The following is a 257205-nucleotide window of genomic DNA, read 5'->3' on the forward strand; positions in this document are numbered from 1 at the left end:
CAAACCCGGCTGCAGCCACCACCGCCGGGCTCGGCTGCTCTAGGCTCGGTCCTCAAGGTACGTAGCCGGGGGAACATCCTCCCCGCTGCTCGGGGAAGGGCTGGCAGGGATGTAGGGATGTGAGGAGGTGCATCGGCTGACGGACGAGGCGAAATTCCAGCGTTTTCCCCTCTCTCTCTCTTCTCTCTCTTCTTTTTTTTTTTTTTTTTTTTTTTTTTTTTAATTCCTGGTTTTGCGGTGGTTTGTTCTTCTTTCCCTGAGATAAAGAGTCGTTAGGATTTCTCACTGGTGCTTTTAAAACTTGCCGTGCGTTTCTTTATCTGCATGAGATGCCCATTTGTGCTGGGGATTTACTCAACACACCAAACGCCTGGGAAGTTACGGGGCAGGCGGCTGCAGCGAATAACTCAGCATGCTCCTGATTAGCCCCTGCCTGGCAGGTATGTGGGGTTAGTGAAAAAACGGGGGAGATTTTGTACTGATTTTGTTTGTTGGGTTGTTTTTTGTTTTTTAAAGAAGAAAACAAGAAAGCCTATTCCATCTCCCTGATGTCTTGGGTAATTCGCTGAGATAAACGATTTCATCAAAGAGATTCAGTTAAAAAATATTTTGAAAAGGGAAAAAAAGAAAATTCTATTTCCATCTTATTTTGGGAAGTGCTGTTTGCATGTGCACAGCAAACCTGAGTGGTGTCTGTGCTCTTCCTCTCCTAGATCCCCGTGCTGGCAGCTGGGACTCACCAGCCTCGTCCTTGCTGAACTCTGTGCGGGAGCAGAAATCCTCCGGCCGATTCCGCCGGCCGGGCTAGCATGCCTGTGCTCCACTGGCACCTGTATTTCAGCGCCTTGGGCTTCTGGATCAGCCAGCAGACCAGCTCCTTCCTGCTGCCCAACGCCACCGAGCTCCTGTCCCCCCCTGGAGGCAGAGCCGCGGGGCTGCCGTGGGGCGCGGGGGTTCCCCGCAGCCGTCGGAAGCGATACCTCTCCGCCCAGGACATGAGTGTCATTTTGGACTACCACAACCAAGTGCGGGCACAGGTGTCCCCCCCGGCGGCCAACATGGAGTATATGGTGAGCTGGGCTCTGGCAGAGAGGCTGGGTGGTTCTTGGATACGGGATTGAGAGAGGCCCCCGCTTGCTGGGTACCAGAGCAGGTCAGATGTTCTTGGGAGCATCCTGCTCTGCTTCTTGCTCAGCCTAAATCCCTGCCTTCCAAAATAACTGTCCCAGGCATCTCCCCAAAGTAGTTCAGAGTGGGTGAGGAACCTTAAATAATGCATGAAGGAACCCACTGCCCTCACCACTCCATCGTCATCCAGGGCTGCAGCAAAGGGCTGGGGACAGCTGGACTCACTGCTCCTGCACATGCTGCTTCCCCTGGGCTTTCTCCAGCCTGAGGTGCAAGTTGCTTATCAGATACCCATGGGTGCTCAGAAACAACCACCTGAGCACAAAGGATCAGTTTTCTCTTCTTCCCTCCTCTGGGCACCCCAAATCCCTACCTGCCCTTTTCCTTTCCTCCTGGCCAGGTGTGGGATGAGCGTCTGGCTGGGGCAGCAGAGGCGTGGGCTGCTCGCTGCCTGTGGGACCATGGCCCCCCCCAGCTGATGAAATACATGGGGCAGAACCTCTCCATCCACTCTGGAAGGTGAGTGCCCCACAGGTGGAACAGGCCTCTGGGGACCCTCTTCACCCCATGATGCTGGAGAAAGAGCAGCCCCTCAGCCAAGGAGCAGAGAAGTTTTGAGCTGGGGCTGCAAAGGACTGAGGGGTAACCAAGAGGCATGCTGGGAGGGTCCCACTCTTGCAGCAGGGTAAATGTGGGAAACCAGAGGTGTTTGCTGCTCATTTGGCATTAATCCCCTCTCTGCCTGGCATGTGGAGCTGGGGGATGTGGGTCCTGGATCTCCAGCCTTCAGTGAGAGCCAGATCTTCTGGCCTTGGGCACAAGGATATAATTGCCCCAGGTTCTATCCTGCTTCTCCCCCCCCATTCCCTCAGCATGGAGGTTTCCTCCCCCTCCTCTCCCTGACACATGACCCCCAGGGTGGAGGAGGAGGAGGAGGAGGAGGCATGACTAAGGAGGCACCTTAGGCATGACTCCTTCTGCAGGTACCGCTCTGTTGTGGACATGGTGAAATCGTGGCATCAGGAGAAGCAGCACTACTCCTTCCCCCACCCCCACGAGTGCAATCCCCGCTGCCCCTCCAAATGCAGTAGCTCTGTCTGCAGCCACTACACACAGGTGAGCACCAAAGCCCTGTGGCACCTGGCTGCACACCAGGTGGGGCAGCTCCCTGAGCCTTCTCCCAGCAGCAGCTGGGATCTGAGATAGAATCCTGCTCTAAATCAGGCAGCAGGGCTGGAAGAAGGCAGGGTGCCTGACAGAGGGGTGCAGGCAGCCAGCAGTGGTGCCCTCCCACCCTGGGTCCCTATGGGAGTCTGTCTGCTTTCATGGAGGTCCCAGGGGCTCACAGACTGCTGATGTGCAGCTGTGACCTTCTGGCCGGTTGGCTGGGACGATTTTTTTTTTTTTAAGCCTTTTTCCCCTCATTTGGCTTTTTGCTCCTTGTTACCTCACTGGCACCTCAGAGGTGGTGAGGAGAAAAAAAAGAAAGAGAACTTCACTGTGCTTTTGCTGAGCATGAATCCTCTCTGATGGAGCAGCTTTATAGCACCCAGTTGTGTCTGGCTCCCCCATTTTTCCCACAGCACAGCCAGAGGCAACCTGGCTGGCACAAGGTGGAGACCTCCTCCTGCTCCCCTGCCCGGTGGCAAAGCCATGCTTGCCCCTAAACACCTCCTCTGCATGGCTCCAAGCTATACTGGAGCATCTGCATCTCCATGCAGTTCATCAATGGGGATGCTTGGGGGTGTTCTAGGCTGCAAATGGGCAACATACCTTTTTTTTAAAGAAGAAATTTAGCCTGACGAGGCTTCAGGATGAGCTTCTGGTTCTATTTTGCTCCCTGTGTGCCAGGCAAGCAATGATTCAGGGTGAGGTTTGGAAACTAATCTGGGTGAATCAGAGGAGTGACCCAGACTGCTGATCATTGAGGTGAGCTTGGCAAGGCAGCACCTTACAGGGCAGCACAGGCTGCAGGCAGAAGAGGGAAGATGAGAAATCACCCTGTGGTAACAAAACACCACAGCATCCAGCCTGAGAAATTTGGGCAGGTGTGATGCGATCCCATGGTAGGACAGAGTCTGCACTGTGGTCTAGGGGTGACTGAGAGAGGGATGCCTGGGCTGGGCAGTCCCAGCAACTCCTGTTCTCTGTCCTGGTGTAGATGGTGTGGGCATCCTCTAGCCGCCTGGGCTGTGCCCTTGCCACCTGTGCCAACGTGCAGGTGTGGGGCAGCACCTGGCAGCACGCTGTCCTCCTCGTCTGCAACTATGCCATCAAGTAAGTCCCCAGAGGAAAGCCCTCCCCATGTCACCCTCCCTCCTCGTTGGCCTCTCCGGTGTGGGTGGTGAGGTGATGGCATTCAGAGGTGGTGCCCTCCTCTCTTTTTAGGGGCAACTGGCTGGGAGAAGCACCCTACAAGGTGGGGCGGCCGTGCTCAGCCTGCCCCCCCACCTACGGTGGGGGCTGCTCCAACAATATGTGCTTCACTGGACTCAAATCCAACCAAGTCAACTGGATCTAGGGATGGAGCCTCGTGAAGAAGTCCCCAGGGATGGGGAGAACCAGAATTATTTATAACACTGACCGCCCCCCAGCTCCTTAAGCTGCCTCTCTCCCCCCTGCCTCGCCTTAGGTGCCTCTCGGCAGCCCGGCTCCAAACTGCCGCATCCCCGGGGCCACGTAGGAAACGGCTTTTTTTCCATAACTCCTCCAGCAGTGCTCGAGTTGTCCAGCTGCTTCACTTCGGGGGAAATATGGATGCTCCAGGTCCCCGATTACCGAAACAGGGATGGCTTGGGGGGGTGTAGAGGGAGCAGTGCTGGCTGGCACGGCCTCTGCCCTGCAGGCATCGGGGGCTTTCCCCATTGCCCCCTCCTGTTCAGCCCCTTGTGTAAGCGGATACCGGGACATAACCCTCATGGAGAGCAGCTGGGGGAGTGGGGAGCCCCACACGTGCCCCCAGTCCGCAGCAACGGGGTTGGAGAACTCGGCTCTGAGCCCCGCAATAAACCAGCCTGGAGACCCCCGTGCTCGTGTCTATCCTCCCTCAGTCTCAGCCTGGAGCCTCGGGGTAACACCGAGCTCAGCACCTCTGCTCTGGTTGTGGGGGTGAAGAGTGAAGGGGTGCGGGAGCCCTCAGCCGGGCCACAGCCCACAGTAGCAGCAGGAGAGCCCCATCGTGTGGGAGAAGCCAGCACTGCTGGGACACCGGTGACAGGATGCTGAAGAGCCACCAACCCTTTGTCCCACCCCACTGCCCTGCATCACCCCTGGGACTACCAAACACCCCGCCACCTCCATCCCCTCCCTCTCTGGGACTTCCAGCGCTGAGCAAACTCAGGGGTCCCCGAATTCCCACTGTGGGTCTGAGCCCACTGTGAGATTCCTGCTCTGCACCACATCACATCCTGCTAGCTCCCTGCCTGCTTGGCCACCACCCTGCTGCACACTCCCTTGGGATGTGCTTTCCCATCCAGAGGAGCAGATGTCCAAAATTTTGTCCCCATGGGGCTGCTGGGAGTCCCGGGACTGGCATGGACTCCTCAGTACCTCCTCCAGCCCAGCTCCTTCCCAAGACGTACAGGAGATGCAGGAAGCCCTGCATTGCCAGCTGATCAATTTTTCAGCTCTGGCTCTGAATTCCCCCATATATTCAGCATCATTTCAGCAACACCTTTAGTATACGTCCCTCCTTACTTCATTGCAGCCCCCTGGCAGCAGGGGCTGCTCCTGCCAATGATCCACCACTGGCACAGGGGCTCTGCCTTGACTGAGTCAGTACCTTGACTGAGGTTGGAGAGTTCATCTGCACACCCTGAACCATGAGGTCCCTGGGGTTCCTCCTGAGTGCTGCAGTCCTCGAGGGAGCATGTGTCTGTGAGCAGCTGTGATGCTCTGCAGGTCCCCCCAGCTCAGGGAGCAGAGAAAGGGAGGAGCTGTACCCTAGCCCTACTCTCAGGGTACCACCCTACATCCAACCAGTGCATCCCCGTGGCTCTCCATCCTCAAGTGACCTCTCTGGTTTTGCACCAAGGGGACAAGCGCCAACCTTACAGACAGGCTATTTAACCCCTGTGCCACATCTGGGCTCTGCTGTGCCCGTGCCAGTGTATGCCAGCTCCCCCTGCTCTTACCACAGCCTCTGGCCCCACACATGGGATCAACCCTGTGCCCGCAGGCAGGCTCAGCCCTGATTTTCCCATTGTGGGCAGGCACTGGCATGAAATTCAGCAGCATCTCGGATGCTGGGAAGCCAGATCCTACCCCACAGCCAAGGATGAACCCCAACCTGGCTGCCCCAGCCTTGACACCGGAGGAGCCCCAAAAGAGTCCAGTAAAAGCCATGTTTGAGTTTCTAGCTTGGCAGCAGTTACTATAGCTACAGCAACAGCACCTTGCAGATCGGTTTCCATACGAGCTTGGTTACTATTTAACATCTCCACCCACATTAGCCCTGATTAAGCGAATCAATAAGATAACAGGAGAGGCAGGTTTCCTTGCCCTGCCTCTCTGCACTCCCCTCCTGCCTTCACCTAGTTCCTTAGTGACAGGCATTTCCAATTTATTTATTTATTTATATTCCTTTTATATTCCTCCACTTCCTCTGGTTGTTGGGTTGTTTTTTTTTTGTTTGTTTTTTTCCTCCCCAAGTCCCCGTAGCAGTGGCCGGCGAGACATGGTCAATGTAAGCACCCAGATAAGCGCTAAGATGGAGGCTCCATATGGTGAGTACGGCATTCCCACCACCCGCGCTGCGCCCCGCTGGCACTCGGGGGAAGCAGCCCCCAGCCCTGCAGCAGCCCCCAGCCCTGCACCCATCCTCACCACGCTGCCACCCTCCCGCAAAAGCCAGAGGTGGAGGCACAAGAAGCGTCCCTGGTTGCTTTCTGTCCAATATAAAAACTTCTCCGTGTATTTCCTCTCCTTTCTTCTGGAGGAAGGTCCCACGCCCCAGCTCCAACCCGCTGGCAGAGGGGCTGCTGCGGGGTCCCCAGCAGAGGTAGAGGCATTTTAGGAAGGAGGTGACGTGTGGCCTTAGGACACAGACCCAGTGCTAAGGCTGCGGGTGGCTGGTGCCGTGCCCGGGCTGCAGAAAGAGGCACCATGGGCACCCACCAGCCCTGCTGCCCTCGGGGTTGGGCTGTGCTCATGCTGGGCAGGTTTTGCAGCAGGGAGAGCAGTGCCCAGGCAAACACAGCCTCCCAGCTCTGCAGTGCAAAGCATCAGGCAGCACAGGGATAGGGCATGGGGCTGGCTGTCCTCTGGGAACACCCCAGAACCCTTTGCATGGCCAGGGTGCAGAAGCTCTGGCACATGAGGTCTTGCAGTTATGAGGTTCTCCATCATGTCCTGTGGCTCTCCATCATGCTCCATGGCTCTCCATCACTTCCTCTGGATCTCCACACTCCAAGGCTTTCTACCACTTCCTCTGGCTCTCCATCATGCATCCTCAGCTCTTCTTGCTGCATTTTTCATGTTCAGCTCCTCTTCTTCTTTACCACTCCCCACCCATGAGCATACCCAGTCCCGCAAACATGCCCAGTCCCACCCTCCACAGGTTCCGCATCCAGGCTCCAGGAGGGCTTGTGGGACTCCCAGGCCACCTCATGCTTTGTTCTTGGCCTCATTCCATGGTGCTGGTGGCTTTCCTTGCATCAGACCTGCAGCCTCCTATGGGTACCACCTCCAGCCTTAAGCCACCCTGATGCAGGTAACCCATGCTGCAGTGAGGCCCCATGTTTCCTCACCCCAGCCTTTCAACACTCTCCAGATCCCTAATTTTGGCTCATATGGCCCCATAGTGAGCCATGGCCATACATGTGGCTCATCAGCATTTTGGTGGGTCCACTGCAATGGTCCAAGGGTGGGGCAAATTGCAATGAAGAATACAGTAACTGCATGGGACCTGCAACAGCATCACTGGGCAGAGCTGAAGCATAAAGCTACAGTCCAGCAGTTATAAAAGGCTGAGGTTTGTCCCATTTTTACTGGATCACTCCATTAAAAATCCCAGGTCCACAAGATCCAAGACTCTACAGCAGCTCCCACCACCCATAGCTCAGAGCCACAAGATCCAGCAGCAGAATGGGGCTTCACATAAAGCTGGAGTCAGAAAAATGCCAAGGTTTTGGTCCCGTCAGTGCAAGCTGTGGTTTTGCATCCATCCAGGGCTGCTTGGGCAGCCTGCAAGGGGCCACATGATGAAGGCTGCTCACGAGAGGGTGAAACAAAGGTTTGATGCCTCAGAGATGTTCAGAGGGTCAAAGTCTGGAGCAAGGTCACCTCCATGGACTGGGCTGGCAGAAATAGGTGCTGAGCATCCTCCAGGCTGAATCCCCAGGGTGGTTGCTGTGCAGGAAGGGATGTCCCTCCTTCTCTGTGGCAGGCAGGGAGAAGGCTTCTGACCCACAGAGGTTGCAGGGACCAACCTGTGCCTCATTTTCAGAAGAAAGGGAGGCTCAAATGATGAAACCTGCAGCCTGAGAGACACAGAGTGACAAGGTCTGAGTGTTGCTAAATCCAAGGTCCCCTACCTTGCCCCAGCATCCAAAGCCAACCTCACTTCTACAGCAAACAACAGGCTCTGCCTGGCAGATACAACCCAAGGAGCTGAATGAGCTCTTTAATCACTGACAATTAAGTTCTGCCCAACTGCAGCTGTCTGTAATGCAAGCAGCTGCTTGCCAGCCCTGTCACATCAGTGACCTTAAGCACAGGCAGGGAAAACTTTGCATTGCTGATTTTCTCCTGATATTTTTTTTTTCTTTAATCCTGATTTTCTTCTAATTTTTCAGCCTGAGAGACAGTGAAGGAGCTGTGGGCCAAGCTGGGGCAGGTGCAGGCAGAGCTGGGTGCTGCAGGGTGGCCAGGGAAGGATGGCTGCAGGTCCCACCTGTGGCTGCTCTCCCCATCTGCTCCCGTGGCCAAACAAAGGCGTGATCCAGCCAGCACCTGCTGCCTGGGAGCCTGGGGCCTTGAAAGGGGGAGAGGAAAAATAAAAAGAAAAAAAAAGTGAGATGGGCCTCCCAGACCAAAGAGAGAGGAAACTCAAAAGTGTTGGCAGAAGGAGGGGAGTCCTCATAAAGAAAACGAGTGAAAAAGTTATCCAAATAGAGGAGAGCAAGGGCTGGTGGGGATGGGGGACTGGGCAGTGTCTGACTTCCCCAGGAGCCTGAAGAACCACAGGAATAGGAATGGGGATGGGGATGAGGATGTGGATGGGGCTGCACAGCAGGGTGGGCAGAGCAGCCAGAAGGCACCATGAAGCAGATGGCAAAGTGGTGGACAAACCCTTCCCAGGGTCACTGGAAAGTGCTCCAGGGGGAGGTGTGGGTGCTGAGCCCCAGCTCTGCTGCCAGTGCTGCCCCTGCAGCCAGCTGGCTACCAGCCCTTGGGCAGCACTGGCCACCCCAGCTGGCATCACACTGGCCTTTCCTGGGCTCAGCCTGCATAGAGTGGGGCTTTTCCCCCACTGCAGTTACTGCAAGTCCCCCCACCCATCCTTGCCACAAACTGCCACCAGCAGTCCCCTTAAAGTGCCCTTAGGGGCACCTATTTGCCTCCCATTAGATCTGTGCCTTGTGTAAAGGGCTTGGAGGATGCTCTGCCAGGCAGTGACAAAGGTGTCCTGTCTCCAGAACCCTGTGTGGGTCCCTGGGTGCATCTTGGTTGCATCTCTCCCAGAGAGCTGTGGGGTTGGGGCATGTTCAGCATGCTCACCAGCACCCACTGAGGACGGGCTGTCAGCTTGAGTGGGTTCCTCTGGACACACTGGTGCTGAATCCCCAAAGAAGAGCAAAGAGGAGCATGAGAGGGCAGGGGATGGAGAGGGGACAAGGGGACAGTCCTCTTCCAGACATCAAGGAGGCCATGAGCTCCTGGCTCCAGCCCTGTCCTCCCCACCAGACTTGGGTGCCATTCAGGCAGTTGTCCTCAGCACAGTCCCAGCACAGGCAGCACCACTCCTTCATATTTCAGGAGCATCTCTTGGAGATGGGGATCCCTGGGGCCAGTGGTGACAGCAGGGACCAGGGCATGACTGGGGATGGTTCTGTAAAGCAGTGTTGGAAATTCGCTGAAAAATGGGAGGTGTCAGAGCTGCTCAGGGGGTTTGGTTAGATGGGAGGAGTAATTTCATCTGAAGAATATAAAAAGGGGCAGATTTTCTAATATTTTTACTTTTCACTGCAAAGCTATTCTTTTTCATTGCCAAATGGATCTGAGTGTTTAGAACTTTCTGCTAGATATGACCCAAACTAAGATTTTTCCCATTTGATTTCTCATGTGAGCTCCTATTTAATTCCTCTGTTCTCTCCTCATGCTCTGTGTCCATGTCACAGAGGCTGTCAGGGATCAGTGAGTGTTAGGATCCCGCAGCACAGACTCCTCTCCTGTCCCCACTTCTGCTGTCCCCACCAGCTGTTGAGGGTGGCTGTGGGGTTGGTGCTGGCAGGGTCAGCACTTACTGGGGCAAGAAATGGCTGAGCAGGGTCTTGCTGCACCCTGGAATAAGCACTGGTATTTAAAAGGGATAAAAAGATGACTACTTCAGCAGCCTTGGCCCAATTCTGAGTGCTGTTTGCTGGTATTTGGTTGAGGTTTCCTTGGGGAAGAGCTGGGGATGCTCCCCTTCTCATGGGGGCTTGCAGGGATGCTGCTCACTGTCACGGGGTGACTTCCACTGCTCCAGGGCAGCTGCCTCACCCCAGCTGATTATCAAGTCAGCAGCACACCCTTTGTCTTCAGCTTTGCTTGAAAACATGATGTTGTTTTTATAAGGGGGAGTGAGCACCTCGGGGGAGGGCTGCTACTAGCAGGCCATGAGCTCCAGTTCTGGGAGGTGAGCAGCAGAACAGCAGGAGGCTGGGAAGGTTTTTGGAGTGCCTGAGTTGTTTTGGGCTCCACAGGGCAGGTGTAGGTCTGGGAGTCATTTAGTCTGCTGATGACATTTCTTAATGTTAAAGAATGATGTTTGCTTAAAGGGAGTAACAAAGGGGTAGTGAGTGATGGTGGTCCTGCAGACAGCAAGGTCTGGCTGGTTTTCTTTTAAATACAACAATATTTGCAGTGGGACCAAGAGCAGCAGTTGGGGATGAGGAAGCTCACAGGGCTGAGCCAAGGGATACATCAGGCAGGGGGGACACCTGAGCTGTCTCTGCTGGCAGGCTCAGGGTTAGAATGGGACAAAGACTGAAAAAAAAGTCCATGACTGTTTGTATTCAGGTTCCTTGTCTGTTTGCTTTCCTCAATTATACAAGCAAAGAAGTTTGTGGTACTGTCGGAAAAGTTTGTGGAAATGGCAAATGTTGGAGAACTTTCATGGAAGGCAAATTTCAAGGCAGTGGCTGTATCATGTTAGGGGGGATGGCTCTGCTCACCAGTGCTGGGCAGAGGCACCACATTCCCACCAGGACCTTTGAGCTAAGATGGGTCCCAGAAGCTATTACTCCAAGGAACAAGCTTCTACCTGAGCATCAACAGAAATTACCCAGAAAGATCCTTCAGGATCCTTCAGGGCTCTGGATCATGCACCAAAGGTGCAAGAGGAGCGTCTCCCTGCAGAGTGAGTGGCTGTGGAAAGGCACACACAGCCAAGGAGCAGACAGATCCCAGCTCCAAAAAATATGAAGAGCCTGTAGGAGAAGACCAGATTTTCCATCCCAAAATGCTGCAGCCACCAGAAGGACTCCAGCTGCATGCCCATGGTACCAAGAGCCCTGGTGCCAAGGGCTGGATGAGGATGCCACTATAAACTCAAGCCCTCCAAGCCTGCACCACCAAGGTGTCCCCTGTGGCTCAGCTGGTGCTGGCACCTCCTGCTGGGAAGGGGACTGGAGGTGGAGAATGGGTGACATGCGTCACCCCATGTAGTCCATCTCCTCTGCAATGACATTCTAGAAGCCTTCTCCCTCTCTGGACAGCCAACCTGGTTTAACACTACAATTTTTCATCTGACCTTGCTCATCCTGCCCCAGGCTGCCCAGGGCAGAACCTTCCCCATGACTGTGCCCATCCACCCTAAAACTCATCCGTCAGGGTGGGTGACTCAGCTCCTGTAACTAAAAGTAGAGCACCCAAGCCCACTAGTATGGGACCAGTGGGCACCTTTCACCTGCCTCTACACCAGAAACATGTCCCAGCCATGGGTGTGTGCAAGATTTCATAGGTGATAACCCCTGAGAGAGTGGGAAATTCAGGGAGAGCTGTACACTCAGCTTCCTGGCATGGCCCAGGACTCTGGGTAGGAGAGCCAATGTCAACAGATAGACCTGAAGGAAGGAGCAAAACCAAATATATGGGCACTTCTCTGAACAAGAGCTGTAAAACCTGCACAAACCTGAACAAGTGCCCCAACACTATTTTATATGGCCAGAATCAACAGTCGAGCCCACTCGATGTGTTTGCTGACACAGAAACGACAGCCACAGCACAGCTCCTCCTGCCCCACTCAGCCACTTCTCTTCCCTTCTGCTCCCAGGGGAGGTTTGCCATTTTTCCACATGGTTCCCAAAACCTTGCCACCCCACAAGAAGCTGCTGCTCCTCTCCAGCATGCCAACCTGCCCCAGTTTCCAGCCCACCATTGGGGTGGTAGGATCCACCCCACCACCCCGGTGAAAAGCAGCAGCTCAGTCTGGGAAGAGGATTCACTGGTGCTGAAGTCACTCAAGAAAATTTGTCCATGGGCTGTGAGGCTGCTAGTGTGTCAGGCTACTGGATTACACTGGGGGGCTTCAGGAGAAGGTGGAAAGTAACCACCCCAAGGAAATGAGCCCTGCCCTGCTGCAGGCCCAGCAAGCTGCATGGCACCCCTCATGCAGCCACCATGGCTCAAGCAGGCTCAGCCAGGTGGATGTGTTCTGGTAGGGAGGTGCAGAGAGGGCACTGGTGAGTGCCCAGCAGACCCAGTCCATGCAGAGCCTGGTGCCAGGTGTGAAGGATGAAATAAGGAGGCAGGAGGGGCAAAGAGACAAAAAGGCTCCAGATCCACAGCCCTGGTTGCTCTCCTGCCTGGAGTCTGCTGCCTTCAAGGATTAATGGTGGTGGGATGGAGGTAGTGGCTTTGCCTCTGCATGAACACCCTGATGGAAACAGCCAGGCACTGCCTGTGGCTCCATCCATGGGTGTTGTGCCCAGGGACTGCCACTCTCTGGGAGAAATCTCTGTTGATCTGGGTGTTACTCCCTGTTACAGGCATTGAAACTGGTGTGGAAACAGAGGGGTGAAGGGAGATGTTATGCACAGGGTTATGCACAGTTCAGAGCCATCCCTGCTGCTCCGTGCTTCACGTGGGCACATTGGGGGCCCTCTCTCACCAGTGCACCCCTTCCCCAGGCATGGAGCTTAGGTACATACCTGCTGGTCATTCCCTGTCTTTGACCCATCAGGAACCTGCTGGCAGCCATGCGCTCTTCACATTAGTTTAAATATGCCCCAGGCAGACCTGGGTGGGAGCAGAGGCTTGCAGACAGGACAGGAACACTTCAGGAATGATTTTGTTCCATTAGACTCCAGCCTTTGAGATGGTGCTCAGGGTCCGACATCTCCAGAGGGCAGGAACAAGCTCTTTCCTCCTTGGCACAGGGAAAGAAGAGGTGGGCTGGGCAGGAAGAAAGCCACCTGAGGAGGAAGAAAAGAGCACAAAAATGTGTGTTTCAGATGGGCTTGGCCCTGAGTTCGTTCCTCCCGGTGTGGAGGCTGGTGAGGCCATGCTCACTCCTGGCCCTGCTTGGGGCCACAGCCACAAGGTACAGGGATGCACAGCAAAGGTGCCCAGCTCTCCCTTTCAGCATTTGATTCACTGTTCAGCGACTGTGAAAACCCAGAAAACTCTAATCCCTCACCTACTTTTCCTCCCCAGGGCTAAGCAGGGCCACACGTGCCAGCACACACTCCCTGCAGAGGAGAAAAATCTCAGTGCTCAGCAGCCTCTGTGCTCCCTAATGGACAGGGCTCAAACAAGTCAATACCAGAGTGTCACAGCAGCTTCATGATGAGAAAAAAAGCCCAGAGAGTGCAACACTGTGCTGGCAGAGAGGGGTTTCTTGTGGTTGGGCAGTTGGAAAATACCTTTTCTTCCTGCTGGGCTTGCCTTGGATGGGCCATAGTGGAAGCCAAGATCTTGGTTTGCCTGGGACATGGAGGGTCCTGGAATCCCCACTGACAGCACCAGCAAGCACAATTGATTAAGAAATCTCAGCCCTGAGAATTTTCCAGTTTCATTAGGAGAGGATGGGGAAAGAAAGGCATTGGCATGGAGCAGGCAGGCACCTGGGGAGCTGTAGGAGAGCTCCAGCAGCAATGGCCCTGAGGTGATCCAAACCACTGGAGATGCTCTCTAGCATCTTCAGGACACAAAGCTCAGGGCTGCCAAAAGATGAGGAGCACCATGTGTGCAGGTCCCTGCCTGCCACCCTGCTTCACCCTCAGTTGTCCCAGCCCTGCATGTTGTGATGGTGGCTGGGAGCAGAGACAAAGGCTCTTTCTCAAGGGTATGGTGTTCTGGGTATTTATATAGAAACATTTTAAAGTGAAAGCACCCAGCCTCTCCCTGGAGAGAGAGTCATACCTGCTCCCACTGTTAAACACACACAGGCACATTTTCAGGAGGAGCCTCAAGAGTTGCATCTGTGGTCAGCAGAAATGTAGCAGCAGGCTAGAGGCCAGGGTGAGGGCACCTCAGAAAGGTGGCCCACAAAGCAGCGGACACTGCTGTGGGCACTGGCAGCAGGGTGCAAACCCGGAGCCACCTTATAATTCCCCTCTGGGTAGTGGCCAGAACACTTTAAAACCTGCAGCTCTTGGGCACAAACTCCTGTTCCCCATCAAATCTCATTGTGACCAGCATTAAGAGATTAGCCAGCCTCTGCTGCTGCACTGCAGCCAGCTCCTGGGCATGGCTTGTGCCCCACTGGCCACAGGGGGGTCGCTGGCTGGACAGCCCCATCCCAGGGGGAGACTCCCCTGGCTCTGCCTGCAGAGCTGAGCACCCCTGGAAGATGAATGGCAGCAGCTACGACCTGCTCCAGGACACACCAGGTACCCCCCGTGCTCCCCCGGCACTCGCAGCAGGGAGAGAAGCGGCTGCGTAGCCAATGTCATGGAGGTGACATCAATGGAGGGCACTGGCAACCCCCAAGGGTCTCCAGCAGGGTATCAGAGCAGCCAAAATATGCTCATGCTCCTCATACCTATTGCTGGTCCCCACTCGAGGGGACCCCCACGCCTCTGCTTTCTGTTTGGCTCTGTGCAGAACGAACGTGCTGGGTTTGTGGGTGGCTGATGTCCCCAGGCTGGGTTTTGGGGATCTCCAGAGACTTGAGAGGCACGGTGGAAAGGGTGTTGTGGCTCCAAAGGGTGGTGCAGCTGGGCTGGAGTCCCACAGACTCCATTTGGGAAACAAATTGGGTTGTTCTCAGCCCAGTTCTCAGTGTCTGGCACTGTGGTCCCAGCTGCAGCCCCCGCAGGCGCAGGGAGGGATCCTGCCAGCCCACAGCCTCAGGTCCTGCCCTGTTTGCTGCCTGCTCCTGAGCCAGGAGGCTTGCAGCAGGATTTACCCAGCCCTTGTAATGAAAGCTTAAAACAACCAAGAGAAAAAACACTTTTAATGCAAACCTTATTGGTTGCACAGAGCTCTTACTAGAAAGGTTTTTTGCCCCCCTGCCCCCAACATGGACCCTCTCAGTACAGGTCCCTAATTGCTGTGCTCAGCCTCTTGGTCCAGCACCCAAGGGGTTGTTGGTGCAGGGGTGAGGCAGTGAGGAGGCTGGCTGGGCTCAGGGTGCTGCAAAGGGGATCTGCAAGCATCTGAGTTTTTAGCATCCTGAGTCTTAGACTGCTGCCCCTCACAGAGCCTTACCCACAGAACATCCCTACAGCTCCCTCTTGACCCCAGGGTACAGGAAAATTCCTCTTGCTTGAGAAGTTCTCCCCAAGCAGGGCTGTAGGGCTCACACCTCCCCAGCAGCCTGCACCCCAAGCCATCATCCTGCAGGACCAGCACCCCACATCAGACCCACACTGGGAGCTGTGTGCTGGAGCTGCTCCCAGCAAATACCTGTGCTCTTTATCAGCTGGTGATTGATTTAGGAAAGTTCATGGCTTCAGCGTCCCATGATCCATTTACTAGTAAGGGTTCATTTCCTTAAATGATGTAGTTTATGGTCATAATATATTTTAATTTCTTTATGATACAAGAAGCCAATGGCACTGAGCCTTGCAGGAGCGTTAAGTGACAAATAATAGTATGACCCTGTTTTGGAGACATAGGTCAAATACTCAGAGGCTAATTAGCAGTTTGCCATGTTGTTTGTTAGCTGGGAGCCAGGTAGTTAGCACTGCAGTGACCATGGGTTTGTGGGACCATGGAGACATGTGATCCGCTCCCCTTGCCATTCCCTGAGATACAAACCTTGCATGTAGAAAGCTCTCACGTTCCCATATCTTGCATTCTGCTGGTTTTGTTTCTGTGGCACTAAACAAGATGGTTGTCTGGCACAGGAGAGTGCTGTGATGGCCATGGGCTTCAGGGTGTGAAGCTGCTGTGTACCTGGAGCTCCAGAGGACTGTTTTGCTTCCATTGACCCCTGGCACATTCTTCTCTGGTGACTGAGGACAAGGCAGGCTCTTCAGGCACTCTGCAGACCCTGTGTTGAAAAAGAATTTTGCAATAACTTGTTTCCTTTTTTTTTTTTTTCTTCCCCATGCCCAAGTGACCTTTCCCAGATCAGACCGGACCAGTGCTCTCACCTATAGCAGCCTTACCCCTTCTTCCTGCTGCTTCTCATCAAAAACACACATGCCCCTTTTCTGAGACGCTCCCCCCCAAAGTCCTCCTTTGCATTCAGGGGAGCTGAAATTTGCTAGCCAGCCCAGGGCAGGAATTGGCTGTCCAATTCAGGAAAATGCTTTTTGCCTCTGAAGAGCCTTCCCCCACCAACCTCACCCTGCTACAACTCTCCATGCCCTCAGCAGCTTTGCAATCTTTTGCCTTAATTTCTAGTGAGGGCCAAACCTGAGAGCGCCAGCAGTGGCTGGAGGTCACTTTCAGCAGGCATGGTGTGCTGATGCATCCACCTTTGCAAAAAGATAAAATACACTTTAGAAAGAGGTAAAACTTGCTTTGTAACCTTTGTTGATTTTGGATGTTCTCCTTCTCCCTCTATTGCTTCACCAGCTGGAACAATTTGGGGCTGTTTCATGTGTGTGTAATGAACATATAAAGTCAATGAAACCTAAAAGTCTTTCAAACAGCTGGCAAAGGTGAAGAGATTCACTTGCCTGCCAGACTACAAGCTCAATACACATCTTTTTCCTGGGAAGCTGCAAGATTACTTCAGTTCCAAAGGGATCATATCCACCTGCTAAACAAGTTTCCATCAGGTCCAGATGTGGGCTGCTGTGATCCATGCCCCATTAAATGCATCAGCTGGCAAGGCATGGAAATAGGTGCTTGTAGGTGCTCTTTGCTGTCAGCAGACCCTCTCTCCAGCCCTGCTGCTTCCCCAGACTTCTGCTTCACATTTAAACAGGGATTAAACTGCTGGATTCAAGCATCTGCCAGTGTAGACAGTGAACCTGGAACAGCACAGGGCAGAGCCAGAGCTTTTCTGGATTTCCTCTGACATAGGCAGGAGAGTGTTCTGCTGGAAAGTGTCCAGGTCTTCCTTGGTCTGGGCTGAGGGGGTTTAGGTGGGATGAGTGGGATGCACAGTGGGAGCTGTAGCTTGGGCCAAGCTGCAGTTTGTGGTGTAATGGAAGGAGATGGAATCAAACTGTTCCCATTCCTCTTCCTCACTTGGTCTGGGGCTCATTGTGTGACTTTACATAACAACACAGCAGCCACACTTCCAGAGTCACAAGTGCTGACTTGGGGGTGCCAGGGGACAGATGCTCTTCTCCAGAGCTGTAATGTAGGCAGAGGGATTGCAAATACACACCAGCAAATGCAGTGGCATTTTTGAGCACAGCTGCCCTTCTGAGAACAGTTCAGACTTACTGTCCTTGCAAAACAATAGCTCCCAAGAGTAATAATAATTACTTCCTCAAGTGTTCAGATCCTTTGTTAGGCAGGATAATCAACCCCTTTCTGGTCCTGGGATGAAAGACACACACAGTGTTATCACTAGAGCAATATATGCTGAAATGCTCTGTCTGTCCCCATGTTTGCAGTTCTTTCCCTGCTGCTTTTGCACAGCAGCCATTTATTTTAGCTCCAACAATTGCCTCCAGCTCCAATAGCCATCCCAGCTTCAGCTGAAACACACGTTGCTTTTGGAGAGGAGTTCAAGCAGAGTCTGGTTCCTCATTTGAACTGTCTTCTTCATGTCCCAAAACTGCCTTTATTCTCCATATGGTGATTTTTATGGCTTGGGGAGCCTGGACAGTTCTGGCTGGTTTGGCCACTTTCTGATAACTTTGGCATTGGTGAGAAGTAGCTGGAGGTGCAGTGAAGCTGCCTCTGTCAATCTTGGCTGTACCAGGGAGCCCAGGGTGCCACTGTGTGTCACCAGCTCACCAGTGACAGCATGTCTGGGGCCTGCTGAGGTATCACCTGTCCTGGGCATCACCTCCAACTCCAAACAGCATCTGCCCCAATCAATGCCACAGGCACTTCAATGTGGAAGAAAATAAATCACCCAACATGATTCATTGTTGAACAGGATGATAAAATGCCTGAGTCTTCCTCTGGTCATGGGTCTGACACGTGGCTGAGGTCACCTCCTGCCTCCTGAATGGAGGTCGTGGATCTTTCTGGTTGACCTCCATGAGGTGTTTTTCAGGAACAGGGATGCGCTGTGTGCAGCCAGCAAGGAGCAAACAGACTTCTGCTGAATCACTGGGTTTCCTGGAGACTTCTCAGTGCTGCTGGGGACACACCCAGGAACAGACCCTGGTCTGCGTGTCCATCTTATGACTGCCTGAGTGGAGGCAATGATCCTCTGAAGCCCCTCTTCAGCCCTGCAGCCCCCCAGCCCCTGCCAAATTCCTGGGGAGCTGCTTATTAACACTCTGACAACTCTGCTCTGGAGTCATGACACACCGAGGCAGAAGGCAAAGGGGTTTGACAGTGTGGCCTAAATAACCATGTTTACAAAAAGTCTGACAAAACACAAGCCCTTGGCTTTATCTTTCCCATTTGGAAATAGCCACAGAGCAAATATACTTAAGGCATGAAGGGAGGGGGATATATATTGACTTTAGAAAAAGCTGTTCTTTAAAAACAGGAAAAAAAGCTCATCCTCGAGCTGTGCATGCTGGCTGCTAGACCCAAAAGTCTTGCACAGAGGTTTAAAGCCTGCCTGCTAATCTGTAGCAGTTCTGTGTGAGCAAGTCATGCAGTAAACTGCTCTCTGTTAATTTTTTAATGTAGAATAAACAGGTCAAGAAATGATTAGCATGATAATAAGTTGAGCTTAATCAGGAGAATCAGACAAGATGAGAAGGAAGAGGCAAATTGGAGTTATCAGTTAACCATTTGGAGTGGCTCTGCCTCCACAAGCTCATGTTTCCTCTAGTTTTCCATCTGCTCTGAAGCTGCCTTTTTTCCCCCCCTTTCCTAATTTAAATGATGAGCTAAAATTGCTGGTATAAGCACAATGGAAGCCCTTGTTTCTTCTTGCCTTCTATCTGCAATGGCTGCCCAAGTGTATTGCAGGTGATAAGGTTCTTACCTGGTTATTCCTGAGGGTCCTTCCCACTCTGTGTGGAGAAAGGGAGCTGCTGATATTAAGGCTGAAACACAACAAAATCCACTTTATGCAAGTACCAGTGCTCTGCTCTGGTGCAAAGTTTCAGTGCAATCCTGGCAGATCCAGGGAATGAGCGGAGGCATCCGTGGGCAAGGGAAGAGCAGCCCTCGGGACTGCTTGGAGTGGAGTTTGGTCAGTGGTCGGAGATCTATATTCTCAGATAGGCAGGACTTTGTCCACAAACTGGAATTTGAAATTTCAAAGGGGAAAAAAAAAACCAGGCAGAAGGGACCTTTGCATGTGTGGAGATGACTACACTGGTGACGTTCCCCTGGGACTTTTCTTCTTTGCCTTGCAGTTCAGCTTCGTGCTTCCCCAGCAGCTCACTTGGCCAAAGAGTGGTGGGCTGAGCAGGGGCCTCGACCTGGCTTGGAGATTTCTTGCTCTGGAGAGGTTTCAGAGCTATGCTCATCTCTGTTTCACTTGCATGCCAAGGAAAAGCTACTCCAGCCCCATAGTGGCCTTGGAGCTGTAAGCGACATGGCAGGAATAACCTGGAGTCAGGGATGCAAGCAGCAGCAGTGGTGTTGCTGAGGTGGGATGAGGTTGGTCCTGTGGGCTCTGGAGTTTCTGCTGGGGATTTCTTGAGGGTGCAGAGCTGTAAGAAGGGAAAAACAAAGAGCAGGAGGGCCCCAGGCTCCTGGCTACAGCCTGGCCACTGGCCACACTGAGAAAGTCCACAGATTAACCCAAACCAGGGGCACTGGAGGGAAGGGATCCAGGCCTATGGCAGGCTGGAGAAATGGGCCAGCAGGAACTGCAGCAGTGTAACCCACCCAGAGAGCATTGAGAAGATGGAGGCAGGCTCCTCACAGATGTGTATGGCAGAAGGAGATCAGTGGGCATAAAAACTGGAGAGAGGCTCAGACAATGTCTAAGGAGGAACTTACCACAAGGACAGTTAACTATTAGCTGCCTAGAGAGGTTGTGTGATCTCCATCCTTAGAGTAGTTCAAGACCCAACAAGATCAAGCCCTGAGCAAGCCATGCTGCTCTCAGCTGGCCCTGCTCCCAGCAGGAGGCTGGAATAGAAACCCTGAGGTCTCTTTCAACCTCAGTTATCATTTGATCTTACAAACCCTGTTCAACCCACTTAACATGAAGATCTAGCATGCACAGTAGCTGATAGCATCCTTATCATAAAAGCTCTATTAAACGATCTGTGTTCCTGACTCTCATTTACTGAGAAGCATGGATCTTAATTTGAGGGAAACCCCTTTTGCTTTGGATTAATTTGCTAGGCAGTGACATATCAATAAGGCAGAATCAATGTTATGATATGCCAGTGTGGGAAAGGATTTACTGCTCAACAGATAAAAAAATAATCACTTGGCACTGAACACATCACGCCCCAGAGCTGCCACGGTCTCCTTTGCAGCCATCTTCTGGTGTAGGAAATGGTGGGTAGGAGGCAGAAAATAGAGAAAAGAGGAGAGAAGAGTAGGCCTGAAAGCTGGACTTGCCCTGAAAATTTGGTCTGGGAACAGCCTTTGCCTACCAGTGGGGGTTTGCCAGCTTGGAGTTGTCTCTCCCTAGAATAAAAATGTCAGAACATCCTCTGTAGGACAGAAGTGTTTGAATGAGCCCCAAACCCAGCTGCTGACTTAAACATCTCCAACCTAAAGCAGCTGCAGGGTCCTATTAACTAGTCCAGGCCATGACTACACTGGAAAGCTGTCTCAAAACCCCACCTTGCAGGGACATCAGAGGGAGGCAAAGACTGCCCTGGAGAGACGTCCATCTCCTACAGCAACCCGTGCCCAGGGAACAGCCATCACCTTTCCATCATGAGGCCATCTTGGGGACAAAGGAAGCACGGGATGTCCTTGGCTGGTTTGGTCCTCGATCTCCACATGGAGACAAGAGGTTTGGGAGGGGGGACCTGCAACAGAGGACAGCAGTAGTGAGAACAGGACAGTAAACACGACCCTGGGGTGGAGAGCACCAGAGTCCAGGCCTCGTGAGCCACCTGATGCTCTCCAAACTTCCCTCTGCCTTATCTGCTGCTCCCCTGCACGCGTTGCCTCTCCAGTGTCTATTCCTGGCCCTCTTAATCCTTCCTTCCCAGGGAGCAAACAGCCTTTGCCATCTTCCTTGCTCAGCAGGCTATTTAAGTAAAGGGCTGTTTTGCTGAGCAGAGCAGAACAGGCCACGCTTTTATGATATTTTACCAGACGCTGCACCAAATCCTGCACATATTTGACCTGGTGTCTGTAGCAGTTATCTAATCAAAGGGATCACTGTGGCCCGGCCAGGATTGGGATGGATATCCCTGGAGCGAGGCCATAGAGGGGGCTATGCTCTACCTGAGCATCCCCATCCCAGTGTGCACGTGATTAAAACAACTTTTGGCTCAGAACTGCTCTTGTCAAAGGGAAGGGAGATGGGCACATGGGTGCAGAGAGCTCTGGCCTCTCCCCTGAAAGCACAGACTGGATGACTGTTGCCCCTGCAGCAAAAGACCCTTTATCACCATTCCCAGGTGAGAAAGCATGGGCTCTCCCCTGTGCTCAGCTTCACTCCTGCAGATCTGCAGCTGCAGGGATCTGTTTATAGAGCATCCAGCCCCTGTAAAACTCAGTTTATAGGGAAGTAAAAGGCGTTGTACGTTGTTACTTTGCATAGCAACGTGTAAATTGCCAGGCGGGAACTGACCTTCTCTGCCAGGGAGGGGAAAAAAGGAAAAGTTGTGGGAGGGATGGAGGGAAACAGAGAAGGGAAAACTGGGGGGAGAAGGCAACACTGGAGAGGAGAAGGCAATGACAGAGGTGAAGAGAAACCTTGTTCTCCTGGCAGGGTTTTTTCCAAGTTTTCCACCCCAAGAACAATTAAGCCAAACACCAGAAGCCAAACACCAAGGTCAATAGCCCAGGAAGGTGTTTCCTTGTTGGTGAGTGCCTGCTCCCATGGTCCTGCCTGCACCCAGAGTTGGGATCAGCAAAACGCTTCGAGATTCAGTAATAAACAGTCAACAAGAATCACTGCTGTTCCACCAAAAAGAAAAAAAAAACAGCTTAGCAGTGTTCGGCAGTCAGTGAGATGATTAAAGATTAACCCCCTGCCTCCTGCCTCCACCCCTCTGGGGAGTATAGGCCTTGAGGCTCAGCAAATCCTTTCAGAGAAATATTTGAAATAAAAGACAACAGATAGGGGACGCAGCGAAGGCAGAGGGAGGCAGAAGGGCCAAGAGCCTGGGACAAGGGAATCTGTACAACCTGGCCCCTCTTCCCTGCCGATAATGCGCCTTTCCAAAGCCCTCATAGACATGGAGATGGCAGATTACAGCGCGGCGCTGGACCCGGCGTACACCACTCTGGAGTTTGAGAACATGCAGGTGCTGGCTATGGGCAGTGGTAAGTCCCCTCTGCCTGCTCCCCTCTGCCGTGGAGGGGATGAGCTGGGGGCTTCAGGAAGGGAATTTCCTGGGGTGGGCGCCAGAATGCTTTTGGAGAGGGCTGGGGCATGAAGGGTGTCAAGTGGAGGGCTCCTGGCAGCTCACGGGGGGGGTTTCTGCTTCCCTTGGGGAGATGTAGAGGTGGTGGAGCAATGCCAGGCATGGTGCCCTGCAGCCCAGACACCCTGGGAATGGGCACATGTTGGGATCTGGGTGCAGCAAGAGGTATCCACTTCACAGGGACTGGGGCTGAGCAGAGGGACAGTCTCCCTAGCCCAAAAGGAGAAAAGACCAGCCAAAAGTTTCCAAGTGAAACTGACAGCTCCCCAGATAGATGACTGAGCTCATTGCTCCAGAGCAGAGAACCAGTCCCATAGCAGCAGCTGGGACCAGAGCTGAAAGCCATTTAGCACCTGGCAAAGACAGAAATCACTATGAAAAGAAACTCAAACACTGTCCCTGCAGCTGCCCCGAGGCCATGGTCCTATCCCGTGCAAGAGCTGGGGTGCAGGGTGGAATCCCCCTCTATGGGAGTGCTGCGGGGCTGGGGGGCTCAGCCCCCAAGAAGAGGGGTGAGGAGGCCTGGAGGGCACAGACAGGCATTCCTGTCCCCTCTGGAGGGTGAAATCATGCTTAACCCACCACAATTTGCAATGCTGGCCCACCCATCTGGGGAACAAGAAGTCCTAGCAATTCATTGCTTAGAGATAACAGGAGATTCCTCTCCAAGTCCCCCCTAAAGTCTTTCTAAATACGAGGTTAATAACTAAACAAAGTATGCTCCAGAAATTACCCCCCCCAAGCCCCTTCCTCCTGCCTGCTGTGTCACGGAGGCTGCCGGAGCACCCCTGTCCCTGTGCCCACAGCATGGGCCCTTCCCTCACGGCCCATGTGGCTCTTCCCCAGGTTCTGGTCCATCACAGATATGACACTCCAGTGCTAAAGTGTCTCTGCTGTGCAATAACGCCTGCTGCCCAGGCTGGCCCTACACACCCGAGGTCTGGGGGCAATGAGCAGCTCCCTTTGGCTCTGCCGATGACCACGGGGACCTTGCAGTCAAGCACTGGTCTCATCCCCTCTCCCAGCCAGCAGGGCAGAAGCTCCTGCACAGCAGGCTGAGACTTGAGACCCACCTCACCAAACTGGTGGCTCCACAGGGGCAGAGGAGAGGGACACAGTGATTTTATATGTCACAATCAGGCACAATGAAAATTCACCCTAGAGGTGGGTGATGCAGCACCAATGCCTCTTCTCCTCTGCCCAGCTCCAGACCAGGGGCAGCTCTCAGCTCCAAGGCTGCTTTAGCACTCTGGCAGCTCCTCCTGCAGAACCTCTGGCTCCTTTGTTGGCTAAGGACTGCAGGAGAAGCCCCACTACCCAAGCCCACAGCTCCAGCCTAGAGGTGGATGCTCAGCAGTGTCCAAGTCTGCCACTGTCACAGACCCATGGGTCTCATGTTCAGACAGGCCTAGGGACCTCATAAGGAGTTCCTGCCCCACTACTATGAGTCCCTACCATGAGATCTCAAATTTTAAGTAGGATTTCTTCTTTCCTCTATTTACCTTAACTTCAAATCAATCTCATTAAAACCACTCCACTGCAGCAGCAGGATCTCACACTTCTGGCACTAGGAAATAAACTTCATTGGAAAACGATCCATTAGGCAGTAACTCCATTGTCAGCTGGCTATAAGACTAAGATGCTGTAATTTCTTTGACAATGGTGCTAGTTTTTCCTGTTCTATATTCATCTGATTGCAACATGATATACTGCTAAAAAGGGATTTATCTGGGCTGTGACAGATACACAAGTAACAGGATTACAGGCAGGGTGGATCGTCCTTCCTCTCTGGTGCCAGACCTGTGTTTAGCTGAAACTAGAAATGTAACTTGCCTTCTGGAGCAGCCTTCATCCAGCCGAGCCTTCAGGATGTTTTGGAGGAAGGATGGTTTGGAGGCAAGCTGCTCCCAGGGCAGGAGGAGGAGGCTTGGGAGGAGCTCAGGGCTGTGGGATCAGAGAGGGGCTTTGCACACACACAAATGCAGCACATGACAGGGTGTGCCAGACAAGGACACGCAGGCAGCAAACACACTCAGGAAAGCAATGTAGAAAGGACACAAGTAATTAGAAAGACAGAAAGCAAGCAAGGAATTGAAAAATTCTGCCAGAGCTAGGGAAGGGCTGGCATGAGATCTCCTGTGTCAGCTTGCTGCTGGGAATCACAGAACCCACTCCAGGTTACTCGTGCCAAGGATGCCACAAAGAGGCTGGGAGGCACTTGCTGCAATACCCCTTTTTAAAAAAATAAATGGTAAAATTGAAGCCCTGCCCCAGCCAGCATCCCCCTGGCCTCCCTCAGCACCCTTGCTCCAGCTACAGAAGGGAGCCCTGCTTGGACCAGGCTTTTTGTAGCACCCAGCCCCCTTTCTGCTGAGTGCCAAGTGGGAGCAGCTGTGGCCCTCCCTGGGTGAGAGCTGTATCCCTGCCAAAACCAGAAACCAAAAGATTCACTTATTAAAATCCCAGCAGGTTTCTATGGCTTTGTAGATCCTGGGTATCATTTGCAGCCGGGATTTCCACTGAGGCAGGGGAATGTGCCTGTGCTGAGACAGGAAAATGTGCTTGGGAGGGGACAATTACATCAACTGAATTAAGGGCTGATCCTTTCAGCCTTGAGGTTTGTTTGGCTTGCCAGAGGGGTTTTAGTGTAGGGTTTGTATGGTTACAAGCCTTTCAGATGTCCTTTCCTACAGAGGCTGCTGCAGTTCCTCATCCTCCCAAAAGAGTCCTGCAAATGCCAGCCCCCCAGTCTGTAAGGACTGTAAAACACCTTGGTGTCAGCTGTGGTGCTGCCAGATGCTGAAAGATAACCAGTGTACAGCCTCCTCCACCCTAGGGCATCACCCTTTTTTTATGCGTTAGCTTGTTCAGTCCTTCCTTGCATGGGTAGGGTTTGCCCATGTGAATGTTCCAGCTAAAGTAATTTGAGGTTTTTGTGTCTTGTTCTCCTGAAGAACCACTGTGCAGGTTGGAGCTCCATACCTGGCAGAGTGGCCAGCAAAGGGAGCTGGTCACCTTGTTTCTTTTACAAAATCATCTGCTCAGGACTACCTTTCAGGGCTGTAACTCAAACACCTCTCTAATAAATCAGCTGCTCATCCTCATTTGTAATACCTCAGCTTTAACTCTGCACCAGCTTATTCTTTGGCCATGCTACTGCAGCCCAAAGTGTCTGCAAATCCCCAAGGAATTTTGGCTCTGCTCTCTGACAAATGGGTTTCTGTTTTGTCTGAAGGCGTTGCTGGAGTCAGGCCTTGAGGAAGAGCTGTCCCACCCTGGCACATGGGGACCTTTTGCACACTCAAATTGCAGTGACTGAAGATACCCTGAGCACCCACCCCTCCTTCCACACCTCTCTGACCTGCCTCTGCTGCCCAGCCTGGCTGCAGCTGCCTGGTTCCTCCAAAAATCAAGTCTCAGTTGGGAAGATGAGCTCAGAAATGTTGTCTGTGTGTCTCACTGTCCTCTTCTCCCGTGTCCTTCCCCAAGCAGACACATCTCCATCAGAAGCAGCCAACCTCAACACCTCCAACAGTATCGGGGTGAGCGCGCTCTGTGCCATCTGTGGGGACCGTGCCACCGGGAAGCATTATGGGGCTTCCAGCTGTGATGGCTGCAAAGGCTTTTTCAGAAGGAGTGTCAGGAAGAACCACATGTACTCCTGCAGGTAAGGACAGAGGGGACAGAGACACAAAAAAGTCCCTGGCAAAGCCCTCAGGCACCACAGCACAGTCCTTCCTCCCTCTCATCCTCCCTGCTTCCTCCATCACCCTCCTTGACCTCAACCCCCAGCAGGGAAGAGCAGGAGACCATCCTCCCTCTGGAACTGCCCCCCAGTAATCCCTGAGGAAAGACCCTTTCCTGGTTCTTTATGGGACAAGCACATGTTCTATGCAAAGGGATGTGGCCAACTGTGGGTGCAACCAGCAAGCAAGATGTTGCTGGGAAGGAAACTTAAATGCTTAAAATGCTGCTTTCAAGAATCCATTTAGGGAAATCTTAGCCTGGGGCTTTAAAAAGTACAATAGAAAGAAATCTTTGCAGAAGTGACAGAACTGGGCACAGCTGGGAGCCCTTTGCCAGCTCTGTATGCCTTTGTCTTTACTTTGCAAGCTTGGTCAATCATCAGAAAATTAGAGCAGATCTGCAAGTGAAATTCACACTGCACATGGCTACCAGGCTTGTGCTGCAAGCAAGAACCAGCACAGGGCTCAATGTTTGCCCCACTTTGTGTGATGGATTTGGCAATACAAGTGTGGAGGGGAGGAGCTGTTTGCATCTCAAGTCCTCTCTGAACTGCAGGTCGGTGCAGAGCTGTTTGCACACCAGCAATGCTGTCCAGGCATCAAAAGCAACCTGCCTGGATCTGACACAGCCCTGGAGAGATGCAGAGACTTAAATCCACTTCTAAACCTTAGTAGCTCCAGAACAAACATCTACCCTTTCTTTTTTTTAATTCAGAAAAAATGCATTTTTCCTGTCTTCAAACTGGGATGTAACTTGCAACAGAGTCTAACAAAGTGGCTCTGACCCTCCTAGCTCACACTTTTAACTTCCCTGGGGCTTGTTAGTCCATCCTTTGCCAAGAGGATGTTAGTAAGACAGGTGCCCGAGCTCCTGCATGTGTCAGCTCTAGCCCATCCTTACTGAACATCCAAAGGTAAAGCAAGACACTGAGCTGATCAGTGCAAAGAAGAAACCTCAGGTTAAAGCAAGCACAGAAATGGAAAAAACTGTGATTCCTTTCTCAGGGTGAGCCCCTGGGAACCTGCTCTGAGTGTATGTGTTTTGGAGGTGGATTGAGGCTCTGCCTTGTCCTGCCTTCAGGCTCAGCCTGGCTGCTCCTCACACCTCTCTTTCTTCCCAGGTTTAACAGGCAGTGTGTGGTAGACAAAGACAAAAGAAACCAGTGCCGATACTGCAGGCTTAAGAAGTGCTTCCGAGCAGGAATGAAGAAGGAAGGTGGGTGATGGATGGTGTGGCTTCCCCTTGCTCCCCCAGCAGCAGCCATGGGCTGGGTGTGTTTGCAGAAGCCCTGGCAGCCCAAGGCCAGTCCCTGCTGTGTACATCTGTACATGCTCCCCTCTGCAGTGCTCTCCTGGACAGATCCAGGCCCCATCACAGGGGTCTTAGGGAGAGTTTTGCCCTCCAGTCATGAGCCTGCTCCCACCCCTGAGAAGTCCTTTGAAGCAGCCCTCATCCCAGCAGCTGAAGCAAGGAATGGGGAGCCCCTGCATGCTTCCACATTCAGTGTCAGGGCACCTCTCAAAATACCAGCAAAAACAAGCCCGCAGGAGTTTGGAAACACTTTGGGAAAACTGCTCTAAGTGCTGTTGCCCCGGAGTCACCATGAAATCTACAGCTGGATTGGATGTGTGATACCACTGAAGGTCCAACTGGCATTTTTCCCCCCCTTTTTTTTTTCTAAGGTGTGTGTGGGTCCTTGTTGATCCTCTGCAGTTTTATATATCAGTTTTATATGATTATAGGCATGGCAAGAAGGTCTCAGAGCAAGGTGGAACGTTTTGGTTATTTAAATCCATACAAAGTGAATAGAGACATCCACTCCCCTGCGTGGCCCTGGCTCACCCCACCACTTCCATGACTCTCTGTTTCCACAGCCCTTCCACGTCCCCATGACTCAGACATGATGGGACAGGACTTACCCTGTTTAGTCCTGTTTGGTTCTCAGGAGCACTCACAGTGGCAAGGAAACCTGGGGCTGCTGTGGCCCTGCTGGTGGCCCTCTTGGTGGAGGCACAAACTGCCAGAGAAGCCTTGAGGAGCTGCCTGGCACCTTGCAGAGTTCATTGATGGGATGAACTGGGAGACATTTGGCCCTGTTGTTCCATGCAGAGAAATTAAGCCCTGTGCTCCCCTCAGTGCACACCCCCTGGAGGAGAAACTTAGGAGAAAAGGGGTCCTTGAAGACAACAGGGAAGTACCAGCAGTACCCAGGTGGTTCCCCCAGGAACATCAGCCTGCAGGAAGACCTCTGGGCAGGCACATTTCTTCCCTGTTAAAGGGAATGAGGTATTGCATGAAAATTGATTTGACTTTTCCTGAAGAACATCGGAATCCTCCTCTCCCCACAGTGCCTGCTCATCCCATGCCCAGAGCTTTGCTGCTGTCTGTTAATATTCAATAGAAGTTACATTAGGTGCATGACCAGCTAATACTGAGCAAACATTTGGAAAACATCATGGCGTGACTGAACTCGGGGGCCTGCTACTGATAACAACCAACATAACCTTGAGAGCTCCTATTTACAGCCGCTGACTGCAGTGCTTTTCTTCTGGCCCAGCCTCATTATTGCTTTTTATCAGGTGGATTTATACATTGAGAACGTATCAATCCAGAGAGCCACCAGCCTCAGGCTGGGACTGTTCTGTTTCCCCTGCCATCGATCAATACTTTATTTGAGCAGATGGCTTTGACTGGCTGTGGTGTGGTACAGCCAGCCCACAGTCTCGTGGCAGACAGGCAAATCCTCCCCCTCAGCACTACTGCTGCTGCTCTGGCTCCTCTAGACTCAAAGCCCAGCTCCTCAAGTTTAAATCAAGCAGGGAGGAATGCTGGAGTCAAACCCATCCTCCTTTTTACAAGAGAGCTCTGCTGCTCTGGATAGATAAGCAGGAGCTGCTCTGCACTTCCTTCCTTATTGTTGCTTAGATAGAAGTTTTTCAGCTGCACTTAAAGCTTTCCAAACAGAACTCACAGAAGTCCTGTGGACAGACAAAGCAGCCATGCAGATACTCAGCTCCTCCATCCCTTGGGCTGCATGCGTGAGCATGGCCACTGTTCCAGACCCCCTATCTTGAAATCCAAAAAAGTAGTGCTAGATCCTGTGAAAGGAAACTTTCCCACTGAACTCTACAGGTTCTGAACTGGGTGTTTGAGTTCTGAAAAGACTCCATCCCAGGAAAGCCTATTAAAAGGAATGTGCAAACAGACCCACCAGATGCAGTCAGCTCCATGGGCATCCCACCCCACACCAGACACAGCTGCACACCTGCCCTGCCAGGCAGGGAAGCTGAGAACTGCAGCTAAGGCAGGGGATGTTAAAAGTCTGTGCTTGCTTTTGGTGTGCATTGCCATCAACAACCTGCAGCTCAGCCAGAACACTCTCTTGCAGCTGTACAAAACGAACGGGACCGAATCAGCACCCGGAGATCAAGTTATGAAGACAGCAGCTTGCCCTCCATCAATGTCTTACTGCAGGCAGAAGTCCTGGCACAACAGGTACCTCTTCTTTCTTTTTTTCAGAAAATACGGGCACTATCTGGCTGGTTGCAAATAGACAAGTCTTCCAGTTACCACCTCTTCTCTAAGTAACTTATCCACCAACTCAACACTGATTTTTCAAAGGCACTTGTTACCTGAGTATGTTATCCTTTAAAACTCCTTGGTCCAGGACACAGATGTAATAATAGGCAGTATTAATTTCTGCTTTGATGGGGCAGATGAGGGCTGGAGAGCCTGCTGATCACTGAAATCCAAGGAGCTGTGGCTGCCTAAGCCATCCAGGGGGCTAGCCTGGCAGCCTCCTTTTCCCATCAGCTGGGATGGGGAACTTTGGATTCTGGCTCCCTACATAGTTTCATGAGAAGTCAGTTTTATGCCTGTTTTATGTAGATATTCTTTCCAGTGTTTGCTTGAAATTCCCCATTTCTGCAAACATACTGCCAAGATTTATTTCCTAGACTGTTCACCTGAAAAGATGACTGATTTAAGATGACCCATTTTACAACTGGTTGTTGTAAGCTGTGTACATCAGACCAGCACTGCCTGGGAGGACACAGGATGGGATAGGAACACCCAGGCTGCAGGGAGGGTTTATCTGCAAGAACAAGTGATGAGCTCCAGCACTGGAGGCAAGAGCTGCCACCCTTCATGGGAGCTGGGGAGAGCAGCACTCCCTCTTCCAGGAAAAACAAAGAGGGATTTGAGGAGACAGTCCATGACCTTCTTTGCTTCAAGGGTCATATTACCCTGAAAACTGTCCAGAGAGATGCTCCAGGACAGAACATGCTGTGCTCTGGGCTCCACACTAGGGCTCAGGCTGTAAGGTCCAGGAAAGCAGAAGGGCTGTGGGCCAATCCTTTGCAAAAGAAGCATGTCCAGTTTCATCCCACCTCTCACCTTGTCTTACACAGGCCCTCATATATTTATATGCCCTATAAAAATAATATTGGTGCTGCTCCCAGACGTGTGAGATAATGGGATCTCAAGTCACCAGATCCTACAAGTGAAGGACAATTCCGGCATCGTATGTAAATCTTAAGCAGGGTCTACTGATAAAAGCTACACCCATCCACAAATGCAGGGGAGCTCCTGCTCTCCCACAGAGCACAGAGAGACTCATTAAACAAGGCAGGCTCCAGCACAGTAATTGGTAACTTTTTTGTGCCTGGCTAATTAGAACAAGATACTGCTGAGGAGCTGCTTTCTCCAAGATCTCGGGTCACTCACTCAGAGGTCTTTATTTATTTGCTAAGCCTTCCGGGCTCTCTGATTAGGGTAATACATGGTGAGATTTTTACAATCTTATTTATTCAATAATAGCTTGGGAGCTGGAAAGCTTCCAGGTAATGCAACCTGGGGGAAAAAAAAAAAAAAAAAGTAAGTGGCATTTGAACTCCATTTCCTTGGGGAGCTGGCAGCATCCAATCTGAAAACACTGGCAGGAACAGGACAGGAAGAACTGATGTTGTACAAGAGCAGAGAGGGCAGGTGGAGGGCAGTGATGGGCTTGAGTTAATTGCTTACAGAAGCATGAGGATAAGTAGTGACCAAAGGCAAATTTTCAGATGAGCTGGGTGAGCAGCTATGCATGTGAACCAGGCAGGAAGGTGGGTGCCTGGTTTGGGGGAGATGTTCTTTCCAGCTCTGTGTGATGGTACTTGCAGAGTTGTCTGGCTTGTCCTTTGCAAATGAAATGGCCCCATTTGCCTTTGCAATCACAAATAATTCACCGTGCAAAAAACTCAGCTTGTGTTGTAGACCTCTCTGCACACAGGCTGTTTTGCCAAAAGGGCTTTAAAGCTGGGGATATGTGGGAGATTCTTGTCTTCAAAGTCTGTCTTTAGCATTTCAAAGTGGGTCATGACAAATATTAATGGTGCTCACAGAAAGTAATGTCAGACCTGGAATGCTACCTTCAGCAGAGACTTCTTGTGCTTCCCCTTGTGGAAGGGGGAGCAGTTCTCTACCCTTCCACCAAGTAGCTTGTGCAGCAGAACTGTGTGGATGTGCCCTTGCTGCTGGTGAGGCTGACAGCTACACAAGTCTCTGTTCCCTCCTAGATCTTGAATGAGCACATTTGTTCAGTGGGAGGAAGATCTTGACTTCAGAAACATTTTCTCTGTGCTTTCTAGGCTTTTCAAGGCATGACAGTACACCAAGATGATCCACATCCTCAGCTCTGAAGCATTTCATGTTTACAGATCCCCAAGCTGATCTCAATTTAAATGAGTTGTGTCACATGTTCTGGGTGTGCAACACAAAACAGTAATTGTTGATGTAGAAGTCTACATCAGCACAACCCATGGGCTGGGGATTTTCCTGTCTGTTTCCTCTGATTCAGCACTGAAAGCTGAAGGATCTCTTCTCTCCTTCCAGATATCTTCCCCAGTTTCTGTGATCAATGGAGACATCCGAGGGAAGAAGATTGCCAACATCTCTGACGTGTGTGAGTCCATGAAGCAGCAGCTGCTGGTGCTGGTGGAATGGGCCAAGTATATCCCTGCCTTCTGTGAGCTGCCCCTGGATGACCAGGCAAGTTCTCCCATCAACCCCATCTCGCTCTGCTCTGGTGAAGGCAGCAGGGAGTCAAAGGAGAGCCAGGCAGATGAGACCTTCAAAGAAAACAGGCATTGTTCACTCTGTTATCCTGACTGCTGCAGCTGATTGGGAAGAGCATCCATACAATGCCAGCATAGGCCATTTGCATGTGCAGCCAATCACAGGAATGATAACACTGAGCTCACTTTAGGTACACAATCAGATGTGCATTTTGCACCGGTCTATCAGCCAATTATTTATTGATTAAAGTTTGGGCAGCACTTTGAAAACCCAAAGTGCTATACAAATGCTTAGGGTAATCAGACTGAGTAGGATAGACCTCTAGCCTAAGGTCTGAAAACTTAAAACCATATCTGCTTGCCTATCATCCTGTTTCTTGCCTGAGGAAACATTTGCATCTATTCTCCTAGTGTGGAATTATTTAAATGAAACACTAGTTTGTTCCCAGACAATAAAAAAAATCTCTTCAGTGTTAAAAAACAGGAATATATTTGCACAAACTACTAAACTACAAACTACTAAAACAACATTTGCTGATTTCCAAACCAAAATAAGCACAGTGGGATTCACATCTCCTACCGAACTGCACTGCAGGATCTCTCAGGAAGCCTCAAAGGGGTACAAGGAGATGTCTCCTATGTAAATCTAAATTTCAGATGTCTGCAGCAGGTGCTGCAGAACATGGGTGGCCATCCTTGAACATCATGGGTGGATGGTGGGGAGGCTCCAGAGGGAAGGGGTAGCACTGCTGGCAGTGATCAGCACAAGTCCTGTCACAGGTAGGAAGGTATTTCCAATCTGCCCAGTGTACAGGCACAAAACCAGATTGTGCCTTCTTCAGCTGGGATCAGTCTTCAGCCCCAGTGACCTTGAGGCAGTTTTTCTATCATGAAGAAAAAAAATATCCAGAAAGTAAGAGTATCCATCTAATCCAAAACTCCTAAATCTGAGCTCTTCAGTAATCACCCATCAGCACAGAGCCCTGGGGAACTCAGTGCCATTAACACAGGAGGAGATTTCCCTCCCTTCTATTCTGTGCAAGTGCTAAATTGTCCAAAATGATAAGAAAACTGTTAAACTCCCAAGGCAAATACAACTCAAAAATTATGAAAACCGAAATGGACTTGAATGGCAAACAAGATTTACACAGCAAACAGGCTGCAGCTCTCATGACCCATTGCATCCTTGTGCCATTTGGAACAGAGGCTGTAACCCTGGTTAATAACTTTGCACACTTCAGCCACTTCCACGTGAGCTCATTTTACAACACTGGGACTGCAAAACTTCTCAAAGAAGAAAACAAAGCCTAAATATGACATTTTCTGAACCCTGCCTTCCCACTGGGGAGAGACTGATCTCAGCATGCTCTACAGGCTCAGCTCAGCTGAAACAGTTCCTCTGTTATGACCATCCCCATCATCAGCAGTTCCCAATCTGTCCCAAAGGACTGGAAAGGAAATTAAATTAAACATTAAGTATTAAATCTACTCAGTTAAGGACATCTGCTCTTTCAAAGGATGGTGTGAGAAGAAGCAGCAGATACTCAGGAGGTGCAGGAGGAAGGACAGAAATTCCAGGGAGAAGGAATAAGCAAAACTACACACAGGTCAGCTGCCCAAGGGCATGAGAGAGAGTCAAGACATGCCCAGTAGAAACATTCGAAGCTGGAAAATGCTCTTACATTGCCATTAAATTGTATCCTGAGAATAAATCATCTCTGCCAACATTTTTATAGGCAAGGTTGTACCTAACCCCTTATTCTCCCTCTGCACCAAAATGTTAAAGTACTGGGTTTGGTGGGGCAAAACAATTTCATATCAAAGTTAAAGTTCTGCTTTGTTTTGTTACAACATTTATATTTATCCAAGTTCACAGTGGAATGATATATCTCAGTTTGGTCACTGCAAGAAAAAACATCAAATAAGATGATTTTGCCTTGTTGAAGTAATTTACTTTAACCCTGCTCAAACAAGTAAATTTTGCAGAAACAAAAATGGTGGTTCCAAACTGAGCTTTCTTGAATTTGTGTTAGGCAGCAAATGTGAGGGCTTTGGAAAGCTCAGTTTTGTGCAGCTCTGGGAACTACAAGCAGCTCACACAACACATCCACCCATGTTTGGAAAGCAATAGAGAAAGTCTGGATGTTGGCATAGAGATGAAGGTTCCCCAGCATCATGTGTGTAGTCTTCTTGCAAGGACCTCCACTTTGTTTATTTTGCATAATTCTTTTTCACTCTCTGTTAAAAAAAAAATAAATAAAAATCCTGGCTTTTATGGTAGGGTAGGACTTTTCTTGGCTTTGTCATCTGTTGAGGGATTACACACTAGAAAAGGGGACCATTCCCATCAGGACACACTTTTTAGAATCTCTTCATTAATGTTTAATGATTGTTTTCTCCAGCAGAGGCTCCTGGCTGGACATTGAGAAGTCTCTGTGTCAGGCTGTCCAATTGTTAACTTCTGTTTCTCCCTAAATCTCTGAAATTTTTAACTGAAGGAGGGCAAAAGATTCAGAACATTCTTAGGAGCCACTGGAGGGTGTAAAATGAAACACTTCAATCATTAACATCAGGGCAGAAAAACATCCCTTTGGCTTCCCTGGACCAAATGCCCCATGGAGGGAACAAATGGCCAGAGGGTGACCCCACCAGCCAGGAGAATGTGGGTCCTGGGCATGATTTCAGTGGGAGGTGAGCACTGCCCAGGGGAGAGCATCAGATTGCACTTCTCCCGCATCCCAGGCTGGAGCATGGTCCCTGTGTTCTGCTCTTGGTAGGAGTTGCCTTGTCTGAAAACAGTCCACTGTGAACATGTCCCACTGCTGGCATGAGGTCCTGGGACAATCTAGTAGAGTCTTAGTCATGACATGTGGCAGGAATATGGGATGTTTCACGTGCTGTCTATAATCTGCTGTTCATGCACAGGAGTAATCAATTTTTTTGACACCTTTCTCTGACTGTGACTGAAGAGGGGCTCTCCCTCCCCATCTCTGAATGCAGTGCAGGAATGCTGGGCTTTCTGTCCTGCTTATGTGAAATCAAAGCCTTCTCTCTGCATCACCCAAATAATTTTTCCCTGCCCTTGCAGGTAGCACTGCTGCGAGCACATGCAGGGGAACATCTGTTACTGGGAGCTGCCAAGAGGTCCATGGTGTTCAAGGATGTCTTGCTGCTAGGTAAAGAGTGCACTTCTGCTTCCAGCCCCTCTGCTTCTGTGAAGCTTCCCTGCTGGGATGAAAGAGAGCAGGTTCAGTGTCTGTGGGCATCCTTTTTGCAGAGTGGTTGCCTGATCTCTTCTACATTTTAGTGAGTTTAGCACAACCTCTGGGTTGTGAACAATGTGAACATTCACACTGCCCCTCCCCACTTTGTCCAAGCTGGCTGTGGTGTGATTGAGAAAAGGTCCTTGGTCAGCTTTTCCTTGCTTGAGTGACTACTGAGTAGAAAGAGGCTTCTCTGGCAACACAGATCAGCATTTCTGGCAGGCTGAGCCAGGAAAGGGGCAGAAAGAGAAACTTCTTACATCCTCCACCCTCAAAATTATCTCAGCATTGGTTACCTGGGCTTTGAACTCCTTGCCACCCTTGGTAAGTCTTGGGCAATGACAAGGTGATGGTCTTTGTTCTGCTTGTCCAAAGGAAACGACCACATCATCCCACGGAACTGCCCTGAACTGGTGGAGGTGAACCGTGTGGCCATCCGCATCCTGGATGAGTTGGTCCTCCCCTTCCAGGAGCTGCAGATTGATGATAATGAATATGCCTGCTTGAAAGCCATCATCTTCTTTGACCCAGGTGTGCTTTAGGTGGCAAGGGTTACTGTCAGAGTGGGACTAGTCTGGGTTATGCTAATACCAGTCCTAAGTTGTGGAAAGGTTGCCTGGTCTCCTCTTTGGGACAAACTTAGAGAGAGGGAGAAGTCAGCCTAGAGAAAAAATGTCCATTACAGCAGATGATAAAGAACCAGAAACAGCTCACCTCAGCCTGTGCCCAGACTTCATGCTGTTACTGAAGGACAGTACACCTTGAGTACTGTGTCCAGTTCTGGGTCCCTCAGTTCAGGAAGGAGATTGAGGTGCTGGAGCAGGTCCAGAGAAGAGCAACAAGGCTGTGAAGAGATTCCAGCACAAGTCCTGTGAGGAATGGCTGAGGGAGCTGGGGTTGTTTAGTCTGGAGAAGAGGAGGCTCAGGGGAGACTTCATCACTCTCTACAACTCCCTAAAAGGAGGTTGGAGCCAGGTGGGGGTCAGTCTCTTCTCCCAGGTATATACTAATAAGACAAGAGGGCATGGATGCAAGCTCTGCCAGGGGAGGGTTAGGTTAGATATTAGGAAAAAATTCTTTACAGAGAGGGTGATCAGGCATTGGAATGGGCTGCCCAGGAAGGTGGTGGATTCTCCATCCCTGGAGGTTTTTAAAGAGACTGATGTGGCACTGAGTGCCATGGTCTGGTAACCGCAGTGGCAGTGGATTAAGGGTTGGACTTGATGATCTCAGAGGTCCTTTCTGACTTGGTTGATTCTGTGATTCCTAGAGAAGCACCCTGGATAACTTTCTTTGTGGGTTGTTTCAGATGCCAAAGGACTGAGTGACCCCTCCAAGATCAAGAGGATGAGGTACCAGGTGCAGGTCAGCCTGGAGGATTACATCAACGACCGGCAGTACGACTCCCGGGGCCGCTTCGGGGAGCTGCTGCTGCTGCTGCCTGTGCTGCAGAGCATCACCTGGCAGATGATAGAACAGATCCAGTTTGTCAAGCTCTTTGGCATGGCTAAGATTGACAACCTGCTCCAGGAGATGCTGCTGGGAGGTGAGTACTTGAGGGCCCTACAAGCAGCCCCTCAGTGTTCCCTGATCACCATTCCTTTGAGAACCTCCATAGCCATCATTCCCTACCTAAAAAAGGTGAAGACAGTCTGTACACAGGTTAGCAACAAAATCATCTCCCCCTCTTACTGCCAGTGGTGACAAAGGGTCCTCTGTTTCTATTCACCTAAAGAGCTGCATTAGCTGTGCATCTGTTCACAGAGGGTATCCCCAGCTCTCTGCACATGGACAAACTTTGCTGTGTGATCACCAACCTCCTACCAGCCAGCCTTTTCACTCATCCTCCTTGGTCTCAGAAGGCAGTCATCAAAACAGAAGGGTCTGAAGGGTCAGGTTGAAAGAGGGTTGCAGATTTTCTACTGGGAGCACCCAATGGGACAAAACAAAATGAGAAGCTGACACTGCTACTCTGTACATGTGGCTCAGGAGAGAAGCACAATCCTGTATAAAGTGAAATGCAGGCAGCAGGCAGGGGTCAGTGAGCCCAAGGAACACATGGAAGATGTTGGGAAGGGTGTGCTCCAGTCACATATGCACAAGCTGATCACACACAAAGCCTTGGATATATTGGTGCCCTGAGTCTGCCCATCTGAACTGTCTCCTTGTGTCACTGTGGCAACTAATAAAAATATCATCTGCACATTTTAGGCTCATCGAGTGAAACGCCGCACGCTCACCACCCCCTGCACCCTCATCTGATCCAGGAGAACCTTGGAACAAATGTCATTGTGGCCAACACAATGCCTCCTCAGATGCACAATGGGCAGATGTGTAAGTATCATTAGAGATGGAGAGCTCCCAGGAGCCTTCCAAAGTGCCTATGGAAGCAGTTTCTATCTTGCAAGGAAATTTCCATGCTAGACACAGTCTCAGACAATGATTGTGTGAGACATTCCTATGCAGAAAGCAGGGAAAGACAAACAGAGAGGTGGGTTGGGTTAGGTTAGATTAGATTAAATTAGGAGAGACTAATTGATTCAACAAGATGTCCCCTGGCAGATTGTAACTCGCACATAGCCTTTGAATTCAGGGATGAATGATCCCACCCAGTGCTTACTGAAATCAGTGGAAAGGCTCCCCTTGCCCTGAATGGGTCAGACTTTGGGTCACTTTGCCATCCACAAAAACATGGGAGAATCTGGTCTACCACATAGGGCCACCACATGGAGCCACCACTTGGGAATTTGGGCTGAGATGACCTCAGCTGACCAAAGGCAGCAAATACAGGTCAAAATGCCAGTAGCTCACCCTCATTTGATGTTTGTTATTGTGGATCTTCCAGGGCATGCAGCCATGTCTGTGTGTCCATGCAGCAAACACACAAGCCACTCGGAGCTATGATTTTGCAGCAGAGCCTCTGCCTTGCATCCACCTGAACCTTGCACGACTGAGGACAGATCTCAGTCCTGTCAGCTCCTCTTCTAACTATGTTTCTGTCTCTGTAGCTACACCAGAAACTCCACAGCCATCTCCACCTGCAGGATCAGGACCAGAGCAATACAAGCTGTTGCCTGGAGCCATTGCAACTGTGGCAAAACAGCCAACCTCCATCCCCCAGCCTGCCATCACCAAACAGGAGGTCATCTAGCAACCTGAGGAGCAGCTGGCCTTGTTTAGAAGACCTTGTGGGAGAAAAGCCCAAACTGACTGAGTCACTGTGAAAAGAGAAGCCATCCAGAGGTTCTTGGGCACAAACACACAGGCTTGCTTATTGGACTAGTCCACCACCACCACAAGCTGTCTTCCTGCTATGGACAGCATGTGCCATGGGCAGCCCTGAGTCCCAGAGCTGAGGTTGAAGCCTTATTGAAACCCTCAGACCCTGTAAGAAGGGGCAGATTTCCACCTCCCTGCGTGGGGGGTTGCAGGGACAGGCTGGGGACAGCATGGCCGGCTGTTCCTCCTTTGCTACCAGACCTTGTGAACAAGCAATTCTCTGAGCTGTGTGAATGGAGACCTTCCCTCCCCAGACAGCCCCCAGCCCAGCCAAACTTGATGGAGGTGGATGCTCTCCCAGGAGCATCACAGCAGGTGAAGCACATGGGTTTTGCTCAGGCAGCACAGGCAGATCTGCCTTGGCTAGTTCCAGGTCTTTGCACAGTGTCCCCCCTGCTAACAGGTTAGTCTAACAAATCTTTTCAGCTGATACCAGTGTAGAGTCTGGCTCATCAGGATTCTCCACTATTTGGATCCTTCTGCCTTTTGAGGGGTTTTACAATTTCTGTGCCACGACTGCCCTGCCACCACGGGGCTTGGAGAGGCAACCACTGCCAAATCCTTCCCTCACACAGATACTGCCACTTCACTAGCTGGGCTGGGAAACTGGGAGACCATGGGATTCAGGAAATTTCAGCTGATGGGATGAAGTCACCCTTTCCCAGGCTGGCTGTGAGCAGTGCTGCCCAAAACATCACCAGCCCCACCAGAGCTCAGAAGATGACCACTGGATTGCTGTTTGCAAGGAAGCAGGGCAGGGCAGGTGTATGATCAGGAGAGATCTGTGACAGCAAGAAGAGCCCGAGCCTCACAGGATGGACCAAAGTCTCGGGCTCCCCAGGTGCTGGGAGTATTGTGACCCAGGATTTCAGGTCAGACCCAGTTTGAATACTAAGATACCCCATATAATTTACTTGTCCAGTCCAGTGCCATGCCCTCACTGAGTGAGGTTATCACGGAGTGAGTGGCTGATAACAGATTTATAGGAATTCATAACACAGTCAGAATTCACTCTGGCTCCTTCAGACCTCAGAGGGTTTGAGGGCAGCAATCTCAAAAACACAATGCTTCAAATCCCATGGAGAAGGATGACACAGACCAAGGAAAGAGCTTGCCTCTCCCAGGCCCCTTGGGTCTGTCCCAGCCTTGAGTCTGCACCCACCTGCCCTGCTCCCTCCCTGCCACTGTCCCCAGTTCTCTGTGCCTGCCTGTGCCACAAGCCCACAGCTCTGATCTCTGGTTTACAGCAGAACCCAGGGAAGGAACCCCCAGCTCTGATCTCTGGTTTACAGCAGAACCCAGGGAAGGAGCCCCCCACACCCAGCCCTTGCCCCTCAGGCTGCTGCCTTCCACCTGAGCCAACAGCAGCACCCACTCACCAGAGCCCATATGGAGTGCTGGAGGGGGTGAAGCTGGTGGAACCACAGCTGCTGAGAGGTAGGGAAGAACCTGAGCCAGTCCAGCCAGAGGAGCTGCAGGTCTGCCCCCTGATTTCCAATGCAAAACTGAAACACCTCACCGAGCACTCGGGGTGTCAGAAGTTCCCAAGTGTTGTATCATCCCTCAACGCTGGTGGCATTGTACCCAGTAATTTATTGCAATGATGAATCCAATCATTTTCTGTAAATTATTTTGTAAATCACATTGATTATTTATAATCCGGAGATTAAATGCAAAAAAAAAAACAAAAAACCAACTGATAACTGCAACATCATTTTTTTCCTGTATGTAGAGATACTCTGTGGGGAATCCTTTTTGGTCCATTTACACCAAGCATTCCTCTATATTGTACATTAATTTTTGCTGGTTACTGCCTTCCAATGGAAACAGAGGAATATTTCTTCACTAGACTTTGTATTCATTAAAAAAAAAAAAAAAAAAAAAAAAAAGAAATAAATGCAAAAATATTTTCTAACTTTTCCCAGACAGATGGATTTCTTTCTTCTAGGAGGATTTATTTTAGATCGAGGGGCTCACCTCCTTGTTGGTCAGAGCACAAAGGATCTGTTTTGAAGAAAAAGCCCAAACAAGTGTTTGATGCTCTTCCCAGCTGTCACTGCTTCCTGGCAGGCCTCATGTTAGCTGCTGTCTGTCCTGATGCCACATGTGCTAGAGTCATAAGATCGAATGACAATCCCAATTTTCATTAAAAGAAAACCAAACATGAAGAATAAGTATTTTCTTTCAGGATTCCAGAGAGACTAAAGAGTTGAAGCAACTACACTCTGAAAGTCAAGCAAAGGAAGCTGAAATATGGTGTTAGCATTTCAAACATCTTCATTTTTAAGTCTCTCTTGTGTTTGAAACGTAACTTCTGAGCACTTTGCAATGGTGATTCTGCTCTGGTTCACACACAGTCAACCCACTGAGCAGATGCAGCCAAAGGCAGCTGAGCCCACAGGGCACAATAAGATGATAAAGTGAAAGTCAATTTGTCACTGGTTGTAAAGGTGAAGAAATACACTGACAATTAGAGAAGGCTTTTAATGACCTGCTCTTCTGACCACAGAAGCCTGTTGTCAGCTGTAAGATGCCCAGGAAGATAATAGGAAGAGGGGAGAGAGGTCTAGATGGCTATAATGATTAGGTATCTGGGAAGGAAAAACATGCAGCATTTTCAGCTCTGATCTGCAGGAGGTACCCCTCATGCTCCCCCATCTTCCAACCTTGATGTGAAATGAGGTGAGCAGTCTCATCCCAGGTATGAGGGATGAGAAGCAGCTTGATTTTCCATCTCACTGACACATCCAGAGTGCTGATGAAAACTGTCAGCAGGTGTGAGATGCAGAGATGAGATTCAGACTGCATTTGTGGGGAGGTAGCAGAGGCTCCTTCCACACTGGGGGCAAAGACCTGGGAGTGGTTAGTCCAGTCAAGAGAGGGAAAAGGAGTTAGTTCCTTCTCCTTAATGCAGAGTAAAAGTCAGGACTCCTATGACTGCCACAGGAATCCTGTGACCCATGGCTGGTCTCACCCTAAAATATCCATATATGTAATATCAAATCTTTGAAGCAATAAAGTCACCTGAATTCCTTCCCATGAACTGCTCTATCAAGGTTGCCCTTTACCTGGTTAATCTTAAATCAGTGCAGCCCCTACAGGAGGTTTCTTATTGCTGGATTCCTCTCACTTGGAAAAAAACCCACAAAGCAGCTCCAGAGAGAACCTTGTCCTTAAGTGGCGTTCTCTGTCTCAACCCTCACCTCTTCTGTCACTCCAGCCTGGAATCATCCTGAGATCCTGGTCTTGCCACTTGTGGGCTGTGTTTTCTTCTTCTGGGCTCCCAGAAGCCCACAGGCAATGTCCCTTGTCAAAGGAGATGGCTGCTGTAAGGACAGCTACTTCAGCCTTTAGGACACAATTTTCTAACTTTGTTTTTGGACACAAGAACATTAGAACATTTTACTGTCTGCTGTGCTTTCAATCTAGGCTGAGGATGATTTCCTGGAGAGCAGTATCTCCAGCTGCGAGATCTTTTCACAATGTCCAAACAAAGATCTCTGGAATTGGTATTTTTAGGTCCCCTGGCCACTATGAAACACATTCTTTCCATATTCCTTATATAACCTTCATCTGAAATCAACAATAGGCTTTGGAGCCTTTTCCACAACTTTCATATCTCAGCAGGGGAAACTTTAAAAAAAAAAAAAAAAAAAAAAAGGAATGGCAAACGAGTTTTATGGCCTGCATATCATCTCTGACAAAAGCAACTATTGCTGCTATTAAACCTGCAAATGCACACACAGGCACAGATAGTCATGAATAACAAAAGGCAGCAGGGATGGTTCAGCAACGTGGCACTGCTGAGCCAGGCAGTTCTGTGTGCCAGGCTGGCCAGATCCCTCAAAGCTGAGTGCAAATACCACCAACCAGTTTGGGAATTCAGGCCATGCACTGCGCAATCCCTTCCCCCCTGGAGAAGCTGGACGAGGAAGGGTAAGTTGTGGGTATGTTTAAAATCCCTCTCCCCATTCCTAATAGAGGTGTGACCCTGACAATCATAAACACACCTAGCACCTGAAAAATTGCCAGCCAGGCCAATAAAGATGGCAATATAGTGTCAGCTTCACCAGGCATGGAGCAAGCAGCAGAGCTGGGCACGAACCAGAGTGCAGTCACATCCTTCAGTCCCATGTCCTGTGCAAGAAGGGGTCAACAGAATGCTCTCTATTCAAGCCCAATGGGAGTGGAAGAGCTCTGGGTCTAAGCTGAGTCTTGGGAAGGAAGGTGGTTTGGGAACAGTATTTCCAAGACTTACTTTGGCTTTGGACACGGAATGATGCCAGGCTTGCCGGATCATAGCTGCTTCAAGAGGTGTTGGAGGCCTGAGACCATCCCTAACCTGGGAGATCATTAGCAGGAGCAGATACAAGTTACACAAACCTTACCACTGAGAGAAGGGCTTGTGATGGGCACCACCTTGAAAGCTTCAAGAGCAAAAGCACCCAGTCCAACTCAGGGAGCAGCAGTGCTTCCCTCATCCTGCCCCTGGAAAGTATCCTACATCATTTACCGACCAGGTTCCTGCAGGAGCCAAACTGCCCTGACACATTCAGCAGTGCTGCAGCCATTGCCATGAAGAAGCTGAGAAGGAGGTCCCTGAGCAGCACCTTCACAGCACCCTGCAAGGACCAACCCTACCAGGGATCCATCCTATGAAGACAGCTGCTTTCCTTCCAGCATGCAAGGGCAGCACGACACACGATGGGAAAACACTGTCTCAGCTCAGAGTAAATTAAACTGCAGAAATCCCATAATATTTAAAACATTCAGAGGCCCTGCCAAGCACACTCCTTGCCAAGCTTTTGCAAAAACATTGCTGGTATTAAAGCTAGTCAAGCCAAGAAGAGGGGGAAGCCTTCTCACTCCAAGCCTTGGCTGGGTATGGCTGTGTGTCTGTCAGCCCACTTGGTTTCCTGGTGGTCTACTTGCAAGTTAGCATGGGTGGGGGGTACATGTCTGTGTACAGCTGCTTCAGGAGCAGATCCTACAGATTTGGGTGCATTCTCCTGTTTCCAGAGCTTTGTGTGTGGTTCTGGTCTGCCAGACATGTGTGGTGAGAGCATGTGCAGAGTGGTGCCTCTCTGTCCTGATGCTTAGCTACCCAAAAGGGTTGTGTAATTTGTGGGGCCCTGAGATTCCACCTGCACCCCAAGGGCCAGAGCCCCTCTTGGCCTGAACTGTACATAGATTATCTTTATTACAGGACTGTTATGTTTGCACAGTTTAGTGATTTAATATCAGTTTAAAGCCTTCTCTCTGAGCAATGCTGTTTGAAGTCATGCTCTCTTTTCAGCTTCAGCTTGCCAAGACTGTAAAATGTTTATTGCTAATGATGGAAAAGCTTAAAGAAGCCAAGATAACTTTCCCAGGCTGGGTATTAAGACCGTTTGGATAAGTAAATGAGTGAGGACTATTACATGGACTTCATTAAATATCAACCAACCCCAACAGCCATTCATTTATAACACGATGGCAGGGCATGGGAGCATCCAGAAGAGCTGAGAAAGGTATGAGTTGCATGGGATAGAAGAACATGAGAAGGGCTGGATTCCCCATGTGGCTCCAGGTGTGGCTCCCAAGGTCAGGCAACACAAGCCCTGATTGAAGCTCCTCCAGAATACTGAAGATTTGGAGCTGATGAAGTGACAAAGTTGGTGTGGCTCACCTCCTCTTGGCTGGAAAGGGTTGCATGTATGTGGTGTAGTATGTCCTTCCCCCCTACTGCTGTAAGTAAGGACAAAACTCTCCAGCTAGGGGAGGAATGTCAGTGTCTGGATGCTCGCTTTCAGTTTTTAGCTGTTACTTCCTTATAATGTCCATTTACTTTCTGTAGTGTTTAAAGGTTCTGCCTTTCCTGGTTTCTAGTCACAGGATGCTAATACCAGTTAAGAGTAAATTACATAAACTCTTACTACTGTTCCTGTGATTTCATGTGCCAGTACTTTAAAACTCCCCCTACAACTTGGCTTGGCACTTGGACCCCTTGGACCCCTCACTTCCATTCACCACCCACCACTCTCCTTGAGATCAACATTCCCCACATAAGGAAAACTGAGGTAAGGTAGTTACTTCATTTGTGGACCGAATTATATTTCATCTCCAGTCCTTCCTCACTACACAGTATATTCTCTTCTACTTTTCTTCCTTATTCTCTCTTACCCGCTTGAGGCTCTTGCTCTGATTTTAATATCCTTTTTCACATCTCTCAATGCCATTGCTAGTGATTCTTGCATGTTTCCTGCCCTTTTTGTCCCTCAAAACAGAGGTTCCTTCACACATCACTCCTTTCAAACATCCCTGTTTACTCCTGACACTCTCTTCCACCAGCTGTCAACCAGTCAGCCCTAGAACTGCCACCTCCCCGCTACATTTTCCTCCCTTGTTTGAGGGGTACAAATTCCAATCACATTTTGCAACACAGCATAAATTCCTGTTTGCAGCTCCAGTATTTCCCATCTGTTTGGGGTTTTTAAGGCTTTTCTCCATGCAGCTCTGCTTCCCTGCTAATTTCAGTAATTAGCTGGATCAGGTGCACTTGGAAATCTCCATCCCTTCAGCTGTGAGGCCACAGATCTCTCTCCCCATCCAGACAATTCCCTCAAGAACGTATCTGTGAGGTGCAAGCTTCAGGTTCTTACCTCAGTCCTGCGACTCCAGTGGGCTTTTCTTGTGCTGCAGATCTCAAAGCCCCGGAGCTGTACAAAGGGAAACAGGAACACAATAAGGTCTCTCGTCTTCCTGAGGTCCCTTCCAACCTCATTTATCCCACTACCTACTAGAAAAGGTTCATGAGCAGCTCTAATTCACATACATCCAAACTGGCCTCAGCTTAGGGCACCAGCTTGCCTGGTTGCAACCAGCTCTAAGCTGGCTGGACCCAAGCCAGGGCTGGACTGGGACACCAGGACAAGGTTGAATCAATGTTCTCCCTTTCTCTGAAAAATGTCTCTGCAGGTAAACACATGAGGCATACTCAGTCTGGCCCTTTGCTGGCCTGTGTCTTGCCGGCCATGCTGTCACTGAAATATTTCCCACTTTGGAAGGGCATAACCTTGGAAAATAAATGAGAGCTGAATCTCAGGTGTTACAGAAAGGCCTCGTTTCCCGCTCTTTGCCTGACAATCTTTGCCTCCCTCTCCTGGCTGTAAGGGCGGGTGCCCGCCAGGAGGGAAGAGCGGAGCCCATCCTGCCCACAGGGACCCTCAGAGGGGACAATCCCCAGCAATCCCCAGGGACTGCCCCTGCTCTGCAATCTCACTCTGTGTCCATGATCAGGGAGGTTAAAGGTGTCCCTGTTCCCCTGTCCCCAGAGCAAAGCTGCAGCTCCTAATGCAGCCAGCCTGGCAGTGACCATTTGTGTTATGAATGTCACAGAGAGGTCAGGCATCACCCTCCGAGCTCCTGTGGCAAAAACCTTTCCGTCCTCTCAAAAACCCAACCAAACCAAAGCGAAAAAGGGCACAAATTCTCACTTCGTTAGTCCTTCCGTTGACATTTGCACTTTGGCTACAGCCGGTACAGGAGTCGGCTGCGCTTCCCTGGACCCAACTTCGAGGCTCCCCAAGCTCCGACCGGGTCATTCCGGAGCTGCTCTGGCTTTTGGGTGTCCGGGGAGCTCTGCGGGGCAGGGAGCGGCTCCGGGACCCGTTCTGTGGGTGCTGCGGCCCCGTTCCCGTCTCTCCCCTCTCTCGGCAGCCTCGCTGCCCTCAGACACCGCCCGGGGCCATGCCTGGGGGGAAGGCCCTGAGAACATGGCGGGACCCCTGCGCTCCTGCTCGCCGCTCACCTCCGGGGAAGCTTAATATATATATATATACATATATATATATATATATAAAATACATATAATTATGGCTTTGTGGCTCCTGGCTGGAGGTAATGAGACGCCGTTACTTAGAAACGAAGCGGAAGAGAAGTGATGCCACCCACTAAGCAGTACCAGGGCTCCCTCACGCAGGGATGGGGGACACCCGCGTTTTGGGCCCTGGGCCGAACCGCACCCGCGCCGCGCGGAGCTCAGGAGTCCTTATAACGGCATGGAAACCTCTGGGTCGGAATCCTAGGTCTGCCCGGGATCCAGAGCGCATGCGCGGGGCCGGAGGTTTCCGGGCGGCCGCTGGAGTTCCGGGGCGCCGCTGCCTGGAGACGGCGGAGCGGGGCGGGAGCGATCGGTACGGAGGGGCCGTGGGGAGGAGGGTGCTGGAGCTGGAGGGGGGAATTAACGCTGGATCTGAGGGGCTGGGGGGGGGTGTGGGGTGGTGAAGGTAGAGCGGAGAGGCTGGGAGGGCCTCCTTGCTCTTGTGCCCGCCTGAGCGCCGGGAGCGCAGACAGAGTGCGGGGGTCCTCAGGCAGAGGCGGAGGATTTGGGGCCCCAGGCCCGGGGGAAGCAGGGAGGGAGCTGTGATCCCTGGTGCCAGATCCTCTGCCGGAGCTGCCGGGTCCTGCAGAGCCCTGTGAGTGGTCCTGGGGCTCCCCTGCGGAAGGGAAGGTGGTTACGTGGGAGAGGTTTTATTCTGACAGATGATTCCTGTGTGACACCCATGAGAGGTGTAGTGTGTTGTGAGTGACTCTAAATAGGAGCAGCTCATGAAAAAAAAAAATATTCTTATTTTCCCCTTCCAAACACAGATCAAGCTACAGTGTCTGTCACACCCATAATTGTTAGATTTTTCACTCTATCCACTTGCTACTGGATTTGGAGATTAAGTTCCCAGTTCAGAAATATTGACAGCACACAGAAAACTAGATTAATTCTTCCTCAATACACATGCAGGGCTGGCATAAGAGTCTGTCATGTTCTCACCTGTTCATCCAGTCTGTGAACCCCAGCCATTTCTTACATCCCTGAATGCTGCTCCTCCCAAATTGCTCAAAGTGTTCCCACAGACAGACCTTCTGATTGATGTATTTGTTTGCCAGAGAAGTTAATGAGAATTCCCACCTGTCTGGGCTCATCTAGCAAAGTTTCTGGTAAGAGAGTGTAATTTGACCAAATGTGAGAATCCTGCCCAACTGGGTTTACTTTGTTTTAATTTCCAGTTGGACATAAGAAACAATTGTTAAGGCAAATGGAACTCTAGTGTTTTGTAATGAGGCTGTGTAATTCTAAATTATTTTTTTTAACATGGTTAGGTTTCATCCATGGTTGTTTTCTACCTGCTGTGCAGGACAATGAGCTAGAGAAACAAACCTGCACTTTCTAATCCTAGGAAGAGAATTAAAACATCTGAACTGTACTTCTGTCTGTAGTGCTGATTCTTCTAAGGGCAGCCTCATCAGCAGGGAAGTGAGGACAGGACATAATAAATATGCTTGCTAGTCCATGGGATTGCTTGTCACGTGTAACACTTGGTTTTTTGACAGATCCCTGCCACATTATGTCAGGAGACAGTGACTGCACCAGGACAAGTCCATCAGCAGGGTCTCTATCGGACACCGAGTTCCTACCAGATCAGCCAAAGTATGTTTGTTCCCTGTCTCCTGATCTCATTACCAAAGCCCGGGAAGAGCTCCAAGAAAAACCTGAATGGAGGCTCCGTGATGTGCAGGCTCTCCGGGATATGGTGTGCAAAGACTATCCCTCCCTGGGGACCTGCCTGGACGATGCTTTTTTGCTAAGATTCCTCAGAGCCAGGAAATTTGATTACGATCGAGCACTTCAGCTTCTGGTGAACTACCACACCTGTAGGAGGACCTGGCCTGAGGTGTTCAATAATTTGAAGCCATCTGCAATAAAGCCTGTCCTAGAGTCTGGTTTTGTCACTGTGCTGCCTCAGCTGGACCCAGAGGGACGCCACATCGTCTGCATCCGTCCAGGTACTGAAATGCATGAATGCCTTTGTTCTCCATCTTCAAGGTGTGTTTGGGCCAAATATCTGTTTTCTGCTCTCTTGTGAACAGTGGTTACTTACACAAAGTAGCTGGGTTCTCTTTGAAAAGCTAACTTGTGAAAGGACATGTTTGTTAGCCAACATTATACCAGTTCCTTTTCCTGTGTCTGCAATAACTGCAGTTATATCAAAACAAAAAGGCAGTGAGGTGGGTTCATGAAATATTAGGATACTCAAGAAAAAATAATTTGTAGCACCTCAAGTTGAAACAGGGCTGCTGGCCTTCAGTTAGAAGCTTATAATTTGCTTTGACAATAAATGAGAAGAGAGGAGCCTATGGCTTTGACTTCAGTCTCAACAACTGGAGCCTTCCCTGTGCTTTTGGTGCTGCCAGGCTTGCTGTAAATTTCTCTTCATTCATTCTCCTCCTTTCCATTTACCTGCTTTGTTTCTGAGCTGAAGCTGCTTTTAATCAGCTGTGCTGGGTGGAGAACGGGGTCCTTAAAACCATTGCCTGTGCTCCTTAAACTACAAATGAGTTGCCAATTATCTCCCTCCTAAGAAAGGCTGCTCTGAACTAGGACTGTGGCTATTAAAGACTAACTTTTAAGAGTCCAATAGAAAGTAATTTTTTGGAATGTGTATTGTTAGCTTATATTTACTCTCCAACTTACCATCCATGTCTTGTAACCTCAGACAGATGGACACCCAGTAATTACCCGATTACTGAGAACATTCGTGCCATATACTTAACCTTAGAAAAACTCATTCAGTCCGAAGAGACCCAGGTGAATGGAATTGTAATCCTGGCAGACTACAAAGGAGTCAGCTTATCTAAGGCGTCTCATTTTGGGCCTTTTGTAGCCAAAAAAGTGATTGGAATTCTTCAGGTAAGACCTGAACTGGTGGGAAAATAAGCTTGTGCATTGTAAATTACTGCTTCTTTGTCTAGAATTCTTGACTATGTCACCAGAAAATTAAACATCTTGGCTTTTCCTAGCAGAATTAAACATGCCTCTGCACAACCAGTTTCTTAGACCCTTCCCAACTTACCTCATTTGCTCTTATTTTTTTGACTTTTTGCACTCCAGCTCCCATCTGTTGCAGTACTGGTTTATGTTGGTACCTCAGATGGAAGCTTAGAAGCCAGTGGGTTGTGCTGGGAGTCAGTCTCAGGAGATTTTTAAAAAGAGGAAGGTGGCAACTGTTTTTTTTAACCTACTTAATAAGAATCTTTACTCCTTCAGGATGGATTCCCCATTCGAATAAAAGCTGTCAACATAATAAATGAGCCTCGTATATTCAAAGGAATTTTTGCAATCATCAAGCCTTTTCTGAAGGAAAAGATAGCAAATCGGGTAAGGATTTGTCATTTTAACATTAATGCTAATATCTGTAAGTTCCTTGCTAGGCTGCTGCAAGTAAAAACCGTTGAAAAACCTTACAGCTAGGAAAATGTTGGTGCTGTTTACTTGCTCTAACTGGTCTTTTCTGCTTTAAGTTTTAAAAATGTGTCTGTTGGGAGCACTCTTTATGAGAGAAGCTTTGAGGAATTTAATATTGGCATAACATTTATATGGATCTTCAGGGCACATGATCCGTATTCAGGACATTAAGTCAATCCCTGGGGTTGGAATACCCTGGCAAGTAACACTCTGTTTATGAGGTGGTGCCACAGAAAATGTGTTGCCCTGTCCTTGCTCTTCTCCCTCATGCAAGCATCCTGTGTGGCACTAGTATTACAACATTAGTGCTGGATGTAGTTGCAAAGGATGATGCTTTTTTTGCACAAGGGTAAGTGCTTCAAATCCCACAGGCACAGGGAACTAGCTGCATTTGAAACCTTGGCACAGAGTAGCAATTGTCAAGTCTCTCTTGCTGGGATTTAAGCTGCACTAGACTTTGTCTGAAGACCTCTCACCAGTCTAACTGCGCCTGCCCAATGTTGCATACTGCCACTTACCCATAAAGACATTGTTTTCAAAATTTGTTCTCTAACTCAAAATCAGCTTGTTAGATGGCTATTTCAGGATTCTCTGTAAAGTGCTGGGTGCACACTATTACAGCTGTAATTCTGCTTTCTTCTTCAGTTTTTTCTTCATGGCTGTGATCTTAATTCCCTTCATCAAAACATTCCTCCAGTGATCCTTCCTGAAGAATATGGTGGTACTTCAGGGAAGCTGGACATCTCTGCCTGGAATGAGCTTCTGCTGTCCTCTGAAGAGGACTTTCTGCATGACTTCTCACAGCTGGTTATCCCATCTGACAGCTCTCCCCATGACATGCTAGTGAGTGGAGATGCTGATGAAAAGCAATGTGATGATTCTCTGCGAGGCATGAAACCTCAGCTCTATTACTGTTACTAATAAACCAGTCAAGGGAAGTTTTCCAGCACAGTTAAATCTGTTCTGGTGGGCGATGTTGTGAACTCTGCCTTACCCCTAGAGCTGCAGTTCAGGAACAGACTGCTGAGGCACTTTACACTGTAGAACCAAAGGAAGCTGAAGAGGGCACAGTGGGGGCAGGGCAGAGTTCAGGGACAATAAAGTCAGGGAGCACAAGTTATGTAGAATACTTGAGGCTCATCAACCTCTGAATGATGCAAACTGGCTTATTCTTTTCAATGATAAAGAAAAAAATTAGATCACAGGATAATAAGCTTGATAAGTTTCTTATCCCCTTCCTGCCCAGGTGAAAAATGTCAATGAGGATTTAATATCTTTGTGACCATCCATTACCTTCTCTTTCTGAAAACACCAGTAATCCAAAACAAGAAAATTGCTTCTGAACCCAGTAAAATGCAATTCTGCCAGTGAAGGCTGCTTAAAAGCATAAATGTCTCATTTGGCAGTTGGTTCAGATGGTGAGCTGGCATTTCTGGAATATCTCAATGAGTATTTGGCTCAAATTAATGAATACCAGTATGGAGATCATCTCTGAAACTTCCTCACAGTAGGAAGACCTAAAACTGATGGATTACCTATTAGAACATCAATGCCAACACTAATTGTAAGAAGATGCAATCTTCATTTTCAGAAAACAGGAAGTTATTCAGATCAAGTACTAAGGCTTTTAATTAGATAGAGTTTCAAATAACGAGGTTCAGGACCAAATAAGAAAAAGCTATGTTACCCACCTTACCACACTGAGTGGTAACTCTTACATAGAATTTGTAAGACTTTGTAGCAGATGTAAGACAGCAAGGTGCTTCTTTAGCACGTTACTTTAGGCTGAATTTGAGTTTAAGTCTGCAACCCCCAATGCAGACAGGCTATTTGAAAGCACATTCTTAAATTTCCCGGTATTGTAGCATTTTGTTCACTGTGCTTGTTGGTTCTTTTGTGAAATGTTAGTTTTGTTTTCAACTTTGTTGACCTACTTTGTCTTTTGGTTGCCATGTTTCTCTATGAAATCAGACCTTAATCATCTCTAACCTGTAGCTTGTATGCCTGTGCTTCTAGGTGTTTGTCTAGAGACAGAACTGACTCCCATGTCAAATCAGGGTAAGATACCTATGTCTAGAGGAGCTGTCCCCACTCCCCAAGCTCAGTCTCTTTAATGGTCTTGAATTAGTACTGAACTCTCAGCACACTCTTTGCACACGTTTTTCTGCACTATAAACTGTGGAGGTGGGAGACTAGGATCAGGAAAACACACCCACTTGCTTCAAGGTGATATATTTCACACCCTGGGGAAAAGGACATCCCTTCTAATTGGAGATTTATCTCTAGAGCACTTTGCCTAAATGAAACCTTTATTTGGTGCCAAGTGTGATTATAGCTACCACTTACTTCTCTGTAAATATAAAACTAAAGCATCTTGAGAATTTCAGACATTCATTTTTCAAAGTGCCAAGCTCTGTTTTGAATGTCTCTCTTCCTCTCAGTTCCCCTACAGCATGACTGCATTGCCAAAAAGAGATTCCTCTACCACTGTAATGACTTCCTGATCTGGCAGCAGACATCCTGAAATTAGGAGTTAGCAAATGCCATACCTGTTGTCCAAGCATTATAAAAGGAGACTGAGTTTTGAAAAGAGATGAACTTTAAAGCTTTAAAGCTTTTTTCTGGGTGGTAGTTCAGAATTTGAACTTATCACTTCAGCTGTTTTAAAATAAAGGTGGGAAGAGATGAATTTTCTTCACTGAAAGCATCAGATTTTTCCTACCTTTGTAAGTCAATCCTTACTCCTCTCTGACAACCTTACCTTTAGTGCAGGAAAAATTACAGAACCCTACCATTTTCTTCTACTTCAAATAAGGTAAAAGATGACTGTTAGCCACTTCCTCCTCATTTCTGACTAGAATGTGCTGTGTGTTTTGCAAAGATGAATTCAATTCTTTGTGCTACCTAGCAAAACAGAAGCACACAGCACCAGGACTTAGAAAGGTAAGTGGCTGCCCACACAGTTCATCTGCCAAAACCTACAGTAGTGTTTATGTTGGTTTAGTGCCTCATAATTTTTATCATTAAATACAACTTAAAAAAGAAGTAGGATGGACCATTTTTTCCTGGAAGTGAAGGCATGACTGGTATCTGGCACTTCTTCCTTAATTGTGCTGCTGTATTTTTACAGTTAACCTATAATAACAGCTACTTTGATCCATTTATGTAACTAGAGAGGGAGATCAAATATTCAAAATTCAATTTAGTGCCCTTCAAAGAAAAATAAAAAATGTAGTGTTGTTCAGCAGAAGGCTGAGGAACCTCTACAGAAACCAAACCCTTTTTCAGGCTTTTATATTCTCTTGCATGCCTAAAATAGTAGGGAACCTAAATCCATCTCTCTCTCTCCTCTTTTCTCCTCTGCTCACAGAGAATCTAAGATAAAAAAAAAATATGATTTAAACCTAATAGATAAGGCTTTATTATTAGTGCTTGAAACAGCCTGTGCCATGCCTCCAGAACTTCTGTTTCTTACAGCTGGCTGCTGGGCAGTTGCTGACAGGATGCTTCAGCTAAGCCAGGCTTATCTTTAGTCAACAATCTGTTATTTCTGATTTGCTCTCTCTTGGCTTCAGAACTCAGACAGCCAGAGCTGAAACTGAGCTTCACTGAGCTGCTCTCTCTCACCCTTTTTAGCTTCATAACCAGTGCTTGGCTTCTCTTACAGAAAGCACAGCTTTGTCTTATTAGTGCCTGACTACCCAGCTGCGAGTGTTTGCTGAGCTTCAGTGCTTGCTAGCCAAGAAATCAGTTTGTTCCCCCAATTTTTCATATCAGCATTTGGAAAACAAACACTTGTTTTAAATACAGAGTCTCCTTATCTGAAATTTAAGAGATGTGAAAAAAAGCATAGAGTTTCCTCTTTAGGTTTGTGGGGTTTTGTTCTTCTTGTTTGTTTTTTCCATAGCACTGATCTGTTCTTTTCCTCACTTGAAATAACTTTTGTTTCCAGTGGTTACAGCCCTTACCCAGTCCATAAGCCATCCCTGCCAAATCCAGTGCATAATAAGAAAAAATACTTGAACTGCATTGGGCAGCCATGGCTTTTGGCATTAAGTGGGAAAAAGGCAGCTGAATAATGTACATAAAAGTACTTGAATTTATACTCTTGCAGATGGGTGTTACAAACCCTGAGGTATTTTCCAGGAATTCAGTAAAGTATTTTTTTGTTAAGTCTCATTTTGGCATGAGTTAGTCATTGTGTTATTCAAACTAATAATTTTGCCTTCTGTTGTATGTGGGCCTAGAGGTGTTGGGTGGTTAAGTGTACATCTTATTTTGACAAAATTTATTTTTATAATGCATTTTATAAAATGGAGTGGCCAAATCTGTAATTTTATGATGCATGACTGGGTGATTAAACACATTGTAACAGCTACTAGTTTGATATTTAAAATTTGTTTGCCTTGTGTCATTTTGCTGTATTTTACTCAAAAAGTCAATAGTCAAACATACTTCAGTTCCACACTAAAACCACTATTGCAAATAAGTGTAATTGCCACAAGATTACATGAGAATAAGGCATTGCCCTCTACTGCAGAACTAAATTTTACTTGAACTGTAGATGAGCAACATCAAGGAATAGGATTTGACAATCAAAGAATCACATGCAAGCTCCTCTTTGTTTCAAAAGAAATATATTATAACTGACTTTCTGCATGAAGAAAACATCCAGTCTAAATTGTGTTTGAATCATTGTATGCATGGAGAATAACTGCTGCTTAATACTCAACAGACCTGGGACAGTTTCAGTAGTTAGTCTGCTTTATTCAAATGAATTTACAGTGCAAATGCCTTAGTGCCAATAATAATAATTTCATGTATATTAGTTTTTTAAGCATATTAGACAAGAAGCTCTGTTTTTTCCATCATAAGCATAATTTTGCTTAAGCTAGTCATACACTCACCACTCAATATTTGGCAAAAGTACTAAAAAAGAAGTTACCATAGAAGTTGCCTCTTAGAAAGGGGCAAGTTTGTTCTTAAAAAGAATCTAACAATTTGCAAACCTCAAAGCTCTGTTCTTTGGTAAAAAAAATGGGCTTATTTTGCCACAAAGCAGGAAGGTAAGTATAAATTTCAAAAAACTTTTGTGGTGGAATGTAGAAATCAAGCAGCATGGCTTACACTTCCAGGAACTGAAGTGCAAGCATAGTAGTGCATTATGCTGAATATAATTGTTCTTCAAAATATATTACTTCATATTTAGCTAAATGTTGTTTCTATTCAATAGAAAAGTTGTGGTTATTGAACAGAACTGGTATTTTCTTCTATGCTTTAACAGCACAGCTGTAGTGAGTTTTAAAAATGCAGTAATAAGAGAACCATGACTGAAAGTTAAAATAGAAAGAGAACTGATAATAATTTTCATCCTGCATCAAGCATTATGAAACACAAAACTTTCTATCCACCTGCATGTTAATATTCACGTAAGAAACAGCAACGTGGACAGCATAACTAAAGTAATACATGAACATTTTGGCTTTTAGCAAAAAAGTTCTCCCCCTTTTGTAAGCTCAGAGGGGTGCAGCAATTTAACTGAAGTCCCTATTAGTAAGGACAAGAGGAGCCACTAGGGTCCAAAGATAGAGAACGAGACAAACCCAGCTGGAAGTTATCTTCACCCACACTGCTGGCCACTTACTTGTCATCGTTTTAAAATCCGCATCAGGGCTAAAAAGCAAAGCAGTGAATTAATAGATATAAAAGGCACCTTCCACTTATTCCTTACTACCTCTCATAAGAATCTTAAGTTAGGATAATCATCTGGGACTCTCCAATGCAAGAGCCTTTGTGGGAGGACTATGAGACAAGTAAACCAGCAGTTTCCTGGCTGCCTATGTGGATGTGCCACTGTTCAGAGAAATCTTTCACTGAGCTATGCAGTAGACTCTTGATGGCTGCTGCTCTGTAAGTCTATTTCCTAATTTATACAACATGGCAATCCTAGGGAAAGTATTTACAAGCTGCAACAGTGAAGGATTTACACTCAAGTGCTTCCAACAGATCTAGGAAATCATATCTTCATGGCAGTGGCATGTATGGCTGTCCCTGCACATCTTTCCCAGGGAGCAGAGCCAGTAGCATCAGGCTGGCCTCTGAAACTACCCAGGAGACCACCTCAAGCCAATTTTGTATGTATGCTTCCTGCTGCTTCCATATGTGAAGGATGGTTACCACACTTTCTGCTGTGAAGCAGTTAATCATGTATTTTTGTACAGGCTTTCAACATCTTACTCAGCAAGACAAAACTGAGCAGGCACAACTCAACACCTTAATCAGCCAGACAGCTGTCCACCTAAAAACCATGGACTGGCACATAACCTTGTGTCTCTTACCTGTACCAGTTTGTCAGTGTCATCATGATGTAAAGAGAGGCAAGAAAGAGCATGAAGTGAAAGAAGGTGTAGTTGTACTGAACGCCATCCTTCTCGTTGTCCACAACGCGGCGCACTTCTCCTTCCTCTGCAGCCGCGCTGCCGGTCCCCAGCGACTCCTCCAGCATGGCACTGTCACTCCCAGACAGCATCAGCTTGTTCACCTGGCTGTTGTTTGAGGAGCGAATGCTGCAAGGTAACCCCAGAGACCTGGTTAAAAACTCCCTGCTCAATTAGCTGTGTTTGCTAATAAACCAAGCCCCAGACCACAGTGAATCCTGGCTTGAAAATAAGAGTGCTTTCTTTTTGTTTTTTTTAATGATCTGCAAACACAAAGAAGCTCCCAAGCTGTTTTCATCCAAGCTTTTGTTGCGCTAAAGTGTTTCTAGTCAAATCTCATCACACGTTTTGTTTTCTCACCTGAATTGGGCTAATAAAGTCTATCCTAATCCACAAAATGAAATGCAGCTTTAGTAGCCACATTTGGGCTCAGGACTGAGACCACAGCTGGATATATAAATGCAGGTACATTTTTCATTAGACTCAGATTCAAACAAAAAAGGCAGACTAATCCAAATTGCTTATCATTTGATAGCAGTGCAGGTCCTACCTGGAATACAGGAGGCAAAGGACAAAGATAACCAATCCAACACCACTCTGGGCATCCCACCACTGTAGGGACTTGGGTGGAGCTGGAGTAGCTGGCAGCACAGTGGTATTTTCTGGAGCAGCTGTGGGTGTAGCTATCTGGGTAATGATGTTCAGCAAACTTGGGTTACAGCTTCGTTCTGGAAGGGATTTCAAGGCAGGTTAAAGAGAGATGAGCTTTGACAGCATTTGGCTAAGAAAAGATGGTACATAAACTTGCAATTTTTGTTATTCCCTTTAATTGCTGATCTCTGACTCCCCAGAGGCTGCAATGGCATGGAATTTTTTTCCTTTCCATGAGCTAGGTAAGGGTGTAATAAATAAAATCAGTATGCTCTGACACTGTTTTCTTTCCCCTAAACAGGAACCCCAGTTTAGTTCCGGAAAGAGCCATGTTGATGGTTTCAGTAATATTGGCTTTACTGCCTTGCTGGATTTTATCTGGGCAGCTCAGCAATCCCCACAGAGTGATCTGTAACAGCCCCAGCAACAGCTTCTGCTTTCTCACCAAAATGTTTCCTCAAGGCAGGCTGCTGCTTACCAGGCTCGTTGGACATGGCTGACCAGGTGAGATACATGGTGTAGAGTGTGATGACAGAGGACTGGAGGAGGCCAGAGCGAGGCTGGTGCTCCTGTTCAGAGACAGAAAAGCAAGGTTAAAAGGTCAAGTTTTACATATAGTTAGATAGTCTTACCCAACTGCCACAGATTCAGTAATTATTAGCATGAAAAACTTTATTTTTTAGATATGCATTGGGTTTTGTTCTATAAATATAAGACTGGAAGGAATCCAGTTTTTCTGTGCCAAAGACTCGGTTACAAGTTCCTACTGAATTAACCCCAACTTGTTCTAGCAGTTTTGTGGATATTAATCCAGTCTGTGACATTTGAACAGGACCAGTTCAGAACTGAGTAACATGCAAGCATCCTCTAGTATTAAACACACCCATAATTTCAGAGTCACATTATTAAGCCAATCCCCAGCTTCTTTTCCTTTCCCCTAATGGGTTTCTTGTTCCACCAGAACCTTCAACACTAAAACCATGCCAGCTCCACAAGGAAAAAGCTCCAAAACAATGTTAGACAAAAAAAGCCTGACTTCAGGAAAAACATCACTTTGTAGTGCACTGGCTTCAGATAAGATTTCTTTTTTTAGATGTTCCTAGCTAGCACAGCTATAAAAGCCAAGTTTCACAGTTCTTGTGCCTTACTGAATTGGTACTACATCTTTCTAACTTCTCTGCTTTCTATGTCAGAAGAAAACAGTAGAGAAAAATAATACCTGAACTTTTGGAAGGACAGAAACGAAGGAGACAGCAATGCACAGGATCATATTGATGGTTATGAAGAACTTGTTCTCTGTGCAGCCATCAGGGGTTGTGTAGAAAACATAGAAGAGCACAATAAAAACCAGTGACAAGGCGTAGAAAAAGCCTGTACAAGACAGCAGAGCTGGAAGGAAAAAAAAATGATCACGTAGTTCAACAGTACATCTAAGGTGACTTAATGACCAGCTAGCACTGTAAAGAGGCAGTTCCTCTTCCTCACTTGGAAATCTGGCTCAGAAAACTAGCAGAATGCATTTTTATTATGTACAGCTACATTTCTGCTTCAGCTCACTAAGTAGTGTAGCTCAGAGGAAAGCCAAAGCTGCCATCAAGGGAATAAGCCCTGCCTTGCAGCAGCAGTTCAATTGGTTTAACTATCAAGCCACAGTGTTAAAATAAGTGCTTTTTGTACACTTCCAGGCTATTTACAAGCCCTGAATTGCCCCTTCTATGCCAAAGGCCACCCATTTTCAGTTCCATTCTGCTGTGCTCCTTATAAGAAGCTATAAAATGCTGCTGCAGCATTCATAGCTCTGAGCATAGAACCACAACAATCACCACTTCGTAATTCAAAGCTGCTCTAGCTCAGCTCAGGGGCACTTGTGGAGTCACACTTTGAGTTGTCCCTCATGGACATCCCAGGACCTCTACAGGGGAGGTGGCAAAGCAAAGCTGGAGCTGAAGGGATCAGGCTCTGCACCCACACCACAAACAAGCCAAGTGTTGGTTACTGTAACTGGTCTGCTAATCACACAAAAATAGGTTGCATTGTATTTAAAGGCACCACTAGAGCTATTAATTCCAAATGTTTACATTAGTGACTGGATCCTGGAGCACAATTCTAGAATATGTTTGCTAACTACTAAGTGATATTCTGCAGAATACTGGCCAGCAGAAAACAAATCATTTACAGGCTATGAATCCTACCTGCATACCAACACTTAGAATTTCCCTCCTCCATTCTCTCAACCCAGCTCTCATTCCAGGAGTGAGCAAAGTCCACAAGAAGCACCAACTGGATAAGAATGAAGATGAAGGCTCCACAAACACCAATAACAAACCAAGCTAGAAAAGGGAGCAAAAAAACCAAGGTTAGCTTTCATCATTTGTATTACCTCAGTTTAACACAAAACAGAACAGCTAAAGACAAGGAGTTCCTAATTATACTGCAGACAAATAAAGGAAAAATCTGAAACTATATTAGAAATGCAGATGCTGTTCATCAGTTTGGCCTTTGTTTTGCAGAAGCATCTGAGGAGTCCCAACTATTCCAGGGTGCAGCCTGTGCTAGTCAAGCCAAGCATGGGAATGTTCAGCCTGATTCTGTTCCCAGAGTGAAAGTGAGACCCAACATGCCACATCTTTGCCTGCACAAGCACCATCATGCCACATTTCTGAGAATCAACAACCCCTCTGAGATCCTGCCATGTGGCCAGACAGCAAAGGTTTCTTGTACAGATTATTCAGAGACTCCAGGGAAGTGTTTAGTAACTGTGAGTGTTCTGAGCTGCCTCTAATCTAAGCAGTGTCAGCAGACTCAGCCCAACAGCAATCACACCAGGGGCTGTCACTGGATTGTTGATACCCAGCACCTGTGCACTGGAAAAAGAGATTGCTTATTGCTGTAACTTCAAAATACTGCATGAACCAAGATACTCCAGTGAAGTAGGACAGAATCTGTGAATTTTACAAGGCACTTTTCAGTAGCAGAACTATAGCCTGGAAGGTTTGAGTTTATTAAAGAGAATGCCATGATGACATTAACTGTACCTGTTGTGAAAGGCCCTTCAGGAATGTAAAATGCTCCAACCATGATAGCCACAATGGCAGCTATTTTGAAGAACCAGAACCTTTAAAAGATACAAGGTAAAAATATTGGTCTTACTCTGCACACAAGAGCTGTATTTTGCATGACCTGCAAGCAGCTTCCTGTACACTGGCAATAGAAATTTAAAGGAAAAAATCTTTAAAGGAAAATTTAAAAGGAAAAAAATGTGTTGAGTGGGACTGCAGATCAAAATGTTCACCAGATCATGGGGAGAGGGTAAAGCAATGGTCAGTACATTGGAGACATGGACTGACAGAAAGCTCAAAGCTCAACAAAGGCAAATAAAGAGCATTGCAAGGGGGAGAGAAAGACTCTGAGCAACAGGACAGACTGGGGGCCAACTGGCTGGACAGATCTGCTGGAAGAGGAGCTCAAGACAACAGAACAGGAGTCAGCAGCTCATCCTTGGGAGGAGGAAAGCCAACTCTGCACTGCTCAGCTTGGGAAAGGGAAAAGGGAGATCCAACTGCTGCCTGCAGCTGCCTAAACTCAGACTCTTCTTTCAGGGGCACAGCAGAAGGACAAGAGACAACATATGTGAGTTGCAAAAAGAGAAACTACAATTAAGACATTGCAAAAAGTTGCACAGGTTGCCCAGAGATGTCAAGCCATCCCCATCCTTGGGGACATTCAGAACTCAACTGGACAAGATTCCACATTGCTCCACACTGGTTCTGCTCTGAGCTGGGGATTGGAGCACATGATCTCCAAAGGTCCCACTCAAATTAAACAGATCTATTATCTATAATTATATCATCCAGTCACCTAGCCCAGAACTAACCCAGTTCAATCAGTGAATCAGAAACCAGTTTCTGCTGGATTACAGAGTCAGCCCAGCCCAGTGAGTGACCCAAGGAGCTGGTGCAAGAAAGGGGATGTAACCCAAGAGACACACAGCATCCCTGTGGAAACACTGAGGGATGCCCACAGCACCTGCCCCTGGGGTCACCCACTCTCAAGAGCATTAGCAGCCATGTCTGGCTTCCCATCAGCACACTGAGCACATCAGGGAAACACAATGATTGTTAGGAGACTAAAGCATTGCTCTCTTTAGTACAGAAGAAACTCAAGGCTGTCAATGCCACTGTGTTCAGCAAAGAAATGTCAGAGAAAGAGAGGAAAGAAGCTGGAAGAGCAGGCAGCTGGCTCGCACACATACCCATTGTGCAGTGCAGCTCTTGGATCATTGCTTGTTTTCACTTCCAGCATGAGCAGGGAGAAGAGAAAGAAGAAAATTGCCATGGCAAAGCTGATCCGATACACAGCTCTGAACCCAAGAGAGACCTCATGGCTGACAACACCATCCGTGTGTGGAGTCTGAGTGGGGAGCCCCTCATCAGAAAACCCAGGTATCTGCACAGAGAGAGAGACATTTAGTTGTGAATCCACGTCTGTGTTTGCAATCAGTCCTTAAGCATTCTTAACAGCTACAGCTCTCAGTCCCAGAGGACTCAGATAACAAATGGGCCTCACACTCAGCACAGACCTCATTGTTGTCTTTCTCTCCCCATGTCATCACTACAAGCATCCAGAAGGATTAAGAACCAAAGCAGCAGATCTCTGATACAGACTGACCATGGGCAGGTTCAGAGAACAGGTGTCTACTTAAAAATGTACATTCCATGGATTTCCTATGCCAGCTGTTCAGTGCATGCAGGCTCTTAACTCGAGGACAAAGCACATTTGGTGTTTGTCTCTCCTGTCACGCACTTCAAATCAACAGAACCGACAATCACTGACACAAGGGACAGCTCTGCAGACAGCTGGAAGGAGGTTTTCGCCTTTGTACCTTTCTCAGCTGCTCCTCCATCCCCGGTGCCAGCATGATGCAGGCAAGAGCAGTGCTGAGGAGGAGGAGGAAGGCGTAGATCAGCCGAGTCACCGTCGAGTTCTTGCTGTTGGGACAACATCTGCACAGCAAACAGGAGGCACCGCTGCACAGACAGGGAATCTGCAGGACAGGCAGACACAGTCAGGGCGTTCCCCGGGTCCTGGCACTGAGCGATAAACCCCCCAAAACCGCCGCTCCGCTCCCCACCGGGACCCACGGATAAACCGCTCGACCGGAGACTCCGCCTGACACCCGCGGACACCCCACGGGAGGCTCGGTCGCGGCCCCTCAGCCACCGGCCCGGCCCCGCCGGTCAGCGGCCTGCGAGCGCTCTGCCCATGGGTCTGCAACAGCCCCCGGTCCCGGAACAGCGGAACCGACCCTGGGCCCCAAGGCCGCAGGAGACAGAGAGCGGGGTCCCGCCGGAGGGTCCCTGAGGGCGGTGTAGGTGTGTGTGTGGGGTCACTCACCCAGCTGGCCAGCGAGCAGACCCCCAACGCTGCCCCCATGGCGCCGCCGAGCACACCCTGGGGTGGCTTCCGGCTTCCTGCAGCCGGACACCGCCCAGCACTGCCGGCGCTCATTGGCTGCTCCCCACAAGCTCGCGCACTTGGAGGGGGGCTGCCGGCCAATGGGAAAGCAGCATGGGGCGGGGCGGGTGTCGGTGTTTGTGTACGCTCCTTCCGCCTTCCCCGGGACCAGGGGCGCAGAGGGAGAAGGGCGCTGATTGGCTTGAGGGCGGTGAGTGGGCGGTTCCCCCGGCAGTGCAGCCAATGAACGAGCGTGATTGGCAGGCCCACCAGCCACTCACCTCCTCCCTCTCTCGGAGGCCGCGGGGGGGCGCTCGGCGGTGCCGGGGCGTTCGCGGTTGCCATGGCAGCGGCAGCAGGGCTGGTACCGGCACAGCGGGGCTGGTACCGGTACAGCGAGGCTGGTACCGCCACAGCGGCCTGCGGGGCCCAGCACACCTCCGTTAACTGCCCCTGAGCGCCGGCCGCCTGCGAGGCTCCGTGCTACTCCCTGTGTTCCGTCTGCCCCCCCGGGGCCCAGCGGGGTCAGGGCCTCACCGGGCGTGAGGGGACACAAGCGTCACGACGGGCAGAGGTGGCACCGAGGCTGCGTGGGTTACACCTGAATCACCGCTGAGCTCACCGGAGGGACCGGGATGCCTGAGGAGGAAACGCGCGGGTGGCTCCTAGCGGGTCCCCGTGGGGGTGACAGGGTGGGGACAGAGCTGTCACTCACCCTGCCAGCGGCCCGAGGTTTTGCTTAGCCTGTCTGTGCTGTGAGGCCTGGGGGAAGCCCGCAGCTCATCCCCACTCCTGTCCCACGAACACAAGCTCTCAGCTCCTGCCCCTTGTTTCCTGCCTCATGCAGAGCCCTGAACAGCACCCGCGGGTGCTCAGCTCCGGGTGGCAGTGGGACAGCCCATGACCCTTTTGGAGGTGGGTTCCTTGAGGAAGCCCCCGCTCCATCCCTTCATAGAATCACAGAACTGGCTGGGTTGGAAGGGACCTCAGAGATCATCAAGTCCAACCCTTGATCCACTACTGCCGCGGTTCCCAGCCCATGGCACTGAGTGCCACATCCAGTCTCCTTTTAAATATCTCCAGGGACGGAGAATCCACTACTTCCCTGGGCAGCCCATTCCAATGTCTGATCACCCTCTCCGTAAAGAAATTCTTTCTAAACCTCCCCTGGCACAACTTGAGACCGTGCCCTTTTCTCTTGCTGAGAGTTGCCTGGGAGAAGAGACCAACCCCCCCTGGCTACACCCTCCATTCCTATCTGGGGGTGCAGAGCTGCCACAGCCAGAAGTGAACTCCTTTAAAACGGAAGATGAGGGAAAGGAACCATGTGAAAAGAGAGATTGTTCTGCTGCTGCCCGGATCGCTGGGTCCGGTTGGGTCGGGATTATCAGCGCCTTTCAGGGGTTGCGGGCTGGAGGGGTTTGAGACACATCTGGGAGGCTACAGTCCTGCTTCCCACTAACTAGGACTACACTAAAAGGACTACAGTCCTTTGCCTGGAAGCAAAGGAAAGAGGCGAGAGGAGGCTGTGCGGAGGGAACAACCATGAGGTGTCAAAAGTTTGCACTGAAGTTCAGGAAAGCAGCTTGGAGCTATTTAACTGGAATTAGTGTTGCAAAATCTCAGAGGGCGGGGTCAGCAGTTCCAGCTGTTGCACATCATTCCCTCCTGTCAAACCCTTTCCTTCACACAGTCCCTTCCTGAAAACCCTGCTTCCATCACAGAAAGGAACAATCAGAACGGCAACTTAATGCCATCTAAAATTGCCAAGGAATTATAAAAAGCATCCAGTAAACCAGCCACTTATTTTCCACAGCAGCTTTAACACTCAGAATACATGAACATTCTGCTAACAGTCTCATCTCTCTTGTAATCAGCCTCATTCACACAGACATCCAGGCTGCTTTCAGAAAGAAATCACTCCATAGATCATTAAAACTGTGCTTCCTTCAGATAATACATGAGCCTTTCATATTAACGTATTGTTATTGTCCTTTTGGGTGTACCAGCTGGATCTGCAAGAAGGCTTTTGCCACATCCCTGCTACTTCACTGTTCACTTGAATGTACGAAGAATAAAAGCAAAATCCAAAATTCTCTGTTTCTTTCCTGAGTAAATAATTTCACTGGTGCATTACTAATACGGTGATGAAACTCAGCTAAATTCTGAGTTCGACAAAGTTCTCAGGAAATTTCTGAGATTAATAGTTTTGTACTGTGAGATTCTGCACTGGATTATGCTGGGGAAAGACAAAGCATACAGATAAAAAGCCTTTTCCTTCCACTGCCCACGTAACGAGATATCCAAGCACTCATTTTACTTCCCAACATAAACCCCCTCTGATTCTGCATAACATCACCTCAAACCACATGTGTTTAACAGGAGATAAGGATAAAGCCAGCCCAGTGACTGTCAGCTATGGGAACAAGACAGGGTATGGCAGGAGGTTATCCTAGATTGTACAAAAATGCCCCTGCTCTGGGTTGTTAATCAGTCCTGACAGCAGAATGAAATGGTGCATCCCTACAGAATCTATATGTTATAACCCATACGTACCTATTAATTGAAATGCCTGGAATTAAAACCTTGAAACCAGCTAATATTTAAAGGAAATGTGTCAGAGTAATTTGAAAGTATTCTCTGCAGTTTTGTGCAAGTGAGCTCATAAAAAATGTCACTCAAGCTTGTGCGTTAGCACTATTCTTGTTAATCTCTAGGGTCTCCTTTTCGTCAGAAAAAAGTGCAGAACTTTTCCTGATGTTCCTGAGAGTGTCTGAGGGTCCCTGCTCTGTATGGGATGTATTTTTGCAGATAACAGACCCCATATACAGGTTATAATTGAATAACCCTTTGACCATCCAGAATCTTTCAGTTAGGTGAAGGGAACCACAAATTGGAATGCCTGGGTCAAACCAACTGTTAAAAAATCACATGTGCTCTGGGTTTCTACAGTAGTGTTATCTTTACCCATATGCAGTTCTAAACATCTTACTGTGTTCTGACCTGAATAAAACTGTGAATTTTGAGGTATTGGCTTCAGCTGTCTGATGTAACCATCCTGATTATTGGATGTCTGTAAAGTCTTTGGATTTAAACAGATTTTATGAATGCTTTGATTGGCATAAAGAACTACAGAATTTGCTTTAGGCACAACTGCTCTCCCACCTGTTTAGTTCAGGCTTTGGGTTGAGATTCCACAATCCAGATCTGAAATCGGGCTTTGAGAACAGCTGTCAAAGTCCTCCATCCATGAGGAAGGTAGTAATGAGAGAATGGACAACAAACGGCTACGGCTCAATTAGTCTTTAAATGTTAATGGGTGCTACAAAATAATGATGTTCCAGCATCTCCCAAGTATGAACTATGATAAGTTTCTGGAGTTCTCAGATGACTCTCACCAAGGTCCAACCTAACCACAGGCTGGGTGCTGCAGCTCCCAGGGAGCAGGGGTGGCACGGGCTCCTCTGTGCACAGTGTGCTCTCCACTCACAACCCCCTGCAATTCAAGATCAAGAAAAATAACCCCAGTCCACACTCACAAGTCTTCAAATATGCAAACTGCTTTTCTCCACAGTCCTTTAACTCATTATTTTATAATTCACATCTTCTCCTGCCTGCGTGCTCTGTGACTGCATTAGCACCTGCCTCTGCACTCCTTAGGCTCTGTTTGCCTCTCCTGTCATGGATCTGTGACTCATCTGATTTGTGATCCATGGAGCTGAGAGGCAGAGTAGAGTTGTGCTTCAAGGCCATTAGTAACGCTGCTAAAACTTGCATAATATATTCTTCTGTGGCTAAATCCCTGAGAGATTGAGTAACTGTTTTCTTTTTCACCCCAGCTGACTATGCAACTGGATGAGTCACTGCTGTTATGATAGAGGAATTTTAATCTTTGTGCCTTTCCGGTTTTGTTTGGCCAGAAATTTATTTTATGGGACACCTTTCTTCAATCTCCTCTAAGTCCTCATATGTCATCAGAGACCTTTTCACTGACTTTGGGTCACTACAGATCATGCTCTCCAGTCTGGAAATTGCATTAATTTAGGTTATTGGTAAAACAGATGGGGAGAAATGTTCACTTTTCCCCAATACACTCAAATAATGCTACCAAGCCATTTCATCTTGTTATTTAAGGAAGCATTAGTGAAACTTAAATGTATTGAAAAGTATTTAAATAACATTAAATAAAAGCTTATTTAAAACAATGAAACCAACAACACAGAGGTATACTGGAAGGAATAGTTTGTACAAAAGATCTGCTGTGACACCTGTGGATGAACCCAGGAAGGGACAGCAGATGGCTGGTGGAAAGGAGGAGGCAGTGAAAGGTGGTGAATGTGGTGGTATCCCTGCAAACAGCATAGGATGTTCAGACAGGCCCTTTAGGGAGGACCTAACCCAGAAGGGGCTGGCAATCTTCTACTTTAGCATTGTCCAAGCACCCTTAAAAACATTGCTGAGTTTATTGTTTCAAATGTTACCATGATTTTTCCTTGCCTGATACATATCCTTTTATTATTAAGCCAGGATTTATTTTCTCTGTCTCTGTGACCCCATCTCTCCCATGGGAGCCTGCACTGCAATCCAGCTGGCCAGTCTTCTTCTATCAGCAGAACAGCTTCTAGTGAAACAATAGTGGGAGGAGAAGTCAGGGTTTTCTGGATTTAATCCTGCCTCCAGCAGTGACAAGTTGTGTGGCTTTAGGTGAGCCACAGGACTCACAGGCAACTCAACATGTAAAGAGAGAAACCAGCATATCCCAGAGCCGTGGAAGGCTCTGTTTGTTCCTCTTGCCACACAGCTTAAACTCAGATGGGTGCCTGACCCTGTTTTTTCTCATTCTAAAAAGAGCAAAGCAGTATCCTACTGACAGTGGTCATTTTTTATTAGCTGGAGTTTTCCCCTCTTTTTCCATTGTCCCCCACACTGGTGCTGATGCTTTCCAAGATGCTCTGAAGCAAGTGCAATACTTTTTTCTCATAAATCCTTTAAATGATGTAAATCCTCCCAGCGTACCAGCTGACATTTTAGTGCATTTTTGCACTTGTGCCAGAAGCATTTAGCATGTTACAGTTGCTTATGTTGTTGTACTTTTTTAAAGAAGGGAAAACAGTTCCTTCCCCTTGTGTCTCCAGCAGAGAGACCATTTGTCCTTGAGCAGGAAGTTCACATGATCATATGGATGCGTCAGATAAATGTCTTCCCACGTTTGATGTTTGCTAAGTGGAATGGTTGTTATTCCAAAGCCAATAGCTGGGATGATTGTGTGATTTAAAGTTTCCAGAGCAATTTTTTCTTCTGTTCTCAAGCTTTAAAGAACTGAAGTCTAAAAATGACATCCTTCAACTTAGAAAGGCTCATTAACCAAACACTCTCGACTGCCTTGTCTTCACAAATATTTCTCCCTGTTTGTTTGTTTGTTTAAAGCTGGCCAAGAGTTCCAGAAATACTTTTAAGATAACAAAAAATGGGCATCCAGATCAGAAAGGAACTCTGTATTTAGAAACTGAAATACTACTGGGGGTGGCTGTGCTGTTAACTCTTTTCTGCTTGCTCTGAACTTCCATGGTGTTGGAGAGTGAGTCACAGTGTTCTTCTTTCACGAATGCTTTTCCCATCCTAGATGATTTAGAAAACGAGTACCCTTAGGGGAAACTAATAATGTAATACATCTCCAGTCCCATCCTTGAGTTCAAGGGTTGTTGCCTGAGAGAGTCTGAATCAAGCAGTTTGCTGAAGGCAGTGCAGGAGCTGACAAGGCTCAACATTTACTGTGGCCATGGGTGCTGGGGGCAGGAACAGCCACAAGATTAATGTTGAAAGGGGAGGAAAGGAGAGAACTGAGGGCTCAGTGCTGGTTTATCAAGGGGTCCTATAAACCAGCCTGCTGCTGCAGGACACACTAAGCCTTTACTACAAGTTCACGGACAAAAATTTTTAAAATGTAAGCTGAAGGTATCGTGTTACTGTAAAACTGAGAGTGGCCTCAGGAGCAAAACCCAGGCACCTTGCTAAGCTTTGACCTCCACCAGTAGAATCAGTGATTTCCCCTTAATGGAAGTAATCATTCTGTTCTGAATTTGCCATCTTTGTGGTATCATGGCAGACCCTAAAGCATGGCTTACAATTTTTAATTAAAATGTGCTAGCATAACCGTAGTTGTCACCATGTTTTTAGGGGCTCGTGTAGAACCCAACACATTGACAGGCCTGCACTGCAGCTCTTGGGGATATTTTCTTTTCAAAGCTGTTCTTCCAAATATGTATTCAATATTGTTACACTCCTCAAACAATTTCATGCAAGAGCCATCAAAGCAAAGAGGAACAGACACACTCATGCCCGTGTGCATGTCAGAAAATTTCACCAAACTAGTAGTGGTGTCTAGGCTGGGAAATAGTCCCAGCAGTAACACAGAGCTTTTTTCAAGGTACAACAGCATAAATGAGGTGTCCCTGTTCCTTTCCTACTTGGATGGGTTTCATCTCTCTGTCTTAAAGCTGCCTACAAGGTAAGTACCTAATCCATGGTGGTCACCAAGCCCTCCCTCTGCCAGTGAAGATGGGCAGATGGGATGAATTGTTCTCTGGTACCTGATTTATCACTCCTTTAAGTTCTGGCTTCTGTGTACCAACACAGGAACTTTGATGTCTTATTTTTAGAGCAATTTTTGTGGTTTTAGAATTAAAGTCTGAGTGTAGCTGGACCCTAATTTCAGTGAAGAGAATAATGTGCAGGCAGGTCAAAGAGGAATGTGCTGGGCAGTGGTAATCTTGACTCAATTATCTATCTGTGGGGGTTGAAATATAGTTAGTGTTTTATGGTTAGGTACCAGCTGGTGTTAAGATGTTGCTTAACTGAAGAGCCATTATTTACCATTAATAAAACTGGTACCATGACACATTCCTTATGGCATAGATGTGCTTTCATATCTTGGCAACGGTAGCAGGAGGAATTATTCTACCTGACTTGCAGTCTTGTCTTCATTGTAAAAGGAAAAAATAATGAAGCTGTAATTACGCAGCTAGGAACTAAATGAACCCAACTGAAAATATTGAATGAAGGAAGATGACTTCTAACAGCTTCCCAAACTTATCTTGCTTGGATACCATCACTGACAGTGCCAGCTCCTGGCTCTCACTGGGTTGGACCCATAGGCACAACAGGCACAGCTCAACTGTTTGGAGTGTGCTGGTGTCCCAGTTTGAGGTACCATTCAACTCATTGTGGTAAATATTCCATAAGCCTTGCCAAAATGACCTGTTTACACAAGGAAGTCAGCATGCAGCAAATTAGGATTGAATTCATAACACACAAGCCCCTCTAATTAGTTACTGAGGTAAAGAACCCTATGATGGAGTTATTCCAAATCAGTAATTACTTTGCATGTGGGATCACACACCCCTCCTTCAAAAATCCAACACTTCAGACTTACAAGGTTTCTATAATTTTTGCATCTTAAGCAGACCAAATAAACCAGAAGATTCAATGAGTCTTTTTTTCCCCCCTTTTTATAAATAAAGGTGGGAAAAGGTGGGCAAGGGTGTCTATTATCCCATTAATCCTAATTTTTAGTTTCACACAATTTCTTGTTAGCCAGCACGTAACACCTAGCAGGCTTCCTAAACTGGTTTAGATGCTGAGAAGCTGATGATCTTCAGCACAGAAATGGCGTGTTTGGTGGAGCTGTTGGGAAGATGAGAATTAACTTCCCAATGAAGAGGCATTAAGGGATGCTTATAGGTGCCCAGCTGGCTACATTCTTGTTCAATTCATCCTTGGAGGCCATGGAGATTTAATTGTATTATTAATGATATGTTACATGTGCCTGGAGACTTAGATAAATAACAACCAAAAAGGCCTCTTGGTCAAAATAAAGAGGATTTTCCCTCCTGGTTATTCAGTTTGAGCCCTCATTTCTGCAGAAAAGCAGGCAGTGCTGCTGTGAAGCACAAACCTCTTGTCCAAACAGCGAGATGATCTGTTGGCTACCATAGCAATGGAGAGAGCTGAGGCCATTTGGGGTAGCAATTCTGCAACTCAAGTGCCTGCTGGGTGCAGCATCCCCTTGCTGAGCAGCTCAGCTGATGGACCAGGGTCAGGCAACCATGACCAGGGCTATCTTGCAAAGGGCCCATGTAGAGCAGGGCCATTTTACAGATATTTAGCTCTTGAACATGCCTTGGCAGGCTGACTGACATAAAAAATTGTTGAAATTTAGAAATACATCTCTCCATATGGAAATGATAGTACAACTGTCACACTGATGGCTTGCAGCATACTTGGCAGGTCACAAATACTGCAGACACCTTTGCATGGAAGGAGGAGCTATGAGGCAGCACAGCATCTGGGGCAAAGGATATTTTGGGTGGCAACTAATATTTATACCTCACTCAGTATATCTGGTAAGGATAAGTTAAGAGAGTTAAGAGAGCAGATGGAACCCTTTAAAAATGGGAAATGCTAGAGTGACCATGAGGGAATAGCCATGACACAAAAAGCAATAATTAAAATACATCTCAAGAGCAGTGGGGAGTGAGACTGGTCATTATCAGGTGAGGATGGTCCCTGGCATAGACCCACAAGAGCATCGGGCTGTCCATCTGCAACCAACATAGAGGAGCTGCCAGTAACAGTGCAGACAAGGTTAATGTTCTGGGCTGGGTGATAATCTGTCTCTCTAGCAGTCATTTAGCCTTCTGTCCTACTAGCCACCTGCCAAGAGCAGATGATAGTACCTTTTTTCCTTTGTTTTTGTCTGACTTGGCTATTTAAAGGATTAAGCTTTCTGAGGCTGGGGATGGAGCTATTACTACAGCAGGGGTGGAGACTGGGAGCTCAGTCTTAGAAACCCACCTAGCAGCACCAGGATCACTTGTGCTATTCTGCAAGAAATGGAAGGTGGTGGCTTTGCCTCCTGGCAAACCCCACGGCCTCAGCATCCCACATGCCTCCCAGCAGCCAGCACCCTACCCTGCCCACACAGTAAGGAACAGGGTTTGGTCAGTCCCTGTATTCACCCTGGGGTGACAGAGCCCTTCTCTGTGCCATCCATTATGCAGGGTGACCCTGTCACCTTTGCTTACACCTCCCTGTGACAGCCACTGCCCACCTGGGCAACACCAGGATCCCAGGGCAGGTTCCCTGTACAGTGCTGGGAGCAGAGGACTGGGTTCAACGCCTGCCTGAAACACTCTCAGGTCACTCAGCAAACTCCTGTTTTTATTTCATGTACACAGTCAGCACAAACAGAATATTTTGTTCCCTGACCAGAATGTGGAGCCCTTCCCATGGAGTGCCCTTAACTCCTGCTGCTCCCAGACTGAATTACAGGGATGCTGCACCTCCCCGATCTTAGTCAGGGCCTCAGAACAGCTGGAACAGATAAATGGCACCATGGCTAAAGGCATGGGAGAGCACAGGACACAAGAACAGCCTTACTGAGCTTATCCCAGCTGTGGCAGTGGCCAACTGCTTCAGAGACATCTTGTTACACAGACCCCCCCTTTAGTGAGCCACCATGAAAAGCAGGGAGATATGCCAGGAGGTTAGGCTGAATTTTTCCTGACCTTAGTCAAAAAGTAAATCTATACAGTGAAGCTTGGAGATTGCAACCCTTTGACTCAACACAGAGAATTAATAACCTGAGTTTGATCTCTCACCATTCCAAAGTAGGAGTGCTCTGTTCACTTGGAATAAAATCACACGAAAGCCAGTTCAGCCAGAATCCGTGTCTGGCTGACAAACGGCAGGAAAAATCACAACAACTCCTTGGCTGGGTGGCCCTGGCATATATTGCAAAGCTGACAGAGGTGACTGCTTTCTTCTTATTTATTGGCAACCCCCTTTGCTCTCTAAAGGGAGAAACACAACTTGCAACCCAGGCTGCTACTTCTTTCCCTCCAACTCGCCCATCTAGCAGAAACAGCAGGAAAAAGGGAAGGAATACCTGAGTGCAGACTTCAGGGACCTCTCAATGCCCTGCCAGCGAGAGCTGCGTAGTCAGCGGCCACCAGCATCAGCAAAACCTCTCCGGGTGCACATTCTCATCCTGACAACCATTTTTTAGCTCTTCCTGACCCATCTTAGCAAGCAGAATGAATCTGTTTCATCCTTGCATATTCCTCCCCTGCCTGAACACATCCCTGAGCCAACAGAGAAGTTGCTGTTCACACCCAGTGTCCCAAACGAGAAAGCTTCTGCCAGTGGGATCATTGTCTGGTAAAGCACATGCTGGATATGAGACCTCTGTGGGTTTACACTGAAGAAGCTTCTGGATTCTTTTAGACAAACAAATCCCTGACCAAGCAGGATTCACGCCTGGTTTGTAGGCTTTGTGCCGCCAGGCAGCTGCCGCGCTTTCTCCTATCAGCAGCAGGTAAAGTGCTTCTTATCTGGAGGGTCTGAGGGAGCTTGCAATGGGCTTTGGGACCCTCTGGGTAAAATATGGCATGGGACAGTGCTGGCACTGACTGACTTGCCAGGAGATCGGGGTTTGAGACCTGCTTGTGTTTGTCACAGCTGCAGAGAGGTAACCAGCAAGTGACTTATTTTGCAAGAGCCTTGGGACAGAAGGAATTTTGCAGAAATGAAAGATGAGCAGGTGCAGCTCTAGGATCAGTTTTCAGCAAAAGCTTTGAACCTGACTTCAGAAACTATTAAAAAACAGTTCATTTATTTTCCAAACCAAGTGTGTTCCCTAGGGAAAGGGGAAAAAAAGTAAGTTAGGGCTGAGACTCCAACCAATCTATTCAGGACAAACCTTGAGGTGTTTGGCTCAACAAACAGAGGAGATAAGGTCCCCAGGGAGCAGTGGCTGGGAAGGGGGAGGGGACAAGCTCATGGAGTGAAATTGCCCAGAAGCAAAGCGCAGCCACTCACTTTGTAATGAAAAGCTTTATCATCTCTGCACAGATTAATGGAGCTAAAAATAGCTCTGGCTCAAAGTAAACAGTTTTATGAGCACTCTCAGCCCTGCTGGCATGTCAGCCCCACCAGGAGCCACCGTGCCAGCAGCCACGGGGTCTGTCCCTCTGGTTCCAGCCCTGACATGGGCTCCTCTAAGCCCCTGCCTGCTCCTAGAGGTGACCCTGGAAGGGGCTTGCTAATGAGTTTAGCCTCATTATGAGCTCTTTTTGACTTTCACTTGTTGATGAGCCTTGCTGGATGGGCAACGTCTATAAAAACAAAATGGGTCCAAACGCTGAGAAATTTGGTCAGACATCCTGACACCCACTTTCTCTTCCCCTGCCAACAGCAACCTGTGCCCTTTCTTTGACAGCAAAAAGAGTGCCTTGTCACTAAAGCTGCTTTTACTTGTTGCTTTCTCTGCTTCTCAGGATTCTCCAAATGCAAGCTGTTAGTTCATGGCTTAGGGCACCCACGCTTTCCTTGGAGAGCCCAGCAGACCATTAGAATATGTTCTGTGTTTTGGGTTTGTTTGTTGTTTTTTTTATGATCAAAAGTTTACTTAGAGTGTTTATTTTGGGGGAGGAAGTCTGAAAAAAACCAAAAATCAAGTTGTCACATTTTTTCCATGCGTAGCTTGTGCCATTCCTCATTTCCTTGCAATCCTGATGACATCAAGTGACACAGAGAGCTCAATGCCTGGGAAATGCAGTGGGAAGCTGCTCTTGTGTCAGGAGGCTTCATGCTGCATCCAAGAACTATTGCAGCCCTGCTCCCACCCTGGCAGCACCAACTTCTGAGAGAAACAGGGCTCAGGATGAAAAAAACATTCAGGTCAGAGGCAGATTAGAGCCTTCTGATGAGACAATTTGTCTTCTTGGGCTTTGGAGCTTCCCAGAGAGTCCTTTGTGCCAGCGGATCTTCCTGCTGACAGCACTGCAGCTGTTCCTGGGGTGGGTTTTTTTGTGTTAACACCCTTGGGGATACTCTCACCCCATTTTTACACTTGCTTGAGAAGGATGCTCTGGCTTTGTCCCTCCTCCAGCTACAGGTTGACAGTCAAGAGCTTCTTGCTCTTCCCAGAGCAAGGATGCATCTGTCTTTCTGTGCTGCACCAGGGCAGAGGAGGTGGTCCCCACAACATGGGCTGCAGGACACCACAGGATCAGTCCCTCCCTGCTCTTCACATCCCATTCTGCAACACAGACATGCGAAGAATCCCTACAATTCCCTATAGGCCAAGCCCATGGCCACCAGCAGCAGCCACCAAAGCAGAGCCAAACCTCTTGGCTGACAGCACAGCATAAAGCCGATGGATAAAACAGGAAGCAAAAAGCTCCCCAAAGACAAGCAGAGTCAAGTAGAAGCCATGGAAGAGTAGACACAGCCACTAGAAGCTGTTCTACAGAAAATCCAGAGCTACATTTTTCTACTTAAAAAGAGTTTTGATGGAAAACATTTGAATGTTGCTTGTAGGGGATAGTCTTGACTGTTGCTTGTAGGGGATTGGTGGACTCTGATGCTTTGAGAGTATTCTCTTTGACCAAACCTCTGATACTTTGGGAGGTTCTTCCCAGGACCAGACAAGCAGGACTGGTAAGTTTTAGTAAGCCAAGGCAAATCTTATTTTAAAATAAGTATATATATTGTACTCCTGGCTTTCTGAAGTGCTTTGACATTACCACTGCTAGACATTACCTGTGCTGTAATGGTGCTGGCCACAGGCTACAAAAAAAATGCCTGGGTTGCTGCTGCAGCAGCATTTGCATCCTTACCAGACTTGCCCCTCAAATCCCACAGTCCAAGTAATAGTACCAAGCCATGGCCTCCTGGAGTGCTTGTATGCTGAAACAGAGAGAAAAGTGCAGCCTGGCCAGGCTGATGTGGGCATCCACAGGGGCTGTGCAGGTCCCTGGAGACAGTGTGGCGGAAACCTCCTCCCTCTGTCACATCTCATGAAGACAGGCAGGGCTTTGGGGTGCATCCCTACAGCTACTTTAGGATAAGCAGTAACATGTGACTCAAAAGCACTGGAGAGAGAGATGACTTTCTGCCAAGTGATACATCTCAGGAAATTAAAGTGACTTCTCAGGGCTGGTTTTGAAATAAACCAGACTTGAATCAGGAGGCAGAGCTACATGAGGTCAGTTTGGGAAGGCACTGAGCACGGGTACATTTTGCATTGCCAAAGGCCCATTCCCCTTGCTCCAGGTTTCCATGTTGTCATCAGGGTGTTTCCTACACCACCTCTTGATTTTTTTGTTGTTTTTATCTCTTCCCATGTGTGATGGCAGGGGTGTGGGTATCTATCACAGAACATGGCAATTTTTTGGATGCGCTCAGGCAGATTCTGGCTGGAGGAGGCAAGGCCAGCAGAAATGAAAACATTATTGTACACTCCCAGGATGGAGTTTTTTTGCCAGTTCATAAATGTATGCAATGAAAACAATGTTTCTGAACAAAATCAAAGCACTTAATTATTTTTCAGTCATCTGAATGTTTCCATTTGGAATGCTGAATAAAGAGCCCTATTTCTAACCCAAGAGGGATTTTATTAGCACTCAGTGCATTTAGCGCAAGCACAAACCAGTTCTGAAATTATCCAGGGTACAGCTTGAATAATGGGGAAATTATCTTAGGAACACAAATATCCACAATATACAGTACCAATGGAAGCTTCATCATCTGGTATGTGCTCAGTTGCATCATGGCCTGCTTTCCACTACATTAGTACTTTACTTATTTGCTGTGGTAGGCAGGGAGAGCTAAGTCAATTTTTAATTTAATATAAAACTAAACTTGAATTTTGCAAAAATGCAGCTTTTTAGTACTATTTTGTTTCTTTGTTAATGTTTATTGTAGCATCATTTCTGCTTGCAAACACTGAACACCTCTGTAAGTGGTGTTCAGTTCTCTTTTGAGAGAACCCCGTTTCTGGCCAACATCGTAAAGTTACGATGGCTCACTTTATCATGTATATGTACAACTACCACAATGATTGTCCTCACCAATCATTGTCAAATAACTCATTATTTTCAGCACTGCACTGATTTCCTAAAGCTTTGAGTTATACAGTGCAGTGAGCTAACTTGTCCTGTTTGAAGCAAGAGGTTGAACAAGTTTATCAATAAACCAACCAGTATTTCTGTCAGTCTCTTAAACAAATACAAGAAAGACATCCTAAAGTCAACACCAAAAAAAATTTTAATATGTCAATAAAAACAAATATTCTTCTGTCAATATAGCAAAACAAATTTGGCTGGGAAACAGGCATGCAGCCTTGTTTCAGTAAAACCTGAACACAGTCTAAGAACACATGGTCTAAAATACTGCCAGCTCTCATCTCTTCTGAGATGCATTTTTAACTATTTCAAGGCTATGTTGCAAGTCCTAAGAATATTACACAGATTACCATAATTATGTACATTGGTATCTGAACCTTGTCAGTGGATACTTTGCACCAAACCCCTAAGTATCCAGCTGCTCTTCATCGCCTTACAAACCTTTACCATGCTTTTTTAAAATAACTCTGCACTTGGGGCACAATCAAATCTTCCCAACTTAGCACTATGCTCATTATCATCCTACTTCTTAAACATTCCCTCCCACTCAGCCCCCACCCCTTTTTTATCTTCCCACAAGGTACACACCTGTAACTCTTAAGCTAGAAAAGCAAAGTAAAGGACCTCATAGCACTGTGACTGAACTCTCAGGGTACTGTATGTACAGCACTTGCCAGACCTGACAGTTGACAGTACTTATTTTGGACACATTTGCTGATAAGGATGAATGAGTTTGTACATTTCCTCAAAAACTCCACATTCCATTAATAAGCACCTCAGAGAACAACTAGTCTAGCAGTAATCCTGACACCTCATTCCGCTGCTCAGCTTCTTGAAGTACATATTCTAGAGAACCATCCAGTTAGCCCATCATAGTCACATGAATGCTTTGCTTGGATATCTCTGGCACATTTTGTGGATGAACACACTTAAGCTTTTCATCTTAAAGCAGCATCTGTCATCAGAGGGGTTGAGAGGTTGTAATGCATTTCAGGCATATGGTTTAAGCTTGTAAAGATCTCATGTATATATAAAATTATTTTGCTTTTTTAACCACTCCAGGGACGGATACTCTCTTACCATGACATAAATTACATTAAAAGGCAGTAACATGAACTGCAATCCCTTCTTTGATGTCCTCTATTTCTTCTTAGAACTTTATAGAGCTACATAAAAGGAACTGTGACCTAACAGTAAACAGAAACTTCCAAAAGTGGGATGCAAGTAGAGTTTGAAAATGGTATCCAAACTACTGGTATCAAAAATTACAGGGAAGAAGAAAACATTTTTCTATGTAACAAGTTTCCATTTTTATTCCTATCTGTGAACAATGATGCTGCATTGATGTGAAATTTGCATCACTGGAGATTAATTTGTATTGAAAAAGTAAATTAATAATGGAACAACTCCTAGGAAAGGGAGAGAAGGCAGTGGGTGATAATAGAATGCACCATTGGGTGAACATTGAGTGAGATCTAGAAAATGAAATTTTTTCTCTTTGGTCTTCCTGTGTATCCAATACAGACTCTATAGAAATAACGAACATAAATTATGAAAAGACAAATAAAATATATAAAATAAACTATGAGACAGTGTAGAGTTAACAAAAAAATTCTCAGTCAGCTATCTCTCTTAACACATGTTGCAAACACTTGCATTTCTTCTTTTCCCAGATCTGCATTCTCTGAAGAACATTGTAATTTATTGTCTTAAGCCATATTTGGTATTTAGTGTCTGCAGAAGCTTGTGAAAAAAAATATCTGTTTGTTACATGAAAACGAAAACATGTTGTGGTTTCACCTCAGTTTCTTTCCTTCTTCCCCACTTCTGAAGAGAAGAGACAATTTTAAGACACAGGAAAAGTAAGCAAATGAGATACACAAAAATACACAAACACAAAGACAAGCAAAACCAACTCCTAAGTTAAGAAAAAACTGAAACTTGTGCCTGGGGTAAAGTATGCAAGAGTGGTGATTTGTTCAAGGGCAGAATTTTGGCATTTTTCTTTAGCTTCAAGTAAATAAATAGGACAAAGAAAAGTCTTTTCATTTGATTGTTTTACAGTGCCTAGGGCTATGTACATTGGACACTCTCTGCAACTGTTTTCATTTAGAGATGAGTGAAGTAGTTCAATTAAAACATGCACATTTCTGAACCTTTCCTGTGAACAGAACAGAATATTTCTGGGGAGGTTTAAGGAAGTCCAATAATTGTCATGATTTACCTCTTTATACTCATATGTGTTGTGACACTCTCTGGATTCAAAAGTGCTACCATATAAGCCAGTTCTATTATATTGTGCTTAATTCTACTGATCAAAAGTTTGAATTGGTTGTGCTAGCAGCACGGAAATTTGGGGGAACTAACCCAAATAAGATGTGAAGTTTTGAGGTCCACCCATTATGAAGTTCTCACACCCACTACTGTGCCCTTTACTTGTGGGGGAAAAAAAGGAGCTGTTGCAATTTCTTAGGAATAGAGTGCTGGAGCATTAAAGCCTCAGGGTAGGGTCTACACTGCAGACTTCTGGAGGCATGAACAGTGTAGGTGAGAGTTGTGAAGAGGTGTGTGAGATGTGGAAGGAGAAACCATTCATGTAAAAACAATTCAATACCCAGCACTTCGCTGCTGAGATGTTTTTCTCTGGTAGGATAGTTAAGTTTCACTGCACTGCTTTAGTATAAAGTACCTGTGCTGTAACTACTATGCTAGAAGCACCTTTGTCTCTAAGGCTAATTAGTATTCCTTCCCCCAGTAAAGCCTAGAGACACAGGTGTCATCTTAGTGCTTAGAATCCAGGTATCTCAGCAACCTAAAATCAGTGGAATATTCTCCTCTGTTTTGCAATCCATCTGTGACATCTATTTCCCACATCACCATACACATTCATTGCATCCCTGTCCACTCACACGCAGAAAATAAAGCCTCAAAGCTACAATGCCAAAAGACTTAGAAAATTAAAGACAAGCTAACAGACAGAAGTGACTGCAAGCTTTCCTATGGATCCCAACTTCAGCAGCTCAGCAAGTGCTGGGAAAATACAATTTGTAAATCTACAAATTGTAGATCCCAAATGTGGTGTTAGTTTCTCAAGCAGTTTTACTAAGCCCTTCTTGTGAAAAGGAGTCAATCTGAGCTCTTCTTCCTTTGTGGGAAATAAATTAAGAGCAGTAAAACTGGCACCCTACAAAAGAAATAAGATATGCCTCCAGAAATAACTGGTCTTTAGAAGACAATATGAAAATAGTCACTGTCGCTTCAATGAAATACTGGTTAAAATGGATGCACTCTAACTTTCCTATCACTGTTTTTTTTTCACGTTGAGGCTTACCTGAAACTAGAGGGCTCTCATTCTTCCCCTAGGTAAAAAGAATTTCAGGGCACTCTTTCCACATAAGGCATTTTCTTTGCTTTTACTTACAGGGGTTTTTTTTTTTGGCTGTTAATATTAAGCTCAACATTGAGCTCTGCTCAGAACTCTTTTATCTGTGCTTCTCAGGGATCATACTAAGTCTGTGTGACATCAGGAGATGGCATATGGAAATAGCTCCAAATAGAATCATTTAAATATAAACTTAAAACATACTGCATCACTGAAATCCCAGATGTATTTGTGGTGTCTCAAGATGAAGTCTTCAGTGGCAAACTGGCTCATGGTATTGATACATGTCTTCTGTTATTCTGCTGCCCCAGCAGCAATGTGTTCTGCTATTCTAGAAAAGCTGTTTGTGTAGCCATGTGGTTCACTATACTAGAGACCTGATCTTGCTTAAAATTAACTCAAGGAAAAAACCTAGGTGCTTTTTTTTAGCACCAGTTTCCAGCTCCATTTCCAAGCACAGCTGCATAAATAATTGGGCTGGCACAACTGAAAGGGTGGTATACCACAGAAACCAGCAACAGGTGGCAAAGGAGGTGAGGCTAGGTCAGTTCTGCTGCCAAACACTTTGCATTTGGATGCACAGCCTCAAGTCTCATCAGCAGTTCATGTATACAATTCATGTAGCTTCAAACTAAGTGTCCTGGGAGTGATTAACTCAGAACAATCTGCAAACCATACAGCAAACTCATGTAAATACACAACTGGCTTGCCTGCACTGAATGTCTACATGTTGGAGTGACAGCAATGACATAATTGTCTGAATATTAAACTAATGGTGTATCAGAAACTCAAATAATAGCTAATGCCTCCTTGCCTATGTAAAAACAGCAGCCACCAACACTGAAGAACAACAGACATTCCTTTGAACACTTGAGTCTTCAGCTTGAGGTGAAAAATATTTATGCCTACAAGACTACAGGTCAGCAGACTTAAACACTCACCCATCCTGTAGCCCTGGGATACACAGGTGAAGGTGAATCCAAACTCAGATATGCTGTATCTTCTGTAAGGAAAAAGGACTATTTAAAGAAAAGGTGCCTGAAAACCTTCTCTCATTGCATAAAGCAAAACACTGCATAAAGCATAAAACAGTGAGTGAAAGGCTTGGGGTAGAATATCCTATAATCAGAAAACATACCCATAAGATTTTTTTATGACAGTAGCGAGCACACTGAGACACTGAGTCCTATATGACAAGATAACTGCATTTTGAAATCTCTATTTAGAACACTAAGCAACTTGGCAAGATTTTAACACAGACTTCCAAAAACCTAATGTTGCAAAACTTCAGCCAGGTCTGCAAGTGTAATTTTATTAACATCACATCCATAAGAAAGTCTTTCCACGAACCATTTCCCTATTAGTTACTACTTGACCTAAAATTCTTTCAAGTAAAATTATTCAAAACTGCAACTGCTGTGAGCAGTAAGGACTACAGTGCCATCCAATGGTAAAATGGCCTTTAGCAGCTATGACCTCCTTGCAGATTCCTTCTCTAGATGTTTCTGCCACAGCCTGGCATTAAATTTAAACACATTCTGCAAACCCCCTGAAGGCTGAAAGATATCAGAAGCAGCAAAAGGTGCACATGTTCACATATATGTTTTTCACTTCTCCCATAGGCACACTTTGTCATAGTACTGATGGCTCAAACTGCAATGTACCTCTTCCTTCCTTTTCCCACAGAGCTGTCAGATTATTACTAAGGCTAGTTCAGTGTAAACTGATCTACTTTGCAAAAAAAAAGTTATTCTTACACTTCTTTAATAGATGCAGTAAGCAGTGTTTGGCATCCTGGTCCATATCCGCACCTTTCTAAACTGCTTTGAACCAAGGCAAATGAAGAGAGGATAAGAAATGTGTGTTTGAATTTGGACAAGCACCTTGCTTTTTTATAGTGGAATAAGGAGACCTCATCGCTCTCTACAACTACCTGAAAGGAGGGTGTAGCCAGGTGGGGGTTGGGCTCTTTTACCAAACGACTTTCAACAAGACAAGAGGGCATGGACTTAAGTTGTGCCAGGGGAAGTTTAGGTTAGATATTAGAAAGAATTTCTTTACGGAAAGAGTGATCCGTCATTGGAATGGGCTGCCCAGGGAAGTGGTGGATTCTCCGTCCCTGGAGATATTTAAAAAAAGACTGGATGTGGTACTCAGTGCCATGGTCTAGCAACCGCAACGGTGGTTCAAGGGTTGGACTCGATGATCTCTGAGGTCCCTTCCAACCCAGCCAATTCTATGATTCTATGATTCTATGAAGTAACAAGATCCAACCGTTTATTTTGGATTCTCATTTCCTTTTCAAGTGCCAGTTTCCAATGGACACTTCACCAACTGAAAATCCTGAATCAGAATATATTGGGATGAAAAAAAATATGCCTCAGGTTAAAAGGGTAGGAATTATTTTGGGGAGGGACTGACTTCCTCTGTGAAGTGCAAAATGGGTTGTGTCCTGAGATCACAGACCTAACCCTCCATTATTATAAGACTCTAAACCACTAGTAATGCTTTTAATCTTTTCTGTTGTTTTCCTGCAATGTTTTGCAGGTTTTGCAACTTCTACCATTTTGTAAGGTACATTGTAAATTTCACATAGGCTGTTAGGAAATGTTTTGCTACCCTGGATCTGTGTGGAGAGTGCAATTTAAGACTAAATGGCTACTAAATGATTGCACACATTTGTAGGGCACAGGTCTGTGTTAACCAAGTGGCTTTGTTCAGCCCATACTCTTGACTGGAATATCATTCTTTGATTCTACTGGGAGAGGCATTCAAAGACATAGAGTCTGTTGAGTCCAGTTCAGGATTACAGTAAACAGGCATTGACCCCTTTTGGATTCAACTATAATTATAAATACAAAGATTAATTTTCTTTCTTTACACTGCAAGTCAGGACTGGAAATGTCATGAAAAGAGATCTTCTCATAAAAATTCCAATCCAGTCATTCCTATTACCTATTCTATTCTACTCTATCCCAATCATCACTAGATTGTGTTATGATTGGATTCCTCTTAAGAAGGAAATAGCTTAGAAGCCCCTGGAAAAAAATATTTCAAAACAAGCCAGGCTATGCAAGGGTCACTTTTCCCTGCAGAAGCATTTTAGACCCTATACTGAAGGAAAATTAATTAGAACTTTAAAATGTTACTTGATTAAGTGGGTCAAGGATGATCTCTTCATCCTGTTTTTGCACAGAGCCTAAATTAGAAAGGGACAGTCTATGCATGTGACCATTGATTCATGAGAACCTTTAGCATTGCTGCAGCAGTGATTTTGTGCTACATGTTGTCATTTTCAAACAATGAAAAACTATGGTTGTAGTTTCCAGAAGACAGTAACTGCTCTAGTCCTTGTTTCATAGTTATGATATGCAGCACAGACTCACAGCAGTGCTGCAGCCTTCTTCAAGTACACCCACCCTGAACTTTAGATACCACATCTACTCTGATTCTAGATTTCAGGCTCTTCCTTGGAGAATCAGAAGCACAGAAGTGGGTAACTCAGGACATTGATATCATTATCATTACTGGAAACAATTAATTTCAAAGAATAAACCTGCTTCATTACTCGAGCAGCTCTGCTCCTACACAATTGTCTGCAGTAATGCTTCCAAAAGGAGACACGGAGCAAACAATTTTAATACTTCATTAACTTTATCCAATGTTAGCCACGGAAAAGAGTGACACCAAGCGGTTACTTTTACTGGTGTATACATTTCTCGTTACCACAGGTAAATTTTCTCTCTCAGTGGCCTCTTTATTAGAGATGATCTGGGAGCCCGGATAAATTACTAAGATTTGAGAAGAGGATAGAGTCATGCACTGAGTTTGGCAGAGTTAAGTGGCTGCTAAGCACCATGTCAAAGTGTACATCGTATCACCGCACGCTGATGTTTTTCCTCTGAAACTCAAAATGGGGCTGACCCACGATTATAAAGCACAAACACCCTTGATGAAAAATTTAGCATAAATACGTGGCATAAGGGACCCTAACAGAGTGACCTGCCTCAGCAGGTCGCACAGCAAGCTCCGCAGCCGGCAGATGGAGCCATCCAAAACCGTAACACAATCCTGAAGTCACTTCTCCGACACGCACAGAGGGAACACCACTCTCACTTCTCAGAAAATCACTCTTGCTTTTATATCCAGTTTTGATCTTTAATGTGCCAATAGAAAGACCGCCCTTTTGCTTCTCCTGTTTCACCTTTTCATCACCATTTTCATTCTTCTGGAACTCTGCAGATCTAAGGTGGCTATATGCAACCAGACATACAGATATATATCCACAAAAACCTTTTATGTTCCTCTCATCCCTTGATCTAAGGGACTACTAAGAAGTAGCTTGAAGAATCTTTGCTTCCAAATGCAAAAGACAGCAGTCACTGCGGAAACAGATACTCATCCTGCCCCCTGGTCTTTCAGAAAAAGCAAAATTCTAATTAGTTGTCATATGACTTCCACATCACAGGGAGATTCGCTGACCATCGGGCGAGATAATTTTAGGATTATCCATCTTTTTCTTGATGAGGACTTATTTTGTATCACAGGATAAAAAGCTTCTTCTTCTGTAGAAGATTCTTCTGTAGATTTCTTCTGTAATTCCTGCTGGAATTTTCTGTATAGTTTTCTGTTATAATTTAGCACCAAGCAACTATGCAAACACTTTTGAGCATTTTTTTTTAGTAAGAGTCACTGATTAATCTAATTTGTTTATTGGCCCTCTGAGGTGAGACTTTCATTAGTTTATTTTAGCATTCTAAAACTCTTTTTTTAAATCTTGGCGTAATTAGACAGCATGAAGAAAGCCAGATACAAGAAGATTAATCCTTTTGAGAAGGATAAAATGCAGAGTTAGAAGCCAGACTGAACCCTGACAATGACTCTACCACTGTTCAAGTCACAACAGCCAAGTCATTTCACTGCATCTTCTCTGATAAATTGTGAGTGGTTTCTGTCACCAGCATCCTATTACAGTGTCCCCGTGCAGTGCCTAGTAAAATAAGAACTCTTTGCTGGATCTCAAGATCTCTTAGGTCACCATCTAAAACTTTGATTTGAAAATTCTCTATCTGAACTCTCAGCATGCACACCATTCCTTCCCTTTTGACCTAAGTGCATAAATCAGCATTTCTCTTCAGTCTAAGTTCCTAGTTCACAAATAGGTTCTCTGTACTTAGATTCCTCGAGAAACCTGGTCCTGATGACATACTCAAAGCACCAGTAAACCACAGTCTGAAAGCAAAGAAAGGAGCTGTGAATGGAAAGTAACTTTTAACTAATACCTTAGTGGTTATATTTCTCACCGCACCCAAGGATGTGGTAGATCCATGTCCAACTATTGCCTCTGCCTGAGGGAAACCCACCTTTACATCTCAGCAGTGCCCTAATCATGAGAACACGGAGTCTGGTGAGGAGATCGTTAAGCCACCCTTAGGTATGCAAAACTGTTTTGCAGTTACACAGCAGCAGGACCAGAATCTGACTGTCCTTTTGGATCAGTTGCCTTAACACTTGGGCTATAGTAATTTTGCCCTTAACCCATGTTCATTACAACATTTTGTCTACCTGGACTTCAGCAAAGCGTTTGACACCGTCTCCCACAGCATCTTCCTGAAAAAGCTGGCAGCCCGCAGCTTCGACTGGAGCACCCTGTGCTGGGTTAGGAACTGGATGGAGGGCCGGGCCCAGAGAGTGGTGGTGAACGGGGCTGCATCCAGTTGGCAGCCGGTCACTAGTGGTGTCCCCCAGGGATCAGTGTTGGGCCCAGTTCTGTTCAGTATCTTCATTGATGATTTAGATGAGGGGATTGAGTCCATCATCAGCAAATTCGCAGACAACACTGAGCTGGGGGGGGAGTGTGGATCAGCTGAAAGGCAGGAGGGCTCTGCAGAGGGACCTGGACAGACTGGAGAGTTGGGCTGATTCCAATGGGATGAGGTTTAACACGGCCAAGTGCCGGGTCCTGCACTTTGGCCACAACAACCCCATGGGGAGCTCCAGGCTGGGCACAGAGTGGCTGAGAGCAGCCAGGCAGAGAGGGACCTAGGAGTGTGGATTGACAGGAAGCTGAACATGAGCCAGCAGTGTGCCCAGGTTGCCAAGAAAGCCAATGGCATCCTTGCCTGTATCAGGAACAGCGTGGCCAGCAGGTCCGGGGAAGTGATTCTGCCCCTATACTCAGCCCTGGTGAGGCCACACCTCGAGTACTGTGTCCAGTTCTGGGCCCCTCAGTTGAGGAAGAATATCGAGGTCCTGGAGCAGGTCCAAAGGAGGGCAACCAGGCTGGTGAAGGGACTCGAGCACAGACCCTATGAGGAGAGGCTGAGGGAGCTGTGACTGTTCAGCCCAAAGAAGAGGAGGCTCAGGGGAGACCTCATCACTCTCTACAACTCCCTGAAAGGAGATTGTAGCCAGGTGGGGGTTGGTCTCTTTTGCCAAATGACTTTCAACAGGACAAGAGTGCATGGTCTTAAGTTGTGCCAGGGGAAGTTCAGGTTAGATATTAGAAAGAATTTCTTTACGGAGAGAGTGATCAAGCATTGGAATGGGCTGCCCAGGGAAGTAGTGGATTCTCCATCCCTGGAGATATTTAAAAAGAGACTGGATGTGGCACTCAGTGCCATGGTCTAGCAACTGCAACGGTGGTTCAAGGGTTGGACTCGATGATCTCTGAGGTCCCTTCCAACCCAGCCAATTCTATGATTCTATGATTTTCTCTCTTCCAGTTACAGAAATGACCTGGCTTGTATATCTCACTCCCTAACGTGGTGCAGATTTGTGAATCTGGAGATACATACTTTCTTGAACCCTTGAATTAGATGCCTAAGCCTCTCAGAAATCTGTGAATCAAAATATTTAATATTTTAATATTTCTGCTACTTTCCATAGTACACTCTCAATGACCCTGAGTCTTCACAACGCATGCTCTCTTAACTCCTTACCTCTTCAGGGAGTTTTACAGTTAAGCAAGCCTGAATATTAATTTGTGTGTGCAATCTTAGTATTAAAAAATTACAAGCTAAAGTACATTTTTATCACAGAAATCATACCGTCAGAATATACCAGGTTTGATCCTGCAGGTAATATAGATCAAGAGTATTTTTATCACATTAAAGCTGATGTTAACACCAGAACAGTACCAGAAGCAAAAAAAGCCTATTTACACAGTATGACAATGTCCAGTTGCATTGGAGTTTGCTCATCAACTTACAGGTACTTCAAAGCCACCTGCGGCCCCTCAGCCCTGACGAGGCCGCCCTACCTGTCAGCACTGCTCGGGGCGGGACTGCCGGGACGGCGGCGCGGGTGCCGAAGGGGAGGTGGCACCCGAGCCCACCCCGTTTGCCGCGGACAGCAGCTCCCGGACCGAGTGTCACCTCAGGGGGCCGAGGGGACAGCAGCCCCGGGGCGGGAGGCGCTGCCTGAGGCGAAGCCTTCGCCCCTCAGAGCCTCCTCAGGGCGCTCGCGCCCGCCGTGACCGTTACAGGACGCGCGCACCACGCGCGCACCACCCCCCCACCGCTCCGCCCACCGCCCCGGACGTCGCGTGGCCGGGCGCGTGCGTAGTTCCGGCGGGGGGAGGGCGGGGCCAGGCGCGGGCAGGCGGCGGCGGCGGCCTCGGCGGCCTCGGCAGCGGCGGCAGCGGAGCTGCCCGTGAGGCGCTGGGGGGGTGGGGGGCACGGGACAGGCCCGGCGCGGTGTCCCCACCATGGAGATCGAGAAGGAATTCCACCGCCTCGACCAGGCCGCCAGCTGGGCCTCCATCTATCAGGTGAGGGGCAGCCGCCCGGCCCGGTTCTACCCCCAGACCCGGCGCTCAGGGGGGGGAGCGACCCTTCCCTCGCTGCCTCCTGGTTCTGGTGCCCTCCCCCTCGCCTCCCTGCGGCTTGCCCGTGCTCCGGCTGCAGAGGGAGAGCCTTGGGGGGGTGTTCGGAGGGGGGGGAAAAGCGCAGCCCTCCGCTTCCCCTCTTGCCGGGTCGCAGCTTTCCCTTCCCCGCTTCCCTCCCTCGCTGTGGGAGTCTGCCCGCCGCTCCCTCCTTCTCCCTTCGCTCGGTGCTGAGGGGGCAGAGCGGGGCCTCCCTCTGCCCTCCCCGGGGATCGTCCTTCCCCCAGCAAGGCGAATCCCCTCTCGCTTCCCTGTCCCCAGGCTGCCCTGGCCCAGCCGCCCCCACCCATCGCGGGGCGCGGCTCTGCCCGGGGACCCCGGGCTGCGGACCGGAGCCTCTGCGGGTCTGCCCGTGCAGGAGAGAGCCTGGAAGGAAGGAGCCGTCTCTGCGAGATTCCTGAGCCGCTCTCTTGTTCTGGCTCCAGGTTCCTCTTGGAGATAGGCGTGGACATAAATTATCAGTAACCTTTTAAAACTGCTCCCTTCCGAAGCGTGAGAGAGTAAATCTACATCTCGTATTGGTCCCTTTGTTTCGTTTTGTTTTTACAGAAAAGCAGTGATGGGCAGCACTGCATTCACCTAGCTCTTCAGTTACTGTAATAATAGAACAGAGCCTGAAAACAGCTTGTTAGTAATTCTTGTGCAGTTTTCTGGTACTATTTTGCATACTGCATTTAGATTTCTTGTGATGCTTTAAAAAAAACCTGTGTGGCAGATGAGAACGCTTGAAGGAGTATTTGCCGACTGGATCCAACTTCACACACACAAGCAACAGAAAATAGGGATTTTCTCTTTAAGAAGTTCTTTGCACATTTATCCAAAATGAAGTGTAAGAGAAGATGAAGTACATGAGTGGTTGGGCGGATGTGTTCAGGCAGATCAAGGAGCATTACTGTAAAATCCATTTGAGTGTTCAGACTGGTATATTGCATAAACTAATGAGTTGTAAGTTCGTATTTGCAACATAAAAGTTGGACTTTGCTTCCTTTGCACTATGACTTTCTCTGGCAGTAGACACTTAAAAGAAGGAGTTTTATAAAACTGAAATAAATGGAATCCAGTTTCAGAATCATAGCATAGCAGGTCTTAAAAGTAGTGCCTTGGAGGTTGAACGTTGCCTGTTGTTTGGCATTTGAGAGAACAAGCCTGAAATTTTGCACATGCTTTTCAGCAGGTCTCTTTTTTTTGTCAGAATATTTCATTTCCTCCAGATTTCAGTGCTTGCTATCTGTATGGGTTGGAAGTCATGTGCTGCATATATGACGTTATGTTTTTGCTAAACACTTCTTGATGGTTTGGTATGTTGCAGGCTTAGTGCTCAGGAAATGATTCTGAGTAATATCACTTTGTATATTTCCATGGGTACAGTTTACTTACAGAATTGAAATGTATAAGGAAAATGAGGAACTGTGGCATAATTTCCATGTGGGATCAGCATTCAGTGATATTTTTGTCCTGCTTATTTTGAATGATGTGGCTTCATAGCCTGCTCACACTGTGACAGCGCAAGGCTTGGTTAAGGACTAAAATACAACTGAATAAAAAAAAGGCTACTGTGATTCTTTGATTTGCATCCAACTATTGACAAGCAGGAGGTGTGTGATTTTTTTTTAATATTTTTTGTTGTTTTGCTTTTCTTAAGATTGATTAGTAAGCATGTGCATTGATGCCATGTAACTTAGTTCCTCAACTGCATCCTGCTTTTAAATATCAGCTATTGAAAATCACATCTTGGCAGATCATGTGTATCTGGAGGAACAGTGTACTTCACTATAATCCTTGCTTTTGATGCCTGGTCTGTGAAATTAACAATGCAGTTTTCCTACAAATACAGATCTATTCCTGAAGAATGGAGTGAGTAGAATAATGTATTTTATTGGTGCAGGAAAAGAAATATTTCCCCAAGTTAATTGTACCACAGGCTTCTAATATGAAGGTGTTCTGACTGTAACTGTTAAAATCTAAAAAAATGTTCATCAGTATTCTGAGTGGAGCATAATGCAATTTACTAACAGTCACTTCCTCTTGTTTCTTAGCTAAATCTATTATCTAGAGATACAGAACTGCACAGCTTCAAGGGGAGGAATTATGAATAATACTACAGGGAGGTGAAGCTAATTGGAAGGATGGCTACAAGAAGACTTGCTTGGGTGCCACGTGACCTGGAGGCGTTAAAATTGTCCAAGCTTTTTTTGTTGGGTTTTTTTTTTTTTTTTTTTTTTGAGAAGGGGAAGCTATGTTGAGCCATGATAATAGTACAGTTCTGAAAAAAAAATTTTTTTTTTAAAGTGTAAATAATCACGGGAGACAAAAGTATTTAAAAATTAAGACCTTGTGTAGGTGATTTTGTTGACAGCCATGTCTTGGGCATTGCATGTGCACATTTCTCTGCTGTAGATGGTCAAAACAGTGAAACTGATAAAGTTCTCTTGTGTTTTGTTGGGTTTTGTTGCTTTGGAATAGTTTTTTTTTTTTTAACTACCAGGCACTGTCCCTTGCTTTCCTCTAGCTTTACTTGCTACAGGAAATATGAGCCATGAGTTTCTTTAAAATTTGTTCAGATCAAAAAGGACTGATCTGGTTCTGGCTGTTGCTTTTACTGTAGAGAAACATACTTGGAATATACTAAAAAAAAAAGACACCTGATCTAAGCATAAGAAATGACCTTTCAAATTAAATACCTCTTCTCCAGCATACTAAGTTAAGGGAAAATGGAGACCAGATTAAATGTGAGCTCTGCAGTGTTACACTGTAGTAAAGGTATGCAACAGAAAACATGCTTCAGGTTAAGCCACAAAGCATAAATATTAGAAGGATCAATAGGAATGTAAAGTATTAATTCTGGAGATGTCACAACAAAAAGGCAATAGCCCAAAGCTAAGAAAAGAACAGTTTAGGCTTGCTGCTAGAGCAGGGAAGAAAAAGATACAGATATTCATCCAGCACATCAAAGGCAAATTGAGTTTTCATTTGCTGCTAGTCTATGCAACACCTGATTTCAGAGTGACCTTACATACAGAATTGTGTCAGAATTTTAGAAGGCATTTTAGTTTCTGACTTCTTACCCATGGTGACTGCATGAGATAGTATCTTAAAAACACAACCATCAAGTATAGCTGGAGCTGCTTCTTGTGTTTATATAAATGAGGTATGTTGACTTTTTATATTGGCTAAGGATGTTAACTTTGCTGTGCTTCTCAGTGACAGTGAAGATGCCTCTGAATTGTTCACTGCTCCACCATTCAAGCAGAGATCCCATACGCTGTGGCTGGAGGCAGAGCTGACACTTGGTTTTACAGAAACATTCATGGGGACAGGTCACAGAGTTTTCCATGTGCTAGCAAAGGTACCAGTACTGGAATGTGCAGTCTTTTCTAACTCTTAGTATTAGTAGACTATAAAATGAGAAAAACCTGGGTGTAGTCTGGATTTTCAAATACATTGAGAAGTGAGAATACTGAAAACTGAAGTAACTTCTGTGTGTGCTCTGGAAAGCTGAAGTGTAGTTAGTTTGGTTTGAGGCCTGCAAGAGAAACACAACTTTGCTCAGTTTCTTTATCAATTTTTGAGGGCATTTTAAACTAATATTAACATGAATGGGTACTTCACCCCCCAAAAAACCTCTCTAAGCTAAACTAAATAACTATAAATACTGAGAGTTTACAAGCATACCCACGTTATGGGAGGATGATACAAAGCTGTAGTGGTCTGCCAGGAGAGAAAGTGTGGGAAGCGTTTTTAGGTATTCACTGGATCTGAAAACTACTTGTAGAATATGTAGATAGATTGTGATGTTGAAAGTAAACTGTGAAATGGTTGACCCTGTAGTCTTCTAATGGTGTGGTTGTGTTGTGTATTTGAAGTACGTGAACAGGAAGTTCCACTGGTGTTTTTTGCTTTATAAGCTGCAGGGAGAGTTCAGAGTTTGTGCTGCTGCACTCTGTAAGTGTTGGCGTGGGGTTTTTTTGCTCCAGTGCTACAAACTGTAAACTTCTTTGCAGCAGATAAACTGAGGCATGAGCATGACTTATTAGCCATGCTCTTTGTGCTTTATTCTGCCAGTTCTTGGTACTTGAAAATGCAGGTCTCTGCATGCACACCTTGCTACTTCTGAATTCATGCTATGTTGATTCATTCGAGGTTTAGCTTAATTGGCTCTGGTTCTGGAAAGCAAGTTTAGAACTGATCCTTGCAGGGAGTCCTTTTTTTCCTTCTTCAGTGCTGCTCAAGCTATTCCATGTTTTCCAGTGCTATCCAGACATTGGCTCTTGATGCAAATGTGGGAAATCAAGTAGCTGATGTCCTGTGCCTTGCCAAGCCACTGTCCTCTCTGTGAAAACTGGAGTTTATTTACAATTCCAGGTGTGTTTTGTGCTGGTGAGAATGTTTCAGGGCATTTTGCTACGTTGGCTGTTTTGGGTTTTTTTTTTTCAGAGCAAGACCTTTGTGCTAATGATGGCAAATGTGAGATTGTTCAAGTCCCATTATGTGGAGTAACTGAGCTGCTTAGTTTTGCTTGGTTTTGAGACTCCAAAGGTTAAAATCTGAGTACTTGAATCTAAACATCTGTGATAATGCTGTTGGAAGTAGAACACTGAAAAATGGAGCCTGTTATGGCTTACTGTTAAGGGGATAAAATTTGTTAAAACCCTAGAAAAAGTACAAGATGCAGAGTGTGCTACTCCAGTTTCTGAGCACCCTCAGAAGATTTTTATGGTTTTAATGTGTTCTTCCACATGTTTTTTATTCATCTTTCTGTCTGGTGTAAGGGTACATATATACAAGGAAGCTGACAGTTAAGGTGAATGCAGTATTGGCCAAGTGCCAAAAGATGTTAAATTCAAATAGAAATATCCTTTGTAAGCGGAGAGTAAAATGTGACAGCGGTAGACCAAGTATTTTTGAAACTTAAATAACTTGCTAAATATTCTGGTTAGGTTTGAATTAACAATTCACCCTCTAGTTAGCTAAACATTAAAATGAAATCTTAAAAAGCTTGAAGTCATTCTGTCTCTTGTACTCCACTGACTGTGAGAATTGGGTGGGTTGTTTCAGTCACCAGATATTCCACTGAATTTGTTTTCCCTTAGTCAAATAAAACTAGTTTTTAGTCTCCCTGTATACAAGATGAGATTTATATTCTGTAAAGTATTAAAGAGAGGGGTTTTTTTTTAAACACAAAATTATTTCATGTGTTCTGTAACAGAACAGAAGTGAAGAAACCAAAGCTATGCATACAGTAGCGTACAGTATCAGTATTCTGTCACTGATAATATATTAATTAGTTTTCTCGTTGGGTTTGGGGATTTGTGTGTTTGGGATTTAAGTATCTGCAAATTAGGTTAGCATTGTGTAAAAACTCCTGTAATGCTTCAGGCAGTTCAACATCATAGGAGGATTTTCTCCTTTGACCTTACCCTTTCTTGTAGTTTTGTTCTCTTTTAAAACCACAGGCCTGTTGTCCAGCAGTGGAAGGGACATGATCTCTGCATAGAGTGACAGTTTTTCAAAATGTGAATTGAGGTGGATGCTTATTAACAACAAATTAATAAATATTTGAATGCTTGCCATAAACTTAAAATATTAATAAACAAAAAAACCCACCAACCCCTTAACTGGACTGGCTACTTAGAAAGTTATTGAGTGTAAGATTCCATATTGAACTACAGTTAAGTCTGTTTATTTCTGGAATTTGGAGTAAGGTTAGAAAGGTTAATATAAACTGAGATACAAAGATAAACATTAGAGGATTGCCTGAGGTTTTGTATCTTGAGTGCTGATCTGAAGTGCCTCCAGTGTTCAGACATTTTACAGAATTATGTATATTTAAAACTGTATTATTTAAAAAATATTAGACTAGGCTGGAACATTTGTATCTGCAGCTCCATAGAAGTGTGTATAGCGTTGCTGTCAGAGGAAAATAGCTCTGGTGAACAATGTGTGCATTTTTCCCTAAAAGAAGTAAGTTAATGAAAATATAGAAACACATTCTCCACCATGTTCAGAATTAATAACATTAACTGCATCTGATCTGTAAGCTTTGATGTTTGCAGCAGTTACCATTGAGATATGTTTTTTCTTTAGTCGTTGGTCAACTTGTTTCATGTCGATTTGCACAAGAAAGGCTTTTTTTGTTTATATTTCTGGTGCCAGTAGACATGCCCTTGCTGGTTTGGCTGGGAGAGGCACTATGATACAGCATCAAAATGCCTTTGTGTTCACTTTGTAGATCATGTAGTACAAATACCAGTTCCTTTTCTACCAAACCCGGTGAATTTAGATGTGTTTTTTTCCGTCACCCACACTAAACACAGCTAAGATGCAGCAGCTTGCCTCATATTATACTAAGAAAAAGTGATAAAAGTGATTCTTGGAAATTCATGTGGTTCTGCTAATAGCAATTGCTATTCAAGCTTGGTTTGTGCTTTGTACGTTCTAGGAAAAAAGGCTTATAATACAGCAGTTAAAAATCTGATGTCCTTGTTGGGGAGGAAAATAAGATAGCATAATATAAACCTTTGGGGAAGGTTTTCAATTATTTTCTTCTTTCTAATTCTGTAGTTTCTCTTTCCATATTCTTTCACCTTGCACAATATTTTGTTCTAGAATATGGGTTGACAAACACATTATTTCCATAGCTATTGCTTTTTGCATTCATAAGTAGTGGAGTAAAATTGGTTAAGAGCCATCTACTTGTGGAAGCGATTTAAGTGGTCAGCTTACTTGAGAAATCTGTGGTTTCAGACATTGTATCCAGAGTCTATATTTTTCAACTTAAAATATTTATCATCAACACTAAGTCAGATGTGATTTCTCCCAAACTGTCTGTGTGGGTTGTTTTTTTTTTCTGGTGGCTCTTGTTTTTAACATATACTGCCTTGCTGACTCCTGTGTGTCCTTGTTGGCATGTTACACTATACGTCTAACCAGAAATTATAATTTTTTTTTTAGTACCAGTGGTACTGAACATGTACCTTATTTAGTTGCTGATTTCTTAACCTCTGGAATTAAAAAAATGTTTGGACAGTCCTACTTCCTAGTGTGGCATATCTTTGATGGAAGAAAGCAGAGAGAAAAAAATCTTTCCACTCAATTCAGCATTGATCTTGTATTGGATTTTCTGTCATGCTGATACCTCCATTGATGGCTTGTTTCAGGGGCCTCTTTCCATTGTTAGGGAATGAAACTGGTTTACTCTTTTCTTATACAGCATGTCTTGTTTCCTTCTGTGTGAGGATCCAGACTTTAAATAGTTCCATAGTTCTCTCAGCTCTTGTGGATGCTTTGGGAGCAATTGGTTTGAGGGATACCAAGTCACCTTCAGCACCCAGGATGGAGAGATTGATGAGGAAGAGCTACTTCTCTCACCAGCTGTTTAGAAATTGTTGAATCAGATTTGAGTCTTGTGTTGCAGGGCTTTTTCCTTTGCTTAGACGAAGTCTAAAACAGCTTCTACAGAAGTAGAAATGGGCAATAAAGCAATAACAAAGCAAGTTTTGCATTCTGGCAGTATATGAAATTACAGAAAAACTTCTTGCTGCAGGGAGAGTGGAAACTGTCCCATCTGGGAAGTAAGCTCCCTATACTTTTTGTACTAAAATAATTGCTTGTTATAATGCTACTAAATAGTAGTATTTTAAATTTAAAGTATTTGTTCTATTTGTGATCTTCCATGTGCTTTTTCTTAAGTTCTCAGAATTTTATGCTTCTTCTGTGAAGTGCCTGATTCATCAAGTACTTGATGCTCTGAGCTGTTCTACAAAAGACCTTCTGTTTCTCAGATTCTTTATATTTATTTGGAACAAGAACAAGTGGTCTACACATAAAGAGCCATGTCCTCATAACCTTCTTCCCTTGGGCACATTTGTATGAGAATTGCTTGTTTATAATTTCTAATCCCACAGCAACAGGTTACAGTAGCATAAACAGTGTGACCTTTTAATGTGATCACAGGAAGTAAAATGTGAAATCTATTTTTAAAATGCGTCATTGACTAAGGAAGAATATACTTCCTTTTTCTGACAGAAAAAAACCCAATTCATAATAGATCAGAAGATCTCAATTCCATTATACTGTCTAGGGCCTATTTTTTCCTACTGTCTTCTGTACAGCAATTCTAGCTGCTTAAAGTAGGACTAAACCTCTGCCATCCTTGTATGGAATTGTACATCCTTCCCCTGCATTGTGCAGGCATAAATGACTAAAGATGTGGGCTACTGGAAAAAGAGAACTCTTGACACAAGCAAGAGATTTTAGTAAGAGGAACTTCTTTTGGAAAGGAGAGAGTGGGTCATTGGAGCAAGAAATGGAAAAATACTGCATAAGCTATTGAACGGCCAAAATACATATACACAGATGTTGCATTTTTCAGAATATTTCTAGAAACAGGAGAAAAATGGGGAGAGTTTTCACCAGCAAAGAATTGGGGGAGTGGACTGCTACCCAACTCTAGAAAATCTTTTTTCAATTCCCTTTACAACTTAATTAAATTGGAAAGCAGCTCTGTCAGGTTAAAAAAATTAATTTTTAGAGCAGAGAATTTTGACATTAAATAGCAGTTGCTACCTAGAACAGTGCAGTGCACAGCAGTGTCTGTAGGATGACATAAACAAGAATCTTGTGTCAGCTTGTGCATCATTTCATTCCCAGTATTGGTATCTTCTCAGAATCGAGCTGAAATGTTTCATGACCAGAGCAGATCTGCCCTTGTACTGTTTCAAAACTGGTATAATAAATATGTGAAGGGCAATGTGCTATGAACCATTGTTGCATATTACAACATAAGCTGTGGTTGAATTGGTAAGGTACTGAAAAATGCAGTATTGAGTTGGGGCGTTGGTTGGTTGGTTTGCCAGTGAGCAATATTACATAGGTGGCCCATTATTCATTTCCCTTTAGATAACAATTGTTTTCAGGCCTTCCACAATAATCACTGTGATAACTGACACCTAATAACAGACAACTAAACCATGAGAAGGCATGTGGCAGTCTGTGTGTGGTTGGTAGGGGTGACCAAGTGAGCATGGGTAGTGGTGGTGGTGTAGGGAAAGGGAGGGTTGGAGCAGCATGAAGTTTAGAACCCCCGGGGCAGTCAGTTCTCCTCTCCAGAGGCAGGGCTCAGGCTGTTTTCAGAATGTACCCCCAGTTTCTGGAGCTTGTTTGTTTTGTGTCCATCAGACTCGTGTTGTTTTCAGTAGAGGTGAAAGACTGGAACAGGAGGTTGAAAATATGTAAAATCTTTACAGCTGCTAAGTTACTGGATTTATTAGCCGACATGAGAGCATTAGTGGAGAGGTCTAATCTTACAAGTCTTTTTAAAGCTTGTCCAAAAGCAGAACAGAAAGACTTAATGAAAACTTCTGTCTTAGGTCTTATTTGTCACTGTTTTCTTGTTTATAATTTGTGTAAAGTTTGCCATTCAGAACCTCTTGATAGGAGCCCAGTCTGTTGTGGTACACTTTACTTGATTGTGTTATCCAGTATGGTGTACAGGCTACTTTTCTGTGACTGACAGCAGGAAATTCCTTATTTGCTGTTGTGTCTGCTAAGTTATTTACTACATGCAGTGGGGATTCTGGGTGTTTAAAACGGTTACGTGCTTATTATCTTTTTAAGAGAAGCTAAATAAGTTCATATTGCTACCTAGTTAAGAGCAAGCATTCAAATCTTTGTTGTTTTCATGTAAAAGCTTCTATGTCTTTAGGATTTTCTTGTAGGAAAGCATTTGCTAATAATGTGTTCTCCATACAGTCTATCTGTGCACACAATTGCCTTGGAATGTTTAGAAAAAAGAATTAATATTCTAGTAAAGTCTTTGCCCTCAGCACTCAATATAAGAGGAGGTGCTTTGTGAGATTCTAGGAGTTGCTAACCTTTATTTACAAATCAGTGCTCAGAAGCCATCAGTGTAACAGCCTTTTTGGAAGGAGTGGAAAGGGATGTGATAGGGGTGAAGGGTTTTTTAAGATGTTTGGGAGTTACTGCATTTTTAAATGTTATTTTTACTTTTGCTTCTGTTAGTGTTCCAGGTATGTGCTAAGGCTGCAAATGAGGGCTTGAGATAGCCACCAAATTATAAAACATATTAAGTCGAGACAGATAACTGGCTCCAGCTGAGAGGAAGTGGAACATGATGAGAAAGAGTCTAGTGGAGCTGTGGTGTGGGTACAGCACTGTACTGGGAAAGGGCAGTGTTTGATGAAGAGGAGTCATGCATTTCTAGAGAGGATACTGTCATTGTAGAGAGAGAAGTTACCATAGTTGACTGGCTTTGCTAAATCAGTTGTTCTCAGAGTGTATTAAACTAGCACTGTTAGTACATGCGTGAGGTGGCAAAATTTAATTTCACTCATAAATCTGTTTCATTAGCATGAGCAGGATTAAATAGTATTTTGAAAGCCTAGTTTGGAGTTTTTAAGTCTTTTTTATGAACTATAGTGCTAATCTGTCTTGTGTTAGGATGCCTGAAAGCTTATCATGGTTATGTGATGTGCCTGTTCAACACTGACATAGGCTTTTAAACTCTCAGTTGCTTTCAGATGGGGAGAAGACACCCTGCATGGCTGGAGTGAGAGCTCTTGCTCCAGTGACAGTTAAACAATCTCTAGTTACATAGGACTGGTCTGTTAGTTTCTTAAAGTATTGCTTTTCAACTTAAGAAATAATAAAAGATAGATTAAATTTTAGCATTTAAGGTTTGGCTACTTTCAGGTGAAGGGGGGGGTTCTGTCTTTCCACAGGAAATTCTCAGGCTTGTTGGCCATAGGTAAATTTTCTTACACATTGTCTTCTCTGAAGATATACTTCTGTTCACCTCTGTGGGAGAACTAAATGCTAACACACGTTGGAAGCCATGCTTATGATAAGTAAATTGATTTACACTGTGACTAAAGATGTAATATGCTTAATTATTTTGTGTGAAGGGCAGCTACTAGAGCAAAGTGCTCAGAATCCTACCTCAGATATAAGTAGCTTAACTTCTTAAAATGTCAGTTCAGTAAAACATTGTATTTCTGCTGGTCAGCATCTAAGGGTTAAGTTTCTTCTTCCAAAAAAAAGTATTGATTTTTATTTTTTTTTTCAGAGAACAGTTTACTACTGTGGAAGTGGTTGCATAAACTTTCAGCTTGAAGTACAACTTCTGTTAAGCCTTGGTGTAGAATGGAGGTGCCCAGCTGCCCTGTCTTGGTGCCATGTGAGGGCTGGACAGTCTGTTCTGTCCCCATCATCAGCCAGCGTGCCTGTGCATTGGTCAGGTGGCCTCTTCAGCCCTACGTGACCTGACAGACATTTAGGAAGGTACACAAATGTGTCGTTGTGTTTGAGGAGGAAGGGGAAATGACTTATCCCCAAAACTGTATCTGGCAAGCTGATCATCTCAGGTGTAGAAAGCTGCAAGGTCTTGTATTAAACCGACTTAGCTTAGATCAGTTTCCTAAACACACATGAGATAGGCACGTGAGAAAACAGGAGTATCCTAATTCTGCTTTATCTAACATCTGTTTTCAGGAGTACTGTTTGTTCTCAGCAGGTTTTTGTGTGCTTTGCAGTAGCTTGGCAACCTGTAGTTGCACCATTCAATGAATTCAGTATGCTTTTAATTATTACTAAAACTTTCCTTTCTAAATTTAAATATTGTAATTACAGTGAAGTTGGCATCTGTAATTTTAACAGGAACATCCATGTTCAACAGATCCCAAATGGAGCAAGCTAAGCTGTTCATGTGAAGTTGTAATCCAATGTCTTTTTTCAAATTTCAGTCCAAAAATCTTTCTTGATATTAGTTTAAGGAAGAGTAGCTGTAACATCTTTAAAACAGTATTTAACAGTTTGAGCTATTTAAAGTTCCCAAATAAAGATTTGGGCAGTATGCTGAAAAAACCTTACTACTAAAAGCATGACTATTTGATTGGTTCTGTTGTAGGAGCAAAGCTTGATTTTGGCCTTTTCTGCCCGCAGAGGCATGAACATAGTTTGTGCAATCATGTTAATTGTACAATCTCTTTAAATGTAAATTTCATTATGTTAGGAAAGGTAAAAAGCTTTTAGTAATATTGTAATGATTATGTTTGGCAGAATGAATCTAGCTCCATTGCCCATGGTCTCAGTAATGGCTAACAGAGTGAAGCATTCTTCTGCCATGGATTAGAATTTGCTGAAATTTACCCTGATTTGTAGGGAAGAGGCAGAATGAAGAAGGGAAACTCACAGTATGGAGCTGGTACCTGTTGTAACATATGGTTCATGATTTTGAATGAACAGAGTTTCTTGATAGTAAATAAATCTTGTAATCCTCTCAAAGTTTAAGTTAAAAATTGCATCTCAAGAAAGCCAATAAAGCAATGTATGGTACAAACATCTTCAAGGAAATTAAGTTTACTAAATAAGATGTAGATATCTTATTTTTTTTTTTAAGTGCATGATGCAGAGGTCATAACTTCCTATTTAACAATTCCTGCCTGTTTATTTCTTGTGCATTTTAGTACCTTCTCTACATATAAGCTCATAACTTTAAGAACTGTGATGGAATTTGTGCAGTTGGAAATATGACTGCCTGTCCCATTATATTCTAAATACAAAAATAATACTGATACAGTCTGAATATGTGTGACTATTCTTTTAAAATTTCCACGTATATTAGAAAGTTTTATTTATCTTTTAGATTATTGGAGTACCCCATATAAATGAAATTACTTATGCAGAGTGACACCCCATAGCCATGAGAGAACAAAAAAAATTGCTTCAGACTCTGACTGCACTTGCTCAGTGTTTCAGGATAATGAACAAGATTCTCACCCATGAAATGCAATGTGTTCAGCAGGTCATGTAGTGGAACCTTGGGCTGTCTGGCCAACATATACTGTATTAAATGTACAGCTTGGCTAAAAGAAGCCTTTGATTTCTAATGCATTTCTTCCATAATCTATAAAATATGGCTTCAAAATACCAATATCCAGGTTCTATAACAGAGAGCTCACAAAAGTCCTTCATGGCATTTCTGGTGTGTTGTTTTCAAGAATGTGTTTGAATGTCGTGCTCTTGCTGCTGAAGAGATACAGGAGCCATGTGAACACATCTGTGCCTTGATCACTGAGACCAGAGTTCAGAGCTCTTTAAACAAGGAGTACATGTTCACAGACGAGCAGCTATGAACACCTTTTCCTTTCAAGACAGCTCTTTTGAATGCCCCAGATAGAGAGGAGATTGCCTTTACCTTATCAAATAAGGATATATGCATTTATAAATGAAACATTACAGAAAAAAATAGTGGTAAGTCTCCAAGGTCTGAATGATCTGTTGCTGTTGCGTCTGATATGGTAACTCTGTTGTACTTTGAAGGCTACTCTAGTAAGTTTCTGAGAGGGAAACAACCATTGGAACTTAAATAATATATAAACTAATTAGAGGTTACAGTGAACACAGCTGTTTCTGCCAAGCTGACTAAGCTAGGAATTCAAATTACTATTTTTAGCCAGCTTATAATGTGTAGTTCTCAATGGTACCCACGTTATTACTTTTTAAAATTGTATTAATATGTATTTATCACAGTGGCAGACTCTGTACGATAAACCTTTCTAGTGCAAACCAGTCCGTTACTGTTTAAATCAAGAAGTGTGAATGTACAGACACAACAAAACACTTGAGGTTGCTTTTGGGATGTGTTACATAAAAATCACATCTATGACTTCTCTGAATTCAGTTTCCTCAGAGGGGGGGAGGCATGAGCTCTGGAATGAAGTAATTGCTGTTTTCTCTTAGGTTGCTCACATGGAGTCTCTCTAGCATACTATACATTGCCTTCCAAGAAAGTTACTTTTCTCCATTATACAAGATTTTTTTGTGTGCTCCTTCTTGCATTCAAAATGCTTTTCTGTTGATCTTTGAGATATGATAATTGTACAGAATCTGTAAAAATCACTATAAATTCTGTCCTGAATTCTAAAAATCTTTGCAGGTACCTGTACTTCTGCAGACTATGAAATAACTGCACTGATTTGGAATACAAATCTGGAAAACAATGCTTGATGGAAGTTACTTTTTGAAAAGTGTTTACAGTTCTATGAGAAATTATAAAGATTAACTTCAAAATTTCATTCTGTACTAGTTTATTTTTTCTGATAAGGTTTATTTGCTACATTCTGCAAAGATTAATGGATGAGCAAAAGCATTCCTCAAAATCTGGGTGTACTGAATAGACATACTTAATGCATAAATTTGTTGCTTAAAAAGAAGTCTAATTTTAACATAACATATGGCAAGTTGGTGCCTAAAACTGCTTTAACAGTCTGTACTTTCTAAAGGCATATATAACTAGTTTGAGGTAAAAATTAAGTCTTAGAAAAACAGCAGTAGTTTGTTTACTCTGTCCTCTAAATTGCAGTAGATAAGATCTGAGTTTAGGTCAGAGTTGGGTGTAGAAAATCAGTTGCAAATTAATCCTGTTTTAATAAAATCCTGTTTTCACTTTTGTTTTTCCTGATGGTAAGAAGCTTTCAGGCCAACTCAAATCAAGAAAATAAAACCTAGGCAAACTGCAGAAGTTGTAAAGTATTCTTCTCTGGTTTTGTGTCATTGTGGAAAATAAGCCATTGACAATTAATCTCAAAGTGCTCTTATATTTAGAAAGACTTTCTCACCAAAAATATAAAGAAAAGGCCTGATTTGCAGGCCTGGCTTCTGTGGCTCTGAATTATGTCTGCTTCCAGTGACATTTCTTTTTTCTATAGCAGTAATGATGGGGAAGGGAAGCTAATCTAAAATTTTCTTCCCTTGCCTCTAGGGACCAAGGAAGACAAAAGCATTCCTACCAGAGCCTAAAAAAATTGCTCAGAGAAATAGCCTCCCTTCTGAAAGGAGAAATACATAGTTGTTCCAACACAGCTGTCGACCCAAGAGCATTGCAGCAAAGTGGTTGGATTCCTAAAATGGTAGTGAGAAACATTGACTCCTAAGTTAGAAACCTAATGAGTTTGAGCATTGCAAGTGAAAACTTATCTGCGTAGAGAACACAAGCAGCATCCATAATAGCAACAGAGAGGTGTCTTCTGACTGTCTTCAACTGATGACTTCCCTAACTGGGGCAACTGGCTATTTGGAAGAAACAGAGTAGATCAGAATCACTAGTCTAGCATAAAGGGCTGTCTCTTTCTCACTGAAACCCTTTAATGTTTTAGTAGTCCAAGTTGACATAAATGTTTATTTTGGAATATAATGTCAGGAACAACAAAAAAGCTGACATTAGGGCAGCCAAAGGACAATAGCACTGATGTGAAAAAATGTATCATATTTTCCTTTTAAATGTTTAGAAAGATGTTTGGTAGTTTTAAGTCTCTAATGAACTCGCAAAGGATTATCTGTGTGTGCAGTATTCTATGCAGCCTGTATTTTCCCTTTGCATGCAAATTCTAATGCCATGCTAACAGCATAACAAAAAATGAATTGGTGATAATCTGGGAGTGTATGAAGTCTCCTGCTCTCCCTGTTACTGATTGCATTGACTGTGGTTTCTGTGAGGTAGTGTAAGATGCCAAGTCAAGTTATTGAACTTGTTGATCTTGATACAAGAACAACTCTGGAGCTCTTTAAAAACTCAGATTTTCTGTCTTCAGGCACATGCAGTACTGTAAGACCTCTGTGACGTTAGTCATTTTTTTGCTTTTGATCAAATTCTCTATGTAGCTATGTCTTATTCCACTTTGTTTTTAATACTCATTTTGAGCACCCACCAAAACCTCTGAGGTCATCCATTTCCTGTTTTCAAGCAGTATTTGTAAACAGTCTTTGCTCTTCATCACTAGAAGCTGGATAACCACACCTTTAATGTAGAGATTGCACTATGAAAGAGATGCATGATTTTTTTTTTTCTATTTGAACCTCATCATCCATCCACAACAGGAAAAAATCTTGCAGAACAAACTGACAACTGTAAAAAGCATGTTCCTGTTTGTTGAATCCAGGGTTAAAAACTCTTGTTGTCTTATTTGGGAAAGCAGATGATTTCTGAGGAATTGTTCTGCTAAATATATGGGTGTAAAATCAAACTCTGGAAACAGAAACTCTGTATTTCTTTAGCACTAGAAGACTGTTTAAGAAAACAGTTTTTCTTCCTGTGACTTGGTTAGGATTGCCTTGAGGATTAGAACTATAAAATACCCCAAAGGTTGGCAAATAATTTTTTTTACCCCTATTGGACAAGCAAAATGATGGGCTTTGGAGAGATGATGATTTTGTAATAGAGGGCAGTTTCACCCACATCACAGGTGTTGCTAAGGTCTTGGGTATATTGTAGGTACTTTACCTGTCCCTTAGGGCCACTTCATGGCCATCCTGCCAACTAAAATCCCTCATACTTCATGGATGCTGCCTTATTAGTGTCAGGGAGAAAAGAAAAAGCTAATGAGTTGGTGAAGTTATGCTCTCAGTTTATTTGTGTTTGGGGACTGCTGTGTAAACTAACTTGTCATTTTCTTTGAGATCCTTTCCCAGGGTAGGCCTCTGGTTTAGTAGTGGGCTCTTAGTCTGTGTTGCCATCTCCTGTGCTCTTTAAGGCAAAATTGCCTTTCCCTGGGGCAGGAGGGAGTGTGATGTGTGCATTATAGCAACTGAAATGCCTGGGGATGCTGGAAGCTCTGATTTGTGTTGTGCTTTCATAAACACATCAGGATGGTTGACTCTATGAGTTTCTTGTTTGGACCACGTTGTGGAAACGTATGGTTTGGTGACACTGCATCTTTTAAGCTTGGAGCAGTGGCTTGTAAAAATGTTCTAATGCTGACTTCATTTTTCTTTGTTAATTTCTAGTTGTGGTGAGTGCTAGACAATTAGATCTCTATCTCACATATGATACCTTAATTTAAAAATTGCCCTGACAAAATTAAGATCACTTGGGAATTGTAGCCTGCCCTTTTCTCTTTGAAAGTTGTATTATTTTAAGAAGTTGCTTATGTTATTGATGAGCATATTTCACTGCAGGTAGGGACTTGTTTGCTGATAACATGATGAATATTTTAAAGATACATTTAGTAATCTATATGTGTTTAACTCATGTAGTCTACAAAAGGATTTAAAAAATACAGTAGTACTGCAGTTGTGTAAGTTTAAACTGCTGATAAGACAAATGCACAAATGTTGACATTTCTTTAAAAAGATACCTAACATTTTAAATCTTCCTTTATTTCTTTAGAATATTTTTTCAGAGTGAAATGACTGTGGTGTTTGTTAGCAGCTAAAGTGCTGTGCTGTTTGTTTGGCTTTTAGTCAATATACTTTCCAGGAAAAGGTGAAAGGACACAAATACCACAGGCAAGTTTCATTTGTAGTTCAGTGAATGTGAAGTACATTTTTTAATCTAAAATAAAGTCTTTTAAAAAAAAAAACCAAACTACCTTAATAGAGGCTTAGTAGGAAGACAGACCTCAGCTCCTTTAGTATGCAGGGCTGGTTGCTTTCAAACTTGGTGAATATTACATTACTTATCAAGATCACAGAACTTGTGTATGGATGCTTTGAGTTTTTTGGTAGTTGTAGGTCTGTTAGATACAGTCCCATAAACATGATCAGAGCCTCCCAGCTGATTTAGAGAGCCCTAAACAGTGACAGTAGATCTGATGCTAAACAAGTGCTTGTTTCTTTAGGCAGAAGGTTATATTGTCCTGTATGAGTACAGTACAGTACCTCAGGAGCATCTCAAATGCCCTGTTAACAGTAGTACTGAAAATACCAGATATTCTGAAAATTGACATTCTTTTTAGTGGGCAGTATGCCAGTGTGACAAAGTAAATAGAAGAACAGGATGTGTTCAAAACCAAAGGCTTAAAGCAGATAAATGCTTTGGGTTCACAACAGGGAGATAAGGAAAAAGAATCCATAAAGATTCAGCTTTTAACTGGTAAGACCTTGAATCTGTTGCCTGATGAGGGTACTAAGGTGGTGGTAGTGATGGAAGTGGTGTCAACTTACAGATCAGGCCAAATTAAATTCTGAAACAATCATTTAGTTAAAGGACCTCTTAAGTCTTAAATACATGACAAGACACTAAAAACTGTAATTGCATTAGGAAAGACATAATTTTAAAACACTCAGCCCATCTCAAAAAAAACAAATTAACCTAGAACCCATAAATCCATAGTTACCAGGTGAGTTTTGTTGTATTTATCAAAATTAAAGAGACAACTTGTCAGAGTAGACACCTGGAGTAAGAAAAGAGAACAGGATCTGGTGATGATTTTCAATGCTTACTGCTGTTGTCATACAGCTGACAGGAAATAGGATCATAATTATTAGCAATTTTTTATCCTTGCTTTCACTGTGATACCCTGTACCTGGTACAGATCAAATCATATTTAAAGAGAGAGGATGGGAAGTTATTAAATGTGCCTGTGATTGTTTATAGGAATATTCTTCTCCTTCAAGATTTTAAATGTTCTTGTTTCAGCATGCCAAGATCAATTTACAGGAAGGCTCTACTGATTCACTTTCTGAATATTGATTTCTGGCCAAAGAGAAACTTCCGATATTAACAAAGCATGAGTGATTTTTTTTTTAATTTCAAGACATTGCTTGAAATGACTGACAATTATAAAGCCTTTTTTTCTTGTTCTTAAAGGTTGTGGGTTTTTTAAAGGTGAGATTTAAATCTGAGTAAGGATGGTTCTGAGTAATACCTGTAATGGTAATGAAGTTTACAACTGGTTTGTGCTTATCTAGAATAAGTATTCTCATTGTTTTCCTACCTTTTTTCAGTACATTTTCTTAATCTTCTGAAGATAAATTAGCTATTACCTGGTAGAATAACCTGGTTTTGGGGCTCCAAGAATAGGCTATCCATGTCAGTCCTGATGGGTAAGGAACTACCACCTGATGATAAGTCCTGAAACAGAGTAAAAAACTAATTTAATTTTGGATTTAATCCTTCAAATTACCTGGTTAAATTCAGAACAAAACCTAGATTTTAGCTTGCTTATCTTAACTAAAAAAGAAGTGGGTTTTTTCTTGGTTAAATGCCTGTTACATAAAATTACTTCATCCTTCTTTTGGATAAAACTGTTACAGATTAAACCATGATGTTAACATGGCATTGCCTCCTGCTATCTTTTAGTAAATAGGACTCTTGTTACCAAGAGATAGAGTGTCAATTGGCTGCTATTTAATGGCTATGAGGAAGGTTTTAATCTGAGGTTTATTGTGGATTTTTACAAAATTATTTCACTAAGGCAAGTATTAATTTTTTATTTTAAAGTTGGAAACACTGTATTTAGTATCTCTAAAAGACAGGATTCTGAGTATAAATAAGAAGTTGTTTCGTGGTTCCGATTGGAGAGTCCCTTGAGAAACTATAATTTATCTGCAGTGGTTCCAAAGGTATCTTTTGTCTATTGTTTCTAGCTTGCAACTTCTCATTTGCAGTTTTTCTAAACCATAGAAAATTTCTTGGTAATGCAGCACCCCTCCCTCATTTTCAGCAAAAACTTTACAATTATTATGTCTTTTTTTTCTCCCCCTCCCACCTGCCCTGAAGCCTACAAAGTATACACACATGGTCTTTACCCTGTTGGTTGTAGGATTTGGGAGGTTTTTTGTGATGGTAGTTCTGTAAAAGCTATCATGCTGTTAGGTGGCTTGTGAAATGTCAGAATGAAAGTATTAGGAAACTAGGAAAAGAGGACTATGTTTATAACCACAGTTGCCAGTTTATGAAGTTTGGAATACCCTGCAGGCCAGAAATTACACTTTATTAAACTGATTCTGTAGCCATACTGCAAACAAAATAAGATCTAGATTTGTTACACAGACAAAATTCCTCTAGAAGGTATTTAGATAACTGGGCTGTCAGATGTACCAGTCTATTTGAGATGAAGTTAAACCAAAACTCTCCATGTGGAGACATCTAATGTTTGGACAAGTCAAGCTCTGGATCTCATCTTCGTGATTATTTTTGTTATAGGAGAAGAGTAACTGAGTTAGAACCTCTTGACACTTTAATGAGACTGTGGTTTATTTCCTGGCACTGGCTTTGTTTGATGATACAGATAGCAGAGCTTTTCTTTTGCACAACAGCTGTCAAGAAGCAGCCATTTCATCTTCTCAGAAGTCTCTGTCTTTCCCATAATGTCTAAGATATACTTCTGGAGCAGGCTGAATAGCTGGGAAGAAAAACAGAGATAGACAGACAGAAAGAAGAAGGGAACTAAATTTGTTTTTTTATACTGACCCTTCATTCAGTTGTTTCCTGTTTTGGCAGTGAGTACACAGCTAAAAAACAGCAGAAGTAGAGTGTTCCTGCCAGCTCTCTGAACTACTTCTGTTATGGATCATAAATTTCAAGGACAAGCTGTATTTTGAACTTACTGAAATTTGAGAAGTCTCATGTAATTCTTAAACCTAATATTAGAGTTTAAATCTTTGATTGCCCTGAGCCCTGGCTCAGCTGCAACCCTCAAAAAAATCAGAATTCAAAAGTCACTTCTTACTCATGGCAGATAATGACATCAAAGCAATTCAAGAATCGGAACAGCTGAGTTCTGCAGAACTGCAGTGGTTTATTCTACACCAGTGTCTTCATTTTAGCAACATGCAAAATAAATAAGCCATTGGAATTTGAAGATGACACAAGTCTGTGGCTTTCTCCCTTGATGTACATACCCAAGTTGTAAGAACCATTCAGGTGCAAGTGTTTAATTGAGCATTTCCAGTGTTCAGATGTCTGCTGTGATGTAGTGGATACAACAAAGTACTACAGGATTTACTTTTGTATTTCTTAAGTTTCTACAGTGAGTAGTGAGAATCTCTAATACCTGCTAGATGCAATAAATGTGGGCCCAGAAAAAAAAAAATCAGTACACTTTCCCACGCATTGATATGATTTAATAACACAATCATGCTAAGCTTACATTCTCCTGGGGGGTTATTTCCGTGCCTGCAACCCAGCTGACTTGTGCTGCTTACGCTGTGTTGCTACAACCTGTTCCAGATTGCCCACATAGTGCTGAATTAGCAAGGGGCTTTCTAGGAAAACCATGTTGCAAGTGAGTGTTTTGGCTTTTTTTAGTGGTTTGTTGTTTGTTTGGTTTTGTTTTTTTTTTTTTAACTCGTGTAATAGTGTTGTTGAAGTTTAAACAAGCCTGTCCCTTTCTCTCATGCTACTTGACCTCAGGAAGAAGCTTGGCATGCTAGCCAAGTGGCTTTTTTTAAGGGAGATTAATAAGAAATCAATACTACCATATTCATTTATCTGGCTAAAATTCTGCAGCTTGTTGTTAAGATGAATGTAAAGTGATGCAAATGTCTGTTTACCTAATCCTAGGTGACTGCCTTGTTACCTACAAGTTACATACTCATTTTTTGTTCCTGTTCAAATATCCTCTTGTAAAGTTTAATACAGGATAAGAAATCCAATCTTCCTTGGCAGGTGGGCTGAATTAAGTTGATCTCTGTATGCTTTATGTCTTTGTGAGGTTCTTTTGTTGAAGAGTCATTTCACTGCTTCTCAATTGCTCAGTTTGTTCCTTTACACATAGAACCTTTTCCTATTTGTGTAAAGCAGCTGGGTAATGTGGATCCTTCTGTACTACATGTTTTTCTAGTGGTCTTCTGTAGGTCCCTGCCTCCTCATGTAAGTGTAGGGATGTTTCCATTCTGAAATCAGCCTGTAATGGCATCGTAGGAAAAAGTAGCTTTCTCTTTACTGCAGCTATTTTTTCTATAATTTTTTTTACTCTCCCATCTCTTACAGCAGTGTTATAACTTTTTTTAAGTACTAGCTTTAAGAGGAAGCATTCTTCTTTTGTTCAGCTCTTAAGCTAAAATTACTTTTTTAATTTAAGTCTTTATATACTTGCTGTGAATTATTCCTTCATGTGACTGCCTCAGTAGGTATATTAATGTGCACTTCTGTAGCCAACGATAATATCTTGGCAATTGCTGTTTCCTGTAGGATCAGAACTGTTAAAATGACAGTGTATCATTGTCTTTTAGTCTGAGCTACTCCAGAATATATGGTGCAACAGAATTGTGTGATCAAATTGTGGACTGCTGCAAAGTTCTCCAGCAGCCTTTCTGGTGTATCTGGAGGCCTCTTTAGACTGGATATTTAGTTTTTCTTCTGGAAGTACTGACAAGCAAATCCATTCAACACTGCAGTTTGCTTGAGTGACTGATGTGAATACCTCTTCATGTGATCTTACTAACACTTAATTGAAGGTTTTGACATCTCTTTTTACTATCTTAATCTCCTCCTTAGCCTGAACAAGAAGATACAGCCAAATGAGCTGTTGTGCTGAGAGTTTTCCAGTGGCATCTGTAGTGTAGTGCAGTTGTAGTACCAGTGGCTAGGACAGGCAGAAGAGTTTGCTGAAAATACTTAAGGAGCAAAGGGCGAATTGGCAGACCTAGGGCTCCAGAGGAGTAAGGGGTTAGGAGACTGAATGAAGGGTAATTTTTTGAAGACTTGGAGGAATGGAAAGAAAGGGCTGTGAGCTGGAGAATGAATCACTACTGTTAGGTTTCTGTCAGAGGGAAGAGTCAGGGATTCTGGTACAGAATCAGGCTCTTGACAGGGGCTGAAGGCCACAATGAACACCTCTTCCTGATAGACATCTGTAGGACTGTAGAAAGTAAGGCTGTATTCATGGGACTGACTGCTTTGTCTGAACAACACAGCCATCTGCTCTTGCATTCTGTGTCCTTTCTTTGTGACAGGAAGTCTGATGCTGTCAGGCCTAGTGGAACCCATTCATGCAGCTGGGAGCAACCTTCTCCTGTAAAGCACTAATGAACTTCTTATTCCAGCCACTACTGCAAATTGACAAGGGCAAGACCTTTCCATTTGAAGAACAGTGCTTCAGCAGACTTCCCCTTCCCACCTCTGAAGTTTTGGGGAGTATTTGCACAGGGTACAGGACTTAGAACCAGGAGTCGAGTGCCATGGGATGATGACTCATGCTCAAAACCAGAAGCATTTGACTTTGGAAAACTGACTTCAGTTCTTGCCCTTCCTCTTTAAAGTTTTATATTGCATGACCTTTTAAGTGAAATGTCGAGCTTCCTTTTTGAATGACAAGATCTCTGCAGCATGACTATGAGTGTGATTTAAGAAGGTGTTTCATAACTGTGTCAATTCCTGTGTCCATCCAGTAATTTCAGTTCTCATGATATCACTGGCTTAAAGTTCTTCATAGCATAATTTTTAGATGCTTTGAATGAGTCTTCTTTCTCCAGCATGGAGATCTTGTAGTACTACTATTGTCATATTCTGATATAGGACACTTGACACCAGTGATCATCAGCAGTTATGTGACTCCTGCAGCAACCAGTAACGAGTTTTTGAGGAACGTACATGGAAGCCTGTAACGTGGCCATTTTGTGTACCCTGTCACTTCATTGTTTCTCACCACTGATTTTCTCTGTTGAGGGCCATCTCATTTCCACTAAAGCCAGCCTCATATCCTTGAAGTGATCTGAGGGGTTTTTGGCACTTTAGATGTACTAGCTATGGCTATAGCCAAAAAATAAAACTAGCCCCAAACGATACCCCACATGCTGAGAAGAGTGTGCCCAGTCTTGTGAGACATGGATTTGACTGCAGAGGTCCAGGCATGCAGCCCCCCCAGGATTTTCTATTTTACTGATTTTCATTATTTTCAGAAATGAAGAGATATAAACTATTGGGATTTATATATGAGGCAGCTTACCTGTTGCCATATCTAGGTTTCTCATTTTACTACCGCAACACTCACACTACAATTTTATTCCTTTCTGTTAAAATGTGCTACAGAAACACTTACTTTAAGTTGTCTGTGGTTCTGTAAGATACATGGGTACCTTATTTATTTTTTTCTGTGACTATGGCAGTTATGCTTCTCCTAGAATTCCCTTATTCTTTCAGTACCTTTAGGCTTTGTAGCATCTTTAAAATTATGTAATTTTTAATAGCAAGGTAATAGCCAGCTCCTATGCCCTGAACAATAAATTCAGTTTAGATCCTTAAATATTTTAATATCTCCAGCTCTCTAAGGCTGGAAGTAGTTATGTATGTGCAAATATATATATAATATTTTTATCTTCAGTATCTTTGTATCATTTCATTTCTGCACTTAAGTATTTAAACTGTTTTTTTTAAAAGAGGAGACAGTTCTTTTCAAATTTGCTAATGCCATCAAAGCAAACTGTAGATGAGTGCTGCTGCTAATTTAGCCCAATATCTAAAGCAACAATGCTTAGGGGTCTTTTGGTTTGGTTTTCATTTTGCCGTTGACTTTTTTTTTTAACTACAAATCTTAAGTGATGGAGTGGTTGTGTTTGCTTCAGCATACGTAGGCACTGTGGGAAATGTGGCTAGAGATCTAGAAAACCATTTTTCCTAATTCCTTGGTTTTGTCTCTTGCCAATCCTGCACAGCCAGTAGAGAAGAAAAATAAACCAGTGCAAAATAAAAGGTCACCAACCTAGTGTCACAGACAAACTTAGGAAAACTCCCATTTTGGCTGCCTCGTGTTTGAGATATTAGACTGTGGCAGTCGAGATCATATTCTCCAGACTGCATTCTTCATAAGCAGGAATACTGGCAGCCATGTGTTAAGTTATAAAAAGACAGCAGCTGATGTCAGGGCTTATTTCAGTGAGAAGCCATTTCAGAATACTGTACTAATTTTGAGCAGGTATACATAAAACAAAAATTTTCCCTTGTTATGTAGCATTTGGTGTAAATTGATATACATCTGAATAATGGGGTAAAAAATGATAAACATGTAACAAGCTGCAGTAGATAGCCCACAGAATAAAAATATTCAGCATTGTACATGATTCTTTATGAAAAACTGAGAGGAACTGGAGAGCAGTTTGGGTTGGCCTGTATTTTAGGGATTAGAATTGCTAGTATAAAATCTTCCTGTTCTGATGTTGTGAAGCTACCACAATTTAAAACACACCCTGAACTAATTTGAAATCATAAATAGAGGAGAGCCCAACCTTTCTGTGCAAGCGATCTATACGTCCAAATGCATTAACTTTATGTGCATGGAAACATGTTCTGTGGTCACACTGGGTGTGAATCAACACCATGTTATATATATTATATAATGTATCTGGACAGATAATTAATATTTAACTCTACTTCATTTTTTCAACTATATTTAGCAAAATTAATTTCATCAAGTGAAAGGACATTAATTTGGCTCAGTTTGTTTTTAATTACGATTTTTAGTGGCCTTTGGGCTAGGTTCATTTCATATATGTGCACAGTGTCTGTCATAGGTTTTCTTAAACTTAATTATGGTACTGAAATATGAGTTCTACAGCAAATTAATTCTTTCAGTTGTTATGAGTTTTAGTTGAGCCTGTGGATACAAGTAATTTTGCCATTTGCAGCTTTCTGATATCTTGCTGGTAACTCAAGATAAAGATTAAAGTGATCTCAGACAAGTCACTACTCCAGGTGTGTGTTGCCAAGGGATAGATGGGTTTTTTCTGTCACAATAAATGTTTTTCAGTTTCTGCTGAGTCCTATGTAAAATTGATAGTTTTACTGATAGTGGAAACAATGGCTTAAAGTGCTTTGGACCAGAGACCCTACTCCATTGGGATTTTAAAGGCATAATGCCTGCTTTTTCTTTGTTATGCAAGCTAGTAATATTTTAACACGCAAATGATGCTACTTTGTTATTCTGGTAAATTTAAATTCAGTTCTAAAGTTGAAGCCTGAAGTGCTTTCTGTCTGGAACTCTCATATGTAAAGTCAAATGAATATTTGTCTTGAAATAGCTAATGGTAGATGGATTCATATCTGAAACTTTTTTTTGTTTCCTTTTGTGTGTTTTTTCTTGCAGGACATCAGGCATGAGGCCAGTGATTTTCCATGTAAAGTGGCCAAACATCCCAGAAACAAAAATAGAAATAGGTACAGAGATGTCAGCCCCTGTAAGTACACTTTATTTTCCATTGTTTGTAACAGACTTTTTACTTCTAAAGGCTTCTTCTAACATCTAGATGTTCTGCATTAAGAACAGGATTAGGGTTACATGCTTATACATCCAAGACAGTTTTTTTGCTAATACATTTAGTTATGAGATGTGTGTCACAGGATCCCATTATATCCATAGGATTATACTAGAGCAGCATACAGAAGAATGGTGGCTGAAGCAGCATTAAGAAAATTGCAGGTATCTTTGTTGCAGTATCCTACTAGAACATCCTTCTAGTCAGTATAGCAATAAGTCTGTCCCTGCTGAGAGATGAAGAAGAGTCTTGTGTAAAACACATGACTACTAGAAATAAATCCTAAGATCATTTGAACACAGAAAAGGGGAAGTTTGCAAAGGTGTTAATGTGTGAGACCAGTGCTTGAAATTTTAATAAATACATATTCTGGTGAATTCTTATGGGAAGTGCATCTTTGAGCCTGTGTCCTCTGCTCCAGGCACAGCTCAGTTCAGTGTTACAGCCTGCTGTGTCTTTCCACAATCCTATGAACTGAATCACAATTCAGATTGCCTGTGTCTTGCATGCTGTATTTTTGGGGTGCAAGAGAGACAGCAGTGATGAAGACACAGAGCAGAGAAGTAAAGGACTGTAGTTAAATGATCAGCAAATAATACTTGATATATCAGATACTGCTGGCTTGCTAAGCTACCTGCTCTGCACTAAATGACAAAGCCTGTTCTGGGACTTCTTTCCCTCTTGAAGGGTGCAGCATTGCTGCCTGTTTTACATGCAGAGTTGCTGTAGGCTCTGTCACTGGACAAACATCTTGTTTTCTACTCAAGGATGAGTATTATTGTATATCAGAAAACTTTTATTAGCTAAAAGTTACTGAAGGATTTGGGGCAATTGACTAGGGACAATAATGTTGCACATAGTTTGCTTTACTAAGCAGTTCTAATGTTTTCTAAGTTTTCTAGTATTTGGGGTTATGAGTAACAAATGGTTCCTTTTTGCCTGTAGATAACACTGCTTGAAATCTGGTTGGTGCCCTTGCAAAATGGGGGAAATCTTGAATGTGGCTTTTTGTTGGTGGTTTGTTTGGTTCTTTTTCATTCCAAGTGGAGCAAGCTAAAACTAACAAAAGAGCAATGAAATTACTTTTGTTCTAGTTCATGAAGTTTGATCATTCTTTCTGAACATTAAGGTGCAGTTGGGTTGGGAAAAGTAGCTAAATGTCTAGAAGAATAAGAAGTGTCTGTCCAATACATGTTTAGGCAAGCCTTTAACAACCTTGAAGAAGCTGGGTTTGAATGTTTAAGCTGCAAAAGATAAGCAGTTGTGTAATTACATTATTTAAAAACAATAACTTTGATAACTGTACAAGTGGGTCAGTGTGATCCAGTTTGCTAATTAACTGTTGTGATTACTTGAGATGCAAATATTTCCATTCTTGCAGTGTATTCTTGGAAGAGGGAGTGCAATTTACATTTGCTGCTCTGCTGTAGTACAGTTTTTGCATATTGTATTTCCAGAGTCACAAGCACCAGTGAACACTTCTGTCATTAAGCTCTTTTCATTCTTTAGGATAACTCAGTCTTTTTGTGATGCTAACATCTGATGAGGTGGTGCATGGTGGTGCTGTGTTGTATGTATATTAACCAGTGTTTTCTAATTACGCTGCAGTTGATCACAGTCGAATTAAGCTAAACCAAGGTGACAATGACTATATCAATGCTAGTTTGATAAAAATGGAAGAGGCCCAAAGGAGCTACATCCTTACCCAGGTAATTGCTGGCAGTAGATAATAAAATCATATGGTGATTTGAGTTGGTTTTTGTGGGTTATCTTTGGCCTTACTGTATTTGTGCTCTTTCCTGTAAAGCTAGTTAAGTCTATATAAACATATATGTATATATAAAGTTACATAGAAAATTTTTACAGAATTGCTACATATTTCTTTCTGCTTCCTGCCAGCACTGACTGACTTTTTGAAGCATATTTTGGCCACGTTGTATATTTGACTTTAGACTCATCTAGACTAGAAGATAATATATTTCTAGAAATCTGCTTGTTTGCTTGTGACAAGCAATGTGGTTGAAATGAGTCATACCTGTACATGGAGGGTCAGCACAAAGGCTTCAGACCAGTAGTCTTATGTTGCCATATAAATTCTCTGAACAGAGGTGAACCTCATTTAATGGGAGAGCTTCACATTTACACAACTATATGCATGAATTTAAACATGTTCAAACCCCATTTAAAATAGCATGCTTTAAGTATAATCAGGTCTCATGTTGTCTGGGGCAGAAATAAGCTAAAATATACTAGGGAATTTCTTGCACCTGATCTTCTGTTTCATATAAGCAGTATGGTCTTCCACTTACTTCTTGTTAAACATCTTTACTCCTTCCTCCCAAACTTTACATAGTAGATTGGGAACGGTACTTTTAGGCAGCAGCTTTTCTTTCCTGTTTTAGAAAATTGAGATAAGGCCTCTAAGAAACAAGTGGACAATGGAGTGTTCAGTATGAAAACTATTCTATCCACACAGCTTTTACTCTTTTTTAGGACAGTGGAGTTTGATCATAGGGCTGAACTGGTATGTTCAGCTAAGTGCTGCTAGTTACCTATTCTGATCCAAAATGTAATGGATTTGAATGGCTTACTGTGAGTCCAGTTGTTCTTTCTGAGAACCCTGGCCTGCTGTTCTGTTTAAGCAAAGCAATAGATAGTAAATAGGAGAGGTACAATGATGCTGCTTTGTGTTGCCTAAAGTTCAGAGCAAAGGTTTTGGAGTAGAGAATAGCAAAGGAATACAGCACAAACAGAAAATAAGGAACTCTACTTTGTAAGTAGATAGTAAAAGGAATTAATTTTGTTCAGTCCCAAACCAGATTCATGAGGATTCTAGAAAACATGTAATTTGTTACTGATCTGGCATTATTTCAGTCTTTTGAATGTCCATTCAGTTTAGTAATTTCCAAATGTTATTCATAATAGTGGTATATTGCAGAATAATTCAACATAGATGTTAGTTCTGTTCCTAGTCAGTGAGGCTGTATAACCCTATTACATGTACACCTTTCCTAAGAAAATTCTCTCAATGTTTTCCACTCCAGGTTCTCTCACAAATGAGATGGCCTCTTCCTGCTATGCATCAACCATGCATTCATGGCTAAATTCGTAGTGGGAACATAGTACCTAAAGCTGTATCATTCCATTTGTTTCGTTTTGGTTTTTATAGTCTGAAATAAGAAGTTGCTTGTTACTTGTTCAGATTTATTTTGTAGTGCAGTAACTTTTACTGAGAAATGTTGCACTGACTTGAAGAGAAAATAATTCTTATTTCTGGGGATTCTGCCTCTGCAGGGACCTTTGCCAAATACTTGTGGTCACTTCTGGGAGATGGTTTGGGAACAGAAAAGCCGTGGTGTTGTCATGTTGAACAGAGTGATGGAAAAGGGATCCGTAAGTATTTATCCAGTTCTAGCTATGTGTTCATTGCATGTTTGGTTTTTCTTCTTTAAAAAACAAAACAAAAAGCAACCTGAAGAATGAGGAGGGAGTGAAAACCATCAATTGTTCTATCTAAAATTATGCCAAAAATTGAATACCTGCTGTGCTGATCCTAATGCAGTCAGAAAGTTACAATTCATAATTGTAGGTCTTAATTTCTTCTGAATTTGGGTGAAACAAGGCATGAGCACAGTCTAATTCTCCATGCAATTGAATATTTGGTCTCAGGTATCAGGTATCTGAATGCAGGTTTCTTACAGTGTATGTAGATTGCACTTCTCAGAGGTCATTTACCTCAGGTGTTTACTCACAAGCATTCTGAAATGGTTTTGAGGTAGTTACAGACGCACCTTGTCTCCAACTTTCCTCCATGCAGCAAGAACTCAGATTATTAAGTTTATCATTAGGCACATTATTTCTCCACTGGAGTAATTGTTTTACAAAAGACATTAGGGAGTGTGAGGAGAATAGGAGAGCAATTGAAAATACTTTAGGAATCTATCTTAAGCAATAATCTTGTGGAACCAGCTGTTAAACCAGTGCTTTGCTTGCTAGGAGAAATGCAGTGGATTAGGTTCTGTCCAGGACTTCTAGGAAGTTTACATGAGAACAAACAATTGGGTTATTGTAATTTATCTTCAGGTAGATAAAAAGTTTTGGTTCCTTTGGCACATGGAGTAGCTGCTCTCTTGAGAAGGGAAAGCTGTGGCCTTTCTGATGGTGAAGACAGGCATGGAACCATCAGGCATGGTTTGCATCCATAGGTCAGAGTTCTGCCTCTATGCTAATGCCACATCTTAAAGTGGACTCAGCAGCAGCTGTGCAGATCTGAGACAAAAGCAATTTTAAGGACTGGTAGAAATGCACAATTTCAAGTGTAGTGTTACAGTGTAGTCAATATAAAGACACTTTGTATGAGAGGTAAAGGGTATGTTGGGTATCCACCAGTGATAGCTGGGTGTTACATTCTTTTGCATAATCAGGAAGAAATTCAATATAATCAGGAAAATTCTTGTGCAGTGAGCTATATTTTAATAAACTCTTCAATAATAAAGTCATAATTTGAGTGTTTTGCATTTTTTGTACTGCAAGTGGAATTTAATCTTCAAAAGAGATGCAGTAACCATACTTTTAAAGTTTCTTCCGTTCCAACCATTCCTGCTTATTCTCTGCACTGCCAATAGTTTTCAACAAAATGAATTATTGTGGTCCCTTAGGGCAGGCTGCTTACGCTTTTCAGCAAACAGCAGTGGTGGTCCTACAGTGGAGCTCAACGAAGTATTATTTGCAGACACATTTGGTGGAAAAATCAGACACAAAGCCAGTTGCTGTCTCACATCAATACACAGAAAAGAGAAAAAAGCAGAAATAATTATAACTGCATTCTACACCCCAAGAAGTTAGATTGTATTTTCAATAAAAACTAGAATTAGTCTGAGCAAAACTAGTGTTAGTCTACCTATGAATACTGATTTTTGTCTTTGTTAAAATGCCTGGAGAAATAATAATAGTCTTGAGAATGCTCTTCCTTTTTTTCTTGTTCTTCCACTACAACTTCAAAGCCGTATTATTTGTCCTTGAATAAAAGAGCCATGTCAAACAGTTCATTCTTATTGCATGTTTAGGTGTGGGCAAATGGTGGTCATAATCCCATTTCAGAGGAGTAGTGCTTAGTGGCAGAAGTAGCAGTCCTGCTCACATTATCCTTAGATTTGACTGTCAGAATCTTTCCTGACTTTTCCAGACTTTCCTGTTTTTGTTGCTGATGATTTTCTTCAGCTTCAGTGTTCTCCACACTGCATAATGTGCTACTTTTCTACTTGGTTGATTCATTTAAGCATGTAGCAGTCTTTGCAAAACTAAGTGCTCTGGGAAACTTTACTGAGAATATTGAAATTCAGCCAGAAGTACGTAATGGGAATGTTTGCTGAATGTAGGGTTTTTTGTTTGGCACTTTACTTTTAAACTATGTCATGTAAAATCAGAATTATCTCGCTGCTCTTTTTATTTTTCTGGTGAGAGAATGTACTGACCTGAAATCTCATCTGATGTTATACTTTCAAATTGAAATACTTGCCATGAGGATAATAACTAAAATGCAGAGCAGACTGAAATTCAGATTTCAGCAGTATCTTTTCTATTTGTTCTGCCACAAACTAAAATAAATAGTGGCTTTGGTGATTTTGGTTGGATTCCATAACTTCCCACTCTTTCAGCTTACATGCAGAAAACAGATGGCTCTACCTAAACCAACCTACCCTTAATCTCTAGGTATTTGTATTAGTTCAGTCAGAGTCAATAATTTGACTCATACAAAAGATTCAATAAAGATGCAGTTCTGCAACATAAAGAAATGCTGATATTCTTCACAATAGAAGTGGTGCTCCTTGTAATGAAAGCAAATGAAGAAATTGTCTTGTAAGGAAATGTACTTAAGGATGCTTATTCCTTGCCTTTTACACAGACATAAGTGACATAAATGTCTTCCATTTGGTTTTAGATCAAGTGTGCACAGTACTGGCCACGGAAGGAAGAGAAAGAAATGTTTTTTGAAGATACAAACTTGAAACTAACATTGATATCTGAAGATATAAAATCATATTACACAGTACGACAGTTAGAATTGGAAAACCTTACAGTAAGTACAGAAACTACACACTCAAACCTACACACGTTCTGCTGTCTCTGAGGTGAGATTCATCTCCTCATCAAGGTCTTGAAACAAGTAATTAATTGTATTTGCTGATGAGAGCACCAATGTAGCGACTGCAGTTTGAATACTTCTGATTCATGTAGACGAGCTAAAAGATTTCCTAAACACTCTTTTTACAGGCACAGGAAACCAGAGAGATTCTGCACTTTCATTATACTACATGGCCTGACTTCGGTGTCCCAGAGTCACCTGCTTCATTCCTGAATTTCCTGTTCAAAGTGAGAGAGTCTCGCTCACTTAACCCTGAGCATGGCCCAGTTGTGGTGCACTGTAGTGCAGGAATCGGGAGATCAGGAACTTTTTGTTTGGTGGATACATGTCTTCTACTGGTAAGAGCTGCTTACTCCACATGATACGCTATTTCTGGAGAGTTATTTTGAGGAATGGTTTGTTGTAGGCTTACAAAGAGCCATGGTATGTTCTGTGAAGTATTGCTGCATGCTATTTCCCATTATCTTACTCATATTCTGGTTTGGAAGTGTGTTCCAAGGCAGATCTCATTCCTGACTGGCCACTTTAAGTCTTGGGAAGCATTGTCTAGTTTTTAGAGTGATTTGCAAAGACAGGCTTTGCCCTTGTGGTTAAGAAAAAAATCCCAACACACTAGATGCCTGCTTAGTGACCTATCCTGAAATAATGCAAAATAAATCTAGTGTGTTTCCTTTTACAGAGTCAGCTTCGCCTGTAGGCAGGGGGAAATTATTCTGACCTTATGAGAAAACTGGAGTTCCCTTGACTTCTGTCACTGTGTGAGAGCAACTAATAACACAGAAGTCAGGCATAAGTTAAAATGCCCTTTAATTTTTTCTGACTTAGAGTTTCAAAACAAAAAAGGGAAAAATGTACATGCTGGCTTAGTGTATTTTCCCCTCTCTGTCTTTTAAAAGACCAAATAGCTGCTGATACAAGTTTCTTATTAGTTTATTAGTTCTGTAATATGGGGGGTAGTCTGAAGGCCATAATACACAATGAGTCATTGCACTGAATTTCATCAGCACATAAAGCATGTTTCAAATTTTTATCTTCAGATGGACAAACGGAAAGATCCTTCTTCTGTGGACGTTAAACAGGTTCTCCTGGAAATGAGGAAGTACAGAATGGGACTCATACAGACAGCAGATCAGCTCCGTTTCTCCTACTTAGCTGTTATTGAAGGGGCAAAATTCATTATGGGAGATGCTTCAGTGCAAGTGAGTGCCATTGACTGCACAGTCTCACACAGTGAGCTGCAGTGCTGTTTTTAACTGTAGCAAATACGTTGGATGAACAGAACAGAAACTTTAAATTTTGTGCTTGCTTCAGCTTCCATAAAATGTTATATTATGGAGTCCTTAAATGCAATGCCTTATCTGTAAAGACCTTTAGGTGTTGTATTTAAGAAAAAGTGTAGTGTAACAGATGTCCTTGTGTACTTTTCAGCAGGGTAAGAGGGGTGCAGACTGGCTGTATGGGCCTTGTATTTCGTTTCAGATAATAAAATTTTTCTAATATGCCAGAAGTTTAAGTATTATGATTTAGACCCTTTAGTTTGTTTTATTGTGAGTAGAACTGTAGCAACACAGATTCAGTTTTGTTCTATTTAAATTTTCCAGAAGCAGATTCAAATACCTGCATTTCTAGCAGATGGTTTCTGTGTATGGGATGTATCTCTAGGTTTGGAGGTTTTTGTCTTTCTTTTTTTCCCAATATGTATGAACAGCCACAGAGAAAAATTGGAAAGGTAAAAACCCTGTTAAAATTTATAGCAGCTTAAAGATATCAAGAAAGACTTAATAGGGTTTTTTTTCTTTCTGAAGGAACAGTGGAAGGAGCTCTCCAACGAAGACCTGGACCCTCCACCTGAACATACCCCACCACCTCCCAGGCCACCAAAGCGAACTTCAGAAATGCACAATGGAAGGATGCATGAACACACAGAGTTCTTTCCTAAACATCAAGCAGTAGAAGAAGAGGTTACACGTTCAGTCAGCACAGTGGAAGAGATGGTTCCAGATGGCAGAGCTCGTTCAGCTGTACCACTGATCACAGACAGGTAGTGCATTTAGTTTCCCAGTTTTAACTGTGTCAGGAAGACTGTCCAGTTGTCTTACAGTGTGCAGAGGTTTAGGACACTTGCTCTTAAGTGGCATTTCACACAGAAGGTCCTGAGCAGACCTTGCTTGAGTTAGTCTAATAGTTCCAACTCAAAATCTTTTCAGTAAATATCTTACACTCATGTTCTTCTAACTTCACACAGAAGCTAGGGCCTCTTATGGGATCCTGCTGGAGTTAAAAAAAAAAAAACAAACTGACAGCATAATGAGGTGGTTAGGCTTGATTTACTTGCAGTATATATTAACTTACAAAGGAGCTCTGCCACTCGATGTTGTGTTAGTCACATAGCTGAAAACGAGGCTGACTAGATTTAGACAAACAGAAATGCAACATAAGTGTGAGCAAAAAGACTGCTTTGATGAAAGGAGTTGAGGGGGCTCATGAACAGAAAACTTCTATTTGTTACTGTAACCTAAACTGTAGAGACTAAGAAACATGCAGAGAAACACGAGGGGTGGCAGAGCGCAGAGCCTGCTGCACCACTAGAGGTCACTCCCTATTGATGGCAGTGGTGTGGAATGGGGTGGAAATCTGCATCCCATAGTGTTGCTGGCATCCTGCATCTTAACTGGTTTTATTTAGAACAACCAAAAGAATGCCACACAGAACAAACAAGAAAAATCAAAATGAAAAAAAGAAGCCCTTACCCCCACCAGGGATAATTAAGGGAAGGTGTGATGGTCCCTTACTAGATGGTCTTATGAGACAAGACATCTTCAGTTTTCCATAGTGATACTGAAGTAAAATACCAGTTTCTAGTATTGTCCACATAACTAGAACCTTTTCAACAGATGCAGCTGGCAGGCAATGTATGTTATTTATCTGAACCAGTAGGGGAGTGTGTGACTCTGGGAACTAGAGATTAGTGAGATGAGTTTCCAAGAATCTTTCTTAAAAATAAACCTCCTCTTAATTTCACATGGCAGAGAGGCTGAGGCCATGAGTTGAACCTGCTGTCTCCTTCTAAATTCCTGCTGGAGGCAAGAAGACAAAATGAAACTGTGTCCCTGTTCAACATGAACCAATGTTTTGATTAGGGTTTTTCTTAGTTCATTTGGGAGATTCTGGAAGTGAAATATTCAAATTCCCCAACACCTTTATTCAAAAGAAAAGAAACCTTGGAAGCAGGAAGCTTAGCTACAAGAGAAGAAATGGTTGATGTCATAGCACCTCCCTCTTTCTTCGCTTTGGTACAGGCTCTGCTACTGGAATATTTGCCTGGGATGCAGAGATGCCAGCACGTGCTTTCTGCACCTAATGAAGAGTACAGATTTAAAGATGGAGTCTTGTGTCCTTATTAGCTTACTACGTAAATAACAATTTCTTAGTGAAGAAATTATTTCCTGGAGATACTTTATACAGCGCAGTTTAAATTAGCATAATACATGTTCAGCTCTCAAGAGCTTAGACACTCAGCTTCATTTATTATTATGAACTTGGATTTGTGCTAGTTCACTACTTGTCTCAGTCAAGGTAGCAGATTTGTGATAAGCAGTGGGAGTAGGTGGTGTTTAAAACTAAGTTTATTCTCTGAAGGGCAAATAATACTCCCAAGCATGGCCTTTGATGTTCTAAACCTAATTTAGAGACAGAACTGTAATAATTAGTGATTGGCTTTGGTTTGCCATCTTCTGGAGCTCCTGATAGCAAAGAGCTTTGTGTGTGAGGCCATGCTCCTGTCAAGTCTCTGTGGCTTCTCTCCTCAATGGGGAATCCAGTACTAAATATTTATTTTTTTTGTCTTTAAGCACTAGTCAAGACACTGAAATTCGGAGGAGAACTGTTGGTGAAAGTCTGCGTGTCCCTCCCCACAAAGAAGAGTCAATCAAGTCAGAAAACTCAGAAGAGGATGATGAAAACATGATGACAACTTGGAAGCCATTTCTAGTGAATATATGCATGTTCACTTTCCTCACAGCAGGAGCTTATCTCTGTTACAGGGTGTGTTTTCATTGATGGACATGCCAGCAAGATCAACCCTGCAGAAAACGCCAATGATTTGAGCAGTTTGTAAGAGGCTTCTCTGAAAGAAGCTACTTGAGGCATGTGAGCCTTGTCTCAGTGGAGTTAGATCTTAGGTTGACAGGCCAGAACTTTGGTTAGGGCTTAAAGAGAGAATTGATGCACTAGGGTTTGTCTAGCCCTGTGGTCCCAAGAACATAATATTCTAATCTCAGGGCCTTAAAATATTCAGGAGTAAGCAGAGAAAATGCCAAATAGTCTGTTTTCCTTTTTTTTAATTTTTTTTAAAACTAAATAATAGAATTACAACACATTGTTGTTTTTAGCCTTTTTTAAAAAGCCAGGTTTTTTTTTTTTTTATGTTTCAGAAAAACTAGGCACAAGTGAAACTTGCTTGTACTCTCCAAGTGTTCAGCCAAATACATTACTTTTATTGATGAGTTCCCAAACAAAAAAGAAACACACATACCTGAAGAATGTAAACTTTTTGGAAGGGGAGGGTGTTGGGGGGAGAGAAGTGTTTGTGGGTTTTTTGTTTTGGGTTTGTTTTTTTTTTTAATTTGCTTCATCATTAAAGACTGAGTTGTGGGCAGTGCCTGTGGTATTGGTATATTTAATCTTGGCATAACTGTTTCTTAAAGAGCTTATTGTTTTACATGTGTTTTTAGAAACAGGCTTCTGCATTTGCTCAGGGTATCCCAACAGCTCTTTTCTTTTTTTTTTTTTTTTTTTTTTTTTTAAATAAGTGTATCTCCTCATTGACTTTTGTTGCACTCTACTTGCACATATGCCTATTTACATTGCACCATCCTTTGTAAAGCTGTTTTTACTTTTGTATTCTGAGTTAGGAGAGGTTGAGGGAAGGGAGAGAAACAGAGTGAGAAATGTCAACGCATGAAAATACGTCCACCAGCATTTTGCAGCTGTGCAGTTGGCATTCAGAAGGACCAGTTTTTTAACCTCATCATTTGGAATGTAAAATGCAGTTTCACTCTACATGTGCTCCGTAAGAAATAACGTGTCCTGCAAGGGCCGGGGAGGTACTGTATTCAGAGGCATTGCAAGCAGTGAACAGGAAAGCATTTCAATAAATCCAGAGCAATTAATGCTGTGGCAGCTTCCTTAAGAGATGAAAAAGTTCAACAGAAGACATGTTGATCTCTGAACGTATCAGTTGGCTTATGATGCAAGCGTTTGTGTTCTGCTTTTTTTAAAGCAAAGATTTAAAATAATGGCTCGAAGATGCACTCTTCAGTAACTTCTGGAGGTGGTGGGGGTGTGAGAGGGTCAGTCTTGCACCTCTGCAGAGATGGTTGTTGCTATCCTTGGGCAAGCTAGGAGAGAGGGGTGGCTTTGTCCTATGCCACACTGTGTCAATGTTGTTCCGCTCCGTTGGTGGCCTGTGCCGTGGGCCCAGGACGTGAATAAGGTGAAGTGCTTGTAAATAAGGATTTGGGTGCATTGGTAGAACTGTGACTGGAAGTTGGCATTGCACTAAAGTGTCTTAGTCAATGCTGTTCCTCTTGTTATTAACCAAATTATTAATAGTTTAAACAATAGCAAGGGTTTTTTTGCTCACATCATAGGGCAGAGGGTAGGAGTAAACTCATTATTGAAAGTGATAATGACTGAAACTAAACTATGACAGCTGATTTGCAACAGTGTTACTAATAAGTTCTTTTTATTTGTAAAGGCTTTCTAGATTTATAGCACTTACCAACCATTCTCAGTGCAAACATAGTTATGGAGTATCTTATGTAAAAATCTCCACTCCATATTTATTTTTGCAAAGCTGTCTGTACGTATAGCTCTTTTTCTTTCAGTGAGTAAGTTAGTGAATGGGGTGGGGGGTGGGATTTATTTTTATTTTGTTTTTTGTTAAGCTTGCATCAAGGGCTTTTCAAAAGTACAATAATAAATCCTCAGGTAGTACTGGGTATCAATAATTTACCTGTTAGACTGTTGGTCAGACCAGTACTTGAAAGGAGGAATGTTGTAATCAGTCAATATTTAGTAATATTATTGGAAACATGAAAAATGAGTATAGAAAAATGGTAATATATAATGGCTCATCTGTGTATTTAAGAGAACAGTATGTGATTGCTTTGTCCCCCCTATTCTCTCTGTCATCTGGTAGAGTTGTTGTAATGCAACATTTGTATCCCATTTGTATTAAAATGCATGTAAAGTCTTCTGGTGTCCTGATTAAATACCATGTGCTTGAAAGGTGAAAGAATTTATATTTCTGCTTACTGATGTGCCCAGATTATATTTGCATGACCTGATCATTAAGTGGCTGTGGTTCACAGGGTGCTGCTGGAAGTATCTTCGTTCAGCCATAGAGCGATGTGGTGTTGATCAGATAATGTACTCACCTCATACTTGGCATGACTCCTATTGAATTCTTGCGTGCTCCGTGTAACCCGGGTGTGTAGCATGGTTCACTTCGGCTGAATGAATATAGTACAGACATTCCAGAGAGTTCAGTAAGCCCTATGCACACCTCACCTGGGGCCACTTGAGACAAGAAAGAGCTCAGGGATTCCAGGGGTATGACTTGCTGTGCTGCCTGCTCCAAAGCTGCACTGCAGGAGGGGTAAGCTGCTCCTGCAAGATGTGGGTAGCATGCTTTGAGCTGCTGAAAGACAGGCTCCAAAAGGGGAGGCCCATTTAAAAAAAAACAAAGCAACTATGCCTGTTGCCCTCTTCTTTTCCCAAGAGGGAATATTTGAAATGTTGGGCTTGCCAAGAAAGCAAAGCATCCTTCCTTTGAATCCGTAGCAGATCACTTGCAAGTCATTTAAACAAGAGAAAGGTGCTGCAGATGATTAAAAAGGTTTGAACATCCCCTGTTCTGCACTTGTATTTTCCCATTTCTTTCACCTGTTCCAACTACAGAACTTGGGCTATCCCGGGACAGATGGTGAAGAGCCCACAAGCCCAGTGAGGTGTGTATAAGGCTCAGAATACTGAACTGTAAACATTTTTGTTTTGATGTCCTGTATGTGTATGTAGTAGTTTGGGTGTGTATATACAGTAGCGTTTCAAAGTGGGTGCATTGGTTAACCTGTTCTTGGAAAATGGACAAATATCCATGTTAAACTTGTTAGAAAGTTAGTGAGCTGCTCTGCTATATGCCTTAAGCAAATATTTACTCATCAGGTCTTTCTTTTTTACAGATTGCCATAGAATAAACTTTTTCTAAAAAAAGAAAAACAACAAAACAAAAAAAAAAGCCCTAAATGTTTTGGTATAATACATTTTCAGGTATCTTGTCTTTTGTGTAAGCCGCTGCAAAGACCTCACAGGTTATAGTAAAATTGTACAGTTTTTCAATTTCCCATACGCGTTTTCAGTTCTCATTTTAGTTGTAACAATAAAATTCTTTTTTTAAAGAACGTACATGAGTCTTATTACTTCCTGACTTCTTAGGGCTGGCTCCTGGTTTGAACTGCTTGCCCATCTGGGCTAGAGGGGTATATGGTGGGGTTGTTTTGCTGAGGAAAGTGATTGAAATGTTACTGCAAGAGCTTACTTGTGGGTCAGCGCTCTGGTCAAACAAAGCAAGTGAAATGAGTATCCCATGGCGCTCCCTGAAATACCCATCGCTGTAGTGTAGTATTTCCCTTTCAGCCGAACCCCTCGCAGGCCATAAACACTTTCATAAATTAAGCAGGAGGCAGCCCCCGGCTCTTCCCTCTCCTCCCCCACCGCAGCCGCCACTCACCTCGGGGGTGAGGTAGAGCTGCAGCTCCGCCATGAAGAGCAGCGCCAGGACGAGCCCCTTGACCAAAGCCTCACTGCCGGGGAAACAAGAATTGCAGTCAGGTACGGCGGTTCCGGCCAGCCTCCGCTTCAGCCCTCACCCTCAGACCCCCTCAGCTCCCCTCAGATCCACCTCACCTCCCCTCAGCCCTCACTCACCCTCAGATCCCCTCAGCTCCACCTCACCTCCCCTCAGTCCTCACTCACCCTCAGCTCCCCTCAGATCCCCCTCAGCCCTCACTCACCCTCAGCTCCCCTCAGCCCTCTCTCACCCTCAGCACCGCCTCAGCTCTCCCCATCCACGCCTTCGCTCCCCTCAGCCCTCACCCTCATCTCTCCTCCATCCCTCCTTCGCTTCCCCGCAGCTCATCCCGCTCCCCGCCGCCCCGCAGGTGCCCCGGACCTTTCCCGCTCACCCAGCGCCGCTACGAAGCCTCCCAAGCCCGGGCTGCCCTCAGCCACCGCCGCGAGCCCACATCGCCACGCGACGCCGAACGTTCGGGTTCCGTCTCGGCCCTGGCCCCGGGCCCTGCGCCTGCCGCGGGACAGCGCGTGCACCGCAGCCGTTAGCGGTCTCTGAGGAGAACCTCGGAAGCCTCTGCGCGGCCCTCAGCGAGAAGTCAAAGGCAAAAGCCAAAAGCCAGAAGCCAAAAGCCAACCACCGCCACAGAGCGTCCCCCAGCCAGCCCGGCTCTCCCGCCCCGCGGGGCCAGCTCCCGTTCCAGCCCGGCGGAACGCCCCAGCTGCGGGGTCTCTCAAGTGGGAAAGCGCCCGGCTATCAAGCTGATCATGGCGACGGGGACCGGGCAGTCGTGGGCTCTGAGCTCCCTGCAGAGGCAGCTGCAGCACTCGGAGGAGATGCGGGACCGGCAGGGGGTGATGGTGCGGCAGCTGCAGGCCAAGGTGAGGACTGTAGCAGCGGCAGCACAAGTACAGTGCCCGGGCTGTAAAGGCTCAGGCTAAGGCAAGAGGAACCGAGTCTGTTACCAGCTGCGTTCCCCCATCGTTATTCTGTGTCCATGCAGGTACTGAAGTACCGGACTCGGTCTCGAGAGTTAGAGCAGCAGCTGGAAGCAGTAAGGGTGAGTGTGCAGGGTACAGAGTGTACGTAGCATCTGTTAATGCAGCCCAAAAAAGGGGGGGGCAATGACAGAAGTCAGTATTGCCTCCCATTTCCTGCCCAGCCTCTGTAAAAGTCACGCAGCTCGGCAGCCCCTCCTCTCTTTCACCCGCTCCTTGCTTGGCTGCTGTTCCTCTGCGCTCCTTTACCTCCAGCTCTCCACCTGCTCTTCATAATCTGCATCCACCAGGTGCTTGGCGGAGCCCTGGAGCCCTTTCCCGGGTCTGCCCTGCCGCAAGGGGCGTCAGACACCTATCCCTGACAGCATCGAGATCGGGTTGTATGTATATGCATGTATATATGTGCATATTTTGTCCTTACGCTATGTGCTACTGTGATTCTCCAGTTCTAGTAAACCCGTTTCAGTTTTAATTTCCAACTTTTAAGTCACTCAGCCTTATTCCCCTTTTACCTTCCCTTTGGAGGATGGAGGGGGGCATTAGTAGAGAGCAATTCTGTCCTCTGTGTTTTGGTCTGCCCAGACTACTAAACTGTGACATTTTCTTTCTGCTACTTCTGGCTGGCTCCGCACAGAACTCCAGAAGATTGGAATTTTACCTGTACTGTGTCCCACCTTCAGGGTTCCCTCCGGGAAGAGTCGGCTCACAGTGATCTGGAGCAGCTGCGCCAGGAGTCCTCTCTGCAACTGCAAGTTCTGGGCAAGGTGTCAGAAGAGAAGGAGTTGCTGGTGCTTGAGAAGGCTGCCCTCGAGGGGCAACTGGCAGCCACGGAGCGGGACCGACAAGACCTTTCAGAGCAGCTGGCAGAGGCCAGGTAAAGGCAGGGGGGATGCCCAAGGTCAGAAAAATTAATTATTTAATGTCTGCAATTATAAAGGTAATAAATCGTTGCATGAAGATTTAATTGCATCTCAATGAAAAATAAAAAAACAACTCGTATACCATGATTCGAATGTTCTCTTTCTGCTAGCTAGAGCTTGCTAAGCTCTCCTGAGCAGTGAGCTCATGCTTATGCCCTCTTGCACATTTCTGTGTGAAGTCCAAAGCAAGACAACTTGGCTCTGAATTGAGTAGCAATTAATCCATACAGACAGGTACTGAAACCTGAAGTTTCTCTCTGGCTTTGGTTTCTTGTTCTGTGCATTTGAATCTAGGTTTTTCCTTGCCAAGTAGTCCGACAAGGGATTTTCAGAGTTCAGGGCTATTCCATGCAGATATTGTGAGCAGGACATCAACATATGTGAAGCTAGAGGTTCATGCTGAAAATCTTGAGGTCCTTCCACTTCTAAGCTAATTCTTATTACCTTTGGTGCAGGTGCTAGAGGTGGTTACACCAGCAGCAGGGTAGGGATCCTGAACCACTTCTTCTTGGAGTAACTCGCTGTGGGTGTCAGCAACAAGAAACTCATTTCTCTCTGTGTTCCCAACTTGCAGGTCAGTGAAGGAGAGTTTGGAATCCAAACTGTTGGAGGCTCGGCACCACTCATCTCAGCTGGAGACCACCAGGAATCATCTTGAAATCCAACTTGACACAGTCACGCAGGCCAAGGAAGCGGTTCACAGTGAGAGGCTCATGTTCCTTGTTTCTGATGATCCCCCTCCCTAGGAAGGATGAAATAAATATAGCTTGCTCTCTGCAGTGTTTCTGAGGAGTGAAGGAGCTGAGGACAGATCCTTCCTGTGCTGAAATTTGAATGGCTTAAGGTCAGTAAAGTTGGAACCATTGGTTGGGTAGATTCTCAATCTTGCCACTTGTGGTGTTTGCAGGGGACTTGAAGCACCTCCAACGTGAGCTGGAAGCAGACAGATCCTTGATGAAGCAGGAACGGGAATACATGGCACAGCAGCTCTTGAGTGCAGAACAGCAGCATGAAGATACCCTCAGGCTTCAGGAAGCTGGTCATGAAGCAGAAATAAACAAGCTCCTGAAAGAGCTGGTATGAAACAATACGCTTCTGAATTCTTCAAGCAACCTTTATGGGCTGGCTTTAGAAGAATAATAACCCAAGCATGTGAAATGGCTGCAATCATCTGTCATAGGCCACACGCTGCTAGGACAGGTAGCAGAGCCAATGGCTCATACTCAAAGGTACCTGAAGACCCCACAGGACTATGCTGGGACAGTTAATGCAGAACATGAATCAGTGATCCAGTATGGGCGTAAGTTATGTTCAGCAGAAGGTTGGACTGCAAATCCTGGCTGCAGTTTTGGCAGCTCCTCCCCAGAACAGTACTCCACAGCTAGAAGAGGTTCTGAGAAGGGCAAAAAAGGAAGATGGAGCTGGATGAGTAAGCTGGGAAAGATGCAACCTAAAGGGTGGGGCAGGAAAGGTCTACAACATCCCAAGAGACAGGGAGAGAGGGGGCAGCCCTTGATAGCCACTGAAACAGGAGTTAAAGTCCAGTACAAAAAGCAGACCTGTACAGATGGAATTACCAGATCTTTTCCTCCCTGTTTTGTAGTGTGAACTGCAAGCAGTGAAAAAAGAGCTGGTACAGGAGACAGAGCTTCTGCAGGAATCAGTCTTGGCCTCTGAAACCCAAGCAGATGCTGCAACAGAGATGACTCACTGCCTTGAACAAGAACTTCAGGCTACGTTGTCTATCTTAAAAATGAAAAATGAGGAAGTGGAAACTCAGTGGGAGAAAATTCAGATGCTCCAGAAAGAGGCAACGCAGGGAAAAGTTTTGCAGGAGAGTCTCACTCATATGACTGCCATCCTGTCAGAGAGGGAGAGAGAAGTGAAGTTGTACCAGGAGCAGATGAAAATGCTTGAAAGGCAGGCAGAAATGCACCAAACTGCTCTCGATCAGGTTATCAAGGACATACAAAAGAAAAAACAGAAGATGGACTCACTGCAAGAAGAGATACAGGAGCTGGAGAAGGAGCAAGAAAAACAAAGGATTGCTGTAAGCAAAATGAGCAAAGACTTGGAGGAGAAAGACCAAGAGATCAGATCCCAGCAAGAACAGATACAAGAGCTGGAGAAGCAGCGAGAAATACAGGGGACAGCTGTCAGCAATTTGGGCAAGGAGCTCGAGGAGCGAGACCAGAAGATCAAGTCCCAGCAAGAAGAGATACAGGAGCTGGAGAAACAGCAAGAAATGCTGAGGACAGCAGTCAGCAACTTGAGGAAGGAACTTGAGGAGCGAGACCAGAAGATCACATTCCAGGCAGAGAAAATAATGGCTCTAGAACAACAGGGCGCATCACAAGTGAGAAATCTGCAGGTGGATCTTGATTGTATGAAAGGAAAGTTGAAGGAGAAAGACTTGGAGCTTATATCTCTGACTCAGCAGATCCAAGAACTGGAAACGGAGAGAGAAGAGGTGAAATCTCTGCACGTGAGCCTTGAACACCTGAGGGCAGATCTTAAGGACAGAGAGAGTGAGTGTGATTCTCAAAGGGATCAGTTAAGACTCTTGCAGCAGTACAAGGAACAGCAAGAGAGGAAACTGCAAGAGCTTCATGAAAAAGCAGTAAATACAACACTTTCTTTATCTGAAAAACATGAAGAGCTGCAGTCACAACAAAAGCAAATCCAGGAAGCTGAAGAAGTCATGGAAATGCAGCTCAGGGCTGTCCGTGACCAACTGGAGCAGACCTTAGAGACATTAAAAGACAAAGACAGACTTGTGGACATCCTAAAGAAACAAATAAGGAACTGCGAGGAAAAAACAGAAGAACAAATGAATGCCTTATGCGGAGACTTAGAATGCACTACAGCACTACTGGAAGAGAAGGATTTAATGATTGCATTTCAGAAGGAACTCATTGAGGATTTGCAAGAACAAGAGCAAGACTCTAAGCAGCAGAAGGAAGACCTGCAGTATCTTCAAGTGGCACTAGAGGAAAAAGAGCAAGAAATTTTATCCCTTAGAAAGCAGTGTGAGGCCTGGAAGGAAAAGGAGGAGAAGCATGAAGCTGTGCAAAGAAATCTTCAAGCAACAGATCTGACTCTGAAAGAAAGAGAAGAAAAGATACATGTTCTGGAGGAGGCCGTCTCTAAGCTTCAGCAGCAAAAAGAGGAGGCAGCAATGCAGACTAAATCTGTGCTGCAAAAATTAGAATATGCTGAATCTTCTTTAGAAGCTAGAGATCAAGAGATAGTGTCTTTGCAAGAGCACATCCAGGACCTTCAAGAGCAGAAGGCGTTAGAGGGCAAGCAGGCCAAGAATCTGCAGCAGGATCTAGACAAAATGAATGAAACGTTGAAGGAAAACCGTGTGGCATTCCTCAGGCAGACAGAACAAATGAATGCTTCCCAGCTTCGTGAGGAAAGAATGAAAGTAGCACTAGCCAAGGCTGAAAGTGAGCAAAAAGAGTCAGAAGAGGAAATCAAAGGTCTTCGGGAAGATCTCCAGCACAACCAGCAGACTCTGACAAAGAAGGATGAAGAGATCAAGTACCAGAGAGACAGAGTCGAGTATTTAGAGACAACTCTGAGTGGAAGAGAACAAGAGCTTAAGAGGCAGAGTGAACTCCTGAAAAAATTAACATCAGCTTTGTGATGGAAAGATGACAGGGAGACCCTACGGAAACAAATCCAGAGACTCCAAAACTGGGAGGAAGAAGAAGCAGAGAAGAGAAAAGCTCTCCAGGAGAGAGACTGTTCCTTGCAAAGGCAGAAGGAGCTAACCCAACAGCTGGAAGAGGAACGCAAAGCAAGGGGGGAAGAACTGGAGCGTTTGACTGCTATGTTGAAGCAGACTGAAAGCAGAGAAGTGAAATGGAAGGAGAAGGCAGAAGCTCTGACTGTTGCTCTCACCAACAGTGAAATGGCCAATGGGGCATTGAGGGAAGAAAGAGCTGTGCTGCAGAGTATGGTTTCAGAGAGGAACACAGACCAGCTCCATCACCAGGTAGGCACTGTGTTGATTGTCAGCTAAGATGTCTATAAAGGATTCCAATGATGTTTCCCACCAATATATAGGAATAGGTTTTCCCATAAGGACATGGCCTGTGTGGCCAAAGAAACTATGGTTGCAGCCAGCAGGCTTGCTTCACCTGCTAGAATGTGTTCTGTCAAGCCCAGAACTACTGAAAGAATTAGGGAGCTTAATGTTAAAACTAAATCATGTCCAAAAGCTGGGGGTGAGTAATTGGTTCTCTTCTGTTCAGCAAGCTTAGCAAACATGTTATGGTTAGGATTTGGCACAGAAAGGAAACAGCACAGCTGACGAAACTAATGTACTAAACTTAACAGAATTTGATAATGAGAGTGGAACAGCAGCTAAACTGATGGTGCTCAGAGGATGCTTTCAGAGGTGTAGAATTCTGAGGCACACCTTTGCCAGTGGAAATAATGGAATTCAGTCCATTGTTGATCAGGTTAAAAACTTCAATTGCACATTGAAGATGTACTTGTGCCACAGCCCAAAAAGCATGAAGGCAAATTTGTGTGGATGTCTCCAAGGTTATCTGGAGAAGAGCATCTAGGAAGAGATGTCTTGTGGGCCAGGAGGGGAGGATGGACCTTAGCACTGTCCATTCCTGAGTCCAGTCACACTCCCAAACTTACTGATTCTGGCCTTTCTAACCTTTGTGGGGCACCAGCTCACATAATCTCCTCTCTGAATACTCAGCAGGCCGTTGCAGAAGGGGAGCAGCTATTATGGCTCTCAGAGAAGAGACTGTTGTTGCAGCAGCTGGATTGTCTGTATCAAGCAGTTGCAAGGCTGGAACTTCAGAAGTATGAGCTGAAGCAATACAATTCTGAGCTCAGGAGGACTCTTGAGAAGGTAAACCTGGCTCTTGCTGCCTCTGCAAAGGCTCACACTCCTCTGGAACACAACACATTTCCACAGACAGCACTTTGGAGTCCTCCCCTCTCTTGCTTTGGCCCTCTGTGTGTACATGTGTGTATTTTTTCTCTCTTCTGTTACCCCACTGCCTTCACAAATGCACATTCACCCTGCTTATGCCCTTCTTGCCTCAATGTCTCCATACACACACATTTCACGCTCCTGTGTTGGAAACTGTTTCTTCTTGCTCTTTCTCTTCCATGCTCTACCTCAAGAGCTTTTTGCCCCTAGTGTTCTCTGGTGCATTTAACAAGCCTTGAGAAGAAAGCTCCTTGCTCTCTTGTCCAAAGGTCTTTTTGCTCCTTATTTGGTGGCAGGTTTCTGTGACTGTTTCTTCTATCCAATGTGCAGGTGGAACGTGATCGAAGGAGACTGCGGAGACACTGCAGAGGTCTGTCCAGGCCAGAGAGATGAACATCTTCTGTCTTTGCCCAGCACAAAACACCTCCTTCTAGACAGGTTAGAACAGACTCTGACTTGATGGGTGGAGGGTCTGGCCATACACAGCAACAACAGGAAATTCCAGGAGCAGCAGCACCAGTATAAACCGAATAGAAGTACATTATAGACCACAGCCATGGCCAAACTGGAGATCAAACAGAAATCCTTGTGTTTTCCTCCAGAGCTGCTGTGGCTGCACTGCTCAGCAAACCTATCAGGAGGTGAGAGCATCTGGGCCAAAAAGGCCAGCCTGCAAAACCCTGTATTGCCAGGAAAAAATAGTTTGAGAATTTTCAGGGCCTCAGCAGTCCTTTAAAAGAGGGTTGCATCTGCAGCCATCCAATTTCCTTATTCTTTGGTTTAATGTATTCACCTTCCTGTCTGCATTTTTAAAGAAACCTACAAATGAAGGAGAAGTGCTTGAAAAGAGAATTTTCAGTAGCTGCATAAAGTTTCCTCTCAGAAACTGTCAGAACTTAAGTGTCAGGCTGCCTTATGAAAAACTTGACTGGGCAGCCCTGTCTCTTACAAGGCACCAGCTGTTTCCCTTTCCCCCTTCTGAAGAGAGGCCTGGGGAAGCAGTGAACTTACCAAAGTAGAACAACTTTTTTCCCCTCACTTTTAAATAAAACTGTAAATTAAAATTAGAGTTACAGCACAGATAAACAGCCATTTGAGTTTTACTTTGCTGTGGAATAACATGACCTAAACCCCATGGTCCTGTTGCTCAGAGCTCATCAGTAAACACCTCAACTGCATAAGCAAGCTGTGGAGGAGGAGTTCTGTCTGTTATCAAAGTGCAAGCATGAACTTCTCACAAAGCACAGAAGTAGGTGCATGACATACTGCCTATCAAGCTGTGTGTCATTTAAGTATCTTAATTGCCTTTGGGGTTTTATTGCCTTATACCTATTTACAATGCTACAAACATATCTCTATGAAGCACTTGCAGGGACTTGACTCAAATGTTTTATTAGAATTTTACAAAACAGTATGAAATCCAACAAATAAATACTGAATAGAAAAGTAGCATATATATTAAAAAAAAATTATATACACACAAGCCAAACCCTTTCAAGTATTATACCTGAAGCCAGGCTTCTCTTTATGGCTACCTTCCACTAAGTTTAAAAAGTGTTGAATAAGGAGCCTAATAATGGGTGTATGATTATAATAAGTCTTGATCTATGACTATAGAATAAATTTAAAAAACAAACAACCACAAAACATCTTATACAGAGATGTCCATATGTCAGTCAGACCTGTACATAGCAAATACAATACATACCTTCCTGTTGTAAACTGCTGAGGATATACACTCTGGATATATCCCTGACAGTCCTCAAACCTGTCCTAAGTTGCAATGATTATGAAGAAATTGGCTTTTGAAGTAACAAACTCTCCTTCTGCAACTACATTGTACAAGAAAAGAAAATCACCAAGCAATGCCACTAGATTTTTCTAATGTATAAGGCAGTTGATGTAAATGATATGTTGTTTGTTAGTTTCTAGATGGACTGCTGGAGAGTAGTAATTTCTCTGCTCTTTGAGAAATTCCAGGTTAATAGAATGCTTTATGGAAAATAGATCATATTTGACTTAGAGTTTCATCAGGGCCAGATTATTCCAGTGAGATGGCAATTTTAACTCAAATTATAACCTGGTCCCACATTCTAAAAGATCCTAGTTTTTATTCATTGCTATTTCATCGTGTGCTGAGAAGCAGGGAAAAATGTATTCCAGGCTGCTTAGTGTAGATGGCAAACTCTCCCCCCTTTGGAAATAAACCTGTCAGTATGCAGCATGTATATAGCAGGGCATGAGTAAACCAGACACTAATAAGCAACAAAACAAAATCCTCAGTTAACCATGTGTGGCTCTGAGGACAATATGATTCAGATCCTCATATTCCACTACTAAAACACTGTGATTTCAATTTCAGCCTCTTGTTGTGCAGTTTCTCTTAATTCACAGCAAATTCTGTCCATTTTCTCAAAGGCTTGTCGTCCCTTTTCACCTGTGGAGAAAGAAAACATATTCCATGCTGAGGAAGAGAAGGCAGTGAGAAACACCTGAAGGAAAAGTCATACTTTAGGAAATCCTTCTGTTGGGACCTTGCTCAGAACTAACAAGAACTCTCAGTAGTGGCAAACACATCTCCAAGGTACTAGTGTCCAAAAATCTGCTAGAAGCCACCATGGAAAATCAGGCTTTCTGTAAACATTTCCACGTGACTAATGATTTGGAACATCACAGCTGGAAAACATGTTTTACAATACATGTAAGTCCAAGTGTTTCTGTGCAACAAGACTAGAGATCCCCAGAACTAAGCATGAATCAAAGTGGCTTCAGGAAAAAATGAACAGGAAAATTACTGTGTCCAAGAGTCTGTTGTTGTCATATATGAAAGATCTCTAACTCAGTTTAGGTAATCTCAGAGCTAGAAGATGCTTCATTGTGATCTGTCTGGTTCAAATTTCCTTTTTACAAAACCTGAGGAGAAAATTGCTGATGCCAGTACTACTGTTCAGAAGGACTCCAGCAGCACTGTCAGTATTTACCTGCCACCTTTTAAAAACCTTAATGGTTTTTAAAGAACTTTACCCTACAAAATTCTCCTTGGTCTGATTCTACAAACTTTAGTGGGAGCCTTTGGTTATTATATGTGATACAAAGTTTATCTTAATGGTATGAAATAGCTGTTCATCAAACATTTCCATTGTCCTAGATGTGTTCAGGCTAAACTTTAGGCCTGTTCTGGTTCTGCACTATTACACATTACTTTTTCAGAATCTGCAATTTAAAGTTGTAGGAGCGGCTTACCAAAGGACAGTGTCGTTTCCCTGGCTGCATTCCTAACTTCTTCTGTTTCAGATTGGCACAGGTGGGCAACCTCCTCAATACTCTCAACACCCTGTTTGAGAAAAGAAAAATTTGCAACAAAAATTTGCAAGATTTCAGCAAACATTCTGATGGAGATTTTTTGTAAGGTAAACACACACATACTAAAAGCTGTACTGTGACCTTTATTTTCTCCCCCAACATATCAGCTTGCAGTTAAATTTTCTCAGCATGATCTCACCTCTGCTACTTTCCCTTCTGCTTTGGGGCATGGAAAAGTATAAAAGTTCAAGGCTACAATTCACTGCTCCAGTACCATTAAATTATCATAAAGCATTTGGGACTTTCACTGAAGGTGTTAATGCACATTGTGCAAGGGCAAGAGTTGCTTTGAAAATCTGACTGTGAGAGCAAGACTGATTTGTTGGGCCAATCTTGGGTCTAGGTGTTTGTAGAAACCTTACTCACAGTAATCCATTGTGTGCAAACTGATTTATTACAGACTTGTGGCTGTTGGAAATGTACTCTGACAGTTTCTTAAAACAGCAATGCAAAATTCCTCTGACTGTAATCAGCTCTTGTTAAAAAGATGACATTATTTAACTATAACCATAGAAGTTTAAAGATTACTCCATATATAGCTGAATTGCTTATTTTTCAGCATGCTAGATGTCCCCCAGTCAGATAGTGTCTGTTGTCCTTCTCCACTGACAATACTGCAGAAGTTAGCAGCCTTTTCTTTGATTGTACTGTGATTGTCAGATCAAATTGAGACCCTCCAGTGCGCCTGCAGCTCCCTCTGCCTGCTGCCTTTGGAAAAACAGCATTAATAGTTTGGCGGCCAAAGTCATGAATTCCAAACAAAAGGAAGTTGAAAATGTAATGCTACCAGCTGAAAACCAAAACAAACCAAAAAAACCTAGATACACTTTTGCATCTAGAAATTTTTGCCAGACATACACAGTAAAACAGAGCTGTGAAATACTTACTCTGAGATTTTTAAGGGCCAAACATGCAGCTTGCTGAAGTCTTGCATCATGGTAAGCTAAAACATCAGTGTAAAAAAAGAGAGCCTACATAAAAAAAAAAAAAAGAGAGGCTTTATAAACTTCGGCATAATCAAGCACTCAAATTCAGACTGACGTAAGCACTGTTTTACATATCTGAAATTGAATAAAGATGCAGGAGACATTTGAGTACTGCTATAGTTCAGGTTCTGCTTAACAGATATCGAAGTGCTGAGCAGACAGTAGTGTGATTCGAGGATACAACAAGTTCCATGCATTGCAGCATCTGTTCAGAAAAGCTGGTAGAGCTGCAGTCTTTACCTTTTCCCTAAAGTTTTTGTTTGCTGCTGCACGGGAGAGGCAGGATGTGGCTGCTTTGCTGACACGGTGGTTGTCATCCAGCTGTAAAACCCCGAGTAGTCGTAAAGTCTGCGGCAGAGGTTGGAGCTTGTTCAGTTGCTTTCCTTTCAATTTTTTAAGAGTCTTCAGCCGTCCAGGGCACTGTAGCTCCTCAATTAGCATCACTGCAAGTGAAAGGACTCAACTAACTGACAAGTTGAGGTATTATCAAGAGAAGACAAACTCCTCTCTAATTCAGACTCCCTGTGTCCGTCCCTTAGCCATTCCCAGGGCTAAGAAAAGGAGCCAGGCATGGCAGGAAGCAAATCAGAACTCCTGGCCCTTTGACCATCCTGTTGTCTTTCCCTGTCATTGTTTCATTTCCTCCTATGTGAAGACTGATAAATGAAGTAGAGGTAATGATTGCACAATATCAGTTCACAGGATTCAGCAAAGCCCTGAAAAAGTCCTTTTTAGGTTCTGGGTGCACTGAGTGCATATAGTGCAAAAGAACACCTACACCTTTGGGAGTTAGGAAAAGCAGGATAATCCTATAATAAGGAAAACACAGTAAAGCAAAATACTTTAAAATATCTCTGAAAAATCTAGCTGTACTGGTCAAAGAGAAAACCCTCTATCTTTTAAAAATAAGAAATCAAGCATTGGATTAAAAGTTTCAATTTGAAGAATATTTCAGGTCTTTTTCACTATCTAGCAATGCTCAAGTTCTTAGTCCCCCAGCAGATGCATCATCCACTTCAAACTAAGACTAAAGATGCAACCAATACCAGAAGTATTTTAAAAATAATTATTTTCTGATACAGACTAAGTTTTAAAGTACTTTCATATATTGGACGAGGCTTCAGAAAGACACTGGCTACAATCAGGCTAGAAAATGCACATTAGTAACCTCTGAAATTTCATTGCTATTATCTGTGTCTGATTAGAGCTGCTGTAGTCACAAAGCTGCAGACATTTACTCAGTCCTTGAATCCAGCTGCAGATTGCTGCCAACTTTGTTTCTAGTTTAACTTCAGAGTATCACAGAATTCGCTTTTTAGGACACTTAAGATAAACCCCTTGTTTACGCTTCTGTTTTGTTTCTACTTGGTTAGATGTGGGAGTCAAGCATGTCTTTCCTGTTGTAATTAAAATTGCATGGTCATAAAGGGAATTAAAATAAGAACAAATTGTTAAGGCAATGGTTGGGCTCTTTTCTGCTCTGAAAGTGTATTTTGAATAGTAATCTGGAGAGCAACAGCCAACTGCTGGGCTTGTGAATTAAAGCAAAGGAGCCAAGCACTGCCTTTACCTTCTTTAGCAAGTTTTCCCACATGTTTCTCCAGGCTGGTAATGTGGTGTTTCTCCAGATAGCTATAAAATTGGAATAAAGTCACTGGTTCTGATTGGAGGTACAGAGAGGGGAGCAACCCATCACAGGTGGTGATCTGCTCTTGCAACCTCTGCAATACTGAAAGTAACAGAAGAGAAAATGAAAGGCTAGTTAGATGGAAACTCTTTAAAACAAGAGGTTTAGTTTTTTGGGGTTTTTTTAATGTTTAGCCATGCAATGAAATGAAACCAGAGTGGTCTTGCATTCAAGAAATGGACTGGTACCTGCTTCTAATTGACCAGGGTATTTTTCCTTCACTTTCATTGTCAGAGTATATTTTAGTGCATGATGGAATCTTTCTGCTGAAGCAAACAAGATTGTGCCAGGCTCTGCAAGATCACTCCAGATTTTCAGATACTGCTTCTTCTTTTTAGTCTTCTGAATAACTGGAAAAATAAAAATCACCTTTTAGAAAAAAATAACATTTTTGAAAGTTGGTGAGCTCTAGCACATTGTGGATTTCACATGAGAAATTAAGCACCAGACTGTATATCTAGAGACATGTCAGCACACCTTGTATTTGCATTACAGAGACAGCTTTGTTTAAAGCTGGAGATTTGCTGCCAGTATTTTAACATCTGCAAGGATTGATTTCACCAAGGTTGGGCTGAGCTCCTAAACTGTCACTGGGACCTGAATGAGATGCTGAGCAGCTCTCCTGCCTTTCATTATTCATTTTACTGCAGCATATGAGCCAAGTTTCAGAAGAACTTTCTGACTTTGTTTCCACTTCTACCAACTAGTGATGTGCTGCTTCCGAGCATTTTAGAGATCCTGGAATATGGACCATCACAAGTAGAGAACTCTGAACCTCAGCACATAGACTGAGCAGTCTTTCTTTCATCAGACACTTCAGACAAGCATCGAAACAATTTCCTGTGGTTTCTCAGTATCATTTAAACCCTGTAATTTCTCACTCTTACCTATAGAGGTATTGAACTTGTGTTCTGCATTTGAGACTCCTGAATTTTCTTCATCATGTTGTGCCAAGGCTCTTAAGAGCCTTGCTTCAGGGAACAGTTTATTCTCACATTCCTCAGGATAAAATCTGCCAGCACATGCCCCCATCTAAAATTTACACTTTTGCCACTTATATTGACCAAGATGAGAACAAAAGCCTTTGAAGTCTCCCATTGTGCCTTTATCACTTTGTCATATCCGGAAGTCTATGGGAGAAATTCAGTTGGGGGAAGCCCTCTATTGGGAAAAATTGCACACCAAACTTTTTTGCAAATTCATATAGAAGTTGGGTTGTTTGGTTACCTAGTAAAAACACAGATGTATAAAACAGGCATTTAAGGCTATTTTGCTGTTCTTTGACTTCACGCTCCATCATCTATAACATCCTTGTTTCTAAGACATACCAGTTCAGCTACTGCTTCTTTGAGCCATACTTCAAATATTTTCTTCTTTGCAGGGATAAAACGAACAAATTATGAGCCCTGTTTTTTCTAAGATTCTACAAATCAGAGCTGTTTTAATTATGTGAATGTTTTTAAGGAATTCAGAAGGAATTCTAAGTGTCTGGGGAAGTTACCTGTGCCTCTCCTATCTCTGGCATGCTTTGGAAAAACAAATTTACTCACTTTCTTCAACAGACATATCCAAGACATCCCCTAGGACTCGTGTCTGCTCTGATACTTCTTCCAAAATGTTCTTCTGAACAACTCGGGCAACATTTGGTGTCTTCAGTTTCTGAAATGCAACAGGCTTATCTCAGTAGCTGAAACAAAGGCAGTATCAAGCAAGGCTCAAGATGAATGAGGATTTGTTTCTTTGAATCAGACTTCTAAAAACTGTGAGAAAACACACCATCTGCTCTCAAAAGGCCTCTTTTGCCATCACAGCATGCACAGGTCACTTATAAGTGCAAAGCTGCTCAGCAGAACAGGATGAGTAAATCATATTATGCTGGAACAAAGTGCCCAACATTTGACATCCTCCTCTGCCCTGGTACAACTGCAGCAGATCAATACTAAGAGCTACACTGTCCTCTGATGCCCATCCTCATCAGATGTAATGCTTTGAGGATGATAATGTGCTTGAGCAGTGTAACTAAAATAAATTGAAGAATTGTGTCTCAAGGGGAAAGAAGAATTCCTGCATGAATGCAAGAATTCCTATTTCTTTCCAATAGTAGCAGTTTTTCATTCATTAAAAATGTGATGACCCATTATCAATACACAATGCAATCTGAATCTGTCCTACTGCATCAGCAGCCTGCTTCAGGCATAAAGGTATTACACAGAGCTTTAGCAAAAACCAAAGGCTGAAAAAAAGTAGCAGAGTTTTGTATGATGATTTCTGTGCATACATATGTATACTCTGCTTTTTTTGAGTCAATTTCTATTCTGAGCCTTCCTGCTTTTATAAAATAACCAATTCCATACTCACTTTTGTCCAGAACCAGAACCAACAATTACAGCCAGTGTTCTGGAAACCCATACCTACTCCTTACCTGCAAAAGACCTTTGCACAGCTTCAGATGAGTTATCAAAAGTGTGTCTAAGTTGTCATCACCAGTGGTTAAACATCTTGGTTCTGTTCTCGTGTCACAGCTCAGGGACTGAAGTGTGTTGTCATTGTATGTGCTGTTGAGATGAAGGGAAAAAGGAGTTAAAACATTACAGAATCACCAAATGAATATGAAGATGTATACAGTCTCAGAAGTAACCTTCAAAAGTACAAACCAGGTGTCATTTAAGAGATCACAACATTTTTTATTGCATTTAAAATACTTCTTAAAAACATGATGACTTTATTCTAATTAGAGGGCAGTCACACCAGATCACATGATCACACAAAACCCCATTTTGGAGATTCAATACTAGGAAAAGATGCTTCCAGATAATGTGAATTGAGTTGCTGGCTCATTTGCAGCAGGTGAACTTCAAAAGCAGCAGATGTAACAGACAAATCCCTTGGTGTTCTCCCAGCTTGATAACACAGGGAATGCATTAGGTCTCCCAGGATCAAGCTTGTAGCTCTGCTCTCTAGAAGAGCTCTACAAGTGACTTGTAGCTCTCTCTCTTGCTAGTGCAGAACTATTCAGCATCATCCTGGTAATCCAGTTTCCTGCAGGCCTAGCCTCCCATCATATCCCACAGGTGTCATTCTGCAGTGGTTTCCAGTTTAGTTTAAGTTTCCTGACATTTCAATCTGATAGGTATTCTGAATTATGAATCTCATTATATATATATATACATATATAGGTTTATTTCCTGGATGTTCATACCAGTAGCAGCTCTGTACAATCATTAGTTAGTCAAGCATTGAGTACCAGTAAATTCCCTGGGGTCAGCCCTCTTTGCTCCATTTCCTTGTGCTACAGACACATACCTGACACTGGCTGTTCTTACGCTTCCAAATAATGAAAGTTCATCAGCACTACAGTCAGCATTTAAAAAGTCAAAACTTTCCAGTACTGTCTCCACCATTAAACTTTCCATAGATGAATGTTTGTGATGAATTGTCTTTAGCTGTCGATGAAAAAGAAGGAAGAATGTTATTTTTACACATCATGAAAGTTAGCTCTTGGTACAGCACTGTGATTCCAAGATAATGTTGCTAATAAAATTAAAAATATGCTTGAATATTTTAATATGTCTGTACTACTCTTTGGTTTGTTTGGGTTTTTCATTTCTATTTTTAAATTGTTTGCACTGGAATATGAAGTTAGTGCAGTTTTGTTAATGGCATTTATTATTCCAGACCTTAGATGAAGTCTTACAGTGCCTTAGCTCCCAAGTCTGCACAATGGCTTTATGTACAGCATCAATACCAAATTTACAATAAAACCCACTGCTTGCAGAAAGCATTTCTTCAGGACTTTTGCTCTGAAGAAACAAATGCTTTCAGCATCATATGAAACTTCAGACAGACTGAACTGTCTGCAGAAGGTGAATGATTCTAGAGAAACATTAGATTTGATGAACTGACAAGAGTCATCTCAAAGTATACTGTATCTGAAAAACATTTAAAAATCAGAGCAAAAACGCAGAGGGTCTGGCATACAATTCATATTCTGCTTAGGCCAGAAAAACTTCCACTTTGCCTGTAGCAGTTTGTTCATTTCTTTTTTCAGATTATTGATCTGCAAACAGCAGTTGAAGTCTGCCTCCGAGAGGTGCTCTGCAGCATAGTGCTCCTGTGGAGTCAGCTCTCAACGCTGCCTTTTCTGAGCAGTGCCTGACCTCTGGTGGCCAAACTTACTTTTTGGGAACGTGGCATTGATAGCTCAAGTCAAATCCACCACAGGGTCATGGAACTTCAACAGTTTTAGGAGACAGTGGGAACTACAACATCTACCAGAAGTAAAACACAACTATACCTTTAATTTATCCCTCAGAGATGAAACTTGGTATTCCAATTTCTGCAGCTGGGCTTGCCCCACATCACGTAATTTCAGCAAACTTAACACTTCTTGAAGAGCCTTATCAACTGACTTTGAATGTCCATCTAGTTTTAGGTCACTTGCAGCATTGAAACTCTTCTGATTAATGTCTTCATGCTCTGTCAGATGGAGATTTCTGGCCTGGTTGAAAGAATCTCTACTACCTCCGTTGTGGTTCAGGAAACTAGATGGCTTATTTGGAAATCCATCCACACATGGAGTCTTCTTCAGGATATCTAGAGTTGTGTGATTTTGAAGAGGGTGCTGTTGCTCTTCTCCACAAGTCTCTTGAATAATCACTAATGGCAATGTCCTGTGGTCTAGAGCTGGAGTTGTATTTCTGGATTCTGTCCCCTTCTGATCCTCAGAGCTGAACGAGTCTGCCTCACTTGTCTCTGCAGGATTGCAAGGCTTGCTTCTCCCATGTGCATCAAAATCACAGGCAGCCAAGTAGCTCAATATGCTGGGAGGCTGAGCTTCATCACTTACATCCCCTTGGCTCTGCCTTTGTTGCAAAACAGACTGCAGCAAACAGATTCATAAGTGAGCATGTTTACAATTGAAAAGCACAAGATCCCACCTAAGATGGAAAACTATAGTTTCTTGTTTTTGGAAACAGCCACACCCAATCTGATCCAAACCACAGGGTTCTCCTGCACAAGGGAGCCAGGCCAGCATAGGATGGATAAGAGAAACTATAGAAGCCAAGCCCCAAACTGCAAAAGCCTTGGAGTTCTACACTTTCACATTTCTGAATGTGTTCTTTAATAGTCTAATCTTATAAACAAATCAAGTCCTATGTGTATGCTTTGCATTTTGCTTTCCTCAGCATACTCACCAAGTAGTATTTCTCTCTGAAGCTGGGAGTATTTGGTGGGGTCCAGTTGTATAAAGAGCTTTTCCTGGTACTCACAGAAAACTTGGCAGTGGATCCAGGTGACAGAAACAGGTTCTCTGAGTCAAAGGGGCTGCAGCAGAAGACACAAAGGCCTAAGTGTCAGTAAGACCAGAACACACAGGAATGTTTAACAGCAGGAATAGCTGTTAGGATTTGAACTGTGACATTTAGTAAAAAAACACAGGGAATAAAATGAACGAGAGACTGTTTCTCTGAGCAATATCTATGTTGCATCAACAGAGAAAGAGGTAGGCAAAAATAAAGAAAGGAAATATAACACATGTAATAAAGGAAAACTGTCACTAATTTCCCTCTTGCAGAGCACACACCATTTGAAAAATCCATTTTAAAACTTCATTATCCTTCAAGTATTAATTAACAACTCATTTTTCTGGCAGAGGAAGCTTGTGCAGTGGTATATGGCAAATCATGAGGCTCTTACACTCATGGATGAGACCAGTTATAGCTTCACAGGACACTGCCTATGATCTACATGAGCTTGACAAACCCTCATGCAAAGACTTCTAATTACCTACTACATCACAGTCATTAATTTCCCAGCTGCTTTACAAAGAATAACTGTCTCCCAAAATGCAACTCAGCTAACCAGGAAAGGGAAAACATATTTAAAGTTAAGTAAAGCAAGTTTGTTTTCTCTTCGTGTTACTTTTGCTCCCTACTGACGTGCCTCGTGGCACCAAAGGTTTGTTTCTCCACTTAAGCACTTTTAGTATTTTGAAAAAAAACTTAATGGTTTATAACAAGTATGTAATCTCATTGATGTGGATATCATGACCAAACAGCAGGATACAGTCAGCTGCATTCAGCTGCACAAAATAGAACCACTAGAAGTCTGAAAAGATCCAAACACTAATTAGGACTAATTAATTACAGGGAAATGAACTTCTGCTCTCTAGTGAAAGTGAAAAGCAGAGGTCCAATTCTCTCTGGCTTCTCATGTTGCACAGGGACAATTCTCAACAGCATCCTGCAGTGCAACACAGCACTGTCATCCTCGTCATCCTCAGCATGGAGGTAATGCCCTGTGAGCCTGCCCAATACAGGTTAATTTGCTAAATTAACCAGTGTCACCCAGCTGGGGTTCATCAAAGAAGCCAGTTCCATGGACTCACATTAACAGCCATCTGCATTGTCTCATTGTTCAGAAATAAATTGGGATTTTGACAGTATGAGTCTTTTAGCCAAAGCCTGCTATTTTTACTGATGGAGACAAATTACTCTCATCCATGGCATTTCTTCAGAAGATTCACGAGGATCCACTCCTCAGATTTTTCATTTTTAGCTTTTAATATAGCAATGCAGTAAAGCAAAATAACAATTGCAGGAAAGAGATAGGAATAACAAGCTAAATCTGTTTTGTCTGTTTTTAAATTTTCTAAAACCCTATAGCAAAACACAGCTATTCAGCTGCCCTCCAAGCAAGCTCCCTATTACTGCATGATAACAATTTAAGAGAGCAAAGTGAAGGGTTTTGGAAAAAATGTAGTCTACTCTAAAGTATCCATTATATCTTGATGCTAAGCTTTTTGGCCATGATCCATCATCTTGTTCCATAGTTGTACAGCAACCAACACATCAGACTGGGACAGATCTACAAATCCATCTCTCCCAGCACCTTGACGTTGACAAACTCCAGTAGGGGAAAAACATAGGAAATAAGTAAAATATAGAAGGCTTTCCCCAGACATACACTCAAACTTGAGGCAATCCATAGCTTAAATCTGCCATGCACCAGACTTTGTAAGCAGACTATTGCCTTTAATTGTCACACACTTCTGTTTAGTTTGTGTAGTTACATCCTAAAATCATTGACACAAAACCTCTGTGTAGGTCAAAAGGACGCAGAGATTTCATTATTTAATTTTACATTGTGGAACAAGTACTTTGGCTCTGTGTGTGTGTGTCTGTACTGAGAAAAGCAGAGCCTAATAATTTCATTTCCACGTTGCCCATGAATAACACATATATGCCTGGACTGTATTACCCATTAACACCTTTCAAGACTGAAAAACACTGTTCAAGAGGGAAGTGGCCCCACATCTCTGTTATCTTTGTTGTCCCCATTCTATATTGCCAAACACATTGGACTTTTGTCATGACTAATTGCAATATTGGCATTACATACACAACACACAATGCCATCATTGTTAAAGACAATATAAAAGCAGCACATAACTCCCCTCCAGCTTGCCTTAGCACCACTGCAGGGCTTCAGTGTTCAGGTCTGAAACCCACAGGCCCAGCCTGACCTTGAAGGGGTTCACAGTTCAGAGCTCATGCTTCCTAGTTTGAGTCTCCCACATCAGCAGCTTTGCATCCACACATATTCAGAGCTGCTTCAGCCTTGCCAACACTAAGCACAGATTCTCATAAGGTTTCATGACTACCAAACCTGTGGAGGGTTTAAATACTGGAGATTTCCACCATTTCCATCATCCTGCTGCATTCTCCTGCTGGGGGGTGTAAGTAGGAAACTTCCTGGTTTATGTTCATAAAGGAACATGAGTAACCAGGCAGAGCATGTAAGTGCTGAACTCAACTCAGCCTTCAGCCCAGAGGATCTGCATCTCTTTCTCCCACTGCCAAGACTGTGCCCTAATCACTGCCCTTCTGTTCAGATCCTCCATGTGTTAAATTCCAGCAGGCTAGAAGGACTCTTGGTAGATAGTCCTGTCTGAATCCCACTGCTAAGCTTGTGAATCCAGACTTCCATTGATACAATAAAACAATTCTGGTCAATGGCATCAGACTCACTGTTAATCATGAAATTTGTTTCTCTCATCTATTGAGGTGAAAATGCCTGTGAAATTTTAACAGTGTGACTGTTGTTAGGTTTCTCCTACCCACAAAACGCACCAGTTTGTACATCTTATCACAAGACAAAGCTATGAAACATCACTTCCATCAAAAGTAGAGATCCATTGATGGGCTACTGCCTAAGGACACCTGCATGAGGAAAATACCTGTTCACATAAGTTTTAATCTGCAAGAGCAAGACTGTCAGCATGCATGAATGCAAAAATCAGCTTCCTTTCTTATTTTCCCTTAAGTTTTTTTTTGGGGTTTTTTTGTTTTTTCTCCTACTCCACAAAGCCTTGCACTCAAAGCAAGCAGAAATTACAAGAGTGGTTCTGACTGGATGGTACCCTAAGATCCCAGTACAGGGTGGTGACTGAAATTCTGCAAAAAGAATACAGGCTTTCTCTTTGTCCTTCATGAGAGAGAGACAGAATTCAGACTGCTGTTTAGGTTGGCAAAAAAACCAAAGCCTTCTGCCAAACTGGCCAACAAAGCTGTTCTGCAGCAGGCCCAAGCTCATTCACACACATTCAGAGGTGCATAATCTATAAAGGAGCTGAAGGAACTTTTGTTAGAGTCCAGAAGACTAGTGGCCTGTTTAAAGGAAATATACATTTAAAACTAGAATAGTTTGGATTTCTCAAAAAACAGGTCTAATTTGAGAGCTTGCCTCTTGGGGAAATTTGGGCAAATCAGATGGATTTGTTTGGTTATTCTTAAATCAAAGCAAAAAGGCAGCTGTTATTTTGAGTACTCTATCTTTGAAAACAGGAACACCCTAAGTTATCACCCCACAAATTTTCTGGAAACAACTTCAGCAAACAAGCTGTCAAGAGGAGGAGCCTGCCAGTTCTGTGCAGAAGTGCCCTGGAGAATCCACTTGGTAGGATACCAATGCGTTTCAGAAAACTTAAACATGGTAGAGACACAAAGCCAAAGTTCTTTCATAAACTGAAAAATTCCAAGTCAGGATTAACTCCCTAAGAAAATGTATCACCACTAACCCTGCTCTCAGCTCAGCTGTTGCCAGCTCTAAAAGCTGGATGATGGTTGTCCCAAATGCCATGAAAGTGCTCATCTGAGAGCTACTGCAACAAGTGTCAACATAATTTAAATGTTTTGTTTTCTTTGTTTTAGAAAATTTAGTTACAAATACAATTTGCTTTGGAGATTTAGGCTGTTATCTGAGAAACAATGCAATATCCCAGAATAGGAAGGGGATTTCCTGATACACTCCTCATGGACAAACAATTTATGTGCATGATTATGTATGCAAGTTATAGACAGTGAGGAAAGGCAAGAAAGTAGATCCATCAAAATCAAACTAAGTGAATCTATCTATTAGATGCCATTTGTGTGGGTTAACAAGAAGTAGAAGTGATCTCTTCACTACAAATACACCATCTACACAGACTCCAATAAAAATGTATGACTCCTTCACTGCACAAATGTAGCTTCTTAAGGTGCAAGGCTTGAAGTCATAGAGAAAGAGGACTTCCCCTCTAAGAAAAAGCATCTCTGCAAGCAGAGGGTTCTGCCTGCAATCTTTCTGCTCCAAAAACATTGATAGACCTTTGTATCATTTTAAATTCAGATTAAAGCAAATGAAAGTTTTGGTAGTATGTGCTTGTTGCAGAGTGAGAGGTGACAAATAAAGGCATCAGACTTTGCTGAGAACAGAACCTATATATCCCCTTCTTCTTTCCCCACTACTATATAGTGCAACTTGCACCATTCCCACTCCACACCAATTTTCAATAACTCTCCCATGAATGTCTCTGCTTTCAGAGTCAAATGGGACTACACACATCCCTTGGCATAAGTAAGCAGATTTTCATAGGGAATATAATGCAAGATCACAGCTCATTTATGGAATGAGGCCTTGGTACCCAACTCGTGGTTCAGATTCTCAAATAAGAAACAGAGGTCTCAGAAAGTCTGAGAGCAGCAGCAGCACCTCACCGAAACAAAACATATACTCATGCCCATTGTTAGATCTCAGGAGGAAAAAGTGTCCTAAACAACAGGTGTGGCCCAAATACTGCTGTGAGTTTATTTCTCATTGACTTAAGAGCGATGTGGTTTTGAAAATAATGCTCAGGTGCTGTTGCTAAGGCTCTTGTTTCAGCCCAATCACTTGTACAAATCAACAGTAAAACTTAAGAACCATACACAAAAGACATTTGGAAAATGATATGTTGATCAATAAAGCTATTCTTTCCCCAGCCCCAGAGATTCATTCTGAAAATTCTTTATCAACACCTGAACAGGAATTGCAACAGAAAAAAATTATGGCATTTGTCCTGTTGGTTGCTTGAAAGACTGTGACAAGATTTAAGTCACATGATGCTTCCAAAGGTAATTAAAAGTAGAAAGAAGGTATTAAGACCTGAAAAATCAAGCCTGATTGTAAAATACTTCTGATTTTTGAGTAATTTTTAAGAAAAAAAAAACCAGCAGGGCCAGAAGAGCTGTATGAGGTTGAGTTGTAGGTAAGTCTGGCCTGCAAGTCACAGCTCCTTGTTCTTTCTAATCTAAACATGGTTCCTTTTCTTTTTTTTCCTGGGAAGCACCTAAATACACAAGTCATCCCAAGGTGGCCTTTCAAGAAGGCTCTGACTGTGAAAGGGATCTCACATGTCTCTTTACCATGTTGGGCTGGGAATAACTGAGGACTGAAGTAAGACACATAACAAAAGTACATGTGAAGAGTGTCTATTGTTTAATATCAGGCACTTCATTAAGCTAGATTTAACCCCTGGACAGCAGTAATTTGAAACAGGTTTAAAAGTTTTGGTTTTTTGTAGACAAGGCTCTCAGTATGGACTGACAGTCTCATAATGCCAAAATGACCTCAAAAAATTTCCAGAGCAGAATCCACAATGTGAGAACATTTTTAATAAAATCAGTGATTAAAAAAAAAAATCAACTTACAAATTTTAATTATAAAACAATTTTTTAAAAAATCATACCACCATGAAAATGCTAAGCTGTTTTAAAAGTGTATCTGTTACCAAGCTTCCCTGTAGTGCACAGATCTTAGATCAATAACTAATCACAGTGCAAACATGAAGGTGCTAAGCCTTTGGGAAAGCTTCATTTCTAACAAATTGTGGTCTTGTAACAGTAACAGTCCTGCAAATTTCACCTGTGTATTTTTGCACTGTGCCTAGAAGCTATTTTCAGTTTCATTTCATCACCTTTAGGATTATTGTTTACGCTTTACAGTGGTACATGCATTGCTTCAGAATCCTCATTCTGAAAAGTAGCAAGCTCAGTAAAAGCCTACTGGTCAGTTCCTGTGGGTAGCCATGGCACTGGTAACATCAACAGAAGGAAATGAAGGGTCATAGAAACAGCTTCTGTCCCTTCCCCTCTCCCCTTCCTGAGGACTGGTCCTACAGAGTCAGAAATCAAGCCCAGTGGCTGGGGTTGCTGTGAGGAAGCACATGGTTGATACCTATCCTGCACCTGCTCTGTAAACAGAAAGAGGACTGTGATGTTGAATGCTACTGACAAACTTAGGAGCCTTGAATTTATTTCAAATATTTAGCTCCAGCTTTTTTCCCTTTGAAGCTGTACTTACTTCCAGAGGACCTCCAGCTGTAGCTTGATGGTGCCCAGTTCAGTTATATCCACAATGATGGCCTGAGGTTTGGCTGTAAAGAAGTTGATGCTGTCACATGTCACAACACCAACTAGAATAGTGGCCAGACCTCGCAGCTCTGTCACCTGCAGGGACAGATAAACATATCCATTTCCATCTTACCAGACAGTTCTGAGTCACATGCATGGAAAGAACATCATCCCAGGCTCACATCTCCTCTGAGGTCCACAATAAACTTAGAACCTTGATACTCAGTTCGGAGCTCCTAAACTTTTTGTGAGCCAATATATCCACAAGAAACATGTTAAGAAACATTAGTCTGAAATTTGGGAATTTTGTAGCTATGGCATACATATAAGCAGTGGTCACTTCTACTACAGAGTTTAGCATGTCTATATATTAGAACAACACTGTCATAAAAATACCTATTACAAGAGTATTGCAGCTCTCAGTTGACTAAGGAATCTAGAAGCACAACACCCTGTATCCACTGTGATGTTTCTAACTGTCCTGAGCTCAGATGTGGACCAAAATCAGAACTTGTAAGTATCAGTTCTTTTCTCTATCTCTGCAGGTAGCTCTCAGTTTGTTATCAATGCAGTTACAGGCCTGTTTTTTTGTTGTTTTTTTTTTTTTCTAGCCTGGCACTTTGCTTCTTCAGCTACTTAAAAAAAAAACAAACCAAAAAAACCCAAAAACCAAAACTAACCTAATAAAATTGTTCTAGAAGCACATAAAGCACCAGAATCAGCACAGAATTTTGGCACAAGTTCCTGAAGTCCACTTCAGGAATTAGTTACATGCCTACATTTCCTTTAAGAGCTAGCAAAGGTTTTGTTGCTAGGCTCCTCTTGGAACACTCTTTGGCACATCTCAGTTTTTAAAAAAAAAATTTAAGCTTGCTCTGTATTTGTTCTGGGTGAAGATTACCAAGTACAAAGCAGAAAGAGCAGGAGAGTGTGGAGAACATTAGTCAGTAGACTTTCGTAATTCAGACAAAAGGAGTAAAGCCATCACTGTCATACAAAGTAATAGAAGTTTTTACAACTATGATAGGGAAACAGGGATCTGAATTAGTCTCTCACCTGATCATCATTGTGCAGTGGCAGCAAAAAAACACATTATAAGCACATTTCCAAAGGCTGTGCTGGCAAGATGCCAAAGAGTCTCTTCTATATAACCCAGTTTTTGCTGCCAGATAGGAGGGGAACATTGCAATGGCTGCTTTAACACAGCTGCCAAACTTGAAACCCTGCACTGGCACAGTTTCCTCGTAGAATAGAATCCAGCAGAGTCTTCAATCTCAGCTCCTTTTAGGCTGACAGGAGTCACACTGCAGAGTCCAGCTCAGGAAAGCTGCCAGACTACAGTGGAAATGCTGTCTAAGGATTAACTCCACCTGCTAGGTATGTGCCAAAACCAATGCCAGCAACAGCTGCACAAGGGCCTGTGAAAACTACAACCTTCCCCAAGGGGTACCTACAATATTTCATCTACTTATCACAGGCCACTAGCACTAGTCCCTTACTGTAAAAGAATGACTGACTCCCAGTCACATTAAAAAAAGTATCAGGACTCTAAATAAAGTACACAGGGTTTGTACCAGCATATAAATGTCATTGATTCTTTGCAGATAGGGAGCATTTCTGGAGTGAAACATAACAAAAGAATCTGCAATATGTTTTCCATTTACCTATTTCTCTTTTTCAATAGAGAACAGCACTCCAGGTACCTAATATTCCTCATAGGTGATAACAAGATGTGTATGTATGTATTATTTCTGTCTTCACATCTAAACTTCACCCTAGAAAATTCCCAAGATTTAACTAGGACCTTTTTGTTGTTGTTGTTTAATGAAAAAACCAAACAACCAAAAACCAAACAACCACATATCAAGCTCCAGAACATGGAAAAGCAGATGCACTAATACAGTTACAAGAGCTACAAAGGAAAAACAAAAGTAGATGTCTGTTCAGTAAGCAGAACATTGATAAACTGCCATTTCACATAGCTAGGAAAAGAAAACTACTTAAGAATTTTGACAAATGCTTGGTAGCCTAACAGGCAATTTAACCCACTGATTCCAATCCAACCATTATACACCACACCTTGATTTCAAACTTCTCATGAAGATTTGGTATAAATATCTTTTCTTCCTCATCCCATGTTTGGCTGTCATCAGTTTCAATTTTGCCTTTCAACCTCCATTTTTGGCGCCCCAGTCGCACAAATACCTAGAAAACAAGAAGAAAAAGGGATATTGGGTCAGTGTCCAGCCCAGTACCACAGGGGAAATACTGTTTCTCTGATCACTACACATTTAGGAACTTGGACAAAGCTAGAAGATTGTAGGCAGGAGTTCTGGTTGCAGGTTTTAACACCTTAACTGATTGTCAAATGACACTTCCCACCCATCCTAGAAGAGCTGCAAAATTACACTGTGTAGTGCTACTGAAATACAAGGCACAGTGGAATTCACTTGGAATGGAGGAGAACAACCCAATAAGATACTAATATGCATTCAAATCATGCCAAGGGCATTCTTCCAATAAACAGGCAGCAACTGTTACTTGATTCCAGAGCAACTTTAAAGACAAAGACCTGACAGGTAGGTTTTGATAGACAATCACTGTCTTCTTTTAAACCCTCTCATAACACTTGAACCACATCTTTCCCTCTTCAGTCTCAAAGGACAGAGTAACTAGTGTGACAAAACACACAGTGAAAGGTTTTATCATCATCTGTTTACACCTCCCAGTCTACATTTTCACCTGCAAACTACATTCTACATTCTCTACTGAAAACTTATAGGAGGAAAATAAAGGACAAAATTCATTTTTGTATACTGTACCTCATACTGGTCTCCCGGGCAGAGACGTGCAAAGCCCACCAACCCTGAAAAGAAAAGGAAAACTCTTAATAGTTGTAGAGTTTTACAACATACCCTAAAGCTTCAGCTTGCAGTAAAGTCAGTCACTATTGAGCTATCTTGCTCAGCTCTGTGCAGAAGGTAAACCACTAGTTCAAAACGCTTTTAGAAGGACAAACTTTAATTGAGCTGAGGAAAGAAAGCTTGTCAGCTTTTGTACTCAAATATCAACTACCACTGCAGATCTGCTTCACAGTGCTGAAGCACACAGAAGTTTGCCAAAATTCTGATCCAGAAAGCCAACAGAAGTAACTGGCACTGAAGAAATGGACTCTCAATGGATCAGATTGCTACACAAGAAACCCAAAACCAAGTGATAAATCCTTAAGGAAACAAGAAAGGAACATACCTTTCATCTTCAAGTGAAATTCTCCCAAATGGACCTCCAATGCCCCTTCTATAATGCACATGTCCTAGAGGAAAGACCAAAAAGTCGCTATGAAAAGCAGTGCAGAGTAAACAGCTTCCCAGACATGCCATTTTCTCATGCCAATCTCATCTTTAATGCTGATCCACAGAGGAGTGGAACTGCTTGAGGAGTTCACTGTCAGTTACCTTCCACTGTTTGTCCTGTACAAGTAGCATTGCTTATTCATCAGTCAATTCCCACTACTTTCAGTGGAAGTCATAATGGACTTTGGTATTAAAGCAGAAATTCAAAGGATTTTTAATCTGCTTTCATGAATGCATGAAGCCAACTTGAGTAGGGGCAAAACAAGGGCATAGAATTCAAAGGCTTTGCCCATAACGTATGTCTCTCACAAGCTTTCCTTCACACTATGTACCTATGTTTCATTCACATAACAAGTTTTTAACCATCACCATTAAAAAAAGCTGGCAGCAAGTCCTGGTACATTTTTTGCTAAGAAAAAACAGGTCTTCATTACATATGTGTATTATTTCCTACCTCTGTGCACTCCTGGAAGTTCTTGTAAAGCTCCACTAGGCTTTCTCTGGAGGCTTTTGTAGAAGGAGACAAGGAAAAGGCATGTTTCATATTAGTGGCCCCATCTCGTAGCCTGCACTGGATACAGTAAGCTTCATAGAGTTCTTCTACCTTTAAGATTTGGGTGGTGGGGAAAGAATAAACAAGAATTATTTCAACATATTTTTAACAAGTTTTGAAAATGAACACAGCAGTCTTTCCTGGCAAAAAATCCAGTCAAATCCCATCGTCATGGTACTGCAGAATGCTAAAATTCCTGCACTTTACAGACTGATTAGAGTGCAACAGTTTGTAGATATTTCTGAAGAAAAGCCTGGGATGTTGAGGAAAAAGAAACAAAAAGTCACTCTACTATTATCAGGGAAGACAAGGAATAAACACTTTTTTCCGAAGAAAATTACTTGAGGAGCAGAAAACTGATTCCCTCAATACAGATTGAAACACCTAAATGTTTAGCTGTGTCAGAGGAGAGATTTGATTCCTCTGGAAGCAGCTGGCAGAGAGCAGACATGCACTCTACAGAACTGCCCCTTTGGCCTCTTGAGGAAAGCAGAGGGGAGACATGGAAGTCTTCCCACGGCAGCATTTTCTGAATACACTGGCAGAGTAAACAAACTGGTTTCACAGGCAAACTCAGGTTGGGTTGCACCCAACATTCAGCCTGAATAGACCCATTCAAGAAAATAAATAAATAAAAATCTCCTTCTTCTGTAAAAAGAGTGGCTACAGTTTTCACAAAGTACCCAGCATTATTCCCTTGCAGACGAATTATAATTGAAGTATTTTTTATTTAGATAGTTTGCTTATGTAGCAATGTAAGTTTTACTCATACAAGAGATAAAACTCCTTACCTTGCTTATGTGAAACTCCAGTTTTCTGATATATCTCTCCACAGAGCGGATTTGCTTTTGAAGAGAGTAAAGAGAGAGAAGGACTTCAGAAATTATTTCCTAAGCATGCCTTCAAGTAACACAGTAGACACACCATTAGTTCTTCTCTATTAGCAACACTTCATCTTATCCTCACAAGACTTACCTTATCCAGGTCATAGTAGAAAGCCTGAAAAAGAAATAGGAGAGGCTGAGTAAGACATATTAACAATATTTTCATATATACTGCAAGATTCACTACACAAATCTTAAGCCACACAAAATTAAAACACATACAAGGAGACAGCCCAACATTTTTAGAACTAGTTTCATTTTCTGTGCATGATTGGTTGGTTTGTTTTCACAGATGCTTGAAATGAGACAGTAAGAGTCTCACCACCAGCTATAATAAGGACCTGGATGTTGGTCATGTTACATGGGAGTTCCCAATATACTTTTTATTAATCTAGCTAATATTTCCCAAGTGAAAGGCAAAGCTGGATCTAACAGTTGTCTTTTCATTAGCATCATGGCTGAAGGTACTTCTAGGGAGCTGTAAACAAGACAGAATCTATTTACTAGGACACATTCACCAGGTATGGGAAACAAAACTTGATCTTTACTGCTATACACTGTCTGTATAAACAGGTATGAATCACTCACAAGGAGATATCATCCCAGTAAAGAACCATGATCTAAAGAACACCGCTGAAAATGAGAAATCCCAAATGTAATTCTCACACTGAGCACAAATTTGCTTGGTGAATTCCTAATCGTGATGCCTTGCTGAATCTCACCTCAGTGCTTTAACTGGAAAAGCCCTGGGAGTCCCAGATATGAGAAAGCATCTACTTTTGTGACTTTATTTATCAAAGTCCTTTAAGTATTTAGCATTAGAAGTATCTTACCAATCTGGAGTTCCTTTTTGTATCTTTGTGTCGACCAGAGAGATAATCCAATTCAGCCTGATGTGCTTCCAAGTATTCACTGGAGAAGAAAAAAAGATCCAGTGTTACATTCTTCTGGTGCATTCATTATAGCACAATCTCAATGAATTTTTCACCAGAATTTTACAAAGCAATTTCCTTCTTCAGAAGGCTTCTCTTGTTTTAATCTCTAGAGATGTGAATGGCTGTATAGAGGGATATGGGCCAATAGATGAGAAAGAGTGGGTACCCTAGACAAGTATTTGTTCTAAATGCAAAGTCACTGCCAGAGGAGGACCTGTACACAGTGTGTGCCACCAGATGCTGGCCACTGTTACCTCACTTTTAAAGATGCTGTACACTAGGAATCCTCCTATGTCCTTTTTGCTTCTCAAGATGTAGAATGATGTGTGATTCAAGAAGGCCACCACTACTGCAAAATGTATATACACACACACAGAGCAATCAAGGATTCACTATTTCTTGTTTACCTTTATCTAAAACAGAGTATTCAAATAAAAGATAGGTTTTATTCTGGAAACGTGGGGCAAAACAAAGGACAATAGAGCTGGAAGTACTACTTAAGGCAAGAGAAAAGGAGGGATGTAGGAGAACAGCAAGTTCTAACACACATAAGTCAGCTCACAGATCTCCTTTTCAGATTTCTCTAACCATTCCTGTTTGGCCTTCTGAAACCTTTTCTGTAAGGTAGAGGATGAGTTCATTTGTTGAGCCTCTTCTTACCGAGAAATAAGAATTCATCTACCAGTAAGCTGTTCATTGCACCAGCACACACATGCACTACAAAACCAAGCTCATAGAAGCACTCCGCATGTAAGGCAGGGCACATGCCATTCAGTGTTTTAGCAAACAGAGCTGAATACCACCTTTTAGTATGCCAGATGATTTCTTAATGTAACCATTACTTTTTCCAGAATGGGAACTATTTTGCAAGGTGTGAAGCACACGGTGCCAGTTGGCTTTTATGGAGTTGCCTGCATGCAAGGGTTGTCCCTTAGGAGTTCCCACAGGGCCTTAACTATTTCTGCTGAGACCATCTTCTTCCAACTTTGCATTTAATACAGGGCAGACTTAGGTAACTTTTTCCTTTTATGCTTAAGGGACCAAGAGTAACCTGGTAAATGCTATGTTATAAGACACGGTCTCTGAGCAGTGAAAATAACTTTATTTTAGACAGCTGAACTTCTTCACATTTACTTTGATGCATTTAATTTTCTTACTGTTACAAAACCCCAAGACACCCAGTGGCTCCAGCATTCAGCTGTCTGCTCTCTGTATTTCCCTATTAACAGCTCAGTGTAGAAGTAGACAAAGCTGGTGGCAGAACAGGGTTCACCTTCCTTTTAGAAAAGCTTCATCACTTTTAGATTTAAGCATGTAAGAACTGCCAGCTTGGGTGGAATGGCACCCAGATGGTTAACAGAATAAAGAGTTATTGGAATGGTACCCAGATGGTTAGCAGAAGAAAGAGTTATTTGCTGCAGCTATAAAGAAACAGGCACGTAAAACATGCTCTGTACTAAAAATTCAAGCCACTCCAGCACTAAGTGGACTTAGTCTGCATCTACTTAAAATTTGGACATTGCATTGCTATTTGATACAGCTGTTTTCTGTAGGTTACTTTAGTAAATTAGTTAGCTACTCAGTTTTGGCAGGAGTCTGATCATATGGCGTTCCCTGCAGAACTGGGAACAAATTCTGATCCACTTCATGGTTTCTCCTCCCTAAGTGCTGATAAATTCTATACTCTGCAAAAACATTTGGTTTCATGATTTGTTTTAAACCTAAATCCACTAATAAGACATTGACTGATATTTTTAGAGCTATGACTTTATAGTCTTTTGTTAGAATAAAAATGTGACATTTGCATTTACAATGTATTATTCCAGTGCATTTTATGTTCTTTGCTTAAGAAAACAAATTAATATTAGAATTAATACAGTAGCAAAATCCTAAGGATAGCAGCAACATACATGAAGGAACTGTTAATAAGATGGCAGCAGAAAGAGCTACAGGGGCTACCTATCCAATGAAAAATATTTTACCTTCCAATTGTAGCTTCAGGATGTAAATGAAATCACGGTCTGTAATGATTTAAGATGAATTTTTGTATAAAAATATTTGGGGATTCAATTAAAGGTTGATCAGTTTCAGTCACTGATGGAGTGTTTCAGCACTCACCACCATTTCCTTTCTGGTCTACAATACCAAGAGAGCAAGCTCCTCCCTGTTTTATTTGACATTTCAGCTCTGAATAGTATCAGTGGTTCTGTGAGGTAACTGACAGCTTCCCCAAAGCTAGAATAACCTAAATTCAGATTGCCAGCTCATCCTTTGATCTCTATTATGTCTGCTGCATACAGACCACATCTGCCAGACCCTGACAATGGACAGAATTGGTCTTTAGCCTTTTCACTCAAGTCTGCACTGATGTAACACTGAGGGAGCAGTCAGCCATAATAAAGAGACTCCAAAATAATTCTACATTTAAAGCAAGATAATATTATTTCCATTGCCATAAGAAGATGGAATTATTTAACATTTCTGTTTCATCACATCAAGTCAGCTGTTTTCTGGTGGATCTGCTTAGAGCTTTCCTTTACAAGCCACGTGGAGATTAAAGACTTAAACTTGAGTTTAGTTTTAAGAAAAAAATAAAAATAAAAATGAAACAACCCCAAAAAAAAGCCAAACCAAAAGAAGAACCAAACAAAAAAAACCAAACAGAAAACAAACAAAGCCCCAAACAACAAAAAAATCCCAACAACAGCAAAAAAAACCTCTTTATTTTAAGTGTTCTCTAATTATCATGCAGAGAGAATAGAAATGGTTTGTGAACCAGCCTCCCCACTGTGTCCTTTCGGGGCACACCCTCATTTTCAAATGTGGTTCTAAATCAGCTTTTTGAGTCAAAGCAAATTCCACAGAGCTCCTTATACAGAAACTTTCGGACAATCACCCCCCTAGTCTGGCTTTCCCATCCCTATCCAAGCCTCCCCTTGATCTACAGACTTCCTGCTTGCCACTCGGCATGCTCTGGAAGGTTTTCCTTTCTCAAGAGAGCTCAGTTGCTCCTCAAGAGATGAAGAGTCTCCCCATAGAGCTCTTATTTGTCACTGACTTTTTAGAGAAGTGTAGCAAACTAGGAACAAAGAAAAACATCAGAGCACTTTATTTGCAAGCAGACTGTCTGATAGTTAATGAAACTTGTTTTGCAAGGTCCCAAGCCAGCATCTGGGAAAGTCACTAAATATGTTTAGAGATGCCAGATGGAGACAGAGAACAGTGCTACACAGGCTTAAGCAGTATGGCTAGGTAAGGCAATTTACAATATTTAAAAAGTCCTTACTTAAGTCCTTTCTTCAAAGCTTCAAAAATTTTCTTCACCTGCAGTGGCTTTGGGTCCCAGATGACTGCTCCCTTCTGCAGGGAATTATAAGCCTTGGAGGATTTCAGTGACATTCTTGATCTCACTGAACTTCTGCTGAGAGACTTTCTGTAGAAAGAGAAAAGAAAATATGGGAAAAATGCAAAACCCATCACCTCAGAGAAGAGAGATGCCTAACTCATAAAGCTTCTCAGCTCCAAATTAAATGTCCAGTACCATATATATTTATGTGAAAGAACAAAGTTCTTCAGAACACCAATAATACTTTGACAGATAACAATAGAAAGTTAAGACCAACCCTAAATACCTAGTGTAGAAAAGCTGCAAGTATTTTTTGTGACTTCAACAATAATAAATTCAACAAGAAACATCTCCTACTCAAAGTTTGACACAGGCTCTCAGAAGCCAAGTGGTTATCTTTTGAAATAAAGAAAAATAGTGCATGTCCCCATTTCTTTGGGAAGGATGGGGGGAAAGGGATAGCACTGAGCAAGAAAAGGAGAAGCTAATTTTTACAAGAGGTTAATAACAAGTTAATGTTCATACTGTGAGCAGACAGGCATGGTGGTTAGCTAAGGCCCTGTTTCTCTGTGAACATCCACACCAGTTGTTCAGGTCAACAACAAAGCTAGTCAAGTAAGCCATGCTGCAGGACAAGACATTCCCATTTCAACTGAGAAAGCTGACATAGAAAGCCTTTAAAAGTACCCATTTCTTTGTCTGCCTTCACTATCCATTTAAGTGTTGGCTTAAAGCCCTACCTGGTTTTAGAAAAGCAAGCTACTGAGTCCAGATTGCACACAAGATATAATTATCAAGGTGTTTTTTTCAGTGTCTAACACCTCTCTTAATTTTTAAAGCAACTACAAAAACAAGAATCTTCTACACTGGATATTTCATGCTAACCTAAAGATTTAGAACACCTCTCACCATTAGTTATGTACATCTACACCATTTAAACTAGAAAATGAGCTCTCTGCAAATGGCTCTTTCACATTGTCAGATTCCTGCTTGGCTTTTCCTACCTCTGTCTCTGCACTCCTGTAAGCTATTTTTACATAGCTTTGTTAATACTCTCTGTAAGTCAAGCCTCTAAAATATCAATACCTAAAGAAGTTTTCCATTCTGCTAAGCCAAGCCAACTGATTGCACTCAAAGAGGCTTTTCCCTTTCTCTAAGACCTCTGTCCTAAATTCAGCTCACCTGGAGAAATAATGAACTTCCACAGGCTTAATACTTAGTCACTGGCTGTTTTAAGTTCTAGGCATGTGACTGAAGGCATAAGGAGATTATTGAGCTTGATTAAATCCTAGGCCCAGCACACCTGAAAGCTGTCACCAGCCCTGTTATAGAAACCTTTGAGTAACTACTACAGTTATCCTGGGGCTAAATTTCCACTTCATTCCATCTTTTAACATATAATCTGAAATAAATCTGGTAAAATAAGGTGTTGACAAACTTTATTGTATATTTAATTTCTTAATCTTCAATTATTATCTTAGTTTTTTATGATAGCTTGATGTAAAGTATTAATTAAACAAATCATTTGGAGCTCAGGTTACCTATAACTAGGAACATAACTGTTAAATTAGAAACCTAAATGAACATTGTCTTCTCTCTTAAGATAATGAATCGTTGATTATTCCATGCAAAGTGGGTGGGTTTCAACAAGAATAGCACTAGAAGGGACAGTTTAGCCACTAACAGCAGCAGTTTGAAGAGTCTCCTAGAAGGATCATCACTCCTAATTCTTTCATGCAAAGAAGGACATATCATCCAGTTCAATCCTCTAGAAGAGTAATTACCAAGATACCATATGGAAGATATAAGAAAATTCTACCTTTTGAAATTAAAAAGTCCAATTTAATCTTGGGTTTTGTTTATTTTTGGAAAGGAAAGGCCTCTGACATTTACCTTCAGAGTTTTGGACTGCAAATCCTAAATTCAGGAAATCATTTCCTTTCAGTTAAAGCATAGCATTAAACACTGCAAACAGGATGGGATTTAATACTCACTGTTCTACCCAGTATCTCCTACTGACTGATGTAACCTTAGTGCATTGACTCTAAGAATGTCATTTTCATACGTAGCAAAGTTCAGTGGCTGACATGGGCCTTCAGGGACAGTAGCTAAAAGCTGAATGCTAAGTTGCTGCTTTCCCTTGTGAACTTAATGATTTAAGTATCATATTTCTCACTTTACAGATAACACTAATACTATTTACTTCCTGTGGAGACTATTGTGAGGAAAAATGAAAGAGTGTGTCTGAGTGAGTCTTAAAAGGAAGCTGCTGAAGAAATGCAAAAGTATATTTAGCATCTGCTTAAGAATCTCCATGTGGACCTGATTTGTGTGTCATCCTTTGGATGGACCTTGCACAGGGCCCCTGCAATCTCCTGCTGTGTTTTGCAACAGTGCCTGAGGGAAAGATAAGTTAGGAAAGGGTGGTTAAAAAATTTCTTCACTATGCTGAGGAAAGCTCTTGGGTGTTCACTGGGCTGTGACTTAGTGTCTAGTACCCAGATTTTCCTTATTGTGGTGATTCCTGAACAAAACTGTCTGTCTAAACACTTAAATAATGAAAAGCAAAATTGTGAAAAAATGCATAAAGAGAGGCATTTGGTCAGAAAATCTTTGCATCTAGAAGTAACAGAATAATCTTAAGGGATATACAAAAACTTCTGTTTGGGGCATTATTACCCTGCTGGACTGTGCCTTTGCTGGAGAAACAGCTGTTCAACACTTTTCCTGATAGATCCTTTTCCTGCTGGAAGTCCCACTATGTACCCGAGATCTGGTCTGTTTATTTAATTTATTGACAGTGTATTTCTCAAGATCTTAGTGACTGGTGTGATTTTAGATGTCTGATCTTTCCTAGGACTCATATTATTTTTCAGCTTCCATAAGAAATTATTTATTCAAATGTCCAGACTTCTTGATTACCTCACAATCACACTGGAATTTCATTTTTGCTCATACTTTACTACACCATGTTTAACTTAAAGGTTAATTCAGTCATTTGGTTCTTTGAAAATATATTTTATTACATAAGTCAGGTATTATACTGGTACAGAACAGTATTTCTTTGAGTACAACACTTCTAGAGGAAAACTTTCCGATACTTATGATACTGCTAAATGAAACACTTTATTATTATTCTAACATACATTGGCAGGCAGAGATTATATTAACTTTCCACATCGTATCTTCTAAATGTATTCATCAGGCTAGACAGCGATCACTACATTCAGAAAAAGAACAAGAGCACTTAAAGGCTGCACAGTTATCTACATAGAGCAACAGTACACAACAATTTGTGATAAGCAAAAAGGGAAAAAGATTGCAGGATGGTTTAGCAGTCACAGAGCTTGACTGAAGACTGAAAGACTGGACTGCAACCTTGGCTACTATAAACCTGTTACTGTTAGAAGTGAATTTGCAGTGGCCTTCTTGGTCTGTTTATATTCCTTCCTTCCTCTCATTTGTGGCATTGCCAGAAAGCAGCCCTTCCTCTCACATAATGCTGCTCTGCTTCAGTAACTCCAGAACTGAGCTGAGTTCAGTGATGCATTTTGCCATTAATCCATTCAATCACTGATTGATTCACCATTAACATCACCATCTTTTAAAAGATCCATGATATTTAAATAACTACAGAGAAAGTTTAAGTCAGAAAACATGTTACCACCAGGCTGCTAGCAGAAAGGGTTGCAGGGCTTCATTTTTCTAGAAGAAATAAACACTATTATCAGTCTGATACATAACCTCTAAAATCCAGACATCTCTAAAGTACATTGTATATAGCAAAAAGATAGTATGGTGTGAAGTATAGCTGTTTATCAGTGAACCTTGATGACAACAATAAAAAACAAGAAAAAAACAAGGAGCAACTTCTACACATTGATGCCATAGGTTAAAAAAAAAAACACCATTCACAGTACCTAATGTCTGTTGCCCAAGCATCCAGGTGCTTTTCTGTTACTTACGCTAATTTTCTGCTTTGCAAAGTGCTGAATCCAGTGAAGGAACAACTCCTGCTGATACCACCCCCATCACCAGGAGAGACAAATGTGAGTTTGACTGACATGATTGCCAGTCAGCAAGTCTATGGGGTTCTGGAAAAAAAAAAAAAAAAAAGAAAAAAAAAAGAAAAACAGATGAGTCAAAACCTTCTTGGGCAATTCAGTCTTAGACCTGGGCTGCTGCAAGTGTTGAGCTGCATGAAAGTGGAAAGTCAGAACAACAGGCAGTAGATTAAATAGAAAAAAAAGAGACTTGTCTGCTATACACATTTCCTCTATTGCCAATCCACAATGCGATTAATAAGGGACTGAATAGTCTAAAATGAAGTCTCTCATGCCCACTTCAATTTCTAATTGATTTTACAAACTCACTATGTAAAAACCAGAATAGCCTCAATTCACAGGCTCTCTGCATTTCTGATTTTTAAAAAAGCCTGTAATTGTCCCACTGCTCAAGGAGTTCAGGCCAACCGGTGTATTTCCAAATTAGAATGGATGCCAGAACTGTACTTAAGCTCCAGACTTAGTCAAGTCCAAAAAGCAGTTCCTTGCATCTGTGCAGAGCCATGCTGAAGTCAATGGTAGAACTGGCTGAGTGTGGTACTTAAGCCCAAGGCAGAAAGAAATCTGGTTTCAACAGTAAAATTCAGGTTCACGCTCCTCCTCTGGCAGGATTCTCTTGGATTCATCTCTTCTGTTTTCCATCAGTCACTCTTTTGCTTTCTGGAGAATTGTGTTCTCTGCCATATGTCTACAGAATCCAAGTTACAATATAAGTAACAGACATATCCTTCAAAGCAGCTGTAGAAAATCATCCAGACAATTCATATACAGAAAAATTCCCTTCCTTTCCTCCTCAAGATGGTGTAACGTAAACACCACAACTGAGTAAAAATGAGTAAAACAAAAAGCTGGACTATCTATTTCTAGAAAGAAAGAAGTACAAACTCCAGTAAAGAGCTCTAGATGGAGATGCTTCATGTAGAAGTTTGTCTTACATTACAGAATGTGCTCTGAATAGCAGTGAGCTCTTAATCTCTTGGAGTAGGTACTGGAAAGAAACACCTGCACTGAACTGGTATGCCTGACATTATCCAACCAACATGGCCACAGTCAGTCAGACTAGCCCAGAAAAGTCAGGATAAGACTCTTCTTGCTCTGCCACTAACTTGGAGAGCCTAACCTAACTCAGTGCTCTTGAAGACTGCATATAAAGAACTGAAAGGTTGAACTACACTGAGATTTGAGTGTTTTGATAATTCTGGGATAGTCTACAAGTATGGGGATTCATTATCTACCACAGCAGTAACTAAATTATGGATTTGCACAAGCAGAGATCCTGCAGTGATAGCTGACTATCTCATTAAAAGCTGCTCAGTGAGTTCTCTGGGCAGAGGTCTTAAGACTCTCATTTCTTTGCCTGTGCTACAGGCCGTGCCACACTCATGGATACATCTATGAAAAACAGGCAAAATATTTTATAACACGATGTGAAAATTATGAAGTTGAGCTAAGCCTGCTTTGCAAGATACCTAGTTCATCAGTGGAGGTGTTGGGCATGGCAAGATATTTTGTAACAAAATGCATCAAAGTCCACATGACTCCATGCCTCCAGTAGTACCAACAGAAATCTGTTATGTGGGAAAAATTCAGGTGCATCTTAATCACCTTTTAATCAAAGTGTACACCAAATATGTTCTCTTGCTTTGAAAGGATGCCTCCTGAGCACCCTTAGTCAGAGATTGTACTTGGATCATAACACAGCTGGTTTCAAAATATTTTCCATTCTTCTCTCTAGTTTTCAGATGCTTGTTAGTCTGTGAACAGTCACCCTATCAAAAGGATCATTAGACTGAAAAAAAAAAATCCCACGCAACTTACTGAAAAATGTAATTGCATAACAAGCTGTTAGAGGAAGAAATAAAAGGAACAGCCTCATGGTTATTGACCACATACCTCAAGGCTAAGCCAGATTCCCAGGATCTATTCAACAGCTCTCCAACCTGGGAAAGTTAGTTCATCTGTAGAAGGGAGGGAGAAAGCAAAGGAAAAGCTTGCCTAACTTTAAAGAACTCCTAAAACCTCCATACCATGAGACTGGAAGCCTTCAAATCATATAGATATGACACAAACAAAAAAGGCAGACCCTTGACAGAGAACAGAAAGTAGAAAACGATGGGAAGACTCCTGAAGTTAAAAACTGTGTTACTGAACTATAGCTGTGAAGAATCAAGCTGGAAATCTACAGACCCCCAAAACTCAGTTGGTGAAAGAAATAAATTGCTTAAATTGCCTAAACTTGATTCTGTTGCCATGTGTTTTTATAAACCAAAAGTAATCCTGGACTTCAACAGAATACACTGTTGCAAAGTAGTGGAAGTGAAAGATGAATTGGACCTCACTTGTGCATAGCTATGAGCATTTAGAAGTTCTCATGGGTTGCTTGTTTTTTTTGAACTGCACAAAGCTCAGTCCTCAAGGCCACTGACCCTGTCATGTTCTGCTGTAATGCTCAGCTACATTCAAAAGCAGTTCACAAGCACATCTCAGAGTTCCCTCTTACAAGAACGAAGAGAATCTAAATAATGTTAAGAAAGCACCATTAAAGGGGTTATCTTTCTTACTTTGAAATAATGTGGGCAAAGTCAAATAGTTGGTACACAACTGCAGATACTCTTTTTACAGCAACCTAAAAATCTCACATCTCATTTCACACTTCTGAGTAGAAGACCATAAGTACAATGTCAAGACAACATTTTATTTATAAGAAAGGTTCATAAATGTAGTTGTTTAAACAGAGGGTTTTGCTAGCCAGAGTGTCTGTGTAAAAGTGCTGAGCTACACTATAATCGCCCCTGAGAAAAAGCAGCTGGACACATCTCAAATTCAACTCTCCCTTCAGGCTAGAAATAAATCAGATAAGGACCCCCAACAAAGCTGAGTTCAAATCTGTCTTCCAACCTGTAACCTCTGCTGTGCAGGCCAATGTCTCCAAAACTCATAAATTCAGGGATTATACCTGGGGGAGCAGAATACTTCCTCATTTTTAATCTTCCCCCCAAAAGCACAGGATGTGAACACAGTAGCTGGCTAAGGGCTGTCAGACACAGAGTGCAGAAAGATCAGGGCCAAACTGAAGGAGTCTATTGCCAGGGGCCATAAAACACCGAGCTACCAGGAAACAACAAAGGGTCTTGAAGAAGTTTTATAATGCCCTTTAGCCATAAACCAACCACCAAACAACCAGGTACTGATCTATTTCAAAATTTTAATATGTGCAGTTTTTTAATATTGAGATTTCAGCTCTCAGAAATATATCCTTAACATAAATCACGAGAGTATTTTTTGTATTGTTTTCAAATTAAAGGAATATGGTTGGTTTTCTGTATCTTAATGATGGGCAAATGATTTGCCACAACAGACTTGGCATTTAACCTTCAGTGTTACCAAGTATCCAGGCGTGTAAGCCCAAACATTGGAGCTTCTACACAGCAGTGAGTACATTCAAACTGCAAATTTGGCTTCTTCTCTGTTAGTATTCGGATATTCCTCAAGCCAAATGACCTTGATCCTCTACAAACAAAAAGCTGGTGTCTGTTTGTGTTTATGGCTAAACTTTTCCAGCCCTAGTCACATATTTAATTGTTTCTGGGCACAATAGTTTCAACAATTTTATGAGGAAAATATGACTCACTGACTTCTTGCTAAATATTTCTGCATGTGATTTTTACTTTAAATTAGCATGCCTTTTTTTTCTTTTAATATCTCCAAGAGGTTCACTTGAGCTTGGTGAACTATTACTAGAGTAAGCTATTTGTGTTTCCTTAACTTTGATGCTGTTGCAGTTGTGAATGACCAAACTTCTGCTCCCATCAGCTTTCTGTGGACACACACGTGGAGCTGATGGCCCCAGCAACAAGTGGCTACATATCTCAGTATGTCAGTACCTGCTGTTCACTCACTCCAGTGAGCAGTGGCTGCTGAAAAAAATAAAAGCCTGTTTGAAAACAAGAAAATCATTAGTCACTATAGAAAACAGATACAATGCCTGAACACAAACTATCAAATTTCAATCACTTCACTGTCTTAGGATCATGTTTGTGCTTCTGGCTACGTTGTGCAATCACAACAATTTATCTTAACATTGCTTTCTCCTTACATTTTTTTCATAGGTTGTCAATGATTTTATGCATAATTTTTATTTTAAATATTAAATTAACTTTCCTTGGAATGACAATAAGCCATTCTATCTTCTTGTGAGCCAGTTTAATTTTGTTATCACAACATAATCCTTTTCAGAGTACCAGATGTGCTCACCATTTTACTGGAGGAACTTCAGCCTTGACTCTAAAAGATGTGGCTTATATTTGTGCCTATAAGGAACATCCTCTCAGTAAGCAGATTGCTGCATAGATTTTATTGGAGGTTTGCCATCTAGAATCTGTATCTTTTTAAAGCATAGTTTTACAGAATTCACTTCAATTCCACAACAGCCAAATTTGCCAGTAAAATATATATTGGTTCTATACTAACTCTACTGAAATTCAGTTTTCACTGTACATAACCAAAATCAGGGACTTCAGAGACATTATCTGGGCTTACTCCAGAAATTATCTGAGATTCCAACTAAACATCTGCTGTGTCCAAAACCATCTGCTGTGTTTCATCATAGGTGCTGGTACTCATTTCACTTCCCTGAACTTATTATAAATTCCACCACAGTAACTGGTTTGCTGCTACCTGTGTTAGGGTTTTAACTGACAGACATATATATTGCAGACATTTAATAGGCAAAAAGACAAAACTAATACATGAGAAAATATCTAGTATAAGTCAAATTTAAGGCTACGTTTGTCTACCATCATATTGATATAATCACAATTACTTTGCTTCCTCTCATTTATTTCAAGACTCAGAAACAATGGAATTAACTAGCACTTCTGGGTGCTTATGATGGGTGGTATCCACTTCAAAACACTTGTGGCAGACAATGGCAATTGAGTTTTTCATGACACTGATTAAAAAAAAAAGACTGCCACAATGTGCTATGATCTGTCAGATTTTTTAACCAAAGTCTCAGAGCCGATCTGGGCCTGAATCACTGAAGTTTTTACAATTTCAATGTGCCCTGGAAAAGGCTGGAAATTTCTAGACCAGGGCACTTACTTTGCAGTGTCAGACATCGAAAGAATCCAGACCATGACAATTAATGAAACTCTTGAGATGTGATAACATCATGACTCAGACTTAATTACTCTCAAGGTAGGTGTAATGCAAGCTGGCTGCACACAGCATGAAGTGACCGTCTTCTCTGCAGCGCTGAGTCCGCTGGGAAAACAGACACTGTGTTTAATCTTTGCTCCTCAGCATTCTTCAGAAAACCCATTGACCTCAGTAGTCATTTCTACTCTGCTAGATAAACATTCCAAATTTATTATTAAAGCCCTTAGCTTTTAAGCATTTGTGTTCAATTGTTAGATAAACATTCTATTTATATTGTTATTGGCAGAATTAAGAAAAATTTCTCTGGTTATTTTTCTGGAGATGAAAAGTAATTTGAATTAGAAAGTATCCTTGATGCTACATCTCAATATAGCTATTTTAACACAGCCTTACACTCAAATAGGATCATTTCTTCAGATACATATTTTCTGTGGAAAACATTCACAGCAGTATATGAAAAGATTTTTTATCATTCACTGTAACACAGGAATTCTGACTTGTGGATATCAGCTACCTCTGGTGTCTCACACCAACACAAATAACCTCTAACTAGTCCACTGCACAGACAGGAGAAGAGCCAGTGCAATTATAGGTATGGGAAATGTGAGTTTGAGATTTTGTTTTTATAGGGTAAAATAGATTTGTGAAAATTGGAGCGATGCAAACAAACAGCTGTCTGTGATGATCTTTTGGAAATTTTCACTTTGGTACTCTTATCATCCATCTCTGATGCACTAAGAGGTAAATTTTGCTTTTCCCTTGCACTTTTCTTGCTCTCCCATCTCACCCCTACTCAGTCCTTTCTTCCCCTTGTTCCTATAATGGGAATAAAACAATGTAGACAGCTGAGCTTGTTCAGGCTTCTTTGCAGAAGAATGCAATCCATGCAGGAAATCATCCTCTACCAAAAAGGTAAGTTTAGCCACAGTGCTGTAAAGTCCCCTGGATATAGCTGTACAGAGCCCCAGACAATCATTTTTCTGCTCTTGTACACCAGCCCTTTCTGCTGTCTTAAGATAAAGCAATGTGACCCCTTATATAGTAATTTTGCTACAAGTGGAAGATTTTGCTTCTCTCTCTATAAACCCACACGTGTTCCACAGAACTTTTTGAACTAAACCTGTTCAACTCAGATTATTAGATGGCCCCTTTACTTTGCACCAAACTTACAGCTGTCAGGTTGTATTTCAAAATCTGAGATTATTCATGAATATAAACCCAGTTTTAAAAGTAATTTAGGCTCTTAGGAGTCAGTAAAATTAATGTTTATATAACTCACATAGTTTAGAAAGGTGTGGCTTAATTTTGGTAGTTTTGAACATTTGACATAGGTAGATTAAGCTCTTAAATATATATTTAAATTCTACGTATCTGACATACTTTCCTCCTAGCCATATTCAAGCCATAAAAATAAAATCAGATAAACGACTTTGATCCAAGTTATAGCTTTAGTCATTAGGCCCTGCTACAGCTTTATGCCAGCTTCTGGAAATGAAGTTCTGGAGTCTGGGTTTTCAATGCAGCAATACATTTAAATATCACAAGCAGTTCCCTCAGACAGCTTCTCCTGTGCTGGGGGTAGCATCTCTGATGTAACCATCTCTAGGGTAGTTCTTTGAACACAGAACTCAACTTTCCAGTCCAAGATGACCCATTTTTCAGCCTGCAATTCAAAATGTTACTGTATTCTGATTAGATTTCATCTAAGCATACAGATCCAAGTTCTATTCTCAGTGACACTGGTGCACATCCAGAAGACATTAATCAGTCATTTATTCCAAATTTCCAGTAGAATCCTAGCAGCAAACATTGGCCAGGACTTAGTTAATGACCTGGAAAGTATGTTTCAAAACATAACTTTGAGGTCAATTTTGTACCTCCCTCTAGCGGCAGCAGATACCAAACAAATGAAGCACAAAGGAGACCTTGTCGTGGCTCACACCCTGATACATTCTGCCCATTTCTTTTACGGAAATTGGTTACTGGGACTCAAAGTTGGCTGTAAATCCCACTGGAACGTTTTGGTAATTTGATACTTAAGGAATCAGTGATTGCTTATAACCAAAGCCTCTGTTTATTCCCTTTGCCAGCATGAGGAATACTCATGGAGCCACGTGTAGCTTCCCCATGCCTGCCTGGACCTTACCTCCCCCAGTTGTTGTGAGTGCTTTTGCGTTGAGTTTTGCTTTCCTCTTCAGGGAAAGGCACAGAACAATTCACCCATTATCAGCTGATTTATGAGCACGGGGTTTGCTGCTAGCTCCTCTGGTTTCAATTTCAAACTTGATGACAAACTTGCAAGCCTGAATCAGAGATTCAGGAATGTGGCAGGCTCCACATGCTAGCCTGACTTGCAGCTTTTTCAGCTTTGGCAGAATTTGAGTCTGCAGCTAGTTACATTACAATGAATACTTAAAAACAAATTCCTAACAAGAGAAGAAGCAGATGGTGCTGAGAGAGAGCAATTTACAAGTGATGAACAGGCTCTTCCATTTCTAACAAAGGAAAATTTGCCTACCAGCAAGGCACATCCTACCAGTTCTGCCCCTGAGAGGTTTCTCCCTCTTAATTTAGGAACCTCAAGAAACATTCTTCTTTAACACATCTCATTCTCCTTTTTTCCTCAGTGTACACCTGAATGCATGTTGGACTATCATGTATAATCATGTCTCCGTCCATTGGCTAATGCAGAAGCCTTCTGAAAACTTATTTTCAGGTCAGTTATGAAATAAAGAAGGTGCTTTACATCAGCCTTAGGGTTGTGGAAAGTCCCAAGTCTGAATTTCATTAGAAACCACTGTGATGGATAGATATGTGTTTTGATTATTACACTGAGAAGATGACAAGCTTCCAGTCACAGTGAAATTTGATGTTCACAGTATGCTGGATGTGTTTTCATATCTTCAAATACTGAAGTCTGTGAATCACAATGTATCAGTGTCCTGGGGCATGTTTCTGAAGTGGGAAAAACTGTCATTCAGCTGTCTGATCAAGAAAATTGTCCCTTTATTAAACCATTAAGTCAACTTCCTACAGCAACCATGCTTTATTCCCATAATGTTACCAAAACAATCTTGTGCCACAGAAATAATGAAGTTGCTAAGTTATGATCAGTACCCCAAATAACACTGGAAAAAGAGGAAAACTATACAAAATGTCATATAAGAGGGCAAAAGGAAAGAGAGTTTATGTTACAAAACAAAGTACTTTCTTTGATGCTGAGGAGGCATAGATTTGAACTTTTTTCAAAGTCAGTGTTTCTATTACTGATTAGTGAATCTCTGTACCTATATTAAGATAATGAAAAAAGGTGCATTTTTTTGAAAGAGTTATCAAAATCAAGAGAGTTCAGAATGTCTCATTGGCCAGTTAACAACCAAAGCATCATTTGGTGTGTTTGAACATTTTATCTAGGCTGCACTTACTCAGTATCTTCTAACACAGGCTTGACCTCATCATGATTTCTAAAAACTAGGCTAGCTGTCATAGCAATCCTAACACTATGTTGTGTACTAAGGTTCCCTTTCTGTAGACACAAGCATGTAAACTTTACTTGTGCGAAAAAACAAGAACCTTTGTATATTTGTGGATATATTTATTTCCCCTTCCTTTCTTACCAATACCTAATACATATGCTCTGACATTCATGCTCCACATTTTTCACACTGTTACTCTCTGGTTTTATTTGGTTTAGGTTTGTTTTTAATGAGGTGAACTTTGCACGATTTAGCTCCTATAAAATCTGTGTCTTCAATGGCCAGATTTAGTGATTTTCATATGGAAAAAAACCAAGCCTATATACTAAGCACACAGCTGTTCCTGGAAACATATGTTTTATCCCCTTTAAAATGAACTAATGAGGACAGGAATATGGAACAGATAGGTCAGGAAAATTTCTGTCAGAATTTTGAATTTGGAATTATGGTAAGAGTACAGAAATGACTGGTGCTTCCACGTAAGGGGAGGGGAGAAGGATGATAAATCCACTGATGATGAAAATCTGCACCCTACACTAACATGAAGGCATTTCCCCTTTGCAGTCCTGTTCATCCCAATGGCAGTTTTATCCACCTAGCTCACACAAGTATCCCATAGAGTGTGGTCCAGATTCTCAGTTTATATGAATTGCCATAACTCTATGCAAATTGATTTATTTACAGAAATAAAGGATCTTGCTCTGTGTCTCTTCTGTATCTAGGAGGTGAGAAAGGGCTCTAATTACTTCTTTCAAGACTTCTGTAAAACAAAGTAGACCAATTATTAAGGAGCAGATGACATGAAAACAGTGACTTCTGACTAAATATGAACAATTTTTAAACTAACTTTGTCCATCAGTGTGTTCTTAAAATATAAAGGGCTTTCTGTTGCTAGCTCATAAATAGATGAGGTTTTTAGGACCATCACTTCTCTGCCCAGTTTAACTCACATCAAAGTCACTGGGAGCTCTGCCATATCTTCAGAGAAAGGATGAACAAGACCCTTGAGGTAATGATTTGGCATTCACGCTGGAAAAATGCATTAGTGATTGACTTTCTATCAAATAGCTGCATCAGATTTTCCCTCTGGTTCCTAGCTTAAGCTTCATTTTAAAATTATTCTTGATTTGTCTGTATATGCTCTCCATCAGCTTGCTCCCTTGCAGTACAGAGTGGGTCCCTTCACTAAGCCACAGCAGCAAAAAAGAAACTTCTGCTGTATAAGACTTTGTAGAAGTCATCACATGTAGAGGAAACTGGGTTTAGTGGGGCCCTGGTTCCCCTGGGGACTCCTTAATATAAATTATTAACAATAAAAATAAACATCAGCTAGCTTGAACTTCTCTTCATTCTCTCAGCTTATTTTTGTGACAGAATTAGCTAAATAAAGCCCACTTGAAAGAAAGCTTAATTGCAAACTATCCAAACAAAAAGAAATACAACTAATTGGTTCTTAAATATTAAACATTCAAGAAGAGATGGCTTTGGAAATAGCTGAAAGACTAATGTATGCTGGGATACATATGGTGAAGCGAGCAGTGGAGTGCCAAGCAGTTTAAACTGGACTACATTTACTTTTAAACTGAATAGTCAAGTTCTGCCAGTCTGGTTCTGTCTAGAAGAGAGCTTTCAATTATTTCAAACCTCAAAAGAATCATAAAGATGCTCTTTTGAAAATTTTTAAATCAGAAGGGTCAAACTACAATCATCATTACTCTATGGAGTGCTCCTAAAACCTTATTATTCTCTAAGAAATACAGCTTAGCAAAGACTTCTGTTTCAAGTGTTTTTTCTAAAGCAGTGGAGAGCTCACACAAACAGTTCTGACAACTGAACTCTAAAGGACAGTGGTGATGCCTTCCACAGACTAACTGATTGCAGATCTGCCTTGGCTTTTATAAACTTCCTTTCCTCAGTCCTGTTTTTTTTTTTTTTGTTTTTTTTTGTTTTGTTACTGCTACTGAATTCAAGTACTTCACAGTGAGCAAATAGAAAGAATCTGTTTGGGCATATGAAAACTCCCTCTTAAAATTCATTAAAACAGTTCTACACTTATTTCTTAAATCAGAACTATTTCTAGAAAAACTAGAAAATTATGTCTGAAATTTGTAAGCAAAATAAAAATAAATTCTACATTATAAAAGATTAAAAAGTAGAAAATTTATAACCAAAATCATGAAGTAAAAATAATTTACAAATTTAATTAGTGACAGAAGATTTTTCTTTGGAGGACCACTGTATGCTGTGGTATAAAATCACACTAGTAATAAGCCATGGAAAGTGCATAGCCTGATCAGCCACATGTTTACTTTCTCACTTATCAACAGCTGACACTAACAAGACTTCTGCCAGAGATAATAAATTCCTGGAAATGTCAGGCTCTTCTACATCACCCAGCCCAAATGTAAGAGACCTGCTCACTGACAGAAAGATGCAGACATAACTGGAAGTGCTAAGTAGAAGCTGCTCAGTAGCAGGATCAGTTGAGATCAAACCACTTCAGCTTTGAGGCTGAAACCTGATCTAATTTTAAGGTCCCTTGAAATGTTATGAATTTCATCAACAAGCATGACAAGACTCACTCATGAAAATGCATTTCAGTTTTGTGCACAAAAAAATCCATCAGCTCTCTGTCTCAAATTCCTTCAAAGACTGCATAGCCAGTTGTTTGCTCCCTGAGGACTCAAAGCTTTTACTGCAACCAGCAGTCACATCTGCTTAGTGCTTCATATTTTTCAGCATCACATGGAGTTTTTCTTAAACCCTGGAGTAGTTTATTTAGCATCTATGTGTAAGTACAACAACAAAACTCCAACAGAAGAGATAACAAAGATCTTCTGTTTGTTTCTACCTCTCTCCAAAAAAGACACAGGCAGTCCTGGCAATAGGAGTATTCTAATAGAAGTATTTTGCCAGCACAGCTAAATCTTTATGGGTTTCATTTTTTAGCATGCTTCCTTGTGCCCAGGGCTATGACAGAAACTGTAATGTAGATCTGTCTAGCTACACAAGAAAGCTTTGTTAGTTTAATACATCTAGTGCAGTTTTGAAAGGTATTTGTAGTTTGCAGATACTGTAGAAGACTCCTTCAATGTGAACACCTCCTTTGTACATATAGTACCAGTACCTCACTGCCATTATAATACTGGTATTAGTTACTACAGAAGTTCTTGAATGGAGCAGATTGGCAAGCCTGTGCTTTCTGGGCCCCCCAGTTCAGGAAGGATATCGAGGTCCTGGAGCAGGTGCAAAGGAGGACAACCAGGCTGGTGAAGGGACTCGAGCACAGACCCTATGAGGAGAGGCTGAGGGAGCTGGGGCTGTTCAGCCTGGAGAAGAGGAGGCTCAGGGGAGACCTCATCACTGTTTACATCTCCCTGAAAGGAGGCTGTAACCGAGTGGACGTTGGTCTCTTTTGCCAGACGACTTTCAACAAGACAAGAGGGCATGGTCTTAAGTTGTGCCAGGGGAGGTTTAGGTTAGATATTAGAAAGAATTTCTTTACGGAGACAGTGATCCGGCATTGGAATGGGCTGCCCAGGGAAGTAGTGGATTCTCCGTCCCTGGAGATATTTAAAAAGAGACTGGATGTGGCACTCAGTGCCATGGTCTAGCAACCGCAACGGTGGTAAAAGGATTGGACTCGATGATCTCTGAGGTCCCTTCCAACCCAGCCAATTCTATGATTCTATGATTCTATCACCATAGTGAAAACTATCCCTCAGACCTAAAACCATTAGTACTAACACATGCACAAGTTTACCATGCACTGTTACTGCTTCTAAACTTGAGTCTTTTGCTAAGTCAGCCATGCCAGGAATCTGTAATGCAGAGAGGGACTTAACGGCTGCTGAGTGGGTTATTACTTCTGTGTATTTAGATACTGCAAGGGCTTTGCTAGTATAGATGTACTGCTAAGAAGCACCAGGGGAAAGAATAAATTGTATTAGCATACAACACTGCCATATCACTATAGCTGCAGAAGCTTTTAGTGTCATATGGCTGTATCATTAAAAACCCCTCAACTGAGACACACTTCTAGCTACAGTACTACTTTTAAGTGCAGGACAGAGCTTGGTTTGGCCACATGGCAAGTGTAGAACAACTACAATTCTCAGTTTATAAAAAAGCCCTTCATGCCTCATAAAACAAGACTTATTTTTGTGCTATAAATTGACAGTCTACATTACCCATACCTACCAATGAGCCAGTTATAATTGAGACCACACTTGCAGAGTAGGATTGTGCCACTTCACAAAACAGGGCCCCCTGTGAGAAAGTTCTCTCAGTTGCCTCTCAGCATGGAAGGAACTAATTGTAATGCTAACATGAACACTGACTCAAAAGCCTGAAGAGCTCTTACACAAGACCAAATAGCAAAAAATTCAAGGTACCAATCAATTCACTGTACACACTGATCCTTAGTTCATCACCTCCTATGGTCCTAATAGAACGAGGGCAAACCACAGAATGTGGTATTCAGGGAAATGACAGGTTTGCATTATATTATAGTTATTAGAGCTGCAGAGACATAAAATACAAAAATGGATGTCCATATTCACAGAGTTGTTGTTCAGTTGATAATTTCAGGAGTCCTTATGATGGATGAGATCACCAGCAAAGAACTTTAAATTTCAGTTCAACACATAGGCAAAAAGCTTAAATACCACAGTATTGTGATGGCTCCAGTGATATCAAAGGCATTATGTATGCACTGATCTGCTTTTTTGGTATCAGACAGGCACGATTTGTGAGCTATGTAATCATCACACATCTTGCCAGATGAGCCTGAGATGATGGCAGCAGTGTCCAGAATGCTGAAAGGTGCTCTAAGTACAACAGTGATAAACTTCCCTGTTAATGAGGAACCATGCCTGGCTGGAGAGTCAGTAGAGAGAACAGTATGTCTCTGTAATGTTCTATGTCCCCTGGCAGTTTTCCCACACTTGCAATATGACCCTCCAGCCATCAGTGAATGGATCATTGATCTTATAAACTCACATTTGTGATTCTCAACAGAATCATCACTGAGAGTGTACAGCACAGAGAACTTACTGGCAGAAATTCACTCTTGGGTGATCTTCCAGATTTAGAAATGGCCATTCAGATACAGAATATACATGTTGACAAGTGATTCCAACAATACACTAATCCAGACCCACAATTAAATCCAGATCCTGATGCAGTTATAGAAGCCCTGGCACACAGTGCACTCGATGTGATACGGTGTTTGCTCCATATGACTTGCCTTACTCAAGAGAGATATTTTACAAGCAACAGTTTTACTGTATTGTAAAGATAAACTGACAATTACAGGTCAACATATACTTGCTTATTGCTTTAAATGAAACTAAAAGCAGCCAATTCATACACATACAGGGGAAAGATTCTCCATGTATTACTACAGTTCTGGAGAAAACAAACTAGGCTGGGCAGACACAGAAATTACATGTGGGCAGCAGATCTTATCAGAAGATGCTGTATATCTTATCCCAAGCCTTCTGCAGAGCACATACTCCTTAGGCTTGTGGTTTTGCTCTTGAAGAATCCAAGCTCAAGCAATTTTGAGATACTTTGCATGGCTACTTACTTGTTTTGCATTTTTGATGTTTGTTTGCAGGCAGCTGGAATGCCTGCACTGATTTTCATAGGTTATTTAAATTCTTCTTTATTTGTTAACGAATTCTGTTGGTTGCACAACACATTGGCATGTGAACTCTTCAGAAAAAGGGAGGGTCACAACTCAACTTCAGTGGAATTAGGAACAAGATCCAGTGACCTCAGCAGACTTACACAAAGGAGAGCTCTATTGTTTCTGTGGGAGTTGTGGTTAATTAAAGTAGTATTTCTCTTCAGCTTTCTACTGGCAGGCCTCTCTTCAAAGGTGGTGTTACCTTCAAGATCAACTGTGTGGGCTTCCATTTCAAACAATGAGTAACAGAAGCCTAGTGACAGATTTTCATAAAGTCTGGGCATATACTGTTGTGCCAAAAGCATGAAAAAAGGCAGAGTAATCTGCAGTTATATACATTGATACAATAAATATAATGTAAACATTGCAGGAATTCAGCACATAGGTAAACTGAAGGTTATTTATATTGTATTTTGTTTGCAGGAGTAATATAAACCTATTCATGCTAACACTTAAGCAGTAAATATTAAGATTTTAAAGCACACTGAGGTCATTGAATTGCCTCCCTTTTTCTCTGTTAAGTCCCTGTATTGGAGTATGATTTCCCCCTCTCAAATCTGTAGCAATTTAAATAATAAAACAGAGGTAATGTAAGTGCAGAGAATTATGGAAGAAATGTAAATGGAAAGTACGTATTTTTAAAATGCACTTGAATAGCTCAAATGCAGCTGAACTGACATTATTCAGACTTTCCAGTCTTATTCAATACTGGATTGAAACCAAGCACAAGAAACTTCAGGCCCAAAGGACATTTTTAAGAAAAAGTGTAAGTACCTATATTTCTAGTTTACAATGTCTGTCTGGGACAGCTCTGCTGCCTAAAGAAAGACAAACCTATCTTCTCCTGGGATCAGTCAAGAGATGTGAAATAATTAAGATGATGTTTGAATCAGCTTGCAATCATAGGGACTGATTCAGACCCAAAGAGAACCCAAACCAGAAACCTGGATTCAAATATCTGTGGGCTTCTAGCAAAATATGGATGCAGATTTAGATCCAAATTTTACACTGAGACTTCATTTCTAACCTGTGCAGACCCAAGTTCTAGGCCCATCTCTGCATTCTTTCCACACCCAGAATTGGAGTTCTGCCTGAATAACGAACGCAAGAGAGAAATTAATTTCTTATCTTTATGGCAGATCTTGTTTGGTGATGTACATACCTGTGAGCCTGCCCAAACTCAAATGTGTGACATGGCATGCAGTCTAATACCAAAACAGATCAATTTCAAAAGATTACTCCTGTAGGACACTTAAGATCACATTATTTTCATAAGCTAAGTAACTCTTCCCAGCTCTGGAATACCTGAATATAAACAATTGTTATGAACAATTTTCATCAATGGAAAAGTGAAGACCCCAGATTTGAATAAAAAATTGAGAACAAAGGGAATAAATTATGTATTTTCAAACTGAGGGGCATTTAAAACTATGGATATAAGAAAAAAATCACAGAGGGAAAATACTAAAGAAACAAACAAGCAAATTAAAGTCTTCTCAGCATAGCATGGTATGTCCATTATCCTCCAAAATCTCAGGGTAGGATTATGCTACATATGGTAAAATTTTTCCATCACTCCAAAGAGATATACACATATCCACTTCACCCTGACTTTTGATAAGATAAATGTAATTATGGTTCCTTCAGCTATCCAACCAGCAGGATTTCAAAATTTGCAGGGAGAAATGCATGAATGACAATGAATGGTGTAAACAAGTCTCTTTATCTGAGGGTATTGGCCTTTTTTAAATTTTTCCAGATTTTTCAGTCAGGTTTATACAAGAAATGCCCACCAGTGTTAGTTACAGATGCTGTATTCTATGATATGTCTAGGCTAAAACTGAAATCCTTGTGCAGATACAATTCCATCAGCATTTTTGTTAGTTTAAATTACTTTGCTCAAAAGTTAGCATAAATTCAACACGAAAATTCTCTGTAAATACTAAACGTATGCACATCTGGAGAGTTTATGACAGAATTATTACATGCACCAACCAGTTCTGTTGTGGCTTTAGACTTCCTGGATATTTTTCTTATTATTCTACCCCAAACAGTATGCAAAACTGTAGGAAAATTAAATCCTTCTGTGGACAAAAAAAGTGAAAAGGGTATCTTAAGGTAATTCATGTTGCATTTTGTTTATAAAAATATTTTCATAATAGTTGAGAGAAGGATATGTTGAATAGAGTGTCCTGTGGCAACTATTGTGAGACAAAGAAATGCTAGCTAAAATCAAGGGGTTTGGCTGTTTTAAGGGTTCATAGGCAAAATTAAATCAAAATTGCCTATATACATTCCCCCTTTTCATCAGCATGTCAGTTGTAGTAAGTAAGAATGTGCTATTAATCCTCAGCATCAATACCTGAGATAATTTTACATATTCAAATGTTTCCTTATGTCCACAGAAACAACTATTACTGGAAGTACTGTCCAAAGTATGCTGCAAGTAGAGATAAGTAAATCAGCTAGCACACTGCACACTTTTCATGGAAAAAGTTTCTAAAAATGAGTCAGGATTTAATAAAAATTGTCTCTGAGGCATATATCTGATGCCCATAATAGAATATTTTTCAATTTTCGGCATTGTATATAGAATTTTAAAATGCTAACAGATGTATGAAATAAAAAAGGAAAATTTTCCCTTATTCTCTGCTGTGCACATAGAGACCAATCAGAGGCTCTAAGACATTTTCCACCAGAAAGACAATTTGCTTGCAATTCCTTCTCTCTTTAAATTGTTTCTGTGGCAACACATCTGGTGCTATAGTTCTGGGCCAGAACATTAGCTATCCTGAAAGAAGAAAGTTATGTTGTTGTTCTGCTCTGCAAGAATGTGAAGCAGAAAGAGATCTGCAAACACATATAATCACATAACCTTTTTTGCCTTGATAGGTTCACATAATCTTAAACTACTGATACTTACACATAGTTTAAGACTACAAATTAATTAAATTCAAAATGTTTCTAGAATGGATAGAGAAAACTCTCGTGGTAAGCACCCATTCTATGAGCCAAAATGATGAGTGCTTTGACACCTCTGTTGCTACCCTATGAAATTAAGAAAGTCTTAAGCTAAAAAAACCAATGTTCATTGGTTCACAAACATAACCCCCCCTACATAATGGAGAAAGATTGATACTGATTTCTTATCCTCTCCCCAGTACTATGTAAACATTACTGTATTATCACCATTTTACAGATGAGATATGTCAGGAGCACATAAGGCCAAGCTGTCTGAAGTGTCTGTTCAACTCAGATGCCCCTGTTTGTCACCCATACTGAAACATGCAGTCCTTGGGTCTCTGAGCTCTTGAGGACCAATAGCTTTTACTGGCTGTACTTGAAATTCAGGAACCTATTGGTGCTTAATGTCAGTCTGGGACATCCCAGCTTGAGCATGCTCACATTCTCAGAATTTGTAGTCTGAAAAATTTAATTGTAGATAAAGGAAAGAAAAACAGAATAAAAGCTTACACCACCAATTCAATTTTTTAAGTCAACAAGTGAGCAGTTTTTCAAATAACTAATAATTCTGACATGTCAATTGCACTATATGACATTATCCAGTGAAAGTTATTAACAGTATTTTACTGTGCAACTGAGATTGACACCTCAAGATATAAAATCTACCATGGATCTTAATCCATGTCATAGAACTGTAGAATGGTTTGGGTTGGAAGAGACCTTAAAGACCATCCAGTTCCAACCCCCCTTCATGGGCAGGAACATCTCCCACTAGACCAGGTTGTTCCAAGCCCCGTCCTACCTGGCCTTGAACACTTCCAGGAAGGACACAGCCACAACTTCTCTGGGCAACTTATTGCAGTGTCTCACCATCCTCATAGTAAAGAGGAAGACTTTTTCCATATTATCATATGGGATGATACAAGGGCTGGAGCAATTTGCAAGGGATCCTGTATAGACTTAACTCAGAGCAGCAAGAGTTAAAAAAATAGTGAAAGCAAATTTTTGCAACTCCACCAAGCAGATCAAGAAGGAACTCATGGAAAGAAAGTATCTGTTGAGTAACAAAATATCATAGATATAGTTCATTTTCCAATAACTACATTTTATGTTCCCCATGAAACGGATTTCATTATTTAATTTGAAACAGCAAAATTCAAATCTAGATCAGTTACATATAAATAGGTCACTAACTACACTTACAGTACTTTCTGTATTAGTGACAAAGAAAACAAAACCATCTTGATGTTCTGATCCTCTACATATTAATGATTAAATGCCTTGATTGGTTGAAAACCAAGGGGGTTTTCCCTAAAAAGCTGAATTAAATAAAAATAATGGTTTTCAGTCATTCTGTCTCTGAAGGCATTACTAGCTTAGAGCATTCTGTTCGCAGGGAGAATAAACTGGCAACAGAATCTGAAAAGTTGAAAAAAGTGGATAAAAACTGGTAGGCAACATAATATGATCAGAATTAAACCCAGGACCCTGAGCATCTGTAGTTATTAAAGGCCAGCTGACGTCCTTCACAAGACTTGCTGTCTGTATAATTTTGGATAGTCACCAGCCAATCACCTTCCAAAATCCAGTTCTGGCCAGTAACAGTCTCTGTTCCCTTTTCCTCGGCCTTTTGGCTAAGATTGAGTGTGTATATTTGACTAATATTAACCCTAATATTTTACATAAAATATCTCCTTCACTTCAAGTCTAACCTTTCTATTATTTCATCCAAATGGCATAATTATAAACCTTCTGAGGCAGCTTTTGCTCCCTTGCTTTATCTTGTCTAATCTCTTATGCACAGAACCTCTGTTTTGTCCTGGTATACTATAACTCCACAGTATCAGTCCTCAAAACTCTGAGAGAGACATTAAAATCATAACTTTCCCTCCCTATAGACTGAGTCTGGTTTCCCTTTCTAATTATAATGGCTCTATTTGACTAGGTTCTTTATGAGAATATTGCAAAGGAATATTTGTAAGGGAATCAGCTGTGGAAGGGAATAAAGTAATACTGGTGGATCTCCTATTACAGGGTCCCTGCTTGCTGCATGGATTGCTCCTAAGGAACCCCAGGGCTAGAGTGAACATTGTAGAGCAACTGTATGGCTGCTCTTTGTCTTGACAGAAGGAAATAATTTCATTTTTATACAACCCCTTAGAGAATACCATTACATAACTCACTGTTTGGCCTATATTTCCCTGTTCTTGGCTCCATGCTGTTAACAGAAATACCACTGCTTCACTGCAGTTACTGACTCAGTCAAGAAATGAGTACTAGATAGGGACACAGGACCTGCCAGCACAGGGAAGCCCTTTAATTCCTCTAAGCAATATCCAGACTCTAATCAAAAGGAAAATTTTTCCAGTTTACCACAGCATCATTTACTACAGTATAATTTCTCTTAAGACCTGGGGCACAAAGTGAGCTTGCCATTTCATTCAGTAACATCTCTGTCCCATTTTGGCAGGTTTTTTTCAGCTTTTTCTGCATTACTACATGTGGTGCTTATGTCATCCACTCTGCAGATTTCAGAGCAGCAGCAAGTATGTGATTAACTGCACAAGAAATCAATACAACAGAGAAGTTCCTGCATGTTTCTTTGGACACATCTTTCTCAGATACCTCTCCCCATTCAACTTGAAATGTCTCCTCAGGTACATTTTACATTGTTTACTACCTTTACAAATGGTTTTCCTCTGTGGGTTTGTGGGGGTTTTTTGTTTGTTTTTTTTTTTAATTAAGGTTTTTCCAAAAAGAACATGTAATGCCCCCCATTAATAGGTGTAGCTCCTGGTTTACAGCTGTGAAAACACAGGTAGAGACAGATTAAGTCTTGATCCCAGCAAAGGAAATGACTGAATCAGGAGTTTTGAGTACTAGTGCTGTACTCTGACTCTGGTTCAGTACTCAAGAAATGGCTCAAGAAATATGTAACCTTATTTTTCAAATTCCTTCAAGTTTCTTTAGTTGGTGAACAACTCAATTTCCATATGGCCCAACTTATTTAAAACACTTTTTAAAAGGGGAAATTAGACTCTGTCTGAAGCAAAATGTAACTGCACTGTGACCCAAAACCTCAGTTCTTATTTATGAGCAAATAAAATGTAATCTCTGCACGAACAAAAAGAGTTCACTAAAATATGAGCAGCCAACACAACATCTCCGAAACACAAACCCTACGGGATAGCATAAACATTGCCCTGCTCCTCTCACTTTTCCACCTGCTCCAGCCAGGAGTTTCAGCTCCCAGGGGCCCCTGTTCCTGGGTGTTTCCTGCTGCCAGTGGGACCGCACCACTTTGCGCCGGTGCCAGTCCCTGTAGGAATATCAGCATCCTTCGAAGCTTCCCTATTTACAGATGCTCGCAGGCTTTAGAAAGCCTCCCACCCCTAGAGGTGACAGACATGCACGCTCCGTGGGTGACTGACATGCCCCGCTCTCGGTGTCCTGCAGTTCCCACCTACCGATGCGGTGCCGGTGCCTCCCCGGTCTCTCCGCCGGGTGCCCGAAGCGGCGTTACCGACGCGCCCCGGCCCCGTCTCTTCGCCGCCGGGCAGGGTGAGGGTCGCGGGGTGGGACACTGTTTCTGCCCGCCCGGAGCCAGCACCCTGCGGTCCTCCCGCGCGTACCCGGCCGGCTCCGCGGTTCTCCGCGCCCAGGTGGTTCCTACTGGTCCTCTCGGCAGGACGCGGAGAGAGGCTCCGCTCCTCTGCGCTCCCGCGGCGGCTGCCGACTGCGCGGGGAGGCCGGGCCCACCGGGAGGGCCCCGATAGCCGCCGCTTATCTCTGCTGCCTGTCCCCCAGCTGGGCTCCGCTTCCAGGAACCGCGGCTCCGGAGCGCCTGTCGGCTGCTGGATGCCGATGGCCCCGTCCCGCTCGCTGCCTCCTTCCCTCCCTCTTTCCCTCCCTCCGACCCTCCTCATCCTGGCAGGGGGGCTGGGAAAGTGCAGCGCGGCTCCAGCACATACCGAGCCTGCGGTCACGGCCCGGACCCTCTGCTATTAATCAGGGAGCATCCCAAAGCGCCCTCTTCCTTACTCCAGCTGCTCTGCTCCAGGCCGTAGGGCGATGACAAACCGGCTACACGCGAGGGGACATCAGTCCCTGCCCCCCCAGTTCTTACCCCTTCACTTCTTCTCAGGCATTTTCTTCTGTGTCCAGATTCCCTCCCTTCCCATCTTCCCCATCCACTGCCCACCCCTCCTCTCCCCAGACTCTACCCCTTTTAAGACTCCCTCCTCTCACAAGTCTCAGTCTTTCCCTAATCATAATACTTTTTTTTTCCTATTGGCTCCTTGCTTTCTCAGTCCTACCTTTCCGTAGGTTTTCTGTTATTGAAGATGTGTAATTTGCCATGTCTTGGATCCTTTGTTAACCAAAGCCCACTTCAAATTTCCTCTGCTGCTTGACCAACTACTGACCTCCTTGTTGCTTCTTCAGGCAGGTACTGTTCCTTGAGAATGAGCTCCCTTCTGCTACCTTTCTAGACACCTTCCAGATAATCCTGGCAAAAAAAGATGTGAAACTGTGATGTAGAAAGCAGGCTGAAATCCTTCCTCCACATGAACCCACACAATCACACCTCTTTTCTTTTGAACAATGCCTTGCCTTTGGTAAACACCAATACAAATGTGTTCCTGCCTAGGGCAAAGTACCTTGGATTAGGGTATGTCTCATTCATCTTCCTCTACATTTTTTAGCACCATTTTCCCATCAGGTTAGCCTGCTAATTGACTGACAGCACAGGCTGGACACTCCCCGTGGTGTAAATGAGCTGACTGTACAGAATTCAGATCTTATGATAACTTTATTACTAATGGTGTTTGCTACCCTTTTGACCATATTCAGCAACATCCAGGACACATACCAAACTCTTCCATCGTGTTTTTGGAGGATCAAACAGTTCTCAAAGCACCAGATGACTGGAGATCCATTACAAGGACCTCTTAGGGTAGAAATATTATTTTCTTCTGCAGTACTTCATGAAGCTGATCAGGATTTGTATTTTATTGTGTGCATGCCTAAAGGCGAATCTTGAAAGAGGCAAGGGAAGATCTCTTGCACAGCTGAATATGTTTTTAAGAATTTGCATGAGGGAATTGACACACATGAAAGTAAGAGCAGCAAGAGACAAAACCAGATGGGCTGATAGAGTTGGCTGAGCAAACAACTCAAGCACTTCAGGTGTTAGATATATTAGAAAGAACAGTGCTGAGATGCAAGCGGGTTTCATCCCAGATCTTAAAACTGATTTGGGCTTGGAGCACTGGAAAAGACCACAGTGATACACCATGAAAAAGACTGGTATCAGAGCTTGTGTACCTAGCAAGACAAAGCAAGGAGATGCACACACATGGGGTTGCACAGGTAAGTACAAGACATATTCCAATAACTGCAACTCTACCAACTGTTCTCTTGATTTTCCTAGCATTTGGGGGGTTTTAAGATCAAACACACTGACTGCTTGAAGAATACCCTCACTGGTAAATATAACTGCAGCAGTTCAAGATGCAGCCAGCTACATGTCCTGACACTCTGTTGAGGTTTTCTGATCTTATAGGACAGTCAGCAAAGCTGCATGTGTGCTCCAGCCTCAGATCCAGTAATGTGAACTGTCTCAGAAGCTACAGCACTACCCTAAAACATGGACTGTGAACTGCTGCAGTTCAAGTACTGACTCATGTCTTGTCCCCACAGCAGAGCAGAGCACACAGGGGCTGAAATCAACTTAACTGGATTTGCAGGAGGACATTTGTCAGAACACCAAATCTCTGCAGGAACCCTATGCAACCAAGTGACTAAAAAACCTTTGCTGTTACTGTCATTTCCTCCTAAACATGAGAGTCATAATAAATTTTGCAGACCAGACCCTCAGCTAATGCGAACGACCAAGGTTCCATCACTCCTGGTGCAGATGTCCCTATTTACTTCAGCTGAGGGTTGGCATTAACATGGTTTTATTCCAGTTTATTTTTTATGATCTTCATTTGCTGTGTCTTCATCTGGTGTGTTTATGTGGCTGGTGCTTGGTTTTCATTATTTTTAACTGCATTTCAGATTATTTGCTCTATGGTTTTGTTCACATTCTCCTTTTCCATGAAATTCTAATAAAACACTTGGCTACAGATTTTCCAAATTGAATACTGATGTTTAGTGGAGCTAATTATGTAGCAGGGTTCAAAGCAAGTTCTATAATGTAACAATTTACATATTCTTGAAAACAATGGACAAAACCCTACAAATTATTGTTACAGGCTAGTTTCATATTCTTCTGGAATTTCCTTTAAAAATACATATGTTCAGTACTCTCACGCATTTGAAAAGCAGTAAATACTCCATTGCTGGCACCATTATAATATTTACAATGAAAAAATAGAACACACTCTGCTGTCTCTTAGACCTAAAGAGACACTAAAAAAATGGTAGTATTTTTCCTTCAAGGATCTCAAAGCATTTCACACATTCAGTCACCCAAGGTCTATCAAATAGTGTGACAGTGTTACACAAAGATCATTAAATCTTGGGATGGCAGCAAAAACATCACGCATTTAGTATTTCAGCCTCACCACTGTCCTGGCATAATAAGATGAACTATAATTTCATTGTTAAAATACCAAATTGGTTTTCTAAACCAACTGAACTACAGACAGGAAACTGTGAGCAGACCAGTCTTCTCAGGAAGATCCAGACTAAACTGACTTGTAGGAAGACTTCTATGAACCATAGCTCTCTTTATAATATCAATAACTAATAACTCAGTAGTTATTATTAATATGATTCTTTATACCAGGCTGATTTGGAGAAAATAATTATTTCTCATGCTGTTCTTCATGCAAACAATATGTATGCAATCATTTGCTTCCATCTCCAGCCATCCTTCTTTATTTTGTATGTTTTTAATTTTAGAATGCTATATAAATATTAATAACTAATCTGCACAGAAGTAGGTTATTGATAGATTAGTCTATCAATATATTACCTAGGCACCTTCATTACTAGAACACAATAAACTTCAGACCATGCAGACAAAAGCAGCCCTGAACATTTACTCAGGAGTTTCTGAGAGTGTGTTATAGTAAGATTAAACTGTTACTACATGCATCCAGAGTTCTGAGTACATTTTATTTCTGCTTCTTTGTGCATCTATCTGCATTGGAGTTTATGGTTCATGGTATTATAGGTCAGGAGGGAAACTAAGAGATGAGCCAATGGAAGCAAAGGGTATCTTACAGCAGAACACAAGTGGCACAGTGGCTGAACTCACATGGATTCAGTATTTCTAAATGTGACATACATGGGAACCTTGAATTGCTTTTCTACTCTTTTTGGCCTGAACTTTTCTAAGTTATTACTGCTGCATCAGTACTATTTAGTTAACAAACAGCAACAATTCTACCATGTTAGTGTAGAAACGTTTGCCTGTTCAAGGTCTATAATTGGACTTGTTTGTGTACACATGCATAGAAATACTGACGAGAAAAACCCTGCACTGACTAGAATTACCTGAATACAATCATCACTTTATATTTCCCTAGATCACATCCATAATGATTGTTCCACCTTTTCCTAAGACGTTGCTAACTTCATGTTATAAGCAATAATCAACAAAACATTAAACCACGGCAAGATTAATCTTGTAGATTAATTACAATCAGTAATTAATTTTGTAGATGAATTACAAACACACGTGAGGTTCCGAGAGCAGGGGCTGTACCAGGAACATTCGGAACAGACACGGCAGATACCGCCACTCAACAGGACGGATACCCCCCGGCGGCAAGAACCGAACCGGACCGAACCGAACGGAACCGCACCGCACCGCACCGCTGCTCTGATCGGTAGCGGCGTGGCGGGGCGCAGCGCCCCCTACCGTCCGCCCGCCAGCTCTGCGGGAGGGTCCGGGCGGGACAGCGCGCGCCCCGGCAGTGCTGGGAGCGGACAATCCGAACCGGACCCCGTTCTCAGCCGTCCAACCCACCTTCTGCATGCAGGCAATGCAGGACAACCCGCACCGCGTCCTAAGCATCGCAAGCGCGTCCTGTGGGTTTTATTGTTTGTTTGTTTGTTGGGGTTTTTTTTGAGCTTCAGTGAGGAATCGGGGGTGACTCGTGTGCTCCCCAACAGTAAATCAACCATAATAAATAAAACATATAGTTATAAAGAGATATATTTTCTCTTTATAAATAGTGCAGATACCATCTGCAAAATTAATTTTCTCAGAGTCAGACAAGTAACAGAAGCACAACAGGTCCTGCGAGTACTTCCCGTTCCTCCCTCATTTCTCCCGAAGCAGCTCGACCCAGCAGCAGGACACAAACCTATTTGTGGCAGTTCTGAGGAGGCAGACACAGAAGAGCACACACACACACTCAGGGAAGGGGCGTGAATGACAAGATTTCTGAAAGTACCTGCGAGATGATGGGGCAGGACTTGCTTACAAGAGCAATACAGGAACTCACTATGAAGTGATGTCAAAACACACAGTGGGGAATGATGCAGTGTTTAAACATCCCACCCTGGAGAACAAGAGAACATAACCATGACCCGGTCCAATCCAGCTGTGAAGCAAGGTTCTGTGTAACAAGGGATGGATGTTTATAAAAGATAAAAACTGCTAGAATCTATAGCAGCTTGTTCACTTTAACTCAAATGTTATCCTTGTCTGATTGGAAATGACTTCTAACAACCAATAAAGTCTAAAAATTTGCTTTGTAAGCATCCTGTGTGTAGTCACTAATAATTGTAAGATCTTTCAATCACCATTCTGTATCAAATTTGTAGTAAAAGGCACAAGTACTCATTATTCAGCAGATGGTACTTGAAGCATTACTCACTCCAGTTTACAGCCACTAGCAGAGGGCACTGTAATACCCACAGAGCAGTATCGTGCTTTCCTGACAAGATTAAAAGCAAACTCTTTATTCCAAAACGTTTATTAGGCAGAACTTCTCTAAGAATAAGAAAAATATATATTTTTAATCTGTACCAAGTGAACTTTGAAATAAATTTTGGAGCAATTATTCCTCTGACTTGTCATTTTTCAGATTTTATTTTGCTTTAAAGAAAGCAGAAGAATCTGTGGCATGACTTTTTGTTTTTTTTAAAACTAAGGCTTCTCTTTTCTCCTTTTTCTCTTCCCATTGAAAAAAAAACAAAACAAACAAACAAACAAAAAAAAGCAAAAAAAATCAAACATCTCATCAACTCCACTGCAAGACCAGATGACAATCTACTGAATCTACCAATCACTCTTCTGAGTTAGAACTGACAGGATAAATAAAGAATAGTTTGTGTTAAGGATAAAACCAGCATAAGCCTACACATATCTATACAATAAAAGGTTGGGTGGGTAATCAATAACAATTAACATACACTGGCAGATGCTTTGCAGTCTTTCATCTCCCAGAAGGGCTACACAGAATACCATTCTACTAAAAAAGTGGGAAGTCTCAACATGGGACAGAAGCATTGCAGTAGAATCTTCCAATACTTCATAGTGGACTTAGTGATCAAATTTCTACTCCAAAACAAAGTAAAAAAAAGGCCTCCTGAAAAACTTCCCCAGCTATCCAGAGACTAGGAAATACAACCTGTCTTTCAACTTCACAGAAGCTGAAACTGAACGTGCCATGAATAGCTTGATCAAGTCTGAATCATAGGTTTTACAGAACTTGTAACTAAAATAGCTCTACAAACTTGTGTTACAACTAGCACAAAAAAGTCTGCCTCTCTCCCCACCTTTATCTGAAATCAAATTGTTTATCACATTCCTTCCTCATACATCAGCTCCTTGTGATGAAAGCAAGCCCATGATTAATACTCCTTATTAGGTTGGTTCCAGTGACTTGAAATGACTTTGCCCTGACTCCTTAAGCATTCTACCACACCCACTGCATGGCACTCCAATCATGTTAGGAATGCACAACAAAAAAGAAATTAGCTTTGACGATACTCCATAAATCTATAGCAATAGAAGTAGCTGCACAATGGGTTCAACCACAAATGGCCATCAGCAGTTTCTTCCTCCTTCTCTCTCAATGATAAAAAGGCAAACCATTATCTTTCCAAACCTGGAGAAGGCACTGTTCTGTCACTCTTCTCTGTGCTTTCCCATAGGTCATTAAGCAAACCACGCTGCTGGAGATAGAAATGGCAAGTAGTCCAGACTCTGTTCAGTTTTGTAATTACACAGTTACAAAATAAGAGGTTTTATCCAAACGTTGCTATTTACACCAGGATCACAGATTTTATCTAAATTTACAGACTGAATTCTCCATGTTTCCTTTTGCACTGTAAAACCAAAACATACTAGATAAAGAGTGGGAAGACTTGAATTAGCCTAGACACTGTCTGACAGCAACTATACTTAACAATTACAACTTCCTCTGTACTAATTACAACTGGTCTTGGACTGAGTGATAGCTGCAATTTCTTTGCCTTTGGCATGACAGGATTAAGATCAACTGTACAAAAAAAAAGCACCGACTTAAAAGTGATTCAGCATTGGATTTTTTTTTTAATTACGGATTACCAACTGTGACTTGAGAACTGACTAGACATTCATACCTTGCCTCAGTTGCAAGAAGTTTTTTGAACTCCCCTCAATGCCACCTGCATACCATGTACACACAGATGCCTCACACTATGTTCTCTGCTATCAGGTTTATAGATGAGGGAGAGGCCTGTATTCCAGAGGTTTATTGGCCTAACTAGATTAATCTACATACTTTCTTCTTACCAATACAAGTCCAAACTTAAACACGTGAAAAGTTGGTTTTCTTCAGGCTGGAATGTGTTCATTCCTTTAAGGAGGTTTGTCAGTACTTCTCTGAGTATAGTCAAGAAGACCTTGATGTGAAGATAGTTGCTCTATCTCAGAATTCAATCAATAAACAAGGTTACCTAAGACAACTGCTCTGACATACTACCAGATTCTGCAATATTACTCGTGGTTAAAATGAAAACAAACTCCTCCAACATCTCTATGCTGGGGACAGGCATACAGATGCATCCTATGTGTGCGAGTACAAATTTTCAGCCTGATCGAATCTTATTTCGTGTAATCTGTCAATACACACTCTTAACACTGGGGCACGTTCTGTATTAAATTCGCGGGATCCTAAGCTGTGCAGATGCCACCCGGCCCTGGGGCTCCTGGCACAGAAGCTGAGAGGCGCCAGGGCCTGGCGAGCCGCAGGACCCGAGGGCGCGGACGTGAGAGCCGGGGCTGCCCGCGGCGAGGGGGCTGGAACGGCCCCAGCACAGGGGGCGACGCGCTGAGGCGCCTGAGGAGAAGGCGGAGAACCGCGCTCCGGCCCCCGCGGCCCTGCTGTGTACACACCGGCCCCGGCAGCTCCAGGGCAAAGGTTGCCGAGGCACATCCCACACCTGCTCCCTGGAAAAGAGGAAAAAGAAAAAAAAAAAAAAGACTTCCTTATCATACAACAACCCCGCCTCCTCCTTCTCCTCACCCTCGCCGCGCCGCCGCCTCCATCTTGGAACCCCACCGAGCTCCGCCGCAGGTGCGCGGCCCCACCCTCCCGCCAACCACTGCGCGTGCCCGCCAGCGGCAGGTGCGCGGCCCCGCCCCCGCCGGCCAAGGCGCCCGCCCGACTGCGCAGGCGCAGTGTGGGAGCGCGGCCAGCTCCCGCGCGGCAGGTGCCAGGAGCCGCTGTGGCCCCGCCCACCCCCCCCTGTCTGAGGGCGGAGGCGTCGCGGCGGCAGGAGCCGGCGGAGCGGCCGCGGTTGCCGGGGGCAGTTGGCTTCGGGCCGCGCCGCTCGCTCTCCCCTTCTGCCTCTCTCCCCTTCCCGCAGCGCGCTCGGGAGAACCCGGGGGAGAGAGAGGAGAGAAGACAAGACACCGACTCTCCGGCGGTATGAACCGGCCTCACCGCGGGGCTGCGGGCAGCCGGGGCCTGAGCACCATGGAGGTGAAGAGCAAGGTGGGTACTGCCCACCCCGCCTCAGGGCCGCGGGCGGCGGCGGGGCGGGAAGGAGCCGGCTCGGCCTGGCCCTGCCCTGCGGGGGCGGCTGGTCCTAGTGTTGCGGTAGAAAAGCGCGGTGAGAACCGGGGGAGGGCAGGGAGGGGATGGGGGGGGGCAGGGAGAGCTGCTGACTCACCTGGCGGGGCTGGCACCGGGGGCGAGGGGCCCGTGTCCGCCGGGGTACGGTCCCGGTGTGGCTTGAGGGCCCCGCAGGCCGCCAGGCGGTGTGAGGCGGTGGTCCCCGGGCTGCGGCTGGGGGCGGGTCCCTTCCCCACCTGCCCGTCCCTGGTCCAGCCAGCTCCCTCTGGTCTCCTCGGGCTGCTCTGCTCTGAAGGGCTGAGGTGGTGGAAGTTGGGTGGTGGTATCGCTTACTGGGCACCCTGGCTGCAGGGGAGGAAAAATAAGAATTTTTGAAGTGTTTTACGAAAGCAGGTCATGGGAATTGGCCGCTTTGTGTCTGGGTACGCTAAAAGACATAAGGAAAAGGAGGTGGTTGGGGAAGGCTTGGGAGATCTTGGCTGAAAGAGCTGTTGAGAGTAATAATTCACGAACTCCCAAACCTGTTCTTCGACTGAATTAGAAAAGTACTACATTTGTTTAAGTTGGTGACTGTTTCTCTGCTTCTTTTTAAATTTAACTTAGTGATTGTGTGCTTCTGTGCGGTTTTTTGTGTGGGGAAGAGCGTATTCTTATAACTTGCATTACTAGGTAGGGGTGAGCCTTGGCTTACCTCTTTTAAAGTAGAGCTTAGCATGTTTTAGAGACTACATGAGCATTTTACTTTAGCGGTTGTTTTGAGTGTATATCTGTGTGTTGGCTTATACCAACAGTTCCTTGTTGTCAAAACTTAGCACAGTTCTGTAAACTCTCTCATGGTTGTATCTACATTTATTCTTCATATTGTTAAATTTATCTTTGGTCGGTAGACTAGGTCGTGCTGACTAAACTTTGATGTTATGAAAGAGATGAGATTTTTGTTCTGGTTTATGCTTGTAATATTTTGTTGGGATGTAATTCTGCAGTTAGCAATTGTTAGTCTTGAACATGCAGTATTTGGTGGCATGTCAGCCTGTTACTTAAACCCATGTAACTGAATTAAAATCCCTTTTCATTATCTAGGCAAATTGTAAGTGTACCTACATGGGAATGTGTTTTCTTCCATTGGTAGAAAAGTGTCTCTTGTGGGCTTTTCTTAAACCTGTCTATACAATCCGTTCATTATATTGTGTACCTTCTCCCTTCCTGCTACTCATTGCTACAACAGCAGTATAGGTGAAGGACTTGTGTGGTGGGATTTTTTTAATGGTAACTAAGTGCTGAAACTTCTAGAAAGCACATGATTGGTATAGCTTGAATTATGATTTCTTTGCCGTGTTAAATTAACTTCAGTGTGGCCAAACCAGAAAGCATAGGAATGGCTGGTAATGATTTAAAATACTAGTTAAATATAGCTGTTAATGTGGTCAATTCTTTTATTTTTTTTAAATCTATGCCCTTGTAAGATGGAAAACAGTCATTGCACTATGTTTATAACATAATGTATGTTGCCTCAGCCCAAAACTCTAGGTTTACTGTTCCCCCATTGTATTTTCCTTGATTTAAATATGTCTAGGGGTCACCTGTGTGATGTGCTCCTTGGAGTTTGTATAGGGAAATGTAGACATTCTAATGAAAAGGGATGGTCTCTTAAGTGCATGTTCTGAAGCAGGTTTCAAGGCATTCCTAGAACTACTTGTCGCTAATGCATTATTTAACAGCACCTTGATTTAGTTCTGCATAAGAGTCATCTTCATCTTATAAAAATAATAAATTCTAAAGAGAAAGAGAGCGGCTTGTGGGGGAGGTGGAGGAGACCATTACTGTGGAGTGATCCAGGCTTTGAAGGCTTTTCAGTGATGTGCAGCTCTTTATTTAGATACTCCAAATCAATAATCATGCCCCAACTGACAAAGCTATGCCAGCACAGCCCAGCTGTAGTTGCAGTTATATGAGAAAAATCCTTTTGTTGGTCTAGTTTATTCAATTTGGGTAACAAGTCTGAACTTGCCTTGGGGAATCACCGTAGTATATTAATTCCCATTAGTTCTTTCTCTCATCATTGAAAATCAAGTTTTATACCCCAAACTAGGGTTCCTGGTGACGGTATGAAAGACTCATAATAATGTTCTGGTTCTCTAGATATAAAATTCAGGTGTTGCCCCCCCCTCGATTTTGACATGGTAGAATTTGGTTTGTGTTTTTCAGGACGAAATCTAATATACTGATAAAGCACATGGTTACTCTAGCTTGTGTTATGATATTGCTGGGGATTATAGCAGCAATGTGCTGTGTTACAGAGGATTTCAAGATATCTCTCCTAAGTAAGTCTTAAGTATCTCAAGTAACTTTCTAGTACTCTGGAATTCCTTATACTGCTTTTTCCCAGATGAGTTCCCAGTATAACAGCATGCATTTATTAAGAGCTCAGGTGGCAAGAAGCCATCTCCTCCTCAGTTAGTCTCTTCCAGTACTGGATCCCCTCTAAACTTACTAACTTTATGTGTAGCCTGTTTAATGGAATGTAGTGCAACATTTGGTATAAAATAGAAAGAAACAACACCCCCCCTCCCCCCCAAAAAAAACCCCAAAACAAAAAAACCCCCACCAACCCCAAAAGCAAAAAAACTAACCAAAACGTTTCAGGGGATTAAAATGAATTATGAAACTGCATAGTTTTACTTGTTTTACCTTTTTTTTTTCTATCTACTTTAGAACAGTATTGAGCATATGGCAAATCATGTTAGAAAATGACAGCAAGATTATTAGTCTCTTGGTGTTTGCAACAAGTATGTTGAGATCCTGTAGAAAAAAAAAAATTAAAGCCACTCTTTTGAAAATCTCTGCCTTCGTATGCATGATGCAATAGGATTTAATGTTTAGTCCAAATTGACAGTGAGGTTGTTGGCTTTTTAAACTTTTATTACTGAATTACATTTAGACTGAATAGTCTTTCAAAGCCAAGCAATTAAAATGTATGCAACGTGGGGACAGTTTCTATGGCATTCATATAGCTGAAGAAAGATTTGAAAGACCTGAGGTGGTGCTGCTTTTGACAAGATGGGAGTTCCTCCTGCAGGCTTTTCTTTGCTTTTCTTGTTAGCAGGTTTGAATCATCCCTTCCTCCTTGTTAGTTAATGTTACTGCAAATGGAGTAGTTCTAGAAGAGGCATGTTCACAGATAATTCCTTTATTTGAAACTTTTGGTGGATGGTGTGGGGTGTTGGAAGGTGTAGCTTGTTTTGCTGTGCTGTGTTTGAGTTAGCATGGTGTTAATGTTCTGACAACAGGGTTCTTCTCTCCTTATTTTCATTCCTTTGTTTGTATGTGAGAACTCTAAACCTTCTCTTCTCCCAAAGGTGTTGTAATCAAATGTGAGGTAGAGGTTGGTCTGGAGCCTTGGTAATGTGCACCTCCCTATCTGCTGTGTGTAACATATCCAAGTATGTGATACTGAGGCTCAAACTTTCATTCAATGAGGATTTTTTTCCATGTGCCTTTCTGTTCTGCCTAAAACTAAATTTACTAAAAAAATTATTTAAAATGTTTGTTTACTGTAAGTCAGCAATAGAATTCACAAGAAATGTCACCAACTTATTCTTTATTTCAGCTTTTAATGCCCAGTTTATTACCCTTAATTTATGTACAAGCTGGTCTACTTCTAATAATCTGGTTGCTGCTATCTCAATTGCTTTTTGCGTCTTTGGTATGTTTTGTGTGTCTGATATGGAGGTTTTGGAGTAGTTTCCATCAAATATTCTGTTTACTTTAGGTCCTGCCTTTGTTTTTTAAGAAGTGTTTGTTACATGGGATACTTAGAAGACAGGAGTATGAGTGGTCATACTGACTAAGCTAAAATCTTGTCCCTAAAAGTACAGTGCCAGTGTTTAAAACAGGGGGTTTTGCATAATTTCTGAATGTTGCCTGGATTATACTGTGGATACCACAACATTATAAGGGACTGTACTGTTAAGATTTGAGCCTTGATAATGCAGGCAGATCTTCCCAATGCTTTTAAGTAATGGCTGATTGGGCCCTTTAGATCTCCCTTTAGGTAAGAGCAAAATTGGCTGGAGATCAGCCCTATAGCTTTAGTGCATGTAGTTTATACTAAAAAGCAGCAGCTGTTCTTTGTAGTCTGCAGGTAAAACTGGCATTTTCATTTCCTTTCCAACCAACTGGGAATCTGAAAACTCAGATTTGCATAGCTTAACCATTGCTGAATAACAATCTGTACATCCTGTTCTAAAGCACACTGAAATGTCTTTGAAAAAGTTCCAGGTAGTCACATACCATAGGAGGGTTAATCATGTTCTTGAGCCACTGTCATCAGTGCTGGGTATGAATTCTGTCCCTTACCAAGAGCATGGCTGTTTCATAAGCATGAAGAATCTGCAATTATTCTTACACTTGTTTGTCACCTTAATACTCAACTCCATATTAGGGAATGTTTTGAAATGGAGTGTTTAGAACAACTTTTGCATATTAGAAGTACACATTTTATCAAGACCAAAAATGATTCTAACTCTGGGGGCAAAAAAGAGCAGTTCAAATGGACCACTTAATGCCATTTCAAAATTATTGGTTGTATTTTTTAGTGTACTTTTAGTTCCATAGTATTTCTGGTTCAACATTAAAATAACTTCATTGCCCAGGGATGTTAGATTTCCATATTAATGATGCAAGATCTATTTTGTTGTAGTTTGGAGCAGAGTTTCGACGATTTTCTCTGGAGAGATCCAAACCTGGAAAGTTTGAGGAGTTCTATGGATTACTGCAGCATGTGCACAAGATACCAAACGTTGATGTTCTAGTGGGATATACGGACATTCATGGAGACCTCCTGCCTATCAATAATGATGACAATTACCACAAAGCAGTTTCCACAGCCAATCCTCTACTCAGGATTTTCATTCAGAGAAAAGGTAAGTGTGCTTGAAATTTGTGAATCATCTGTTTATCCACTCATACCATGTTGCAGTAAACAGTGTGACGTATGGAGGAAAAAAACCTTCCGGTCCTATTTCATCACATTGAATTCCATAATAATTATGGATTATGAAAGATATTCACAACTCCTCTTTCATGGAAGAGCTTCCTTAGGCAATCTATTTATACTCGGTGCTTTTTTTGCTTGTATATAGTTCAGTTAGAAAAACGTCAAGCAAATGCTTCTTTCTGATTTTATGTAAGCAAATGGAAAACAAACTTTAAACCTGTAGGTATTCTGCTCTGAATGTTGGTTGCCTTTCACTTAAAATTCTGATCTTGATCAGACAAGGAGAGGCCATTACAGGTTGGAAAGGAATCTTGAAAGTCTTATTACATGTCAGTATTAATTAAAGGCTAACTTTGTAATATACTACTCTTATCACCCTTTCCTAATAAAACTTGCTGAAGCTTTCAAAATTATAAACTTATTTCAGTTAGCAAACCTCAAATGTGGGTTGTGCTCTTTTTGTTGGTTTGCCATTAAGACCAGCATGTTGTCTTTTTCTAGCATCTGCTTTTGTTCATGAAGAAAAAAAAAATCTAATTTGAAGTTGTTTGTTCTTGTCCAGGAGGACCTACTCAGTATATAGAATTTAAGGTGAGGGAAGAGATCTAGTGATGCATTTTTAAATAGTTTTAATCCAGGGAAGCTAGGAACCTGATTTCTGCACTTGATTTTCTGATTACTTTCATAAAGGTCTCAGTATGCATGTGTTGTGTGCTCATATATAAATATGTGCATGGGCAGTTCTTACCATAAGGCAGCCAACTTACCTTTGAATAGCAGACTGCTTGTTGCTTAGCTAGTTTATGAAGATGTGCACTGTTTGTGATTGTCACCGAGAGGCTTATTTTTCTTAGAAAATACTTGGACATCAGAAGTTTTTATCAACATTCCTAATCCAAAAAAATTAAGTTCCACTACAGCCTGACACAAGAACAATATTCAAAATAGCCTGGCTGCTTGCCAGCTGCTGTGTTGCTGGTAAAATGCATTTGCTTTGTTTGTATTGAGGGTAGTAGAGTCATGCCTATGTTTTCAGTCCTGAATGGCCAAAGGGGTGAACCATTTGCTTTAATAGAACCTAGAGGTAGAAAAGGTCTATGATTCCTTTTAATCTCCTACAGTAGCCATATGACAAGAAGAGATAAGCCACTTTGTCAGACTGGGATTATTGAGGTTATATTTTAACACCATATGTTTTTAGATTGTTACTAGTGTTACATGCTTAATGTTGATTGTTATTAGTGTTACATTTATAACACCTTATACCTTTATTAATTGTTCTTTTATTTTAAGTGTGATGTATTATTTCATATTATTCTGGTGCAAGGAACTGATAATAGATTTCATATAAAGCACAGAACTAGAAACAAGATTTACTTTATCATGCCAAGAATCGATTAACAGGAAAAGCTATGTACAAAGTATCAGTTGTCATCACCTTCCCTTTGAGACGAGAGTTTTCTGGCTATAGTTTTAGGGAATAAAGAACCTGGGCTGGGATCCCAGTCCAGCACTTCCAACAATGTACTTTGTTCTGAATTAGCTGTGACTACTTTGATCCCTTCTGCTGATTAATCTGAGGCTTTGATTCCATTATCATCTTTGCCATATAGAATGGAGGTTTGTTTGGAGAAGGAAATAACTTAATTTTGTATTTTATTTGTAATAATTTCCTGTAACTAAAGCTGAATTTCAGAAGTTAGAGATGCGTCATAATTTGTGCAGCATAATTTGTTTATGGTGTGATTAATTCATCCAATTGCACAGCTCTTCATTGCCTGTACCTCTGAAATAGAAAATCAAATATCTGAACAAATGCCTGATATTGGTGGGGCAGCTTTGATCAGTGCTGTTTTGGAACGATAAGTAACAAGTGACACATTACTTTTCCACCTGCTAGGCTTCTTGTGGCTTTCATACATTCTCTTAAATCATCTGAAATTTCTGTGGTTTTGCAATGGAACTCGGCATTTTCTTCGATTTTATTTCAAGCAGTAATAGTTGGGAATTTAGGATCTTTGACCAAAAGCCTCTGCAGAGAAGCTTAAAAGATAGCAAAATAGGAAATTTTATGATACTGTCTTACCTATTTAGAAGCTACATGCAATTTGTGGAAAGCTAACAAGTTCTGAACAGACTACAATAAAATCTAGTGTCAATAGTAATAACTTAGTATATTGCATCCAAGAAACAGCATAAGGGGTTGAAATGGAAGCTACAAGAAGCTACAGTGTTATTAAAAAGTGACAATTGTGATAATGTGACTCCAAAATTTCAGAAATTGATGGCCAAATTTCTCATGTTTTTGTCTCCTAATTTATTAAAGCTAGAAAGTTCTCTGTCCTTAGCATTTATGTATATTGGTAAATGTGTTAAAAAACCTGGAGGTCCTGTACTGAAATAAAATCACCTCTTTAACTTTTGTATTTAAATGAATTACTTTAAAACATTTTAAACTGCTCCAGTGCTAAATCTAAACTGGAGCTTGATGTTGCTCAAGTCAGGAATGGCTGTCAGGCTGCAGAAAACAAGTTGCCTGTTGGAATTTCAGTCTGCAGTTTAACAGATTAGCAGGTACTGGTGACATCTGGAATTTAAAGGTTAAACTGATGCATCATGATTAAATCCAGATGTATGGGAGTCACTCTGTCTGTGAGAAAAATCCCACTGAAGATAAAATGGTGGGGGGGACACAGTCTGCACAGCCCTGAAGAGCAGTTAAGTGGGGGGAGCTCTGCATTGTGAATACAAGATTAATAGAGATGGTAACTTAACAAAAGATATATTTCATTATCATGTCTTTAGAACTCACAGGATAAAAATTACACTATGCAGCTCCTGCAAGTTATGCAGGTACATGGCTGTATATAGTAAAAAGTGGGTTCTTTGATTAATTCATTCGTGTCTCTTGAGACAGAATCTGTCACTGAGAAGCTTTATTTTGGTGAAAAGTAAGAGTTGGCTTTTTATAAAGCTCTCTGTGGAGTATCCTAGCTATTCTGAGTCCTCTTCACAAAAACAGTTTAATTTGCAAAACCATGTTTTGTTATAGCCATGACTAAGATTTTTTTCAGATTTATTTGAAAAACACTAAATTGTATCTATATTCAATTGTACCAGTGGCTTGGGGTTTGAAAAATTAATTCTTGAGAGGCAGCTCTAAATTGCTTTGCAAATAGACTAGGAAAACATTTTAAATATGTTTTGAACAACGTTTAATGGAAGCCATTTGTGGGCTTTTGTTTTAAATGTCATGTAGGAAATATATTCAGATTGCTGCTACTTTTGGCTTGATACTGCTGAGGGGAAAAAAAAAATAATTCTTGCACTATGTGGACATTCTCCTTAACATTATCTGTACTTAACACCTTGTCCTTTGGCTCTATGCCAAAATATTTTCAGCTGCAGCTTTAAACTGATTAGCTAGGTGCCAGAACAAAGATGCCTTTGTACTTGAGAATATTGCTTTAGAAAAATTGTTTAGCAGTGGAAGAGAGGTTAAACAGAGTCGTGCTGCTTGGCTGAGATTTGGAGAGATGGGTTTTCATCAACCTTTAGCTGTTTCTTTTCCCCATGAGTTATGTAGCTTTAACTGTGTATTTTAAGGTGTGTGGTAGTTTTGAATTGCTAGACTACTAAAACTGGTTACAATGTAAAGCAGCTACTCTAAGGTGCTTTATAGTTTAAGTGTTTTGACATATTGCTTGCAACTTTGGGATGCTTTTAATTAGCAATGTGTCATGCAGCTTAAGTTTCTAAAAGCCAAAGCTGTGTTAAGATTTCTGACTATGTTTGTCTTCTGAAAGAGACTTTAAAGTTCATGTATCTTCTAATAAATGTTTTTCTGATCTTAGTTTGTTTAAAAAAGTACTTCTGAATCTGTTATTCACATATATATTTACATAATACTTCTTTGAAAGCCAGTTCTTTTGCAAGTGATCTTCGGTTTCTCTACTAACTGAAAAATCTGATTCAAACAAAGGTTGTTGTTTTTTTTTTTAAGCCTTATCTGCTGGTAGTTGTGGGAAAGCAGATTGGGTGATGATTTTTGTGAACTCTGTTTTTATCAGGGAAGGAAGTTTTGAAAAGCAATGTGAATAACTCTAGACCCTGAGTGGCAGTAGAGGAATCCTGGTATGTGGCCTGCTATGAAAGTGCAGAAGCTTTGCAGTCCACAGTGGCAAGATGTGAACATGAAGTATAATATACACTGGATATGACAGAATTTGTGAAATACCAGATGCTTTCTCAGATTGTTTGACAAGAACCTAAATGTGAGCACTTTGAATTTAAGGAGGGGGGGGGAAATCCCCATAACTAATTATCTTTTAATGTTACAATGCATGTGGAAGAAAAATAGTTTCGTACACAGTATTTTTCTGTGTGTTGTTTCTAAAAAAACTCTTGTAGTAAAAGCAGGAGAAACTTAGTGCTTCCTCAGTAACAGTGTGTTAGTACCTATATCCTAGGTATGGGCAACTTCAACTCTTGCACATGCACAATTTATTGTGCTATTTTCTTATTTTCTTTAGATGAGCTTACACTGAAAAAAAATAATACATGGCTTAAGGTCTGAACAATATGGAAATAATCAGTCAAAATGCTTCCAAGTTATCTGGAGAACTTCCCAAAGAACAAATCTCTTCTGGAGCAATGTGGTGTTAAATGCCTAGAAATGTGTCACCGCTACAGAGAAAAAAAGTAAAGCATCAGAGATCTTCACTACTCAGACATGTACTGCACAGAAAACTTTTTACATAGTTTGGGATGACCAAGATGCATACCAGCTGCTGCTGGGGGAGGGGAAATAATGACCGAAAAAAAAAAATAACCTTCGTGCTCATCAACTTAATTTTAATATTTGAGTCACCATTGTCTATTGATTGATGAAAATCTTCACCTATACTATAACTTTCTTGCTACCTTTTTTTGGGTTTGTATTTAACAGTAAAAGCTATTTAAAGCAAGACCCTTCTGTCTAGTTTATTTCACTACTGCCCTTTCCAAGTTGTTTTGTAAACGACTGTAATTCCACATAAGAAAAGAGAAGCCATTGCAACTCATTGAATTGCAAAAATCTCTCCAATGTAATGACCAGATGCCTAACTTAAAACTGGTTGGATGGGTTGTCAGTAGAGATAAGGGCAAAATTTCTCACACATTTTTCTTTGATCGTAAACTTTAAGCAAACATTAAAAGAATTGCTCAGTGTTGCCTGAAAAGTCAGCATGTTAGTTTTCAGCAGTGAAATACAGAATTTTTAATGGGTGATCGGTCAGGTATCTCAAAGTACATGTTACAGAAAATTGTTTGTATTTCTGGAGGTGTGTTATACTTCAGATATAGTCTACCTGTTACATGAGTTGGTTCGGGAGATTGGGTAATTTTTCAATCAGCCCACTCTTCAATACAACTGACTTAACATTCTTGGGCAATTGGGAACAGATTTTGTGCTATTTCTAAAGCCCTCTTGACTGATGTTGAGATCTAATACTTTAACCTTAAACTGCATTTTTTTCTCTAACTTATTTTGCTTAAGAACAGGACTAATTTAATGCTTTTTTGGAGAACTCTACAGACTCCCAAATAAACTAAAAATTATTTGCTGTATTCACAATTACCTTATATTTGAAGCACAGTTAGTGTGGATTCTTCTGTTTGCTTTTACATTCCTACTCCTCCTTGTACAATCATAGAATGGCCCAGCTTGGAAGGACCCTCAGAATATTATCTGTTCCAATCTCTTATGGGAAAGGGTAGCTAGATGAGATTATCTAGCACCCTGTCCAATTGCATCTTGAAAACTTCTAGTGATGAAGACTCCACCGTGGAGGTTGTTCTAGTGATTGTTCTCACTGTAGAAAACCAAACAAACCCCAAAAAACTAACCAAACAAAAAAGCCCCCAAAATTCTCCTATATTGAGATGAAATCTGTTCAACTTCTACTCATTGCCCCCTTTTCTAGGTGGCAGCCAACCTTAAAGTACTGAAATACTGTGGTAAGGTGCCCCCCAAACCTTTTCTTCTCTAGGATGAAAAGGCCTAACTTTTATGCAATATTTTTGCCAAAAAATTACAAGTGTGTAAATCTAAGGAAACTCGAATCTGAATTTGTTCAGTTCATTGTTTTTGGAGAGAATGTTGAGCTATAGGAATATGGAAGCTTCCTTTGGTAAATAGGCATTTTGGGTATTGGGCTTGGTTCTGCAGTCTGAAGAATGCTTCTGCACTGTCTTTTCCATTGAAAGTGTTTGTATGACTTCAGTATGTCTTTTTAAAAATTCTAAGCCATTTGCATGCTTCTGTATCAAATTGTGGCAGTTACAGCATTGCTGGTTTTGCTTGGAAGTATTTGTGTGCAAGATCTCTTTGTTCCTGCTCCATGGCCATTTTACCTACATTGCATGGGGGCAGGGAAGAGAGTGCAGAATGGAATAAGCTTTCTGGAGTTTGAATCCAGGTCACTTGGCTAGCTTCCAGGAACTAGGCAATAATAGGCACACTGGCTGCTTTCCCTTTTTCATTCTTTCTTTTCCAATGATCTGAAACCTGAGGAGAGAAAACTAACAAGTGGAATTACTCTGAATAAAATTAAAATGTTTCTAGGAACATAGTCTTTCCATTCTAACCTTTCTCTTGAGCAGCTAGAATATAGTTTTGTGTTCCTGCTGCTGTTCACCTGCCTTATTTTTTTGGTGTGTATTCTTTCCTTTTGTAGGAGGAAACCAAAAGATTTACGAACTTTGAATCTCATAATGTTAAAGCTGTTGTTTCATTTGTAGAGAGAAATGTTTCTACTGTAGCAAGCCGGAAATCTTTTAGTCAGATAATTAATTCTGCTTCCCTAGAACATGATAGCAATGCTGTATGTAAAGTGATCTAACCCTCAATGTGCTATGTCTTACAGAAGATGCAGACTACAGTGCCTTTGGTACGGATACAATGACAAGGAAGAAGAATGTCTTATCAAATGTGTTACGTCCGGATAACCACAAGAAGAAACCACACATTGTCATTAGCATGCCACAAGACTTCAGACCAGTGTCTTCTATTATAGATGTAGATATTCTTCCAGAAACCCATCGTAGGGTGCGACTCTACAAATATGGAACTGACAAACCCCTGGGTTTCTATATACGAGATGGCTCTAGTGTCAGAGTAACACCGCATGGCTTAGAGAGAGTTCCAGGGATTTTCATATCTAGGCTTGTCCCTGGAGGTCTGGCTCAAAGCACAGGCTTACTGGCTGTTAATGATGAAGTACTGGAGGTGAATGGAATAGAGGTTTCAGGAAAAAGCCTCGATCAAGTTACAGACATGATGATTGCAAACAGCCGTAACCTGATCATTACAGTGAGACCAGCAAACCAGAGAAATAACGTTGTGAGGAACAGTCGAACTTCTGGCAGCTCTGGTCAGTCTACTGAATCTAGCCTTCCAAGTAGCACACCAAATATTTTAGCAAATTTCTTGCAAGGCGAAGAGGAGAGTGATGAAGAGGACATTGTTATTGAAGGTAGTGGTGAGCCCCAGCAGATTCCAAAAGCCACACCTACCAGCGAAAGCCTGGAGTCCTTGACGCAAATTGAACTCCTGCATGAGTCAACACAAAATGGATTCCTGCCTTCCAGTGAGGTGAACTTGAATCATTCAGCAGGCAACATTAGCATGGAATATGAAGTACAAGAGCCAGATCATAAGTCATTAGAAGAAGATGGAACTATCATAACGCTATGAAATTACATTGGTGTACTTTGTATTAAGTAAAGATGCCATACATGTTTTAACTTAGCTTAATATGTAATATGTTTTATACCTCTCTGTCTACCAAGCACTGCAGTTAGATTAAAAGGAGGGGGAAAAGTAAATACAAGAAGATCAAAATTATGTAAGTTGACTAACTTAAGTTAATTCTGCACTTCAATGTAAATACTTCAAAAAGACAGAAGATAATTGATAAAAGACAGAAATAGGATGAGGAAAAATGAAATTGAAAATGAAGAAATGAAGGATAGCTAAGAGATGGCTGTGAGCTTTCTTTTAAAGGTACTTTTTAAAAATTTTTTTTAAATTTTTTTTTTTAATGCTGAATACTTCTGGTTCTATGGAAGTAAACTTCCATTCTTGTGTGAGGTTGACTATCTAATGTACTCTGGTTTCATGTTCATCTGAAGTGCTGCTTTTGTATGAGGGAACTGCTTTAGCCACTTCATTCCTGTTCTGGACTGTTATGCAGCTATTAGAGCTGTTTGTGTGGATCTGTGCATGAGGAAACTTAAAAATAAGCAGGAGGTGGAGTTGAAAAGGGGTGTTGGTTGTTGGTCTAGTTCCCTGAATGACACAGTGAGCAACAGGGATATGCAACAGTGGTCAGCAACTTGACAACAGTCAGGATTTGAAGGTGCAGGCTTCTGATGTTGGTTGTTCTTTTGTAAGTGAATGTGCAGCCACAGGCTCATTAGTAATGCACCTTGACAGTTTCTAATGGCCAGATAAGCTTACTTTTAATTACTATGATTATGAAGTTCAAATGTGAAAGTCTTAACACTTATGCATCAAAGACCTGTTCTCATTTTAAAATGTTTGCAATTATTTAAGGGTATCATTGGATTTAGTTGTTAATCCCAGTATATTTCAAAGAAACCAAATGTAAACTTAAGTGCTATGGAAATAACAAAATAATTTGTTAAAATTACAGTCCTAGTAGAAGCAGGACGAGTTTCTACTAGCAAAGGTTTGTTACAGTGAGTCAATTTTGTGAAAAGTGACTTTCTTCAAACCTAAACAAGTTAGAGTGGCTTAAAATAAATCCTTGCATTAAAAAAATGGTTTAAGTCTTTATTAGGGCTTTAATAAAACTTGCTTGAGCCAGGTGACATTAAATTATTCATTATAATGAACTAAACTGTAAATGCTGATATTTCTGTGTACCACTGGCTGGGTGCTTTGACTATTACAAAGTTGCTATATGTAAAACAAAATACAGATGACAAGTCCTGATACTGCACGTGCATAGGTATGCATGTAATCAGCTGCAAACCTCCTAGGAGAACTGCAGGGAGAGGCTTCCAGCATTATTTTTACTCTTTTAGTGTCCCCTGCTTTTCCACTTTGGCACTCAGTTCCTGGTGTGATCTTTCTCTGGGAACATTAAACCATGGCAGGAAAATGAGATGGGGACTGATAGGATTAGGGAGGAGGATGGATGGAGCTTCTCACCAGTGGTCTATATCAATGTTTAATAAAAAAGTAGGATGCTACCAGTTCTGTACTGTGGTACTGTGCTTACCAGAGCCAGCAGTCTGGGTTCTTGGAAGTATGTTCTACCCTGTGGGGAGATCCAAAGTGTGAGACTAACCCCTTTCTTGTTTTCCCTCAGTCTGTCTTGAAGGAAACATCTACCTCTGGTAACTTTACTAACAAGAGACTAACTGTAAGTTTAATGTTAAGGCATCTATAAAAAAAATGCCTATAGGATATTGGAGGCTAAACAAAATTGCATTAGAAATTACTGCTGTTTGATTTTACTAAATGCAAATTATAAATTCATATCTCATGAGCAGTAGAATTTTCAAGCCTTCAGTACCATTGGAGTTCATCTCGTAGATTTCCAGAAAGGTATTCACGCCCTTTTTGATTAATGGAGAATAAGCATGAGACAATGGTACTCTGCAAATCCAGGTTAGAGGCCTGCTTTGTCAGATTTATTATGGTTTCTTCAGTGTGCATGTAGACATGCCCTGAAATCTTTTCCAACATGACCAAGAATTTTTAAGTGTTTTACTTACTTTGCTAATAATTAATAAAAATGAAGTAACTGTTCACTTAGTGTGAAATGAGAAAATGTTCATTCTGCAACATGTAGATTTTAAATATACATTTTCTGTCAGTGCTGCTCTATGCTTCCTTTATTCAAGGAAGATTGTTTACTTTATAATGTCCTTTTTTTTCCTTTATCAAGACTTTCCTTCTTGTATGAAATCATCTGTGGAGGGTGACTTTCATTTATTATGCTAGTTTGCACTTCTGTGCCTTTTGTTTACTTGAATGTATTATTATCAAAGGAATAAAGGCACTTGGATGAGGAGAGAATGAAGTCCACAGATACAGAAAACGAACTGGTACTGCACTTAATACAGGTGTCATGTTTTCATTCAGTGGAAATACACAAGTCTAACGTGCTATGTTAGTATTTTGCAGCTTGGGTAATAGCTTTGAGCTATTAACTTGCACAGGAGGATTGAGTCTGGGAATTGTAGGGTTGCAAGGTAACTTATTGCTGAGGTATGAACACCCAAGGTTAGTGTGCTGCCAAACTGTGTTACCTAATCTGTACTTCCAACAGATGCATGAATATTTTGAATATATATGCCAGTATTAAGGACTTGCAGAAATTTAAGTAGGGTCCTACTCGAAATTGCATGAGAATTCATCTCTGAGGACCTTTCCTGCAAACTGTTGCATCTAAACATGAGATTATAATCTTTTTGACACACATGTTCTCTTTTACAGAAATTTGGTGACATGTAGTGAAAGTAAGCATTTGGGACTTCATAAAAGCATTAAAGAATAAACGTAAAAATGGGGTTTTAAAGATGTGTATTTACAGTTACAATGACAGACTGCACAGCATGTAATTGCTTAATGCTGCAGTTACCATAAAGTTCCTAAAGCTCTTCCATATCTTACTAATGCTTACACTGTTAATTATGAAATATTTTAAATTCTTACTTCAGGATCATCAATGGTTGATTATGAGTGGCTAAACTTAATTTTATATAGAAATGGTACTGGGGTTCAGTATAAGGTTTTTTAAAATTTGCTGATATTGTTAGCCTTTCATTCACTACCTCCTCAATTTTTAACATCTTTAAAATTTTCTCCTTGGAAGAAAATAATTAAAGGCTTGACTGTTTTATATAGATTTTATCTTTAGCTAAGAAAACAAAAAAAAAGAAAAAAAATCCAAAAGTAATAGTGAGGATGCTACGCATGACTGACAATATTACGCTGCTATTAATGTAATCTTTGTGTATTAAGTATCCTGTATATGTAAATTGTATTTTCAATCCAGATTTTATAAATTAATTTATAAATATCCAAATTATTTCAAAATGGAATGGGAAATTAAAATTCCTTTGACAAGTGTTATATGTTGTGTAAATGCACAGTGGGGAAACAAGTCATTCCTTACTTACAACTGGGAGATTTAAGTGCACCTTAATAGGAAAAAGAACAAATTCTTAATAGAATTGAGATGCATTTACTCTGAAGTTGTGTTATGGTACTGGATAAGTCAAGCCTAACTGTGAATCTTTTTTTTTTTTTTTCCACAGCTGAATTAAATTTAGGACAATGTTCTCACAAGCTGTCTTTAATGTGTATTTTTGTGAATATTATGTATTTTCTAATTAAATTTTACTTGCAATGTGATTTTTACATGAATGAATGAACTTGTTTAAAATGTTAAATATCAGTATTTTTCTTACAACTTTAATGTATAATGTACATTGATATCTCACTGAATGAAGATTGATTTTACAAAATCAAGCTAGATGTAGTTGTACATTAGTCTTATATTTTTACAGACTGGAATAATAAATGGATATAGAAATAAAATGTTTTCTCAATTACTTTGTCAGATGCGTAAAAATGACAACGTATCCTCTTACTCTGAACTGGGAAGGTGGATTGGCTTTATTTCTTTTTTTCCTCTCAGGCCTCTAAATGGGCTGTTTTCATAGCAGCCTTAATGTTTTCTTCCTTTCCATTTTCTGGAACAAATCTCTATGCGTGGAAAGTATGCAAGGGTTCAAAACCTATGTCCTTCAGTCACGCTGACTAACCTGTGATGTGCTTGTTCCTACAGTAGCCACAAATAATGAATCTTACATGGTATCACTTGCCTGAGGACTGGTCCTGGTAAAGTTTAGGTCATGAAGCCTTGGGAGCTGGTTCCTCATCCTCTGCCTTTGTCAAGTGCTGCTGGTGATGTGGAGGTTTTCACTGTTACTGTAAGTATTTGGTATAAGTCTGCATTAAAGTTTTAACCTGAACCCATTTCACTTGCAGGTGTTTTCTCTTGTATCTAATGCCTTGGTAAGCCTTGTAAACATTTACCTAGTGATAAAAGAGTTGAGTTTTTGTTTAGTCCTTCTGTGTGGGGCTTTTGTGACTGCTGGTCTTGGGTCCAGTCATCTGCCTGCTATTCTGCTTCTTCTATCATATATGCATGACTAGTTTCACTTGTATGGTTCAGTTCTTTTCATACTTGCCTGCGTAGCTATGAGAAGGTGACAAAAAGACTGGGAACAACACCACAGCATCTTTAATATTGGTATGCAGCTGGAAAAACCCAGTCTACCTCATCTCTGCACTTGGGTCTGAATGGCTGTAGCTGGAAGAGATTTCTTTATTTTGCACCAAAACACACCTTCCTAAAGGAATGCTGACATTAGTGTGGTATTCTTGAAATGGTGTGAGCTTTTAAAATTCCTGCCTGTATTAAAATCCAGGTGTAGCATTTTTCTAACTTCAGAACTCCTGTCCAAATGCATAAAGCTCTGAAAACTACAGTTCAGCAAAACTTTTAATAGTGTGTGGTTCTAATTACTTATTGTAAAAAATAATACCAGACTGAAGAAAAACGAATGTCATCTGATTATAGGATGTTTTTGGTACAATAAAACAGAGTAGTAGAAGACTGATCAGCCTGAAAAAGATTGTAAAAAGCAATAAAGCTGTATGTAAACAGTTTTGTGTGAGGAAGTTACATATCAACAGATGGACTGAAAAATAGTTAACCAGTTACTAGTTTTGAGTTATTTGATTCATGGTGAATTTTATCTCCCTAAGAATGGTTTTTAAGTGTTGATGCAAACTCTGCAAATAAATCTCCAGTGGCTTGGAGATTGGCTTGGGACTGACAGTAACCAGGGGAGGTACTTCCACTGAGGGAGGAAGTGCCCTTTGCAGTAACAGTACAGACTATTTAGCTGAACCATTAGTGTCCATTAATGTTTGTCTTCCAGCAAGCTTCCATATGTGAGAGAATTTGTCCTAATGAAAATCTACTAAGAATTAAGGGGTGGTTTTATTGCAGGAGCAAAGGCTAAGGAATGTGTCCTCAGGAATGCATTTACCTATGAGGATAAAGTAAGGTTGACAGAAAGCTTTAGGTTGGACAAGAACTGAAGAGTGAACTAATGCTTATATTGACATGGACTGAATCTAGACTACAGTGGAAGCACAGCACAGAAACTATTATGGGACAGTTTAAGGGAATGAGAGTAAAATGCATACTTGTGCAGGTCAGCAACACTTAGAACATATCTCTGTAATCCCTCCTGGTCGTTTTCCTAAACTAAGTAATTGTAAAGGAAGACTAACTTTACTAACTGCTGCCTCCTTGAGGGAGGAATGCAGCTGTTAAATGCCACGCAATAATACCTCTGTCCTCTACATACCAGCAGTACTTAGCTTTTCTCAACCTCTTAACAAGGCATTAGAACTTCAGTTATTTTATGAAATTGTAAATTTATGTATGGTTGCAGCTACAAAGACTCGGGGCATTTTCATAAGCAATAAATTGAAAATTCTCCTCACCTTGGAATAACAAGAGGATTAAGATTGACTAATGCCGAGTATCCCTCTTGTTACTTTAAAATTAGCTGTGACATTCTAGTTTCAGACTTGCCTAAATTATTTCTTATGAACATTTGTTCCTTGCAACGCAGGTATCGATATCCAGATAGCACTACGTAGCAGTTGCATGTGCTAGAGAGGAATAATCAGCTTCAAGATATCTTCAAAAATACCTTCCAATACTAGCATGAAGAAAAATGTGTTGGATGGTAACAGTATTGTTCTTGGATGCTGTAGAGGTATGCAAGAAATGGAACAGCTGGTTCTTGGAGAGGTGAGAATGAAGCCAAGACTTAAGAATTCAGACTCCTTGTGCAGCTGTGATAGATCACTTGTGTACTTTCCCTCTCAGAGAGGAGATACTTTTTTCTGAGTACTTACTGTAGTATGCTGTAGTATGCTTGATTTTAAAAGTACTTCAGAAATAAGAAGCACAGTGATTTGAAGAAGTGCTGTGCTTTTAAACCATTTCTTACTACAGCAGTTCAGAAGTGTTGCTAGATACCATTTCCTGTCCTTCCAATTAACATTCCTTTCTGCTTGAACCATCTTTTTGTTAACTGATAATATAAAGAAATATCTTGCATTACATCAGAGTGAAATCCTTGTATCAGGTTGTGATCTTACATTTAAGAAAGTATATAAAAGTGTATCTGTTGCCCCCATTCTTGCTTAACTCAGGAGAACGTGGTATTTAGTGGCTTTCTTTTCAGCATCTGGTAATACCTAGTTACTGATGAGGGTGGGTTTTGGTTTTGTTTTTTTTTTTTGTGTGTGTGTATGTGTTTTTGTTTGGGGTTTTTTTGTAATCACAGGTGTGATAGTAATGTTCAGAAGCAGGGAACAGAGTCTGAGGGACAGATGAGAACAGCAGAATATGTGAAATAAGGTGGAAAAGGTTGGGACATCCACCAGCTCCAGGCTTTGTGCTTGAATAAAACCCACCTTATTGATGTGGCTACAGTAACAACAGCCAAAACTGATGTGTATCATAATCGGGCATGTCTAAATCAGTTGTGAAAATAACTGACCTAGGTATTCACAACAGCAAGACAAAAAAAAGAATGTGTAAAAATTATGAAGCATACAGGAGATATGCTAACAAAGGAGGTACGACTGCCAGCACATGGCAGACAGGAATACTTCATTTTGCAATAGCCAGAAGTTTACCTATTATATTAAGCTCAATAAGCAAGTCAGATAAGACTTTACTTATGCCTGCTAGCATGGCCTCTCTGTAGAGTCTCAGAGCTGTAACAGTGATCTCCAGACACAAAAAGGGTATTTCTGTTGTAAACAACTGGCATTCCTATAAGCCCTTACATTTTAATTTTTGTTTGCTTTGCAAACAAGTTCTGGATATTGTGGATGGGGTTTTCATCCTGCTGTTTGAAGACACAAGGGATTTGAATTCTTAAAATACTGAGGAAAAAGTATTGAATATATGAACAGACATTTCTATGACTTTCTGAATGCTTATAAGCTTACATAAAAAGCTTGGACTTGCAACTCAAATTTTAAATTCTAAGAACATAAGTATAATAACATTTTTACTGTCTGCCCTTCATACTCTTTCTCTTCTGTGCTGTAAAATGAAAGTAGAGATATTTTGCAAAGTCATGAATAAATGAGCTAAAATGTAATGCAAAAAAACTACTCGCAAAAGACAATTTTTGTTTTGTTAAACACTGAAATTCTATTGACTCTTTCAAAAATACTTCAGGTGGTTAGTAACTGGATCTGTATAATATAGGGATATTGCTTGATTTCCATTCATCCAGCAGTCAGTAACTTAAAAAAAACAACCCTGTCATTCAATATGTGGCTTTCCTTGTATTTTGACTGTGCTTTATACTGAAAACTGTTAGGTTAGTGAAGACAGAAGGGCTACCCTAACCTTCCAGATGAGACACAGAGGTTACAAAGGTGGTCATAGTACCACAGCTTCTTGTGTTTCTTGTTTCTTCTAAATACACCTCTTTGTCCTATTTTTCAATGACAGATAACCTAGTTTTGTAACAGTTAATGTGATACACAAGTTAGGAATATTTCATTCTGATCTGTTAAAGCTTCACAAATATGCTTTCCAAATTTCACTGGGTTTATCTGGTGCATCTTTACCTGAGAAAAACATATCTTTCAAAGATGCAGATTACAAACCCTCAGGGCCTACCCCATAAATGGTACCTGAATGACTGAGCAGAGAACAGGGCTGTGTTATTAACTCTGCAAATACATTATTAGCAAGAAGGCTGCCCAGACCTGGAGAGCTTGAAACTGAAATTGCAAGTGTAAGAGCCTGATGCAAGAAGAGCTGCTTCTGTAGGGAAGAAGCCGTTCCAGTAAGTCTCCTTAACTGCAATCTTTCAAAGGGAGTCTTCACAGAAGGTCTTCTCTCTCCATCCTCAGGCAGGACCGGATGTTTTTGGCCCTGTCAGAAGTGCTGCTGTGCCTAGTGCGACCCTGAATGTCTCTGACCTCAAGTCATTTAAATACCTTGCAAGCCGGGCATCGAGAAATTCTTAAAGTTCAAATTCTTGAGCGCCTTAAACCTGCGTTTTCAGCTGCTGCCTTTATTTTCCCAGTGATTCAAAACCAGTCACCGTCTCCCGTTCACCTGCCTGTCTCCGTCTCTGCCCTCTAGGCTGCAGCACAGGCTCGCTGAACCACAACGCTGTTACGAAACACCCAGGGAGGGAAAGCGCTGGGGCTGGGGGGGAGGGAGGGAGGGAGGCTCTGCTGCGTTCTGATTTTGTGGAAGATTTCCCTCCCCGTCCCCGGGCTGAGGTGTCCTGAGGTGAAGCAGAACTCTGCCGGGCGCCTTTGCCCCCTGGGTCTCCGCAGCAGCCTCGGGGCCGCGCTCCCCGCTCCCACCGGGACCGTTAGGCCCGAGCGCGAGGAGCCGGGGGTCCGCACGTAGCCCCCCCCACGCGCCCGCCGCCTCGCGCCGCAGCCGTTGCCGCTCTCGCCACGCCTCGCGAGGTGGCGCGCGCGTCCCGCGGCGGCAAGAGGGGAGCGCTGAGGCGGAGAGGCCCGGGGCAGGCGGCGGGCACGGAGCGGGGCGGAGCGGCAGCCGGAGGCGGAGCGGAGCGGCGGCTGCCGTGAGCTCAGCCGGCTAACAGTGACGAGCCGCCGCAGAGGGGATGCTGCGGTCGGAGGAGCCGCCGGAGCTCCGGGGGGGAGCGGCGGCTGAGGAGAGGGACGCACGACGTGTCCGATGCACAGGGAGGAGGTAGGGGCAAGGGCTGCGCCGGCCCGGGGGCGGTCCGTGAGCCGCGGGTTGGGGGGCGGGCTCGACTGTGCCTCACGAGGGGCGCCGGCTGTAGCGGCTCGAGGGGACGGCTGAGAGGAGGAGGATGCAGGTGCGGCGGGAAGGGGGCCGGGAGCTCCCTGAGGCAACGGGCGGTGGGCGAGGAGAGGAGAGGCAGAGAGCAGCTCCCCTGGCCCGGGAGTTGTGGGGGAACCGGGGGTCTCTTCCCGTGAGCGTGGCACCGGCAGCCGCGGGGATCTCCCTGCCCGTGAGCGGCCGAGGCTCCCGCACCTCTGCCCGGTGAGGTGTGCGAGGAGCTCCCCTCCTGCCTGGCTGCCGACTAACCCGCTGCTCGTGATGCTCATCTTGTTTCTGCAGACGGCGGGGTGTTTGCGGTCCCTCTGGTTGAGGGGGGCCTAGAGTTCAGGTTATCCGTGTCTGGGATGCGGTGTTGGATTAAGTTGGGCTACTCTTGAGCTCCGTAATAGCTGTTTCTATGCTTCTTTTCTTAAATGCCTATGGCTGTTGCTGGTATTCTGTTTTTGTGGAAATGAAAAAGATGGTGATGGTAAGGTCAGGCTAAGGACGCTGATGTGATTACGTGGAATGATGTTGGAGGATCTGAGGTGCTGTTATTTACTGGGGTCTAGATTATAGATTTTGAAGTTGCACTTGGTAGGCTAAAATGGTCCTCCACCCACCTCCAAAAAGAGAGGGAGGCTACTAAAACACAAGTAGAGAGCACTTGAGAGTATCCCCTTTCTGATCTGTAGGGAGCTCTTATGCCATGGTGGTGATGTCAAGTGAATGCTCTCTTTGGGCAAGTTATTTAAAATTTTCCAAAGGTAAAGGATACTCCTAAATCCAACTTTAAAAACAGCTTCCCCTCACCCTTTCCTTTCATTTTGGCAGTAAAATACTGATGTGACTTACTTTCATCTCCAAAAAGAAAAAAAAAAAAGAAAACTCTTCTTCAGTTTCACTATTTAGAGAATTTTTTTCCTATGCCTCTCCCTTGACATCATCACTCCATCAATTTCATCTCTCCATATGTGGTTATCTACAATTTACAGTAAGTCAGAACAGTTACTTCCAAATCTTGGGATCTTTGTTTTGTTTTTCTGTTCAGCATTTTTAAGGAGGTGATATAATACTTAGTCCATGATACCCACATAATTTTCATGTGGTTAAACCACTGACAGCTTCCATCTTATTTTTGGATTATGATCTACAGTATTAGTCTTCTATACTATTATTAACAATTAGTAAAATGAATTTTCAAGTTTGATTAAGTTGACAGGAGTAAGTTTCGTTAAAGTATAAGTTCATGTCAGCTGGATTATACTGGTTTTATCAAGTGCTACAGATGTTAAATAAGAAATGAGGAAGACCTGCCAATGAATAAAACAGTTTTCCTGTTCAGTGTTGTATGGCAGGCTGTATTTTGTAGTTGAGTGCCAAGACTGTTTGTTCTTGCAAGGATAACAGCAAGAACTTGTGTTCTCTGCTACTTGCAAGTCATTCTGTTTCCTTTAGGCATCTCCACCTGAAATTAAATGCTTGTTTTAATACTGATCTCTCTTGCTTCTTGTACATATTGGTAGCTTGCTCAAAGCAGCAGTATAATTTAGGTATTTTCCTTGTTGGGGATTGATTAGGGCTTTTGGGGAAGTGTTTTCTTTAATGTCTCTTCCTGCAGTCCTTGCCTTGCAAGCTCAGCTCTGTCACAAATCAGAATGTGGAAATCAGAATGTGGGCTTTCAGTTCTTTTTCAAAAAGAGTTGCCTTAGTTTCGCATTTTTTACACTTTGTACTTATCAATAACAATTTACTCTAGCATATAACTCCTAATTTCCATAATGATTTTAATTTTGTGTAGCAGTTCTAGCAAGCAAAGCTATGACAATGAAGAATGCAAAATATTTGTATAATCCAGTATAAGATTTTACTAAGTGAAATCTTTCAAGCATATGCTGCATGACACATTATTCTGCCTGATTTGAACAAGTGCTGTAAACAGCTATGAAAGAAAAGAAAGAAAGTTTTACAATTGAAATACTCTTGCCACTCTGTTCTTTCTGTTTCCCCTCATACACTGATTGTTTTCCCTTTGTAGGTTTGTTGGGGTTTTTTTCAGTATTCAGAAGCTGGCACAGGAGGAATGAAGAACCTGTTGACTTTCAAGCATACTGAAATGTTCCTGCAGGACTTTCTAATGTTATAAAGAGTTGTGTAGTTTTCTGGTTTGGCTATTTTAAAGCTTTCTGTGGCTACCTTTTCATCCTAATTACATGCTAGGAGAGCACTTCAAATTCCAACAAAGGCAGATTAACTTTTTGATGAAAGTGGAAGGCTTTTTGGAAAACTCTGTAGAAGAGATTTGCTGCTGATTTTCTTTTGTGTTCCTTAATGAATTGTGATAAGTTATAACACCATATTTTATCTTGTGGGCCTGAACAGTGGACAATATAAAATATATGACTCAAAACTTTTCATCAAGGAGCAAGATTAGTATTAAAAAAAAAATCAAGTCCTTAGGAAAAGCAGGTAATTTGTTGTAAGGTTGACTGGGAGTGTATTCCTGAAGCAATTTTTTTTCCCCTTTAAGTTACAAAATGAAGTAATGGTTTTAGTTTAGTCTTATTTTGTTTTCTTTCCTTAAATAAACATGAAAATCAATAGCGGATATATCGGAAAATTAAAATGTCATCTGAAAGTGGTACTGTTGTGACTTTGCCTAGGGTTTCATGATAAGTTCTATCTTCCATTGGAAGCTCCAACGTGTTTCTTTCACTACCTGTTTCTTATTCAGTTCTAGCCTTAACATGGCTGTGTAATGCAATGAGTTGGAGGACTGATCTGAGCTAAAATGTACAACACAGAAATTAACATTTAGTTAATTAGTTAGTTTTGAACTCAGGACAATTTCCTGATTCATTAAACTGTGAATGTCTCTCCTCTTACATGCAAAGGGTTGGCCTTAGGGGCATAAGTAAATGATGGAAAAGGGCAGGCTACTTATATAACTGATGACAGTTTGTAATTTCACAGTCACTGTACAATTAAATAGTCTTCACTAAGAAACACTTGTCAGACATATTTTCATCATAACTTTGAAATGTGTTCAGTGGGGTTTATTCCAGACCTTAATGATAATTAATACAGTGAGTTGTATAATCACCTGGAAAGTGTTCCTATGGCTTGTTTAGAAGGTACCCAGTTACAGACTTTGGTAAATGCATTGTTGATACTGCTGGTACAGGCCCCTCAACTGTTTCTGAAGGTGTCTTAAATACATTGAGTCATTAGAATGTTTTCCTTTTTTAGCAGTTCCTGTGTAGCTGCTAAATATTGGCAGTTGAGTCCTTTTTAAATGTACTAGTTTAGGTTTTTTATGCCTAGTGTGCTTTTATAGTCACAGAAATACTGTGACACAGAAATACTTGCAGAAATACTGTTAAGTGATTTGCTTGCATCTATTTTCTATTGTTTTTTACCACTGCTGTCATTAGTTATGTTTCAGGCTGTGTAATCTCTTTAAAGATTAACTGTGAATCTGTTTTGAATTAATTTATTCTCAGTCAATAAACTTTGCTTCTGGCCTCTAGCACTGGTTACTCCAATGTTTGAATCTTTATGAACATTACAAATGCAAGATGGTCATTAGAGGTATTAGAATGCTAGTGAGGTCAGCAGATACCTGCCTGAGGCATGTCTGCAAGTCGAATCAGAGCAAGACAAGTAACCTGTAGAGCTATTGCAGCTTCTTTAAATGGAGGTTTCTTTAATGCATCATCTGTCAAAGTAGTGAAATTTACACCAGGTTTACAGTCATGTGTTTAACAATTGCCCCCATTTTTACAGCCTTTTCAAAGCCGAAATTTGGTACCAGTTTTGGACTATCTCTTTAAGCCAACAGTGCTGGTCCTGAACATGTGGCTGTGTTAGTGGCTTCAGGCCTGCAAAGCTGACTGCAGAGTTGCCAAGATGACTCTGGAGTTTGATAGAATTGTTCCGTACGCCATCTGATGCGTGCACCACCACCTGAAATTTGCTCTGCTGTAGAATATATTTAAAAAAAAAACAACACAATTATGTTGCTTTGCCTTAGGAAGATGTGAAGAAATCACACTCTTGAGACTTGATGCTTACAAATTTTTCACAAATTAAATGTATTATATTAATGTGAAATCACTGGGAACTCTTTCTTATTTGAAAAGAATGCATTTTTCTGTTGTTAAGCAGTGATCTTTCCAGAGATTCCCACTACAAGCAGTGGGAAGGAAGAGTGCTCTTTCTTTCTGTGGAGAAACTAGATCTGGAAATTCTGTTCCTTTATTTAAGCATGCAAAGGAGCAGCAGAAGGAAAACAGCTTTTCCGCACAGAAATCCTTACCTCAGATAGACATGAAACAGATTGTTAAGGGATGTAAACTAATGTTAGCATGACTGAAATCCATGCATTTATTTACATTTATGGATCCTTCCTGATATACTTGTGGAGTAGCTTGAGGTTTCTTCTGTCCAGATACGTATGCAAAAAAAGAGCCAGTGAAACTTTTGTGGGTAGGTTTTAAATCTTGTATAAGTGACATTACAATGTGAATATAATGTGATAGTTTGTGCCACCACAAAGATTTCGCAGAGTCGGTGAGACACAAGCATCTTAGAAAATAATCTTTGTAGGCTGGCAGGTGTGGTTCCTAAGCTGTTGAAGATGCCATCAGTAACAACTTCTCTTAGGCAATACATACCAGTCTTAGCTCAATGCTGCTCTAATGTAGTTGCAGAGATTTTGGTCCAAGTTGGGTCACATTCCTGCTACTCAGAACATGACCTGAGATCCTATCTGCATACTCCTGACTAGGCATTTATCCTCAGCCCACGTTATGTCCTAGCTATGCAGATACACATCTGCCCTTGTGAAAACAGCCACTATTTCTTCCACGTGTTCAAGACTTTTTTGTTGTTCTTTCTTTGTTGGGATAGCATAAATTGCCCTGTCTAGATTTTGAATAACTGTCCTGGAAGTTACTAAGAATTGAGTTCTTTCCCAGCTTGGATTGCAGGCTTAAAATATTTAGTGCATGCAATTGACATAGTGGATGAGGTCTCCTGGGTTGATGTGATTGCTTCCTGGATGATTCTTAGCAGTCTTTTCAGAACCATTTTTTTTTTCAGAACACTTTTCTGGAGTAATGTTTGCACTTTGCTCCCCACTAGTAAGTTATGTTTCTCTGTTGCTCCTACTCTCTGGTTCTGTGACAAAGGGTTTTTACCTCCACATCCAAAATTGTTCCCTCAAATCTGTTCTGCTGCAAATAGGGGTGAACTTTCATGTATACTGCTCGTAACATTAGCCTCAGTCTAAATCAAGAGTATTTCTAGTATTTTCCATTCTACCTCTTGTATCAGCCAAGACATTACTTCAAATGTGTATTTTATCTTCTTACCTACTCTTCCTCTTCCAACATCCTTTCTTCTGTTTAATGCCTGTACGTGATAGCAGGTCCCTTTGCCATATTGCTCCAGACAAGAGGGATTGTACTTGTTTTGGGAGGCTGTTGGAAACCTTTAAAAATGGCAAAAAAATTTCTGAAGTTAGCTCAACTGTTGGATTTTCAAGTACAATTTGAATTTTGGCTTTCCTTAACTTTATTACTAGGTGAAAGGATAGTAAACTTTAGGAACAAGATCATTACTTACAGCACAGATGAAAAAGGATAGAAGAGTTCTGATTAAGCAACCATTGTTCTTGTTCTGCTTTAACAATGACCATTTAGACAAAGTAGTCCCAACAAGTAGAACAACTTGCCTTTGTTTGGCTTAATAAAAAATAACAATTCATCGGGTTCATTAATTTTGGAGAATGAGATGTGTTTGGAGAGTAGATTCAGGATTTAAAAAAAAAATTACAGTACAAAGGCAGGATTTGGTTTTCTAATTTTATTAATTTTAATTTCCTGTATTTGAACTCCAATTATTCTGTTTTTTTTAAAAAGATGCTCAGATTAGGTTTGTTCTCCCTATAGTTGCAGTTATTTACAGGGCTTTTCTGAGCTTTACAGAGCTTTAATTCTACAGAATTATTTAAGAGTGAGTGTCTGTGAGCTTTTTCCTTGGCAGAGGTGAGTATGCCTGGGCTCTTGGCTTCATGCAGACACTCTTGTAGCTGTTGAGTTTTTCTGGAGGTCTGAATCGGCTTCTTTTCTGCAATGGGAAAAACATTTCAGCGCTGTCCAAACCTGCCCTTCTCAGCAGCTCTTGGTTTTCTTTCATAGCATTCTCTCTACTTCAGAATAGTCAAAGTGATGGGGTTGCAGTTGGGTTGTCTGTTGGTTTGGTTTGGGTTTTTTCTTTTAGGTATTACCTAATGGGTAATGTTTTGGGGGAGTTTAACCATTTTCTCTCAGTGAATAATGTAGGCTGTAACTTCAAACTGACTTTTATAAATCACACTTTGTTTTTACATCCAGGTGCAAGTCTTAGAATAAACCTTCCTGCTTCAAAACTTGAGGGAGATGCTTGGCAAGGAAATTTGCTGAAATACATGTTGAAATTCTGGGTTTAGAAACTGCAGGTAGAAACCTCAATTGTGAGTTCCAGAACTCAAGATGCATGTGGTGGTGGGCACTGGGGACACCTTCCCTCTCAGGTCACCTGGTGAAGGGTGAGAAGCTCTTCCCAGGGCCTCCAAATTTTACATTTCTCAATACAACGAATTCTGCGTGTCTGTTTTTTGAACTTCTGGAGTTGGTGGCACGGTGGCTGCCCAAAGATTCCCCAACTCGCCGTAGGTTCCCCACTGGGATGGCAGAAGAGGCGAGGGGAGCGGTGTGGTGCCCGGCCGAGGCCCCCGCCTGGCCTCTGTGAATGTTTTTCTCCTTCTCGAGGTGAAAGAAGTGGAAGAGACGATTGAAGAGCTGTTGAGGAGGCTGGAGGAGTTCTGCGGGGTAACGGAGGCGGTACGTGCCCCGAGGCCATGTCGCTGAGAGCTGGAAGGCGGGCAGTCCGCGGGGCCGCCATCTTGGCAGCGCGGCGGCGGCGGGCGGGGCCGCGGGTGCCCGCCAGGTGGCGCCGGGGCGCCCGGCTGGGCCGGCGGCGGTGTCGGTGGGGATGGAGCAGCGGCGGGGAGCTGCCCCTTCCCATTGTGCTGCTACACCGGCTGGAGACAGGGATATGATGTTGCGTGACAGTTCATGGGCTCCAGCTGCTAATTAAGGCCACCTGTGCGAAGGGCTCTGCAAACGCAAGGAGCTCCTTGGGTCTGCTCAGAGCCCGCAGTCAATGTAAGAGAGGCGTTGATAGGGGTGGAATAACTGAGCAGGGAGTACTAATGAATGATGGGGTTGAGACTGATATGCTATGCGGCATTTGCAGCACACCGGTTATCTGCACCGTTCTCGGTGCCTAATTGTTTGGGATAAACCATTTAGAGCTAGAGGTCTATTTAGCTTACCTCAGGCTTTCTGCACAAAGTGGTGCTGTCTGAAGGCTATTTGGGTTATGGTGCTCATGTAAAATTAATGAATGTGATTTTTGCAGTCAACTTTTCTTTCTTTGGCTAAAATAAGGTAGAGGAACTGGTACTGCATTTTAACCCTTCCTAAGTGCTAGTTCAGATAGCATGGACCAAATTTTTACCTAGAGGGACTTATAATCATTGATGCACAGGCCATACCATTGTCTTTTAGCACTTACCAGAACGTTTTTCATCTGTCTTCAAGCATCTTGTATAATGCATGTGTCACTGGCAAATCTAATGGTTGCTAATTGTATTGAATGCACCTCTAAAGGCGTGAAGAGACCAGACAACATCTCCTCTGGGACTTGCTGCTTGTGAGATACTTTATGGGATGATTCTTAGGAATTCTATAGATTAATAGAGAGGGACAGGATAAAGTGAAGCAGATAAAAAAATTTTGTGGCCAGTGTTTCTTAGGCAGTTGAAAAGCAATTTCCTGGCTTTATTGCAAATGAAAGCTGTAGTGGAAATGAAAGACATTGGTGTGCTGGCTGTTCTGCACATTGTCTTCTGTTAACAGAGCAAATGCCAATACTGCCTTCAAAGCATCTTTCTCCTTTTCCATTCATGTATCCCAGTGCCGTCTGGATGACTATTGTGCTTAGTGTCAAGGACAAAACTCATAAGTAGTCCCTAAACAGTGTAGCATGGTCTGCAAGAACCCATAGGAAAATACTACCAGCTAATGAGTGATTATGATTATTATTTGATTATGGGACTGATCTTGCTTGCTCCTTGGATGTGAAGTCTGTTCTTGTTCTACGTTAATCAGCAACATAGCAAGGTATTAATCTTCTTTTGACTTCTACCACAGGTTTCTGATTTTGTTGTTACCCATGATTTGCTTACAGAAAGGGGGCATCATTGCTTCCAGTAGGATGTCACAGAGTGAAAAGAAACTACAGCTTGTCTCATTGAAGTCTCACATGGTTAGTAGGGACTTACAAGGAGAGATAGCAGCCTTGTAAGAATAATTCAGCATTAGTAGCTGTTTGAGCAGTTCTTTCTACATTCAGCTTTTTTGACAAAAATAGCTATAAAGGAGCATGTGAACCTCAGAGCATGGAGTCTATTTTTTGATACATCTTGGCTCACATTTGTCAGCTTTAGAATCTTTCATATAGCACATTAAGTCTGTGCAAAATGTAGAATACAAAAGATTGTTTTTTTGGGCCAAAAATCCCTTGAATTCGTTCCTGACAATTGATGATTGCTTCAGTGATATGACATCACCTGATCAAAGCAAGTGGTCTGAATCAATAGCTCTTTACTGATTGATGGTATTCTGTCTGATTTACTATTAAGTTCATTCACTCAATTCTTCTGTTTGGGGGCTTATGTGAAGATTTTATATGTACCTTATGCTTTTTCTTGTCAATCAAGCATTCATCTTACATTTTTGGCTCCAGTATAGGGAAGATGGTTAGCTTGTTCAGATGGATCCAGTGAGCTTTTAAACTTCCTGTGAGACTTCTTCTCTTGCCAACCTTTTAAGCAAAACCCACTAACCTAGTTTGAATACACTGCCTTTGCATTGCCCCTGAAAACATTTTTGCACAACCCCCAGGCTGTGAATAGTTCCCTAATATGCAGATTATTTACCTTATCTGGAAACATCAAAGCACTGCAGTCATTGTGCTGATTCTTTGCTTTTCTACTCAGTACCCACAATGTAAGGTTCCTTCCAGCAGCACATCAAGTGGTATCTGGGAATCTGATAAATATAATGTAGCATTTGAACTGATTCCAGCTTCTGTGCCTAGCAATGATTTAGTCTTTTGTCTATGCCAACAAAAGACAAGTGGAATCTTGCTTTTTTTCACTGGGCTTTCAGTGGAGACAAAATGCTATTTCCAGTGTCATGCTGCTTGACCTGGCAAGCATGGCACAGCATGTCAGGGCACTTAAAATGGACACTTGTACTAGGAGGTAGGTTACAGTGACAATGTAAATACAGTTCAGCATGCCTCATGCTTGCCACAGAAGGAGCATCTTGAAGTGAAAAGATTGTGCTAGAAGAATCTTAGTGCCATGTATTTAACTCTTGGTGTTGTTTTCCTTAGTGCATTGACTTCAACAAAGTAAATTTTTTAAAGTGGCTTCAGAGCTTCTCAAATATAATTATAAAATTGGGATTTCTAACTGTTCTATGATTTGAACCAGTGATACAAAAGCAAAAAAACCTTAATTGTAATAACCATATTCTTGTATATACATATATACCTTTCTTCTATTATTTCCATGGGTCATTGTTGGTTACTTTTTTAGATAAGATTCTTTGTGCTTCTTGCATGTCTTAAAGCATCACTGAAAATTATGTCTATTCAGAGATGCACAGCTGGTTTAATTACATGTGGGAACTCACTACTTCTGTTTTTTTGAAGGAATGTATGGATAGATACAAAATCTCTGCTTATGCTTTTTTTTTTTTTTTTTTTTTTTTTTTTTTTTTTACTTTTTTGCTTTTTTACTTTTTTTTTCCCAATATCTATGTTGATCCTCTAGCATACTCATCTGTTTATAAAACCACAGGTTACTCGTTCTCAAATCACTGACCCTTCTTGCAAAACATTCCCCAAGGGATATGTTTTTATAAATATTGCTTTATGGTTCCACAGACCAGCTGCTAACTGCTTATCTTTGTCTCATGGACTTACAGTTTGGGAACCTCCTCCCTGAGGCCTTAAGTGTGAAACCCGGTTTTATCACTGGGAAAACAAGAGGAAGAGGTTATTTTGTTTGGTTTGCTGTAGCTAGGGCTTGCTGACTTGTCAGGAACATACTAACCTCAGTTTTCTCATCACTAAGCTCTTCAGTTCACAGTGGTTACTTTTACTTGTGATCCTTTTTGTGTTACTTTGTGTTAACATATTGGATCAAACTGGAAAAGAATATAGAGAGATCTTTTCAAAAAGTCTCTGAGACAACTAGGATTCGCATGGAATCTTTGACTTAGAGCTCCATCTACTTTTTTTTTTTTTTTTTTTTCTTCCTCTAAAAATAGTATTTGTTTTTATAAAAGACAAAATAAAAAGAATCTGTGCTTGTTTAACTACAGTGTATGCAAGGATCTCACTGCCATACATGCAATGTTCCAGCCCTGGTTTGTGTTCTGGTTCATCATTCATACTCTGGTTCATACTCTGGGTTGTCTCCTAACTGATTGGGTGCTGTTGGTTTGCTGTGTCCTCGAGGTGAGTCTTGCTGACTTCAATAAGAAAAATGAATCAAACCTTTCCTCCTTGCCTCCTCCTCCAATTAGCACAGTGAAACCGAGTAAGAGGAAGGCAGGTTGCTTCCATGGACTGCTGTGCTCTGGTCCTGTGGTGAGGATTTGGCTTAATCTTCAGCAAGAATGAAGTAAAATACATTGTGCAAGGGGAAATAAATCTTGTTTTGTAACATGGGGTTTCAGATCAGTCCTGCTTTCTTTGGCTCATGAGAGATTGCTGTACCAAGAGAATCATTTCCTTTTGTCATGTGCCGACTCCTTAAACTCCTCTGTCACTGGGGTTCTGCAGATTGCTGCAGAATGCCTCTTCCTGAATCCTATTTGCATATCATTTCCTTTCATCCCAGGCTGCTTGCTGGAAAATCGGCTCTCCTGTGTCGTGTACTGGTTGTTTGCTTTTACCCTCAAAAATTTGTTCCCTGTCTGCTCTGACTTTGTGTTGATAGTTTTTGTACTGTGTCTGTACAGCATCTTCCTCTTTCTGGCTGTGTCCCAACCCATGGTTATATTTTCAGTAGTTATCTAGCATTTAGCTGTCAAAGTGGCTTTTCCTGAGTCTTTTCTGAGACCAACATTAGCAGACAAGTTAGTTACTTTATCTTTGGAAAGTCAGGCTCAAATGTTTATCTGATGTAATTTACCTGAATGTGAACCTCACCTTTGACAGATCATCAATCTGTTTTTCACATGTACTTTATAATAGGGGAGGGTTGTTTTGGTTTTTTTTTGGCCTAGCATTGGCTTAGAGGAATTTAATGGAAGAAATGAGGAATTCATCTGCTTTGGGTCCTTCATTGTGTACTCATTCTGTATTTTTATTTAGTATTAGAAAATATGTCTGATTCCATTCACAGGAATCCTGCCAGAGTGTTTGTACTCACATTCTATTGGATATAAAGTAGCTCCTATAAAGATAACAGTGTCTGTGTATACTGTTATGTCACTGCTGTGTCTATATATATATATTTGGTGGATGTAGTGCTGAGCCCAGTAATACAGGAGATACTCTTGGTTTGTATCTCATAGAAAGCTACGACTGTTTTGATATGTCTTTGATCTCTTATTACAGAAGACTTGCAGCACTATAAAGGCACTTGATCTGCATATACTTCTTCTGGTAATAAAAAAAGCATAAAATCTTACTATGAGTCATTTTTAAGTATATAGCTTTGTCTATACTCAGCTCTTAAGAGCACAATTTTTTTAAAAAAAAACCCTACCAACACACAGATGAGTCATATGATCATCAGTAAAAAGTCTAGGTGTACCTATTAAGACTTTATAATGTATGGTCTGTGAACCAAATTACTTATAGCAGACATTTTTGCTTCATTTCATATTCTCGATTAAATTTCAAAACGCCTAGAAAATTCCCTAACACATTAGGTCAGCTCCAGATTCTCATCATTCTTGCTAAAAGATCCAATGAAGTTGAAGGAAGAATATTTTCTAGCTCATTTCTTTGGGACAAAAATCTCTTTTGCAGGGATCCTTGTTCCTCTGTATTCTTTTAAGTCAATAAAATTGTAGGAGGAGGAGTGTGGAAATTTGGGGAGAAGAGGTCTGGTTAGAGTTTTGATGTGGGAGTTCTGTTATCTATGATTGCTTTTTTGATTGTCTCGTGGATTATTTGAGAAAATAAATTATTTTCCCAGTTTCTACCTGATAATATACTGCAATAGTGCCCTTGTGCTATCTTTTCTGATTAGATGTTTTCTGAAGTATTCATATGAAAAAAATAGTGAAGTGAAAAAAGTACCATAATGTTTAACATCAAGATTCACCCTCATATGAGATACTTTTTTTCATGCAGATTAGATGGAGTACATCACAGATCCTGGATGAAACCATTCCACTTGGTGATGGACAAAGTGATGGAAATTAACCACATTTATGCCAAAGTTGATAAATTAGAGGTTTGTACGTTTCATTAGAAAACTTACATCCTTTTCATGTGTTTTATAGGTTAACTGTCCAGTTATTTAAATTGATCACTCAAATATTTATGGCTCTCTGTTTTCTTATTATTGTTTCTAAATCAGTATATTTATCCATGGTTCAACACATGTGTTTATGGTTTTGGAACATCACTGAGTAATTTATTGCTGTGGATTCTACAGTTCCTATTGGTAGAATAAAAACATTAGTTGTGGTTTTGATGTTAAAAATGTTAACTTGCTTTGTGACTTAAAGGAGCATCTGTGAAACTGTTTATAACTTTAAAAATTCAAGTCTCACACCCAGTGCTGGACATACCCATTTGAAGTTGATGATTGCTTTATGTAGAGATCTCCCATGTTCTGTTGTGTTTGTTTTGGTACTTCTTGTATCCGAGGGAAGCCAGGATGACTCTGTGAGATGATGCCCTCACCATATTTAGTAAGCAGTATGTCAAAATTTGTGTCAACTGAGGGCACGATTGCCTCTGCGAAGAATATAATGAAAACATGACAAGAGAGATTGTGTAAAGTTTAATATCAGTTTTAACTGACTCAACATGAAAGAAACCACTGGCATTACAGTGTTTGTGGCATTAAATCCAGATAGGTAGTGTTGAAGCTTCAGGTTATACCCTGTACAAAGTGGTAACCTCTGGTAAGTTTTATTGCTCTGCAGTGGACAGGACAATTGACTTAGCTTTCAGCAGGTTTTCTTTAAATGGAATTAATTTATTATAGTTTGTGTTTTTACACTTACATTTTATAACAGACTTACCAAATCACTTTGTATTTTATGGGCTCACACAGCATCAGGAGAAACCTTTGGGCAGGAAATTGAGGAAGGCATTTCAGAGCAAAAGTGGAAGTCAACTGTTAATTTGTTTAGAATTTACCTGATTTTGAGAACAGAGTACGCTGGTCCAAGGAATGCCTGACAATGTGGCCACACTTGAATGTATACTTAAGCTACAACTGAAAAATGGCTAACTGAATCAGGTTCCAAGCCAACTGTTCCTGGAAGTGTCTCACCCTTTTAGATCTTTTGGCAAATTCCATGCTTATAGATGATTGGAATTTTTTAGGGTGTGTGAGTGGGTGTTTTTGTCTTTGAACAGCAAAATAAACGAAATCTCTAGCAATTATATATGCCAAAATTATGGTAAGCTACAGGGATCCTCATTACTTTTTTCCCTCTAATACAGGGAGGGTAAAAATCCCACATTCTTTATGTCATTACCTTAGTACACCTGTAGGGACATTGTAATTTGGGATATGAACAAAACACCAGACTTTGCTAGGCTACAGGTTGCCCCAGTAGAATTTGGGAGGCTTTTTTTGTTTGTTTGTTTATCAAGGGAGGATAATACCTTGATTGGGTAGGAATCAGTTTTTCTCTCTAATGTTACCAGCTGTAATGGCAGTAATCGGAGAACACAAGATTAAATTGGCAATTTGAGCAGTAGTTAATATTTTAATTAGAGCTTTTAAATTTAAGGCTTAGTATCCATGGGGATTTTTCATGGGAGAAATTAGCTTAACTTGTACCCCCAAGAGTAGAAAATAAAGGGACTGTTGTGTAATGGTTATATAGGGTGAGAATGTGCTGGGTTTTAATTTTGATGTTGCCACTGGTGCATTTTAGACAATTAATTTACCTGTTCAGCCTCACCATCCCAAACTCAAAAATGGGAAATGCTCAATTCCTCAAAAAAACAAAGTGATGCTTAATCATTAATAGAGAAGATCAAAAATCCTTACAAATTTTTCTGTATTTAAACAAATAAATACTGTATTCTTCCTAATTAACTTTCCCCTATGGCTCAAATTTCATCTTAAACCAACCACATGTATGCTTTAGCTCACTAATTCCTGACGTTTTGTTTTGTTTTGTTTTGTTTTGTTTTGTTTTTTTAGCTAAGATCACCTGTGTTATCTTTTGCTCTGCTGTCTTCTCTCTCCTACCACTCTGGTCACTTTTTCACTCCCACCAATAGCAGCAGTGTCTTTATGGGTCCTAAAGAGCTTCTCACCTCTGCTGAAATGTTGTCAGACCTTTACACACTATGCAAGTGTTTACATACTCTGTACACTGAAAAGAAGCAAAACTCTGCCTTAAGTAAGGAGAAATATTAGCCTAGGTCATGACCAGTGTTTTTTCTCATGTCTGTAAACACCTGCAGTCTACTTATGAGTATGTGCCCCTTGGATATTTATATTAACAATAGTGCACTCTGAAATTTTCTTATAGCTTTTTCTTTGACTTTTGGTCTATAAGTAGGATAATGCTGAAATAAAGCACATGTGCTTTTAATTTTCATTGTTGTTTTTCTTCTCCCCATAGGCATTTGTTAAAATGGTTGCACACCGTGTTTCCTTCCTAGAAGTGCTTGAAGCAGAGAAGAGCCATGGCACTTTTCTTAATACTGCTTGCAGATTATCTCAGTGTTCAACTATCTTGTCATTTAAAAACGTGAGTATTTTTAAAGTTGCTTCCAGCAGATGGGAAGGTAATGTTAAATACCCTTTCTGTATGAAATGTGGCTTTACAGCATTTTTAATTATTAATTCTAAGTGTTATAAAAAAAACCAAACAAACAACAAACTAGCTAGAGTTTGCTTCTGCAAAGACATTTTTTTACATTTAAAAGAATTTTCAATTATTTTCTCTTCCTTAAGAGTTACTGCCTAGGCTCTGAACAGTTCCAGTGGTAATTTTTGAAGAGTTATACATTTTGCTCCCGAATGAAAGGATTTTCTCTCTCTCTCTATATATATATATATATGAAAATAGGAAGCTTTTTATACATCATGGTAATGATTTTTCTTTCTGTTTAGTCTTTGGTTTTATGTCAGTTATGTTGAAAATACTTTATTGGGTCATTCATGGATGAGCACTAGAGGGGGATGAAAACTCAGTGAGTTTTAGCAATGTTTGCTGATAGAAAAATATTAAAAGTCAGGGACAATGAGATCTGCTGTAGACTTGAGGAAGCTTTATGTACTCTTCACCATGTCTGTCCCTGTTCTTTATCAATAATGTCTTCATACTGCTCAACTCCACACTGTTTCCCTTTTTCGAGCTTCCAGGTTATTCTCTGAATCTGTTGTTTCCCCAGCAGTACATTACAATCTCTAGTTTGCCTTTTCTGAACTCATCCCTTCCTTTGCATCTCAATGTGAATCTACCATGTTTTCAGTCTTAGCCAGTCTTCTGCCAGGATCTTTGTTCTAGTCTCAGCTACCTCCCTGCTTTCTTTTGTCCCTTCTGCCATTATGATTTCCCCTCCTCATTTTCTTCCAAGGGGCTTCTGAGCCAGGATGAATAATACTGGGTAGACAATGATGCACAGGTATTGGTGATCATCTTTGTACAGCTGAACCACTTTGGTTTTTTGTCTGGTGTCATAGCAACCTTTGTCAGTTGCAGAAGTCCAGTTCTGATTCTGCAGATCCAGGACAGACCTTAGCTGTTTAAAGAGAGTAATTAATATTCAGTCTGGGTAACAGAGGTGTAGATAGGAGATGGTGCATACTGATTTCATGTTTAGCTGACAAACGTCAGAGAATCTTTAGAAAACTATGGTTTAAATAGACCCAATAAAGAGTTGTAGCTTAACTAAATTTGGTGATATTTTCATAGGAGTGGAAAAATATGTTCCTGATACAAGGGCAGATTACTGCCAGTATAAAATCTCTGCTGTCATTTATGAAGGCATTGGAGCTTTTCAAACACACTAGACAACGCATACTTTTCCTTAATTTCATTACCTGTGTTGGCTTGATTTTGTTCCCTAAAACTTTCCAAACATCTGTAAAGTGCAGCAGACTCCAGTCTGGAAAATATATCAAAACTGGATGTTTTGCAAGCTTGGTCTGCCTATACAAATAATGTTGTATAACTGGGTTGCCAATAAGAATGTGGAAAAGGCCAGACTATTGAAGTTGGGTTGAGATCATTGTGAAGGCAGTGTAGTGTGGTTTTTTTTTCCCCCCTCATAATTACAAAGAAGAATTTTGAAATATTGCATAATGGTGTATCCACACATACAAGCATCTTGGAATATTAGTGAACAAAAGAAAAAAATAAATAGAGAATGGTGTACCTTCCTACTGTGCTGATCTTATACCTCCTTCCCATCTTTTTCTCCCAGAATAGTACATCTAGAAAGCATGGTGAGAGGGTTTACAAAGATGAGCTCAGGTAAGGGAAAGTTCTTTCAGAGAAATTTCTAAACAGATGAAGACTCAGCCTGAAGGGAGGATGGAACAGGATAGAGAGTTGTAAATTTATGCTGTATGTGGAGCATATGAATAGCAAATGATTATTCCCTCCCTCCTGTAATTCAAGAACTCAGGTTATCCAATGAAATTATCAGCAGGCAGGTTCACTATACAAGAAGGGATGTACTTTATGTGATGTATTAAGCCATAGCATTTATGTCCATGGGATGTTATATGTCCCCAAAGCAATTAGATAAATCTGTGGGTTAAAAAATCCAGCAATGGATGTTAAACAAAATATCTATCCTTTAGCCACAAATTCTTTATGACTTGGAAGTGGGTTTATTTATTTACCCTTTAAACCTTTCCCTGGGCAATCCATTCAACTGGTCACCATTTAAGATGGATTATTTGGCTGCATGGATCCTTGATTTATGCAGTACAGCTGCTTGTTAATAACTTTTACACTCTGGTTCTCACTGTAAATTCTGTCTCTTGATGACAGTGCTCTGTGCTGGTAAGGGATTATTCACTTCTAGTACAAGCATGCAGGAAAGGATTGAATTAAGAACATAAATGGAGTTTGATTTTCTACAGCTATGTCCCATTTGGTTTGAATGTTGCCTGAAACCTAGTAAGGTCTCTACCAGCTATCCAAGTTTATGTACTCTCCGAATTGTTTATTTCTGGTTTTCTTCCTTTTCTCCCCTTTCTCCAGTCATGTAGGATTTAATTGCAGAGATGCCCTATTAGCATCTTGTGCCATTTGAAAATTAAAACTGTCCTGACTGATTTCGTAGGTGAGTTTAACTTGTTCTGAAATGACAACATACAACTTCTGTATCTTCTCTCCATAGCCTTGAACAGACTTGAACTAAAAAAGTTGAGTTTGAATTTCCCTCTGAGTGGAGTGTGTTGGTGTGTAGGTATTTCAGCTAAATTTTTTCCTCTTCTAATTAAATATGTGCTATTTTAAATGTAAGGGAAATATAATACTCATTAGTTTGCAATTACATTTCAATGTGCAGAAAAATCTTGTAGTGTTTCTCTTTTTTATTTTTCTTGGTCTTTGGGGCATTCAGAAAAGTGTTCCATAGGGACTTCCAGTGCACAGTAACACCAGGAAAGGTGTCTAATCTGGGGGACAAAAGTGAGTAATCAGAATTCACTTTTGTGTTAGGAATATCCAGAAGTGGTCTGAAAAGAAACAACCTTATACTAAATATAAATTACAAATATGACTGGGTAAGTCTGACAGCTTGTAAGAATGTTAACACCTCCTGAGGGAACAGAACAGAGGGAATAACTTCCTCCTGTGAAGTTTGCAGCTCTGTGGAAGAAAAGCTTTTCTTCTGTAAAGCTTGAACTTTGTGTGGGGGAAACTGATTTCAAATCTTTAATCCAAAAATGTTACCTGTGCCCTGGGCTGAATGGGATTCAGCATCTTAGAGAAAGGCCAGGAAATCTATTTTAGGAAACTTTAGCATGTGGAGTTTAAAAAAGCCACTGGTATCTTTTACAATGGAAGAAAACTGAATGTCAGCAACTCTTGCTGTTTTGCATCTTGTGATATCTGGCATTTTCTTAAAGCCAGAAATTTTATTTCAATGTCATTGGCTGAGAATCTTGACAAATACTTATTTCTAGTGCAGTTTTTAATCCTTGTGTACTTGCAGGGCAAGACTTATAAAATCCTAACCTCCAAAAAAATCTCATGCCAATGGTATGAAGAAAAAGGTGTGTGTTTGTTAGATTTTTTTTCTGGTGGCTTTTTATTACCTTTTCTTTCTACTTATTTCTAGAACAGCAGCTGTTCATCTGAGGTGGTGTTTGCTCTCTGATCTTGGCTGAAGTGCTGGCTAATGGTTTTGCCTGACACCTGGGGTTACATTCTGACAAATTAGACATGGAAATTCGTAACATGATGCAAAGCACTCTGAGTGTTGCTTTATTGGTGTTCATCTGAGCTCAGTAATGAGGAAAAGTTATTGATGAGTTATACCAATTGAAGTGTCTAGGAAAGACACCTGTACTTAGCTGTTCTTTTTTGTGTTTACAAGCATGAAGTGTGGAAGTGGACATAAACTTCTGGCTGCAGTTTCCATAGATTACTGGGAAGTTCATTCTCAGGGAGAGGAAAGCTCAGGACTAAAGAGCTATGTGGAGTTAAGGTTTTGCTCAGTATAGAAGACATCTAGCTGGGTTTGAATTTTCATAAGTAAATCTTAAAATAAAAAAAAAAATTGGAATAAATGTTTTGTATATTGAAAATTTGCTTGCTTTTTTTTAACTTTTACATATCATCATTCAAGTGTAACTTGAAGTCAGTTTCAGCTTCTCTGTTTGCTGCATATCACCAATTTCTTGTCTTTAAGGCTCTATAGCACATACTGGGATTGCTGGTACTGTTTTTGCCAAGGACTATGTGTGATCATGTAGATGTCATGCTATTTCTTTGTGTCCTGTTTACCTCAGAAGCTAATGTTTAGTGTTTCCAAAATGCTGTGAGATTTTTCTCACAGCCTTGAAGAAAAATATTTGTTAAATTATTACTAAAACATACCAGATGGGAAAGATGAGATGAGATAAAATAGAGCAGAGTATTTCAAAACTGGGGGTGTACTGTGTTCATATTTAAAACTTGTTAATTTTTTCAAATGCTGTATACTAGGAGACTTTTTTTTAATATTGGGGGAAAAAATTGACATTTACTTAAATATCCCATCTTAAGAACTTCGGCTGGGTGTTGAGCTTATTTTACTTGCAAATATGTTTGATGTTCATCCATTTCCATTCTAATTTGGACTGATTAATGGATTCGAGTGCCCCAGGGAGGTCACACTGGTTCTTTGTTGAATAAGATAACACTTAAACATGTGAAGATTCAAGTGTGTGCATGCAGTAGGCCCAGAATTCCATATTTCAGCTACCCATGGCTTTAGCCCACATTGACTTGGGTCTTTAAGGGAGCCTTCACAATTCTAGAAGCTGAAGCAAGAGTTTCCTACAAGTTTTCTGAGTCTTTGTACAGCAGAAGAGCTTGGGAGAGGCTTCAACGCTGGCTGGACATCAAGCAATGGCACTGGTTTGGAGGAGCAGATGAGAGTGCTTGGGGCTTGAACACTGCACACAGTCAAAATAAAAAAATAATGCCTGTTCCCAGTTGAACCAATATAGTTTGAATGTATCTAGAACAAGTGTAAAAAGTCTTTACACTATAAATGTCATTGTTAGACTGTCCAAAGCAGGACAGCAGTGGCATATAAATAAGGATTTGTGTAGCACATGTTCTGAGTTACATACATGGCTATGAGGACAAACAGTAGTATAATTCCTTTAGAATTCTTTAGAGAGCAGTTGATGCCAAGAGTTTCTTGTACTAAACAGATGTCGTTTAAGGGAGACATCAGCTTTTAATCTAGTCACCATGCTGAAATGGTAGTGGAAAAAAAATTCTCTAGTTCATGTGCAACAAAGAAGTTAAAATAACAGTCCAGGATCTTTTTTCAATCAGTGCTAAGACTGGCTTATGACTTCCTGTTCTCTAGTGGGAAGGGATTAGACCCTTTATATTTTGAAAGAGACGGAGCCAATTCCTGTTGCAGAATTCCAGAACTATGATAAAATGAATTAATAAAAACTGTTAGGAAAAACTAGATTTGTCAGAAAGCCACCTTCATTAGTGCTCTCAACTCTTTTCTATCATATAAATTATTTTTAAGATATAATTTCACCCCACTGACAAAAGCCACACTGACATATGTAAAGATTTGTATAATAGTGCCTTTTTTAAACTGGTATAATCTGTGCCAGAAAATAGAAACCCAGCCTCTGCATGTAAAGAGCTCCTCCTCCACAGTTCAGTTTCAGTGACTCCATTGGTTAGTATTGCTGAGCTTTAAATCTATTCTGCAGAACATGGTTTACTAGGGTATGATGCTTACTCTTGAAATGCAAGAAAAAAAAAATCTTCCTTCAGAAATGTTTCACATAACATTGCCCTGTGCAGAGTTAAAGTGAATTAACTACAGAAAATATTTTAGCTGGCGCCAGTAAAATAAGTGGTAAATGTCTCCTCACCCTCCCCTTTTCTTACGTTCCTTTTGGCTGTCTCTGTAAAGAATGCAGCAAGTAGTGGCTGCTGCCTGCACTATTGATTTAAACATTTGCATGTTAGAGGTTGTAGCTCTGCACTGGCTTGTCTTCTGGGGCAGTATGTCTTCAGCTGTACCTGATTTTCTGCTCCCACTTGCCTTTCTGTCTTCATATGAGGCTCCGTGCCATTGTATCTATTGTTAAACAGGATTGTGTGCACTCATTGTTACAAACCAATGTGTGTATAATACAGTTCATAATCCCTGATGTTCTTATTCATAAACCTATGCTGTGCTGCTGTCAATCCTTAAAAAACCAAAAGCAATAAAATAATAAAAGCTAGAATTTGGTGGCTGTGTCTCTAGCATGAATGGCCTAGGGCCAGCAAAGCAGCACATTGTGAAAGGTGCTGTTGGGTCCCTTTCTTAACAGAATTACTTGTGTGGCTTTTTCTCACAACATCCAAGTTTCTTTGTTACAAGTGTGACATTTGTACATCTGGGATTAAGAGAAATTAACCACAATTGCCAAAATAGTAGAGATCTCTTACTAAAAAAGGTTGACTCTTTTATTTGGATATACTATTTTTTCTAAGTTTATTTTCTACCAGCTACCTTTTAAGTTCTAGCAGAGATACAGAAACATACTACAGATTAGATAATGTTAGGGTTAAACATTTCAAATGGATTGTAATACACTGGGGAATTCTGTTTTTGTCAGCCACAGTTGTGGTTAGTTTGTTGGGAATTTCATTTTACCATATTCTGTGGATTATTGTCTCCACTGCATGGTATGCTTCTCCACTTATTTTTGTAACCACATAATATAGACTTTTGTAATGATGTCTCATCAGAGAAATGTCTGTAGAAATTGTGGTCTCAGTGTGACAAAAGCAAAAATGTCTGTGTTTATTCTGATTCTATTTTAAATTTTGTACACACACACACACAAAAAGTCAACCTTTAAAATGGTTTTCTATTTACAAACATTTTACTTAAAAATTCCTTAATTTATGATGGGGGCAGGATGTCTTAACTGAGATCTGGGTGCTAAATCTTGAAGCACATAATCAATAGTAGTTCCGTGCACAGACTACTTTCTGGGTAAATAGATCAGACAAATGGGCAAAAGGAAACATGCACCATGCACCAACTTGCTGATGGAAACTGGAGGCACACAGAAATAAAATTACTTTATTAGGGCTGTATTATAAACTACAGTGTAGCCATGGAACCCCTAGAAGAATATTCTGTCTGCATGAAACTTGGTTTGCTGAACTATTACACTGTTTCAGATTTTCATCTGAAATGGTTTTTTTAAGGATTAATACAGAACAGCTGAACCAAGTGTCCATTTTGTAACTGGAGAAGCTGATATGAGACCCAGTAAGATGCTATGGGCTAGTAAGGGGTTAAAATAGAAAAATCCTCACTACAGGTGTTTCAGACAGAAGTAATTTCTGCATTAAAATTGAGATGAAGTTGTCATGAGGGACTTTTGGACAGGAATTTTCGTTCTGGTTTGGCTTTTGTATTATAGAGCACATTGTAGCTTGTGTATTTTTGCAGTATCCTAAAGTGGTACTCAGAAAGGAGAAACTCATATAAATACCTCTTATTGTAAATTAGGTTGACTTTTCCTGGAAGTACACTTATAGATTCATATGAATGAATTGTGAAGGCTGTCTGGGGAATGAGGATCTTTACCCTGTATAGTTCTTTTAAAGAAAGTTAACCAGAAGTAGGTATGTGGCTATCAACTCATGTGCAAAGTGATCCATAAAAGTGTTGTTTGTGAAATTAGTCTGAATCTTAGCTTTCACTAAAGTACTTGAGATAATTTGTGTGTGAGGTGAGAGGTAAAGTAGAAGAGTCAGATACTGGAGAATTTTTTTCTTTCCCTGTTTACAAATGACCACAGTGCTGCCAAAGGCCATATTGGTTTTACAAAATTGCCTGTTCTCCAAAATTCCTGGGTAAGCAAGGTCAGTCAGAAGGTGGTGTAATTTTGATACAGGCATTCTCTGACCAATGTGGGTTCTATTTTCTTGCTCTGAATGAAGCTGGAGTCTTTTTCTAGGCCTGTGGCACTGTCTTCTTATGGAATTTACTACTGCCTTCCTGTCTGCCCTCTGCCAGCTTAACACACATGTCCAATTAACTCCCCCTTCCTCTGCTTTCTTCTCCATTTCCTTGTACTGTCACATAGATGTTCCTGCTGGGGACACCCACCGCTTTTTAAAAGTATTTGATCACCTCTTTTCTAGTGCCTCTGTGTGAGACTGTTAAATATGGAAGTCTCCTGAGGGATTCTGCTGGCCTTCTCTGTGACTCATTTTCCTGATGACTGCTCTTAGATTTTAAGATTACAAGATTCTTAGATTTTAAAATTTTAAGATTCTTAGATTCTGAGTCAATCCAAACTCCAAGGTCCGTCTCTGCCTGGCTGCTCTCAGCCACTCTGTCCCCAGCCTGGAGCTCCCCATGGGGTTGTTGTGGCCAAAGTGCAGGACCTGGCACTTGGCTGTGTTGAACCTCATCCCGTTGGAATCAGCCCAACTCTCCAGTCTGTCCAGGTCCCTCTGCAGAGCCCTCCTGCCTTCCAGCTGATCCACACTCCCCCCCAGCTTAGTGTCGTCTGCGAATTTACTGATGATGGACTCAATCTCCTCATCTAAATCATCAATAAAGATACTGAACAGAACTGGGCCCAACACTGATCCCTGGGGGACACCACTAGTGACCAGCCGCCAACTGGATCAGCACCGTTCAGCACCACTCTCTGGGCCTGGCCCTCCAGCCAGTTCCTAACCCAGCACAGGGTGCCCCTGCCCAAGCTGTGGGCTGACAGCTTTTTCAGGAGGATGCTGTGGGAGACGGTGTCAAAGGCCTTGAATCAGGACAATAATGAGAAAAAAGGAATAACTAGAAGTCAACTAGTGGGTGCCACACTCTTGTGAAGAAGGTACAGCATACAGTTGTATGTTGAAGTGAAGTGAAACCAGTTTCATTTTCTTGCAAATTCTGGGCAGTTCAGCTGCTCCTTCTGCAGTGCAGAGGGACACTGGAGAGGATGCAGAGCAGCCAACTGGGGTTGAAAATCACTGCAGCTGTTTCAGGCAAGCTGTTCTTACAGCTTTCAGTTTATTGTATGCAGTCTGCCACATTGATTCTTGAAGTAGCTCTTCAATGCAGCTTTCCCAAAGCTGTAATTGGTCAGATATACATTTGAAAATAGGAAACTGAATGTTGTAACAGGACAGATGTACATCTTTGTTTCCTAGCATCCTAACTGTTTCAAGCAAATAAGCAATTCTGCAGTTGTCTTCAAAACTGTGAAAGATGTTAATAAAATCTGTAACTTTTTTTAGTGTAGAGAAAGCTACTCACAGAATAAGTTCAACTCTCAGAAAAAGGGCAGTAAAGAAGGAACTGAGGACAGTAATACTTAAACATATGGGTTTCATTAATGTGAGAATGAGTGAAGTGTTGGAAATGCTAAGTGAATTCAAGAAACACGGAGGCTTCTTTGTGGAGAGGAGAGATCTGATGAAAGATGTGTGGTGGAAATAAAAAGGTATGAATTTTAAGTATGAAGAATCTGGGACCAGATGTGGGTTTTTTCACTGTGTAGAATGCCTTGTGTTCAAGCATTTGTGGTATGAAGTATCCTGTTAGTGTCCTTTTTTCACTTACATGTGTCATTGGCTGCTATTTCTTTATTTTGGTTGCAACCACAGTATTTTTTATTTGAATCTTTCCAATGACTGGGGGTAAGATACCAGCAGCTGATACAGTATTATCAAAATCAAATCATGATAAGTAACATTGGGAATTCTTGCAGAGGAAGGTGACATCCAGATAAAAAGTGCACTGTGCTACAGTTTTAGGAAGGTAAAATAGTTCTGTGGCCTAATAATGATAAATGGATGAGAGAAATCTTTAGCCAGAATTCACAATTTCAGATTTCATGCTTTGACTTTATCATTATAACTGGAGCATGCACTGGGCAGTCTTCTTGCACAGTTACTGTGCAGCAACTTCTGTGAAAAGCTCTTTTCCAGCATCTAGTAGATAGGTTTCTTCTGTAGAGAAACTTGCTTTGGAGCTTGCCCATCTAGATCAAGACCTGCTGCTCAGTATATCTGGCCTGGGGGGGAAAAAAATTGTAGATTGACCATTGAATGGTCCAAAAAGCAAAAACTAAGCAGAATTTCATAGCACATAACTTCAGAAACAGTTATCCCTCAATACCATAGCAAATTCCTTTTCACTTGCATTACTGAAATGCCTGAGTGCTCTTCAGGATTATTACTAGAAGCACACTGAATATCAAATAGTACACCATTTGAGCCAAAACTAAAACAAAGCTTACCATCATGTCAAGGCATTCTCTAAGTCACAGGCCCACCTTTTGGAGCAAAATCATAGAATCATAGAATAGGCTGGGTAGGAAGGGACCTCAGAGATCATCGAGTCCAACCCAAAATGTTGATCACCTTTAGTTTTCAAGGGGATAAGAAGTTAAGAAATTGTTTTTAAAGCTAGTTTTTGAAAGAAAGCCAGTTTTAAAATGCACGTTTCACAAAATGGGGAAACATTCCCTCTGCTAGTATCCATCCCTTCCTGGCTGGGCCATTTTCTGTGGCTGGCAGGCAGTTCTGTGCATGATGTAATGGTTGTGTTGCAGGAAAGGTGCTTTGCTGTGCTGGCGCCTCTAGGAGCCGTAGGATTGGCAGCTTTTTACAGAGCCTCCAACACAAATGCTCACACGCTGATGCGTTGGTCTCCTTACCCACTCTGTCTACCAGCATATTTCCCTTCCCCCATTTCTTTTCCAAAGTGTTTCTCCCTGAGGCAAATTTCTTGCTGTTTGGAGTACCAAACATGCACGGGCACTTTCTTTTTTCTTCAAGATTTCCTTTTCTTCAAGATTGTAGTTATTATAAGGCAGCAATGGCTAAAAAGACGATTTTACATAGGTTCTTCTGGTTTTAGTAGAGAGACAGAAAGTGTCTCTGTCTAAATAAAGCCATAGTTTATGGCTAAGTGAGTCCAGGTTTCTTTTTTGTTTTTTTCAAAGTGTCTTTACTCAGCACTCACATTTTTTTTTCTCTGTGGTAAAAAATGCAACATGAGCAGATGGCGAGTATTAACACATGAAATGCAGTGTCTGCTTGAAATTGATTTAACAGTGCTCTAGGTTTCTGTCACTGGCTCTCAGTTAGTTAAGTAGTGTTTACAAGTTAATGAATTTGTTCCACTCGAAATATTTGATGGTATGTGCTGAGGTTCACTGGTAAAGAGATCCTTTAGGAATAATCAAGGAAAGCATGAGGTTTTTAGATATTGACTGAGCTTGTGGGCTTTTTTCCTTTGACTGATTTTAGCGTTTTTGCCAGTAATGTGAAACTGAAAAGAGAGGCAGAAAGAGCAATAGAAGACAGCAATACAAAGCCTTTTCTCCTATATTGTGGTACAGCTTTGAGCACTGCAGTGATACCATACTTTATAGCAGCTCCGTATTTGAACCATGCAGTTTGCAGTTTCATTTCTATTGAATGTTTCTAAACCTTAGACAAAGATTTGAAAAGCAAATAAAGTTTTATGTAGCAAATCAGGAAACATTATTATATTTCTCTGTGGTCTGCTTCCATGCTTGCTATGGAAGTACGAGTGTAAACTATCAAACAGGCTGCTATATATAAATTAGCATACATTTGGCAGCAAAACTGCCTAAATAGGATGATCAAATTCAGTATGCTTTCAGTTCATGTGTAAAACTCCTTACTATACAACATATTACCTACCTAATAACATTTGAAATTAAGCCAGCTTCAAGAATTGTTTTCATAGTAAAAAACAAATATTGGTTGCTCATAATTGAGCATCAAACACAGTTAGGATTTTATACAGCAGATTTCTCTTTGCATAGAGTGTTCCATTTGTCAAAACTACCCAAACCTTCAAACCAGTAGCCCTTGTCAGGCAACCCATAAGCATTATCTCACAGAAAGAGCTAACATATTTTACCATTTGAGCAATTGGTGCCTAAATAGTGTATTTTAAAAGCTTAATTGAGATTTGTGACATTAGTTTTGGGGTTTTCTAAAATTGTAGATTTTAATTTTGTTAGGGCTTTTGTAAAATGTTACTCACTTTGATAACAGTTTATGCAACCTGGTGAAGGTCAGGTTCCCATTTGGAAAGGGTATTATACTTATTATACTTAGTTCACCTTTGACTTGAAGTGTAAGATCATAAATGCCAGAGAAGAGCAAATTAACTGCTCTGAATATGCATGAGTGTATCTTTAATACCTAAAAACTGACAGTGATTTACTGTACCCCTTAAAAAGGCTTCTCCTCCAATTAAACAGTACTTAGTTAAGTCTGGTTAAGGTAGTCTGTCAGCACAGACCTGGTGTTGCTTTCTTGACAGGAGGCCTGAGGTTGGCAGGATTTTAACTACCTGAGAGGTGGAGCAGTTAACCCCTTGCTGTCCTGGAGTGTCCGTGCTCCTGCTGCATGCAGTTCATATGCAAAAATGAGACTTGTTAATCCATGCATCTTATTGGGCTTTATGGATGTGTGACATCATTGGCAGCCAATCAGAAAGGGCTTCAGGGCAGAGTTTAGAAGCTATTTCATAATATATTTATATTCAGTGCAGATATTTTTGGGCTTCAGTAGCATTCATTTTGTCGCAGAGTCCATGTGTCAGTAAGGCTTGGGGGGACAAAAGGTATGAAAACAGCATGTTTGCACCTGCTTTTTTAGTAATTCAGCTGGGTGGCAAAATGCTATAGAAAACATAGCTGGGGCTCTGCAAATCAGTTATTATGGAAACAATTTTCTTCCTCCAGCAGCAGTAATTCTGGAAGCCGATCTTGGGTGATTCTTGCGTGCTTCCTGCTAGGCTGCTCCTGCTTAAGTAGCCAGACCTGCAAATATTTCCCAAGCTGCTCTGGTTTGCCAAGAACAAAAATTCAAGACAGTCTGCAGAAAATGTGCATTGTGTGTGCCAGCCAGAGTCACCTGGCAGCTGGGCTCACTTATCCCTGTCTGGGCTTGGCTGGGTTTGGTTTGGCTGGACTTGGCTCCCCTGACCTGTTCTCCAGACCCTGTGCAGCTCCTGTGCCCCAGTGTGCGGGGCCTTTTTGTGCATGCATACAGCCTGTTTTGTTCTTTATTAATTGACACAACTTTACCTATTGAAGGAGAACCATCTGCTGATAATGTCTCTTTCAGAAAAGTGTGGTTAATCCTTGCAAAACCCCCACCATTCCTGTTTAACTATTTCATTTCCAGATTAGCAGGACCACATGGGTTTGTAAAACCCAACTATCACAATAATTCCCAGACAATAAATTTTTTGTATCAGTTGTTATTAAGACAAAACTTCATCTTTTCGTGGTAAAAAATGGAGGCTTGTATCACTGATTGGACAGTTAACTGCTGTTATTATGGGGTGTTTCTCCTCCCACTTAAGCAATGTGTCTGTGCTTGTGTCAAGCTGCTAGAAGTCATTATTCACATATATTCCACAACAGTCCTGCAAAGTACAGTTCTGACTCCTTCATCCTATTGAGTTCTCAAAGATTTCATCTGCTCCTGAGGAAGAAGGCTTGAAAATAAGTCTTTCAGATGCCAGCTGTATTTCTAAATCATGCAGTTCAGTGTTCATAAATGCCTTAGAAAATGAGGCATACAATGAGATGAGAAAGCTTGTTGACATAGTTATTTTGAGATCACAGAAGTGAATGCCAACTGCAGAGAGCTGTGGACAGACTTTGCAACATTGTGAGACTAAGTGGAAAAACTTGTAGCTAAAATGAAATGTCAATAAATAAAAAGCAATGCAAATGGGGGTTATGCAAGTGAACCTTACATGTATGGTATTGTCATTTTTCACTAAAGACAAATCATGGAGTCATCAAGTTGACCTTATGAAAACCTTCCTTTCACAGGCCAGTAGGAGGCAAGGGAGAGAAGTGAGTGTTAAGAACTATTAGGAAAAGGGCAAAGGAATAAAATAAAAACCTTCTTGTGCCACTCTTGTGGCTTTATCTTTAGTACTGACTGAAGTTCTGGTCCTATTGCAGCAGAACTAGAAAAAGCATCTGGAATGGGATTTTGGAACCACATCCCTCTGAGAAGCAGCTGAGCAGACTATGATTTTAGTCTTTTCTTTTCCACAGAACACACTGGAGTATTTTGAAATCTAAAATTGCATGAGACAGTAAGTAGAAATTATTCGGAAGAAATAATTTCAAAATGAACTAAAGGGTAGGTTTTGAGGTAGGTAATGAGGGTAGGTTTTTTTCATGCAATATGTCACTGAAGTTTGGAATTCACTTGTGATTGTAAAAGAAAGAAAAGATGTGTGTAAAATTCTTTCAAAGTTATTTAGCAAGGTTATCTTTCTATTTCTAGGAACTCATAATGCAAATTCCTGTAGGTTAGGAGAGTATTTGAGGTAAGAAGAATGCTGCATACTTGTCCTGTTTTTATATTCTACACATCAGCTGTTGGTCTCAGCTGGAGACAAGTTACTAAAGCTTTGATTTGACAGTGTGGGCACACTGGCTTAGTCTTGTGCTTGTAGACAGATTTCTTCTTGTACTATTGTAGAACAGCATCCCAGCCACTGACTAGAGGTTGACATACAAGCCATACCTCATTGATCTTTGCTTCCTGCTTCCTGCTTGGAAACTGAGTGTAATTTTCCATCTGCTATGGCTTGTGAGTGGGTCAGTCTCTGTCTGAATGCCTTCTCTATGTACATGACAATATTGTATGTTTTGCCAGGCTAAAGCCAATGCTTCCAGTTTTGCCACATTTCTGGTATCTGCTGGATTGCCCAGGGTCCTGTGTGCTTTCAGTTCCCTCTGCCTCACATGGAAATAAAGTGGGACTGGGACCTATCTGTTTAATACTTTTCCCTTACTAGCATTCTTTTCCTATTAGGAATGTTGAGTTTTTTCTAACTGTGAGGTTATCAGGAATGGTATGTCTGTGATGTAACTGTGGATAAAAGGAGAGCACTTGAAATCTTGTTAGCAAGTTTTTTGATACAGACACCCACAGAAACCATGCCTGTATCTAAATTTTTATGTTATAACCCAGATGGGTGAACTGCTAGACAGATGAAAATACTGATTGAATGATTAGACTGGAAGGGTGGTTGGTGATGATTTGAACTCTGGATGCTAGTTACAGGTAGTTTTTCAGACATTTGCCTAATATCTCTATTGATGATCTGGAGGAGGAGACAGAACACATCCTCCTCAAAACTGTGGACTGCAGTAAACTAAGAGCTGTGCTTCAGAACAGAGAGGCCTTTCTGAGGACATCAGCTGGCCAGAGAAATTTGTTCATGGGGATCTTACTAAATTAAATTAAGACAAGCACTAGATCTTGTACCTGGGATGGACCAGCACCCTGCTGTGGTATAAGATGGGGATTGGGTGCAGAGGAGCTCTACTGAGGAAGACCTAGGGCTGTTTTCAGATGATAGGCTAAGCATGAGTTAGAAGTTTTCCATCAGTGAAGGCCATCAGATGATGGGACAGTATCAACAGAGATACGACCAGTAGGTTGAGGTAAATGATTGCTCTTTTCAACTGAGCATTCCTTAGGCCTTACCTAGAATACCACATCTAGTTCTGGGAGCCATAGTAGAAGAAAGTGTTGTGATAATAATGTGATAACTTGACTGACCTCAGGGGAGAGTCATCAAGATGTTTAGATTGGACAACATGGCCAATGAAGAGAGGCTAAGACAGATGAGTTTGTTCAGTCTGAAGAAGAGAAAACTTACTGGGACTTAATAGCAACCTTCCAGTGTGCTTCAGAAGTTTCCAAGAAGATGGAGCTGAGTTCTTCAGTGAGGTGCCCAACAGGTGAAGGGGAGACAGGAGTCATAAATGACACGATGTTCTGACATTTGGTCAGTGCTGCTGGACTTAGGGTAATTAAATGGTGAGTTTATGTATGAAGTTTCATGCTGCTTCATTGCCCCCATTTTACAGAACAGTAAGGGCTTTTGTTGTGAGTCACTCAGACAACATTCAAACACCTTTCTAGTACAAGCCTGAGCTCTGTTGGGTCTCACATCTGTACTGCCTGATTGCTTGATCGTAGTCTCAGACAAGGAGTTGGCAGGTTGTTTCATATCATGGTATTGAAACAGGAAGCCAGTTTGGGAAGCCAGCTCTTTCCTTGACTTGGCTACTATTGACTTCCAGTGAACCATTTACAGAGTTACGGAGCGTGAACTCCTTGTGCTTTGTCTTGTATATTTGGTCAATCTATTGTTTTATTAGCCTTATTTTATTCCCATTATAATTATAGAGTCCTTTTGAATATAATGCTACGTCAGGCTTCAGATGGATGGTATTATTTTTATTTACTTGTCTGTGGTATTGTTCCAGAAAGTGAAAGCAGTGTGAATTGTTCCTTGGGGACCTCAGCTGCTGTTCCATGTTGCAAGAGGCTCCAAATGTTTAAATGTCTTGTATGAGAAAATGTGTTGGTATGAATTTATTTGCTAAGGGACCTAGAATTTGAGGCTATTACTATTCTGGTATTGTATGTGCTTGACTCAGACACTGCATTAATAAAAAAAGGTGCTTGTAAAAGTCTAGGACTGACAGCCTTAGAGCCTGCTGTTTATGCCTTAACTCATTGCTTCAAAAAGACTGAAAACCAAGATAAGATGCTAGTTGAGATTCTCTAGCCATTCACTTTATCACCTTTGTGGATAAAGGTATCTAACATCTGCTTTGAAGGTTTGTAGATATAACTCTGTCCCTGGGGAACTGAACTGAGACTGTCAGCAAGTGATTAGTGAGTAATAAAAAAATTAATTTTCAGCTTTGGATATGAATAACAAACATAGCAGCAGACTTGGACTTTGCGTATTTTGCTTGGAGTGCCACTGGAAAATATGAGTGCAGCACTGCATTTTTAAAATCTATATTTCACTTGTGCAAGAATGCAGAAAACCTATCTAACCTTAATATCACATGGGAATTCCCCAGCAGTTAGGGAATGAAATAGTCCAGAAATGCTGAGTTTAAAGTTTAGGATTAACATGATTAAAATCACAAGTAGATTTCAAGTTATTTGTTGCTTCTGTGCCTCAATCAGAATCTCTGAATAATGTAAGTTAAAACTTCTTGAGGTCATCAGATCAGGTCCAACACTCAACTGAAAACAGGGTCAGCTGAAGTTAGATTAGGCTGTCCAGGGCCTCTCTGGGTACCAGTTTGACCATAGCATCATATTTTTTTCCTTATATCTGACTGGTATTTCTCTTTCCACAGCATATATCAATTGCCTGTGTTTTTTAGTTGGTGGTTTTTTGTGGTTGTTTTGGGGTTGGTTTTTTTTCTTGCTGTAGAGTTCTGAGTCCAGTTCTGTTTTCTCTGTAAGTAGCTCTGTATTCACTCACTAGATAGCCAAAGGCATCAACTAAATTGCACTTCTCTTCTTCAGGCTTAAGAAATTGTCTCAACCTCTCCTCAATAGTGTATGTGCTCCAGCCCCTGACTGTCCTCTGGGGGACTTGCTCCAGGTATGTCAGTCCAGTACATCCCTCATCTACTGGGGAGGCAAAAGCAGACGCAGTATTCCAGATTCAGTCTTAGGCCAAAATAGAGGGAAGTGATCACATCCCTCAGTCTGTTTGTTGTGTTCTTACTGATACCAGTATGCTGTTAGCTTTGATCTCTGCCAGAACACACTGCTGATTCAGGTTCAGCTTCTAGTCTCTGAGGACCTCTAGTACTTTTTCTGCAAAGCTGCTTTTTAGCCTAGCTGTTAATTAGGTTGGCTAACCATTGTTTGCCCTTATTAGATCTGTGCTGACTCTTTTCAATCACCTCCTTTTCTTTGAAGCTCTGGAAATAGATTTGAAAAGGATTTGCTCTGTATTTTTGGGACTGAGGTTTGTCTGAGCATCCTGTAGATCCACAAGACTTCCTCCTTGGCCATCTTGAAGATAAGCATGATATTTGACTCTGCCAGGCATCAAGAGCCTCCTCTGGTTGTCCTGATTTTTAAGATGACTGACAGCTGATAGGTACCATCAGCTTTAGCATCCTCAAATGAATGCATCTGGTCCCACGGTCCCATAGCAAAAACTATGGCAAAGAGTGTTTAGAGTTATTTTACTATTAAAATAAGAATACTTGTTTTAGAAGGATATTGTGACAGTCAAGTGGTCAGTTTCTGCCCTTTGGGTTCATGCAGGTAGAAATGTTAGTATTGTTACTATTTTAGTCCTCATTCTTTCACTGCTACTCCCTTTTGGCTTTCCTAAAGTTTAATGTATGAGGAGCAGCCCCAGATACATTACAGCTTCTGTTCAGAAATTGATTGAGAGAGAGTGAATACTGAAGCCAGGGCTTCTGCCTTAGGAAGCCCCATAGACACAGACTGTCAGACCAGTCACAAATGGCAACAACAAAACAAAACCAGACTTTCCAAAGGACATGTTCCTTCTGGCTACAGTATATGAGGAAAATTATTATATTAGTGAGAAACTAGATCTATCACTGAAAAGAAGAAAGCCTGGTGGATAACACACCTAAGCACAAAATCTTAGACTATACATTTTCAGGTGAGGTTCTTCAAAGCTGTCACATCTCATCTGTATCCCACACTTTTGGTAGGAAAAGAGCTGCTGCATTCTTATGTTTCTGTCTCCATACTGAACAGTGAATAAACTGTACTTTCCTGTGCCTTCTGCAAGACTATTGATTTGTGCAGCAATCATTATTGTAGCTGTTGAATAAATCTTTGCTGAAGAGGTTGAGGGGAAAAAAAAGGAGAGGTGTTTTTTTTTTTTCTCCTGTTCTTTTTATAAATTCTCTACACTTTATGTTTCTCATTGCTATTTATTTAATAAAAATAGCTGTTTGACTGTTTTTACATGTTTTTATGGTACTGTACTTTACAAAGGGAAGCCTGATTTAACCTTTCCTTGAAAAGATTCTAGTCATAAAGATATATATGAAGCTTTATGGAACTTGCATGGAATTGGCCTTGCTCTGAAGTGCTTACACAAAATGTTTAGAACAACAGGAAGACAAAGCTTATGATTTATGATTTAGATGGTAATATGATCATGCTAAGAAGGAAGAGGCATCTGCTTTCTGAATTACAAAGCAAACAGGTGAGGAAATGTAATTTCCTGTTTCTGTTCTGTATTATTTACTTCATAAATTGTTTAAGAACGAAACCTCTCCAGTCTGTGAACTGTTTACTGTCCTTTTGAGACCATAAATAATACTACAAAGTGATAGGATAGCCTTATGTTTGGAAAGAATATGCCACAAAGTTTGTATTGTCCTCTAGCTAGCAGGCTAGTAACAGACCACCAAAGAAATAATTCCCCCTCCAGCATCTGTCAGACAATCAGAGATAAGAACATTAATGCAAGAGTCAATAATCATCTGGAAAGCCTTCACAGTAATGCCACCAACCTGAAAAAAGAGAAGGTAAAGTGGTCTTCAAACAGAATTCTGTAGTGTGAATTTGCAGATTGTAACTGGAAATTTTTGTGAGTGCTTTGAGTGAAGTCAGATGCTTGACTTACTCCATGGGGGGTGCAGACACCAGAATCAGAAAAGACTTCTGTATTTTCTCAGGAAGAAAATTCTTCAGCTTGTTCTTGTCATCCAGTCACATTTGGGACTTAAGGAATGATAAATAGGTTTCTTTACCTTGACGAGACAGTAAAAACACTGTGCATGTGAAGTTGAGAATGGAATCCAATTCTTGCAAGTCATACCAGGTAAAACAGGTATCCTGTGAGAGATAAGAAATTGGCTGTTGGGCTCTGAAGCTTCTGTTCTGAAAATTGGAATGGTTTGACATTACTCTGTTTGCTGTAGGACAGAAGATGCTACTGTTCTGAAGAGAAGAATGTACACTCGTGCTCTGGCTTTTACCATTAATAGTTTTGGCAGCTTAGTACAAACCTACCTTCCTCAGTGATTTAAGGTAGTGTGCCAGACTGAAGTAGGATGGCTCTGATGTGGCAACACACTTCCTCCTGCTGATTGAGAGAAAAATAATCTCTGGGGGAGGACAGCTGTAGGCTGTGGAATTTTAAACCAGTGCTGCAGGCTCTGCTAGAATTCTCCTGTCAGTCCTGATTTAAATCTGGGCTCTGCCATGGCTTGCTCTCTGTTGGGACACCTCATCTAACCTTTCTGCCTTGGTTTCCCAAGGTGCAGTAATGTTTGCTTAGTTTATAAAGCTATTGTTAGGATTAATCTTCAGTCTATTTCAACGTTGCTAATTAAAAGATGATTCTGTGATGCTGGTTAAACAACTTTGAGAAGGTTCAAGAAGCTTCTGAGAAGTTATATTAGATAGCTAAGGATGTTATATTAGTTAGCTAAGGAACACTGGTTTGTTGCTTCTTGTTTCTTCCCATGTGTGTAGATGAATTGCTATTTTACATCTTCAGTGGCACATGCTATAGAAGAGCTGAGTTTCCTTTGTCTTAGTACAGGGGGATTGGTAGCCCCACAGATTGGAGATAAGAGTTACCATGGAAGCCAGGCTAAGCCAAAGAGGTCTCTCTGTGGCAGCCCCCTTGCTCTCTTTTATAATATCCTTATTAAATTACTTTCTTGGTATATAGAAAGTGTTTAAGAGAGAAGAACATGTGGTTTAGTTGTGGTTTGGTTCTTTAATTCATACTTTTCCCCAAAGTATCTCAAGAGTTCACTAGCACTGTGCTGGATGGGCTGGCAGCAATCAAAAGAAGGCTGGTTGGAAAAGTCAAAGTTGATAAGATTTTTTCAAGTAGTAAGCCTTTAATGTTGACCTGTAAATATGTTTTAATATAAATGACAACTATTTTACCATTGTTATATTAAATTATATTTTAAATTAAGATTGAGGGGAGTCCAGATAGTTTTTAATTTTGCTGGGAAAAAGGGAGACTGCTTACTTGGCTTTGGAGGTGCTGAAGAAACTGTTTTCTGTTTTTGCTGTTTTGATTTCTATAGTCTAAGTATTGATTTTAATACCTTTGAGAATAACTAAATCTGGAAAATAATTATGGCCAGATAGACAAGCATTGATCCCCTTTTATCCTTCATAGCAGAGTTCAAATTGCTGTTGCAGGCTTCTGGAAAAATGTGCTCCTTAAGCTGCTTTGTTTTCTTTGGATCTCTGCAGAGGTGCTGATCCACTCCAGAAAGCTCTGCTGTCTTTTCCTGTAAACTAACAGGAGAAAATATGTTTACTGGTGTCAAGGGCAAGGTACACCAGTGCTGCTTCAGGTGGTAGGTGGCAGATGTAAAAGAAATGTGTTCAGGAGCTCTGGAAACACGAATAATGCTTAAGACAAAGTCAACATCATGGTCCAGCAGTGTGGACAGACTATTTTATTGTTGCTCTTTTCTCTGCTTTGAAGCAGCAGAATTATTAGGAGCTCAGTTCAGAGGAATAGGCACCCCAGTAAAGTTACTGTAAAGACATCTAAGTTGAAACTACCAAGTCTTTCAATTTGGTAGCTTTAACAGAAGCTCTTTTGGTAGATCTGGAGTGCTTGCTGTCAGAATAAGAAGGAAGGTTCAAGTTACCAGCCAAGCATCCCAAGATGCAGAATGAGAAAGGTTACTGTCTTTTTTCTGTGTGAAATAATATCCCTTCTCATTTTCTTAGGTAATCTGCTATTACCTCTGTGTGTGAAAATAGCTCAGTGTAACAGTCAGGCACATGGCAAATAGCCTGGGTAAACTGTTTGGAATAGGGTCAGAAGTCCTTATAACAGTGCCAGACCTTTCTGCTGGGCACTTGGTGGCTGTACCAGTGTCCCTGCACCACCCACTGCATTTCCCCAGCTGCTTCCCAAAGTGCACTGATTTTAGGTAGAAGCAAGTGAAGTGCTACCTGTTCCTCGTGTTTGGGAGGCCAGGGAATAGCCAGGGGCAGAGGGATGATTTGTCTAACTGGGCTGGGCTCATGGTCCCCGAGGTGGAGATGCCCTACATTTATGTTACAAAAGCAGTACCAAACTGGATTTCTAAAGCATTTTGCAGATATTTGGATAGAAGGGAAGCAATTCTCTCTGTCCACATCAGCAATTCTTAGAGCGTTTGCCTTAAATCTAACATTGTTGTGCAGGCTGACTTAAGCCTGGCTATGGAAGTGAAACTGAGCAAGCAGACACATTAAGCCCAGCATTTATTTTTCTTCAATAGAAGGTAGAATCAAACTGTCTGTGAATTAAGCTGTTTCCTGGATGTGATACAACCTGTAAGTGATCACCTCTTGACCCAGCTTTGCTGTTCTGAAGCTGGGTTGCAGCTGTCAAAGTAACCACTGTGCTCTTAAATGGGTCATTTTCTTACTGCTTTCCTGTATTTATCTTTATCAGCTGGGGGCTTGGCTTTTAGGGACTGTGACTGTATTTCTCAAGGGGAGCTTTCAGTGCATTAGGTGTTATGTCACAGAACTTGTCTCCCTGGATAACTTGGCTGCCTGTTAAAATGCAACTGAAGGCTCCAAAACTGTGACCAGTTGTTTTAATCTTTCAGGCATGATTCTGCATGCCATTTCTTTTGTTTGCTTGCAAGTACAGCATTGCAATGTGTATTTTCAAAAGCTCTTGCAAATGTTTTGGTCCTTTCATTTCTACTATTTGATCTAGCTTCATCTGAACATGTTATACTGCCTTCCAAATGCTGAATTCCTTTATACTTCCTTTAATCTTTGTTTCCTCAGTTTATTCACTCATTGTTGGCTCTTTAAGTTAATAGTTTCCAAGGTTGGGACAAAGAATCCGGGGCTCTAGGGCATCTCAGCAGAGATCTCTTTCCAGCTCCTGTGTTTCAGGTACAATGTAAACTCACTACACTGTGCTTAGCCACCTCAAGCCTGTCCTAAGAGACAAGTTGAGAGGAGAAATAAGGATTGATGTATTTTTAGTGAAGAGGTGTTGTAGCTACTCACAGAAGCCAGAGAAATGGCATTGTCCAAGGACTTAATAGCCTGGACTGGACATGAACAGCTTAGTCCTATGGCCCCTGGGCCTGCAGCAAGCTAATGCTGTAGTAAGTGCCAGGACTTGACTGTATGTTACCACATGGCTGTAACGTATGGGTTCCTTCCTAATGAGAGCACCTATTTCTAAGGGCCATAATCTGGCCTTTATTAGATTTTGACAGGCATGAATCAAATAATGTAGAGGTGAAAATCTGTTAGTTCCAACTTAAATCTTTCTCTTCTGATGACTTTAATAGGCTTTGGAATTTCAAGCCATTTCCTCCCCCTTCTCTCCCTTTTCCCCTCCTTAGCAGGCAACCATATCACTTTTCCTTTAAGTTTCACAGCAGCCTGACCACAAAAGAATTATTTCATCTTCAGGCTGTGTGATGTGCACAGCACAGAGATTCCTCATGCCCTTGTCTTTTAACCCTGTGTGGCATTTGTACCATTGTGTAAGAAAGCTCTTCTCAGACTTCTTCCTCATAAAATACTGTCAAGCTATATGGAGTATATCTTTGTCTCTCATTGATTCAGCAGCTATATTTTAAGATAATGAAGACTGAAGTAGTACCTTTAAGCTTATAACAAGAGTGTTCATTAATAGAAGTTTGGTGTGGGTAGATACAAAACAGGAGGAGTTGCTTTTGTATTTATGGCAGTTATGGAAGTCACCCGAAATAACCTGTGTCAAGAAGGTATACAGAAAACATAGGGTACCTGCAGGTCAGAAGGGGCTAAGTTTATCTATGAATTGTAATACCTGAAGTGCTATAAAAGTAACAAGTAATTATTCATCAAAGCATCAGATTACTAGTGCAGAGATCTAAAAAATATAATTTAAAAAAAGTAAATTCTCATTGCAATCATAGCATCATCTACTTGGGGGATTTCTGGATAGTAAGTGCTAAGAATAAACAGTTCTAAAATAACTGGTTAGAAATCCAAGTGGGACAGTGTTTTCACCAGCTAAGGGAAATCCTGAATCTACTTTTAAGGGCTCATTTTCCATTGAGACTGATTTTAGCTGGAGGTTTGAATTGTTGCACTACAGAAAAATGATTTTATCTCTTCAATTCAGGACTAATCAATTATTTGAAATCTTAAAAACCCCAGAAGCAAACCCAAATCCCATTCTGTATTTCTTCTGTAGTCAGTATTTTCCACTGTTACTAATTAATTTGCATTTTTCTGTGCTTTCAAACTGATTTCCCCTGTGTTCTACTCTATTTTTCTGTCCAGTATTAATCCTAAAATGGCAAAGTCTGTAGAATCAGGTGTGAAAGTCAACACTTTCACATTTTCAGTGTTGTTTACAAAGCCGATTATCTGGTATTGGAAAGTAACTTCGGTTCTGAGATGCTGATTCTGTTCCCCACTCTCACATCTCTTTTCCATCATCAACTCCTTGAAGTATTATTTCCTGCTCTTTAAAATTTATTTCTCTCCTGTTCTTGTTTCAGAGAAACATCCGCTGTCAGCAGCACACTCCTAGGACCTGCCAAAACTCTACCAAACTGAAGACTTTTCCCTATGAATTATGTAGGTACCAAGTATGAAAATAATTGATTTTTGACTATGTAAAGGTTTTTAGGAAAGGCTGCCTCAGTTTATTCTTATGGTTCATAATTCATGATATTGGGAAAAAGCAACTTGTAAAGCTTTTATCTTTGGCTGGAATCTTGAAGGTAAGCTAAAAAATTCTGATCATATTGCAGCTATGTGGAGGCTGGAACATTTATTCCAAGATTTGATCACAGTACTTTACACTTACTTGATAAGCTTCTTAAATAAATGAAGAAACTGTACAAAACCTCTTTGTTTACCTTCATTTTATTACTTAAAAGATCAGAATTTCAAGGAGTGCTCTAGCGTAGCATGTTGAAACTGTTAAGTAATGTCCTAATACTGCCAGCTTCACAAATATTCAGATTTTACAAGAGAACGTGAAATCAATGTCAGAATTCAAAAATTCAATAAAGTGCACATGGCTGAAGCTTCCAGCACTCTATTTCAAACCAGGATTAGGGTTTTTAAAGCTGTTGTGTAACATAACTTGATGGTATAAATAAATGTTCTGCAAAGCTGCTACAGACCTTTGGATGTGCAGTTTTGGGATGCAGTTGCTATTTCACTAGGAGCAGGGGTGGCACAGTTCATCTCCCAACCTGGAGAATTTTTATTTTTTTTTAAACTGCAAAATAGGTCTATGGAGACAAAAACCATTCAATTCTCTGAATAAATTGTTAGGAAGAGGTTGTATGATTTTCAGGTGATTGGTTTTGTGCACAGTGCAATATGGAGAAATAGAAAAAAATGCTCGTTTCAAAAATACCAATGGAAAAAACTCAAGATGGAGGACCCAATGCACATTAGGTAAAGGGGAAAAAAAAAGAAGCTACATGGCTTTAAGTAACCATGGAGACCAATGCTTTTCTGATGCAGAAATAAATGAACTCAACCTTTTCATATTTATTAATGGGACTG

At 42.2% G+C, this 257205-nt stretch overlaps 9 protein-coding genes and 1 long non-coding RNA gene across 17 annotated transcripts; 6 read left to right on the forward strand and 4 right to left on the reverse strand.

Moving 5' to 3' along the window:
• Positions 1–809: 809 nt before the first annotated feature.
• R3HDML (R3H domain containing like) lies at positions 810–3649 on the forward strand. Its single transcript, XM_008497866.2, has 5 exons — positions 810–1070; positions 1529–1647; positions 2112–2244; positions 3290–3405; positions 3517–3649. Exons 1-5 carry the CDS (start codon positions 810–812, stop codon positions 3647–3649), a joined length of 762 nt encoding a protein of 253 aa, XP_008496088.2.
• A 1988-nt stretch (positions 3650–5637) lies between these two features.
• On the forward strand, positions 5638–40349 carry HNF4A (hepatocyte nuclear factor 4 alpha). 3 transcript variants are annotated; one of them, XM_030463072.1, is made up of 10 exons: positions 5638–5852; positions 25824–25998; positions 27199–27293; positions 29467–29573; positions 31953–32108; positions 35223–35310; positions 35773–35928; positions 36707–36943; positions 37609–37731; positions 38406–40349. In XM_030463072.1, the coding sequence occupies exons 1-10, from the start codon at positions 5804–5806 to the stop codon at positions 38546–38548; spliced, it is 1329 nt and encodes a 442-aa protein (XP_030318932.1). In that variant the 5' UTR covers positions 5638–5803; the 3' UTR covers positions 38549–40349. The 3 variants fall into 3 exon arrangements, with proteins under 3 accessions (XP_030318932.1, XP_030318931.1, XP_008496086.1); XM_030463071.1 differs by lacking the exon at positions 5638–5852 and adding an exon at positions 21941–22230 and having other exon boundaries at positions 25821–25998; XM_008497864.2 differs by lacking the exon at positions 5638–5852 and adding an exon at positions 21941–22230.
• LOC115599426 lies at positions 5769–19717 on the reverse strand. The gene is made up of 4 exons (XR_003988415.1): positions 18800–19717; positions 15538–15772; positions 12483–12746; positions 5769–7600 (listed from the first exon to the last, which is right to left on the reverse strand). It is a non-coding gene; the product is annotated as an uncharacterized LOC115599426 (long non-coding RNA).
• A 6335-nt stretch (positions 40350–46684) lies between the features above and the next one.
• Positions 46685–54546, forward strand: TTPAL (alpha tocopherol transfer protein like). The gene is made up of 5 exons (XM_008497862.2): positions 46685–46850; positions 48043–48495; positions 49206–49399; positions 49757–49867; positions 50600–54546. The coding sequence occupies exons 2-5, from the start codon at positions 48057–48059 to the stop codon at positions 50873–50875; spliced, it is 1020 nt and encodes a 339-aa protein (XP_008496084.1). The 5' UTR covers positions 46685–46850; positions 48043–48056; the 3' UTR covers positions 50876–54546.
• Positions 54547–54695: 149 nt separating this feature from the next.
• Positions 54696–62541, reverse strand: SERINC3 (serine incorporator 3). Its single transcript, XM_008497861.2, has 10 exons — positions 62437–62541; positions 61925–62086; positions 61295–61488; positions 60078–60157; positions 59235–59372; positions 58262–58431; positions 57521–57611; positions 56942–57119; positions 56293–56520; positions 54696–55627 (listed from the first exon to the last, which is right to left on the reverse strand). Exons 1-10 carry the CDS (start codon positions 62473–62475, stop codon positions 55489–55491), a joined length of 1419 nt encoding a protein of 472 aa, XP_008496083.1. The 5' UTR covers positions 62476–62541; the 3' UTR covers positions 54696–55488.
• Positions 62542–87515: 24974 nt separating this feature from the next.
• PTPN1 (protein tyrosine phosphatase non-receptor type 1) lies at positions 87516–127328 on the forward strand. Its single transcript, XM_030462865.1, has 9 exons — positions 87516–87616; positions 113551–113641; positions 115328–115428; positions 117014–117112; positions 119661–119798; positions 119993–120202; positions 120902–121063; positions 121670–121905; positions 123716–127328. The coding sequence occupies exons 1-9, from the start codon at positions 87554–87556 to the stop codon at positions 123921–123923; spliced, it is 1308 nt and encodes a 435-aa protein (XP_030318725.1). The 5' UTR covers positions 87516–87553; the 3' UTR covers positions 123924–127328.
• Positions 127329–131423: 4095 nt separating this feature from the next.
• LOC103532270 (centrosome-associated protein CEP250-like) lies at positions 131424–133286 on the forward strand. Its single transcript, XM_030463346.1, has one exon. The coding sequence runs from the start codon at positions 131430–131432 to the stop codon at positions 133284–133286; it is 1857 nt and encodes a 618-aa protein (XP_030319206.1). The 5' UTR covers positions 131424–131429.
• A 2690-nt stretch (positions 133287–135976) lies between these two features.
• Positions 135977–186933, reverse strand: RIPOR3 (RIPOR family member 3). 6 transcript variants are annotated; one of them, XM_030462852.1, is made up of 23 exons: positions 186242–186543; positions 169367–169416; positions 165384–165512; positions 161359–161505; positions 157971–158049; positions 157229–157252; positions 157045–157098; positions 156155–156304; positions 155597–155660; positions 155170–155213; positions 154427–154552; positions 152298–152443; positions 145832–145961; positions 144931–145515; positions 143940–144079; positions 143059–143191; positions 142187–142295; positions 140825–140986; positions 140520–140678; positions 139190–139392; positions 138851–138934; positions 137844–137934; positions 135977–137037 (listed from the first exon to the last, which is right to left on the reverse strand). In XM_030462852.1, exons 3-23 carry the CDS (start codon positions 165482–165484, stop codon positions 136937–136939), a joined length of 2832 nt encoding a protein of 943 aa, XP_030318712.1. In that variant the 5' UTR covers positions 165485–165512; positions 169367–169416; positions 186242–186543; the 3' UTR covers positions 135977–136936. The 6 variants fall into 6 exon arrangements, with proteins under 6 accessions (XP_030318712.1, XP_030318716.1, XP_030318711.1 ...); XM_030462856.1 differs by lacking the exons at positions 169367–169416; positions 186242–186543 and adding an exon at positions 186901–186933; XM_030462851.1 differs by lacking the exon at positions 169367–169416.
• A 6636-nt stretch (positions 186934–193569) lies between these two features.
• On the reverse strand, positions 193570–209526 carry LOC115599459 (basic proline-rich protein-like). Its single transcript, XM_030463347.1, has 3 exons — positions 209384–209526; positions 194898–195097; positions 193570–194172 (listed from the first exon to the last, which is right to left on the reverse strand). The coding sequence occupies exons 1-3, from the start codon at positions 209524–209526 to the stop codon at positions 193790–193792; spliced, it is 726 nt and encodes a 241-aa protein (XP_030319207.1). The 3' UTR covers positions 193570–193789.
• On the forward strand, positions 194468–211406 carry PARD6B (par-6 family cell polarity regulator beta). The gene is made up of 3 exons (XM_030463332.1): positions 194468–194719; positions 199500–199722; positions 206705–211406. The coding sequence occupies exons 1-3, from the start codon at positions 194654–194656 to the stop codon at positions 207532–207534; spliced, it is 1119 nt and encodes a 372-aa protein (XP_030319192.1). The 5' UTR covers positions 194468–194653; the 3' UTR covers positions 207535–211406.
• The last annotated feature ends 45799 nt before the right edge of the window (positions 211407–257205 follow it).

Source organism: Calypte anna, chromosome 20 (assembly GCF_003957555.1).
Source record: "Calypte anna isolate BGI_N300 chromosome 20, bCalAnn1_v1.p, whole genome shotgun sequence".
In the NCBI taxonomy this organism is placed as follows: domain Eukaryota; kingdom Metazoa; phylum Chordata; class Aves; order Apodiformes; family Trochilidae; genus Calypte; species Calypte anna.

Excerpts from the sequence above, each read along its gene's own strand:
- SERINC3 (XM_008497861.2), bottom strand. The coding sequence starts at position 62,475 with ATGGGGGCAGCGTTGGGGGTCTGCTCGCTGGCCAGCTGG. Across the intron at positions 60,158-61,294 it reads AGAGCTGCACTGCACAATGG|GTTCTGGTTCTTCAAAATAG; the intron begins GTATGTGTGCGA and ends TATCTTTTAAAG. Across the intron at positions 56,521-56,941 it reads CTTTGCCTCCTGTATTCCAG|CATTCGCTCCTCAAACAACA; the intron begins GTAGGACCTGCA and ends GTTACCTTGCAG.
- PTPN1 (XM_030462865.1), top strand. The coding sequence starts at position 87,554 with ATGGAGATCGAGAAGGAATTCCACCGCCTCGACCAGGCCGCCAGCTGG. Across the intron at positions 87,617-113,550 it reads GCTGGGCCTCCATCTATCAG|GACATCAGGCATGAGGCCAG; the intron begins GTGAGGGGCAGC and ends TTTTTCTTGCAG. Across the intron at positions 113,642-115,327 it reads GTACAGAGATGTCAGCCCCT|TTGATCACAGTCGAATTAAG; the intron begins GTAAGTACACTT and ends ATTACGCTGCAG.
- HNF4A (XM_030463071.1), top strand. The coding sequence starts at position 22,116 with ATGCGCCTTTCCAAAGCCCTCATAGACATGGAGATGGCAGATTACAGC. Across the intron at positions 36,944-37,608 it reads CCAGGAGATGCTGCTGGGAG|GCTCATCGAGTGAAACGCCG; the intron begins GTGAGTACTTGA and ends TGCACATTTTAG. Across the intron at positions 37,732-38,405 it reads GATGCACAATGGGCAGATGT|CTACACCAGAAACTCCACAG; the intron begins GTAAGTATCATT and ends CTGTCTCTGTAG.
- PARD6B (XM_030463332.1), top strand. The coding sequence starts at position 194,654 with ATGAACCGGCCTCACCGCGGGGCTGCGGGCAGCCGGGGCCTGAGCACC. Across the intron at positions 194,720-199,499 it reads CCATGGAGGTGAAGAGCAAG|TTTGGAGCAGAGTTTCGACG; the intron begins GTGGGTACTGCC and ends ATTTTGTTGTAG. Across the intron at positions 199,723-206,704 it reads GATTTTCATTCAGAGAAAAG|AAGATGCAGACTACAGTGCC; the intron begins GTAAGTGTGCTT and ends TATGTCTTACAG.
- LOC115599459 (XM_030463347.1), bottom strand. The coding sequence starts at position 209,526 with ATGCACACTGAAGAAACCATAATAAATCTGACAAAGCAGGCCTCTAAC. Across the intron at positions 195,098-209,383 it reads CTACGAGATGAACTCCAATG|CCCTTCAGAGCAGAGCAGCC; the intron begins GTACTGAAGGCT and ends CCACCACCTCAG. Across the intron at positions 194,173-194,897 it reads CCCGGTGCCAGCCCCGCCAG|GGAGCAGGTGTGGGATGTGC; the intron begins GTGAGTCAGCAG and ends CCTCTTTTCCAG.
- R3HDML (XM_008497866.2), top strand. The coding sequence starts at position 810 with ATGCCTGTGCTCCACTGGCACCTGTATTTCAGCGCCTTGGGCTTCTGG. Across the intron at positions 1,648-2,111 it reads CTCTCCATCCACTCTGGAAG|GTACCGCTCTGTTGTGGACA; the intron begins GTGAGTGCCCCA and ends CTCCTTCTGCAG. Across the intron at positions 3,406-3,516 it reads GTCTGCAACTATGCCATCAA|GGGCAACTGGCTGGGAGAAG; the intron begins GTAAGTCCCCAG and ends CTCTCTTTTTAG.
- LOC103532270 (XM_030463346.1), top strand. The coding sequence starts at position 131,430 with ATGCTCCAGAAAGAGGCAACGCAGGGAAAAGTTTTGCAGGAGAGTCTC.
- RIPOR3 (XM_030462856.1), bottom strand. The coding sequence starts at position 165,484 with ATGTCAGTCAAACTCACATTTGTCTCTCCTGGTGATGGGGGTGGTATC. Across the intron at positions 152,444-154,426 it reads ATGAGAAGTTTGAAATCAAG|GTGACAGAGCTGCGAGGTCT; the intron begins GTGTGGTGTATA and ends CTGTCCCTGCAG. Across the intron at positions 140,679-140,824 it reads CCCTGGTCAATTAGAAGCAG|TATTGCAGAGGTTGCAAGAG; the intron begins GTACCAGTCCAT and ends TGTTACTTTCAG.
- TTPAL (XM_008497862.2), top strand. The coding sequence starts at position 48,057 with ATGTCAGGAGACAGTGACTGCACCAGGACAAGTCCATCAGCAGGGTCT. Across the intron at positions 49,400-49,756 it reads AAGTGATTGGAATTCTTCAG|GATGGATTCCCCATTCGAAT; the intron begins GTAAGACCTGAA and ends TTACTCCTTCAG. Across the intron at positions 49,868-50,599 it reads AGGAAAAGATAGCAAATCGG|TTTTTTCTTCATGGCTGTGA; the intron begins GTAAGGATTTGT and ends TTTCTTCTTCAG.